The 237,408-nt window shown below is 49.8% G+C and overlaps 7 protein-coding genes, 2 long non-coding RNA genes and 1 pseudogene across 27 annotated transcripts; 5 read left to right on the top strand and 5 right to left on the bottom strand.

The window, feature by feature from the left end:
* Positions 1-38,653: 38,653 nt before the first annotated feature.
* LOC130859289 (uncharacterized) lies at positions 38,654-67,666 on the bottom strand. The gene is made up of 3 exons (XR_009055176.1): positions 67,601-67,666; positions 50,847-51,021; positions 38,654-38,768 (listed from the first exon to the last, which is right to left on the bottom strand). It is a non-coding gene; the product is annotated as an uncharacterized LOC130859289 (long non-coding RNA).
* A 209-nt stretch (positions 67,667-67,875) lies between these two features.
* On the top strand, positions 67,876-89,653 carry SMTN (smoothelin). 6 transcript variants are annotated; one of them, XM_057745519.1, is made up of 21 exons: positions 67,876-68,013; positions 69,731-69,854; positions 74,207-74,355; positions 74,723-74,816; positions 74,909-74,987; positions 75,091-75,188; positions 76,076-76,396; positions 76,485-76,557; positions 77,175-77,246; positions 77,327-77,848; positions 78,043-78,215; positions 81,298-81,450; positions 81,526-81,601; positions 82,657-82,821; positions 82,914-82,976; positions 83,183-83,249; positions 84,113-84,286; positions 84,446-84,563; positions 85,095-85,246; positions 86,219-86,382; positions 87,420-89,339. In XM_057745519.1, exons 2-20 carry the CDS (start codon positions 69,804-69,806, stop codon positions 86,361-86,363), a joined length of 2,745 nt encoding a protein of 914 aa, XP_057601502.1. In that variant the 5' UTR covers positions 67,876-68,013; positions 69,731-69,803; the 3' UTR covers positions 86,364-86,382; positions 87,420-89,339. The 6 variants fall into 6 exon arrangements, with proteins under 6 accessions (XP_057601502.1, XP_057601501.1, XP_057601500.1 ...); XM_057745518.1 differs by lacking the exons at positions 86,219-86,382; positions 87,420-89,339 and adding an exon at positions 89,348-89,653 and having other exon boundaries at positions 84,449-84,563; XM_057745517.1 differs by lacking the exons at positions 86,219-86,382; positions 87,420-89,339 and adding an exon at positions 89,348-89,653.
* Positions 89,654-89,835: 182 nt separating this feature from the next.
* Positions 89,836-92,543, bottom strand: SELENOM (selenoprotein M). Its single transcript, XM_057745860.1, has 5 exons — positions 92,192-92,543; positions 90,948-90,983; positions 90,711-90,745; positions 90,283-90,361; positions 89,836-90,189 (listed from the first exon to the last, which is right to left on the bottom strand). The coding sequence occupies exons 1-5, from the start codon at positions 92,309-92,311 to the stop codon at positions 90,031-90,033; spliced, it is 429 nt and encodes a 142-aa protein (XP_057601843.1). The 5' UTR covers positions 92,312-92,543; the 3' UTR covers positions 89,836-90,030.
* Positions 92,544-100,150: 7,607 nt separating this feature from the next.
* Positions 100,151-108,957, top strand: INPP5J (inositol polyphosphate-5-phosphatase J). Of its 4 annotated transcripts, XM_057746726.1 has the most exons (14): positions 100,151-100,255; positions 101,268-101,270; positions 101,901-103,009; positions 103,363-103,479; positions 103,599-103,707; positions 103,900-104,016; positions 104,358-104,533; positions 104,923-105,034; positions 105,175-105,284; positions 105,426-105,609; positions 107,617-107,754; positions 107,917-107,994; positions 108,126-108,230; positions 108,431-108,957. In XM_057746726.1, the coding sequence occupies exons 1-14, from the start codon at positions 100,151-100,153 to the stop codon at positions 108,935-108,937; spliced, it is 2,970 nt and encodes a 989-aa protein (XP_057602709.1). In that variant the 3' UTR covers positions 108,938-108,957. The 4 variants fall into 4 exon arrangements, with proteins under 4 accessions (XP_057602709.1, XP_057602707.1, XP_057602711.1 ...); XM_057746724.1 differs by lacking the exon at positions 101,268-101,270; XM_057746728.1 differs by lacking the exons at positions 100,151-100,255; positions 101,268-101,270 and having other exon boundaries at positions 102,839-103,009; positions 103,921-104,016; positions 104,842-105,034.
* A 232-nt stretch (positions 108,958-109,189) lies between these two features.
* Positions 109,190-114,833, bottom strand: PLA2G3 (phospholipase A2 group III). Of its 3 annotated transcripts, none has more exons than XM_057746729.1 (7): positions 114,200-114,833; positions 113,077-113,209; positions 112,692-112,826; positions 112,109-112,416; positions 111,307-111,436; positions 111,082-111,198; positions 109,190-110,446 (listed from the first exon to the last, which is right to left on the bottom strand). In XM_057746729.1, exons 1-7 carry the CDS (start codon positions 114,711-114,713, stop codon positions 110,233-110,235), a joined length of 1,551 nt encoding a protein of 516 aa, XP_057602712.1. In that variant the 5' UTR covers positions 114,714-114,833; the 3' UTR covers positions 109,190-110,232. The 3 variants fall into 3 exon arrangements, with proteins under 3 accessions (XP_057602712.1, XP_057602713.1, XP_057602714.1); XM_057746730.1 differs by having other exon boundaries at positions 112,109-112,320; XM_057746731.1 differs by lacking the exon at positions 112,692-112,826.
* Positions 110,404-117,036, top strand: LOC130859372 (uncharacterized). The gene is made up of 3 exons (XR_009055194.1): positions 110,404-115,025; positions 116,356-116,704; positions 116,891-117,036. It is a non-coding gene; the product is annotated as an uncharacterized LOC130859372 (long non-coding RNA).
* Positions 117,037-125,266: 8,230 nt separating this feature from the next.
* On the bottom strand, positions 125,267-126,582 carry LOC130859532 (ornithine aminotransferase, mitochondrial-like; annotated as a pseudogene).
* A 6,271-nt stretch (positions 126,583-132,853) lies between these two features.
* Positions 132,854-160,350, top strand: RNF185 (ring finger protein 185). 3 transcript variants are annotated; one of them, XM_057744605.1, is made up of 8 exons: positions 144,520-144,576; positions 145,258-145,308; positions 147,684-147,906; positions 150,589-150,607; positions 152,335-152,447; positions 153,930-153,984; positions 157,840-157,957; positions 159,875-160,350. In XM_057744605.1, the coding sequence occupies exons 3-8, from the start codon at positions 147,731-147,733 to the stop codon at positions 159,970-159,972; spliced, it is 579 nt and encodes a 192-aa protein (XP_057600588.1). In that variant the 5' UTR covers positions 144,520-144,576; positions 145,258-145,308; positions 147,684-147,730; the 3' UTR covers positions 159,973-160,350. The 3 variants fall into 3 exon arrangements, with proteins under 3 accessions (XP_057600586.1, XP_057600587.1, XP_057600588.1); XM_057744603.1 differs by lacking the exons at positions 144,520-144,576; positions 145,258-145,308 and adding an exon at positions 132,854-133,004; XM_057744604.1 differs by lacking the exons at positions 144,520-144,576; positions 145,258-145,308 and adding an exon at positions 132,864-133,000.
* A 5,859-nt stretch (positions 160,351-166,209) lies between these two features.
* LIMK2 (LIM domain kinase 2) lies at positions 166,210-219,896 on the top strand. Of its 6 annotated transcripts, none has more exons than XM_057744595.1 (16): positions 166,210-166,321; positions 177,291-177,390; positions 203,567-203,702; positions 204,244-204,353; positions 204,911-205,099; positions 206,821-206,926; positions 207,231-207,427; positions 208,456-208,642; positions 209,468-209,554; positions 210,095-210,226; positions 210,469-210,525; positions 213,084-213,149; positions 214,068-214,242; positions 214,967-215,022; positions 216,034-216,191; positions 218,122-219,896. In XM_057744595.1, exons 1-16 carry the CDS (start codon positions 166,306-166,308, stop codon positions 218,264-218,266), a joined length of 1,917 nt encoding a protein of 638 aa, XP_057600578.1. In that variant the 5' UTR covers positions 166,210-166,305; the 3' UTR covers positions 218,267-219,896. The 6 variants fall into 6 exon arrangements, with proteins under 6 accessions (XP_057600578.1, XP_057600582.1, XP_057600577.1 ...); XM_057744594.1 differs by lacking the exons at positions 166,210-166,321; positions 177,291-177,390 and adding exons at positions 194,197-194,625; positions 199,248-199,452; XM_057744599.1 differs by lacking the exons at positions 166,210-166,321; positions 177,291-177,390 and adding an exon at positions 193,456-193,568.
* Positions 219,897-221,068: 1,172 nt separating this feature from the next.
* On the bottom strand, positions 221,069-231,723 carry PIK3IP1 (phosphoinositide-3-kinase interacting protein 1). 2 transcript variants are annotated; one of them, XM_057744600.1, is made up of 7 exons: positions 231,519-231,723; positions 231,318-231,353; positions 230,454-230,570; positions 230,241-230,360; positions 229,159-229,356; positions 228,976-229,054; positions 221,069-222,717 (listed from the first exon to the last, which is right to left on the bottom strand). In XM_057744600.1, exons 1-7 carry the CDS (start codon positions 231,586-231,588, stop codon positions 222,513-222,515), a joined length of 825 nt encoding a protein of 274 aa, XP_057600583.1. In that variant the 5' UTR covers positions 231,589-231,723; the 3' UTR covers positions 221,069-222,512. The 2 variants fall into 2 exon arrangements, with proteins under 2 accessions (XP_057600583.1, XP_057600584.1); XM_057744601.1 differs by lacking the exon at positions 231,318-231,353.
* Positions 231,724-237,408: the final 5,685 nt, after the last annotated feature.

The following is a 237,408-nucleotide window of genomic DNA, read 5'->3' as shown; positions in this document are numbered from 1 at the left end:
TCCCTCTTTTCAGTCCACGTGGTTCAGTCTGAACTAATCTTAGGTTTCATGGGTGGACATGTAAATCAGACCTGATCAATCAGCACAGTCCATCTCCTTGACCATAGTGATTGGTGCAGGAACGGTCATGTGATTCAAGTTGACCCAGTGATACTCAACCCTAAGAGTTTTAGTGAACTGTGGAGGAGAAGCTCAGAAGCTCTACTGAGTTTGCTTAGTTCTGTAGGATGAAAAGCTCAAACCAACAGGGCCCACCATATCAGATGAGCCAGTCAAAGAATGAAGCCAGTACAGAGGAAAGCAGAGCCAAATGATGGAGAGACTTGAGTCCTGATGACAATGTTTGTGCCCCTGGATCCAACCGTGCCTGAAGCTAGTATATCCCCTGGACTTTTCAGTTATGTGAACCAATAAATACCCTTTGCTTAAGTTATTTTGAGTTGGGTTTCTGTTACTTGAAATTGAGTCATAATATATTATCTACTAATATCAGGATTTGACAGATCCAGATATTAAACTAGAGGTCAAGGCCACACTGAAATTATTTTCCAGCCCAGAGGATAAAATGGAACAGGAACTTACGATATTTAAGTTACTACAGAAACATTAAAAGTAATTACATGGTAGAAAAATACAGAAAAAACCTAAATGTTTATCAGCAAAGAATTGGTTATATAACATATGCTTCAACCATATTAAAAAAAATCTACGTGTCTGTTAAAATGAATAAAAATACATTTATTGTGTATGGGCATGGAAAAATGGCCATGATTTATTAAGTGAAACAAACCATTGCTAGAAAAATGTGTAGGATGAACTCATTTAAAAATTTATGTGTTTACATTCATAATGCATAGAAAAACCTATTAATGGCTTTCTTTGAACAGTGTAGATTACATGAGACTTTCAACTTTATATATTTCTGTATTTGAATATTTTACACTACTCACATTACTTTTAAACTTTATTTTAAAATAAAGAATTTTTTAAACTAAATTTAGTGCTTACTGTTTGACCTTGGCAAGTTACTTAAAACTGAGCCTGTTTTGTCAAATAATTTAAAAGACCTGCCTTTATATTAGTGAATATTTAGATAAATATATTCATCCGTTACTCAAACTGATAGACTTGCATCTTTCAGAGCTCAGTAATTGTTCCTTAATTTTTAATGTCTGAGTGTGTTTGGCTTATGAACTTTATAGTTTCAGTGTTCATGAAAGATGATTCCAGTTCTCAGCCAACAATCTGTTTAAGACCTCTATCGCAGTGTTCACGCTAGGCAGAGAGAAGGAAAAAGTCTCATTTTCTTTGAAATCTTTGAGTATTCTGATCTCACTGCAGTCAAGGTCAATAATGGCCTTTTATTGCTAAGTCCACTACATAAACATCTGAACTTTCAGCAGGACAAGCAACTCCCACCAGTATCTTGACACACTCCTCAAGTGTCATTTTCTTCCTGCCTTCCTGGCTATTGCTAGGTTCAATTCTTCTCATCATTTAAATATTGGTATAGAAGACATCCATTGATTTTTGTCTCCCTGCCAAATCATTTCCCCTTTTTTAGTGACAGATTCCCACTTTTCCTTTGGAATGCTACTCCTTCCCATTCTGTGGGGATGCTGTAGATGACAGTATCCTTGCATCATGCCCCCTGGCTGACTGAGGTTGGATTGTGTGATCCAAGCTTGTACAATCTAAATTCCCCTTCCACCAGGACTTTGTGTCTTAAGAGAGGTGACACAGTTATAGGAGCCGAGTCCTGATGGTGGTATCCCAAGGAAAGCATATAAGAGTTCATGTGAAGACATCCCCAAGGTGCCCTAGTTTCTACTGTCAATGCCTGGTTATCCAGATTTTCCTCTGTTTCTCAGACCACCATATATCTTCGTTGTGTTCCCTTTTTGTCAGCCAAAGTGGGTTTCTGTTGCTTGCAACCAAAAGACTGAATGATTACAGAAATTGATAACAGTTAAATAGTAGGCTTCAAACCCTCAGGAAGATGGGGGATCTGGAATTGATTATTGCACTGAGACTGAATTAAGGGGAGCAGGGACATTTGTTCTGTGTGCTGGGGTGGGGGTGCGAGGACAAATTCACAATGGCAAAACAGCTAGTAAAGATATTTCCCCTTGTCACTTGGAATCACATACCTATTGAGGCAACATTTGGATAACCAGGTAGCTGTTGACAATAGGACAATTTGAAGTGGATGAGGAAGGCCAGGACCATTGAGTTAGGAGTGTCTAATTATAAACTATTGCAACAGAACTTGGAGATTGATTCTACAAGTTGCAGAATTACAATGCTGATTGAATTAGCAGCATTACTGTGATCTTTTGTGAAAATTAAGGCAATTGGAAAAGAAACACTTATGGAGTACTGGTATCTGGGAAGATTCAAAAGACCTGGAAAACTTCAACCCCCATATACCTTAGGAACAAAAATTTAGATCCTCCCATTAGTCAAAAACCCTTGGCTAAAGAAAAAATATAGTGTATAGTGAAGGAGGAAGAGAGAAGCACAGTTGGCTGTCTATAACCACAGGTTCTGCACCTGGATTCCACCAACATGGATCAAAATCCACAGCTCAAATCTGGGGATGTGGAACCCATGGATACAGAGAGCCAACGGTAGTGTGCCGTTTTATATAAGGGACTTGAGCATCCACAGATTTTGGTATCCACTGGGGTCCTGGAACCAGTCCCCCATGCATTCCAAGGGACAACTACCAGCTCCAGCCCTGTGACTTATGGAAATAAGATCTATATAACCTCTATCCGTATTTCCTAGCTTTCCTTTTTATCCCTCTCCTCTCTCCCATTTCAGTACTTTGCCCCTCAGACTTCCTGGCTGAAGTTTGAGCATGATCCCAGTTAGCCCAGTCAGACTTGCTCCCCATTGGAACTGAGCTATTCTGCTAGTGGTGTCCCCAAACTAATATATATGGGTGTGTTTGTTGGTAAATCCATAAATTGTAGATTGTCAAGATGGGATTAAGATCTAGAGGAGAATGACTATCACCCAGAAATCTAGACTTGATACTGGATGTGATAACAAAATTATTTTAGGTTATCTCCACCTGGGGAGAAGATGAATTATATTCTACAGTATGTTGAATGGAGGCATTTATAAAATTGTTCCTAAAGAATGCATGTACTGTGCAGCCAAGGGATAGAACAGTAGACAGCTGCATTTGCCTACTTGGTGTATTTTTCCCTCTTTTTTGAGAACAGCACCTCACCTTTGTTTTGGCAAGCTAGCCTTCTCCCATGCTGCCAGAAGGTAATACGTAAGAGGAATGTAAGTTCCTGTTACTGAGATTTCCTCAGTTGCTCAGGTTCCTGATTTTCTTGAATGTTAAGCTTCTCTGATTTTTGTGAACTTCCTCACATCCTTGCAATAAATTACATTTCCTGGGCAGGCTGTTACATATGGCTGCACAAGATATCCCCTGTACAACCATATGCAGAGGCCCAGTAGCCAGAGTTGTTTCTCTTTTTTTTGCTTACAGTCATAGCACCCCAACTGAATCAGTGTCCCTCCTATGTCTTAGGCCTTCTTGCCCTATAGATGCTCTGAAAAATCTCATCCAGTTCCATGGCTTTGTGGTTTCCAACTGTATGTTGATAACTTCCAGATTCCCAGGCATATTTCTTGAGCTCCAGTCGTGAATGACCACCTGTCATCTGGATATCCCTCCACGTAATTAACACACAGATACCTTACACTAACCCCACCATTTTCCCCTCAAAATCTGCTCTTCCACTGTTTCCTTTTCTTGATAAATGGCACCATCCTCCACCCTGTTTCTCAAACCAGAACGTGGGTTATTCTTGACACTTCCCTCTCTTCTCTCTCACCCCAGACATCCCTATCAGCCATTAAATTCTCTGGGTGTGTCATGTAAATATACCCCAAAGCCATCTCCACTTCCATCACCCTTGTCCAAGGGAACAGTAGTCGTTGCTAGGACTTGTGTGATGCCCTTCTAGTGGTGTTTCTGCCTCCACTGTTGTCCTACTTCAGTCTGTTCTTTGCAAAGCTGATTGTGTCACTCCTCTACCTAAAATCTTTTCATTGTTCCACCATTATTTCAGAATGAAACCTAAACTTTTATTACAAAACTTCATCCATGTTTACAAGGCTTTTCGTTATTTTACTCCTCAACTTTATAACTTCATTATCTTTCACCATGTTAAACAGGTAACAGCCAATTCTGTATGTTGGAGTTTCCTGTAATATTTCACGTGAGAAAAGAGAAGGGGAAGAGTCCATTAAGAGAAAAAAATCAAAACCCACTAATATTCAGAACTACTCAATTAATTACTTACTGCTATAAATACTATATTTTCTTCCAAATTTCTGTTTGCATGAAGTTCCTAAATTAAATCTGATAGCTGTAACTACTTCATAAACAGAGCTCCAGTAAGGTGCCTAGAGAACAACCAAATCCCTACCTCACATCATACACACAAAAATACCAGAAGGACTACAAGTTTAAATGTTAAAATGAAATACTGGAAGAATTTTTAGGAGACCATTTTTATAATCTTTTGGTGGGAGATCATAAGCAGAACAGGAAACCTAGAAACCCTAAAGGAAATTACAGACATTTTTGACTACATAAACAGAAATTTTGGGAAAACAAATCTTGCTTCTGTAAAAGATGTGTGATAGATTGGGAAAATATTTCCAATATAAGTGACAGATTGAGATTAATACAGCTACTATACAAAGAGTTCCCACAAAGTGATCACTACAAAACAATCACAGCAGTAGAGAACACCCAATAGGTAACTCAAGAAATCTAAAAGGTCAACACTAATAGTCACTAACCATTTATGTAATACTTGCTATGTGCTAGATAGAGTTTTGGGTACTTTACAAGTATTATCTCTTAATCATCACAACTAACCCTATGAAATAGATAATATCCCTGTTTTTCAGCTAAGGAAACAGGCTCAGAGGAATGAAGTAACTTGCCCAAGTCAGACAATAGGTGGTCACACATCTTGAGCTAGGGTACAAACTCAGGTGGAATGACTCCAGTGTCTTTAAACCATTATGCTTTTCTGCATTTCAACAAGCATATGAAAGAAGATCAAGTATACATGTGGTCAGTAAGATGTAAATCAAAGCAACAAGATACCATTGGTCAACTATCAATCAGATGGCAATGAACCTATCAATCAGAAGAGCAATGACCTTTGGTACTGGCAAGAATTAGGGCAGATGAAAACTTTCATACATTGTGGGTGGGAGTGTGGATTGTTCCAATCCTTTTTTGAAGGTAATCTGGCCATATTGTTTAAAAATTTTAAATGTACCTTTTAATCCAACAGTCCTACTTAAAAGACCCCATCTCAAAGAACTGAGAGCACTGAGATATAAGGACATCAGTACAAGAGGTTTACTGCAGCATGGCCTGTGGTCACAGAAAAATGGAAATGACTTTCAGAGCCCATTGAAGGGAATGATCGAATCATTTATAGAACAGCTGTACTCTGGAGCATTATGCAACTGTTAAAAAGAACGCGTCAGATCTCTAGGTCTTAACTTGTGGCATGTCCATGATGTATCTCTTAAGCAAGAAGAAATTTTCCAAGTAATATATATCATGAGAACCCATTTTTGTTAAAACCTACAAATGTGTCTAAATAAATGATCATGAAAGAAAGGTGGAAGGACATGGAGCATGCTGTGATAGTTTAAAATGAGGGGTTTGGAGAAAATTAGTACTTTATGCATATTGGCATTGTTTCACTACTTATGGGGAACACATGCTTTTTTTTTAAGAGAAAGCATACTCATTTCTAAGAAAAATTATAATTTTAAGAAGAAGCAATTAAATTGCAACTGGATGTTTTCAAATTAGAATATGCCAATAGAAGAGTGATGACCAAAAAGAAGGCAACAAAGAATAACAATTGCTTACGTCTTACATATTTAGGGTTGCCTTTGGAAGGTGCTTGGGTTCCAGGTGACTGGTCTTCAACCATTGGTTAGGCCACTCTCTGTAGCAGAGAAGGGGTTGTCTGTTAGGGTGCCCTTCTGACACAGAGACCTGTGGTCTCCCTATATCTGTTCTTCCCAAAAGAAATACCACATTTCCCAGCCTCCCTCGGAGACAGGTATAACTCGCTGACTTAAATTTTTGATAGTGGGGCATGAGCAACTTCTGGGATTGTCCTTGAAAGCGTGTGTGCCCGTTCTCCTCCTTCCATTCTGCTGACTAGAATGTGGGCTCGACAGCTGGAACTTGAACATACCACTTGGACCATGAAGGAGAAGGAGCTGTGTGTGAATGGTGATGGAGCCACAAGTGAGAAGGAGCCTGGGTGCATGATGAACGTGGAGCCACCATACCAGGCCTGACCTGTTTACCTCTGGGCTTGCTCTACTGGATGAATAGACTTCTGTCCTCTTTATATAATTGGTATTTAAGGTTTTCTCTTTCTTGCAGCTGAACTTATTTGCCGACAAATAGTTTGAAGGAAGTATTTTCTTAGCAACATGTAATTCCATTTGTTCTAATTTTATACTACTGAAGCAACCTGCCCCTAGCTGGACTCACTGACAGGAGGGCAGTGCCCTAGGTGGGTGTCTGGTTGGGTCATGAACCAGGCATATATCTCCCATGAGAAATTAATAAGTTGGCCCCTTGCTTTCTTAGCTAAGTGCCCCTTCTTTATGTTCCCAGAACCCCCCACTGCTGCTTGTGTCTCCCCAACATCCATCCCCATTTCTTTTGATAACTACATACCAACTGCCCTCTGGGTTTTCAGCCCTCCTCCACTTCCTGTCCATACGCTAACTACCCGAGGCTCCAGGGTGAACACATAACCCAGATTGACCTACCAGAGCCCTTAGCGCCTTTGCCAGGGTATTTGGAAAGGAATGAGTATATGATCCAAGCCAGACCAGTCTTATACAAACAGCTAATTTTGGAGGCTGGTGGGCAAAGGGTGTTTAAACAACAGAGAAAGGCATTTCCTTTTGTTTTTAATCTGCTGAATTTAGAACTGTAAGGTTGCAAGCCTGGCACTGTTGGCAACCATCTTGCCACCACAAGATTGCCCAACTGAGAATGAAACCTACAAAGGGAACTAAGAAAGAGAATCCCAAAGACATTTTTGTCTGCTGGATCCAGCCATGCCTGAAGCAAAACTAACCCTGGATATTTTTTGCAAGCCAGTAAATCCACTTTCTGCCTATTCAGTTTAAGTTGTCATCTCTTCACGAAGCAGACAGAGTCCTGAGTAAACCATTCCAATTCAACTTATTACCACCATCTGACACATAGTAAATGTTTAGGAAATATTATGAGATCATTTTGTAAGAGGTAGGCTAGAACCTGTTAACTGCGGTAAACTGAGCTACGGAAGTTCCTACATTGGCAAAGCTGAGGATGCTGGCAGGCTACTTAACCTCTCTGAGCCTGCTTCTTTATTCATAAAAAGAGGAGTAGCAACAGTCCCTACCTCAATGATTGTGAGGATTAGGAGAGATTATGCACACACAGTGCGGAGCACAGTGCCTGGTACCTAGTAAGTTCTCAGTAAATGTTAATAATAATGTTATTAAGGCAACAATTACCTGGAAGCCTCTCGGCTCAGCCAGACAGCATTTTCTTGCCATCCTTTTAACCTCAACTTGCCAGTGTCCATGAGACACAGACACTATTATTCAGTCTCTTTTATAAGGAAAATCAGTTCCTTATTTGCCCCATCACCTTTGGGAGTGCTGGTAGCAGCAAAACATGTTACATTCCATTCCTCTTGTGGGCTGAGGTCCTTGGACGCCACCTGTGCCAGGTGGCCTGTTAGCAAATGTGGTAGGAAGCCTGGATTAAGGAGGTCCAATTCCCATTAATGGAAATAAGTCCTTCTTCATCTTTATCAGAGCAGACCACCAGTTTGGGAGCCTGGGCACGTCCCAGAGAGCTGATCAGATCAAGGCCCAGTACTCCCCACTGCTTCTTGTGTTTAAAAAAAAAAAAAAAAATATATATATATATATAGGTTTAATATACAGAGTTAAGAACCCTAGTCCTTCACATAAACAAAAATGAAGATATTTTTCTGTTCAAGTCTAATTCTGAACATCCCAGAAGACCTTATGGCTTTATCCCAAGTTGTCATCCTGAACTGCCTTCAAGTTTTAGGAAAAGAAGCTGACATCAGACCTACTTGTTAGGACTGGGAAATGGGCCAAAGCCAGTTGCATCAAGTGGCAAGCACCGAGGGCCGTGGGGAGCCCTGGGCCCATCCTTGTCATTTGCTGAGGCAGCAGCAGCAGAAAGAAACACCCCAGTTACGTGTGCTTGACTCAACACCTGGCCTCTTTGGACAGGAGCTCTGACTTCTCAAGTTTGGAAGATGCCAGGGAGACTGTTTAGAGTTGGGGAGAAGACAGTTCGCCCTGAGGAAGTATTCAAGTCCAAACGCTGTTTTAGGTGGTCTAGGACTTCAGAGACATACACAGATCAGGGCTTCAAAACCTCTGGATTTGAGGTGGGGAAAGGACGCGGGGGAGGGAAGGGAGGGAAGGAGTGACAGGACGACTAGCGAGCCCAGACTTTGCTCCAGTTACAAAGATTTGCTGACATGTTCAAAAGACAGTGACAACAGTCCTCAAAATGGCATTCAACTTACATCCCATCCTCAGAATACAGTGCACTATGAATTAACATTTTAAAATAAATACTCTGCTTCTCTCATGACCAGCACAATTATACTGCAGTATAGTCTGTATATTTTACAATATGTATTTTCCAGCATGATTGTTTGAGTTATACCACAAGTTTTGAAGAGTAAATGACAAAGCAAACATGAAATCAGAGTAGCCCAGGGACACACACACACACACCCCACCGCTGAGCTGAGACAGCCCAGGGAGACAGCCCCAGAGGCGGGGCCTAGCTGGGGTGTCCACAGAAGGCGAGAGAGTATCAGACCTCCTCAAGGGTCCTACAGAGGAACTGCTTAGGGGCGGGGCTATGTAGCTTACACAGCTTCTTCCCATCACTTTCTGGCCCAAAATAAGCTCTTCAACCACTTTGGGATGTTTCATTGTCTTTAACAATGGGAAAATTTGCAATAATCAAAAATGACTGTGGAAAAGTTTCAAGAAACTCAGGTCCATAATAACAGGCATCCTTGGCTTCGGCCGAAAAGCAAATCGATACCAAGTTGTTCTTAGCACTTTGCCAAATGGAATGCGCTTTCCTTGTGCCTGGGGCACCCAAAAAGGGAACAAGGGCTCAGGCTGTGTTTATGGCTCTTTGCCTGGATACTTCTCCCAGTTCCCTCTTTTAAGGCAAAGAGCCCTCTTCTAATAGCATTCTGACCCCTAGAGCCTGGCCTCGCCCGCATGGACCTGTTTTGTGATAACTAGATACTCTTGGCTTTGCTTTCTGTACTTGGTCTTGGGCCTAACAGCCTAAGAAGGAGAAGCAGAACCTGCTCGTTCCCCTCCTCCTTGCTTCTCTTATTCCGCGCTCTGTCTTCCACTTAGAAAATTCAAGTCAAGGCCTCATACGTGGGCCTTACGGGAAGCCACATCCTTTGACACATCTGCAGATGCCAGGTCTATACAGAGGGGACCCTCAACACTCTCCCCAGCCCTGGCTTCTTCCCCTTTTCCTAATCCTAGAGGGACCACCATCTCCTACCCCTGCTTTCTGAAATTTCATATGGAGGAAGGCACTCAAGATATGTCAAGATTTGTACAAGATAAAGGGCTATGAGAAATTCGGAAGCTTCACATGCAGATGGCTCCTAAGAACTTGTGTCAAGATGTAGTATGATGGGACCAGTGACATAATTGTGGGGCCCAGTACAAAATGAAAATTCAGGGGCCTCGTTCAAAAATTATGAAGAATTGCAAAATGGTGACACCAGAGCATTAAACCAAATGTGAGGCCTACCTGAGCACCAGGCTCTTCAAAGTATGGGGCCCTTGTGACTGCAAAGGCCACATGCTCAGAAATCTGCCCCTGGTGGTATATTTTGCTCAAATACCCTCTGGTTCACAGACTAAAACATGTCCCTGCCACCCAGCTTGCCAGCATTTAGTATCATTATTACAATACATGGTCATAACTAACATTTACTAAGGCTAGGAAAGGAGCTAAGCCCTCTGCCTTTATTAACTCAGTTACTATTCAGAGTACTTCAGTCACCACAGAGGAGGAAAACCAGGGTCTCAGTCTGTAGAAAGCAGAGCCGCTTCCTCCAAACTACAGATCTCTCAGCCTAGAAAACGATGGGACCCATGATGGTGCATAAATAAGAACGAAGGCATCATACGCATACAAACTGAGAGATTTTGACATAAGAGAAAAATAACTTTTGGTTAGTAAACCCTTAGTAGGTACCAGGCACTGGGCTCTGCGGTTTACACTCATCCTCTCATTTGATACGTTTCTGGTGTGAATTTTATTCCATAGGCCTCATGCAAGAAGTCTCCCGTACTTTATTTCTATAGGTCACTTGATACTGTCCTGAGTCAGCTTGCCCACCCACAGCCCTACCCACTAGCCATGCACTCTTTGTGATGCCAAGAAACTGAGGCCGCTGCATGGCAGTTACTACATGGAGTCTCCTCCACCCACTCGTGCACAGCATGGCCAAAGACTGCTTTTCCTTCTGGTGTCCGGGAACAGTGGTCCTCACCTGTGTCCCCCCGCTGACCTCAGGTCTACACCTGGACCTTCACCTTCTCCAGGCCCCTTGGTATATTTCAGCATCCCCCAGAAGGAGCCGTAAGGACAAGCAAGATCCAGGTCACCTCCATGTTTGAGCAGCCCCCAAACCCTGTCCCCTACTGATTTCAAACTTTTCCGTGGCCTAGGGACACAGGGAGAGGCTGGGCTGGGAAGAGGAGCTGCTAACACCAGAAGGTGTTTTTTTTACTTTGGTTTTTGGTTTTCTTTTCTTTTCTTTCCCCTTCTGTGCTTTCAGCTTCTGTGTGAGGCTTTTGGGATCTTAGTTCCCCGAGCAGGGATTGAACCCAGGCCCACGGCAGTGAAAGTGCCAGGCCCTAACCACTGGACTACCAGGGAACTCCCCAGAGGGTGTTTTTTATTTTCTTTTAATAACTTGCCATGTTTCAGCAGATGAAGAAACGTTAGCTGGTAGGAGGAGTCCCTGATCTAAGGTCCTTATAGCTAGGAAGTGGCAGGGCTGGAATTTGAAGCTGTTGGACTTTACCCCTCAAACGCGGATGACCTGCTCCAGCCCTGGAAGCACCTTGGGAGGACTCTTGAAACTTCCCACACTGGCCTACAGAATGACGATCTCTGGGGAGAATCTGCAATTTTTAAAAATATCCCACATGTTACCTAGAAGCTTCTGGAGTGTCTGTGTGGAATTTCTATTTGGAATTCCAGCCAACTTCACACTGTTTAGTGTGGCAGACAGACTCTGAGGTGCCCCCACCATGATCAGTGCTCCCCCCCGGCATTCACACTTGTCCAAGCCAGCTCAGGCTGCCATAACAGAATACCACGGACTGGATGGCTCAAACAACGAAAATGTATTCTCTCAAAGTTCTGGAGGCTGGAAGTCCGAGATTGGGGTGACCAGCCAATTTGGTTTCTAAGGAGGCTCTCTTCCTGGCTTACAGGCAGCTACCTTCTCTCTCTCTCCCCTTGTGGCCTTTCCTCAGTGTGTATGTGAGGGAAGAGAAGTCTCTGGTGCCTGCTTTTATAGGGATGCTAATCCTATCAGATGAGGACCCCACCTTTATAACTTCGTTTAACCTTAGTTACTTCTTTAGAGGCCCCATCTCCAAATATAGCCACACTGGAGGTTAGGTCTTCAACATCAGTTCTGCGGGGGCATGCAAACATCCAGTCCATAACAACACCCTTGTGTAATCCCTTGCCTTCAAGTCAGACATCCCCCTGAGGTGGGACTTGCAATTTGCTTCTAACCAGTGGCATCTGGCAAAGGTGATGGGCTATCACTCTGTAACTACATTACATTGTATAAGACACCATCTTGCTAGCAGGCTTGCTCTAGAGGCTCTTCTTGCTGGTTTGCTGAAGGAAGTGGCCATATTAGGAAAGTCTGCATGGCAAGAAACTACAGGTGGCCTCTAGGAGCTGAGGGCAGCTTCCAACCAAAGGAAGAACAAAAAGCTGGGGCCCTCAGTCCTACAGCCACAAGGAACTAAAGTCTGCCAACACCCTGAGTGACCTTGGAAACAGGTTCTTCCCCATTTGTGCCTCCAGATGAGAATGCAGCCTGGCCAACACCCTGATTGTAGCCTTGTGCGCCCCAGAGAAGAGAAGTCATTTAAGCCACACCTGGACTCCCAACCCATGGAAACTGAGATCATAAACGTGTGCTGTTCTAAACCACTAACTCAGTGGTCACTTGTTACACAGCAATGGAAATGAATACGTTAGACAATCGCACAATCTCCAGTAACAAGGCTGTATGGATGGTTCCTCTTTTTATTACTTCTATCTAGAAGCAAGTTGTGGACTTAACCAAGCAAGACAAGGGGCATGTATCAAACTGCCTGGTTTTTTAAAAAAAAAATTTAAGATTTCTTGATTATGAAAAGTAATAGATGTTCATTGTAGAAATTTTGGAGACACACCAAAAAGAAAATAAAAATTACCAGGAATAATTTCCCCCCACCCCCTCAGATAACCACAGATAACACATTGGCAAACAGCCTTCCCCAACTTGGTTCTATGCAGAGAAGCTGAATAAAGTTACAAACAGAGAAAGCTCTGTGTGCTCTGTACAGACTGTTTTGTAACTTGCCCTTTCCACAGTGTCAGCCCATATTTTCTAAAGAATTTGAAGCACCAGAAGGGTGAATTTGTTCCTGGCATTTGGGGATGTGCCAGGTCCCACTTTTAAAGACCCCAGGTTTTTCCCAGGCTGGGCTTTGGCAAAGGACACTCATAAAGGAAATTAAGGCCAGCGAGGGAAGGACACACCTGAGGCCAGATAGCCTGTTGTTACCCAGAAATTTCTGTCCCTCTAAACTCCTCATAACATTGTAGTTGAGATGCTGTATCCCCAAAGATGTTACCTTTGGAATTATTGTCAGGGTTCACTTCATGTAAGCCACAGCCTCACCCCTCATGTGTGGGGCTTAGAATAGGGGGAACCGAGCATCCCTCTGCCTGAGATGTGGCCAACCCACCACCCATGGAGCCTGATTCTCCCCAGGCCCCCACAGCTGCTGAAACTCAATTTCTGGAGCACCATTCTGGAACTTTTAGGGTTTGAGTTTCTTTTAAATGTGAGTGGAAAGTAGTAAGTGAGGAGATGGGAAAAGGAAGGCAGGAATCATTCATTCATCCATTCATTCAGTAACTTATCAAGCCTCTGGAAGCCCAGGCCCTGTTGTAGGGTACTGGAGCTATGGCAATAAGTACAGCAAGGTCCCAATCCTAAACAATACTTCTGTATTTGAATGTGATACGATGAACAGGTGTCACTTTTGTGATGAAAACAAATAATGTTTAGTGAAGTTTTTTTTTGTTTAAGAATGCCTGAGTTAGTTTCACATATATAAACTGTGTGATTTTTCCACTGGGCAGAATGGCCATCATCAAAAAGTCTACAAACAATAAATGCTGGAGAGAGTGTGGAGAAAAGGGAACCCTCCTACACTGTTGGTAGGAATATAAATTGGTACAGCCACTAAGGAGAACAGTATGGAGGTTCCTTAAAAAAGTAAAAATAGAGTTACCATATGATCCAGCAGTTTCACTCCTGGGCTTATATCTGGAGAAAACCATAATTCAAAAAGATACATACACCCCAATGTTCATTGCAGCACTATTTACAGTAGCCAAGACATGGAAGCAACCTAAACGTCCATCAACAGAGGAATGAATAAAGAAGGTGTGGAGTATATATATATAATGGAATATTATTATCAGCCATAAAAAAGAATGAAATAATGCCATTTACAGCAACATGGATGGACCTAGAGATTATCATACTAAGTGAAGTAAGTCAGATAAAGACAAATACTACATCATTTATATATGGAATCTTAAAAAAAAAATACAAATGAACTTATATCCAAAACAGAAATAGACTCACAGACATAAAAAACAAACCTATAGTTACCAAAGGGAAAAGGGAGGGTGAGAAGGATGAATTAGGAGTACAGGATCAACAGATACAAACTACTATACATTAAATAGACAAGCAACAAGGATTTGCTATATAGCACAGGGAACTATTTTCAATATTTTATAATAACCTATAATGGAAAATAATCTGAAACATGTATATGTATGTATATTTATATATGTTAGAATCACTGTGCTCTATACTTGAAACTAACATAATATTGTAAATCAACTATATTTCAATTAAAAAAAAAAAGATGGAAGCCACAGTGCCTTCGTATGACCTAATCTCCAAAGTCACACAGTATTACTTCTGCTTTATTCTATTCATTAGAAGCAGGTCACTGAGTCCAGCCCACACTCAGGGGAGGGGGAATTAAACCCTATCTCTTGAAGAGAGGAGGATAAAGAATTTGAGGACTTTTTTTTTTTTAAAAAAGCACCATCACAGAAACATATTCCACTTCACATTGGGCATCAACCGCCTTTCCAGTGCTCTGCTATCTTGGAACCAGTACAAGCCCCCATCTTGTCTCATATCGAGCAGTGTAGCTGGTTTCCTTTTTCTCCTGGTCTCTCCCACACACTCTTGTCCTTTTCTTCTACCCACGAGAGTTATCAGCTTATTTTTCCCATCCCTCATGATCCGCTCCCTTAAATGAATTCTAGTGCCAGTTATTAAAATAGTGAAATTTCTATTTTTTACATGAAGCTTTGTATAGAGAAAATGATTTTGAATGAAAGTCCATATCCAGCCATATGAAGACAAGCAGGGACTCTGAAACTTTCTCTTGTGCACCCTCTCTACAAAAAAATTACTTGAGGATGTACTCCAACTAACTGATGAGGGAGTCCAGGAAAAAGACTTGGGAAACAAGAAACAGTGGAAATAAGAGAGAGAACTTTTGAAAGAATCCCAATCTGACAGCTATGAAGAAGATCTAAAATACAATGTGTCAGAACTAGAATTGGAAGTTAGAGATGTCTGGGGCAAAAACTTCAAGCATAAAAATAGATGTGCAAATTGAACATGTGAAAATCTGGACATCCTTAAAAATGAAGTGAAGACAAGAGACTCTTTGACTACCAAAAAGGAAGAGTGCAGTTAGAAACGTGGTGGGGTGGGGATATAAGCCTTGCTGGAAATTAACAATCAAGCTAAAATGAACATGATTTGGGACAACTGATAGTGATTTAGCCAGTAAGAAACAAAGACCAACAAACAACAGTCAGAAACAAAGCTGAATTTGTTGCCTTCTTGGCAAGGGAGAGTCCAAGTTCCATGGGGGACTCTGAGCAAAAATTAAAGTAAATAAATAAGGGGCGGGGGGGAGAAAAAGTGCATCAAATAAGGCAAGATTCTGAATTATGGTTTCTAGTTGGTTCACAGAGCAAACTGTCAAGTCATCTTTGCAAGTGGTCACCTCTAAGTACTATATCACTGACACTAGGAACCCAATTTGGACAAGAAAATTGAGGGAAGAGTAAGATTAATATTCTGAATGTGTGATTAATTTTGCTGAGCTTAGAATAGATAGCAGGTGTAAGTGGTTTCCTAAGATGTCTTTTTTCTTTTTCCTACAAGCAATTTGTCACTTTTTTTGAATATTTTCTTGGCCATCAGGCTTTCTCAATTACTTTCTTCTAGAGGGTTCAGGTTTTAAACTTTGTTCCTGTCAATAAAGTTTTTTTTTAAATAAATTTATTTATTTATTGGCTGCGTTGGGTCTTCGATGCTGCACATGGGCTTTCTCTAGTTGTGGTGAGCAGGGGCTACTCTTCACTGTGGTGTGCGGGCTCCTCACTGTGGTGGCTTCTCTTGTTGCACAGCACAGGCTCTAGGTGTGTGGGCTTCAGTAGTTGTGCCACACAGGCTCAATAGTTGTGGCACATGGGGTTAGTTGCTCCTCAGCATGTGGTATCTTCCTGGGGCAGGGATCGAACCCACGTCCCCTGCATTGGCAGGTGGATTCTTAACCACTGCACCACCTAGGAAGTCCCTCAATAAAATTTTTAAATGTGTATTTTGTGTTTATTGTCTCTTTAGCCATCATAGTTGTTTTCTGATTTTTATTCCAGAAGCGGCAAAGTTTTATTACAAAGAAATTTAAAGTTATACCTACTAAGATAAAATTTAACCCAGTACACAATGTTCCCATTCTCTTACTATTTCACAATCTCTTTTTAAATATAGAGGAATTTGGGGATGGGGGATGATGGGTGAGGGAAGACTGGTTTTACTTTAGTTCTTTTTATTCTATTAAATTCCAGTGAAAGAAATTAAAATATTTTGAAAAACTGAGACTCAGTACCTTATGGTGGTGAATTAAGGATGATTTTTTAATTTTCACCTTTACACATTATGCTTTTCTGTAAATTTCTTTAAAAATTTAACTATGCATATGTACTATTTTTAAACCATAAAGGGACTTCTCTGGTGGTGCCTGCCAATGCAGGGGACACAGCTTCAATTCCTGGTCCGGGAAGATCCCACATGCCACAGAGCAACTAAGTCCATGCGCCACAACTGCTGAGGCTGCATGCAACAACTGCTGAAGCCCACATGCATAGAGCCCAAGCTTCACGACCAGAGAAGCCACCTCACTGAGAAGACTGCACACCACAACAAGAGTAGCCCCTGCTCACCACAACTAGAGAAAGCCTGCACATAGCAGTAGATACCCAGTGTAGTCAGGAGGGGAAAAAAAAAACCATATAAAGTTATTTTATAAAAGAAAGCCAAATATATACACTAAAGGATATTTATGACAATATTGTTCATAATAAGAAACGATGACAAACAACTAAAATGTCTGTCAACAAGGGAATGGAGTAAATTATGATACCCCCAGAAACAATGATGTAGCTATTGAAAAGATTAAGGTGGACTTATATGAAGGGACTTGGAAAACTATTAAGGAAAGCAAGGGACAGAAAAATATGTTCTTATTTTTGTGTGTGGGGGGAAGACTTTACATTACCCAAATATAATTCAAAGGGGTTGTAGGTAAAAAAGAGAGAGAAAGTGACATAGAGATAAAGATAGAGATATATGTGTATGTGTGTATATAAATGTGTATATATTTCAACTTGAACCCTCATTGCAAACTGATACTCAACTGAAAAAAGGGATCTGTTACCTGATGTGAGAAAACTAGGTGGACTTACTAAAGAAAGTACAGAATATATGAAGACCACATATATTGACAATAATAAAAATTTACACTATTAGCTGAATTTGGCAGCCATCACCTCACATCACTTAAGACATTACTTCATGGGACTTCCCTGGTGGCTCAGTGGTTAAGATGCCACCTGCCAATACAGGGGACACGGGTTCGAGCGCTGCTCCGGGAAGATCCCACATGCCACAGAGGAACTAAGCCCACGTGCCACAACTACTGACCCTGTGCTCCGCAAGAAGAGAAGCCACTGCAATGAGAAGCCCACGCACTGCAATGAAGAGTAGCCCCCAACCGCTGCAACTAGAGAAAGCCCGTGTGCAGCAACAAAGACCCAATGCAGCCAAAAATAAATTAATAATAATTTTTAAAAAGACATTAGTTCACTGTTTGTGGACCAGAAATTCTAAGAGGATGAAAGTGTCACCAGCAAAGCCCATTAACAATTCCCAGGAAATAAAAATAGAATCTGAGTAATAAAGTCTAACCTTTTTTTTCCCCCCTTTGTGCTTAGTCTAGTTTCACTCGCGCATAGGGGGCCGCACGCAGAAGCTGTGCACCCGGCACTTCTGACCAGAGTTCCTGGTACAAAATAGCTGCGCCAACACCTCAGCTCAGCAGACACGCTGCAAACAACACGCAATTCAAGATGGCGGGAGTGGGCCGTGTGCAGAGACGCTGCATATGTCTCTGCACACGACACTGCATTCTGGAGCCCTGAGCAGCACAGCTGTGCCTGACCCATAAGAACTCCACCGCACCCCACCCACCCCACTCCACCCTACAGGAGCCCTGCAAGCAGCCTGAGAAGGAGGGGGAGGGGGTACTCTACAGCCCGAAGTCAGCGCGCACCACTCCGTTCTCTGATGAAAGATTAAAGCTTTCCTTTGCTTCTGGAAGGAATTTGGTCTCATTGTACTGGCTCCAATGACATTAGGCAGAAGGACTCTTGTTGGGGACTGACGCGGGAGGGTCAGTAATAAAAGCCCATCAGTTAATAGATGCTGGGGGACAGACTGTTACTTTTAATGTTTACCCACATAGTTCTATACTGTTTGAATTTGTTCAATTTATACATAATTTATAATTTTTAAAAATTATAAAGATTTATGTCTTTATATGATGCCTATTATCTTTCTGTATATAATCACATAAAAGGTGGTTTTTTTTTTTTCTGGCCATGCTGCACGGCTTGCGGGATCTAATTTCCCTGACCAGGGATTGAACTCAGGGCCACCGGCAGTGAAAGGACAGAGTCCTAACCACTGGACTGCCAGGGAACTCCCATATAACACTATTTTTAATGGCTGCAGACCCAGGTTTGAAGAACCCTGAGGGCTCAACAGATGTATCGGTTGCCACAGCTTGCACTGGGCCCTGAGTGGGGTGTGAACCCTGACCCTGAGCCTGACCTCGGGGAACTCACAGTCTTGATGGGAAAACACACACAAATAATTACAAAAAATGCAACTCCCATCACAATAGAAGCACAGTGTCAGAAGTGGTATATAACAGGTTTCAAACTTCAACTTGCACACGAACCATATGTGCATCTTTTTTTTTAAATAAATAAATTTATTTATTTATTTATTTATTTATTTATTGGTTGCATTGGGTCTTCGTTGCTGTGCGGGCTTTCTCTAGTTGTGGGGAGCAGGGGCTTCTCTTCATTGCCGTGGGCGGTCTTCTCATTGCGGTGGCTTCTTTTGTTGCGGAGCACAGGCTCTAGGCGCAAGGGCTGCAGTAGCTGTGGCACTCGGGCTCAATAATTGTAGCTCATGAGTTCTAGAGCACAGGCTCAGTAGTTGTGGCGCATGGGCTTAGTTCCTCCAATGGCATGTGGGATCTTCCCGGACCAGGGCTTGAACCTGTGTCCCTTGCATTGGCAGGCAGATTCTTAACCAATGCGCCACCAGGGAAGCCCTGTGCATCTTTTAAACTGCAGATCTGGATTCAGTAAGTCTGGTATAGAACGTGAGATTCTGCATTCCTACCAGTTCCCAGATGATGTCCAAAGTGGGGTCATTTGCAGACCACATTTTGAGTAGCAAGAGTATAAATAGAAGATACGCAAGCTTTCCAGATGCCCGAGCAGAGTTTTGAAAGATAATTATGAATTTCTCCGGCAGTTAATGAGGAGAAGGGTATACCTGGCAGAGAGAACAGTTTATGCAAAGGTGCAGAGGCATAAAACAGCATGGTTCGTCTGAAGCACCAAGTTCAAAGCGTGGGGGGCAGATTAGAAAGATCCCCCCTAAGGAGCAGCAATGGTGATGGAACCGAGGAGGAAGAGACCCCAGGGTGAATCCACAGGCTGGATAACTGACTAGATGTGTGGAGAAGCAGAGGAGGGCATTGTGACAGGGGCAAAGGTGCCCCCTCCAAAGGAGTGAATACAGAACCTAGTGCAGGTCTGAGGGAGGAAGTAATGAGTTCAGATTGAGGTTTAAGGAGTTGGAGGTGGAGGAGTACAGAGCAGTGGGACATTAGTGGAGCCCTCTGGGAAGAGACTGGAGCAGGAACGGCAAGTGGTAAATGTGTTGCGGCACAGTCAAGGCCACGGTCTGGGAATACAGAAGGAGTCTCCAAGCCAGAAGGACAGTCTCTCTTCAAACCTCAGAGCCACCGCTATGAAGCTGTAAACATGACGTTTCTCATACTACATCTGAAAATGTTGCTCGTTAGAGGCAGAAACAGGATTCCAAGCCCCCCCTCCCCTCCCAGACTGTCAACAACATCTCACGCAAAAACCTGTATGGAAATGTTTATAGCAGGTTTATTCATAATTGCCCCAAACTGAAAGCAACCAAGATGTCTTTCAATAGATGAACGATAAGGAAACCATGATACGGCCATCCAATCAATGGACTATTATTCAGCAATATAAAGATATGAAGTATCAAGCCATGAAAAGACATGGAAGAACCTTAAATGCATAATGCAAAGTGAAAGAAGCCTGTATGAAAAGACTATGTATTATATGACATAGTTATAGAGACAGTGAAATAATCAGTAGATGCCAGGTGTGATATGATTCATAATAAGATTTTTTTTTTTCTTAATTTTGCCAGCTCCCTCCTCACACAGCCACACCCCATATAATAAGGATTTTATATTTGGTCTTCTTCCCTGTTCTGGCACAGAGCTCCTAAAAATCTTGGAATTTCCAGTGATCAGAGAGATAAAGGTGTGTTTTGTTATGTTAATGAGGTGACTTTTGAGAAGCCTCTGGATAACCTTAGGGTGGGGGCTGGTTTCCAAGGGAATGAGCCCCTGTGATTAAGAGGGTGGGAACTTTCAGTCCCACCCCAACCCCCCCTCCGGGGAGGGAAGAGGAGCTGGAGATTGTGTTCAGTCGCCAATGGCCAATGATTTAGTCTATCATCCCACTGTAATGAAGCCTCCATAAAAACCCCCAAAGGACAGGAGAGCTTCCTTGCTGATGAACACATGGAAATTTGGGGAGAGCGGCACACCCAGAGGGCATGGAAGCTCTGGGCCTCTTCCCACATACTTTGCCCTATGAATCTCACCCATCTGACTGTTCCTGAGTTAAATCCTTTTATCACAAACCAGTAGTCTAGTAAGTAAAACATTTGTCTTGAGTTCTGTGAGCTGCTCTAGCAAATTAATTGAAATCAAGGATGGGATCATGGGAACCTCTGTTCTATAGCCAGGGCATCAGAAGCACAGGTGGCAACCTGGATTTGAAATTGGTAGAAGTGGCGGGGAGGGGGAGCGAAGTCTTGTAGAACTGAGCCCTTAACCTATACAATCTGATGCTATCTCCAGGTAGACAGTGTCAAAATTGAGTTGCTTGGTGCTGTTGGAAAAAGCACACACACATCAGGCCAGGCGTTCAGGAAGAAGGATGAATAATGAAGCGCAGGGGATTTTCAGGCAATAAAATTCTGTACGGTACTGTAATGCTAGATACAATTCATTATTGCATTTCTCAAAACTCATAGAACTGTACAGGAGAGAGTGGGGAAAAAACTGTACAGCACAGAGGGAAACCTAATGTATTCAAATAAGAAAAATAGTAACTTAGGAGGTTGGGACATCCTAGGAAGGAAAGCAGGCTGTGACAAGAGAATTTAACTATATGAATGTATGAATATATTAAACAACTTCACTGAAGGGGATGGAGATGCTGATCTAAGCAAATCTTTGGACCAAGTGGGGTCTATAAGATTAAAGGCAAAAGGAACTACACACAAACACTATACTCTAGTTGATAATGTTGTTTCCTATGTGGTTACAGGTTAACAACTCTGATACTGCTATACATGTATTAACCAAAACTTCAGAAACGGAGACCTCATGGAAATTAAAAGGTTTGTGAGGACTGCAGCCTGAGAGACACAGATACAGGAATCTGTATTTCTGTTGCACTGAACTACAAAATGGCTTATAAAGACAAAAACCACAAGGTTACATTTACTTGTATGAGTTCTTTATCAAGAATTATAACTGAAGCTGGCAAGAAGTAAATGTATTTCTTAAGTAAGGATTGGTCAGGGTCTGAAATGGTTGCATAGTTACAAGCGGAGACCTTGAGACCATAAGGTTGCAGCTGGCAGGTGTTCTGTTTGTTTGTTTTTTTTTTTTGGCACCACAGGCTTAGTTGCTCCGTGGCATGTGGAATCTTCCTGGAGCAGGGATCAAACCTGTGTCCCCTGCATTGGCAGGCAGATTCTTAACCACTGCGCCACCTAGGAAGCCCCTTGCAGGTGTTCTGAATAAACCTGTTGGTTGCTTGGGTCTGGTACAATTCAAAGGAAGTTTAAGTTCTCAGTGGTGCAGAGGTGTGTCTGAGACCAGATCCTCAGTGACTGCCCGACTCCATTTTTGTACACCTGACCTGTGATCACTCCATTATAATTTCAATTTGTCATCACAGGTATGCTGAAATGGAACAATTAAGTAAATGGATGTCAGTAGGAGTCAGGTTTCTCACTGTTGGAACAGAAGTTTACAGATAAGCAAGGGAAGGAAGCTAGAAAGATCCACAAAGTAATGGATTAGAATTAGATACATCAGCATGAGCTCATGTTCAGCTTAATATAGACATAGATGGTTACGTATACACAAATTTTTATATGTATATACACAAATATTAATATATGGGTGTTGTATAAAATATGTGTGCTTTATATATATATAATGTGTTTTATATATAAATGTATTTTCCATATATATAACTATATATATGTTTTCCATATATAAAACTATACATTTTTTTTTTTTTGCTCTGTCAGCTAAGAGGGCCTAAAAGAAATGACACCCCAGGAGCCATAAGAATGCCTAATGCCTGGATTTTGGTTTCTAATGCCATTCCCCAATAAAAGCAACCAGAGCTCCTTAGAGAAATGGCTGATTCTAGGACTGGAGCAGGAGATATACAAGATGAGCCTGGAGCATTTTGTAGTGCCAGAGAGTAAGGAAGTGCTCAAAATAATAATAATAATAATAATAACAACATGGACTTTGCTGGTGGCACAGCGGTTAAGACTCCGTGCTCCCAATACAGTGGGTCCAGGTTTGATCCCTGGTCAGGGAACTAGATGCCACACGCATGCCGCAACTAAGAGTTCAAATGCCACAATGAAGGAACTGGTGAGACACAGCTAAGGAGGCTGCCAGCCACAACTAAGGAGCCCGCCAGCCACAACTAAGACCCAGTGCAACCAAATAAATAAATAAATATTAAGAAAAAAATAACAACGACAACAACAATAGTAATAAGACTATGTCACAGGAAAAATTTGAAAGAGCTTCTAATGGCCAAAACTGAAATAATTTAATCAAAAAGTTAAAGTAGCATCGATTATGACTCAAAGTAAATAAATATCCATTAGTTCATAGTGATACAAGTGTCTGAATAAATTAATGAAGAGTAGAGAAGAGGAAAATGTATCATGCTGGATGGAGTGGGATGAAGAGTATGACCCCAAAACTCGGGTCCACTGGAAACTCAGAATGTGACTTTACTCAAAAATGGGGTCTTTGCAAGGGTAATGAGTTAAAAATCTCAGAATACCATGCTGGATTCAGAGGGAGCCCTTAATCCAATGATTGGTGTCCTTATAAGAAGGACATAGAGGGCTTCTTACGTGGCTCAGTGGTTAAGAATCCACCTGCCAATGCAGGGGGCGCGGGTTTGATCCCTGCTCCAGGAAGATCCCATGTGCCACAGAGCAACGAAGCCTGTGTGCCACAACTATTGAGCCCATGTGCCACAACTACTGAAGCCCACACAGCTAGATCCCGAGCTCCCCAACAAGAGAAGCCATGTCAATGAGGAGCCCGCACACCACAACAAAGAGTAGCCCCTGCTCGCCACCACTAGACAAAGCTTGTGGGTAGCAACGAAGACCCAACACAGCCAATAAATAAATAAATAAAGTTATATAAAAAATACTTTAAAACAAAAAACAACCAAAAAAAAGGACATTAACATACACAGAGAAGAAGCCCAGGTGAAGGTGGAGGCAGAGATTGGAGTCATGCTGCAACAAGCCACGTAATGCCTGGGGCCACCAGAAGCTGGAAAAGGCAGGAAGAATTCTTCCCCAGGCCCTTCGGAGGGAATATGGCCCTGCTAACATCTTGACTTCAGACTTGCAGCCTCCAGAACTCTGAAAGAATAAATATCTGTTGTTTTAAGCCATCTATTCTGTGGTAATCTGTTATGGCAGCTTTAGGAAACTAATACACAAAAGAATTCCAAATAATTCACATAAATACTGTACTCTCAAGGAGAGGAAGCACAGCTCTCCCCTTATCAGGCACAGGCTGTGCATAGCGACTTCCTTCCAAAGTGTACGATATGGAAAGAGGAACAAAGAGTAACTCGACAGTCGAGAAACCTAAAAAACACTACATCAGCCAGGTGATCAAGGCCAACATCAACAGTCATCAATCATGTTGATAGCATGTGTGCTTGATATGATGTAATGGAAATGGAGAGTTCTGTGGTCTCCCTCCGGATAACCCTGTCTTATGAGAAAAACGTTAGACAAATCCAGTAGTGGAGCAGCCTACAAAATACTTGACCAGTTCTTCTCAAAACTATCAGGGTCAGGGGACTTCCCTGGTGATCCAATGGTTCCAATGCAGGGGGCCCGGGTTCCATCCCTGGTTGGGGAACTAAGCCACACGGCTCAGCCAAAAATATTAATAAAAAGAAAGAGAGAGAGAGAGAGAAAAGAAAAAAAAGAAAAGAAAAGAAAAGGAGGGGAGGGGAGGGGAGGGGAAGAGAGAGGAGAGGTGAGGAAAGGAAGGAAGGAAGGAAAGAAAGGAGGGAAGGGGAGGGGTGAGCGGGAGGAAGGGAGGGAGGGAGGAAGGAAGGAAGGAGAAAGAGAGAGATAAATCCTTGCACCTAGCAATAGTATTTTAAAATAAAAATGATAGCTTGCATCTACTAGTTCCTAGTTGTATTTACAGTAACGAGCCTTAGCATCTGTCCCATTTAATCCTTTAATGGCCCTATGAACTAAGAACTGATATCATCTTCACACAAGGCTCTCAGAGAGTTTGAGTATCTAGCTCAGAGTCAAGTAGTGTTTAATATGAGAGCTAAGTTTTGAACTGAGGTCTATCTAATTCCAGGGTCCATTCTTCTGGCCAGTTGATACAGACCTTTCCAAAACAGCTTGTGGAGCGGACTTCCCTGGCGGTCCAGTGGTTAAGATGTCGCCTTCCAATGCAGGGGGTGTGGGTTCCATCCCTGGTGGGGGAGCTAAGATCCCACGTGCCTCGCAGCCAAAAAACCAAAACATAAAACAGAAACAATATTGTAATACATTCAATAAAGACTATAAAAATGGCCCACATCAAACAATCTTAAAAAAAAAAAACTGGGTTATGAAGGAAGAGAGAGCACATGCAAATTCTTTGCTTCCGTTTCCTCGTGTGTAAAAAAATTCCTCGTGAATAATAGCTACCTCATGATGATTAAGTGAAATACAGCCTATAAAATGCCTTCATAGTGTTTGACATACAATAGGCACTTAAGAAACCCATATTCTCAGTGTTATTTGAGGATCAGATCCAACCAGTGTACGCGACACACACACACACACACACACACACACGCTCACACCCCATTGCCATGCTCTTGCTGCGAAAAGTCACACAAGTTTTTAAGATTTTTGAATTAGTCACAAACATATCAGATGCATAAGATGACACCGAAAACGTGGACTCCCAGTTTCTTTTGACAAATCAGAAGCTCTGGCCTCCCCGGGTGCATATCACAGTGCCACAATCACTGGAGCTCAGAGATCCCCTTTAGACAGAGCATGTGCCCTCTGTGGGCATGTGCCCCAGTCCCCACCACTCCCCAATGTCCCCTAACCTGGAGGCCACTGAGTTGACTTGCAGTGTTGTGGTTTTGTTTTTTTATAACATTTTATTATGAAAAATTTCACACATACAGAAAAGTAAAAGTGATAGTGTAATGAACCCCGTATTCCTTTCTTAGGGCTGCCGTAACAAATTACCAGAGATGGATGATTCAAAACAACAGAAATTTATTCTCTCCGTTTTTTTCTCAGCTTTACTGAGGTAGTTATATCATAAAATTCACCAATGATAAATATATAATTCAATGATTCTTAGTAACTTTATAGAGTTATGCGACCATCACTACAATTCTTTCAGAATGTTGTCATCACCCTACCAGCTTCACCTGTGATCGTTTGCCGTCACCTCTATTCCCAACCTCAGCCCCAGGCAAACACTGCACTGCTTTTTGTTTCTCTAAATATGCCTTTTGGGGGCATTCTGTATAAGTGGAATCATACAATATGTGACCCTTTATGTCTGACTGCTTTCACTTAGCATCATGTTTTCGAGGTTTATCCACGTTGTAGCTTGTATCAGTACTTCATTTCTTTTTAAATTGCTGAATGATATTCTATTGTTACCATATTCTGTTTATCCATTCACCAATTAATGGCCATGTGGATTGTTCACAGTGTGGGGCTGTTATGTGTAATGCTGTTATGAACATTCATGTACAAGTTTTTATGTCAACAATTGTTTTCATTTCTGTTGGGTAGATACCTAGGAGTGTCATTGCTGGGTCATGTGGTCCTTCTGTGTTGAGTGTCTACTGTTTTCCAAAAGTGCACATTCTTTTACATTCCCATTCGCAGTGTATAAGGGCTCTGATTTCTTCACATCCTCACCAGCACTTGGTTTTATTTGCCTTTTTTTTTTTTTTTGCCATGCTGTGCAGCTGGTGGGATCTTAGTTTCCCAATCACAGCAGTGAAAGCAGCAAGTCCTAACCACTGGACCACCAGGGAATTCCCTTATAGCTGTAATTCTTAAATTTATATCTGTGATCCATTTTCAGTTTATTTTTCTGTGTTGTGTCAGGTAGGGTGTAAATTCATCCTTTTGTTTATTGATATCCAATTGCCCCAGAACCATTTGTTGAAAAAACTACCCTTTACTTACCAAATTGCCTTGACACTTTGTTGAAAATCAATTCACTATAAAGGTAAGGGTCTATGTCTGAACTCTTGATTCTATGCCAATGATCTATGTTCAGCCTTTTGTCAGTTAGGTTTGAACTTAGGAAGTGTAAGTCCTCCAACTGTTCTTCATTTTCCAAATTCTTCTATTTTAGATCCTTGCATTTCCATATGAATTTTAGGATCAATTTGACAATTTCTACAAAAATCCTGTTAGCATTTTGTAGAGATTATATGGAATCTAGAGACCAGTTAGGGAACAATTGTCATCTTACTATTGAGTCCATGGACATGAATACCTCTCCGTATATTTAGATATTCTTAAATTCCTCTCATCAATGTTCTATAATTTTCAGTGTACAAGTCTTGCAGTCCTTTTGACAGATTTATTCTTAAGTATTTTTTTTTAATGCTACAGTGAATGGAATTAGTTTCCTAATTTCTTTTTGCTGTTGTTATTGTTTGTTGCTAGTGCGGAGAAGTACAATTGGTTTTTTTCATTATATTGACCTTGCCTCCTGTGACTTAACTTATTAATTAATATGAGCAGTTTTTGCGCATGGCAGGAGGGGAGTTCTTTAGATTTTCTATATACATGATCATGGTATCTGTAAATAAAGACAGTTTTACCTCTTTATTTCATTTTTATCTTGTTGCCTATCCAGAACCTATAGTACAATGCTGAATACAAGTGGCAAAAGTGGACAGCTTTGGCTTGTTTCTGTTATTAGTTCCCCGAGCAGGGATCAGACATGCTCCTCGGCAGTGAAAGCTGAGAGCCCTAACCACTGGACTGCCAGGAAATTCCTTAGATAGTATATAGTTGGATCATAATTTTTTACCCATTCTGCCAATCTCTGTCTTTTATTTGGTATATTTAACCATTTACATTTAAAGTAACTATTTGTGTTAAGGCTTAAGTTTGCCATTTTATTGTGTATTTCTATCTTTTCCTTCTATTTCTCATCCTCTGTTGTTTTTTACTGCCTGCATGTGCATTACCTAACCATTTAGGTAATATTTTTAGAGTTCCAATTTGATTTATTTATATATTTTTGAGTATATAGCTTTGTATAGTGAATGCATGTGTAAGTATATATATTTACACATATACACATGTATGTATAAATATATACATGGTTTTTTTTTTCTCGTACTTGTTCTAGGTATTACTGTGTAATTGTGTAATTCATCACAGCCCATTGGTGTCGATGTTTACCACACTGAGTGAAATGTAGAAACCACACTTTCCATTGAGATCCCTTTACCCTCCCACTTTTTCAGTGTAACCTTCTTAAGTACTTCTTCTACATACATTGTCCACCTGTGTGGCAGAACCACGCTGACTCCATTTTGTCAGCTCCATCCGAGACCCACATTTTGTCAGCTCACATTTCTGCATGACTGAGCTTTAGCCTAACTCACCAAGGAACGCACCCAAACCAGATGAGTTCCCCATCAGCTTTTACCCTTGCTTTCATCTGACATGAAACCTGGAAGAATGCCTTTGGTTGACACAAATGGTTGGTGGTCTTGAGCGCCCTCCTCCTCGCCTCTGAGCATGGGAAAAACCCCTGGGTCCCCATTGCTGTGGACATGCTTCCCCCTGGTAGTCATATTCTATTTTTAGCTCTAGCCCCTTCAAATTCCCCTGTACCCCTCAGTGGCATGGAATACAGCCGCGAATGCGTCTGCGTCATCCATCCGCGCCATCCTTCCTGCCTGCATGCAGGGTACCCACAATAAACTTCATAATTGCACTTTATGGAATTACCTGCTTCAGTCTCAAAGTTTCTTCTCAGTTTGGAGGATATTTTTCAATATTTCTGCCTCCCAATATCACCACATCAGATGGTATGTTAAATTTTGCTTCAACCATAAATTGTGATTTAAAATCACAAGGTGAAGGATAGGTTACCTCTATTTTTACCCATTCCATCATTCTTTCACTTCCAAAGGCTTTAGCCTTCTTCTGTGATTATTTTCTTTCTGATGAAAGAACATTCTTTAGCCATTCTTTAGTGGCAAGTCTGCTAGCAAGAAATTCTCTTAGCTTCCATTCATCTGAGAATGTCTTTATTTCCCCCTTCACTCCTAAAAGATAGTTTCACTGGATACAGTTCATTTTCTTCAGCAGTGGAAAAATGTTGTGCCACTTCCCTCCTGCCTCCCTGGTTTCAGATGAGAAATTGGCTGTGATTCAAGGTTGTATTCCTTTAAAAGTGTGTGTCACTTCTCTCTGCTGCTTTTAATATTTTTTCTTTGTCTTTGGTTTTTAGAAACTTAAATATGATGTATTTTGCTCTGGGTGTCTTTGAATTTATCCTATTTGGGATTCAATTGGCTTCTTATAGCTATAGTTTTATGTCTTTCACCAAATCTGGGACATTTCCAACTATTATTTCTTTGACCACATTTCTTTTTTTTTCTCGGCCACACCACACTGCATGTGGGATCTTAGCTCCCTGACCGGGGATCAAACCCAGGTCCCTGCATTGGGAGCACAGAGTCTTAACAACTGGACCTCCAGGGAAGTCCCACTTTGACCACGATTTTTGTCCTACAGTCATTCTCCTCTGCTTCTGGAACTCCAGTGATATAAAGGTGAGATCTTTTGTTATTGTTCCACAAATCTGTAAAGTTCTATTCTCTTTTTTTTTTTTTCCTTAAGAGCAATTTTAGCTTCAAAGCAAAACCAAGATGAAGGAACAGAGATTTCCCATATACTCCATGCCCCTACGTGCATAGCCTCCCACATTATCCACATTCCCCACAGAATGGTACATTTGTTGCAACTGATGACTCTACATTGATACATCATAATCACCCAAAGTACATAGCCACTCTTTGTTTTGTACATCCTATGGGTTTGGACAAGTGTATAATGACATGTATCCAAATTATAGTATCATACAGAGTATTTTCTCTGCTCTAAAAATCCTTTGTGCTCTGTCTATTCATCCCTCCCATCCTCCAACTCCTCATAACCACTGATATTTTTACTGTATCCATAGTTTTGCCTTTTCCAGAATGTCATATGGTTGGAATCACACAGTATATAGCCTTTCAGATTGGCCCTTGTGCTTAATATTATGCATTTAAGTTCCCTCCATGTCTTTTCCTGGCTTGATAGATCACTTCTTTTTAGCACTGCATAATATTCCATTGTCTGGATGTACCATATTTATTTATCCATTCTCTACAAAAGGACATCTAGGTCGTTTCCAAGTTTGGGCAATTATGAATAAATCTGCTATAATAATCTTTGTATAGGCTTTTGTGTGGACATAATTTTTCAGCTCCTTTAGGTGAATACCTAGGAGTGTGATTGTTGGATTGTATAGTAAGAGTATATTTAGTTTTGTAAGAAATTGCCAAACTGTCTTCCAAAGTGGCTGTACCATTTTGCATTCCCACCAGCAATGAATGAGAGTTCCCGTTGCTTTACCTCTAGCATTTGGTGTTGTCCATTTTCTGGATTTTGGACATTCTAATAGGTGTGTAATGGTATCTAATTATTGTTTTAATATGCATTATATGTAAATATACATTGTAGAGCATCTTTTCATGTGCTTATTTGCCATCTTTATATCCTCCTTGTTGAGGCGTCTGTTAAAATCTTTGGCAAATTTTTTAACCAGGTTTTCTTTTTTGCTCTCTCTTTTTTTTTTTTTTTTTTTTTTTTGCCTCATTGCGCAGCTTGCAGGATCTTAGTTCCCTGACCAGGGATCGAACCCTGACCCCCTGCAGTGAAAGTGCAGAGCCCTAACCACTGGACAGCCAGGGAATTTCCAATCAGGTTGTTTTCTTATTGTTGAGTTTTAAGTGTTCTTTTTTTATATTGGATGAGTCATTTATCAGATATGTTTTTTGCATATTTATTTCCGTCTTTTTTTTCTCTGTTGTGCAGATTGAGTAAATTCTATTGGCACATCTTCAACTCACTAATTCTATTCTCTGTCATCTCCACTCCACTGAGTCCATCATGCAAGGTTTTTATTTTGGTTACTGTATTTTTCAGTTCTATAAATGCTATTTGGTTCTTTTTATAACTTCTATTTCTTTGTTGAGATTTTCTATTTTTAAACTTGTCTCCAGAGAATTTGTTGTTATTGTCGAAGCACTTTCATGATGGCTGCTTCAAAATCCTTGTCCAATAGTTCCAACATTTACTCTCATCTTGATATTAGCATCTTTTGATTTTCTTCTGTTATTCAAATTGTAATTTTCCTAGTTCTTGGTGTAATCGATGATTTTTTTAAATTGCATCCTGGACATTTTGGTTATTATGTTAGGAAATTATTGAGCCTATTCAAATCTTGTATTTTAGAAATCACCCTTTCTGGGTGTAGCTGCTGGATTCTTTCTGTAATGTTGAGTTGCAACGAAAGCTTAATTTTCCCGAGCCTTTGCAGTGTTGTTCTTGTCTGCTGCATTCTTCTCAAGATGCTGAGGCTCCCGTTCAATTCCTTTTGGTGCCACAGGTGGGGGATGAAGCACTATTCTGGGTCACCTGCTGTCACTGAGGACCTTCTGCCAGAGGTGGGGGTGGGCAGGAGCTGCTGGGCCCGGGTGTTCCCATGCCACAGGCTAGAGAGCAGGGAAACGCGAGGTTTTGCTGCTGTTGCTGCTGCTGCTGTCACTATGCGCTGGCTGTGGGATGAAAGCCCCAGCAGCCTGGGGCTCTGCTGCTGCTACTGCTGCTGGCAAATCAGGCGGCCCATAGACCCCAGTCGTGGAGTGGGCCTAACTCACTTTTTCAAAACTCATACACATCTATGATCAATGTAAACTCATCCTGGGAATTCCCTGGCAGTCCAGTGGTTAGGACTCTGCGCGTCCACTGCCAAGGGCACGGGTTCAGTCTCTGGTGGTCAGGAGGCTGCGATCCCTCAAGCCATGCAGTGCAGCCAAAAAATAAATAAATAAATAAATAGAAACATTTTAATAATAATAATAATAATAATAAACACATCCTAAGCACAAATAGCCATGATGAAATCATGAGTTTGAAGGGCCAGTTTTAAATTTCCCCTCTAAGACACGTCATAATTGATAAGAAAAAACATGTTTATCCTTGTGCCACCTGAAATCATTTCATGGACACCTGAGGCCACTGTGGGCGATCATTGCTACAGCACGCTGACACACCGAGGCTTTGTATGCGCTGCCTAAATGCGGTCAGCAGCATTAACCTCCCAAATAGCCTAAGGCTATTTTGTGCTCAGAATACTCTAGAATGGGTCTTAGATGTTGTCATCTCACCCTACTACGGGCCAAAACCATGATCAGGTTGAAATTCTGAAAATAGCCTTGGTACATGTCAGTGCAGTGTGTGGAAGCTGCACGTCTCACACTGAGCACAGACAAACGCTCCTGTGCTCCCACATGTACCCACTTACATACTCATCTGCCTGCACGATCACCTGTTTGCATGTTTGCTTATTTACAGACTTTCTGCGCATACAGTTACATGCTTACTCCCTGATGTCGTTACTCAGTTACATTCTCATACACGTACCTGCTTATGTGTTCACCTCCTTACATGCTGCATGTGTACCTCCTTGCATGTGTATCTTTTACATGCTTACACTCTCAGGTACTAACACAGTTACACACTTACTTGCTCATCCACTTACGCTTCCTTTTACCCGCTTAGCCACTTGCACAATTACACACTTACCATTTACACACTCTGACACAATTACATGCTTATGAGCCACTTCAGCTCCAGCTCCAGACCTGGTGGGGTCCCAGCTGCAAAGGCACCGCGATAACAAGGAAAGGCAGTTGGATTTCAGGGAAGTAAGGCTCTTAGTCATGTTCCCAGCAGTCAGGCCCACTCTCATCTCCGGCGCCTGCCTCGTACCAGCCTGTTCTTGCAAGAGCCCCTGTCCACACCTCCGACAGCTGCCAACACATTTCCTCTAGTCTGAAAGTTTTTGCGTGTTTCAAGTTGGAGGGAAAACAAGCAGCATTCGGGGCACTTGTGCATTCCCTGCCTTACACCCTGTGTATGTTCTCCTCCTCAGCCTTTTGGCTCCTGGCCTTCTCAGCTTCATGCAGCTCCGTCTGGTGTGAGTCACAGCTGATTTTCAAGCCAGTGGACGTTGGCTTCACAGCCGGCATGTAAGGGATCTCCTCCCAGGAAGAACAGCCTGAGTGTGGCTGGTGGAAGGGGAAGAGCACTGGACCAGGAATCCATAGGCCTGACTTCAGTTTCCAGATGGCCCTCTTCTGAGCTATGTGACCGTGGGGGAGACACTTATACCCTCTAAGTTTCTGTTTCCTCATATGAGAGGAGGGGGTAACACAGAAACTGGATCTTTCTGCCTTTCTCTTCTATCCCTGGGTCCTGGCGTACGACAGACCAGTGAATGCTTTCCACCTGGAATAAGACTGAGCACTAGACAAGTGGCACAAAAGCCACGGAGCACCATTCTCAAAGTGGGGTTCCCCCCTGACCTGCATCAGCATCATTCCAAAGCTGGTTGAATACAGATTCCTGGGCACCAGCACCTCTGGGGACCCAGGAGTCAGCACTTTACTGCAGGGTGTGGGGGGGTAAGGGAACTTTAAATTATTCACTTAAATAAACATAAGGAGGGAGGAGGATGGGGAGAGCACCCCCCAGCCCGTTCCCTCTGTCCATCTATCCCCCGGCTGTCCGTCCAGGCAGCAGCTACACAGGGAACTATGCCTCACAGTGCAGCCAAGAAATAAAATTAAATATATATATACTTGTTGTCTGTCTCTCCCCAGGGAACATAAGCTCATGAGATAGATCTTCATGAGTTTAGCTCAGTCATTCTTAACCAGGGCTGATTTTTATCCCCAGGGAATATTTGGCAACATCTGAAGACATCTTGGGTTGTCACAACTGCGCAGGTGCTCCTGGCATCTTGTGAGTAGGTGCCAGGAATGCTGCTAAACATTCAACAGTGCACAGGACAAAACAAGGAATGATGCAGCCCCAAATGACAGTAGAGCCACGGTGGAGAAACCCTTTCTAGCTCATCTCTGATGCCCCAGTGCCTGGACCAGCGTCTGGCAACGCTTATGCAGCTGAAACATTTTTGCAGTGTGAATGAATAAAATGTTTAAATTAAATGTTGGATTTAATTTCAAAGCCTGTAAGTTCCCTAGAGAACCATTAAACCACGTGTTCACACTCTGCTTCTGGAAGCCTCAGGCTACATGGCAGAGTTTAGGGAACTCTGTACATGATGAAGGATTTTCAGCTCAACCCTGAAGACGTACATTTCCTGGTCTGTTTTACATATTGGGGTCCCAATTATCTGACAAGTTCTACTGCTTAAAAAAATGGGGAAACCTCTGTTCCAGACCAGCCCCTTCATTTCACTGAGCTGCAAGACACAACCCAGAGAAGCTGGGGTCCCCCTCAATGTGATTCCACAGAGAGCCAGGTCTGAGTCTCCTGAGTGCCCGGCTGGTCTTGGTCACAGACTGGCCACAGCTCTGTGATTTGCTAAAGACACGATTTAGGAGCAAGACGATGTGACATAACAGTTAGGAGCACCAGAGCTATATTAGGTGGGTTTTCATCCTGGCTCTGCTTCCAGTCAGCTGTGTGGCCTTGGAAAAGCCACTTAACCTCTCTGAGCTTTAGTTTTCCCTGAGGATCTATAAAAATGGAGACATTTATAGTACCTACTTTAGGGCATCCTAGGTGGCGCAGTGGTTAAGAATCTGCCTGCCAATGCAGAGGACATGGGTTCAATCCCTGCTCCAGGAAGATCCCACATGCCACGGAGCAACCAAGCCCGTGTGCCAAAAAAAAAAAATAGTACCTACTTTATAGGGTTGTGATGCAGATTAAAAGAGTTAAAACGTGAGAAAACGTTCAGAATGGTGTCTGGCACATAGTAACTGCTGTGTAGGACAGGTGACCAACTCACCCCGCTTTGCCTGGGACATTCTTGGTTTTAGCACCGAGAGTCCTGTGTCCCAAGAAAGCCCTCAGTCTGAGCAAAGCAGAGCACTTGGTTCTCCCAGCTGTATGTGTATGTTTGATTTTTTAAAAACCATCTGCATTAATGTTCAGTAATTGTCGATATGAATGTTCAGTCTGACTTTTCATTACTAACTACTGTTTTCACTTAGTACGTTACATATATTGAGCATGAGGGTAGGGTTATTGATGAATTGATTACACACATGGGATAGCAGAGGACATCTTTAGTCTACTTAATTTTTTTTTCTAGAGTATTCCTCTCGCTGGCTATGGTAATACATTACTGACTTTTTTTGCATTGATTTATGGGAGTGATATTTCTTGAGTAGTATTTTTTTTTACATTTTAATATTATTCCCCAGTTTTGTTTTTTTAATTATTTTATTTTATTTTATTTATTTATTGGCTCTGTTGGGTCTTCTTTGCTACACGCGGGCTTTCTTAGTTGCAGTGAGCAGGGGCTACTCTTCATTGTGGGGCATGGGCTTCTCATTGTGCTGGCTTCTCTTGTTGTGGAGCACAGACTCTAGGCATGCTGGCTTCGGTAGTTGTGGCACGTGGGCTTAGTTGCTCCGCAGCATATGGGATCTTCCCGACCCAGGGATGGAACCCGTGTCCCCCTGCATTGGCAGGTGGATTCTTAACCACTGTGCCACCAGGGAAGTCCCTTCCCCCAGTTTTATTGAGATATGTTGACATATAGCGCTGTATAATTTTAAGGTGTACAGCATAATGATTCGATTTTACTTTCTAATAACGAAGTAAATAAAGCTATTGGTCATTTTCTATCAATTTGTGAAAGGAGGCCCACAGCACCTCTACTTGGAAAACACTTTTATAGCAGTTGGTTTGTTACTGGATCTCCTCAAACAAGGGAACTCTGTTTCTTTTTTCAAAAAGTCTATATTTCAGGGAATTCCCTGGCAGTCCAGTGGTTAAGACTCGGCGCTTTCACTGCCATGGGCCTGGGTTCAATCCCTCGTCAAGGAACTAAGATCCCTCAAGCCTCACAGCGCAGTCAAAAAAAAAAAATAGTTCACCAGTTCAGACTACATTTTCCCCAGTCACACAGAATCTTAGAACTGAAAAGGTTAGGAAATATTTAGTACAACTGTTTGGGAAAACTGAGTCCAGAGAAGCCCACTCCCTTCCCATGAAATCATATGCTAGTAAATTTTGGACTTGGGCCCAAAATTCCAACTCCTGGGTCAGGGCCCTCTCAAAGGTTCTCAGACTGGGTTCCACACCCAGAGACAAGTTTCAGAGAGAAGAGGGAGGCTAGGGAATAAGAGTGAAGCAACGTCACCATGCAAACTCCACCCCTCCTTCTCTCCCAGCAGCTCTACTTTTACCATTTGGACATTGAACTTCAGCATAAGTAGGCTCTGCAAAAGGATTCATGCTGAAAAAATATTTTTTGAAAGCCGCTCAATTATATCATAAGACTGACATATTTTCTTCCCTGGAAAATTTGCTGCCATGGAGAACACTTAACTATTTCTTTGACATTTCTTCCCCCTCTCTAATAGATTTTCTGCGGTTGGAAAAACAGATGTATGGGTCCTTTAAAAGGCAGCAGTTATAATGAAAGGCTCATTCACTCACAGGAATGGGCTGGGTGAGTCAGGACACTGGTAACAACCGACCCAAATGTGGAATCTCATGCCCATCACTTAGAAAAATGTCACTTGGGAAAATGCTGCCATTTGAGGCCACTTGATAGAAGCTTAGAGTGAGAGCTCAGGACGGCCCCGAGGTGGACAGCCCCCAGGAAGCAAGACAGAGGGGCAAACGGCAGTGAGACCACCTAGAACCCAGGGCCAGGGTGCTGAACATGGGCAGGGGAAGCTGCCGGCAGGTTGTGCCTCTCCCTACCCCCCTCCAATATGATTTTAAGCTGAAACAGACAAACCTGGCTTTGGAGTCAGGAAAACATCCTGGGTTGACCCCCAAGGGGGAGAAAGACAACCAGAAGTGGCAAAGTGTGCGGACTTTGTCCATGACGACCCTGGGCTCTCCCTCCCGGGGATCAAGGCTTAAAGGAAGAGCAAGGAGACATGAGTTGGTTGCCCAGAGCAGAGAAGGGAAAGCTCAGACTCAATACTCAAAAGGCCTGGGTTTGAATCCCAGCTCAGCCACTCACCAGCTGTGCAACCTGGGAGAGTTACCTCACCTCTCTGAGCACCCTTTCCTCATTGGTAAAATGTAACAGTACCTACCTTACAAGGCCAGTGAAGGCTTAGAAAAGAGGAGGGCTCTGCTCCGTGCCAGTGCCAAGGAAGTAGTTGCAGCTACTGTTTATTAAGTACCTACTAAGTGCCCATCTGTGGGTGCCAGAGCCTGAGCTCCTCACCGCTGGACTTTGTGGCCTCTGTCTACCAGGGATTCTCTCCAGTGTTGGAGGAGTTCAGAGTAGGGCTGTCACCGTTGTAATTTGGCGCCAAAATAGTTTTGGGTCAGAGAACATCCTGGGAGACTCAGAGTTCATCAGTCTTTGCCATGAATGATTGTGTTTGGCCAGCCCTCCCCACATAGTAGGAGGTCAAGAAATATTTGTTGAATGAGTGACTCAATGACAGAAGAAATTAATGAAAGACCAAATGTTGATGAATGTCTCCTTCTGGATGGAAAGAGATAAAAAACAAAACAAAACTCAGGAGTTCATAACATAATGTTGAATGAAATAAGCCAGATATAAGAGAATGTCCTGTGATATAAATGTGATGACATTTGTTTAAAGTTCTAGAACAGGCAAGATAAATCTAGGGTGACAGAAGTTGGAATAATAGTTCCCTGGGGGCTGGAGGAAACAAAGCTGTTCCCTGCCTACCACATATCTGTTCGCCTCTTCCTCGCAGCTACTGTAGCTACTTGATAAAGTTCTGGTCGATGAGACATAAGTGGAACTGTCAGGTGACAGCTGGAAAAACTTTTAAGGACTGGTTCATGCTCTTTGCCCTCTTGCCCCCTCTTCCTCCATGCTTCTTACTGAATACAGATGTGATGGCTGGATCTCTGGTTGCCCTGTTGGATTATGAGGATTAGCGCCACATACTAAGGTTGGAAGAGCTGGGAACTAGATCCCTGTCTACTCTATGGAGCTGTCACAGCAGCCCTGGATGGCTGGCCTGCTAACCTCTAGAGGTGAGAAAAATGATTCTAGGGTAAGCCACTGTTATTTTGGGGGTTTCTGTCCCATGAAGTTGAAGCTATTCTCCCTGCCCAACATCCCTATGAGGTTGGTACTGTTACTGTTGTACAAATGAGGACACTGAGTTACAGATTACATCCTTGCCCAAGGTCACATGGCTGGAATAGGGACAGACAAGCTGTGAGGTTTATTGAGGGCATTCCTTCTCTGGAGGCTACTGGGCACACATCACAGTCCTCCCATGCCCAGTTCCTGAGGTCCCGGGCAGAACAGCCCATGATCACAGGATCAAGAGTGTCATAATCACAGGCCCAACAATTAAGCCCCACTCACACGATGTCACTGACACCCCACTGACTATGGGACACGGAGTTACATCCCCATTTTACAGCTGAGACAATTGAGGCTGGGGGCACTGAATTTACTCTGTCATCCTCACAGAGCTAGGAAATGGCAGAGCTGGGGTTTGAACCAAGAGTCCCTATGAGCAAAAGCCACTTCTTATCCCCTCAGCCACATTGATATCAGACGCCATGCAGCCCAGCTCCCCATCAGATTCTGAGACACTCCTTTACAGCCCCTGACGCGTGGCTGGCCAGCCTCCATTTGCATACCTCCAGCGACTGAGAGCGCTTCATCTATCGCCCTGCAAAGGAGAAGCCTGGGAAGAAGGGTTCTAGTCCCTTTATGAGCCTCTGCTTCCTGCTGCCTGGCCTTGGCCATCCTGTGACTGCGCTGTCCTGGGGACTTTTCTCCAGAAGCGGCTTTTTTGTTCCTTGTCCAGTCCCTCAAGCTCCATGAGTGGGGTGGGGGTGGGGGTGACGTCTTCACTGTGGATTCTCGCTCTCTTTCATCATTTCCTGTTCATTTGAAGAGAAGGCAAGACTGTCACGGAGGATGATTTGGCAACAGTCCAACCAATGTAAACTGTACAGACTCTGTGACCCAGCTCTCTAACTCCTTGCACATGTGCCCAAAGATGGATGTGTGAAGCAGCTCAGAGCTGCGAAGTTTGTGAGCGTGAAACCTTGGAAACAACCTAAGTGTCCATGGATGGGGGACTGGTTACGACATCAGAGTGTGTCCTGCCAATGGAGGATGCCACAGCAGTTTAAAAGCTTGGGATTAATGTGTCCATCCAAGAGAAATGAGAACACACGCCCACACAAAGACTTAGGTGTGAACATTTATAGCAATATTATTCCTAATAGCCCCAGACTGGAAACATTCCAGTGTCCATCATCTGATAAATGGATAAGCAAAATGTAGTATATCTATACAACGGAAGAGTAGGGGGAAAAAAAAAAGATGATACATTCTACAGCATGGATGAATCTCCAAATAGTTATGCTAATAAAAGAAGTCACAGGCAAAAGATAATGTATTGTTTGATTCCATTTATAGGAAATGTCCAGAAAAGGCAAAACTACAGAGACAGAAAGATCAGTGGGTGCCTGTGGATGGGGGTGAGAGCAGGGATTGACTCACAAATGGGCTTTAGGGCCCTTCTTGGGGGGCTGGAAATGCTCTAAAACTAGATTGTGGTGATGGATGCACAGCTTCAAAAATTTGCTAAAAATCTTTGAGCTCTACACTCACAATGAGTGGATTTTATAGTATGTTAAGTAATACTTCATTCAAACTTGTTTAAGAAAGAGGTTGATAGGAAAAAAGGGGTAAGACGTTAAGTGAAAAAAGGAAGATGCTGGGATATGTGTATAAAAACAGATGATTGAACTTGGTGTACCCCCCAAAAAATAATAAATAAAAAAAAAGAAAGATGCTGAATAAAACACACAACTCCCATTTATGTAAAAAAATAAATGAAATAAAAACCCTCCCATATGAACATGAATACAACTATAAATAAATGCGGAGAACTGTGTCTTGAAAGCTTTTGACAATTGTTACTTCTGGGGAGGTGAGTAGGAATGGAGGGCTGGGGAGGGAGACTTTTAACATGAAAGTAGATTCCTTGGGTGATTTCTTTTAATTTAAAAAAATCAAGCAGAGAAAAAGAAAGAGAAGAAGGAATGCAGGGAATTCCCTGGCAGTCTAGTGGTTAGAGCTCTGCACTTCCACTGCAGGGGGCATGGGTTCTATCCCTGGTCAGGGAACTACAATCCTGCATGCCACGTGGTGCAGACAAAAAAAAAAAAAAAAAAAAAGGCAAAAGACGAAGCAATGCAAAGAAGAGAAGCTAGAGGCTGCATGCAGTCCATCCTCTAGCACCTCCTTTTACAATTTTTGGGCTCATGGATTTAGGGAACTGGCATTTGTAAGCAGTTAAGTTGGATGTGTCTAGACTTAGGAGGGGTTTAAGGAATGATCTAGACCCGTTCCTTTGCTCCGTAAGTGGAGAAACTGAGGCCCAGGGAGGGTCTGGGACCCATCCAAGGCCAGAGCTCATTGGGCCTGGGCCCGGGCTGAAGTCCAGGCCTGGGACGAAGCTCCCAGCTCTGCCCCCGCGCTGCACTCTGCACAAATTGTTTCGTGTCTCCAGGAAGGGGGAGTTTATAAATTTGGCCACATTTTGGAACAACAGAGCCATAAATGGACATGCCTGAGGGAGGCTGGGAGGTACCTGACCTTTGAGGCTGGGAGCGGGGAGAGGAAGGGAACACAGGGCGGGCAGACCCAGCGATGGCCCACATTCTCGCATTCAGGGGAAAATAAAATTGGAGAAAGGAGCTCACTCAGAGGAGGCTGCAGATAAAGTGAGTAAACGTCGAGGGCCAGACAGACCTGGTTCAAAATGCCCCCTTTGCCACTGTCTGGCTGGGTGACCTTGGGCAAATGCCTTTACCCGTCTGAGCCTCACCAGTCACCAAACCCTATGAATGATGATGGGGTTGTTTGCCTTGCTACAGAACCAGAGTTCAGGAGCCAAGGACATCCAGACTCTTGAAACGGACTTCTCAAAATGATTATTTTTATTAGACTCTGTTGCCTATGGATGAAAATTCAGGCTGCTTAGCATGGCATTCAAGGCCTCCACAGCCACAGAACAGCTTCGTCCCTCACCTCAGCCATGCACATCTATCTCTCTATTGCTTAAACAAGGTGGAGTGTCCCCTCTGCTGCCCCAGACAAAAACCAGGTCCCTGGGCGCCCAAAGTGGGGATCAGTTTAATTCCATGGTTCTCTTCCTTTTCCAAACACGTTCACTTTCAACTTCCAAACCTCTGTACTTCCTTCCAGTTGGACAACCTCCCCCACTCCACCTGGCTTCCCCTTTGATGGAAAGCCCACCTCAAATCCCCTCTTTTGGGCTTCCCTGGTGGTGCAGTGGTTAAGAATCTGCCTGGCAATGCAGGGGACATAGATTCCATCCCTGGGCCGGGAAGATGCCACACACCACGGAGCAACTAAGCCTGCGCACCACAACTCCTGCGCCTGTGCGCTAGAGCCCCTGCTCTGCAGCAGGAGAAGCCACCGCAAGGAGAAGCCCGAGCACCACAACAAAGAGTAGCCCCACTTGCCGCAACTAGAGAAAGCCCCTGCGCAGCAACCAAGACCCAATGCAGCCAATAAATACATAAACAAATTTATTAAGAAAAAAATCTCCTCTTCTGTGAAGCTTTCTTGGGTCTCTGCAGCCCCTTTGACTGATTCACTGTGCACTCAGGGCTGTCCCCTCCAAAGGAACAAATGAACGAATGCGTGGAATTCCTGACTGATTTGCCTCCCAGCCCTGGCACAGTTTGTAGTCAATACTGTTGGTTGAAACAGTAAAATCTGGATTCTCTCAGCCAACTCTGATCTGAATGCAACAAACACTGAAAAACATTCAGTCGGTCAACAAACATTTGTTGAGTTCCTACTACGCACCTGGCACATGTAAACAAACCAGAGCATTCCGGATGGGGTTCGGTGTGATCAGCACTATGAGAGAGTACCATAAGAGGTGCTGTTTCATAGACAGTGGCCAGGAGGTCCCTTGGAGGAGGTGGCATTAGAGGTGACACCTGCAGAGCCCCAGAAGGGCTGACCTGATTTGGGTTGGAGAAGAGCTCTCTGGATTCTAGGTGGTGAGTGGAGATGGGGTGGGGACAGTGGCCAGAGCCACGTGATGTGATTAACAGCAGTGTGGAGAGGTGGGGCCCAGCCACATGAAGACAGATGCCACAGGCGGCCTGCTGCACGGGTGGAACAGCTGACCTTCCAAACCTTAGATTCTTTGATTCTGAATCTTGTTTATGTTTTAAACACACACACACACACACACTCACACACGCAAAAAAAAACAAAACAAAACCCCTCAGGGCCTCAGGAGTTGGCTAAAGCCCATAAGATTGTTTGTTAGTTTTCTTAAAAATACATTTTCCCACTGAATCTTCAGTTTTGTGTTTCCAGCAGTTGGCATGCACCCAAGGGGACAAGTTAGCTGGGACAAGCGGGCTTCCGTCCCTCTGTCATTGTCCTCTGGATCACAGCTTGAGGCTGCTAAGAGGGTCATTTCCTGCGGCCTCAGCAGGCTGGGCGGGTGAGGTGCAGGGGCCAGGCCTTCCCACGGATGCAGCTGGGTCGGCTCCATTTCCCAAGAGGACACTGCTCTGGGGGAGAGGGTGGGGCCAGCAAAAGGCAGCCCCTGAGGTCAAGCAAGCAGCTCTGACCCAACACTTCATTAAGTCAGTGGCTCGAGATTTAACAAAACAATGTGGTGAGGTTCCCAGGCTAGCCCATAAGAAGAGCCTAAAGTATTGATATTAGAGTCATCTATCGAGGTAGGATAAGAGAAATTTAGCTCAGGAGAGGGCCTAGGCCACCTGAATTCAAAACTCACCAAATTTAAGCCACGTCACCCAGAAACGATCCTCTGAGGTGACAGGAAAGCCCCTCCACAACTCCAGACCCAGCAGGGGGACTCTGGGACAGGGACAGGGCACTCCAGACATGGGGCTCTCTGAACTCCATGACTATCCAAGCCACACATACACCCAGATTCTGAGTTTCTAGGTTCAGCCCCTCCTGGGCAATCTGATTTCTTAAACTGATGCCCCGCCCCCAGGAAGAGTGGGGAGTCTGCCAAGGCGGTGACCGGGCCACAACCATTATATTCCTCCCACAGACCTATGAATCTTGTATTAGAACCATGCATCTTCCTCTCATGCCACTCTCCCTGCTCATTACCTCCAGTCACCCTAGCTTGCTCTGGGTTCCTTCTTCCTGCCTCAGGGCCTTTGCCCCTGCTGGGTCCTCTGCCTGGATCACAAAGCAAAGTGCTCAAGGCACCTTAACCAGTTTCCTTCTTAGAGCTAACCAACAATAGTGATTTGTGTAGTAATTTGTGTGATGTCATCTTCCTCCCAAGACCACTGAAGACAGCCCACCAGCTGTGTCACGCGGCCTCCAAGGTCTCCGTGAAAGGGAAAGAGAAAAAGATGCGTACCTAGGAGGGTTCTGTGGCCTAAGCCTATAAGAGATGCACGTCCTTCTGCCCACATGTCATTGGCTGGAATCAGTCACAGGACCCATCCTAACTGCAAGGAAGGCTGAGAGATGCGGTCTAGCTGAGTGTCTAAGAGGAAGACGTGGATATGACTGTGTCACAGTAGGCCACGTGGTTCTCCAACACGAGAACAAAGTGGTGACGGGGGCCTGGACAGGCAGAAGCCCCCACTATTGCACTGCACACACCCTCCACGTCTTCATACAGGGAAGGGAAGGCAGGTCTCCCGGGTCTGCGTCTGCCTTTTCCTGGGAATGTAAAACCCATGAGCGGGCCGCCCCTGGGGCAGACACAGCCCATGTTCCCCTGATGCTCGCCAGGACTCACCGACGGCCGTTGATGGCAAACAGCATCGTGCTGGCCTCAGGAGCGCCCTCGGGTCTGCACGCAGACAAATCGGAAGGGCTGGAGTGCCCAGCCTTGCGTTGCCCCCCTCCCCCTCCCCGGCCCCCGCCCCGCCCCCCCGCCCCACCCCAGCCCTCCACAAACAAAGGATGGGTATCCCAGCTCCCTTGCCCCCTGGTGGGGATGAGTGAGGCATGTACCCTCGAATTCCTTGGCAGGGTTGAGCTCTGGTTTCCCAACACAGTAACCGCCTTGACAATTCTTCCTGTGCTGCAGTCCTTGCCCTCTGTTCCCTACAGGGATGCCCTGGGATCACCTCAAAAATAGATTCCTTGCACTTTAATACTTAGAGTCTGCTTCTGGGAGGACTCAAACCAAGGTTGTTCCCAAGGGCAGGGACAGTGACCCATGCTCTTCTCCCTACCATGTCCAGCCTTGTGCCTCACGGGTGCAGGGTCACCCTTTTTTGATTACTTTTAGAAAATACACACAACACATGCCAATGGGTTGGTCCTCTTGGCCACGGCTGCTGCAGGCTCACCAAGGGGAAGTCTTCACGTGGTTGAAAATAAGCCTCTGGAGGATTTATCTGCTCATCCTGTTTCTTTCCCACACACAGGAAATCCTGGGCAGGCAGAGCTTCCTGACCCCGGGGGAGCTCGCAGCACGGGGTCAAGGCTCTGCTCCTCATGGGAGGATATGTTTGAGTGGTTTGAGGGAATCGGAGTTGCCCTCTTCACTGCCTGGAGAAAGGGAAAGTACAGAGTCCTGGGTTTTAGCCCTCACTCTGCCACTAGTTTACTAGGTCATTCTGAGCTGTTCCTTCGCCTCCCCAGGCCTTAGATTCTACGAAGTCTAGAGGTAGAATAATCGCACTTCCGGATATTTTAGAGCTGCTGTATTCTGCGTCTCCTCAGAACTCAGACCCCGGCCTGGCACATTATTTCACTTCTGAAAACTTTTAAGGGGTTCAGGAGGTCAAAGCAGACAAGTATTTTGGAAACCAGTATTAGCAACAATTAAGAAGAGTTAAAGTGATTTGTCCTGTAGATGGAATTTTCCATGGGAAATAATTTTAAATATATATTTTCTTAATAAATTGACACTCCAGCAGAAAAGTTTCTCTTTTCCTTTTTCCAGGCTTGCTCTAATCTCTGCACTGTAGCCCAAGTTACCTGGCCAAACACGTCACGTTGCTCTCTCGCTTGAAACTCATCTATGTGTACCTTGTGCCTAGCAGGGCCTCCCACAGTGCTCTGTATGTAGCAGACGATTGAGTATGGAATTGAATTTGATTTCCAAGCTATGGCCTGGGAAGATGCCCTAGAAAAGCTTGTTCGGAGGACTTTCTTGGTGGTCCTGGTGGTTAAGACTCTGTGCTTCCACTGTAGGGGTGCAAGTTTGACCCCTGGTCAGGGAACTAAGATAACATCCCGCATGCCACACGATGCGGCAAAAAAACAAAAAACTTGTTAGAATTGTGTGTAAAGTAAGAGTAAAAAGGCTATGAGTCGGAACTTCCCTGGTGGTGCAGAGGTTGAGAGTCTGCCTGTCAATGCAGGGCACATGGGTTCGATCCCTGGTCTGGGAAGATCTCACATGCCAAGAAGCAACTAGGCCCCTGCGCCACAGCTACTGAGCCTGCGTGCTGCAACTACTGAAGCCCACATGCAACAACAAAGACTCAATGCAGCAAGAAAAAAAAAAAAAAGGGGCTATGAGTGAAGGCCAGGAAAGCTTACCTAAGAGTAAGGTTCTTGGTAGGGATGTTGTGGTGCTGTTTTTGGTGCTTAGTTGTCCTTTTAGCTTCATTTCAGATTCTAGATAAGTGAAGTCATGGCATAAAGTTACTCCAGTTAAGTGTGATGCTTCGTGCATTCTCATTCTATCAGTTAAGGATGCATTAAGCTGCAAGTTGCAGGACACAGTGGATCAAACCACAGAGATATTGATTGTTTGGTTATCTACAAATCTGGATGCAGGAGACAACAGAGTCGTTCCACCAGCTTAATAATGTCATAAAAGACACAGGTTCTTCCTACATTTTTACTCCTTCATCCTTATATTTCAGCATCTCATGGTCCCAGGATGCTATCACTTCTGTGACCGTTATCCTTGTAACCATTCCCCTGAGCTCTTTGCTCCCTTCCGATTCTTTTATCAGGAAAGTTTCATTAGTCAGAACTAGGTCACATGACCGTCTGTATTTGTTACCCATTGCTATAAAACAAATTACCCAAAACCTAGCTGCTGCAATAAACATCTACTATCTCCAGAAGTTTCTGTGAGTCAAGTATCCAGGAATGGCTTAGTTAGGTGGTTCTAGATCAGGATCTCTCAGGAGTGATCTGTGCCTGACTCAGTTTATAAAGGTGACTGTGTGACCACATGGGGAAGTCAATACCATTGAAAGAAAAGTTTAATGTTTCTTACAGTTCCCCTAGAAACAGGAGGCATAGGGACTTCCCTGGTAGTGCAGTGGTTAAGAATCCGCCTGCCAATGCCCGGGACATGGGTTCGAGCCCTGGTCTGGTAAGATCCCACATGCCACGGAGCAACTAAGCCTGCAAGCCACAACTTCTGAGCCCATGCACCTAGAGCCCGTGCTCTGCAACAAGAGAAGCCACCACACCCAATGAAGAGTAGCCCTTGCTTGCCACAACTAGAGAAAGCCCACATGAAGCCATGAAGACCCCAACACAGCCAATTAATTAATTAATTTCTTTTTTTTTTAAGAAATGAGACATAGTGTGACATGCAGGGCCACAAGGGAAAGCACCAGTGTCAGTCAGGAGGCAGAAAGGAAAGAGAGAAGCCCAAGAGCATAGCCTTGATTGGGATTTCTGAGGAACGTGCAAAGCAGGGCAGGGTAAACAGCTTAGGACCGGCTAGTTTGAATAATTTCAATGCGCTTTGGGGCATAGGGGCTGTCCCTAGTTGTCCAGTACCTGGCTCTGGATTGATTTCAGCAGAGGAAATATTGGCTTTATGTGTGAGAGTTAGATAAGGAGATGGTTGGGGGTATGGACTCAGGGTTGGTTGGTTTGTACATGAAAGGTGGGATTCACTGACAAGTTGTTTACTGTCTCTAGGAACTAGCTAGCCCTGGGAGGAGCAGTCTCTTCCCAGACACCAAGGCTCCCAAAGATGTTGAAACATCAGAAAATCTAGAAAATAAAAAATATGATCAATACAACTATGTTCCTGGTTCGTGCTACAGTCAAAATGTTGGACCACACTGTAGTCATCCAAAGGCTTGCCTGGGGCTGGAGCCACTTGCAAGGTGGCTCACTGGCGAGCCTGGCATGTTGGTGCTGCCTGTTGGTGGGAGGACTTAGTGCCTCCCACATGGGCATCTCCACAGGGCTGTTGAGTGTTCTCACAACATGGCAGCTAACTTCCCCCAGTGTGAGTAATCTAAGAGAACAGGGCAGAAGCGACAATGGTTTTTATAACCTAGCCTCGGAAGTGACTCTTTGGAATGAGTCAGTAAGGCCAGCCTAACATGCAAGGGGAGGGGTGAGCTTCTACTTTCTGAAAAGGAGGGTGTCAAAAAATTGGCAGCCACCAGATTGTTCCTGACTGCAGGGGAGTTTGGGAAAACAAAGGAGAACAGAGTTGTCAGCACTAGCTTATACTAATGATTCATTGCCTGGGACACAATGCCACCCTAGACAAAGTTAGCGTTTGGCTAATGAGGAAGGAGGAGGAAGGCTGAGGGGAAAAGAGTAAAAAAATAAAAAGTAAAAAAGTAAAAAAAAATTTTTTTAATTAAAAAATTTTTTTAAATTACATGGGACATTTATATGAAAACACTATTTGTTGTTTATCTGAAAGTCAGACTTAACTGGGTGCCTTCTATTTTAATTTACTAAAAATCTAGCGCCCCTCGGTGGGAAGTAAGTCTTCAACAGTCATGAGAGGAGGCCAGGAGAGGGTAATATTTCTTGGGAAGACAGAGCAAAAGGAAGCTGGGGTTGTCTGGGGAGGAACAGATGTGTCAAAGCCTAGAGGGAGTTTTATTGGGGAGGTAGGTGGGGGAGGTTGAGGTCTCCTATGGGCCCAATCACTCTTCTCTGTTCCCATCACCACCACCCGCACCCCCAACCCACCACCATCACCAGCACCATCACCTCCACTCTGATCTCAAACATAGCCAGGAAGCTCTAGCCAGAAGCATTTCTCTTTTCAACACCCTGAAAAACCAACTCACAAAACCAAAGTGGGGGCTGAGGGCAGTACTACAAAATGCACGTAAGGGGTGTGGAAACATGGAGCCTTGCTGTGTGACCTCAAGGAAGGCCGTCCCCTCTCTGGGCCTCCCTTTCCTTAGCTGTATACCAAAATGTTGGTCTAAATGGTCTCCAAGGGCCCTTTCACTTGGCCTACGTGTCTCCCTCCCAAAAGGAAAAACTAGAGGGAACAAAAAGACATGGGTGGTTTCTCTGGTCCCGTCTCCAAGCCAAATTGAGATGAAAATGTCCAGTGTGACATAGATTTACTATAAACAGTGGCGCATTAATACTCACAAATACCCCAAAAGGAGTCCCAGATGGGCTATTTTTATCCTTTAAACACACACACACACACACACACACACACTGCAACCCCCATCACCCCCACCCATGAGAGTTTCTCCAGTTGGTTTCTATAAGAAGACAAGAGTTCCAGTTAAGAGTGCTCATTAAACAGCTTTGACTGCGGGTAGGAGGAGGCTGGCGAAAACCTCCTCTCTAGGCATGATGTCACCGCAACTGTGCATTTCTCATGACCCAAGAATGTGAGTGTGTTTGCACTGCACGTCGAAGCTGGTGATGCAAGCGCGGCCTGGTAAACAGGCCCCAGACAGGCAGGCCCTGCAAGGAGACGCGGTGCAGAGGCCTGGCGGAGGCCCAGGTGGTGCTTAACTCCTTCCTGGCAGAACTGGCTGCTGCGCTGAGGCTTGGCCAAGGAGCCTTCTCTACTCAGCCCCTGCTTCTCTTCCAGGCAGGGTCCCTGGTGGTGGCAAGTCCTAAATTTAGAGTCAGTGAGACCTGCATTCTCACTCACCATTTGCTTGCTCCAGGGACTTGGGTATGTGATTCCTCTGCCCTGAGTCTCAGTTTTCTCATCTGTATAACAGGGAGGGGAATCAGGTCCCTAATAGCTACCTTCAACACCGCAGTCCAGAACACCTAGATAACCAAGGGCTTTTCTGTATAGTCAACGAAAACTCATTTGGAGGCAAAATCTGACCCGAATAGACTGAAGCTGTGCTGATCTTTTATCCCACTTAGAGTCAACATTCGCACTTCTCACTATAGCGATATCCATATGTTTGATTGGAGATGGGTGGGCCCAGACCCCACCCAATCACCTTTTAAGATCCCTCAAAATTCTGAATTCTGAAACCCATCCAGCCCCAAGAGTACTGATCTGGGGTTGTGGGTGGGCCCCGGGCCTCTGGCTCTTTGGGAGACTTACTGAGACACTGCTTTCTGCTGGACACTCAGCCCCAGAGGACAGGGCTTCGCTCTGTCCCTGCTGTGCCCCCAAGTAGCCAGCTCAGTGCCTGGCACACAGCAGACACCCAACCAATATTTGTTGAATCAACAGCTGGAATTATTTATACCCATAAACGCCGTGGTGGTGATTATGGGGAAACTGAGGCTGGAGCCTCTGAGCTGGCCTGCCCTGGATCTTTCCCACAGAGGGAGTTATGGCTTTCCCCAAAAAAGGTAGCTGCTCTTATTTCTCTGCTGGCCTGCTCATAAACAGCTTGGTGACCCCCCTCCAACATTCCAGGACAGCCTCGTCCCTGGCTGGCTTGTTTGTGGGCATCAACGAGTTTTCTTTGGCCGATGGTTTCAGCTGACTTTTTTTTTTTTTTTAAAGGGGAGGCCCATGCAGAAAGCTGGGGGTGAGGAAAGGGTGGTCATGGGGTGTCTGGGGAAGATGGGATCTGGGGTCAGTCTGAGACTGTGGACTAGATCCCCAGACCCTTCTGAGGGCTGTGAATGTATCATTCTTAATCCTGGGGCTGGAGAATTATCCAGACCTGTGTGGAGCTGCCAGGAGGGAAGAGGCCTCCTCAATGTTGTTCGACCCACCCCCAGCTGCTGTGGGCCCCCAGGTAACTCCCTTCCCCTCTCTGGGCCTCAGCATGATGGAGATGTGGAATCCAGCACAGTAGGTCAGAGATGAAGTTGTAGACACAGACTTGCGTCCAAGCCCAGGCTCTTCCCCTTGCTGGGCAGGGAGTTAGGGCGAGTCATTTTCCCTCCCTGAGCCTCCGTTACCCCATCTGTAAAATGGCACTGAATTACAGGGATTTGTTCTGAGGAATGAGCCTGGTACACAGCAGTGATAAAGGAATGTTCGGGGCCATCGCCCATGGCCTGGATGAGCCTCCTGATCTGATGTTCTATGCTAGGCACCTGGAACAATAATAACCTCATGGTCTGAGCACCCACTACGTTCCAGGCTACGTGCTTCACAGGCATTCGTTCATGTCATCCTCCCAGCATCTCTCAGATGGGTACTAGCGCTGTCCCATATTTCGGAGGAGGAGACTGAGGTTCAGAGAGGCGAAGTGACTCCCACAAGGCTGCACAGCTGGCGGGTAGCAGAACTGGAATCTCTCTGACTCTTATGTACCTCACACCGTGGCTCTGTTCCTTGAAGCAAGAGATCCCAGCCCCAGCTGGGCCACCCCCTGTTGTGGCATATGACCAAGTGCTGGGGCCGTAGGTCCCACACCAGAACTGTGAGGAATAGCTTCCCTGCCCTGCCTCCCCTGCAGGGCTGAGGTGAGAGCTCTGGTGACCTTGAAAACGACTTTGTAGGCTCTGAGATGGGACAGGCGTTCTCAAAGTCGCAGTCAGGGGGAGGCAGGGGAAATCATTAATGCTCTCCCAGCCACCCTGGCAAGTGGCAGTCTAGCTCTGGTCACAGAAGGGCAGGGTGGGGAAGGCAAGCAAGATACAGCTGCCACAGGCTGGGCTGAGTGGACTACTCGGGAGCCAAGAACAGACGTGGCCTCCCAGGACCTGACTCTCACTGCCATCCCCCCTCCCTTAGGAGTTGGGCAGTACTGCCGAGTGGTTAGGAGCCTGGCCTCCAGAGTCCAGCAGATCAGGGTTCAGGTCTCAGCTCCACTCACCTCTGCTGAGTCCTCTGGACTTACTCTGTCTGGGTGCAGTCTCACGAACGGTGAAGGGGGGGTGATAACGAGAAGAGCTGCACCAGGACCATAATAAGGACAGGACTTGGCCCACGGATATTAGCTGAACAATTATCTCCCACACTTGGTCTCCAATCCTCAAGGAGCTTCTGGTCTGAAAGGAGAGACTGTATGTAAAATGCCTGGCACAGTAGGTGTCCACTGCTGGATGGATGGATGGATGGATGGATGGAACGACGGACAGACACATGGACAGACGGACAGATAGACAGGTGGACAGGATGAGAGATTTACTCCAGGTTACACAGTCAGGAAGTAACTCTTCCTGATACCTCATGCTGGGCGTCGAAGTATGACTAGAGCTGGTCAGAGAGAGAAAGGCACTCCAGGTGGAGCGGTCTGCATGAGCAAAGGCTTGGAGCTGGGAATTACTGCATCACGGAAGAGACACTGGTCTCACGTGTTCTCCTTCAGTAACTTGCTCAACAAGATCCTATGAGGAGGGGGATCTGGATGCAGGCTCTCCCAGAGTCCTCTGGGGCAGAGCCAGGAGGTTGCACAGGGAGTAGGGCCCCACAGCACAGAGGAGCAGGCAGGAGCAGGCCCAGCCTGGGGGTCGGGCCTCTGAGGGCCTGGTCTGGCTATATTTGGCTTTCAAGGAACTGGGAGGCTTCTCGCTGGCCCTGCTGCCCACGCACCAGAGCAAGGCCACCCACAGTTGCTGAGTCAGGCCGGCAGCTGGGGTCCAGAGCAGAGGCCCCACAATGGGGTGACTGTAACACAGTGGTTCAGAGCCTGGCCTCTAGAGTCAAGAAGATGTGTTCAAATCCTGCTCAACTACAGATGGCTGTGTGATTGGGCCAGGAGCATCACCTCTCGGAGGCTCCGTTTTCTTTATCTGTAAAATAAAACAAGAGCAGTAGGACAAGCACCATTACTGAGTCTGCTACGTGCCAGTCTGTGCTAAGTGCTCCACCAGCATCATCTTGTTTAATTCTCATCATGATGGAGAAGTATAATCACTGTCCCCATGAAACAAAACCAGTGAGACCAGTGTTTCTTCCATGCTGCTGTAATTCCCAACCCCAAGCCGTCGCTCATGTAGACCGCTCCACCTGGAGAGCCTTTCTCTCTCTAACCATCTCCAGGCATATTTTGATGCCCAGCGTGAGGTATCAGGAAGAGTTACTTCCCTGACTGTGGGACCTGGGTTTCCAGATAAAGAAACTGAGGCACAGAGAGGTAAGGTCACATGCAAGTAATACCCAGAGCCAGGACGAACTAGAAGCACCTCGCCACTGCCCTGCACTTTACATTCCCATTTCTATTTCTTAATCATTTCCCCACCCAAAGGCCCCCAACAGCGCCTGTAAAACAACACCAGGCACTTGTTTCCTCCACATCCAGTTTCCAAATTGCTGCTGAAGCCTTATTCAGCCCCTCACAACAACCCTGTGCAGAAGGTAGGCTGGATATCATCCCCATTTCACAGATGGGGACACCAAGGCTCAGAGAAATGAAGCAAGTTGCCTGAGACCTTGCAACCAGCTGGATGGGGGACCAGAGTTGGACGGCAGTGCTGTCTGACTCCCATTCCAGGGCTCTATCCCCACCACAGTGATCTGACCATGTTCTGAGACGGGTGCCCTCACCGTTCCTCCCAGCCAAGCCATTCCTAGACAATTAGGATAAAAGGGAAAATTAATCTGAGGTTCACCTGAAAGGAAAAGTCAGGCAGGACCAGTGGGGCATTATGCAAATATATAAAAAAAAATAGGCTTCTTTTGAAAACTCATAAAGAATGAATGGACAAGCTGTAATAGTTTTAAATCAGATCATCACCTCGTGACAGGCAGGAGACTAGAACCGCTTTCTAAACCCATTACCTCATCTCACTCATTTTTGGAGGCATCTCCTGCCCTACCCTGTGCCAGGAGCTGTACGGGGAGCCAGGCGAGGGCCCTGCCAGAGGAATCAATACCTGGACAGCACTGCCCAGACTCTGCAATTCCACATCCCAGTAAAGTGTTCTCCCCAAATGAGGCACACAATTGCCAACATCCTGTTATTTGTCAAAGAACATTAAAGAAAAGGAAAAATAAAGCATTACTTTCTGTCACCATAAAATTTAATAAGGACTAATCTCAGAATTTAGCAATTTTTGAAAATTATCTTTATTAGTTGTCCTAGTTTCCTCACCAGCCACAGGCCAGGGCTAAGATGGGCATTTGGCAAGTCCCTAGATGAGTGGGAGAGAGAAAACATTTATGCAAATAACTCAGAGTAGTTATATTCATTGAGCATCTTTTGGTTGAAGGTCGCAGAAGACTATTCTGGCTACCTTAATAAAGAAAGATTTATTGGAAGGGGATTTTATTGGAAGATTGGATTCTGGAGGTTAGGTGGTAGACAGCAGAGCCAACCAACCAACCATTCTTGGCAAGGACAGAAAACTTCAAGAACAGATGGAATCAGAATTCTCTCTCTGCTCTTTGCCAAGTGGGGATACAGTGAGAAAACAGCTGTCTACAACTCAGGAAGTGGGCCCTCACCAAAACTCTATAATGCTGGCACACTGATCTCAGACTTCCAGTCTCCAAAATTGCGAGAAATAAATCTGTTGTTTAAGGAAAAAAACAAAACAAAAAAACAAACAACAAAAAAAGCCCAAACAAAAAAACCCAAAACAGATGGAATCGACTCTCTCTCCTCCTTGCTGTGTTAGCTCTCTTCTCTCTAGTTGCACACGGTGTCCTCCATGTGTCAGAGGATACGAGGGCTAACAGCTTCCATATTTCACAGCTCAGGGCTCCAGGAGCCAGAGACAGGCCAATATAACCTCTCAGTTCCAGTGAGGGAGGGAGGGGGAACCAGGAAGGTGTCTGATTGGCCCAACGGAGTCAGATGTCTACCCCTGGACCAATCAACGGTGGCTTTCCGTGGGGTCTGTAACAAGATGACAGCTCCTGTGAGAACTTCCTGGTTGGAGTCAGGAGCAGGAGGGAGAAGAGCTGGGCAGGGAGGCTGGGTGGGTGATACTGTAGATGTCCACCATGGAGGTGATAAATGCCCTAACAGAGGCGCAAGTAAGGTGTTGTGGGAGTTCAGGGGAGGGAGACACAACTTTTAGCTGTAGAGATCAAGCAGTGCTTCTTGGAAGAGGTGGCATTTGAGCTGAGAATAATTTGTGATATACAGAGATTCAAAATGTTCTCTCAAATTAGAAAAGAAAAATGAGTACCAGTAGACAAGGTGTCATCCAAAGGAGATACACAGTAGTGCCTCACTTTGTCAAGATTGTTATAGTTTACCTAATTTTTAAAAAATTTTATACAATTTGAAAGGTTACATTTACAGGTATTGGAAAACATTGGCTATATTCTCCATGTTGTACAATACATCCTTGAGCCTATCTTACACCCAGTAGTTTGTACCTGCCACTCCCCAACCCCTACGTTGCCCTCCCCGCACTGGTATCCAGTAGTTTGTTCTCTATATCTGAGCCTGCCTCTTTTTTGTTATATTTAGTTTCTTGTGTTTTTTATATTCCATGTATAAGTGATATCACACAGTATTTATCTTTCTGTCTTATTTCACTTAGTGTATTGCCTTCCAAGTCCATCCATGTTGCTGCAAAGGACAAAATTTTTTCTTTCTTATGATATATGCATAACTTTGTTTAAAGAGGTGCCTGCCAAGTTTCTCTGTTGTAAAGGATCCCTTTGTAATTTTTGTAATTAGTAAGTATCTTGTGGGGAGATACTTAAGACTATGCAAAAATGTAAATTTCTCATCATTTACAATTCTTTTTAAAAGTGGTATGCGATGCACACTTTCTACTTTTATTCAACAAACGTCACCTATTCACTCACCATGTACAAGCACTGGTCTAAGGTGCATGGCTCAATTATCTGTAGCTCAGTGACCTTGCTGGACCTTAGGATCCTCATCTACAAATTAGGTATAATTAAATTTTACCACTCAGGGCTGCTGAGGATAGAGGAGGACCGTGTTTGTGAAAGTGTTCTGTAAAGCTAACTGGGATTGTTCATTCTCTCTCCAAGGCACTCAGCCCTGTCCTCACCTCCACCAGTTGGCAGTCTCCATTTCCGTTCCGTCTGCATCCATGCCCGCAGGCTTCTGCCTGTTATCACTGGTCAGACTCCCTCATCCTATTTGGCAAGCCTTACTTATGATGTCACTTAATAAGTTTTGGAGACCCAAGGTGAGCCTTGTATAGACTGACAGTTTCCTTCTAGAGTGTCTGTCTGCAATTTTGGGAGCTGCCTCAAGGGACTGAGTGATGCCTGGGACCTGTGGGTGGCGGGCAGGAGATCCTTTTTCCAATGGCAGAAATAAGTGGAAGAAGTAGGAATTGCCTTCCTCCAATAATGGTTTGGCCCTAAAAGGGAAACTCTTGAGCTCCAGAGAGTCCTGAGTAAGCCTGGATGGTTACTTGTGTCTTACTGAGAGATCTACATAAGCACACTTTATTATTTTTTAAAATATTTGTTTATTTAGCTGCACCAGGTCTCAGTTGCCACCTGCGGGATCCTTTTCTTTTAATATATAAATTTATTTACTTATTTATTCATTGGCTGTGTTGGGTGTTCATTGCCGCACGAGAGCTTTCTGTCGTTGCAGAGAGCAGGGGCTTCTCTTCGTTGCGGTGCATAGGCCTCTCAGTGAGGTGGCTTCCCTTGTGGAGCATGGGCTCTAGGCGCACAGGCTTCAGTAGTTGCGGCACGTGGGCTCAGGAGTTGTGGCTCGTGGGCTCTAGAGCTCAGGCTTAGTAGTTGTGGTACACAGGCTTAGTTGCTCTGTGGCATGTGGGATCTTCCCGGACCAGGGATTGAACCAGTGTCCCCTGCATCGGCAGGTGGATTCTTAACCACTGCGCCACCAGGGAAGTCCCTATAGGCATACTTTAAATGAACAACTTCATAATGTGAAAGGATGAGCTCACCCCTGACCCAAACTCCTAAACCAACAGTACCTTTAATTTGAGAACAGGATTTTAATGAACCAAGAGGGAGGTACGAGTTAAGTAGTAACACTCCTGGAGCTGCATTCAACCCTTTTTACAGGCAGGAAACTTTTATGCTTGACTGGTGGTTTCATTTTTTTGTTTGTTTACATCCTCTGTACAAGATCATTAGGAAGATCAAATATGATAAGAGGTGAAGGTGCTTTGGAACTTCTACAGGGAGTCAATATGGCTGTTCCCACTCTGTGGCCTGAGGACAACTTTTTAGGAATTGCTTGCCCGGATCAGAGGAGGCAGATTGAAGGTCCCAGCTCCAACATCAGCCCAGGCCACCCTCTGCCTTCCTTCAGCCTAGCAGATGAGCCCTTCAAAATAGAGTCCCCTAAGTAGGAATCCCGCAGCCTATAGGGCACTCTCTCCAGGGTTCCAAGTAGTTTCCTCCTTGGCAAGTCACAGGCCTGAGTCTCCCAGGCCCATCTCCTACCTGCTGTGGGCTGGGCTCCCGTCCAGCTAGCACCCGAGCAAGAATCATCAACAGCAGCTCAAGACTGCCGATCTAGTTGCCCTCTCCCCAGTGGGCCCTGGGGAGCATCCATCCCGTGGAGACCACCAAGGCAGCAGCTCTCCCAGGAACCTTCAAGTTTAAGAGACACCCCCATCACCCAGCTGATTCTTGTGGCCATGAACCCAAACTATAATGTGCACTTGAGTCCCCTGAGAATCTTGTTAAAATACAGATCCTGATTCAGTAGGTCAGGGCGAGGCTGAGACTGCATTTCCAACAAGTTCCTAGAAGATGCCAAAGCTGCTGCTCCACAGACCACACTTTGAATGCAAAGCTCCAAAACCACAGGCTGATCAGAAGGGTCTGGAAACCAGAAAACAGTGTTGAGTAAATGAAAACAATGAGTTTGAGGGCCCCCTCTTTCTACCTTGAAATTTTTATAATCTTGATACCACTTCTGATGGCCTCCAATAAAGTCCCCTTTTAACTCAGGTTAGTCTAGGAGGTTTCTGCTATTTGCACACAAAAGAACCTTTCCTGATATCCAAAAGTGAAAGTAACCCCCAAGTAGGAAAGGGTGACTCTTCCTCATTCCATCTCTTATTTTACAGGCCAGTTCTTCCAGCCCCACCACCAGAGCCTGGCTAGACCCACCAGCTTCTTTTCTTTTTTAAGAACTTTTATTGAGATACTATTGACATACAATAAACTGCATATATTTAAAGTGTACGATTTGATATTTTTTTTCTTATTAGTAATGTATGTATGGCAATCCCACTCTCCCAATTCATTCCCCCCCCAACTCCCCCCGCTTTCCCCACTTGGTGTCCATATGTTTGTTCTCTACATCTGTGTCTCTATTTCTGCCTTGCAAACAGCTTGGTTTGTACAATTTTTCTATATTCCGCATATGTGTTAATATACGATATTTGTTTTTCTCTTTCTGACTCACTTCATTCTGTATGACAGTCTCTAGGTCCATCCACGTCTCTACAAATGTCCCAATTTTGTTCCTTTTTACAGCTGAGTAATATTCCATTGTATATATGTACCACATCTTCTTTATCCATTCATCTGTTGATGGACATTTAGATTGCTTCCATTTCCTGGCTAGTTCATTGCGGCACTAGTAAATAATGCTGCAATGAACATTGGAGTGCATGTGTCTTTTTGAATTATCCCACCAGCTTCTTAAAAAGGGACCACATCCCTTTTGGGAGGTGGTTTCTGATCATTTAAATCTTCAACAGCACAGAAGAGGAGACCTGAGGCTTTTTTCTGGGCTTCAGTCCCCTGATTGCCACCCAGCCCCTAAGCTGTCTTGTGTATTAATTAGCTGGTGACTAACTGCTCCCTGATTGTGAACTGGCTCCCACCCACACTTGTGACACGGAGTCATGGGCATCCTCCAGGAAAGGTCTTTTGTGAGTCCTGTGGTTCACTTTTCCACACATGTGTGCTGAACCTCTTCTGGGGTACCAGGTCACATTCTCATCCCTGGGGTCTCGGTAGCGAGCAAGAGAAACTTGGTCCTTGCCTTCATAGAGCTCACATCTAGCAGAAGCCAAAGAGCAAGAGATGAATTTCAGGTAATAACTGCTATGATTTAACAAATAATAAACATACAAAAGGATAATACAATACAGAGTAATGCCTGGAGCTTCAGATAGGTGCGGTGGGAAGGCCTTTCTAAGGAGATGACATTTGAGTCGAAACCTGAATGGTACTCAGGAGCCAGGCAGAGTGAAGATGAGGAGAAAGAGCTGTCCAAGCAGAAAGCACGGGCAAGATCAAAGGCTGGGTGGGAGGGACCAGCGTGGCCTGTCTGAGTAGCACTCTTTGCATCCTTTCAGCCCCCAGGGATTCAGGAGTCAGCCAGCAGGTTGGAGTTAGCTGTAAAAATTGGAGCAAAGCCTCCCTACCTCTCTTCTTTCGCAGACTGGGGGCAGGGCTCACTCCCTTGGCCCCGCCCCCAGAAGATGGACTTATTCATCTGATTGGTCAGATTTCAGGATCCTGATTGGCCTTTGGTGGTAAGGCGGTCGCTTTATCTTTAAGATTCCAAACTCTACGGTCTTACTGGGGTCTTAGAGTGGAACCCCTCTGAGGGTCCACTTAGGGAGCGGCTGCCCCTGGGGACTGCAGACCAAGGACTCTGCGGAGAAACAGCAGTGCGGATTGCCATGGGAAATTTTATTTGTAGATGTCAATGATGAGCTGGAAAAGGTTTTTAAAAGCCATGCAGGCCAAACCCGTGTCTGTGGAAGCACAGGGGTGGTGCGGTAGGGCTTGGCGAATGCCTAGAGGTAGAGGTGATGGAGAGGAGGAGTCAGGAAGGACACTAACTACGGCCTGGATTCTGAACTACCCTGCTCTGGGAGGAGGAACTCACTGCCACAGACACACACTACGCACCTACTGTGTGCAAGTCTCTATGCTAGGTTGGGGGGGTACAAAGCCCATTGTGAGGCTGCACCCTCCTCCAGGGCAGGGGGTTCCCTACTGCAGGAGACCTGGGTTCCGGTCCTGGCGGCTCCTCCTGTAATTAACATGCATCCTTGGGTTAGTTCATCAGCTCCAGGATGCGGCACACAGCCTGGGCTCATAGCAGGTTAACTAAACCAGGTGAGGGCAGATAATGAAGGGCCTTGAATGTCTGGGTAGGGAGTTGGGGCCGGATCTAATAAGGCGGTGGGAGCCATTGCAGGTTCTTGATGGGGAGAGTGATATTCCAAGTAAAATATTTTAGGACAATGAATCACGCCACCTGTGCAGAGAGGAGAGGGTCACATACCATCCAGGTGTGGTGTAGTGAGACAGCAGCTAGGTTTATGAAAATCAGATCTTATCACCCCTAGCTCAAAAGCCTTCAGTGGCTCCCTGCAGCCCTCATAGCAACGTTCTTCCTTCTTACGATGGTCCAAGTGCAGGACCAACAACCTGGGTGTATGACCTGTGAGGCTGCACAGGGCCCCACGCTTAGTTTAATGCTTTACTGTCACTATCTTGAAATTCTTAATAATTTTTTTAAAATTTCTAATAATTTTTAAATAAATTTTTAACAAGGGGTCTCGTTTTCGTTTTGCACCAGGCCCCACAAATTACGTAGCCAGCCTTGCTCACAGGGACTGACCCCGGCTCTACCCTTTCCCTTCTCATTTGCACGCAGCGTCTTCCTCACCCTTCAAACTCCAGTTGCATTAGTCTTCCATCAGCTCCTGGAGGTTGTTCCTTCCTACCTCAGGGCATCTGCACAACCTGTTCCTTACCTGGAACACCACCCCTCATCCCAAGACTGACTCTTTACCTCCAGATCTGAGCATAATTATCTACTGAGAGATAGGTTAAATGGCGTGAAAGGAGGGGTAGCCATCTCTCACGCATCTTGGACCTTTCCTTCGGGGTGGGCAGAAATCTTCATAATGCCCAGCAGGGTCTGCTCTGGCCCTGGTCTTTCCCCAGCTGGAACCCATTAGCTACAGACCCTCTTACCCTATTCCCCGTGATGAGACAATCGTAGGAGTAGGTTGGGAAGGGGATGCATTTCATAGAGCCAAGCTTTGGTCTAAAGGAAGCAATAATGGAAGCATTTCAGACCTTTGTCAGCAGAGCAGCCACGGGTGTTTGGGGGCTTTGTGCTTATAAAGGTTTGAGTAACTAATATCCAATCAGGGAAAATTTTCCTTCTCTTAACCAAGTAAATAAAACCATTCACACCACGAGAGGTAGGAGGAAGGGACAGAATTTGCACAAAACATAAAAATTTGTTGACCCTGGCAAGACAGGTTGACAAAGAACATCACACCTGCCCAGTAGGTGCGCATGTATTCAGCAGGTCCGACATACCAGGATCTGAGCTAAGCTCTTGGCACACAAGCTCTTGAATGCTCACCCTAACCCTGTGAGGTTGGAACTATTCCTCTCCCCATTTTGTGGATAAGGAAACTGAAACCCAGAGAAACTGGATAACTAGCCTAAAGTCACACAGGAAGTGACAAAGTTGGGATTTGCACCCAGATCTGTCCAACTCCAGATCTGTCCTGAGCCCTTTGCTACCACAAAGCAGCTACTCAGTTGGCTTGCTGTGTGATTTTGGGCAAATTTGTCAACCTCTCTGAGCCTCAGATTCTTCACCTATAAATTGCCCCTTATTTAAGCCACCCTGTGCTAGGTACTGCCTGATTCCTCACAGTGCCTGATGAGGGAGGCAATGTGGCAGAGGCAATGTTTCGTGTTCTTCAACCTGTTTCCTCTTCCTGGGCCCTACCATTAGCAGAGTAACGTGACTACATTCTGGCCAATGAAATTACACATCACCCCTGGGCCAAGGCAATTAAGAATGGTTGCATCCCTTTTGATTTTTAGGCTCCCTTTTCACATCCAGACTATTCAGGAATGGATTCCATGAAGGGCCTGGGGGAGTCACTGTTCGGGAGAGAGCTGCCTTCCAAGGCAGATGGGTTAGGAGAGCCCTGACCTATATTAGACTTTGTGTGAATAAAGAATAAACTCTCATTGGGTTAGGCCACTGACATTTTTTGGTTTGTCACAGCAGTTACCATTAATTGCACTGAATAAAACTGTATCAGTTATTAATTTCCGTAACAATGCTGCACAACAAATCAGCCAAAACTCAGTGCCTTAAAACAGCAACCATTTCGTTAGCTTGTGATCTCATGGATTGGCAATTTGGTCTGGGCTCAGCTAAAGGTTCTTCTGGTCTTAACTGGTGATTAGCACAGCTGCAGCTATGACAACTCATTCCTGTATCAGTGGCCTCTCATCCCTGAGCAGGATAACACAGGCCTGTTCACATGACAGCTGAGAGGGTTCCAACAGAACAGGCAGAAGCTGCAAGACCTCTTACAGTCCAGGCTCAGAACAGGCAGTGTCACCTCTGCTGTATCCTGTTGGCCAAAATAAGTCATATGGCTGAGCCCGGGTTCAAGGAATGAGGAAATAGGGTCTATCTCCTGATGGGAGGAGTTCCAAAGTCACACTGCAAAGGGGCTTGCATATAGGAAAGCAAAGCATTGAAATCATTTTGCAAACAATCTACTACAGGAGGTATTAGTGCTCCCATTTGAAAGCCAAGGAAACTGAGGTTCAGGAAGATGAAGTGGCTACTGAAAGGAAGAATCAGGATGCTAGCAAAACTTGAAGCTCTCTTCATGCCCTAAGTTTCCCTTGTGATTCTGAGGACAGGTCCTCTTTGGCCAGAAGGGACCTCCCCACCTCTGCTAGCTCAACCAGAAATCCAGCATTCTGGCCTCCCAGGGAAGGGGCCCCCAAATCTGAATCTCACTGTAGCCTTTGGAAGAACAGGGCACCTTTTCAGATATTCGAGTCTAGGGAACATCTTGAATTTCAAGCCTGGAGAAGCTGTGACTGCAGTGACCTGATGCAAAGGCCTTCCCCCCTGTCCTTCACACATCAGATGGCCCTAGAGACCTACCTTGCTCTGTGACCCAGGCAGAGCCCACACCCTCTCTGCGCCTCAGTATAAGGATGCAGAGCGTAAAGAGAAAAGCTCTGGAATCACAGCATTAGGTTCAAGTCCTGACTCACTTGCTGTTGGTCCTGGGCAAGGCCCTTCCCCTCTCTGAACTTCACAGTCTCTTCTACAAAACAGGTGTGAGAGGAGTCCCCATCTTGGGGGCTGTTGTGAGAATTGAATGAGGAAATGTACAACGTGAATGAATGATGTAAATGAGCTACTATCCCCGAGGTGGGCTTAATAGCTGCCTGGTGTTGTCAGTATCATGTCAACCAAACTCCTATTTTACAGAGAAGAAAACAGAAGCTCAGGTGACATGCTTGCCAAGGCCACACAGCTAAGGAGCAGTGATGTGACCAGCATATTCAGGTCTGTCTGATTCCAGAAGCCAAGGTCTTACCCTCTCTAGTGTTAGAGTCCTGGGTTTGAATTGCCCCTTGCAGCCAGGTGAGCTCGAGCAAGTCCCTTTTCCCTCTGGGTCTCATTTTTTTTTTCAACATCTAAATAAATGATGATCTGCCTATGATGCCTGGTGCATTTTCCTCCAAAGGGAAAATACATGGAAAGTGCTTAGCACAGTGCCTGGGACGGACATGCGTGTGCTCAGCAATGAGAGGCCACTATAATCGTCAGGGGCAAGTCGCTTAACTCTCTGTGCCTCAGTTTCTCTATCCATCAAATAGAGCTAATAAGTCTCGTCTCGTTGGGTGGTCGCGAGGAATAAACGAGTTACTGTGCGCTAGCCTTAGCACAATGCCTGGCACGTGCACGCACTTCAGAAGCACTTGCTGTCGTTTAAAAAATTCGAAAACCTGTTCCAGGCCAGCATGAGATGATGGGGGATCCCAGCCCCTCACTGGCTGCAGCTCCAGGCACTGCCTTTGCTACCATTCAGCTATTATTAGGCCCAGCGTCCTCATCTCAAATCCAGATGGTGAGCGAGAAGGGCGGGCAGGGCCAGGCCTGGCTGGGGGATGGCTGGGAACACTGCTGGGAGGCCGGTTCGGGTTTGGGCCCCACCCTGCCTGCCCTCCCTTGCCTGCAGCGGGTCCAGCCGCCACGTCTACACTTGGCTCTGAGGTCTGTACCAAACACTCCCTCCCACCGTGGCCGCCTCCTCTGGGAAGGTTCAGAGCATTTTCGCGGCCTCAGCACTTTTTTCCCGCCCCCAGGGAAGCCAGGCCTGCGTAGAAAATACGAATTGGACACTGCTTGCCTCTGGAGCCAGCAAAGGGGCCATCCACCCTGCTCTCTAGAGGTCTTCATGCCTCCAATGAGGTCTGTTGGGTCCACAAAGGGGAAAGGGTCCACACAACTGGGTTCAAATCCCAGCCCTACCACTAACATGCAGTGTCAACATCACAAGTGACTCCCCCTCTCTGAGCCTCAGTTTCTTTATCTGTAAAATGGATATAATCTTAGCACCTACCTCACACGGCTGTGGTGATGTATAAATAAATGAGTAAATGCCACATAGTAGGGACTCAGTATGTGCTAGTTATTGTTATTTCGTGCTTGAGTGTGCCAGGCCCTGAGGGGGAAACAAGGATTTGGGGAGGCTGGGGATCTAGGGTACCAAGTGGCTCCACCTCCAATTGCTGCATGACCTGAAGCCTGTTCTTTGCCCTCTCTGGGACTCAGATTACCTACCTGGACCTCGAGGTGTGCATCTAGGTCTCTATGATGTCACGATTCAGCTGCTGTGCTCACAAGTACTTATGAAATATGACAAGGCCCCACGTGGGCAGAGATCCCAAATGGTAGATGGCAGGATCAAGGGTTCTGGGTTCTAACCCTGTGTGAGGTGCTGGTGTGGCTTGGCCTCATTGAATCTGTCTTCTTTTCTGTATAATACTGGTTCTACCTCACAAGGTTCAAGCTGTGAGATTCATGGTAATAACAAAACTGCCACTCGTGTGTTTTTATGGTTCCAACCCACCGGGCAGCAATTATACAAGGCCCCTGCCATAAGCCTAGATTATACCAGGCACTCCTGGAAGTGATAAGAAGTCCAGGCTGGGCCTTCCACAACCGTCTCCTTTGTCCATGAGGCTGGTCTCTGGGGTTCATCACAGCCCAGTGGGTGTCTCAAGTCCCCTTCTCCTTCCCAAAGCTCACTTGCCGCCAAGTTTCCTACACTGAAGAGTCACTCCTTTCTCATCCCTCAGCACCTGGGGCCAGGCCCCCTTCTCCTCCAAGGCCAGAAGTTTATCGGACACTGTCGCTGCTCAGAGAATACAGCAGCTGGATGACATCATGGAGGAGACAACCTTGCCAGACCGGTTTGCCAAACATATTCTCAGCCCGACTCCTGGGGCTGCCGGCCATGACCTTGGTGGCCTCCAGTTCTGTCAATGAGAAAGAGAGTCACAGCCCTCGGATCCAGCCAACCCCAGCAAGAACCAGATTGTCTCCTCCAGGGTCCCCATGCTCCTGCCTCACCTACCTGACTCTTCCCCTGCAAAGTCCTCAGAGTCCCACCTACCTTCCTTTGCTCTCAGGCTGTGTCCTCTCCAGGCTGCCCTTCCCCCACGCCCTCCACATGCCAAACAGCAAGTGAGGGCTTTTACTCTACATTTAGAATCCAGATACCATCTCTCCCTCTACTCTTACGGGGCTGTGAGATCCCAAGAGCAGGCCCAACTCCGACCCACCTCTAACCCCTCCACCCATCCCACTGCCCAGCAGCCTCTGGACCCCCTCATAGGCCCACAGTCTTGGACTTGGCTGGCCCAACAGCCACTTTTGAGCACGTCCAAAGGGTCTCCCTGAAAGTCTTGGAATTTTATGTTGTATAGTCTGTGGGGAGAGGGCTTAGAAAGCGCAGGCCACAACTGCTCCATTGTGCAGATGAGGAAACTGAGGCTCCAAGGGGAACAAAACTTTGCCTGGGCTGGAGCCAGGTCTAAGACCCATCACTCCTCTTGCCTCCTGACCCCTGGACTGGGCTTTCTCTGCAGGACCCCGGATAGGATGAGGGGAAGCCGGGGAGAGTCAGGGATCTGGCGCTGCCAGCTTGGAAAAAATATTTATACTCAGGAACTGGAGCAAAATATTACCCTTGGCCCCTTAGCTGCTCCAGCCACTCCCCACTCTGCCAGCTCAGTGTTTAACCTGGAGGAATCTGGACCCTTTCTGGGAGGGCCTGAAGTGAGCCAGTCCAAGCCCCTCATTTTATAAATGGACAGACTGAGGCCCAGACCTCCCAAGTGCCCACAAGATATGTTCACCCTACTCGCCTGGCATTCAGGGCCTTTCTCAGATGGAAGGTCTTCCATCCCCATTTCCTGCTCCATCCACAGCCCATCTCTCCTCCTTTTCCCACTTACAAACCTCCTGGCCTTTAGTCACACTATTCCCCTGCCACTAATACTCTTTCATGTCTTTCCACCTCTTCTCTGTGGGATGGATTTCTTTGCACCCTTCCTTAAGCATCAGTTTGCACATCACCTCCTCTAAGAAGTCTTCCATGGACTTCCCTGGTGGCAAAGTGATTAAGAATCCTCTGCCAATGCAGGGAACATGGGTTCGATCCCTGGTCCAGGAAGATCCCACATACTGTGGAGCAACTACTGAACCTGTGCTCTAGAGCCCATGAGCCACAACTACTGAGCCTGTGTGCCACAACTACTGAGCCCATGTGCTGCAACTACTGAAGCCCATGTGCCTAGAGCCTGTGCTTCACAATAAGAGAAGCCACCACACTGAGAAGCCCGTGCATAGCAACGAAGACCAAATGTAGCCAAAATAAATAAATACATAAATACATAAATAAAATAAAATAAAATAATCATTAAAAAAAAAAAAGGAAGTCTTCCAGGATTTCCTCCATCCATAGAGGCAGCAAAGTGGAGGAAAACGGCTTTGGCATGGGACAGAATTCCACTCAAGTTTGAATGCCATTACCAGCCAAGGTGCCCTCACCTCCCTGAGCTTCAGTCTTCCTCCTCTGTGGAATCTGGGTAATAGTTATCTCGCACAGTGGTCAATCTACAACAGGGCAAACCCCGTGTCAGGCATGCAACAGGTGCTCAGTAAATACCAGGACCCTTCTCATGGGACGTTTGCTCCTTCCTGTGCTGTGGCTGAAAGCTTCTCCAGAACCTCAGGAGCTGCCCTTTGATCTTTGTTTCACCACCATCTCGCCCCGCCCCTTTCAGACAGAAAGGGAAGGCAAAGTAGGACTGGAGAAGGACCCCAGCCCTGAGGGTTTTACGAAGGGGCGGAACCCATGCTTATCTTCAGTACTTTCAGGAAGTAGTGAGCGCCCGTGTGACATACAAACTCTGCACACACAAACTCACCTGTGCAGCTCCTCCCTGCTGGGTTGTGGGGGGTGGAGCTAGCACGAAGCAGGCCATTCATTGGAGCCGACAGCTGCCACTCAGGTAGCCTACGTGTGCCCTGCCCCGCGCGCAAGGTTTGAATAGGACTGAGTTGGTCTTGGAGGGCGCTGGCTGACCCTTGTTCTGGAGAATAGATGACATCTAGGTTGGGAATTCCCTGGTGGTCCAGTGGTTAGGACTCCCAGCTCTCACTGCGGAGTGCCCAAGTTTAATCCCTGGTTGGGGAACTAAGATCCCACAAGCCACGTGGCCATAAATAAACAAGTAGATAAATAAAGTTTACTAAAAAAAAAAAGATGACATATCTGTTAATTAGAGAGGACCTAGATAGGGCCTGCCCAGCAGAAGGAGACCTCGAACTAAAGCCCCCAAACTGGGCTCTGTTTGCTCCTCCTCCCGTGTGAAATTAACAAGTCTCTTCCCTCTCAGAGCCGTGGTTTTCCCATGTGTAAAATGGGACCACCTCTCAGGGATGTGGGGTGAAATAAGATGACACCTTTAAAAGAGTCTCGGAGTGGATACTGGCCCTCATTCTAGATGGCGGCGAGGTGTGGTAGTGCGTGGTCACAGAGGATCTGGACATTGGGGCTGAGGGGCTCTGCTGGGGAAATCGGCTGAGATCACTTCCCCACAACCCCATATCACAGTGGTTAAAAGCACAGATTCTATACTCAAAAGGTGCTGGTATGAATCACAGTTCCACTACCTATCAGCTGTTGTCCTCAACTGTAAAATAGGACAGTAATTCTGGGCTCAAATGGTCGTTATAGGGATTATATGCCTGCAACACGGCAAGTACAAAATCAATGAGTTTATATTATTATTGTTATTATTTGACAGAGAGGACTCCAGCTCCCTCCTCCCAGGCTCCACGGAGACGGAGAGCACAGGAGACGGAGTGGTTTTCCCCACTGGGTCTGAGCTCTTGGGTCCCCTGGCTGACTCCTTAAATTGTCTTGGGCATGTTGGCTTTCTCTGGGCCTCAATTTCCTCTATTTGTTGAATGAGATTCTGGACTTTGTGTTCCCTATTTAAAACGCCACAGCGCTGCAAGAAGTCGACCCTGAGGGGCTTGGGAACGAGCAGCATGGCAGGTAAGGTAAACGTCTGCGCAAAGGTGTGTCGGCTGGGGAAGGGGTGCTGTGTGATTGGCCCTGCGCCAGCTGAGATGGTCCCTGAGGTGCTTCGACGTAGGGTCAAGGTGCTGCCAGCCACTTAGCCCCTGCTCTGAGCTGGCCCGGACCAGGTGTCCCTGCCTGGGGGGCAGCGGCCAAGCTCAGGCACTGGAGCGAGGAGGGGGCGGAGTCGAGGGAGGGGACAGGGTCTCACGAACAAAGAGGAGGGCGGAGAGGGGCTGTCCTGAAGGCCCCGCGGATAGTACGATCCCGGGCCACTTACCCCGGCTTCGGGTGCCCTCCCCGACGTTGGCGCAAAGCTGCTTTCTCCTGGCGACCCCACCCGACCAGCCAAGGCCACACCAGCAGTGGCCGGAAGACCTCAATCCCCCACAACCTAGGCCCGCGAGGGGCGGGGCCTCCACTCGGGGCGTGGCCGTCAAATTGAATTACCCCAATGGGGCACTAAAGTGGGCGGGACCCTCCCCAGGATTGGTTGGCGCCGTGGCGCGGGGCGGGGCCCGCCGGGCTGCTGGCGCGGCTGGACGGGCGGCGCTTGCAGAATCCCGGGGACGGTTGCTGAGCGGGCCTGGGATCCCGGTCGCGGCGCCTTCCGCCTGACCGCTCCTAGTCCATCTGTTGGATCCCGAACGACCTAATCTGAGCCCGCGCCGGACGGGCGGGCCGGACTAAGAGGTGGGTGTGCGGGCATCCGGGCGGCAGCAGGACCCCCGACAGGTCCGAGGGTGGTACCCGGATATGTGGACTCCCAGGGTTCTGGGACTCCCAGACCTGGGAGCCCCCACCCATCCACAGGGGGCTGTGGATAAATAAGCCATGGGATAAAGCTCTGAGACGGGGGGGAATGACGATCACGGACCTCCAGGAGGCTCCACGACCCCCAGGGGTGCTAGTTTGTCGCGGCAGAAATACTGAGGAAGCTCCTACATTCCTCTGAGGCCCCTCACAATCTCCAGGGACCCCACACTATGTGACAGGGAGCCATGGGACTGGAGTGCAGCAGCGGAGGGAATCCTTGAGGAGAAAGAGACTTCCCTGGGAGCCCCAGATTCTGTATCGGGGATCCCTGCCCCTCAGAAGACATGGGGGAACCCAAAGTGTCCACAGATCCTAAGTCTAGTGATTGCTGAGTGAAGGACCCCAGCAGAGGGAGGTTGGGAGGTCGCCACCTGTCCGAGCCCATGGGGATGGGAAACGCAAGCAGCGACTTGGACAGGCAGAGTCTGAAGAACCCCACCTGTGTGGACCAGGACCCCACCAGACCCATTCACCAGATGGGGTGACTCGACCGACAAGTGACTGTTCTGGGGAGGGGGAAGGGATGACTGAAGGATGAATCAACAGGAGCAGGGGCATTCCTGGGGCCATCCAAGTCACCGTACATTAACTAAGCACCTACAGTATGTCAGGCTGTGGGCCCTCAAATTCCAGGAAGACATTAGGACTGCAGGAGGAAGGAAAGAGCTACACTGGGAGTCTGGGCCAGGATTTAGGGGGTCATTTTGATAGGCAGTGGTAGAGCGAGAGGGAGTGTCCTGAGTCCCTGAGGGCACTTGGAAGGGGACTTCAGAAGCGAGAGGTGGCCAAGATTAAATCCATTCCCTGCCCTCTGGGTCTTTGGGATCCTCCTTCCCCCGTGACAATCCTCTGGCCCTCTCCAATCCTGTTTGCCTAAGTCCAGAAGCTGGACAGATCAGTTTGTGAAGGCTCTTCCAGCTGGGGAACTGAATTGTAAGTGTGTGAATTGGTAGGAGGAATTGGGTGCCTGGACACTTGGCTTCATGAAGCCTGGGCAGTAGGCATCGGGGGAGGGTGGGAAGGGGAGGAATGGAGAGGGCTGTACAGAGGGCTGTCTGTACAAGAATTGGAAGACAGAATGTTAACTCCAGTGGCTTGGGAGCATGAGAGTGGCAGAAGCAGCAAGGACTTGGATATGGACTTAGCCCATAGCCAGAGGCTGAGCTTTTGGGGTGAGTGGGGGCTGGGCAGGCCCTGGGGATGGGTGGGTGGGGCAGGAAGCTGGGGAGTGTGACGGGCACCCCCTGGTGGTGAGCACAGCTTGGGTGGGCCTTGCCGGGCCCCCGGCTTCACAATCCAAGTCCCTACCCTCCCTGTTTGATGCTTACGTATGGCAAGGGCCCAGCTTAGGCCACACAGGAGGCTAGCAGTCTGGTTGGCTGGGCTGGAACCAGAGATTCCTACTCTTAGTTTCCTGAGTTTTCCAGCACACTACACTAGGGCAGAGGGCACCTCCCAGCCAGAGTCATATCACAGATAAGGATCAGACACCGATGGATGATCACGGGTTAGGGGGGGAAACTGAGGCACAGAGCCCAAGCGCATGCGGTTTCTAGAGGCCCCAGCAGGCCTGATTCATGTCTGTCCCCTGCAGAATTCCCTGAGCTGGTATCAGGTGCCACAGGCCACCAGGAGGGGACGGACGGACGGAGCTAGGGGCCAACAAGATGGCGGATGAAACCTTAGCTGGGCTGGATGAGGGAGCCCTGCGGAAGCTGGTAAGTGGTCCCATTATCCCTACTTTGAGGACAGACAAGCCAGGCCAGAGAGGCAGGGCCTGTCCAGGATACCTCCCAACTAACAAGAGGAGGTGACGGGGGGAGGGGGCAGGAGGAGGGCTCGGGAGAACAGGGCGAGGCCTGTTCTGCGTGGGCTATGCAGAGGCCCTGGTGGCATGTGCCTGTCCATGTGAGATGCTGAGGCCTTGTTCCTCCCAGCCCCCCACTGCCACCACCTGTTTAAATAGTAACTGGTGAGGGCTCGCCCAGGTGTGGGGAGGCTGGATCTGCCTCTCCCAAGCAACAGCCTGGGCAGTACCCTCCCCTGGAGCCTGGCCCAATGGATAACAGCAGCAGCAATGATTAATATGCCAGGGCGCAGTAAGGAGCAGGCTGGGCGCGAAGCACACCATCTCACAGAGTTGTCACAGCAGCTCCAAACGCCAGGAGAACATTATGGCTCAGAGAGGTGAAGTCACCTGCCCAAGGGCACCCTGCTAGGAAAAGGGTGTGCCAGGATCCAAACAAACCCCAAAAGGAGTCAGGGGGGACCAAGAGACCTGGATAAGTCAAGTTCAGAAGCGCCAATAGAGAGAGACAGGCCTTGGGGACCCTTATGAGCTCTGTGACTTCTAATCTGTCATTTTTACCACTCTGAGCCTCAGCTTCTTTATCTGTAAAATGGGAGGTGGGGGGAATGTGTGTGAACATAATATCTAGGTCCTACAGTTGGCATGGGGATGGAATGGGGCATGGGCCCAGATCTTGGCATGGAAGGATGGGCTCACTCCCTTTTCCCCACTAACCCTCCCCTCGCCAACACACAGGCCATGCGCAGAGGGGCTGTGGAGCAATATAGCAGAGCAGGCATGTGCCTACCAGCAAGGGCAGGAAGCACTGGAACTGGAGGAGGGGCCAGAGCCCCACCCCCCAGCCCGTGACCCTTGTCCAGGGGGTAAATTAAAGATTTACCTTCCCGGGGAGAAGGCATATGACCCACCCCACCCCCATACCATTCCTCTGGAGGCAGGGGCTGGAGCCAGCCCGCGCAGCCCACTGACTGGGCAGTATCCTGCCACTGCCATCATCTACCCAAGGCACTCGGCCTCTGTCCTCGGACAGCATCTTAGACTCTGGGTGTCTGCCACCGCCACAGCCGCTGTGTGCAGCCTGAAGGAGATGGGTTTTCAAAGACTCACACCACGTCAGCTCGACCTCCCATCAGGAAGTCAGAATCCTAATGTGGGTAGTGGAGAGAAAGCCAGGTCTCCGCGCATCCCCTTCTCTAGGGGTCCACTCTGAAGATCAGGGTTCTCCAACCGCCACCCCCACCCCATGCGGGTTTGGGTGCTGGAAAAGAGTTTCAGAGAAGCCGTACCTCCGACACCGTCCCTGGGAAAGGACTAGCGAGACCCCGCCCCTCGTCTCGGGACCCCGCACCACCCCCGGCCCCCTCCCCCCACCCGGAGATCGTTCCCATCCCGGGGCCGGGTCCTCCACGGCCGGCGCCCGCCATGAGTGCCCCCCAGCGCTGCCGAGGGTCCCGCCCCGCGCGCCGGCCCCGTGGCAGGAACGGGGGCGTCCCGAGGCGGGCTCCTCCCCGCGGGGCCGGGCCTTATAAGGAAAAGCCGATCCGAGACCCCGCGTCGGGCAGACCTGAGGACCCGGGCACCCGCTCCCAACCTGGGCTCCTGCACATTCCTGCGAACGGGGAGGGGGGCTGTGCGGGATGGGGCCATCTGGGGACACGAACGCCACGTGCTCCTCCGTCCCATACCCGGGCGCCCTCCGCCTCGGTCCCGGGTTCGAGATCGGGCTCGGACACTCACTAGCTGGGTGGCCTGCGGAAGCTGCTTCCGTCTGTGAACCCGGGTTTCCTCTCTGTAGCCGGGGATATTAAAGCAGGCGGTAGCGGGGGGGGCGGGGGGGGGTGGATCCCGTGCGGCCGGCCGCCCCGGCTCCGTCCCCGCTGCGCGCACCGTGCAGGGCTGCGCGGGAGAGGCGTGGGGCGGAGCCGGCGTCCGCGGTCGCGCCGCCCGCGGGCCTTCAGCGCCCCCTGGCGACGCCTCGCTCCGCTGCCGGCGGGTGCCCCGTCCGTAGCCGGGGGAGCTGCGCCTAGGCGAGTGCCTGGAAAGCCTCCTTCGTGGTGCCGGTGCGGAGACTGAGGCCCAAGGCGGCGCCGGGGCCTGTCTGACGCCCCCAGCAGCGAGCGTACAAAGTACCCGGAGGCCCGCCCCAGCACCACCACCCCGCCCCCCCCCCCCCCGGGGTGGGGTAGGAAGCACCCTTTTTCCTCCCAGGAGAATTTCACTGGGCAGTTTCGGAAACCGCCCCATCTCCTTCCCTTTCCCCCTCGGTGGACAATGGTGCTTTGTACTTCCTTCCCCCCCAGCAACAGCCAGCTCCACTCAGGGCGGTGGGGCCTGAGAGGGCGGGGAGCGCGGGACACACAGCAGGGACGCTGTGGGCGGACCTTTGTCTCCAGGCCCAGAGGGAAGGGTCCTGCGGGAGGGTGCCCAGGGGGATGAGGCTGTCCATTCCCCTGCCCTGCGCCACCCACTTAGGGGATCAGACAGAGGCTCCCCTTTTCCAGATGGGGACACTGAGGCTCTCAGAGGTTGCAGAAGTGACCAAGTTCCCACATCAGGCTTTTTTCAGGGAAGAGAACCCCATCTCTGGAGCCCAGGGGTTAGTTAGGAAGGGGAGCCCAGGAGACAGAGGGCTCGTCATTGCATCTCTGAGCCTCTTTACCTTCTGCACAGGATGGGCTGGACAAGCTCTCCCCTCAGGCTCGGACTCTCCTAGTGTACCACAGAGGGCTCTGGGCCTGAGTCAAGGCCAGCGCTGGGGGTGGGAAGCTGAGCCATGAGGCTCACCACCCCCCACGATAGGCCCCCAGGGCATCTCTAGTCCAGGCTGGAGGGGTCCCAATATAGTATGAGGATCCCCAAGGTACCCAGCAGAGCAGACAGGCCCCAGCCACAGAGCCATCCTCACACCAGGTAAGGCCCTGGAGTCATGGAAACCTGGGTTCAAATCCTGGCTCAGGTCACTTGACCATAAGCAAATCACTTCTCCCTGAGCCTCAGTTTCTTTATCTGTCAAATGGGAGTAATAAAGTACCTAGGGTCTCTGTGAAGTTAGGACAAGTGGAGGGCTCAGCACAGAATCCGGCACACAGGTTCTCAATAAATGTTACAGATGTCTCTGTGTATCTTGTCCTCACTTGCCCTCACTTCTCTCTCTCCCCTCCTGACTGGCTGGAACCCCCCATACACAGTTCTGCAAGGGCGGACCCCAAGTCACTGCCCCCACTCCCACCCACTGCCCTGAAGGGAGGCCATTGTCCCATCTGACAGATGAGAAAACCAAGACCAGAGATGTTAGGGATATGACCCTGACCACTCAAGCAGGACTGGATTGGCACTGGAGCCAGCTGGGGGTCCTGGCTTAAGCCTTCTGGGGACCCTCCCATAGCTCCTTAGGAATGCAAAGACTGAAGTTTCCCTGGAGGGCTCTGTCACTTGTTTCTACTCTCTTCAGACTGGGACAAGTGAGCTCATGGCTAAGCTGGGCCAGCCCACACTCCCTGCTGAAACCTTTCCCCCTCCCACCTGGCTCCCCCATGGAGCAGGAAGGAATGTTGGGGGAGGAGGCTAAAAAGGAAGGAGTAGAGAGGGTTCCTGGGCTTACCCTTGAATGATTTGGGGGTGGGGGCAGAGGAAATCACCTTGCCTATACTTTCTTCCACCTGGCGCAGACCCACACTGGAGGTTAATCTCTGCCATTATCTTCCCCGGGGCCCTGGGCCAGTCCTCTGTCCCTTAAGCAGCAGAGGCTCCATGGGGGGTGGATGTGTGAGGCGGGGCAATGGGATTGGCTGACTGCCCAGAGAAGGTGCTCTTTCCTGGACCTGGTTAGACCAGCTACCCCCAATTTCCTAGGGGGTGACGGGCTAAGAAGCTGGTGGGAGCACCTGTCCCCCATGCATGCCCTCTAGGGCCTTGGGTGGACCCTAGTGCAGCTACCTTATCTGTCTGGGGGGTTGGCCCTCCCACTCTGGGCCCCAGCCCTTGTCCCTTCAGTGGTGGCTAGAGCTGGACCAGAGCAGAGAGAACAGTAGCCCCCAGCCAGTGCACGGTGGGCTGTCCAGAAGGCCTGGCTGTGTGATCTGGGTCTCCCCCTGAGACCAAGTTTGGGTGGGCGGGCGGGCAGGCATGTGACGGGCTTGGGGCAGAGGGAGTGGAGACAGACCACTCATTGTGCCCCAGTCCGAGCCGTGGGCGGCTGGTGCCCGCCCTCCGCCCCTGGCAGCCGAAATGACCTGCCCCTCGCCCCCGCCTGCCCCGCAGTTGGAGGTCACAGTGGATCTGGCAGAGCGGCGCCGCATCCGCTCGGCCATCCGGGAGCTGCAGCGGCAGGAGCTGGAGCGCGAGGAGGAGGCCCTGGCATCCAAGCGCTTCCGTGCCGAGCGGCAGGACAACAAGGAGAACTGGCTGCAGTGAGTGGCGGGGCGTTGGACGTGCAGGTGGGGCCAAGTGCGCCGGGGCTCAGCGCGTGTTGTGCAGGCTAGCGTGAGCCAGGTGTCTGCTGCCCATCTGGGTATGCAAATGGCAGCACAGGCACGCATTTGCAGTACACAGGGATGTGCATGGACCACGCGCCGGTCGTGGTGTCCTGGCCACACCCAGGTGGTGTTAGTGCTCGGGTCCACGGGCGTGCTTGTGCCGGCGTGTAGCCAGAGGGTGTGCAGAGCTACCTGCTCCTCTGCCAAGGTTCTGGGTCCCCTGTCCTGGCCTCCGCCCTCAGCCCACATCCTCCACGACCCGGCCCTGGCAGGGGAGGTGATAGTCATGGTGTCCCTGCAGCTTTCAGCAGCGGGAGGCTGAGCAGCGGGCTGCTCTGGCACGGCTGGCAGGACGGCTGGAGTCCATGAGTGACGTGGAGGAGCTGACCACCCTGGTGAGGCCTGGGCCGGGGCAGGGGATGGGGGCAGGGCAGGTGAAGACCCGGACTCCACAGCCAAATACCCGTGGCTCACCCCTCACCCACAGCTGCGAGGCGCCGCTGAGTACGAGGAACGCAAGCTGATCCGAGCCGCCATCCGCCGCATACGGGCCGAGGAGATTGAGGGTAGGCGCCCTGCCCTGGCCCCACCCCTGCCCTGCTGCATGCTGCCCGCGGCAAGCCCCCCACCCCCACCCCCACCCACTCACCTGACACTTTTCCCTTCTAGCTGCCACCTTGGCTGGAAGGTTGAGCAGCGGGCGTCCCAACAGTGGCTCAAGAGAGGACAGCAAGGGGCGGGCAGTACACAGGCTGGAACGGTGTGAGGTAAGGGCTGTGGGCGAGGTCCTGTGCCCATGGGTGTCAGCAGCGCAGGACGCCTGTGTGTCTTTGTTAGATGAGTGCTTGACGGAGGGGGCCCCCAGCTTGTGTTTGGGGGACACTGGGGCTCTATCTCAGGCCTCTGCCCACTCTTTCAGGCAACCTCTTGTCACATGTCCCCACTCCAGAGTTTGTCTCTACCCAGGCCCCTCCTGCAAAGCCAGTCTACAGGGCTCCCAGGTTCCTGTCTCCCATTACCACCCTGTTAACCTCCCTGCTGGCTGGCCTCCCCACTTCCACACCTACCTTCCACTCCCACGCTGGCCATCCAGCCTCCACTCAGCAGACAGAGGGATCTCCCTGAATGCAAATCAGACCCTGTTACCTGCCCAGCTTCAAACATCCGAGGCTGCCCCTGCCCCTCCCCCTCCCGACAGCTCGTGTCCTTACCTTGGCTTATCAGGGCCAGCTGTCAGGCCCCAGCATGGCTCTGTTCTCCAGGGAGTGTGGGTGAGAGGTCAGGCCGTGCAGGTTCCCTAAGTGGCCAGCAGAGGCCGCTGGGTCCCTGGTCCTGGCAGGACTACCCCCTACCCTCCTTGCTTAACCAGGCTGAGGCCAGGGGTCAGGGGCCTCCACACCAGGAGTCTATTACGTCTGAGAGTCCCCAGCAGGAGACCTAGCATTAAGATCTGGTCCTCTCTGAACTGCCCTTGACTAGGCAGTGACAAGAGGTTGGGAAGTGGGGATCAAAGACCGCCCATGGTGTGCCGGTGACTGTGCTTGTGCGGGTGTGCCTGCAGGAAACCGTGCCCCAGCCCCTCTGCTTTGCATGTCCTGCCCTGGGTGCCTGCCAGCCTGGAGAGCCTTGGCCGCATCCTGTGGGTCTCCCGCAGGTGCCGAAGCCGGAGGAACAGGAGCAGCAGGCAGAGGTCCCAGAGCCAACCCCGACCCCCAACAGCACCAGCCAGGATGTGACCACAGTGACACTCCTGCTTCGGGTCCCACCTGGGGGCACACCCAGCCCACCTGCCTCAGCCGACAGTTCGCCCACTGCTACCTCTCCTGAGCCTCCACCGGAGCCTGCTGAGGCCCCGTGCCCTGCCCCCAGTGCTCTGGGAAGCCCCGAGCCACCTCCCAGCCCACCCAGGGCCGCCAGCCCTGAGCCCCAGGAGCCTCCAGCCACCCCCGGCACGGAGGGGCAGGTGGTCAACAAGGTGAGTCTGGATGAGCGGCGGGGATGCCAAGCAGGTGAGCTCCCCGGTCTGGGAGTCAGGCCCTGCCCATGCCGTGTCTCCCCTGCAGCTCCCGCCTGGCCCCACAGAGCCCCCAGCTGCCCAAGGCCCTACCAAAGGTCCCTCCGACACAGAGAGAGCAGGTGAGGGTTCCAGCAGAGAGAGCTCCGGGCATCTGCCTCCCCGGGCCTCCCCTTCCCTGCCTGGAAAATGGGTTCTTGTGCCTAGCCGGCTCCAGGGCCCTCAGGTCCAGGCAGGCTCTGACACTCCTCCCACTGCCCCTGAGGTGTCCCCGCCCCCCGCCTGGCCCACTCCCCCACCCATGGCCTGAGGCCTCCCTGCAGCCTTGAAAGGCAACAGGCCTCAGGCACATTCTTTTCCCCAATAAGGGAGCACGCCCATCTCCCAGCTGGAGCCGTGGGCAGTCCTGGCCAGGGGGGTGTCCCCCATCCCCATCCGCAGGGAGGATCTGGGCACCCTTCCTCCAGCCCAAGCCGAGCCCCAGCCCCCAGGAGTGTCCAAGTCATCCTGGGGTTAGTGCAGGAGGGGAAGGAGGGGCCTGTAAGAGAGACAGAGCTGAATGGGGAGGCCGGCAGCTGTGGGAGGGGCAGGATGGGCCCGGGAGGCTGGGGAGGATGAGGTGCAGGAAGGCGCTGGGAGGCTGAGGAGGCGTGGAAGAGAGGGCTATGAGAGGTGGACCCCACCATCCACTCTCCTTTCTCTGCTCCCACATGGACGCCGCCGCCTCCCCCGCTGCCAGGCCTGGCTGGCCCTCGCCCCTGCCAGCGCTCCCTGTCTGTGCTCAGCCCCCGCCAGCCAGTCCAAAACCGAGGTACTGCCTGTTCCCACAACCCGGGGCTCTGGGCAGCCCCTGTCGCATCCAACCACTGACAGCCCTACTGTCCCTTCTAGAGCCCACCCCTCTTGCCAGCGGACCTTCCCCGTTCCAGCGGGCCGGCTCCGTGCGGGACCGCGTGCGCACGTTCACATCTGATTCTCCTACGGCTGCTGGGCTCCGGGAAGGCCCACCGCGGGCAGCCCTCGGTCCCTCGACCCCTGCAAGGCTCCCAGGCCCCTCCCACACCAGCAGCACCCCTGCCTCCTCCTCCAGGGGCCCCTCCTCACGGGGCCCCAGTGACATCTCCTCCCGGTTCAACAAGGATCAGCGAGGAATAGTCCAGCCCCTGGCCCGGCTTCAGAGCTCCCCCCGCGAGGAGGGCCCCAGGGGGCGGGGCTTGGCTGTCAGGCCCCTTGAAAACAGAGCAGGGGGGCCTGTGGCCCGCTCAGAGGAGCCCAGTGCCCCGCTGCCCGTGGCCGTGGGCACCGCTGAGCCAGGGGCCAGTATGAAGACCACATTCACCATCGAGATCAAGGATGGCCGGGGCCAGGCCTCCACGGGCCGGGTGCTGCTGCCCACAGGCAACCAGAGGGCAGGTAGGCCTCCCCACTGCCTCCCCACTTCTGGGGATGAGCGCCTGCCGCCAGCCAGCTCTGCACATAGGACAGGTGCTGTGGCCAGGGCTCAGGGTGTCTCCAAAGGGTGCCCTGGGAGCCAGGGGCGCCATCAACCTGGACTGGCATTGGCCTTGCCCCACCCGATCCTGACGGAAGTCTTTCTCCCCCTCCAGAGCTGACGCTGGGGCTGCGGGCGCCCCCCACCCTCCTGGGCACCAGCAGTGGGGGCAAGAGCACCATCACCCACATCAGCAGCCCCGGGAACCTGGCCCGGCTGGGCAGTGTCACTCACGTCACCAGCCTCAGCCATGCCTCCCCTGGTGGCCGGGGAGGCTACAGCATTAAGGTGAGCCCTTCCTCACCCCACCAGCCTCACCATCCTCCGCCTCCTGTAGACTGCTTCAGGGTGTGGGGCCCGCAGCGCTCCTCTGCTCTGCGCGTCCTCTGCTGCACACACAGGAAGCCAAGGCCCAGAGAGAGAAGGTGCCCAGGGTCCACAGCCAGCTGGCGGCAGAGCCAAGGCCAGACCCTGGCCTATCACCCACTAGGCGTGTCAGGAGCTCACTCTGCACCAGTCTTAAGCGTCCCACGTGCCGATCTCCGCTCCTTACTCCAAAATTGGTCGATTCATTTCTGGTGAACAGATGGGAAAACTGAGGCTCAGAGAGGGTGGTCATGGCTTGCCCCCCTCTTCCTGTAGCAGCCCCAGTGGCCCTGCTCCCACCCTGTACTAGACCTCAGCCCTAAGGTGCAGAGCCGCTCATCTGCTCATCCAAGATCAGCCTGGCCCGTTAGGAGAGTGGAGATTAGCGATTACCATCTGCGTCAACATCTTGGCGGGGGGCTGGGCAGAAGCACTGATGGGGGGACAGGCAGGGGGGTGCCAGTCAGGTGAGGCAGCAGCCTAGCAGGTGCCACAGGAACTGAATCTGCCGCACCCTTCCATTATTCATTCTGGAGCCTGGGACCAGCTGGCCGGGAGCTCAGCCTGGGAGGGGATCCCCAGCAGGCCACCAGCTGCCCAGGTAATGGCCTCTGTGCCGCTCCAGGGGCTGAATGGGACTTTGAGGTGAGATGGCTAGAGGCAGCTTTGGGCCTTCTCAGGGGTGACAGGGAGAGGGTGGGACAAGAAAGCACCCATCCCCCCACAGGCAGGACCTAACTGCTCTGCCAAGGGAGTGAGGAGAGGTGACTGAGGCACTTGGGGTGGATGGGAGGTGCCACCGGGAGCCCCGGGTTTGATGCCACCAGCTCGCCTCAGCTTCCCCACCCAGAACCAAGGGGAGGCAGATGGTGTGCCTGTGATGCACTTGCTCAAGGTCTGTGGTTGTGTCTGAGCAGCAGAGGCAGGCGGAGGATATTTATCTCAGGGACAAGACACTTGCTACAGGAGACTGCTCAAGGTCCCCGCTCCGTGAACCTCCACTGCCCCATCTGTTCAAGGCTTTCTAAGACAGTGTGGCATGAGGGCAGAGGACACAGGCTCTGGAGTCTGTCAGACTGGGTCTTCACCGCTAATATACATGGTGGCCCAGGCAGGCCCATGCCTTGCTCCCTGCCTCAGTTTCCCCACCTGCGGGGTATGGGGCCCCTGGCCTTGGCAGTCCTTCAGAACCTGTGCAGACTTGCTGTATTGCCGGTCTGTGATCTCTGCAGGGCCAGGGCCAGGCTTGGCGGTGCGCCTGCTTGAGCAGGCCACCCCTCCCCCGCGGCCCCCTCCGGAGGGAGCCCAGAATAGGTTTCTATTTGGGCTGCAGCCCCAGCTGGCGGGTGGCGGCCTGGGAGGCCAGCAGGGGCGGGGCAGGCCCACTGCCCTTGCCTTCGCCCTCAGGCCAGCTGCAGAGACTGATTCTGCCAGCCAGAAGCAGCAGTCCCTACCACTGTCCCCATCGTCATCCCACCTCAGAGACCCCATCATCACCATGCCGGGGGTCCCGGGGCCCGGGTCTGAGCTGGCCGCAGCCCTCGAGGAGCGATTGGGCCGGGCATTGGAGGAGCTGCGGGCAGTGGCGGAAGCAGGCCGGGCAGCGGTGACCCAGGCAGCAGAGGCAGCTGCCTCGGCCGTGGAGCCGGTGGCCCGGGCAGCTGAAGAGCTGCGGGTGGAGACAGCAGCGCTGAGCAGGCGGCTGGATGCCCTGGGCAGGCAGGTGGAGGTGCTGAGCCTGCGGCTGGGGGTCCCACTTGTGCCCGACCTTGAGCCTGAACTGGAGCCCAGTGAGCTGCTCCTGGCCGCTGCCGACCCCGAGGCCCTCTTCCAGGCGGCCGAGGGTGCGGGGACCCCCGTGGCCCACCCGCCTGCCTTCAGCACCCGCCGCCGCTCCTCTGCCGGCCCCGCCCGCAGCGGCAGTCTCGTAAGTCCCTATGGGCTGCAGGGAGGGGGGTGGTTTTGAGCCAGGCTCTGCCCCTGCTGAGTGACCTTAGGTGTGCTACCACCTTCTCTGAGCCTCAGTTTACCTATCTGTACAGGGGACTCGGGCACTAGTGCTCCAAGACTGAGACGAGATGGTGCCAGGCTCCTGGCCCTGAGGCACGCGTGGCGGCTGCCCTGGCAGACCCTGGCCAGGGCCCAGCCCCCAGCCCCACCCCCACTCCCTGCCCCCGCCAGGCCAAGCCTCCCTGAAGCAGCTGCCACCTCGGCTCTCCTTACCCTTACAGTACACAGAGAGGCCCTGCCAGGAGGGGAGGGGCTGTGATAGCTGGGCTGGGGGCTTGTCTGCAAGGGGCTGGGAAGATTCCCTGGGAGGGGTGGGGGGCTAGGTTGGGGCTGGAGGTCCCTTAGCAGGTGATTCGTGCTAGGGGGGTGGGGAGCAGGGGTGAGCTTCAGAGAGGACTTGGCTCTGGGCAGCCCTGGTCAGACACCTGGTCAGGAGCCTATGGGCCCTGGTCCAGCTCCCTTGGTGTGTTGAGGGGGGGCATGTGCTGCCTGGGCACTGGCCCAGGAGGACCCAGGCTTTGGGAAGAGGCAGGACAGAGCAAAGTCTGCCTGGGAGGGGGCTAGGAATGAAGCAGCAGAAGGAACTCAGGTTCAGGAGTTAGGTTCGCTTCAGCTCAGATCCCAGGCTGCATCACACTTGTAGAAGGACTGTGGGCAAGTCATGCAGCTACCCTGAGCCTCAGTTTTCCCTTCTGTAAATAGGGACAGTAAAATACCTAGAGCTCATACGATGCTCACCACTGAATGGAAATCACCATTATTGCCACCCTTAATTGTATTAAGACACTTCTGAGGACACGGGAAGCCCTACAACAAGGCCTCTTCTCTGAGCCTGACCACCAACATGGCCATCCTCGGGCAGGCAGTCCAGCTAGCTAGTGGTATTTCAAAAGCTGTGCCATGAGCCTCGGGGCCTGGTCCCCTGTCATTTGGGAGCATGGTTGGTTTCATCTACACCCCTGCTTAAAGTCCATGCCCTCTCTCCACCCCGCAGATGGAGCCAGAGCCAGCAGAGCCCCCCTCTGCAGCAGTGGAGGTAGCGAATGGCGCTGAGCAGACCCGAGTGGACAAAGCAGCAGAGAGGCGGAGCCCACTGAGCACTGAGGAGCTGATGGCCATTGAGGATGAGAGTGTCCTGGACAAGATGGTATGGCTGGACCTGGTGGACTGGGGGTTGGCGGGGGCTGGGGCCAGCAGGCAGTGACAGGGGCTCTGTCTGCAGCTGGATCACACTACGGACTTTGAGGAGCGGAAGCTCATCCGGGCTGCACTACGTGAGCTCCGACAACGGAAGAGAGGTAGAGAGCCTGCGCCTAGATCCAGCTGCTCCTCTCACTGAGGTCCATTCATGGACACTCCAGCTCAGGAACACCCTCCCCAGCTTCTTCTCTAGACTCACCTCCTTCTCCAGACCCAGCTCTTCCCTTGCCTCCAGCTGCTCCTTTTCCTAGCTGCTTCTCTCCCACTTCCTAGACCGGGAACTGGCTTCTCTTCCTTCCTAGACCCAGTTACTCTCTCCCCCAGCTACTCCTCCTTGGATCCAATTGCTTCTCCAAGTTCTGTCAACTACTCCTTCCCCGAATCCAGATACTCTTTCTCCCAGCTGATTCTCTCTCCTCAAGGTCCACTGGTGACCACCTTAGCCTCTACTTCCTCCTTGCTTCCCCTTCCATGGGCACAGCTACTTCCTCCCCCGACCCAGCTATTCTTTCTTTCAGGTTCTAGATTCATTTGCTTCTGCAGATACTCTGAATTACTCCCTCTCTGGGTCTAGTTGCTTCCTGCAGGAGCCACAGATGGCCACCCAGCCTCTATGCCCACCCACCTGCTTCTTCTTTAGGCCCAGTTATCCCCTTTGCCAGCTTCTTCTCCCAACTACCCTTTCGCTGGGTCAAATTGCTTCTTGGATACCTCCAATTACTCTGTCTGTGGATTTACATATTTCTTCCCCTAGCTGCTCTTCTCCCCGCTAAGACCTATTTGAAGGCCCGCTCAGCTACTGCCCTCACTCAGCTTCTCTCTTCCTGGACTCTGCTACTCCCTCCCTAGATGGAGATACCCCCTCCGGACTCAGCTGCTCATTCCCACAGAAACTCCCTTGGATCCAAATACTCTCCCTTTGAGTTCAGCTATCCCATGTCCTCTCGTTTCTGAATACACCACACACCCCCATTCCCTCCCAAGGTATAGCTACCCCTCACCCCCAGCTACTCCTAGATAGGGCCCTTGTTCCCTGTGTCTTCAGTATGGCTAACAAGTTGCCACCCCATCTGTGTGCCCTGTGTGCCCGTGCATATGTGCTGTGTGGGCGATGGTGGCCTTTGTGGGCACGCGTGGGGCATCCCCTGCCCAGACCAGCGGGACAAGGAACGGGAACAGCGGCTGCAAGAGGCACGGGCCCGGCCAGGGGAGGGCCGTGGCAACATGTCTACCAAGACCACCATGCAACACAGCCAGCAGACAGCCGATGGCTCAGCTGTCAGCACTGTCACCAAGACCGAGCGGCTCGTCCACTCCAGTAAGGGGCCAAGCAGGGCTCGGGGCGGGAACACGTCCACCTCACTGGCCCCCGAGCCTCTCACGCCCTTCCTCTCATCTCCACCGCTGCAGGTGATGGCACACGGACGGCCCGCACCACCACAGTGGAGTCAAGTTTTGTGAGGCGCTCAGAGAGTAAGGCCGCCCGGCATCTCCTCGTGCCTGCCTGCCAGCCCACCTCCTCAGACTCTTCCTCGAACTCTCTCTCCGACCTTTCGTCTGTGTGTCTCTCTGTCCAGCCGTCACTTTCTCTTCTCTGCCTGTGGCTACCTCCATCAGCCTCCCACCCCATCTCGCATCAGCCCAGGACCTCACCTTGCTCCCCTTCGCCTTTATTACAGATGGTGGTGGCAGCACCATGATGCAAACTAAGACCTTTTCCTCTTCATCATCCAAGAAGATGGGCAGGTGAGCACACGTGCCCACTCCCAGACCACAGAGGAGTCAGTGCCACTGGGGACCTCACTGCACACCCATGCTACAGAGGGGACGCAGCCAGGGAGGGGCAGCGTGGGAGTGAGACCACTCCTGCTTGCCTTGCGATCTCACCTGATTCTCACCTGCACCACGGAGGAGGCCAGAGATTTGCTCAGGGTGTTAGAGAAGCCTCCCCACCACACTGAACTGCCTGGTGGCACTGCCACTCCCCAGTGTCTGCAGACCACGTCCCATGTCACAGAGCATCTTTACATCTTAGCCCCGTGAAGGTGGGGTTCACCCTGTGTTACAGAGGATGTTGGGGCAGGTAGGATCAGAATTCAAGCTGGGAACCAGAGGGGTCCAGGGACTCTAAGCCAGAGACCTATGTTCAAGTCCTTGTGCTGCCCCGCGTGCTGTCTGAAAGCTGAGGCCAAAGGCCTCCGTTTCCTCATCTTCAGCAGAAGTGGTGAGGGTCCCCGCATCCTCTTGTCAAGTTTAAAATGACACATAGAAAAGGCCCAGTAGGCGTGAGCTGTTGAGCTATCCTGTTACCACACTGGTTGTCAGTATTAGCTGATAGTGCCCAGGATCTGACTCACCCGTAACGCGACGATACAATGAGCCTCAAGTCTCTTGAAAAGAGCTAGGGTCCTATTTTCTTGTGGTTGAGTCTCAGTACTCCTCTGTAAAATGGGTGTGATGAGAGCACCTCCCTTGCTGGCCGGCGATGCGGTGGCGATGCCGCAAGAGTGTAGGGTCTGGAGCGTGACAAGACCCCTCCCTTGGCGCGTAGGGGTCGAGGCTCAGGAGCGGCTCTCCTCGGCCCTAACAGCTGCCTACCTACCCCTCAGTATCTTCGACCGGGAGGATGAGGCCAGCCCGCGGCCCGGCAGCCTCGCAGCGCTGGAGAAACGCCAGGCGGAGAGGAAGAAAGAGCTGATGAAGGCGCAGAGCCTCCCCAAGACCTCAGCCTCCCAGGCGCGCAAGGCCATGATTGAGAAGCTGGAGAAGGAAGGCGCGGGCGGGTGAGCAGCCGTGGACGAGGCGGAGCCTACCAGCACGGGGCGGGGTCTGGGCTGTGGTGGGCGGGGCCCGAAGGTAAAGAAAAGGCGGGGCTGGGGCCTGGGTCGGGGCGGATGCAGGAGGCGCCGTCTGTAATTGCGGCTGCTACACCGCTCCCGCAGCAGCCCTGGCGGACCCCGCGCAGCTGTGCAGCGCTCCACCAGCTTCGGCGTCCCCAATGCCAACAGCATCAAGCAGATGTTGCTGGACTGGTGCCGAGCCAAGACGCGTGGCTACGAGGTGAGCTGTATGAGGCCAGGTGGCCCGATAGGGGCCTCCCCACCCCCACATGCCCCCAGCTGCAGCGGCACCCTTCACAGCCACCATGTCTAGCAGATGGGGAATTCCTCTTCCGGAATGAAACAGGCTCAAAGAGGACACATAAAATGCCCCAGATTCCAGAATGAGTGATTAAGTGGGAGGGCCTAATGAGGGCCCTTGGATGGTGGGCACGGTTCAGGGCCAGACCCCACCCTTGGAATTCCCTCCTCATTGCTCTGTCGGAGGTGTTGGGTAAATTTCTATACATAAAGGACAGAGTGATGAAGGCATGATCATGGCCCTAGCTGGGTGGTGCTGGCCCTCTTGGTCGCTCTGTCCCCCTAAGTAGCAGACGTGGGAGTTAATAAACTGCGTTGGAGGAGGCTTACCTGCTGTGCAACCTTGAGCAAGCTACAGGGCCTCTCTGAGCTCGGTTTCCCTGGATCTGGATGCCAAAACACTGGAGGGTGGAGGGCATAGGGGAGCTGACCACTTCTCCCACTGCCATAGCATGTGGACATCCAGAACTTCTCCTCAAGTTGGAGTGACGGGATGGCCTTCTGTGCCTTGGTGCACAACTTCTTCCCTGAAGCCTTCGACTATGGGCAGCTCAGCCCACAGAACCGGCGCCAGAACTTCGAGGTGGCCTTCTCATCCGCCGAGTAAGTGTGGGCCCCAGCCCTGCTGGTGTTGGCTGGGCATCTGGGGCTGGGCATCTGGGCCGGGCCCAGGTGCCCTGAGGCCCCCTGAAGCTGGCCAGCCCCACTGTCATTCAGCGGCTGAGACCCCCTTCCCCAGAAAGCCCCCGTCCTCTTCCACCCCACCCACCTGCTGCTGAGCGTGCCAAGTGCCCGCCGGAACGAAGGAGCCGGAGGCCCGCCTACCAGCCCTGGCCAAGGCCCACCAGGTGGCCCTGTCCATATCCCCTCCCTCCTCCCTCTGCCCCCTTCTCCCTCTCTCTCTCCCTTTCTCTGTCCTGCTCTCCTCCCACTATCACCAGAGCTTCCTGCTCCCACGGGATCCCGGCTGGAGATTCCAAAAGGAGGCTCCTGGCCCGGGCACCGTGCCCGCCCAGCCTATATAGGTGTTGCCAGAGGCTTATATAGGACATCAGCAAGCCCTCCACTTTGGAATCGTTGCCCCGTCTGCTCACCTCACCCTCAGCACCCTCCTCCATTTATCTTTCCTTCTCTACCTTTCTCTTTCTGGGTTCCCCCCAGCCCCGGATTTCCTCCTCTTTCTCCTCCCTCCACCTCCTCTCACGCCTCCCTCACCCCCCTTCCCTGGGGCACAGCCCTCCTCTCCAACCTCAGCGCCAACGCCATTGCCCCCACCCCTCGTTCCCTCCCGCTTACCCCGAGAGTTCTCTGCACCTGTGACTGATCTGGCCCCCCACCCCTGTCTGCATTGCACACCATTAGTGACGGGTAGTGAGCGGCACGTCCACGGTGGGGAGGGGGCATGCGGGGGGCTGGCAGACTGCAGCACTGAGAACGTAACTGAACTCATGTCTCTGTGTGTGTGTGTATGTGTGTGTCTCTCTGTTCTCCTCCCCTCTCTCTTCTCTGCCTCTTCCCCCGCTGCCCCGCTCGGGACCCGCCCCCTGCCCCTTCCCGGCCCCCTACCCTCCCCAGGACCCATGCGGACTGCCCGCAGCTCCTGGACACAGAGGACATGGTGCGGCTTCGAGAGCCTGACTGGAAGTGCGTGTACACGTACATCCAGGAGTTCTACCGCTGTCTGGTCCAGAAGGGGCTGGTAAAAACCAAAAAGTCCTAACCCCTGCTCGGGGCCCACGGTGAGGAACGCCGCCTTGCTCGCCTGCCCCGTTACGCTGGAATCTGCTCAGTGGGGCACAAAGAAAAGCCGGGGAGGTGGGCAGGGTGGGGGAGCCAGGGGACCCTGAAAAGAGCCAGAAGGAGCCAGACACGGCCTTATCTTCTGGTTGTTCAGGACCTCGCGAGACCGTTCTCCTCAATGGGCAGTGATGACCCAGGTGGGCAGGAATGAGATGGAGGAAGCCCAGGAGGCCATGGGATCCTGGGGCAGGCACCCGACCCAGCCGGCAGGTCCAGGACAGCTCTCTGAAAAAAGTGCAAACTAAGCTGGCATCTGAATGACAAGTTCAGGCTAAAGGAGGGAGGGGGAGTCCCGGGCAGAGGGATCAGCCAGTGCACAGGGGTGGGGGTCGAAGGAGGTGGAGGGCATGGCACACCCAGGAAGGAAAGGAAGTTTATTTAGTCTGGGTGTGAGGGGGAGGAGGGGGTCACAGTCAGGAGTCTGAACTTCCTCCTGAGGACAACAAGAGTCATAAAAGGTTTCCAAACAGAGAAGGGATGCATGTGTTCTGGTAGCATGCTAGAACAATCCTTGGGTGAGGCCTGGATGAGGGATGGGGAGGGAGGGGACAGACTAGACAGCTAGAGAAACTTAAGTAAAAGGATGAGCTTTCTGCTGGATCCACTGGGGAGGGAGGAGGAGGGCCAGGGAAGCCCCCAGGCCTCCAGTTTGTGCAGTGGGGAGTTGGTGGTGCCATGCTCCAAGCTGCAGAGCTCGGGAGCAAGGCCAGTTTAACAGGAAGATGTTTCTGGCGGGGGAGGTCCTGGATCCCCAAGCCAGCTGTGGCATTTCCTGTCTGATCACCTCACCTCAGGGCCACAGTAGAGAATCCAGCTCCCGAGCTAACTGCCCATTACAGACCAGGACCTCAGAGAGAGGTGGGCTCAGAGTGTGCCGGGGCATGTTAGGTCAGAGCTGGCGCCAGAAGCTGGACCTTCAGACTCCCCACCTTGTGGCTCTTTTCCTTGCCCCATCACTTTTCCACCCACTTTGTAGAGAGAAGAAAAGACAACGGCCCAGAGGGAAAAAGGGAATTGCATGAAGTGATGTGAATCAGGGACAGAGATAGCAGTGCACTCAGATGCCCCTCAGGGCCTGGAGCCATTGTGGGGGGCAGCCCACGTGTGCACACACACACTCAGAGAAGCCGCTCAGGTGAGGGGAGGATGGGCATGGTGCTGTCTCCAGGTCATATATGGACTTAGGAGCTGCTGCCCAGCAGGCCAGCCTGGAGGGAGAGGGGCCCAGTCCGGCCCTGTTCCAGTTGGAAAGTGTGACTCAGCCGTGCTGTTGCTCGAATTGCCTGGTGTTTGGCCTGTCACTGAGGCAGCTGGAGCCCTGAGCCGTGAGCCCCGGTGTAAACAATGGCTTTATAAGGTCTCCAGGGAAGACACCAGAGGTGGGAGGGAGCTTCACATTGGGAGAAGCCAGGATCCCTGGGGAGACAGCCACAGCTGGAAGAAGCTGCAGAGAGAGGCTTCCCCTTCACCATAGTACAGCTGAAGCAAGCTGGGGCAGAGATGACCCCAAGGGCACATAGCACATCAGCAAGAGAGTCAGAAACCTCTCATCCTAGGTGCTTCCAAGGACTCAAATGAGGCAAAGAATGAATATACTATTGCTGTAAAGATGGGGAAACTGAGTCGCGGGGCAGGGTTTTCTCTAGCTTCCACAGCTGGCCAGGAGTAGCCTTGACTGAAACAGGTCTGCTTCCCAGGCTTCTTCCTGAAGGAGTCCTGGTGAGCTGAGAGTAGGCCCCAGCCCCTTGCATGGTTTGATCTTGAAGGTACAAGATGGGAGGTAGTCCTGGGCCCTTGGGTGTCTTGGGAACAGGAGCAATTCCTGCCCTCATGCCTTCCCTGCCAAAGGAAACTCACTTAACCACATTGACAGTGCTAACTATATGCCAGGCATGGCACATGGGAGGAGCAAGGCGGAAGAGATCTTGCTCTGGGAGAGGAGGGAAATGGAGCCAGGGAACACACGCTAGCTTTGAGCCCTGGGGCTGTCAGTGACTTAGTAGCTGCAGCCCACTCACCCCAGAGGGGGGAGGGGCCCCAGGCAGGTGCTAGCATCCAGGGCTGGGGGCCTGGATCACATCAGGCCCAGCCCTGTGCCTACTAAGCTGTGGAGCTTCAAACAAACGACTTCTCTGCTCTGTGACTTGGTTTCCCTCTGTGTAAAGTGCATTTGGCACTCTGGAGGATGGTCAAAGGGTGGTCCTGCCCCCGAGTGTGATGTAGATGGTCCAGTCTGTACTGATTGGGACTCTCATTTGCCTCCCCTGCTCTACCCAAGGGGGTAATAAGGGGTAAAGCACTGTCTCCCAGGCATACACACATCCCTCCCTGGCCTCCACCTCACACAGCAGGGATGTCCCTTGAGGCAGATGGGGGTTCCCAGGCTGCCCTACTGGGAGGTACCAGAACAGGGAGCTGGCAGATAATCAGGGGCCCAGAGGGTCACTGGAGTGGGTCTGGATGCAGGGAAAGATTTGAGGCCCCTTGGATACAACGGCCCAACTGAAAGGCATGTGCCAGCTGGAGTGTGCCATTGAGGGTGAGATGGAGGTGGCCCTCCAGAGAGACGTGGAGGAGTCTGGAGTCAGCACCTCCCCAGGGCTAGGGGTTGAGCCCCCGACCCTGCGCTGGCTCCACTGCGCCTGGGCGTGGGGTTGGGGCAGGGATCTCTTCTTTCACCTCTGCATGACTGGCCTTGCTCCCCAAAGGGGTGCCTCCAGGCTTGGGTGGGTGGGGCCTGGGGTTTCTGCCTTCCTAGAAGGCTTTTCCCCCATTAAGTCGATCAGGAGTTTATGGAGGACCAGCAGGCTGCGGCACTGGAAAGACCTCTGGGTAGAGGGTCGCCGCAAGAGGCGGGGCCGGCGCTGACAACCACCCCCGTGCCCCCCCGCCCCTCCCCCGCAGGATGCTGGTGGACTGCGTACCCCTGGTGGAGGTGGAAGACATGATGATCATGGGCAAGAAGCCTGACCCCAAGTGCGTTTTCACCTACGTGCAGTCGCTCTACAACCACCTGCGGCGCCACGAGCTGCGCCTGCGCGGCAAGAATGTCTAGCTTCCCCGCCGCCCGCACGGCCGCCCTCGGCAAGCTGCCCCCACCATCCAGGCACCGTCCCCTCCCTGTGCGCCTGCCCACCGCTGCCCTGTCTGTCGCGACACCTTCCCACGCACACACACGCAGCGTTTTGATAAATTATTGGTTTTCAACGACCCTGATTCCTCTCTGCCTCCCATGGGGGCGGGGGAGGGCGGCGGGGAGGAGGACAGCTGAGCAAGGTGTGCCCACGTCCCCACTCTGGCAGCCAGGCAGCTGGGGATGCGGGCTCTCCCAGGCGTATTCGGGGAGCTTTTATTCCTCACCCGCCCGCAGCAAAGAAGGAGTCGAGTCTCGCTTAAGGTGGAAGAGGATTTAGTGGATTTGGGGAGGGAAGAAAAAGGGTCAGGAGGGACCCCGTCCCCCCCAACTCCATCCCTGCTGGCTCGGGGACGGGCTGTCAGCCCTCAGCGAGGGAGGTGCTCCCGGGCCGCTGAGAGCTTCATTCTGTCCCCAGGGCTTAGGCGGGGGCGGGGGGGTGGCGTCCCCAGACCTACAGGTCAGCGCGGTCAGGAGCGCCTTCGGCGGGCCTAGCCGGCGCCCGCAGGTACTCGGGGGGCACAGGCTCGTCGGCAGACGCCTTGCGGTAGAAGCCGAGCTCCTGCACCAGCGCGTTGATCTCCTCGCGCGTCATGTCGCTGAGTGGGATTCGCTGAAGAGGAAGAGGGGCGGGGTCAGCGCGCCAGGCCCGCCTCTTGCCCCGCCTCCCCCACCTCCCACCCCCGTCCGCCTCCGCACGCCTCACCTCCAGTTCCTCGAAGCGGTGGCCCAGCAGCACGAGCTCTGGGTCGGCCCCCGGGAGGTGTTTCATTACCAGGTTGTGGCTGGAGATGGTGTTAAGGTGGGTAGTGGCGGATGGAGGAAGGTAGGGTCTCCCGGGGCCTCACTGATGTGAACACCACCTCGTCTGCCCAGGTAGGGCAGGGATCCCCATGTAAACGCGAGAAGAAGTAAGGGGGCCTCCTCTCTGTTCCTGTGTCTGTGGCAGTCATCACTAGTCAGTTTCTCTTGCCAACCCAAGACCACCTCAGAATTCACAGGGCAGCCACTATCAATCAATCAATCCCACTTGTCAGATGAAAACCACTTATCACGACCTGTGAAGTTAAGTAGAAGGAGACTCTCGCAGATCCCCTCCCTTTCCTCCCTCCTCCCCAACCAGAAGGAGGATACTAGAGTGGGATGTCCTGGGTGACGAAGGCCTTCACCTGGGGAGGAACCAGAGCATCAGACCCCAACCCCCTCCAGATACCAACAGGAAACTGAAGACCAGTGAGGTCACACAGCGAGTCAGGTGCAGGCTGACTCCCAGCCCGAGGATCCTCCCCCACCCGGTTACCGGGACCATGCTGCCCACCCCCCAAAGAGGCTCAGGGGGACAGAACTGGGGACCCTTTTCTTCAAACTCACCTCCTTCAGGCGATTAAGCTGTCATCCCCCACATGTCTGGAGAGGGACAGAATGGGTAGGTCAGGAGTCTCACACATCTACCATCATCCCCCAGCTGGGAATTGGGTCCAGCTGTGGATTAATCCCTGGAACAGCAGTTCCCAATATGTGGAGATGGAGGCCCCTTGAGGGCAGAAGGGGGAACTCTGCACAGATGGGAAAGCTGAGGCCTAGCCGCACCAGAGTAAAAGAGGAGCAAGGCCAGAGCAAGGGCACTTACCAGCCTCGGGGCTCTCACCTGCACATCTTACTGACTGTTGACCCACTCCCAATGCCCGAGAGACATGATCACCCTCCTCCCCTCCGGCAGTAGAGACCTGGGCCTGGTCTTTGGTCCCTAGAACTTCAGGGTGGAGGCAGACCAGAAGGAAACAGCTCAGAACTTCCCTGAGAGGCCCTATTAGAGACACCTACCATCTGGTCCCTACCTCACCCCGTGCAGAGCTGGCCCTCCCTGCCACCTGTGGCCTAGCCCTGCAGACCATCTGGTTGCTTCCCCAATCAGGGAGGCTGGGAGGGCACCTCCCTGTGCTCCCTGAAGGGGAGCCACCTCCCAGCTGGAGTCCAGACCCCAGGATTACCTAATCTAGGCCTCCCTCCCCCACCCCATCCCCCATTTTTTTCAGACACAAAACTAAGGCCCAGAGAGAGTCTGTGATGATCTAAGTCACACAAGGACTTTGGTGGGGCCTTTCGTGGCAGGGGAGGGTGGGGGGATTGTTGCAGAGTAAGAGTTGGTAAGGCAGTTCCCAGCCCCCTTTCCCAGGTGGTGGAGGCAGGCTCCCAGAAGGTCTTCTCTCCCCCAGGCAAAGGGAGTGAGACCAACCGGAACTGGGGTGGGGAGGAATTCCAGGAAAAAAAAGAGGAGTGATGGGGGGATGGGAGGCTGGACTCCCGAGCACAGATTTGGGAGAGTCATAGGCCAGAAGAAGTTAGGGGACAGGGCCAATGTGTCTGGGGCCCGCTGTCCGGCCAGATGGGGAACTGAGGAAGGGTTCAGATTTCCAGGCTGCAAGATCGGGCATCTCGAGCTTCCACGGTGGGTGTTGGGGCGTTCTGGGGCTGGGGAGTGGGAGGGACAGTCCCGGCGCCGAGACGGACGTGGGAATCGGGAGGGTCCTGGGTCAGAACGGGCGGTGATTCCAAAGCTAAGGGGCCAAGGGGTTCGGGAAGGTGGCCCCTAGGCTGGGGGCCACAGCACTCACCTCTACCCGGCCTCGGGCCAGGCCGTGTAGACGGTTCCAGTCGGGCCGGAAGGTGGTGGTGGCGGCCGCGACTGCCGCGAGGAGCAGCAGCAGGGGCGGCAAAGGCAGCGGGAGGTGCATTGAAACCCGGCCGAAGATGATCCGCAAGCTGGAGGTGAACCGCCCGGCCACTGCGCCACGTCTGGGCCGGCGAGCTGGCCAGGTCCCCGCTCGAGGTCCCGCCCCAGTAGGGACCACGCCCCCAGCTCTCGGTCTCCGCCCAGGGCCTGCGTCGGGGCCGCCCGCGCGCTCCCGGCGGGGCTTGGGCTCCTCTCTGGCCCTCAGCTCTTTCCTTTCCCAGTCCCGAGAGGGTCCACCCTCCCTTTGCTGACCGAGAGTATGGAAGCTCCGGCAGGATGCGGCCAGACAGTGCCCCCTCACGCCGGCAGGGGGCGCGGGCGGGATGTGAACGGACACGCGAATTTCCGGGTCAGACGCCCGACTTGAAGATGGGGAAACCGAGGTCTGGGGGCGCCTTGTTCGTGTTTTTTATTTCTCTGGATGAAATTGCGATCTCGATTTCAATTTCTTGAGCACAGGTGTGGCGATGGGAATATTACATCGAGGCTGAGAGAAAGCTCTTTAGAACAGTACCTGGCACGGTACCGCAAAAAGGCCCCATGTAAATTGGTACAGCCACTATGGAGAACAGTATGGAGGTTTCTTGCAAAACTAAACATAGAGTTACCATATGACCCAGCAATCCCACTGCTGGGCATATACCCAGACAACACCATAATTCAAAAAGACACGTGCACTCCAATGTTCATTGCAGCTATTTACAATAGCCAAGACATGGAAGCAACCTAAATGTCCATCAACAGATGAATGAAGAAGATGTGGTACATATATACAATGGAATATTACTCAGGAACGAGTAATAGGAATGAAATTGGGACATTTGTAAAGACATGGATGGACCTAGAGACTGTCATACAGAGTGAAGTGAGTCAGAAAGAGAAAAACAAATATCGGATATTAACACATATATGCGGAATATAGAAAAATGGTACAAACCAACCGGTTTGCAAGGCAGAAATAGAGACACAGATGTGGAGAACAAACATATGGACACCAAGTGGGGAAGGGGGATGGGTGGGATGAACTGGGAGATTGGGATTGCCATAGATACATTACTAATAAGAAAAAAAATATCAAATTGTACACTTTAAATATATGCAGTTTATTGTATGTCAATTGTATCCCAATAAAAGTTCTTAAAATTAAAAAAAAAAAAAGGCCCCATGAACTCTATTTTACAAGCTAGGAAAGAGGCTCAGAAAGGTAAAACAATTAAGTTGTGGATCTGGGATTTGAACCCAAAACATTCCTGTGTTCATCTCACCCAGACAAAGATGACTGATTCAGGATGCTGCGTCCCCTCTTCAAGCCTAAGGCGAACATAGCACATTAATCACAATGCTCTTTCCCACTGAATCTAGACTGGGACTTAGAATTCTCTCAACAGCAAGCCAAGGCTGCATTATGACTTTCATGGACCCTAGGCAGTTTTGCCTTGCTGGGCCCCTTTCTCTATTAAAACAAAATAAAACAAACAAACAAAAAACCCATATATTAAAAATTGGATTTTACAACTGCTTTGATTTTAAAAAATGAATATGATCCCAGCTGCATTCATTATTATTTATTCATTTTCTTCTTCCTATTTTAAAAGAAATTAAAATTAAAACATTTTATGGACCCCTAAAAGTATGACGGGCCCTAGACACTGAACCTAATGGATATGTCAGGTCTGCCCTGAGCCCTTTGTTCATACCTGGCTACCTCCCATTCACTGACTTGATTGTGAAGATATAATAATAATAGGCTTTGGGTTGTTATTTAATATCCATTCTCTATAAATACATGAGGACAGTAAATATTATTGGTTCTATCCAGATTATTGAAATAATAGGCTATATCTAACATTCTATTTACTGCTGTGGAAGTGGGAATTCATCCAAGCTTTCTGAAAGGCAAGTTGACACAATAAATCAAAACCCTAAAAATATTTCTTCTACCCAGTATTCCACTTCTCAGAATTTGACCCAAAGTAATCTTCAGAGAGGGAATCAATCGGTAGGCCAAGAGGTTTATCAAGACACTGTTTATCATGGTGAAAAAGTGGAGACAGGGCAGGAGCATGTCATAGCAGGGGATGAGCTAACTAAATGGTAGCACCGCCTTCGGATGGAGAACCAAGTAATTGTTTAAATTGATGCAGCGTAGTGTTGAATGACACAGAGAGTGTTCATAGTTATGGTATTAAATTTTTTAAAAAAGCTATGAAACAGTAATATCAGTTGAGAGTTGTGATGCTCTGGGCTGCAAGTCACAGAAACCTCAAGTTAAACTAGCTTAAACAAAAGGAATCTGTTGGCTCAAATAACAAAATAGTCCAGGCAGGGAGGGCTTCAGGTGAGGTTTGATCTGACTGATACAGTCACCAAGACCTGATCTCATTCCCTTCTGCTTTCCATAACATCGGCTTATCATTAGCCCAGTTACCTGCGTGGTATCAAGATGGTGCCAACAGTAACCAGGACCACCATAGACTTCTTCATTCATATCTAATCAATGGGATTTTTTTTTTTTTTTTGTAAACTTCTCAGGAGAGAAAACAAGCTTTCTTTCCCAAAAGCCCTCAGCAAAGTCTCCTTGTAACTCACTAGGTCCAGTCAAGTGGCTAGGGAAATGGGAATGCTCCCTGGCTTAACCAGTTGGGACCCATTCCTGAAGGCTATCAAGGATATGAGCTGCAATGGATGTTGTGGTGGCAACAGTGTAGCAAATCAATTTTCTAAAATATGTATGTATAAATATATATGCCTAGACCAAAAAAAAAAATTCTAGAGGGAAAAACTCAAGAAGTCAGAATGGCTATTTCTTTTCTTTTCTTTTCTTTTTTTTAAAGCTCTTTATTGGAATATAATTGCTTTACACTGCTGTGTCAATTTTTGAAGCACACCAAAGTGAATCAGCTGTATTTATACACATATCCCCACCCTCCCGTGACTCCCTCCCAAGAATGGTCATTTCTTGGTAGATGAAATTATTGGTGAATTTTTTTCTCCTTCGCAATATTTTTCTGTATTTTCTATAATAAACATGTACTACCCACACACAAACAGCAACTTTTATTTACAAAAATAATGGGTCATATGGCATGGGTTCCCACTAGCCGACCCCATACCCTAGCAAGGGCCTCAGACTGGCTGAAGCCAGAGGCCCCATGGAGCTTGTGTCTTTTTTTGCTGACAGAGCCAAACCTCAATGCCCCATGGGCCCACATTGTTCACTGGACAGGTGCCACCAAACCACTCTCATTGCATTAACCTGGATGCTGTGGCCTGCAGGGGCCACAGCCTGGGCTGCTGAGTGTTGAGTAGCCAACTAGTGGAACTGATGGTAGAGAGTGGCCACAGCAGTACAGGGAACATTCAGGCATCAGCAGCCATGGGAGGTCTAGTGTCTCCCAGAACACATCTCTGCTCGTAATCCATGTCCTTATGTGGCAGTTTGTACTCTAGGCCAGCAGCCTTCCTCAGGTGGGGCTGGGTTCAGGGTTTAGTCTGTGATAAAGCCAGGCTCAGACAAGGTCAGGGTCAGTCCTTAGCCTATGACCAGGTTCAGAACTGAGTCCCGGGCTGGAGTCAGGGCTCAGTCAGTGACTGGGACTTGGTCTCAGTGTGTGACTACGTTCAGGGCTCAGCTTTTGACCAGATTCAGTGCACAGTCTGAGGTCAGGGACTAGTATGTGACCAGAGTTGTGTGACCCAGGATCAGAGCTCAGTTTGAGACCAGGGTTCAGTCAATGGTTAGCCTCCGGGCTCAGTCTGTGACCAAGATCAGGGCTCAGTCTGCCACCAGGCTCAGTTAATGACCAGACTTGGATCTCAGTCTAGACCTGGGCTTGGGTCTCAGTCTGAAATCAAGGGTTAGTCCAAACCAGGGTTAAAGTTCAGTCTGTGACTGTGGCTCAGTCTTAAGCTAGGATCAGGGCTCAATCTGGGTCCAGAATTGAGGTCTCAAGTTGGAATCGGGCTTAGTCAGGCTTGGATCCAGCTCAATACTTGACCAGAGTCAGGGCTCAATCTAGAGCTGGGGTAGAGTCTCAGTCTTAGTGTGGGATCGGGTCTCAGTTAACAAGATTAGGGCTCAAGCTGGATCTGGGATCAGGGCTACCTCTATGCTCTGTTCTGAGCTCTGATAAAGAACTTTCTGGAGACCTGAGGGCCAAGGGTAGGTCAACGTGCAAGAAAGGATAGCCCCCAGGCAAGCTTCTGTCCCTGCAGTAAACCTCTCCTTGCCTGCTGAAGCTGGTTGTCCTAGAGCCTTCTAACCTACATGGCTCTGCTGCCCGAGATCCCCTCGCACCAGAATAAAAATAGCCGCTCACTTCAGAGCAGCTGACAGCGGGTGCCGGGCTGCCTGGGAGGAGGGGGAGCCAAGGAGAGGAAGGAGGGATGTCTGAGCTCAGGCCCCAGCTGTGTGACCTTGGGAAAGTCACTCCTCCTTGAACTCATTCCTGAGGGGCAGAATGGGAGGTAAGGATGACACCTGCCCTAGAGGGGACAGTGATACAACATGTGGCACTTGGTACCAATAAGGAACTCTGGAGTGCAGCCTTGGGAGGAGAAATGTTCCTCCAGGCCTGTGTAGTTTCTCCTCCAGGAAGCCCTCCCTGATACTTACCTCTTCCACCATCCCACACTATCCTGTAGCACCCTCTACATCTTGAAACACTTCTCAGCTAGTGGCCACAGTGTGACCTCCCTCACAGGTGACTGGGGAGCAAAACAAAGGAGGACACACCCTTCTGTACCATTACCCATCAGGTGCCCCAGAGGTGGATCGAGGAAGAGGAAGAGGAAAGAGGAAGAACGTCTCTCTCTCCCTTCCCTGCTTCTGGGGAATTTACTCTGAGGCAAAGGGCCGTGAGGGCACGTGTCCAGAGTTTGCATCCTTTCACAGCCGGAACCCTTCACGGTCCATACCTTTGCACCTGCCGCTCCCTCTGCTTCCCAGGGTGTTTCTTCTCTTTTCGGTTTGACAATACTGACTCTCCTTCAAAGAATAGGTTTAACGGGAAACTCTGTGCGGTAGAATTAACCACCATCTCCCTGGGAACCCCATGCTCTGTCCCCTACTGGCTGGGTAATCCCTAGGCCTCAGTTTCTTCCTCTGTCAAGTGGGGATCTTATTACCAACCTCACATGGTTACTATGGAGGATAACTGAGATAATCCGTTAACCACCTCCTTTCCTATCCCTGACCCAAACAGCCTGGAGGGCAGCACTAAGATTTCCAGGAGTGGGCAGGACAAGATGTACTCTCTGCCTCAGTACACCACCCCTACCCCCAGGAGTGCGGGAAGGGAGGGAGCCAGGAGGTGCCTCCGGAGACAGCCGTCTCCAGGGGGGCGGTTCTCCCTGGCAGCTGCCCCCAGCCTGCCGCCCTGAGCCCCAGAGCCTGTTATCAACCTCCTTAGTCATCACACCAGGAGCTCAAATATAGCTCTTACCCTGTTCCCTTCACAGCCGGGGCCCACCCCCCGCCCCCTTCCCCTAGCAAGGCCAAGTCTGGGTCTCAGAGCCCCTTTTCCCTCCCCCACCCCTACCAGGAATGCAACTATGCTAAGCCTCAGTTTCAGCATCCACCAAATGGGCAGGTTGGAATAGATGGTGATGGTGATGATGGTGATGAGGATGGTGATGGTGGTGGTAACTCCAGGGCAGCTGCCCTCACTGAGGGCTTGCTTGTGCCAGGCTCTGTGCTAAACCCTTCGTATGTATTATCTTGAATTCTCACAGCAACCTTAGGACAAATCTACTGTTTTTATCTGCCTTACACTCAGAATATGAGTGACTCTCCAAGTAAATCAGTGGCAGAGCCAGAAACAGAGCCCCTGCAGGATCTGAGCTCAGGGAGGGGCATGGTGGAGATCCTGGCTGCCCCGCTGGTGCAGAGGAGCCCTCTGCACACTTATTTGCATGACGTTTGCCTGGCTTCTCAAGGGCATTGATGGCTGAGCCCTAGGACTGGTTCCAGGGAACTGGATCTGTCCCCTATCACTTCCAGGATTGCAACAGAAGCCAGGTACTCTTGGGGGCCTCAGTTTTCTCATCTGTAAAATAGGAGTCGGAGGGCTGGGCAGGGTAAGTTCAAAATTTCCTTCCATCTCTGGTGGCCTGAGCACCACCACCATGTCCACACTCACCTCCTCCCTCACTGCCACCCCCATCTTCACCTCCACCTCCACCGCCTCCTCTCCTGCCCTCATCTCTCCTCCACTTTTACTATCACCCTCTTCATTAGCACCATGTCTTCATTCTGCCACTTCCACCATCACCAACCTTTGTTATCACCTCGACTGTTGCCATCACCATTACCTCCACTACCTCTTCTATCACATTATCCATCCCATCACTGTCACCTCACCACCTCCAACATCACTGTGAGTCCTCTACTCCCATCATCATAATTACACACATTATCATCTCCACCCCTACGGTCACCACGGTCGTTACCCCTCCCATCACCACCCAAAAACCTTTCTACCCCAGGACCTTAATACAGCCTGGGTCTCTGCCCCTTCAAATTTCAGCCTCACAGAGGTGCTGGCCCAGAAACACAGACTGGACCCAGAGACAGTCAAGCAGAGGTGGGAAGTCCACCCAGAAGAGGGCAACGAGGCATCTGCCTGTGTGACTTTCATGTAGGGGACCACACAGGTCCATGAGAATACGGAGGTGACTTTACCAGCAGGCAACTCTAGGCACAAAACTCTGAACATTTTTTGCCTAAACTGAGCGACATCACTTCTCTGTAAGCAATCTAGCAGTTCTGGAGGAATCGGGATTTCAGGGACTGTTTAGCAGATAAGAGTGAGTGGGGAAGAGGCAGAGGCAGAGTCCACAGCCATCTCTGGCCGTATCTGAACCTTGTCACTCATTCACTCTTCTCATTGATTCATTCATTCATTCAACAAACACTCCCCTAGATCTGTGGGAGAGCAGGCCCTATGCTGGGTCCTGGCCAAAGAAGTTCCCAGGCCTGTTTTTGACACTTCTGCCAGTCTGTTCCCCCACTGCTGGGCCTTTCTCCACCCTAGCTCCCTTCCCCCAGACACCCCAATTGGCTTTTGTGGTTCTTGGGTCACTGAGGCAGGTCCCTTTCCTCACTGAGACTCAGGGGAGCTCCCCAGCTCACCAAGGGACCTTGAGCAAGTCCCTCTCCCAAGCAACACCCAGTGAATCCTGGAGGAGGAAAGCTGAGAAGAGCCAGGCTGGGCCTGGCTGTGGGGACATCCGAGGGCAGGCGTGAGGTATCTGCAGAAGAGGAGGGGCCAGTGCTGAGGCTGAGATGGGAAAAGGACTCCAGATGCTGGAGCCTGAGTGTCTGGCTCTGGGATGGGAAGGGTAGAGCCTGGCAGGGGGCGGGCACCAAGGCCTGAAAATGGGGCAAGGGTGGGGGCCAAGGCAAGCCCTGAGCTGTCAGGGAGTCAGGAAGGTCACAGGATCAAGGCAGGGACTCAGGTGTCTCTGAGGCCCTGGAGAGGGGGCTGACCTCTGAGCTACCTTACCCTCAGGTGTGTCAATGCCCCTCCCTTGAGCAAGGGCTGGCCAGGCCTATCACCTGGAGGCTGAGAACAGAAAGACAGCTTCCACTATGCTGCCAGCTGGGACCTGTGCCAGACTAATGGGTCCACTCCCCACTTCCCCACCATGACCATTCCAGGCTCAGTGGCCACTCCCCAGGGGGTAGGCCACCTTGTCCTGGCTACCTCTAGGTTGGGAAGTTGGTGCCTGTGCCTTTAAATTCTCAGCAGGTTGAAACAGCTGATGACATCACTGGTTCCCGGGAGCAGAGGAGCTGGAGCTGGGGCCCAAGGGAACCCGGGCTGCTGGGGCTGCAGACATGGAGGGCCAGGGCGTCAGTGGCAGCGGGAGGCCGGGGACCCGGGCTGGCCTGGGTCCCCTGCCCATGCCCCAAGGGATTTCCCAAACTGGGGCACCCTCCAAGGTAAGACTCCTAAAGGCTAGTCCCCCCATTCCTGATCCTTGGTCCCACACCCCCCCCCCACATATTGCAGGGACCCTGGTGCCCCCAGCTGAGGGGCTGGCACTCTCCTCTGCCCACCAAGCAGGGACTGGGCAAACAGGGTACCCTAGGAGCTGAAGGGATAGTGATGGGACACCCAGAGAGAGATGGAGTTAACCATTTCCAGGACCCCCTGGGAAAGCCCCGGACCAGGTATCAGGGGACCCAGCTGTGCTCCAGCTTTGCTGTGTGACCTTGGGCAAGTTGCTTGTCCTCTCTGAGCAAATGCAAAATGAGGAGGCTTGTCCCTGAAGACTGAAACTGTGACATCTGGGATGTCTAAGTTGTTAGTGCTGGAGGCGGTGTGGTGTTTGGGAGGGGGGTGTGTGGAGTGGGACACTAGGAACCAAGGAGAATGCCTAAAATGCAAGCCTCAAAGAGCTGAGTTTGGGGACAGAGATGGAGGCAGAGTCTCAGGTTCTGTGAACCGAGAAGGACACGGGATGCGGACAGAACTGCATCTCTAGAGGCAGGGATGGGGCCACCCCAGTGTGAGTGTAAACCTTCCTCTGCCCTCCCTGGCAAAGGACGCTTTATCCTGACTTCTGGAGACAGGGGCATCAGTAACAGGGGACGGATGGGGAAGGGAGAGGAGGTCCCTGCAGGGCCCCACCCCACCCCACCCACTCCACCTGCCGGACAGAAACAGGATACCTGCTTGCCTGTCCTCACAGGTGGGGTGATGAGGGCAAGAGGGTACAACTTGTGCACAGAACTGCGGCACCAGGATCAACAGAATCCTGGACTTTCTCTGGATGTTAGAATCACACTTGGGAGGAGGGACTATTCCATGGAGCTCAAATGGAATCCTAGCAAATGTTGGGCTCATAAATGCAGAACATATGAGACCAAGACTTCCCAGGATCAGGTGTGGCCAGGGAGCCTTCGCCAGTTTCCTTCACTTTATAGACAGGGAAACTGAGGCCCTGAGCAGAAGGTCACGTGAAGCTGGGCTGGGAATCGACATGGCCAGTCCCAGCCTGGGCTCTTTCTCCTGCACAGAGCTCTGGGAACGGGTGACGAAGATGGAGAGGGCTGTGACCAAGGAGTTTGGGGACGTTTGGTGGGGGGAACCTGAGGGCTCCTGGTACCGTGGAGGAAAGAGGGTGGTGTTTAACGGGCTGGCCCCAGGGTGTCCAGAGTGGGCAGATCTTGGGGGGTCAGATCAGTAGCCCTTGGCTAGGGGAGCAGCAGGGACTATGGGGGGCGGTGCTCAGGAAACTGGCTCCAGCCACCCAGCACTCCAGGGTGGCCAGGGAGTGGGTGCCAGCCAGGAAGTCAAGGAGAGCCCTCGGGTCCACGCTCGCACTCTGCCTCCTTCGAGTCGGAGGTCTTAGTTTCCCCACCTATGAAAGAGGTGTCACAGTTGGGGGAGGGGGTAGGTTTCTGTGTCCTGTTTCCTCCAAAAGAGAAACTGATTCACAGCAGAAGGAATTGAGGTGAGAAATTAGCAAGAACTTCCTGAGAAAGATGTGCATTTCTTAGCTAGAGGAAGTCTGCTGGGGTCTATATGCAAGTGGAGGCCTGGTTAGGGTTGACCCTGAGTCTCTGACTTGTCCTATACAAGATGGACTCACGTTTTCAGCTCCCAGCGAAGGAGAATGCAGCCCCAGTACCATCGGAACCAAGGTTGGCTCTGGCACCTGTGGGGCCACAAGCAGCGATGCCACCTTCCTCAGTGGGGCCAAGGCTGGCTCTGGCGCCTCCCCGACCCATCCTGGCTTCAATGTCTGTGGGCCAGTTGGTGACGTCTGCCTCGGCTGGGCCGAAGCCTCCTCCAGCAACCTCAGGCTCAGTCCTGGCTCCAACATCCCTGGGGCAGCTGGTGACGTCTGCCTCGACTGGGCCAAGGCCTCCCCCAGCTACCCTGGGGCCCAGGCTGGCTCCACTGTCCAGGGACCAGAAGCAGGTGCCACCTGCCTCTATGGGACCCAAGCCAGCACTGGCAGCTTCAGGCCTGAGCCTGGCCATGGCATCTGAGAAACAGCCCCTCCAGCCCCCCTCCAGCCCTTCCGCAGTGCCCAGTCGGGTTCCGTTGCCCTCTCAGGAACAGGCCGTGGCTCCAGCAACCATCACATCAGCCCCGGCCTCTGTGGGATGGACACCAGCTAAACAGAGGGATGCCCCAGCCCCTAGAGCTCTTCCCACTTCTGAAGGGCATCTCCAGCCGCCAACTCAGGCATCTGGTCCTGTGGGCTCCCCATCCTTGATTCAAGCCCCCCCAGACCCTCGGATCTCCCCCTCCTTCAGAGCCCGGCCTGAGGCCCCCCGCAGCAGTCCTGAGGATCCTGTCTTCTCCCGGCCACCCCAGACCCTGCCCCTGGATGCGGGCCAGGGTCCTCCAGAGCCTGGCACTCGCTCTCCAGGGCTTCTGTCCCCCACCTTCCGGCCAGGGGCCCCCTTAGCCCAGACTGTGCCCCCACCTCTGCCCAAGCCACCCCGATCTCCCAGCCGCTCCCCCAGCCGCTCCCCCAACCGCTCCCCATGTGTCCCCCCAGCCGCTGAGATGGCCCTCCCCAGGCCTGGCACCCAGAGTGCAGGGCCTGGCGGACACCTGAGCCCCAACCTTCAGCCCAGAGCTACCCCAGCCCCGGTTACCACCTCCTCTTCTACATCCACTTCATCCTCCTCCTCTTGGTCAGCTCAGCCCACCTGCAAGAGTGACCCCGGCTTCTGGTGAGGGGGCCTCTCCCAAGAGATTTCTGGGGCTTGAGCTCTGAGACCAGCCATCCTTCTAGGGTGGCTTACCCTACTCTGTCCCAGTTGCCCTCCCCGAGGAAGAGTCCTTGAGGGTGTTAGGCCAACTCTGAGACCCTCAGAAGACAGCATCCTTTCCTAAGGGAGTGGCCCACTCCTGCCTCCATTGATCTCCCCTGGGAGAGTCTGGTGGGAGGGATCCCGGGCCCACTGCGGGTCCTTCTGAGGGTGTACACCCACAGCTTATTTCCCCAGAAAGAGCCCTGTGGGAGGGAGGTTGAGGGTAAGGGAGTGGTGTCCCGTGGTAACCCCTCCTGTACCGCACCCGCCAGGATCACTGTGGTCACGTGGAACGTGGGCACCGCCATGCCCCCCGACGATGTCACATCCCTCCTCCACCTGGGCAGCAGCGGCGATGACCGTGACAGGGCAGACATGATCGCCATAGGGTGAGGGGGCAGGGCGAGTCGATTCCCTGCTGAGCGCCTCCTGCCTCCCAGACCCCCGCCCTTGGGAGGGGTCTCTAGGGCGCCGCCCCATCCGAAGGCCGCCTCACCGTTCCCCCCAGGTTGCAGGAAGTGAACTCTAAGATCAACAAGCGGCTCAAGGACGCTCTCTTCACGGACCAGTGGAGCGAGCTCTTCATGGACGCTCTGGGGCCCTTCAACTTCGTGCTGGTAAAGCCCCCCTGAGCCCCTGGAGTCCCGGCCCTAGCTCTGCCTTGCCTCGCTGTGGGGCCCCCTGGGCCTCCGCGGCCGGGTCCGTGAAACGGGAGGATGGAGGAGCGGACCCCTAAGGACGGGGAAAGGCGAGGGCGGGGGCCGGGGGACTTGCGTCGGGTCCCCCAGCCTCCTGCGCCTCCGCGGCAGGTGAGCACTGTGCGGATGCAGGGCGTCATTCTGCTGCTGTTCGCCAAGTACTACCACCTGCCCTTCCTGAGGGACGTGCAGACGGACTGCACGCGCACGGGCCTGGGCGGCTATTGGGTGAGCGTGCAAGCGGCCTGGGGGGGACAGGGCCCCAAGGGGTCCGTGGATTCGTCCCCGGCCCCCGCCCACGGCACGGGCACTATCCCCTCCCCAAGCTCCACCCCTTACTCTGAGGCCAGCCTCTCCCCACCCCGCCCCCACCCCTCGTTTTCCAGACCCTGTCCCTTGCGGTCCCCACCGCATCCTCGTGTTCCCCTCCTTTCCCTAGAACCCACCCCTCTCCACAGCGCCACCGGTCCTGGGCCTCAGCCGCGGACCCGGCCCACCCTGTGCCCCGCCCCGGGCCTCACCTGCTTGCCTAGGCCCCGCCCAGGACCCGCCCAACCTTGTCTCCCAAGGGCAACAAGGGCGGAGTGAGCGTGCGACTGGCCGCCTTCGGGCACATGCTGTGCTTCCTGAACTGCCACCTGCCGGCCCACATGGACAAAGCGGAGCAGCGCAAGGACAACTTCCAGACCATCCTCAGCCTCCAACAGTTCCAGGGGCCTGGCGCTCAAGGCATCCTGGATCACGAGTACGGGCCGGGGCAGGACCTAATGGAGCTTGGGCGGGGCTCGTGAAGGAGGGGTGGGCCTCAGAGGCGAGGCCGGTAGGCCCGGTGGGGAGACGCGGGGCCTATGGGGGTGGAGACCACCCACCCTAGATCTAGGAACACAAATGCTGGTAAGGTTGATGGGGAGGTGGAGCCTGCAGGGTGGAGCTTTGCTGAGGGGCAGAGCCTCGCTGGGGCTCGGACCCTTTCTTCTAGGTCCGCACCCCCTGCTGCTCCGTGGCGGGCTGGAGGCTCCGCCGCAACCCACCCACCCGCTGCCTCATCACTAGGAGCAGACAGAGCTGTCGGGTTGGATGGGGGCAGAGAAGGATCTGGGTTGGGACCCCGCTGATCCCCCCACCCCCAACCAGCCTCGTGTTCTGGTTCGGGGACCTGAACTTCCGCATCGAGAGCTACGACCTGCACTTCGTCAAGTTTGCCATCGACAGCGAGCAGCTTCACCAGCTCTGGGAGAAAGACCAGGTGGGGAGTGCCAGCCTGCACGCCAAAACCCCAAGCACACAGAACATGCCCTAGGACCTCCTGCGCCCTAGGCTGTGGTCCTTGGCCCTATCTGCCCTGCCGCAGCTCTTGTCCAATGTTATGCTTCTGGACTCTCACAGCTCAACATGGCCAAGAACACCTGGCCCATCCTGAAGGGCTTTCAGGAGGGGCCCCTCAACTTTGCGCCCACCTTCAAGTTTGATGTGGGTACTAACAAATATGATACCAGGTGAGCTCAGCACTGGGATGAGAGGTGGGGATGCGGGCTGAGGGCTTCTGGATAAGGGAGACAGGGAAGGGAAACAGGAGGCAAGGCAGAGGTGCTTTGACCCCCAGCCCTTGATGCTCAGGCTACCCTTGCCCACCACAGTGCCAAGAAGCGGAAGCCGGCCTGGACAGACCGTATCCTGTGGAAGGTCAAGGCTCCAGGTGGAGGTCTCAGCCCCTCAGGACGGGAGAGCCACCGGCTCCAGGTGACCCAGCACAGCTACCGCAGCCACATGGAGTACACTGTCAGTGACCACAAGCCCGTGGCTGCCCAGTTCATCCTGCACGTGAGTCCTGGCCTCATCCTCCCCGCATGGCATCCCCAGGCCCGGCTCAGCATCCCACTGCTCACCGGTGACCGCTTGCACCTGCCCTTAGCAGCACCTGCTTGTCATAGCAGACTGGGAGTGGGGTTATGATGTCCATTTTCAGATAGAAAACCTGAGGCTCAGAGACACAGCATCCCTTGCCCAGGGTCATACAGCTACTAAAGGGAGGAGTTAGGATTTGAACCCAGGCTAGTCTAGTTTCAAAGGGTACGCCTTTTCCACTAATCCCTAACCCCCCTTTTCCAAGAAAGGCTTAGGGAAACATGTTAAAATTCACATATATAATAAGACCAGCAAACTCGAAATATTGACTCAAACCCCATGTAGCATTCATTCACATTCACTTATTATTTATTTACCATCTTACTATCTGTGGTGGGGAGGGGGAGTAGAGATATAAAAAAATACAAAGCTAAAGTCTAAATAGTTACTATAAAATTTAGCATTGTGTTTAGGATTGAGGTCCCTAGCTGCCAAAGTAAAAAGGGGAAATCCAAGAATGTCAGAACTGGATCTTAGAGACCATGTAGTTCCACTCTCTGTTTTTCAGGGAAACAGAGACCCTTAGTGGGGTAGGCATGTGCCCCAAGTCGAATGCAGGCTCAGCGGTAGAGTAGGGTGGAGCCCACTTTCCAACCCTGAAACACAGCTCTGAGCTCTCTGATTCTCTTGATCTGGTAAGAGGGAGCCCAGCAGGCCAGAGAATGTTTTCCCTGCTAACTTTGTCATATGGTCAGTCAGCAGGACAGTGGCCAATGTCCTCCGCTGGGAGTGGAAATATGCCCACGCCTGGCTTCCCATGACCTTACCTTTTGAGCCCCTACTATATGCCAGAGCCTGCATAGGCTACTTCACATATGTCATCCCTGAGTATGCAGTGATAGGCCCTGAGGATGTCTAAATTCTCCTCCCAGTTTTACTGATGAGGGAAACAGAGGCTCAGAGAACTTACATCTCTTACCCAAAGCAACACAGAACAGGGCTCAGCAGGAGTTTTGACCTCACAAGGCCCTAAAGGGTATTTCCAAGAGCCCAAGCTGGCCAGACCTGCTGTTAGGAACCCAGATGCAGGGAGGGGATGGGCTGGTTTCTTCTGGAGCAACTTGGCTTAGAAACTGAGGAGAGAGAGAAACTTGAAACCAGATAAACAGGCAGAGCAGACAAAAGCCTGAGGCTGGCATCACAGAAGTGGAGCCAGTACCCTGGCCACCTGCCACCCTAGCAACCCCATCCACGTGGTGACCCCCTGATCAGCTGGGGGTGACCCTGGGAAGAGGAGATTCTTTTGTCTCCATGGACTGATGACAGACAAGGTTAATAGTGGTTCCTTAGTACAGGTGCGGAAACCAAGTCTTACTTCGGCTGACTAGGGGCTTACCTGAGGTTATGAAACAGGTTAGTAGCAGAGCCTGGAAGGTCTCCAGCCTTCTACCCAGAGCTCTTCTTGCCTTCTCAGGGGTGTTCCATTTACCCCAGAATATCCAGTGCATTATAGGACTCCTGTGTTAGCTTATAGGCAAATCATTCATTGAGCACCTACTGTATACTGAGAAGTTTATAGGATGCTTTATATGGTATCTCATTGAATCTGCAGAGCAACCCCAAGAGTTAAATAAGATCATCAGAGAATATAGACAGGAGCCCTGGTGTTCAGAGAGGTCAAGAAACTCACCCCGGGTCACACTGCATGCCAATGGCAGAGCCAGGGCCAAACCCGTGGTCTACTAAGCTTCAAGGCTGTGTTCTCACTCATTCCCTAAGGAGGCTAAGGACAAAAAGAGCCCTGAGCTGGGAGGCAGGAAGTCCGGCATCTATCCTAGACCTGTTCTTCCTCAGTTTCCCAGTCTTTACAGTGGCTTCCATGGCCCTTCATCTCAGCCGAGTTGTGCTAACTCAGGCCCAAGGGCTCTAAGTGCATAGCATACTAGAGGGTCTCCCCTGATGTTGCCCCCTGCCCCTGGGCAGTTTGCCTTCAGAGACGATGTGCCGCTCGTGCAGCTAGAGGTGGCGGACGAGTGGGTGCGGCCGGAGCAGGCAGTGGTGAGGTACCGCATAGAGACGGTGTTCGCCCGCAGCTCCTGGGACTGGATCGGCTTGTACCGGGTGAGAAGGGCAGGGGATGGTCAGCAACTCGGGGGAGGAAGGGCGTGAAGGGGCAACCAGGGACCCACGTGAGGTCACTGGCTTCTCCAGAGTTTGATGCCACACAGGGAGGTTGCTGGGGTCAGATGTTAGGGGTCACGACCCTGATTGCTCTTGCCCCAGGTGGGTTTCCGCCACTGTAAGGACTACGTGGCTTATGTCTGGGCCAAACACGAGGATGTGGATGGGAACATCTACCAGGTACTTAAGGGGGGGAGGGGAGGAGAGTGGGAGGAAGTCCCCATTGCCTTTGGGGGCTCAGGATTCAGCTTGAGGGGTCCTGAGGCTGCCTCCGTCACCCCAACTTGGGCCTAAACCCCCTGGCCCATCAGGTGATGTTCAGCGAGGAGTCACTGCCCAAAGGCCACGGAGACTTCATCCTGGGCTATTATAGCCACACCCACAGCATCCTCATCGGGGTCACTGAGCCCTTCCAGGTGAGCCGGCCAGGCTGCAAGGTCAGGGGCACCATAGGACTATTCAAATGCCTCTATAGCCTCTACATTCTGCTCTGTGACCCCCTACTAGTAGCCTGACCTTCCTGGGTCTGCCAAGGGTTGGGGGGCAGGAGTGGTTCCCAGAGGCCTAAGTGGCCGGGTGGGGAGAGGGGCACCCCAGTGACCAGCCTTCCCCCCAGATCTCGCTGCCTACCTCGGAGCTGGCCAGCAGCAGCACAGACAGCTCAGGCACCAGCTCAGAGGACGAGGATGACAGCACCCTGGAGCTACTTGCACCCAAGTCCCGCAGCCCCAGCCCTGGCAAGTCCAAGCGGCACCGCAGCCGAAGCCCAGGCCTGGCCCGTTTCCCCGGCCTTGCCCTGAGGCCCTCGTCCCGTGAACGCCGTGGTACCAGCCGAAGCCCCTCGCCCCAGAGCCGCCGCCTGCCCCGGGTGGCCCCCGACAGGGGCAGTGATGGTGGCAGCCAGGGCAGCAGTGAGGAGGGGCCCCCTGGGCTGCCTGGGGCCTGGGCCTTCCCGCCATCTGTGCCTCGAAGCCTGGGCTTGCTGCCTGCCTTGCGCCTGGAGACTGTAGACCCTGGCGGTGGTGGCTCCTGGGGACCTGATCGGGAGGCCCCAGCCCCCGACAGCCTGTCTCCCAGCCCCCAGGGTCGGCAGGGGCTGGAGGAAGGGGGTCTGGGGCCCTAAGGGTGGGGTGGGCAGGCGGGCCCAGGTGGCCCCCACTCTGCCTCAATCTTCTGCACACCCGCCTGCCTCCCTCCTGCTGCTGCTCCAGCTTTATCTCACCTGCCACTCTGTTCTGGCCAGGGGTGGCCAACTGGGGTCCCCCAGACTTGGTCCTGGCACCTCAACTGTGACAATCGGCAAAGCCCTATCCCGGCCCCCATCTGGGATGGGGGAAGCAAACCCAGAGGTCATCGATTAGGAATTAAATTCTCCAGCCTCACTCCTGACTCCTTCCTAACTTGTTAGCAGTCTGAGGTTGGGGGAGTCAGAGGAAGGGACTAAAGAGATGAGAGGATGACAGATCTGACAATTACCAGGCGCCAGCTGTATGCATTACACATGCCATCTCCTTTAATGTGCACCACAAGCCTGAGTTGTGGTGTTGAGTTCAGTGCAGTTCTTAGCCCCATTTCACAGATGAGCAAACTGAGGCCTCCAAGAGCTTATGTGAACCTTTGAAAATCAGCCACCTAAGTGCAGTTTGGCTGTGTGTTGGAGGGAGGGAACGTTTACTAGGTGCTGAGGGCTGTCTGGGTGTTGGTTCACTTAATCCTCAACAACTCTATGAGGTAGGTCCTGTTTACACTTCCCTTTTTCAGAGGAGGAAACTAAGGCTCAGAGTGAAGTTCTTTTCCTCAAGGGCAGGGAGGAGGTCTGGATTTAGGTTTAGAGCAGAAAGAATGGGCCAGGAATAGCATAGCAGCTGTGAAGAGAAGGGGTCCTCGGGGGAGGAGAGGAGTTGGGAAGCCCCGCTCTCGTTCCCGCCACCCTGGATTCAGACACCGGTACTCCTGTGACATCCCTCTTTCCCCACCTGCTGCTCCAGACCTCAGCAGGCAGGCACTGGGGCTTCCCTGGGCAAGTCCTTGAGACATGCGTTAATTTTGCAACATGGACCTTTGTGTACCTCCTCCTGGTACCTCCTGGGGATGCTGCAGTGTTACCCTCTCCCCATTTCCCATCTGGACGTGAAGTTCCCTGGGAAGGCCCAAGCCCGGGGCAGCAGATGAGCCTCCTGAATCCCACATCCAAGCACAGACGGGTTGTATCACCAGCCCAAGATCACCCAGCACAGCAGGAGACATGGTCCAGCATTTGGGCCTTGGCCCCCCCCAGCTACCCATGCAGCCTTCTGGCTGTCCACGAGAGCCTGTCCGTGCTTCGGTCTAACACATGGCGGGGAAGCTGAGACCTCCAGGGGCTAGCAAAGCCAGGGACAAGGTCCAGTCTGGTGCCTACGAGCGCTGGAACTGGGGTCACTGATTCCAGGATTTCTGCTGTCCTTTGGGTCCTCTGGCTCCCTTGGTCAGCTGCAGGCACTGGTCATAGAGTGACATGGGAGCCTTTGGGTGCTCTGTAGGCCATGCCTGCCTGTTGTCTGTGCCTGTCCCCTGGAGCTGGAGCCGCTTCTGCTGAAGTTGCTGCAGGTGCTGAGCTGACACCTTGATGGCCCTGGGGTCTCTGGAACAGCTGTGGGGAGAGAAGTGGGGCAGGCCAGTCATAGTTGCTAAGAATCCCACCCTACTCTGCAGACAGTGCAACCGAGGCCCAGAGAGGAGCAGGGCTGAGGCCGGCGGGGGTGATAGGCACAGGTTACACCTAGCAGGGTGGGGAATAAACTCGGGCTGGCACCCAAGGCCTGGGTTCTGCCACTAGCAGGCTGCAGAAACCCGGGTCAGTCTGGGCCTCAGTTTCCCTACTTGTGAAATAGGGAAAGTAACAAGGAGTCAGTTTTGAGAATTGGAATTGAAATGAGATTGTGGATTAGGAGTAAGAGTTAATCAGGTGTTTTACTATGTATCCTGCAGGCCTTGGTCTATGTACATCACACATGCCACCTCCTTGGCTTCTACCTCCACTTTACAGGTAAGGAAACAGGCGTGGAGGGGTGATTCAGCCTGCAAGGTCACACAGGAGGTAAATGACAGAGTTGAGACACAACCTACAGGGGCCAACTGCAGAGCCAAATCCAGGGATAATGACAGTGGAGCTCAGCGGTCCACTGACCCCTTCCCCAACCCGCTCAGCTCAGGTGCACAGAGAGGGCACAGGCACCCCACCCCTTGGAGAAGTCCCCCGTCCCTCCTGGCCCTGCTGTCACTTACCCTTTGCCCTCAGCACAGTCCAGTGGAGGGGCCAGTTTGAAGCAGGTCATGCCCAACAGCTCCCAAAGCGTGTTGGCACCCACAGGTGGGCCGTGGAGCCTCAGGAAGCGTGCTAGACTGAGGGCAGAGGCAGCCTCAGGCTGGAGCAGGGCCTAGCCAGCCAGGTGTCCCTTCCCAGTGCCTGGTGACAGGCAGCCCACCCCCAAGGGTCCAAGCAGGCCTCACCGGCGGGTGCAGTTGCAGTGGAAGAGGGGTTCACGGGCATTGTTGAACAGCTGGAACTTGGTCTCCTGGGGCCCGATCCGGTGCTCACACTGGTCCAGGTAGCGGAAGCTGCGGCAGGCCTGGCGGGCACCTGGGGGCAAGTGTGGTGGTGAGGGGAGCCCAGTCCCCCAGCGAGGCCCTGTTGATGCCCACTGCCATCTGGCACACATGCTCAGTCTCCCTCGCACAGGTCCCTTCATCTCATGCCTTTTGTGCCCTCAGAGTGCCTCACACATGGGAGATACACACACACACACACACACACACACACACACACACACACACACACACACAGCAGTGCTGCCATGGGGGAAGCCCAAAGAGTCGAGAGTGGTCAGAAGAGGTTTCCTGGAGGCAGAGGCTGCGAAGCTGAAACTGGAAGAGAGGAAGAGTAAGGGAGAATGCTCTAGGCAGCAGGAACAGCATGTGCAAAGGCCCAGCAGTGGGAGAGAGCAAGCGGCTTTAGAGGAACCAAATGACGTTTGTGGAACTGGAGTTTCGATTGGGGAGTAGGGTCTGCAGGACGGGACCCGACAACCCCTGGGTTTTGGACCATCACAGTGGGGGCTCCATGGGGAGTGCCGTGGTCAGGTTTGGAGCTACGAAAATCCCTCTGGCTGCAGCATGATTTGATGGGAGAGGTTGGGAGACCCCAGAAGAAGTTCAGAGCAGGAAAGGAAGCAACACAGGGGCCCCCCACCCTGCACAGAGGCAGCGATACCTCCTCACATCAGGAGCCCCCAAGGTTAGGTTCTGAGCTCACCCTGAGGTTTTGGGTCACCTTGTGGCCCCTGAAGGCCTGGATCAGTGACCTCCAGCTGGACTATGGGGGCCATATCAGGCCCAGGGGAGGCCACAGGGTCCTGGAGGGCTGTGGCATTGGCTTGGCTGGGGTGCTTGGACTCTTTCTGCTGTGCTGGCCGCTTCTGAGGGTGCAGCATCTGCCGAGGCTTGCTGGGGGCTGAGTTCTGGGGACTGGGAATTGGGGGCGTGGCTGGGGAGCTCCAGGAGGCATTGTAGAGGGTCCTGGGCTGGAGACGGGCGAGGGGTACAGAGCCATGTGCTCTACACCTGGGAGGTGGCACATGGTGGCAATCGGTGACCTAGAATCCCCCTCTCGGAAGTCCCCGGGTTGGAGTCTGCCGGTCCCATCCCTCATCCCACGTCCAACTGGGTCATGCAGGGCACCCAGGGAGCATCTGTATTCTGGGCCCCACCTAGAGGAGAGGACAGGCAGGACAAGGCATCATTTCCTGGAGGACAGACATACAGACAGGCCTTCCTCCTGGTCTCGGAGCCCCAGCTCCCCCTGGCTGAGAAGGGGCTCGAAAGGGGCAGCCACGTACCCGCCCCACCAGTACCACTCCACACAGCCCTCCTGCTCCTCCAGCACGAAGCAGGGGATCGCCAGCACGTTGAAGAAGGCCATGCCCACGATGTCAGAGATGGAGTCCCGCTGGTTCTGCAGGCACTGATGGAACCTGCCCCAGAGCTGGCACTCAGGTCCCTGGAGCACAGAGGGCTACCTGGCTCCTCTCCCAGACCACCCGGTCACTACCAGCCAGGTGATTTGGGGTCCAAGAGTCCCCTCTCCTCTTAGGCTTCAGCTTTCCCATTGCCCGGCGGAGTCTGGCTGACTGATCCTTTAGAATTCTCTGGAATCCCAGACTCTGCACCCAAGGACTTGGTAACCCCACCCCGAGCCCCCAGCCCTCCCTGCCCACCATCAACCTGGCATCACAGTTGCAGTGAGAGATGGTGTGGAGTCGGTAGTTTCGGATGCCATAGTTGTACTGGAAGGGTGAGACGGTCTGTGGGCAGCGGTCATGCTCCTGGCAGCAGAGATCAGGGCCCTGGAAGAGCCCTGCAGGGAGCAGAGGGGGCACCAGCTCAACAGGGTCCTGGGCACCACATGCCAGCTATGACTACCTGATGTCACGAGCAGAGACCTAGCGCTCGCCTCAGCCCTGACACGGATGCCCTGGGTGACCTCGGGCCTCCCTCTGGGGGACTTAGAATTTCAAAGCTTGAAGAGAACACCCAGGTACCACCTCTGTTGGGCGACTCAAGTGCCAGGCAGCCCACCCAGGAACGCTTGCCGATGGAAAGATCTTCCTCAGGTGAACTGGTGTCTGCCTCCAGAGTTCTCGGGCTCACACCCCAAGTGAAACTCTGAAGTTATGAATGTGTGTAGAATGGAATGTCAAACAGCAGGCTGCAACCTTGCTGGCACGATGAGACATTGTCAGGAGGCCAACCTGCTCCAACTCAAGTGCCAAGTCCTCCCCGCAAGCCCTCCATGTGTACGTGCAGACAGCTGTACCAAGGGTGCAAAAAAGCCATGCGTGTTTTTCATCACCCGAGCAATAACACCCTTTGCTGAGCATCTCCCAAATGCCTGGCACGTCCCTCACCCACACACACAGCAGTCCTGGGAGGGAGCTGTCACTTTTATTATGCAGGTGAGTAGACAGGTTCAGCGAGGGGAAGTAACTCGCTCAGCTTGGAAGGGCTGAGCTGGAATTTGAACCCAGACCTTTGGGGCTTGGCGTCCACTCCACTGGACACCTCGTGCCCGTAAAGCCTCCTCTTGGATAACGACTTTTTGGCTCAGCCTCCCTCAGATGCTGATTAATGAGGACTGCCAGGTGTGAGTAGGACTTTTCCCATCTATAACCTCACTTAAGCATCCTATGATGAGATTTATGGTCACCCCACTTTACAGATAAGGAAATTGAGGTTCAGCGTGGCCAGGTCACTCCCTTGGGACACACAGCCTGAGAGAGTGGGTGCCAGGGCTAAAGCCTGCACTTCCTCCCCAACCAGCTCCCCAGTCCACACCCCGACGGCTCACCCAGCTCTGAGGAGTTCCCGGCAGAGTCCCCGACTCCACACCACAGTGTGCCAGACAGGGTCCAGCCTCTCTTCACCCGCTGGTGTCCTGTGCCAGGGGCTGCACTCCGCCCTGCTGCTCGCTTCTCCCTGGTCCCCGCTGGACTCTCAGCAGGCCCTCTGCACGCCTCCCACTGACTCTGAAGGGTGGCCAGGGCTCTCTGCAGCCCAGGTCCAGGGGTGTGGGTGAAGGAGCCCCGGGTGATCTCATCAGCGCAGAGGGTACCGAAGGCTGCAGTGAGCTCTGGCTCATCCTGCCGGCTGCACACCTGCAGTTTCCCGTGTCCATCCCAGCGGGCATGGAACAGGGCTAGTCCCTGGGCATCCTTGCCCAGGAAGCTAAGGGACCCCAAAGGGCTGCCGGCGATGGGCCTGGCCAAGTGGCAGGAGGTGCTGTGCAAGTGGAGGGCAGGGAAGCCCCCCAGAGCCACCCCCAGCACGCTAAGCACCCCCAACAGCACCACCAGAACCCCCATTCTGCCCTGGCCCAGCCCCGTTAGACAAAGCCCCTGGGAAGCCTACCCTGGTGGGCCCACGAGGCAGTAGCTCTGCAGCTGAGCGGAAGCGGTGCCCAGCCGACCCGGTGCTGCGGGGCCAATGAATGACGCTTTGGGAGGAATAGGAAGGAGGCTGGAGTATGGGGTGATCTGGGGCTTGTAACTGAATCCACCGGCTGGGCAGGCTGCGGATTGGCTGAGGACTGCACTTGCCGGGGCCCATGCCCCCACGCGGCCTGCCTTTCTCCACGCCTTCCAGTCACCTGCCACCAGCCCGCCTGGATGGGAACGGTAGGAGCCAAAGCCCCCGGGCCCTGGGGGCGGGGACCAGAAGGGGGACCTGTATTTCCCTTGGGAGGGAAGAGGGTTCAGGCGCTCAGAGGAGGCTCCCAGAACTGGTCATCCCCCAACCCCAGGGGTGGCCACCACACACACCTCCGTGAAGCTGGCAGAGGGCCATGGGCTTCTGCCAAAGCTGCGTGAAGGAGAGGAGGGCAGGGCTGGGGTTCTGTGGCCACCTCCCTCCCTCGGGAGCGCTGAGGCTTCTGGGAAAGGGAGCAGCCATCCCCCCCCCACCTGGGGTGCTCCACCTGCCCGGTCCTGGTTCTAAGAAAGGCACTCAGCATATTCAGGGGACGGTGCCCCAGGGCTCCCCCCTTCCTGGGACTCCAAGCACAGGCGTGGCCCAGCAGCCGCCCTCCTGGTCTGATAGATGGTATAGACACAGCCGGAGCAGGCTTTGAAAGCAACACTGGGCAGGGCTGAGGCTCTGGGCTTGAAGGGACGGTGGTCCCCAGAGGAGCAGAGGTCGCCTGGGGAGCTGGGTGTGCAGACCTCCATCCTTGGACTGCAGCCACCTTGGGGACACAGCAGGCATCGTGTGTCCCTCAAGAGACAGGGGTGGTCTCTCCATCAGGGAGGGGCTCCACCCAGCAGATGTTCCTGTGTCTCAAAGCTGATGTATTATTCAACGTCCAACCATCTGGGGAAGCTGGGTACTTACAACCCAAATGCAGATGAAGAAGCAGGATCGATGAGGTTGAGGAAGCCACAGGTGACCGTCAGGGCCCAGCTGGGGAGGGATTAAAGGCTGGGAGTGCAGCTCTGCGGGGTTTTGCTGGGAGGTCAGGGCCGGCTGGGACAGTGTCTTATCTTGTCTATCTTGCCCCCCTGCCTACTGCTCCCCTAGCAGCCCCTCAATCTCCACCTGAGTGTCTTCCAGGATGAGGAGCCCCAGTGGCGCAGAGCTGGGGACGGGGAGCTCCTAACCCTGTGCAGAGGAGGGAGAAGGGGGCTGCAGGCTGTGCAGATCCATCTCTGTGGCTTCAGCACCAGCCTGGGCCTGTGGCTCCAAAGGTCACAGCTGGGGACAGTGAAGAGAAGGGGGGGGGGAGGGTAGCCCAGGAGCCAAACTCCTTCTCTCCAGAGGCTGGGAAAGGGGGTATGGAGTAGAATGAGCAGTGGCCAGAAGGGTAGGGACACCTGGGATTCCCAAAGTCAGGGACGGAACACAGGTGGGTCCCTCTGGGAAGAATTCTGATGTTTGGGAACCATCATTCTGGGAACTTTCCCCAGCTGTAGGAACTGCCACCCACCTCTGCCCTCCTTTTCCATATTACAGAGCCCTTTCCTGCTGGTCACAACCCAGGAAGCCTGGGAGGTGCCACAGCAGGCACTTTCAAGGTCGCACAGACCTAGCTTGGGTCCTGGCACAGTGTGACTTTAGGCTTAGAAGTCTCAACTTCTCTGAACCTCAGTCTTCTCACCTGTATGATGGGCATAGTCACAGCAGCCACGTCACAGGATTCTCAGCACAGTGCCTGGCAACCGAAACACTGTCACCAATGCCTCAGGACACCCCTGGGCAAGAAGAAGTTTACCCAAGAGAAAGCAAGTCTCAAAGGTTTGGGGGCCACAGCATCTGTGACAGTGAATCCTGGTCAGGCCACTGCCTTGCTACGTGACTGCAGGTTTGTCCCTGCCTCTCTCAGGGCCGCAGTTTCCTCCTCTGTACAATGAGGGGGTACAGTGGAGCGGACCTATGAGATCTCTTCCTGCCTAGGCCCCAACGGGAGGCAGACTTGGGCCTGCCTGTGCCTCGAGGGAGGGTGTCACTGCGTGTTCCCTTCAGATTAACGGATGGCCATGTGATTCAGCCTACAGGACAGGCTCCGGAGCCCTGGCTGCCACCAGAGTGTCCCTCAGTGGCCTCGGAGCAGAGGATGTCGGGAGCCAAACCAGCAGGACAAGACAGGACCAGCTGGGCCCCACAAACAGAGGGGGGCCAAGGCTTTCCTTTGGGTCCCCACGCGTCTGGGGTGGGGCAGGGTGGGGCAGGGTGTATAGTGGGTGACAGTGGGGAGTGCGGGGCAGGGGTCTGAGGGAGAAGGTGTTCCCTCCTCCCTCCCTCCCTGTCGGACTGTTTATCCCTGTCTATCTCCATCTGTCCCCATCACCCTCTGTCTCCTGGTTCCTCACCCATCCCTCTCTGGCTAGTAGTCTCTTTTCCTTCCTGACTCTGATTCTCATCATTTCTTTCCATCTCCCCCATCCATCTCGTCTCTGTCTCTAACTTCCCATCTTATTTCCTCTTTCCATTTCTTTCTCTGTCTTTCTCGCCTCTGTCTCTCTTCACAGTTTTTCACTGAAGCCCCTCTTTTATCATTTCTCTCTCTCTCACTCATTCCCTCTTTCTCCATCTCTCGTGTTTTTCTGTTCTTTGTTCCTTTTCGCGTGCATGCATGCGTGAGTGTGTGTGTCTCCCTCTCTCCTAATCTTTTCTTTTCCTCCCTTCTCTGTCTCTTTCCCCCTCCATACCTTGACCCCATGCCCAGGACCCGGCGAACCCCACCCTTGCCTGTTCACATTTTCCCAGCAATGACCTCATCTGATGCTCACAACCCTTGCCCCTCCCTGGGGAGGGCAGGGCTTATCATCCCATTGTCGAGATGGATGGAGTGAGGCCCCAGAAGAGAGGTGACTTGCCAGGAGTCACACAGCAGATAGGGGAGAAGCCAGGTCAGATGTTCACCTGGCCTGTGGGGAGAGCCTCCCCTGGCCCTGGGAGACTCTCAGCTCCAGGAGCGCCTCCCCACCTCAGGGCCTTCCTCCCCACTGCCTGGAAGGCACCCTCCCTCTGCCCTGTGGATCTGGCCTCCTGGCCCCACCCGGAGGGCTCTCTGCAGCTCTCTGTGCCAGGAGAATGGTGCAGGCAGTGCCTAGCTCCAGAGCATCTGTGTTCATTCAAAAACAAATAGTTACTAAGGGTCTGCTATGTGCCAGACCCAGGGCAAGGCCCTGGACAGAGAGGGGAGGGGAGGGGAGACAGAGGATGCTCTAGTCACAGGACGAAGAGAGAAGGCATTCCTGGGGGTAAGGGGTCTGGCAGCCCAGAGGAGCCGGGACCTGGGTGTTGGTTGTGTCCTCTAGGAAGCTACCCCCATGACGGAGTTAGAAGTGCAAGGGATTTATGTCCATGGACATGTAGGTTGCTTCCATGTCTTGACTATTGTAAATAGTGCTGCTATGAACATTGGAGTGTGTGTATCTTTTTGAGTTAGAGTTCCCTCCGGATATAAGCCCAGGGGTGGAATTGCTGAATCACACAGCAACTCTGTTTTTAGTTTTTTTAATCAACAGCTTAGTAAAATATGAGTAAAAGAGAGAGAGGGGAGAGATGGGGATTCAGAGACACTACAGAAGCCATTCTACCTAATGGAGCAACATTAGAAGCTATGGTGTTTGAAGCTGTGCACAATTTCTTTGATACTCCTCCCTTCAAATGGTGGAGCCTACCCCCACCCCTGCACCTCCAGTGTGAGCTGTACCTAGTCACTTGCCTCTAATGAAATGTGGCAGAAGTGACATTACTTCCTAGACCAAGTCACAAAAGACATTACAGCTCCCTCCTTGCTCTCTCCTGGACCACTCTCTCCAGGAAGGTGGAGGACATTTCATGAGGAAATTCATGTAGAGGCCCACGTGGTGAGGAACTGAGGCCTCCTGTCAACTGCCATGTGAGTGAATCACTTGGAAGCAGATTCTTAAGCCCTAGTCAAGCCTTCAGATGAGGACACCCCCACCTGACCCTTTTTTTTTTGGTAACAGTTTTATTGAGATATAATTCACTTACTGTGGAATCCACCCATTTAAGGCATACAGTTTAATGGTTTTAAGTACATTCATAGTTGTGCAACCATCACCACTACCTAATTCCAAACATTTCCATCATTCCAAAAAGAGATCCTGGGGGCCTCCCTGGTGGCCCAGTGGTTAAGAATGCACCTGCCAATGCAGGGGACACAGGTTCGATCCCTGGTCCTGTAAGATCCCACATGCCGTGGAGCAACTAAGCCCGTGTGCCACAACCACCGAGCCTGCACTCTAGGGCCTGCGAACCACAACTACTGAGCCCACGCACCGCAACAACTGAAGCCCATGTGCCTCGAGCCCATGCTCCACAACAAGAGAAGCCACCCCAATAAGAAGCCCATACACAGCAACAAAGAGTAGACCCCGCTCACTGCAACTAGAGAAAGCCTGCCCGGCAATGAAGACCCAATGCAGCCAATAATAAATAAACAAATAAATAAAAAAAAGAAAGAAAGAAAAAGAAATGTATGGGTCAGGATTAAAAAAAAAGAGAGAGAGATCCTGTAACCAGTAACAGTCACTCCATCTTCCTCCCTCCCCCAGCCCCAAATAGCCACTCATCCACTCTGTCTCTATAGAGTTGTCTATTCTGCATATTTCATATAAATGGAATCATGCCGTATGTGGTCATTTGTGACTAGCTTCTTTCTCTCAGCATTATGTTTTTAGGGTTCGTCTGTTTTGTAGTGTGTGTCAGTACTTCATTCCTTTTTATGACTGGTTAGTATTCCGTTGTATGGTTAGAACACATTTTGTTTATCCATCCGTCAGCCAATGGATATTTGTACTGTTTCCACTTTTTGCCTGTGATGAATAATGCTTCTATAAATATTCATGTAAAAATTTTTGTGGACATATGTTCTCATTTCGCTTGGGCACGTACCTAGGAGTGGAATCGCTGGGTCACGTGATGACCGGAACCATTTGAGAAACTGCCAGAGGGTTTCCAAAGTGGCTGCACCATTTCACAGTCTCACCAGCAGTGTATGAGAATTCTGATTTCTCCACATCCTTTCTGTCCTAGGGGTGTGAAGGGGTATCTCACTGCAGCTTTTGTTTGCAGTTCCCTGATGGCTGATGACCTTGAACATCTTTTCATGTGCTTATTAGCCATTTGCATATTTTCTTTGAAGAAATTTGGCAGATGTTTTTGCTATAATCTGGTGAGACCCTAAGCCAGAACCACTCACTTAATAAGCTACCCTTGAATTTCTAACCTTCAGAAATTATGTGACATAATAAGTGTTTGTTGTTTTGAGACACGAAGTTTGGGGATATTCATTACACCACAATACATAGCTAACACAGAAGCACTCATGAGTGACTACTACTAATGCTGCTGAAAGTCCCAGCCAATGCAACAACACACAAAAAAGAAATACAGATTTTCAAGTTTGGAAAGGAAGAAACAAAACTGTCATTGTTTGTAGATAGATTGATTTTTCTACCTAGAAATTCCAGGTGTATTCAATACCTGGGAAAAGCAGGGTAATGGGATGTAATAAGCTCAAGACAGACCCAGATTGGAGTCCTTCCTAGCTTTTCCCTTACTTTCTGTGTCATCCTGGACGAGTCCTTTTGCCTTTTTTGGCCTCATTGGCAAAATGGAGATAAGAATAGCACCTATGCCATGAGGATTAATGTGAGTGTACCACGGTGAGTCAAAAATTATCTGCCCTCTGGCTGTAGAATTTATTTTAATTAACCTTTAGAAAAGACAAATACATCATTTTTCAACATAGTCTCCTTGCTTTTCAATACACTTTGTCCATCTGTCAACAAGCTTTCGTATTCCCTCATTAAAAAACGTTTTAGGCTGAGCTGCGAGCCACGAATGCAACGCTGTCTTCACGTCTTCACATGGTCGGGCGTCCGGCTCCTTCTTGATGACTAACACTCGTGCGACCTTCCTTGAACTTCTCTATCCATTCATACACACTTCTTCGCGACAAAACACTTTCTCCATACTGTGCACAGTCTTCGATAAATAACGGCACCAGGTACACCCTCAGACCACAAAAAACGAATCACTGCACGCTGCTCTTCTTTTGTGCAAATCACAAGTGGGGCATCCATTTTTGCTTGCACCGCAGTTACAAATGAGCTGATGTAACACGTTCACACCTGCACAGCAGTGACTGGGGAGACAATAGCCTTGAATGGAAGGCGCTGATAAGACAGTGCAGCCAACAGAGGTTTTCATATAACTGGAGTGCGGATAATTTTTGACTCACCCTCTTATATAAAGTGTTTAGGAAATGACACATAACAGCCTTTGACAAGTGGGATCTCCGTTTAGGAGGGGATTTGAAGGCAGGAGCCAGGCAGAATGGCAGTGTGATTGATTTGATGCCCAGTCTAAGCTGCAGAATGTGGGCTCTTTCTGTTCCCCCAACTGACTGGAGCCTGCTGCTGGGGTCCCAAGAGGCTCAGCAGATCCTTATCCACACCCCAGGTTCAACCCCTGGCTCCACTTCCCCTCAATGGGCAGCTTTGGGCAAGTCACTTATCTTGGCTGAATACTCATGACACCATCTCCTGGCTGGAACGCTCATGTATCCCTACTCACCTTCCTTACCTCCCAGGGGGTGTGGTGAGGTTCAGAGAATGGAAAGGGAGCTCACTGAGGGGAAAACCTCACATTAGGCCACAAATAGCCCAACTGAGTCCTTCATGCAGCATGAGACCCCCACCCCCAGAACTGCAGGGAAACCCAGCAGCAAGAAGTGGGCGGAATGGGCCCTGAGAGCTCCGTCTAGCCGGACCTGGGGGCCACGATGGGCCCTGGAGCGTGAAAGAATGATGCTGCGTGCAAGAGTCACGCCCCTCCCGTCCAGCCGGCACTTGACACGTACATTCTCACCAAGCCCAAGGGGTAGCATTGCCGGATAAAATGTAGAGGCCCAGTTACATATGAATTTAGTGAATCATTTTTAGTGTAAGTATGTGCCCCAACACTGCAGTTATGTTTTTGGTTATCTGACATCCTAGGGTAACTGGGTATCTTGTGTTTTTATTCACTACACCTGGTAACCCTCAGAGGCGAGGAGAAGCAGGGTGGCAACACTTCACTCCACTTCACACAGGAGGCACCGGGAGGCTCTGCTGGTTACCCACCCTTCCATCCCACCCAGAGCTCTTTGGTCGAGGTTGAAACTTGGGTTTTTTGTTGGCTCTCACTCAGAGACCTGAGCTCACACCCCCTCCTTCCCTTTTGGGACTGGCCTGGCCCTTGGGGCCCGGAGAGGCCTTGGGCGTCTAACTCACTCAACAGGATGAAGAGGGAAGGTCAATGGGCCCAGAGGGAGGTCTGACAGCAGAATGTGAGAATTTGGCCCCTGGTAGAGTAAGTAATAAACCTCCATTTCTCCAGCCAAGAACCCAAGTCCTCAAGCACTGTTTTATCTGTGAATTTGTCCAAGGACAGCAGCAGAGGGGACTTAGAGCTAGGACCAGACTTTGAGCTTCTTGACACCCAGGCTCTCCTTGCTGGTCTGGGGTCTGGACACAGGGAGTATCCCTCTCTCTCATGCCCAGACCAGGCAAATGGGAGCAGAAAGGCCTGTGGGACAGCAGAGAGGGCTCTCCCAGAAGCCCGCAGAGTTTGGTCCCACCTCCGCTGTCACCTAGTGGGCACCTAAAGCCAGAGCCTCCTAGGCAAACTCCTCAATGAGGAAGGCTGTCTTTGCACCTTTCCTGTACCTTCTTGCACCTGCCTGGTCCTTCTCATCAGGGCTCTACATTCGGACTCACTGGGTGACCCTGAAAAGCCCTTTGCCTCTCTGGCTTTCATTTTCTCTCTTAGAATGAGTTCTCCAAATGGCAGCAGGCCTGATCTTTCTAAAACACAAGCCTGGAAATCCCCGGGGGTCCAGTGGTTAGGACTCAGTGCTTTGACTGCTGGGGTCTGGGTTTAATCCCTGGTATGGGAACTAAGATCCCGCAGTGGCATGGCCAAAAAAAAAAAACCCCACAAAACCATACACACACACACACACACAAGCACACGCACACAAGCCTAGCCAGATTTGTTCCCTGATCCTCTGTGGCCTTCAGGCTGAAGCTTGTCATCACCTGCTGGATCTGGGCCTGGCTGACCTCACCAGCTCCCCACTTCTCTGCTTCAGCCACACAGAGCAACTTTCATTTCTTCAGTCACCAGGTCCTCTTAGGGCCTTTACAAATGCTGTTCCCTTTACCTAAAATACTTCCCTCTTCTTCACCTGGGCTTATTCCTACTCATATTTCAAGTGTTGGTTTAATCACCTCCTCCAGAAAGCCCACCTCCCTGACTCCCCCAACCCAGGATGGGCTCATGGCAGAGAAGGGGTGTGCTGCTGGTGTCTGGGGCACCCAAACGCTGCTCAACATCCCACAGCAGCACCCCCATTCAGGACAGGGGACTGCGGGGGGGCAGGCACTGTGGAAGTCAGGGGCTCAGGGTTCAAATTGACCCAATTTCCCATCCCATTCTGCCTCGGTTGGACAGTGTAAATATCAGCCAATGGTGCCTCCTCTCCAAATCCTTTTCATTTCATTTCATTTCATTTCATTTCATTTCATTTCAATTTCATTTCATTTATTGGCCTAATTGCTCCGCACATCACTGGACCGCCAGGGAAGTCTCCTAAAGAGTTGCATTTTCTTTTTCTTTCCTTTTCTTTTTTTTTCTGTCTTGCAGGATCTCAGTTCCCCGACCAGGGACTGAACCCGGCCCCCTTCAGTGGAAGCATGGAGTCCTATTCCCTGGACCACCAGGGAATTCCCTGAGTTCCAATTTTACAGGTGAATAAATCAGATCTGTCTACACCAGCCCTGAACAATAAACCTTTAATGCAAGCCACAAATGCAATTTAAAATTTTCTAGCCACAGTTCAAAAAAATAAAAGAAACAGGTGAGCTTAATTTTTTTTTTCCCATGGGCGCTGCACGGATTAATTTTAATGATACATTTTAGGTAATCCATGTGCAAAATGTTATTTCAGCATGTAATCAATACTTTTAAATTATTAATGAACTATTTTACATTCTTTTTTCATACTAAGTCTTTGAAATCTGTGTGTACTTTATACCCAAAGTGCACCTCAATTCGGATTCCACACTTGAAGTGCTCAGTAGCCACATGAGGCTAGAGGCCACTGAGCTGGACAGCACAGCTCTGTGTCTTGATCTGTGTGGTGGTTACACAGTTGTGTTTGTATGTAAAAATTCCTGGAGGGAACACAAGACCTTGATCTTTTTTGCAGGCAAATTATATCTAGTCTTGAGAAAAAAAAATAATTCCCAGGTTTTTTTCCTGATCGTGGGTAGGCAAAGGGTGGGGCGATTTCCTGGGGTGGGGGAGGCTGAAGGTGAACGGATGGGGTGCAGGGTTGGGGGAAATGAGAGTCTGGGAATCTTGGTCCCTTTAAGGTCTTTGCTGTTCCTGGGCCCTGGGAAAGTCACCCTACCAGGGACTGTGTGGAACTTCGCTGCCCCCTGGTGGCCAGGTAGCAGGTGGTAGGCAATTGTTGGCCTTGGCACCTGGGCCTTCTCCCCACACCTGAGAGGGAGTCATGGTGTCACTCAAACTTCTCTCCTGGACCTCACAGCCCTGGCCGTGGGCATCCCTTCTATCTAGGTGTTTGATTAGCAAAAAATAAGAGTCACCAAGTTAAATATAAAGTTTCAGGTAAATGACAATTTTTAGTATAAATTTGTACTATTCATTGTTGGGGTTTTTTTTTTGACATTTTAAATATGAGCTTTACTTTAAATTTAAAGAAACTCTGAAAATAAACACTTTTTATAAATGATATCAAACATAAACTTGAAACAAAACATAATCTAGGAATGTTAAACTTTAATTCTTAATTCAAAGTAATGACATTCATATAATACACCTTGGTGCTAGCCAATATAGAGTTTACTTAAATCTAGTACTTTATATAAGCTCAACCATTAATCTTCCTGAAATTCAATGATTATGATTCAACTTTATAAAGTTAAGCAAATCTTCTATACAATACTCTCATATAACTTTTTCAAGTAGAAACATTTATACCAGCTAGGAAGTTATTAAGACATATATAAATTATGCTGAGGGGCTTGATTTAAAGGCTGTCTACACAGAGGTGCATCTCACCTTAGAAAGCGCACAAGCGCACAAAAACACTTAATCGAATATAAGACGCCAGGACATTCTCTTAGTTATGTTACACAGCAAACCGCACGTTTATAGATGTCATGCTATTATGTATGAACGAAAAACATATATATATTTTAAAAAGCCCTTGACACGGGGGAGTGGAACATGCCTGCATTAAGCACATAAACTCAGAGCTTTATGAACTGCCTGTCTCCAGCTGGCTCCCAGGCACTGCTGAAAACTGTCACCACCCTCAGAAACACAAAATGGTCTTGTGAATGATTTCCACAGCCTCCAGAATCTCCTCCTCCTTGATCACAAGCGGAGGTGTACATCTGATTATATCATCGTGGGTCGGCTTGGCCAGAAGCCCATTATCTCGAATTCTCAGACGCCACCTTCCAAGCATCATAATCTTTGGTTTCTCTAATGACAATAGCATTGAATAATCCTTTTCCTCTCACAGCTGTTATAATATCAGAAGGTAGCTTCATGAGTTCATTTCTCAAGATGATACCCATTTGGTCTGCATTTTCAGCAAGGTTTTCTTCTTCTAAAACCTCCAGGACCGCGATGGCTACTCAACAGCCGAGCAGGTTGCCTCTGTACATTGAACCACGTTCCCCTGGTTTGATGGTTTGCATGATTTCATCATCACACATCACTGCGGACACAGGGTATAAACCGCCAGAAAGTGCCTTTCCTAGAAGGACTCTATCAGGTCTGACATTTTCGTGATCTATAGCCAGCCATCTACCAGTTCTGGCCAATCCTGTCTGTATTTCATCAGCAATAAGCAGAACCTGGTGCTGGGTGCAGAGCTCTCACATGCCCACGAGGTAGCCTGGGTCCGGAACAGCAACGCCTGCTTCACCCTGAATTGGTTCCACCGTGAACGCAGCAACATTCAGATCCTGAAGTGCACGCTCAAGAGCAGACGGATCATTATATGGGATGATTTCGAAACCTGGCACACACGGTCCAAAACCATCATAACTGGTTGGGTCTGTGGAACTGGAGATAGCAGACAATGTTCTACCCCAGCAGTTTCCAGCTGTGAAAACAATCTTTGCTTTGTATTTTGGGATCCCCTTCACAGTATAGCCCCATCTTCAAGCAAGTTTGCAAGCAGTCTCTCCAGCCTCCACTCCTGTATCCATAGGAAGAACTTTGTGGTAGTTGAAAAGTTTAGTAACATACTCTTCTTATTCACCGAGCACGTTATTGTAGAAAGCCAGTTAAGGTCAGTTCGTCCACCTGACTTTTCAAGGCGTTCACAATCTTCGAATGACAATGGCCTTGGCTGACAGCACTGTAAGCACTCAGAAAGTCAAAATATTTTCTGCCTACCACATCGCATACGTAAATACCTTTTCCTCTCTCCGGGGCTACAGGTAAAGGATGGTAGTTGTGGGCACCAGGTTTAGACTTCCGTTCAAAAATGTAATCAGAGGATGGAGGGCCCTGGGCTGTTTTTTCAGTTGCAACAGATGTAGCAGAAGCCACTGAAGAATGAACTCCACCACGAAGGACAGAAATGGTCTGCAAATGTGTTAGTTTGGAAAACATGATGTCCTTCAAGTAGGAATATCACTAACCAACTGACCCTTCTTCCCACAGTTCAGATTAGAATACAGATTTTTAACCCGAGATCCAGGGACGGTCTTCAGAGGATCCAATAACTCCTGACAGCGCCTCCAAGGCCAGCCTGGGACACGCAAGGTCAACTGAGCAGCTGCCACCATTCATTGTTTATGTGAAATTCAGATTTAGCTGAGTGTCCTGTATTTTATTTGGCAACTCGACTTCTAGCTCATCCTCAGAGACTCAGAAGTACAAAATCCAGCTCTGCTTCTTTGCTGTGTGATGTTGGTCACATTCCTTCCCCTCTCTGACCTTCAATTTCCTTCTCTGTAAAATGGCTGATTATTCTTTCCTCAATGAACCATTGAGAGGACTCACTGAGATGGGAATTCCCTGGCGCTACAGTTATTATGACTTGGCTCTCTCACTGCTGGGGGCTGGTTGGGTAACTGAGATCCTACAAGCCGTGCAGGGGCACGCCCCCCCCCCCAAAAAAAAAAGACTCACTGAGAAAAGTATAAGAAAAAAAATCTCCTGTAATGTCTGGCATGTGGTATACCCTGAGTCAACATTCCTCCCTTCCTTCCTGGGCTCCCAGAGGTGCAGGGCAGAGATGGGCTGTCCAATGAGTACCCCACCTCCCTCCTCAAACGGCCCAGGGGTTGGAACCCATGATTTCTCTTGCCTTATTATTTTTTTTAAAGATCATCTGTTTCCAGCATTTTAATTTTTCTTTATTTATTTTTTTGGCTGCATTTGGTCTTTGTTGTCGTGTGGGCTTTCTCTAGTTGTGGCGAGCAGGGGCTACTCTTTGTTGTGGTGCATGGACTTATTGTGGTGGCTTCTCTTGTTGGGGAGCACGGGCGCTAAGAGCTCAGGCTCAGTAGTTGTGGCACATGGGCTTAATTTCTCCTTGGCATGTGGAATCTTCCCGGACCAGGGATTGAAACTGTGTACCCTGCATCACCAGGGAAGTTCAAGTCAGGTTGGTTCACTCTGCCCTGATCCAAGTGAGATGCTGCCCTCGGCCAGCAGGGCTGCCATGTGGGTGGAGCCCTAGGCCAGGTCCTGGCAGAAGGCAAAAGAAACAGACTGTGAGCTGTCCTGGGCAGAAGGCTTGATGGCAGGTGTGCAGTGGACTTCAGCCTGAACTTAGAACCCACACACAGAGAATGAGAGGAGCCTGAGGCTCAGGGTTGGGTGACATGCCTGAAGGCACACAGCAAGGATTTGCACATTTGCTCTGGGCAGGGTAACCAATGAGGCCATGCTCCTAACCGGCCCACCTCCTCCGAGGAATGGATGGGGTTGAGGAGGGTTAGGGGGTGCTTTCTCTGGCTTATTCTCTATTCTGTTTGCATACATGGTCTTTCTCTCTGAGCCCCCTGGACCCATGGTGGGGAGACTAACCCCAGCTTGGGGTTGGGGTGGGGATGGGCCAGCCCCAGAGAACCTTTTTCCCCGTGTCCAGTGAGGAGACCAAAGGAAACAGTGATGCCACCTCCTCACCACCTACCCAAGCCGGACTGGCTCCTGGGATCCTGGAATCTTCTCTCCCTGCACTGAACAGAGGGAAACACTGAGGCCTAGAGAAGGGGAGGGACTGTGAGCCTTAATAGATCACATAGGCCAGAAGGTCCCCCAGAAGCCTTGCCTCTCCTCACCTGACAGATATACACCTGCGGGGCCTCAGGTCCTTAATCACACTTTTCTCCCTCACAATAACTTGCCCTTTCCCACTATTCAAACTTCCCGCCCCCTCCCCCCACCCCCGACCCCTTGACACAGGTCCCCGCTCCATCTAAGGCTCCACAATGGCCTCCTACTTGTCTTGTGCTCCTAATCTCCACCCCTCCCCTCTGCACTCTGGAGAAGAGCCGATTGCCCCTGCATGGACCCCCACTTCCCTTGCCCCCTCCCTTTCCTTCTTTCCAGTCCCATCCCTCCCTTGATCCCTTCACAGACCCCACTCTCCAGCCCAGGGTGGCAAGGCAGCATTTTAACAGGAGCGGGTTTTGTTGGCAGATTCCAAATGAACCTGATTCTTACCAGCTGTGTGGCCTTGGGTATGCTGCTTAACTTCTCTGGGCCTCCAGTGCCTCATGTGTAGTAATACTTGCTTCAAACTCTGGGGCTGAGGATTACCTTTAGCATAGTGTGACACATTAGTAACCATTCCATAAATATCAGCTCCCATTATCGGCATGAGCATGAGTATCAGTCTTAGAGGAGTAACAGCAGAGGCGGTGAGGGGGCAGGAGGAAGGTTAGGGCTATTAAAATGAGAACCCTTGGGATGCTCAGAGAAGCAGAGGAAGATATCAAAACATTTCTATTTATTTTATTCTTCCCCACTGGAATGAGTAGTTTTTTATTTGACACAATTTGTTGTAGGCATCAAATACTATTAAATCCATGCTGGGTCCTAGCAGCGTAAATCTAAACACCATCAACAGGGCTCCTGGGAGCTGTACGTACCTTCGTGTGCTAAGCAGAGAAGATATTAGTTGATATATTTTTGAAGCTGAAGTGCTTCCAAGTTTGGTAGTTCCGATTCTGTTATGTCTTGGGAACGTTTTTAATAGCAAGAACATGAAGAAATAAGCAGTGCTGGTTCCCTAATGTTAAAGTTTCAGGAATGTTTCCAGAAGAGACCATGAGAATGACTTCATTTCTGACAAAGGAAAGTTGAACTCTCACCTTTAGTCCGCCTCATGAACCCAAGAAAAGAACAAAGGGGAGTAAAATCAGCCAAGCTTCTCTTAATTGGAGCTGTTGGCTTCAATATCTTTTCATAACGATGATGTTCTTTGACTTTTCAAAGGAGGTAGCAGCTCAAGCAGGAATTATTTTATTTTATTTTGTTTTTATTGACGTATAGTTGATTTACTTTGTTGTGTTAATCTCTGCTGTACTGCAAAGTGATTCAGTTATACATATATATATATTCTTTTTCATATTATTTTCCATTATACTTTATCAGAGGATATTGAATAAAGTTCCCTGTGTTATACAGTAGGACCTCGTTGTTTATCCATCCTGTATATGATAGTTTGCATCTCAAGCAGGGATATTTTAAAGTACACTGAAGAGCTCACTCAGTGCTAAGCCTGTTCCTTATCCTCACAACAATCTTCTGAGGTATGAATAAATCTTTGCATTGCAACAGGTGAGGAAACGGAGGCACCTGTCGGTGAAACTGCTGTCTGAAGTCACATAGCTCGTGAGCATGGGAGCTTTGAATGCTCTCCAATCAGAGACCACCAGAAACACACCCATGGTTGAACAAGTTGGGTTTGTTATTTATTACAGCAAAGTGGGGGGTGTGAACCATGAGGAATGATGGGGCATCTCAGCAACAGAGTCTTAGGAAGGACATTTAGGATTTGGGCTTGTGTGAGGTAATTTGGGGGAGGGCTTAAGGAAGGAGGGTTTCCAATCAAGAAATGGGCAGAAGGGACTTCCCTGGTGGTCCAGTGGTTAAGACTCCACACTCCCAACGCAGGGGGCCCAGGTTCGATCCCTAGTCGGGCAGCAAGATCCCTCATGCCACAACTAAGACGCAGCACAGCCAAATAAATAAATAAATACTTTTTAAAATAAAAGCAAACTTATGGTTACCAAAGGAGAGGGATAAATTAGGAGTGTGGAATAAATAGATACACACCACTATATATAAACTAGATAAACAACAAGAATTTACTGTATAGCACATGGAGCTGTATTCAATATCTTGTAATAACCTATAATGGAAAATAATCTGAAACTGTACATTTGAAACTAACATGATATTGTAAATCCATTATAGTTAAATACATAAGGAAGCAGGGTTTTAATCTGGATTGGATGCTGTCTATGAATGCATATCTTGGTAACTCTTATCTAGAAAGAGGGAAGACTAGACTGAGACTGAAGTTGTAATTGAAGAAGCAGCAATCTCTATATGAAACAGAATAGGGAAATACTTGGTCATTTTTGTGCTCTGGATAATGATCTTGTTCTTTTCCAGTTCAGACACGATTATGGAGAGGTCTTGTTATTGTACTGATCCTCACAGTCACAGAGTGGCCTTATGTGACGTTGATGTTGTGTTCTGTTTTTATGCTCAACAGAACCACCAAGGGCTCCCTGTGAGTGCCAGCCCAGCTCCTGGATATCAGGGTCTGCTTTTGTATTTCTCAGAGCCTGGACTCATATCCAGGTTCGTGTGACTAGAGATATCCCCTGTGTCCACAGGAACTTGAAGAGAAGGCTGGTGGATGAGGAATTTCATCTACGAGTTTATTTCATCTACTATCTTCACCCGCTACTCAGATCCAACCCCTAAGATGGTCCCTGGTATAATTGTAGGCACTTAATAAATGTTTGTTGAATTAGGGAAACAATAAAGATGAGTGTTAAGACCTCCAGAGAACAATGTCTGGGTGCAAATTGCAGCTCTATTACCTATCAGTATGTCATCTGAAAACTGTTAGTTAAATGATAAAATTGCATAAACTTTTAAAAGTTTTCCTTTACCCATTTGTAGAGCAGAGGTAATCACCAAAACCATTCATAGAGCTGCTGGAAGGATCAAATGAACCATTGTGTGGTGTGCTTAGGTAAGCATGGTAAATGTTAGCTATTAATATTTTCCAGCTAAGTAGCCCATTAGTTTTGTGATTGTACATTTAATGTTTTTCCTGCTAGGCATGAAAGCAAAGATCTTGTCTTGTTTCCTACTGCGTCACAGTGCCCAGCACATAAATAAATGTTTGATAGGTAAATAAGGAAATTGGCTAGGAACCAGGCACTCCCCTCATTTGGGGGGTAAACTTTAATTTTTATATTATTTCTGTCGACTGAAATAAAAACAGACAATGTGAAAGCTGTGAATTTCAGTTTTATTTGGGGGCTTACTGAGGACTATAGCCCAGGGTGAGTTAGCCTCTTAGATAGCTCTGAGGAAGTGCTCCAAAGAGGTGGGGGAGGTCAGTATATATATGATTTTGGAGAAGGGCTACGTGCAGTCAAGCACACATCTCGGTAGAAGGTTGCTACCAGTCATGAGGAACACATATCTCAGTTCATGACTTTAGTGTCTTTTGAGGTATGAGAAGTTGCAAGAAGCTGGGTTCCTAACATTTCCTCCTAAAAATATCTAACCATCCAAAGGCCTGTTCTGCCAGTTTTCCCAGAGCACAGAGTGCCTCATTTCTGATCTCCGCCCCTGAAGTCCTTTCATTGCCTGTTGAAGGTCAGAAACTACGCGGCTAAAGACTCAATCCTTGTAGAACCAGGGGGCAAGAGACCTTCTTTAGTTGGAATTTGAAACTTGAAGAAAAGTTGCAAAAATTATGTAAGGAACTTCCATATACCCTTCACCTAGATTCACCACTTGTTGACATTTTGCCTCCTTTGCTTAAATCATTCTCTCATTTTTTATACATGTGCATTTTTTCCTGAATCATTTGAAATTAAGTTGGAGACATTGTGCCTTTTTACCCCTAAACAGTTCAGTGAATATTTCCCAAGAATAAGGGAGTTCTCTTAACATAACCACAAAGACAATGACCAAATGTAGAAATTCCAACATTGATACAATACGTATTAACAGCGAAACCAGGATCCATTTTCAAATTCCATCCCTTCCAGGAGGCACATGGTCTTTACTTGATCTATAACTGGTGATGTTAACTCCGATCACTTTGATTCACTTGTTCTGAGAGGTTACACCTCTGTAAAATTCCTATTTTCCCTTTGTAACCAATAAGTAATTTCTGGGAGACCCTTTTAGTGTGCAACGATTCTGTTCCCCTAGCTTTACCATCCATTACTAATTTTCTAACTACATCATATTTGTTAGCTGGCATTCTACTAAAAGGAAGACTTTCCTCTTCTCCCCCATTTATTTAATCCCTTCTTTATATCAGTAAAGACTCATTGGGTTACCATGTTATTCAATCAGTTATACTTTGTTACTATCATTATGTATTTTGCTCAAATTACCCCTATTTGGCCAGTGGGATGTCCTTCAAGTTAGCTCCTGTGTCCTTTGACATAGTACCATTCCCATCATCCTTACATTCTGTTCCAACAAACACGTCCCAAGCCTTCCGGGTGCTTTCTATGCTGGGACCTAGGCTTTCTAAAGAGTAGCCAGATGTTCCCTATGTTTTTCCGCTTCCTGCCAGTAGGCGGAACCTTAGAGCCCAGCATCTGGGCCGGAGCACAGCGCAGAGGAACAACCTTTTCCGGTTGTGGCCGGAAGTCCGTCAGAGAGCGGCGGCTCTGCGTCAGCTGACTAGAGTCAGCGTAGGAGGGATCCGAGGTCCGGCCGGACCAACTGACCCAGCTAAGGGACTGGTTGGGCGGTCGACCGACGGACAGGCTGGGGCGGCCTCGGCGGCGTTAGCTGAGCAGAGACAGGTACATGAGGGGTTGGGGCGGCAGCTAGGTGCCGTCCAGGTTGAGGGACGCGGGCGGGGATCGGATTCCGCCTTCGCCGGGCCCACGGGTTGCGACACCTGCGCCCAGGAGCGCGGAGACAAGAAGTCCGGCTCTGGCCCGGGCCCTCCGTCCTAGAAGGGAGGTCAGGCTTGTGTTGTGGTCTTTCGTCCAGTGATTACAGTTTGGGGAAACTGAGGCCCCAAGTTGGGAAGAGACCCCCACAAGCGCTCCTTTCCAGGCAGGGACTCACTCTAACTCTTGACCCCCAGTCGAGGCCGCCTCTCTAATGTGGATGTGCTTTTAATGAGTTTGCCCCGAGTGGAGAGGTCGAGGCTGGGAAGCGTGCTCTATAGAGTTGGGCTTGGGAGTAAGAGACCCCGAGTTTGAGACTTCGTCGCCACAGCCAGTTGTGCTTTCTGGGCCAAATCCTTTTCCTGTGCCGGGCCTCAGTTCCTTCATTTGTAAAACAGGGCAGTGTATCTCTAAATGTGGTTCTCACACCCTCTGCTTTGAAATGCCCTGGGGTGCATGCTTGATAGTGCAGGACTCAGGAAACTACATTTTGAACATACTCCTCGGGGGTCGTCTGCGCACCGATGTTTGAAGCCCACTGATCTTAAGTGCTTTCTTGCTGTGAGTTCTAGATATCCGTTCTTTGCTTTGAGGCAGGTGGAACTTCTTCAGGATCTTTTGGCGCGGGGCGGGGGCGTGGAGAAGATGTTTAGCCCAGAAAAGAGAGCACTGGAAGGGAACTGTCGTCAGAAACAGAAAACCTTGTAATGGTGAAGAGGGCTTTCACTTCATCTTTGCGATTGAAAGATGCAGAAACTGGGACCAATAGGTGGATTCTACAGAAAGACAAGATTTTGATTTAATAGAAGAACTTAATGTTGGTCACAGGTGGCCAGCAATGGAATGGATTGCCTCCAAAGTTAGTGAACCTCCTGTCAAAGGAGTTATTAGATGGAGGTCCTTTTCGACTTGAAAGTGTCTAATTCTCAGTAGTTATTTTGAGTCTTTCTGGTGCTTCTTTTTTTCTGCCCTCTTTTCTTGACATCTCCATCCCCTCAGCCTACATCTTCTAGAAGTGAGGCCAGTGAGTCTGAACTTATGTAATCTCTTCCTTGTCCTGTGTACCGTTCTTCAAGGACTTTGGAATGGCCCTTCTGATAAGGGCTCTTTAAATGTTTGTTGAATGAATAACCAAGCAGGGTCCCCACCGCATGGGTTTGTAGCTTATTTTCTTAGAACAACTTTGAAATGAATCTGAAGACTTTGTGTTTGATGAGGAGAAGCCAGTGAACTCTTTGGATTCACAGAGTTGAGGAGTCTGGGTCAGAAGGAGGCTGTTCAAGCCTGCCTCCCCGGAGCCCCAAGACATAGATCCCTCTTTAATCCTCTCTCCAGTAATGTGTTGTTATAGACGTTGTGTCTACTGAGAGAATTTTTGCAGTATATTGGCTTACTTCATCAACATTTAAAACCAGTCCTCTGATGGACTTGTCTTGCCAGTTCATCCTCATGTGTAATCTGCAGATAAGATATGCTTCTGGCATATCTTTAGCTTTCTAATTAAACATCAAAACTCCTTATTTTGTGATTTACAAAACTCCAAGCAGATCACTTTTTAAAAACCTGTTAGAATGCTTACATTGTCCTGTGAACAGAGGTTCCATATTGTGACCCAATGCTGCTGACATGCTCCTGCCAAAAAAAGGTTGGGTTTGAGCCAAGACTTCCTGCCTGTGTTTATCTTCCTCCCTTGTTTGTTTGTGGTTCCTAGAATTTAAAAAAAAGTTGTGAAATGCTTGTTCAGATATTATCCAGGTGCTGAGTTAAATGATTTTAATTTAGTGGTATTTTTAAAACTTCTCAATCTGAAATTTTCCTTTAAAAAAGAACTAAATCAGGGGATATGTATATAAAAACAGATGATTGAACTTGGTGTACCCCCAAAAAAATAATTAAAAAAAAAAAGAACTAAATCAGCATTTCCATAGTATGTTCTTCAGGCCACTAGTCTGTAGATGCCTCTGAAAAAAGTGTTCTCTTAGTGTTCTCTTATGGTAAAAATAAGTTTGGGAAAAACTACATATCATTATCCCTTCTTGGAGCTTCTCAGTGTGTAGTACCTCGTCAAAGGCACTGAGACGTTGTGCAGTAAAGAAATGTGCCTAACCTTGTTTAATCCAGTGTTGCCAAACTTAATTGATGTGAAGCACTTTTTTTTTTCCTTTTTTGTAATTGAAGCACAGTGGCAAATTCTGACCTAGAGCAGGAGTCTGCAGTCTGTGGCTTGTGGGCCAAATCAGGGCCCCACTGCCTGTTTTTGTGTGGCCTATGAGCTGGGAATGGTTTTTACATTTTTAAATGGTGGAGAATACATCCAAAGAAGAATAATATTTTGTGATATGTGAAAATTATAGGAAAATTGAATCCAAGTTTCCATAAATAAGGTTTTATTGGAACATAGCCACACCCATTAATTTACATACTGTTTTTGGCAGCAGAATTGAGTAATTGCCCAAAAGACCATATGGTCTGAAAAGTCTGAAGTATTTACTACGTAGTACTTTGCAGAAAAAAATTTGCCAACCCCTGACCTGCTTCATATACTTTTTTTTTACTTTTTATTTTGAAATAATTTTATACTTCCAAAAATAATACCGACTTTGTGTATACTCTTTACCCAACTTCCCTAATGTTAACATTTACATAACCATAATAAAAGTATCTAATACATTTAACATTAATACAGTACCACTAACTAATCTATAGGCTTTATTCAAGTTTTGCCATTTGTCCCACTAATGTCCTTTTTCTGTTCCAGGATCCAATCCGGTTTCCCACATTGCATTTAGTATCAAGTCTCCTCAGTGTCTTCAATTTGATGCAGTTCCTCAGTCTTTTTTGTCTTTCATGATTGTAAACTTTTGAAGAGAACTGGCCAGTTGCTCTGTAGAATTTATTTTTTTTTTGAGATAGAATTTACATATCAGAAAATTCACCATTTTAAAGTGTGATTGTTCACAAAGTTATGCAACCATCACCGCTGTCTTAATTCCAGAACATTTTCATCATCCTAAGAAGAAGCCCTGTACATGTTAGCAGTTCCTCCCCATTCTCCCCTCTTCTCATCCCCTGGCAACCACTAATCTGGAATCGCATAGTATGTGGCCTTTGTGTCTGGCTTCTTTCATTAGGCATAATCTTTTCCGGGTTCATCCATGTCATAGCATGTGTCAGTACTTCATTACTCTTTATGGCTGAGCAGTATTCCACTGTGTGGATGAATATACTTTGTTTTCTTTATCCATTGGTCAGTTGATTGGCATTTAAGTTGTTTCTGCCTTTTAGTTGTTAGGACATGCCGCTCTGAACATTCATGTACAAATTTTTGTTTGAACATATTTTCAGTTCTCTTAGATGTGTATACCTAGGAGTGGACTTGCTGGGTCATATGGCAACTCTGTTTTTAACTTGTTGCCCTGTCGAACTGTTTTCCACAGGAGCTCACCATTTTACATTTTTATTACCAGTATATGTGGATTCCCTTTTCTCCACACCTTCTTCAACACTTGTTATTGTCCTTTATTATTATTTTTTTTCCACCCTAGTGGGTGTGAAGTGGCATCTCACTGTAGTTTTATTTGCATTTCCCTAAGCCTTGATGATGTTGAACAGCTTTTCCCATGCATATTGGTCATCTGTGTATCTTCTTTGGAGGAATGTCTATTCATATCCTTTACCCTTTTGTAATTGAGTTACTGGTCATCATGTACAACTTTACATGTAAATATTCAGAGTTGGCAGATCCGCTGAAGCCCCTCGAAGTAATACAGAGTGAGCTGAACTGCAAAATCTGAGGCAATGCCAGTAACTCCCTGATCTGAATGCAGTTGGATTTGGACATTTTGGAGTGCAGAGTACGTTGTCCATTTGAAACTGCTGACCACTCAGAGCTTGGTTCAACCCCAACTACTGCTGACCATGCAGAGCTGGGGTGGCCATGTCAAGTGAAAGGGGTACTACAGCATCATCCTAGATGTGATAAGACCACTAGGAGATCCTGTAATTTGGGAGCTACTCTTGTATTTGTCTGGTCACAGGCAGGGAATCAAGGAGTTAGTGGTAGTTTGCAACACTTGGGACTCATGATAGCCTTGGGCAGGCAAAACTACCAGTGCACCCACGCCTCTCCTGACCCCAGAGCATTTGCTTCTAACTAGACTATCTTGAAATCACAGACAGACACACACACACCCCAGTAATTCTAATTATGACATTTTGGAAAATACAGGAACCGCCAAACAGTTTTCCACAGCAGCTGAACCATTTTACATTCCCACTGAAAGTGCACAAGGGTTCCAGTTTTTCCACCTCCTCATGAACGCTTGTTATTTTATGTTTTTTTGTTTTTGTTTTTGATAGTAGCTATCCTGATGGGTATGAGATGGTATCTTATAGTTTTGATTTGCATTTCCCTAATAATTAGTGATGTTGAGCATCTTTTCATGTTGTTGGCCATTCATATGTGTTCTTTGGGGAAATGTCTGTTCAAGTCTTTTGCCCATTTTTGAACTGGATTGTTTGTTTTGTTGTTATTGAGTTTTAGGAGTTCTCTATATATTCAGGATATTGATCCCTCAGATATATGATTGGCAGGTATTGTCTCCCATTCTGTGAGTTGCGTTCTTACTCTGTTGATAGTGTTTTGTGTTTTTTTTTTTGAGCCGTGTGGCTTGTAGGATCTCAGTTCCCGGACCAGGGATCAAACCCAGGCCACAGCAGTGAAAGTGCCGAATCCTAACCACTAGACCACCAGGGAACTCCCTGGTCTATCTTATATATGTATCTATCTTATATATGCTCTCCTGATGGTCCTCCTTAAGACCTCCTATTGAAAGGAGAAGTGAGATCATTGTTTTTGTCAAGTATATGCTGATGTTATTAGAACTCTTAGAAAGTTTTCTCCTTAATTGATTAAATCTTGTCGACCTTATTCATTTTCTTTTTTTTTTTAAACATTTTTATTTATTTGGTTGCGCCGGGTCTTAGTTGCAGCAGGCGGGCTCCTTAGTTGTGGCATGCAAACTCTTAATTGCGGCATGAGTGTGGGATCTAGTTCCCTGACTAGGGATTGAACCTGAGCCCCCTGCATTGGGGAGCATGGAGTCTTATCCATTGCCCATCTGGGAAGTCCCCATTTTCTTGATACTCTGTCTTTAGGGTATTTCAGAGGTTTTAGCTCAACCTCAGATAAAATTTGAATTAATGAGATTTTATAGACTCTCAATTTAATAAGAGTTGACTGGCTGCATGAAAACAAAAGCAAAACTCTCACTTTGAAAGTTTTCTGTTGACAAAGGACAGACACAATTACCCCATTTGCAGGTGAGGACCCTGGCTTAGTTGAGTGGCAGAGCTGAGCATCAGACTAGGTCCTCTGACTCCAGAGTGTTCCTCTCACTGGATTATACTAGAAATTCACAGCCCTTAACTAGGATCTGTCCAGTCTAAAGAGCTTCCTTTAATACAATATTTTATCCGGTTATATTGGTTTGAATTGAAATTGGCAAATTTCCATCGTTTATTAACATACATTTATTGAGCATGTACTCTGTCTAACTAGAGTGAGCAAGACAGTTCAGTGAATAATTAACTGTGTGAGTAGTATTATCTCTAATACAGATCGGTATTAATTTGGGGAAACCTGAACTTTTTCTGGTTGCGTATCCCTTTTTTTTTTTTTCATTTGTTTAAGAGTTTTGGGCAATACTTAAGAAAAAATTACTCTGAAACAGTTATGTAACATTTCCAGTTCTGAAAAACATCACTGAAAAATGTCTTGTTCTTTTAGGACACTGATTTTCTACACCTTTAGTTGTTTATATTGACTCATCTTGAGTTGCACAGTTCTGAGTACTCCTGGCCATCAGGTCCATCAACCCACACACACTTATGAGGTGCTCTTGAGGCGTCTAGCCCTGTGCTGAGTAAGGCCCCTGGAGGCTGGGTCTGGGCTTGAGGAGACAGACACACAAACAGATCACTGAGGTACTTAGCACATTGGCTTGGGAGTTGAAAACTTTGCCTCTGACTGGCTCTGTGACCATTGGCAAGTGACCTAACTACTCTGTGCCTTAATCTAACACCCCAGGAGGTGCTAAAGATGGTGTAGTGTTTACTTCAAAGGCAGGTTGTAAAGATTAAATGAGACAATTCACGTAAAGGGCTAAGCAGAGTGTTAGCTGATGTTATTTATAGTGATAATGGGTAAAACAAGTGCCTCCTGATTTTAACACTTTTGGGGAAAATCTGATTTTGCCCAAATCAAACTGTGTCCTGTCCTGGATTTCCTCATACACAGTTCTGATGTCTCACCTACAATGCCTTCAAGGAACGATGCTCATTCAGAAAGGGAAGTTGTGACTGACTCATTCAACAAGTTACCCAAATACCTGCTGATTGCATAGCTCCATGGGGAGTATAAAGAAGCAGTTACAACTTCACTGTACTCCATGAGACCTCACAGTGGAGGGGGGATTAACGTCTCTTGAACACTTCACTGTGTGCCAGGCACTGTGCTAGCCCCTTACTGTTTTATCTCTTCAATCCCTACAGCTATTCTCTGAGGAAGGTAATCGCTCCATTTTAACAGATTAGTGAAAAAGGCTTGGAGAGAAAATAATGACTGAAGTCACAGAGTAAGTGACGGAGCTGAGATTTGAACCCAGAGCCATCAGATTCCTCTGTGCCATGATAATTTTTGAGGACAAAAGTCCATGAAAAGTTAAGGAACATTTTAAGCCAATGATATAAGGAATGACAGAGGGCAGCCTCTTGGATGACCCTCAAAAGTTTGTGCTGGGGTAATCCAAATCCTACTTCACCCTTTCTTATGAAACCCGATAAGCTTTAAGAAAAATCATTGAAGCTTAAAACAAAACAAACAAAAACACTTTTGATTTAGCAATAATGGAAGACAATGCGAAAAAGTAGGAACAGCTGAGCCTAGAATTCCCACTCAGGTGTGTGTTATGCTGGAAATTGTTATCTCTAGGACCTAGCACAGTGCATGGAACATAATGGATTTTCATAATTAGCGAATGAATTAATGCATATAGAATACCTTTCCAAACTGCCAAAATTACCCTATATTTCTCATGTGACTTAGCATGCATTTTCTTTTGAAAACATACATGTAACTGGCAAAGATGGGGGTAGCAAGCACTTTTACATATTTTTCATGGAAGTAGAAATTGGCACATCCTTTTTGGAGGGTGTTTGGTGCAAAATGACAAATATAGATACCTTTTGACCCAGCAGTTCTACTTCTGGAATACGTCCTAAAGATGTGGCCTAGTGCCGTAGGTCTCTAAGACAGGGAACAGGTTGACTAGGTTCCAGGGGTGAGAGAGAAAGACTTTTCAGTCTGTATCCTTTTGTACCTTTTGAATTGAGCCATGAATGTGTTACTTATTAAAAATATAAATCAATATAATTTAAAAATGTGAAAATTTCTGAGAGAATTATTATGCTAAGGATCATCACACCTTAGTGTGGATTTCTTTAATCAGATAGCTTTCCTTTTTGTCCCCTACTGAGATTTGAAGACCTGGGACCTTTTACGTTTTCCCGTATTTTTTTCTGAGTCTTAATAACATAGTACTTACTATGGAAAAAGTGGGAAGTACAGTTAAGTGTAAAAAATGCTTTAAAAATTTGCCCATGATCCATTATCCAGAGACCACAATGTTTAATATTTGGGCCCCTTCCAATTTTTTTCTGTATCTTTTAACCTGTTAATATCATACAATATGTTCAACTTCATATACAATTTTCTATCCTGCTCTTTTCACTTAATATTATGTTATATAATTAAAATTCCCACGTAAGCAAAATCCTTATGGAAGCATGATTTTTAGTGGCCTTGTAATCTGTCGTGTGAATGTACCAGTTTACTTAGCCAGGGGATTGGAGTTGGTTGGGGAGAGAAAGAGACGTTGGACTCAAGGAACCCTTTGGAAGGTAGGCGCGTCTGGGTTAGGTGGCTCAGCAGGGAACGTGAGACTGACAGGCCAGGGCTGAAGGGCCATGAGGATTTCCAGGCCTTGCTTACTGGTGCAGTTGCAGCCCTTGCTGCCCTACTACCCCCACATGTGCTCTAGGCTCCACCCTCACTGAACTTAGCAAATTGAGTTGTGCACTTGTCCTGTGTGCTGTGTCTACATCTTCCCCAGCAAGCCCTGTCCTCATGCACTCTGTACACACCACTGTCAGCACGCAGCATGCTGGGCTGCCTTGTTTATTTGTCTGTATCCCTCTCTAGACTGAAACCCTTTATCTTTGTGTCTTGAATGCCTGGCAAATAGGATCATTAATGAAACTTTGAAGATAGGTGTGGGGTTGGTTGTACAGAAGGGAGGTTAGAGGGTACCAGAGGAAAGGACCAGTGTAGCCCTAAGGAAAAGAGGCTGGTTGCTCAGCCTCCTCTGTCCTTCTGGACCTGAAAGGTCATTCATGCCCTTGGTTCTGTATTTGGGGGCCAGGCCTCTGTGAGCAAGCCTAGGGACCAAAAAATCCATTTAGACTCCAAAATGTTAGAGCCTGGTTTCTGTGTGTTCCAAGTTCCAATCAACTCACTCAGATTTCCTCCCACTCTAACCTTCTGTGAGTGTGATGTAGACATTCTTGGAATGTGAGTCCCATCTCTGCCTACGTGTGGCCCAGCAGCAGCCTAATAAGCAGTGAAGACAGGCTGGGGCTTGCCACTGTTCCTGGCAGAGAGCTTCTGTATGAACACGCATGTGCCCACAGGATCAAGACCTCTGCTGGGTCACCTCTCACATAATGCCAGGTATCTATCATCCAAATCTGTAATCTTCATGATTAGAATCGCCATTTCCAGATGCCTCTATATACCCTGGTCCAGGAATTCTTAGAGTTGAAGGGGCAGAGGAGGCAGATTATGAACAACTGTGGTTCTCTAGAACCTGAGAACTGAACACAAGAATACTACAAAGAGATTTCTTCGTGAGGTCACGTTCCCTGGTGGTTCCTTCAGGGATATGCAACTCTCACTTTCTTCCCCTTGCTCAGTTCCTGTGAGGTGGGCCAGGCCAGCTTTGGGAAGGTAATAGGAGAGGATGCTGGGTCAGTCAACTTCGGCTGCCAGGCTCTGTGTTCCTAGGGATCGTTAGGTATTACAAGTCTGCCTTAGTCCCAGCACCACATGTGCCGCCTTGGACATCTCAAATTTAGGGATGTTTTTCAAAACAAGCTGAGAACTTATTTCTTAAATAATCAACTTTGTCCTGGATGGACTAGGTGCTGGATGGTCTGAGATCTCAGCAGACTTGTTCCCCAGCCCCCAAGTTTATCTGACCTCTCTGTAGTCCCTCTGAGCTGTAGGTGGGGGTTGGGTATTCTGAAGGACAAACTCTGAGGTTACTGTCCCTCCTAAACTCTGTGCTGTGCTGTATAGCTTGATGCTTTTGGTAGACTTCTCCCCTGTTTGAGAGCTGATTTTCCAAAACTCTTCATCAGAGAATCATCTGGAGTGGAAGGTGGGGACACGTATTTAAAAATATAAATTCTTGGGCCCTATCCAGTTCCAGGTCCTATTTAAATCACTGAGGGGGTCTAGGAACCAGATCTCTGGGAAGGTGCCTTGTTTAGGAAAGACAGGCAAGTTTGATGGAGCTCCTTATAAGAATGCAATTAACTCCTGTTCTAGACTCCAGGGGCTCAGCATGGTCCTGTTCTTCTTTTTTCATTCATTCATTCATTTTCATTCATTCATTTATGGCTGCGTTGGGTCTCTGTTGCTGCTCACAGGCTTTCTCTAGTTGTGGCAAGCGGGGGACTACTCTTCGTTGTGGTGTGTGGGCTTCTCTTGTTGCAGAGCGTGGGCTGTAGGCAAGCGGGCTTCAGTAGTTGTGGCTCGTGGGCTCAGTAGTTGTGGTACATGGGCTTAGTTGTTCCATGGCATGTGGGGTCTTCCTGGATCAGGGATGAAACCTGTGTCCTCTGCATTGGCAGGCAGATTCTTAACCACTGCACCACCAGGGAAGTCCTGGTCTGGTTCTTCATCACCCCCTTTCCCCCAGTTGGTAGCACCAGGCCTTGATTGTCGCTGGCACTAGAGATGCTGTGGTTTCATGCATAAACAGAGGAGTGGCGAGTTTGCTTTGCACTCACCTCAGAGAACACAGAAGTTAGAGCATTGCACCATGAATTTGAGGGAAAACAAAGACCAGGTATTTAATTTTGTAAAGCTGCATGTTAAAGGGGTAACAGGTAAGAGTGAAAAGAGTGCTGATGTGTTAGAAATTCTGAATTGGGCACAGAATTGCACGTATGATAGCCTGGCCTTGGGCAAGTCCTCTAACGTCCCTGGCCTAATGTCCTCTGTAAAATGGTGTGAGGGTCAGAAATGGTAGTAGTTGTGAATGTGCTTCAAAAACTAGAAAGTGCATTCAGATCAGGAGTGAAGAATGGTCAGGATGGGGATGGGGCACAGAACCAGCCACAACAAGGCTACTGTGTGGTCAGGCCCAAACCCATGGGCCCTGCAAGGGACCAGGAGAGCTTTTAGCAGGATGGCAGCTCAGATGTGCTCAGGGCCTGCCTGAGCCAATGGGTGTCCCAGTCCTGCTGGGCCCATGAGGCTGTGTCCATATTTTGTTGTTCTGCTGGTGCTCAGTGAGCAGTCTGCAGGGAAGGCTGTTCATCTCTACCTTGCTGCCCTGATGTGGTGAGGTTCCCATGCGTGAGGGAAGGTAGGAGGTGAGGAGAGGAGGCTCTGGTGGTGGGGCCAGGATATGTTGCAAGGAGAGGTTATGTGAGCAGCTGGCCTGGGAGTTGACCAAAACCACTCAACTCAGCAAATATTTGAGTGCCTACCGGGGTGAAGCTCTAGAGCTCGGGTAGGGACCACGTGGTCAGTCTGCTTAGGATTAGAATGAGAATGATATGGTCTGCCTAGAGTTGGGACATACAGGCCTGTCCCAGTACATGGCCTGCTGCAAGACTGCTATTCCCTGCAAACTCTGAGCTGACCTATTACTGTCCCCTGGCCATTCCTACCTTAACACCTACCTTGACCCTGATTGTCCCCTTAGGCCTCTGTGTAGGAAAATGTGCTGTGCAGAGCCTTATTGGGCCAGTGAGAGGGCAGTGAACCAGGGTAAGTGTGTGTACAGGCATCTCCCCCGCAGCAGCGGCCCCCTCCTACCTCGGTGGGTCCTCCAGGTCGCTGTGTTATCTCATACGGCTACATTTGCAGTCCTGTAGGAGGTGTGACAGTCTCATTTTTCAGGTGAGAAAAGATATTCAAGCCATCAAGGGGTTTACCCCCAGCTACATGGCTAGTCAGTGGTCGAACCAGGGCTTCAACTCAGGACCTTTCCGGATTGGGGAGAACTGGAACATCAGGGGAAAAGTTTTTAAATGTATTTTTATTTTTTTGTCTGATTTTAGAATTAATACAGGTAAAAATGTCAGTTTTATAAACACGGAGGACCTCTGCGCCCCCACCAATACAGAGGTAATCATTATTAATAGTTTGATGTTTTTCCACATTTTAAAAGACATTTTCTAATATTTATAATCATTATTATTGTAACAAATGTAATATTATACATATATTTTACAGTTTACTTTTTCAAAAATGTTATTGTAAAAGTAATACCTTCTTGTCATAAAACATTGAAACAAGATAAGAATATAAAATTCAAAGTTCCCCAGCCCTCCTAATCCCAGAAATAACTGTTGATGGTTTAGTGTGTGCCTTGTAGACATTTTCTTTGCAAGTATGTAGATATATATTCATTTATAAACTTTTTTTTCTCACCTAAATAAAGTAATACACATACTCTACAACCTGACCTTTTTAAAAAGTACCTTTTATTAGGGAAAATTTTCAAGCACACAAAAATAAACTAATGTAATGAAGCCTCATTCATCATCCAGCTCCAACAACCATCAACTTCCTTGTTCTTGTTTCATCTTTTCTCTCCACTTTCACTTTCCCCCCTGAAGTACTTTAAAGCAGATCCCAAACATCTTATCATTCCTTCATAAATACATAAATATATGTATCTAGCAGATGAAAAAATTTAAAATATGCCATTATCATACCCAATAAAATTAACAATAATTCTTTAATATAAACTAATACCCAGGCTAAATCAATTTTTGTCATTCATCTCACAAATGTCTTTTTCAGTTGTATTGTGTGAATCTGGTTCCAGTGAGATCCACATACTGCCAGTGGTTGGTATGTCTCAAGTCTCAATTTATAACTCCACACCCCACCCATGCTGTTTATTTTTGGGAGAATTTTGGTTATTTGTCCTGTAGAAAGTCCCACATTCTGGATTTGCTGATCGCATCTTCCTGGAGTTGTTTAACACACGTGTCTATGCCCCATATTTTCTTTAATTGGGTAATTCGTTTTAGAGACTTGACTAGAGCTGTGTGTTAGGGCGAGGATGCTTCATCCTTGGCGCTGTATGCTTCCTATTGCATCACATCAGGGGACTGTCGTTAGGATCCATTAGTGAACCTGACTTACACTTGTCTTTCCACATCTGTACACATAGTCCTTAATTAAAAAAAAAAATTTTTTTTTTTTTTAAAGAAACAAACATGTCAGATATTTGAGCTGGAATGACAGAGGCCATAATGTGGCCCTCACAAGCAGGCTCCAACCTACAAAGAAGAGAGCAGATGTGTGTAGAGAGGAGGAAAGCACTGGATCATGGGGAAGGTCTTGGAGCTGAGGCCAGCAAGGCACAGTGCTGCTGGCAGCCAGCTGCTCTTCTGGGACATTATGTAAAATGATGTAACTGAGTGAAAAAGTGGTGGTAAGCTGGCTTCCTCTCTGTGCTCAAGTTGCTCAGCTGCTCTTGTGGTGAGGGATGCGTGTGAATCCAGAGTTCTGAGCCCGTGGTGTGTAGGAAGGCTTCTGGATCTAAAAGGATTGTGGCTTTTTGGTCCTATCTCCTGGTACTTTGGAAGCTGAAAATCAGGGTGGTCTTCTGGTGCTCCAGTGGTGAGTCCCAGACTTGTGGAGGGGCTGCCTGCTTTGGAGAGAGTGGGTGAGATAACCTGGTGCAGCCTCAGAGCTGGAAGGGGGCACCTGGCAGCCATGGAATCCAGTGCCTCAGTTTACAGATGAGAAAACTGTGGCCCAGAGAGGAGAGGGGAGGTTTCCAAGACCACCTAGCAAGCTGGAGGCTGAACTGCGACCAGCACGCAAGCCTCTGAATCTGACTGGTAGCCAGCTAGCATTTCCCACTTGGAATTTCTGAGGTGGTGAGGGTGGCCAGATCAGGCTCTTGACAGATTCTGACTCTGCACCCAGAAATTCTGAGCATCCTTTGGTGGTGTTCTCATGCTCCTCTTTGTTCAACTCCTGGTGGGCTCTTTGATGGTGGTAGTGAACAGTGGTCTGTTTCTCCCAGCAGCTGGTGACCAGCTTGGTCTGTGGTGGTATAGTGGTGGTTTGAATACAAATTATGTCACGAGCCCCAGCCTCAGCTCCACATTCATTAGTCAGCCGAGAGGTCTCGGGCTGCAGTTTCCTAAGGGCCAAAAGCTTTTCCTTCATTATGTTTATATTTATCTTTCACTTACAGTAGGTAATACTGGTTTTCTACTTTCAGCAGTGATATAAGCCTCCTTTTAAATGTATTGAGGGTGAAAACTTGATAGATTTAGACAAGATAAGATAGGTAGTATTCTAACCTGGCAGAAGGGGGAATGGAAAAGATTGCAGTGTGGAAGACGTTGGACCAGATGACCTTTCTGGTCCTTCCTAGCTTCCTACCTTTCATGGTTACAGGGTTTTCTTTGAATTCTGGCGTGTGCTGGTCACAACCTTCTGTCCTGAGCAGACTCACCTGCCAACATAGAGGCTGTCCATAGTTAGAGGATAGCCTGTGAATTTCAGTCTGACTGAGCATGTTTTTGTTTTTTTTAAATTTATTATTTATTTATTTATTTATATTTACTGGCTGCTTTAGGTCTTCGTTGCTGTGTGGGGGCTTTCTGTAGTTGTGGCGAGCAGGGGCTATTCTTCGTTGTGGTGCACAGGCTTCTCATTGTGGTGGCTTCTCTTGTGGAGTACGGGCTGTAGGTGCGCAGGCTTCAGTAGTTGCAGCACATGGGCTCAGTAGTTGTGGCTCACGGGCTCTAGCGGGCAGGCTCAGTAGTTGTGGCGCACGGGCTTAGTTGCTCTACGACATGTGGGATCTTCCCGGCCCGGGGCTCGAACCCATGTCCTCTGCATTGGCAGGTGGATTCTTAACCACTGCGCCACCAGAGAAGCCCTGAACATGTATTTCTTTGTCACCTGGGCGGTTATCCTGGGAGAATGGGAAGACTGTGAGACAGGGTCCTAGTTTCTGTGGCGTGGTCTGGTGGCTGCTCTCTGTTTGTGTGGTTCGTTACTTACATGGTCCATTCTGGGCCATGTTCATGGGAAGTTTCTGAGTCATTTCTCTCTGGGTAGTGCCCCATGACTGTCATCCTCTGCCGCCTCTGGGAAGTCTGCTTGGGTTCTGACCTGAGAGAAGGTGGGAGTGTTGGCATGGAGACTGGGGGGAGTGGGCTGCAGAAATGGGCAATCATGGGCTCTCTGCTTTTCAGGATTTCCCTGGGGAGAATCTTCACTCAGAGCTTGCTGACAGCCAAGGATGGCGAGCAAGGGGCCCTCGGCCTCTGCGTCCCCTGAGAACTCTAGTGCAGGGGGACCCAGCGGCAGCAGCAATGGTGCTGGCGAGAGCGGAGGGCAGGACAGCACCTTTGAGTGCAACATCTGCCTGGACACAGCCAAGGACGCCGTCATCAGCCTGTGCGGCCACCTCTTCTGGTCAGTACCCCTTCTGCTGCCCTAGAGGACACATGCCAAGTTTAGAAAGCTGTGGCCCTGGACAATTTTGGAGCAGGTTTCCCACCCATTTTGGGTCCTGATACACTCAGGCCCAAAGGCAGGAGACCTGGGTTCTCATCCCAGCTCTGCTGCTGATAAGCTGAATGACCTTGGGCAGATCCTGTCCCTGCCCTGGGCTCCCTGTCCCCGTCTCTAAAGTGACAATATTCACCATTTAGTGAGCACTGCTCCATCCACTTGCTGCACTGAGCCAGGAGGCAGTGCCACACAATGGTTCTGAGCAAGGACTGTGGCACCAGACTGCCTTGCTCTGACCCTGACTCTGCAGCTTCCCTCCTGGATGACCTTGGGCAAGGTGCTTCCACACACAGTGCATCACTTTATAGGGTTGTTTGGGAGACTTAAATGACTCAAGATATGTAAAAGACTTAGAAGAACACATAGCACATAGTAAATGTTATGTTAGCCATGATCCTAATATTTGTGACTGTATTTTATGTGTATCAAAATGAAGTGACATTTCTCACCTGAGATGGTTCACACTCTGTCTGTGGAGTGTGTTTCTAAATAAATCCACTTACTACCTAAAAAAAAAAAAAAAATGAAGTGGCAAAGTCAGTGTCCATTCCAGCCTTGATAGTTACAGAAGCCCCTCCTGGCTCTGCTAATCTGGGTGAATGTTGAGATTTTATTTTTCCTCTTGATTTTGAGCTGGACCTTGAAGGGTGAAATGGGATAACTAGAGGGATGAGAATGCCAGCCAGGTGAGGTGACGAGTGTGTGCTACCCCAAGGCAGGCTGTTTCTAGGAACAGGCAAATGCGCTGTTGGGTTCGTCTGAGACCCAGAGCTGTTGTATCCCCCTAGCAGCACTCTGGATGGGTACTATGAGCTGGGGAGTATTAGGAAACAAGACAGTTAAAGGAGGATTGGGCCAGATTATCAAACCCAGATTTGACTGAGTAGAACGTGAGCTATTGAATTTTTTTTTAGCAGAGAAGCGGTGTGAAGAAGGGTTCATTTAAATTGGCAACAGTGAAAAAGAGAGATTTAATCAGTGAATGAGTAGAGTGGGGCAGAGTAGTTTTTTTTTTTTTTTGGAGGCTCTGGCCTTAATTTATTGTTTTATGCAAAAACTGTTGTCATCAGTCCTCTCCTAGAAATTGGAGATATTCTAGTTTTGTGATTGAGGTATGAAGCCAGGATTTGAAAGAATTAAGAATTCAGTCAGGGTACCATTGGAAAGAACACAGCTTCCAAAATGAAACAGATGTTTTCAATCTGAGTGGTTTGTCCCTAAGCAAATCTACTCTCCTCTCTGTACCCCAGTTTCCTTATCTGTGAAACGGAGATAGTTGCACTCCCTCAAAGGTTAGTGTGATGACCATTCAGTGATGTTGATAAACGAGAAGCTATTCAGCCACAGCTCGGGACACAGTCGTTGTTTAATGAATAGGAGTAACCATCATCGTTATAATCCAGAACTTTTCCTGGAGGAAAAGTACCCCCCCTTCTCCCCCATAGCCTTGGAGGGAAGTTGCCACTGGAGAGCTGCCATAATTTGAGATGCCTTCTGCTCAGTTTGGAATGGAATTGCAAGGTTAAAGTTGGAGTTGGGTGTCTCTTATGTCCAGGGAGATTGTGTGGATTGTGAAGCTAAACTGTGGTTCAGTAATTGCGAAAGCAATTGTCCTCTGAGTCCAGATTTTACTCAGGTAGAGAAGATACATTATGTGAGCATCAGAAGCTATGTCTACATTTTTCACTGTCCTGGCACTTGTTAGGTGTGCGGTAGATATTTATTAGTTGAATGAATGAATGAAGATAGAAAGAAAAAAATTTAAATATGGAGTTAGATTAACTTTTCCTTCAATTCTGTAAATGTCATTTTTTGCACCCAGTACTGGGTGATGGGGGGACAGTAAAATGGAAGTCAGGAGACTTCTGTTTTAGTCCTGGTGCTGCAGGCAGGTCATTTCATGTTTCTGAGTTTGGTTTCCTCATTTGTAAAATGAGAGACTGGGCAGCAGTCTCTGCAGTGTAACTCACTAAGCTGAAGGTAGCCCTTTCTGCCAAGCAGCATCCCTGTCTTTCCATGACTTAAAGATGTTTTTACAATAGACTTGAGCTTTTAAGCCAGCAGAGCTGGCTGTCTCTGAGGACAGTCTGGAGATTTTGTTAAACTGGATCTAGATCCACACCTTCCTTGTGAGCCTGAGGAGGCCTAAAGGTTGAGTTGACGTCTAAAATAGTGCGTGTGTGTATGAGAATGCCCCCATGAATTTCTCGGAACAGAGGATCCTTAGCTTTTATTGGATTCCTTCAGAGGCCATAACCCCTCAAAGATTGACTTGTAGAGAAGCTGGGTGTGGGATGGTCTGGGACCTGGGGGTCTTCACAAGTAGTGGGATCCTGGGGGTGGAGACTGGGGTCCTGTCTCCATTGCTTCATTTTTCCTTTAGCTCAGTCTTGGAATTGTAATTTCTGATACCAGTGATCCCCACAGACCCTCAGTGGGGTTGCAGTGCTTCACAGTTTGATCTTCTGTTTTCCCGTTTTTCTGCTCCTGCCTTACCCAGTGTTTCTGTTAATGAAATCATTTTTCTTCCTTTCCCCCATTTTCTTTCTCCTTGATGGCTGGTTACCCTGGGGACTCTGGCAGTTGGCCGTGTTTACATCAGGTAAGATGCATTTCATTTTACTTTGTCTTTCATCAGCTGTGGTTGCACAAGACACCCCTAGTCTCAGGAGACTGTTGTCAGAAGCTGCAGTCTCCCCTGCTTGTGGACTCATTTGCTTGCTTTCCCCCCAACCTTCTTTATACACTTGCCCACTGACAGGCACTTGATGAAATAAGAGGTCAGTGTTGTACCCAGTAGGGATGCTCCTGACTCTGGTGCTGGTGGCCTTTGTGGCCTTGGCAAGCTTTCTCTCTGGGTCTCGCTTCCTCACTTGTAAATGGGGTTGAATGTGATAGTATGTTAGGTTTCTGTTGTTGAGATTGTTCCTTTATAAAAAGTACCTCCCATCATATCAACAATGCCCGCTATCCTTAAAGGTCTTGAAAATGTTAGGAAGTGGGAAACTTTTTTGGTCTCAACAGAGACCTTTTATGAGAGGGAAAAAAGTCTTTTTTATGAGAGGGAAAAAAGTCTGTTTTCCCAGCTTTTGATTATTATGAAAACCAAGACCCAGGTGCCTGCTTGGTGAGATGGAGCAGGGTCTGGCATTGACAACTGGCTTCTGGCTGACTGTCTCCACGGTTGTTGGCAGTAGAGCCCCACACTTGTAGGTGGCGTGGGAATGTGGCGGGGAGGACAAAAGTTCCAGACCGCTAGAGCCTCAGAATTTTGGTGGGAGAAAGAAGCAGAGGAAGCGAGAGGGGTTTCCACTTCGCTTCAGGGCTGTGCATTCTGACCCCAGTGACCTAGTAGAATATGTCTGCTCTAAATTTATAAAGAGCACGTAACACTTAAGTTTTTGAGCTTTTGACAGTAAGATAAAGGAAATAGGATATAAAATCATTAAATGCTGCCTTCTCCTTGTGCCTGAAGTCCTAGATTCACATTTATATGATAAACTACATATCTCTGGGTCTAAAGATATAATTTATGCCCTAAGATAAATGTTGAGAGTGTGTGTGTATCTATGTCTATATATAATAAATAAATAAATATTTAATGTCTGCAAAGACACTAAGGTAATATGTTTTTATCATTTTAACTTTGTTTTTAAGAAAGTTAAACAAAATGATTTTAATACAACCAGTGAAAAGGCCTGGAAAACCCAAAACAGGATTGTTGTTTTAATTTTGAAAGTAGTAGTTGAATGCAAAAATCAATGAAAGTACATAAAAAACGCTAAGCAAATTTAGATAAGAAAATCTATCCTTTAGTACATAGTAAATCACCAGAAAATGGTCAGCTGTGTGCAGATGCTGATGTCTGAGATACATAGTTGTTGAGGAAATGCTGTAAAAATGAGAAACACAGAAGGAATAATCTGACTGCCAGGATCATACAATTGACCCATCAGGGAAGGTGGAAATTTAAAGTTTGTTATACTTACGCCTGCAGCCTCACCTGAGACTGGGTCTGTCAGACCTCTTGACACAGGTCCAGGCCTGCAGTTCCTGTCTGCTCTATTGCTGGGAAGCCCCCTGAGAGACTGAAGCATTAAGAAGCCTGTTTAATTATGATGGCATTTAAAGGCAGTTCTGATTTCACCACTAGTAAATATTTATTGAGTGCCAGGAGCACGAATCAGAGAGCCGGGTTCCTTGAGGTGTTCCCTGCTGGTGCTGGTATTTCTAGTTTTAAGCCGCTCGTCCCTGTAGTTATTCTGCTGGCTCTGACTGACCACCCTGGTGGGCTTTCGCCATTCATGTGGTTTTCTCTCCTGCTTGCAGTGGTTGGAGACGAGACCTAACAGACAGGTGTGTCCAGTTTGCAAAGCTGGCATCAGCCGCGACAAGGTCATCCCACTCTACGGCAGGGGCAGCACTGGGCAGCAGGACCCCAGGTGAGGCCATGAGGACCCTCTCACACCCACTGCTCCCCTTGGAGACGAAATCACTCCCATTCAGTACCTCTCATCCCACCCTTTACTCAGTGCTTACAGACCCTCAGTTTTGAGGCACTTGGGATACAGATGGGAATCAGCCAGGAAGGGAGGGGAGCCAGGTTGCTACTTGCTGGGCTGTGATACAGATGGGCTCTGAGCATCTGCCAGTGGGCAGGTAGTATGCTGGGCAGCGCACAAGACACCACCATTGCAGGTGTGCAGAGCACTGTGAAGGCGCCTGGGAAGCAGGGTGTCCAGGAGGAGAGTCTGCAGGGAGGTAGCGGGTGAGGGGTTGCTGTAGCAGTGATGTATTAAGTCTGGGAATAGGAAAACGGGAGTCTGGGAAGCTTTGTGGCATTTGAGATTTCTGGACGTGGAGGCATGTGTGGGTCTGGCATTCTACTGAGAGCCTTCGTGGTGTGGTGCTCGTGCCTGTTCACGCACACACACACGCGTGCATGCCCACTCTTCCCAAACTCCCAGCAGCATCCCTTACCTTCCTCCGCCCCTCTCCAGCATACCCTGTACCCAGACATATTGGACTTCTCTTAGAGGGACTTACCCTTTCACCTTCATGAGTCTTTGTATTTGTTGTCCCTTTGCCTCTTCTGTCCTCTCTGGTCCTGCTCAACCCCCTTCTCCTCCTCTAACTTCTGCCATCTTTAATGAGCAGCCCTAAAGTTACCTCCTCCTTGAGGTGGCCTTTCTTCCCCACATTAGTTGCTTTCACCCATGCCCCCACTCCATTTAGTTGGCACCTCTATTAAAGAAGTCCCTTCCATACCCTTTAAACCACGAGCACCTCAAGAGTAGGGTCTGTTGTCAGTCTTAGTATTGGTAGGTGTAGGTAGTATTGGTAGTATTGGTAGGTATAGGTAAGCAATATAGGTCTTGCCTAATGCATGATGAATAATAAGCCCTCAGTCCAGTGTTTGTGGGCTGGGTCATGGAAGGAGCTAGGACCCAGAGGCAAAAAGAATAATGTGAAGTACTTGCCCACGGGTAGTGGGAAGTAAAGCTGAAGGTCATGGGGCAGAGCAGAGAGACCCTGAATCTCAGCCCTCTCTGCTGACAGGCCATCTTCGTTTCAGTTTGGATTTGGGGTTTTTGACATCTGCGACCCCTGTGTCACTCAGGTTCAGGAAGGTGCCTGACTGGCAGTCATAACCAATCTGGGTCTGGCTCTCTGTAAGAGGAATGAGTTGAGTGCTATCTGATGAGCATCTTGTAACACGTGGATTTTCTCCCTGGTTTTCTACACACTAGGGAAAAGCAATTGCAGGTAGAACAGAGTTAGTATTTGGTCTAATGTTGCATAAGTTCATGTGCTGGGCATGAAAGGCGGCCATGGCCCTGACCCTGTTGGAGAAGAGCTCCCCAACTCAGGGAACAGATCAAAGCATTTCATCATAGACTTATTTTACATTGTTTCTGTTTCAGAGAGAAGACTCCTCCCCGTCCTCAAGGACAGAGGCCAGAGCCAGAGAACAGAGGGGTGAGAAAAATTCTAGGACAAAGCTTCCAGAAATGAGCCCATGGCTTTAGAAGTTTCTTTCTTGGCCCTACATTTTTTCTCCTTGATTATAAAAGTAAAGGAAAATTTGCAAAATACACAAAGGAAAAGAGGGGAGGAAATAACTTGTAATCACACCATCCAGGAATAACCACTGGAAACATTTTGGTCTGTTATCTTTTCTATTTTTCTATAATTATCTATACACACAAATTTTATAGATCTGTGTGTGTGTGTGTTTTATAGATGGATGTGTGTGTACACGTATATTTTTATTTTTACTGTATTTGGCTCCTGCTTTGTAACTCTTTTAAAATTTTATTTTTTCTATATTTAGTGTCTTCTGTGTTCTGGGCATCATTCTAGGTGCTGATAATATATCAGTGAATATGTAAAGCTCCCTGCCATTATGGAGTTCATAGGCAGACCTTGGAGATATTTCAGGTTCAGTTCTAGACCACCACAAAAAAGTGAATGTCACAGTAAAGCAAGTCACACAGTTTTTTTGGTTTCCTAGTGCATATAAAAGTTATGTTTACACTATAGTCTATTAAATTGGCAATAAATAGCATTATGTCTAAAAAAAAGTACATACTTTAATTAAAAAACACTTTATTGAGGACTTCTCTGGTGGTGCAGTGGATAAGACTCCGCACTCCCAAGACATGGGGCATGGGTTCAGTCCCTGGTCGGGGAAGTAGGATTCCACATGCTGTGTGGCACAGCCAAAATAAAAAAAGAAAGAAACTTTATTGCTAAAAAATGCTGACTGTCATCTGAGCCTTCAGCAAGGCATAGTAGGAACACCAGAGATCACTGATCATAGATCACAATAGCAAATATAATAATAACAAAAAAGTTTGAAATATTGCAAGAATTAGCAAAATGTGATAAATGTGAGCAAATGGTGTTGGAAAAATGGCGCTGATAGACTGGCTTGATGCAGGGTTGCCACAGCCTTCCATTTGTAAAACACACAGTCTCTGCGAAGCACAGTGGATGAGGCACAATAAAATGAGAAATGCCCCTACATTCTCAGAGAGGGAGGGGGTTTAATGATATATCTTGAGATTTTACATCAGGAATATTTTATGTAATGGCTGTTTAGTGTTCAGATATATGGACTTAATGTGATTTAATCCTTTGGATTGAATGGATATTTAACTGCTTCCTTTTCTTTTTTTCTGTTTAAAAAATACTCCGTTGAATTTTTTTTTTTTTTTTTTTTTTTGGCCATGCCACGCGGCTTGCAGAATCTTAGTTCCCTGACCAGGGATTGAACCCGGGCTACAGCAGTGAAAGCGCCAGTCCTAACCACTGGACCGCCAGGGAATTCCCCCTCTGATGAATTTGTAAATTTTTGGCAGGTTCACAATTATTTTATTGGGATAAATTCTTAGAAGTAGAATTACTGGCTTAAAAAATTTACACATTTAAATCAGATGGTAGCTGTTAAGATTTTTTTTCTTGTTCAAATATTAAGAAATTTTAAAAGCAAAATATTTACCCATACCACCAGAATCCCAGAACAAATATATTTTCATTTTCCCATCTTTTCTTCATCTGTGTGCTGGTGCATATGTATTTTTATGTAGCCATCAGCATTCCACTTGCATCTTTAAATTTTAATTTTGGCAGAATTCTCCATGATGTTCTGTAGTGTCCTCTTTATTATTTTTAAAGCCTGCTACTTGTTCCATTGAATTTTGATGCATTATAATTTGGTTTTCCTCATTGAAGGACTTTTTAGTTTCTTCCAGATTTTGCTGTTGTAAATAATGCAACAGTGACCATCTTTGCACATATTTCTATTTTCTTATTTGAATTATGGCATTTCCTTAGAATTCCCAGGGTAGGATTATTGAGTCAGGGGTCCTGACAGAAATTGAGGATCTTTTCTCCAAGATTACCCTTAATAATAACAGCAGTGAACACTTGTTGAATGAATATTACATGCGGAGAACTATATGTTAAGGGCTTTATATGCATGATCTTATTTAAACCTCACATCAACCCATTGAACAAAAGAGGAAACTGAGGCTTGTGAAGTAACTTGTCCAGGGCCACACAAGCAACGCTGAAACCCAGACCGAGCTGTATTGAAGTCCTGGCTCTTGGCTACCAGGCGACACCACCTTAACCTTCCCAGGCTGTGGTTCCCAGTGGAGCATTAGCTCCTAACCCAGGAAATCTGAGGCCCCAGGAAGCCAGAGGCCCTGGCCTTGAAGACTGCGATGCGTACCTCTGGCGTTTACAAGCACCCACAGCTGCCGGCAATGCTTTTTGCCTGCCCTGTCCCAGGAACATAAACCCACCAAATGTGAGGACCTGTGGGACTGTACAGGTGTTGCTGAAAGGGAGGCCAGAGGGTCAGTCATCATGATTGCACTGAATGAAGTGGTGGTTCCTGATGAAACAGTTGCACCTTCCTGGGTAAGGCAGCCTTGATCCCAGGAGCCCTCAGGCTCAACCAGGCCGGCTCTGAGTTGGAGGCTTTCCTGCACCGAGGAGATGGAAACCAGTTGTTTTCCTTCCCTGTAGGTTTGCCCCCTTATTAAATTTAAGGCTGTTAGGCTTTATAGGTAGTGCTGCCCAGCAAGAAGTTTGGAGCTGGGTGCCAGGCTGCGCTCAGTAGGGATAGGGAGCAGGCACTTCCATGACTCGCAAAAGACTCAAAATGACGGCCAGTCAGCTCTTCATTGAGAGCAGTTAGTCCAATAGTTTTTCTTTTTTTAAAATTATTTTTTAATCATTTGTTCTAAAGATCTACCCAGAGATGCAGGGGAGGAGAGGAATTTTTTTAAGCTGTACACAGTAATTAAGAACATGGGTTTTTGGACCATGTTGATCTAGTTTCAGATCTAAACTCTTTCCTTTACCAGCTGTGTGACCTTGGTCAAGTTATTTCACCTCTCTGAGCCTTAGTTTGGTCATCTGTAAATGTGGCTGATGCTAATGTAAGAATTAAATGCTATTTGAGTATCCTAGTGCTTAACATGGTACCCAGCACAGAGTTGGCACTTAGAAAATAGGAGTTAATCTATTTACAATATTATGATTCCTACCGAATCTTTTCGTGTGAAAGATAATGCAGTGTAGAACAAAAAAAGCTAAGGGTGATACCAAACTGCTGACAGTGGTCCTTGGAGGGAAGGGTTATGAAGTGGAGGGTGAGCAAGGAGACCTCTGACTTTATGTCATTTATTCCTGAAGTGTGTGGATTTCTCATAGCGAGCATATATTAACAATATTAAAAGAAAATTTGAGAGAAAATACTTATCCGTATGTTTTCCACCTACATATGTATTGTCATGTACTTGTGACCATGATGTTCAGACAGTTTTGTCTGATAGCTTGGTCACAAGAGTTTTTCTCTGTTGCTGCATAGTCAGTGTAATGTATCGAAATTTTGATCATGACCTCCATTGTTGGCTAATTAGGGTTCCACATTTTTGCTCTTACACATAATGTGTAGCTTGTTCTGTGTTCCCTTGTAATTGGGCACAGGGGTTATTGCCACTTTAATACAGCATGCAGAGAATTTTACTGGCTAGTGTGGGACTCTGGGAAGGAACCTGAAGCTGTAAGAACCCTTACTTGCCTCAGCAGAGAGTTTTACTTTGGGTCAGAGCCAGTCCTTTCTGGCATTCACAGCTCCTTAGCTGGGACCCCGGAAGGCTAGAAGTGGGGAGGAGCCACCAGGGATCCTCTGCCTTGAGATCTAGATGGGAGGAAAAGAGGGTAGGGAGGAAAGGCGGGTGCCACATGTAAGGTGACATGTGTGACAGGTGCAGGAGAAACCTGCTTGTTCTTCTGAATTGCATTTCTTCTGCACAGGGATTTCAAGGGTTTGGATTTGGAGATGGTGGCTTCCAGATGTCTTTTGGAATTGGGGCATTTCCCTTCGGCATATTTGCCACAGCGTTTAACATAAATGATGGGCGGCCTCCTCCAGGTAAGACCCTATTCTCTTGGTAATTTTGCTTGAAGACTCCTTGGAATTTGGCAGTATGTTGGTTACTACATGGATAATCAGCCTTTTCAAAATGTGCTAAACTCTTTTCAGATTACTGGTAGTCATGGTAATATCGCACACTTACCAAGTATTAGGCACGTTCAGAGTGCTTTCCATTACAAACTTGGGATCCTCACGGCGAGCCTGTGGGACACGTGTGCGATCAGCTCCATTTTACAAAGCAGAAAATGCTCAGTAATGTTTCCCAAGATATACCCTATGCCCATTAAATGAAAAAATATAAACTGTACCTAGCTGAGTAAAAGCCTAGTCCTGGGCACGTACCTACCACTTTGGACCATTGGCGATGTGGAGGGGTAGGGCGACCACAAGGAGCCAGGGCCTCTCTATTCTCTGGCATCTCTGGCTAGCTTCCCTCAGGACACACGTGGGGCTGGTCCTAAGCCCCAGCCCTTTGGGAACCCTGCCTAGGTCTGCCACCTGCTTCTACTTTTCTCCTTCTAGCCAGCTTGAGAGTGCCAGCTGCATTTGGTTTAGGGCAGGGGGGCGAGGTAGGTGCCTTGGGCTCTATCACAGTCTGACGCCTGGGCCCAGATCCTGACCATGGAGCTACAGGGCTGCCGAGGGCGGTTGAGCTCTGCTTGCACTCACTGGGGCCTTGTGTGTGCTGGGCACAGCGTGAGGTACAGAAGGGACCAGTGTGTGGTTCCTGACCAAGAGCTTATGCTCTCGGCACAGTAACCTCTCCTGAGCTGTTGGTTTGTCCCCTGCTGCCATCCTGGTGCTTGGCACATAGCAGACAATCAATAAATCTTTGTTGACTGCCGGCCTGCCTGACTCCATCAGAGTGCCTGACTGGGGCGTGGTATAGCACATGCCCTTCCTTACCTCATCTACCTCAAAAGTTTCTCCTCTGTTCACGTGCTATTTTATCAGAGGAAAGAGACCCCAGAGGGCTGGGTGTGCTCCGCTCTGAAGGAGGTACAGGGGTTCCGTAGAAGGAGCAAGCACCTGCCTGGTAGCTTATTTCCATCCAGCCTGGTCCAGGGCTTACCCTGGGTTTCCCAGGTAAACAGAGTTCATGGCCAGGCAGAACTCTGGATCACTTCCCCCTGCCACAGTCACAGGTTGTTTTCCCTTGTTGCGTTTGGTACAGTTTGGCCATCTGGAATGTAGATTCTCTAACTCTTCTTGCCCCACAGTCAGGACAGGGAGCTCTACAGAGTAGCTTTTCTCAGAGCACAGGGGAACAGAGACCCAGGTTTTCAGCCCACTTCTGCCCCTAGTTTGCTGTGGATTGAGGGGGACAGGTCGTTCTGCCTGTCTGGGCTCTAGTTCTTGCCTCTGGAAAAGGAAGGCATCTCATGCAGGGCTCCCTGAGACCCCTTCTGACTCATCAGTGCCAGAATCCAGAGACTCCGTAACTCAGGAGGCAATGTCCGGAGAGGCTGGGAGCACAGCTGTGGGCTCTCTGTCAACTCACGAATCTCGAGCTCTTTGGCAGGTCACCTCATACCTGTGCTTCAGTTTCTTCTTACACAAAATGGGATAATACCCACCAGGCAGTAATGTGTATACAAAACAGCACGCAAGTGGTGCTTAACTCGTAGTCGCTTTTCTTTTCTTTTTCCCTCCAAGACTTTCCTGCTTTATTTGCACCTGCAGACCAAACCCTCTTAGGGTGGATTGGAGACTTTGTCAGCATTGTTATGTGATTCCACATGGCTTTATAATTCTAATCTTGTTTTGACTAATATTATTTGGGGTTTGGAAATATTTTTAGTGTGCAGGGTTCTGTCGTAAAGAGAGGAAGGTTGATGCTCTCAACCCCAGTGGCCAGTGTGCGCAGCTGCAGCATTCTCATAGCCTCTCTCTCCCTCCCTCCTGTCCCTCCAGCTGTCCCAGGAACGCCCCAGTACGTGGACGAGCAGTTTCTGTCACGCCTCTTCCTGTTTGTGGCCCTGGTGATCATGTTCTGGCTATTGATTGCCTAATGCCAGGCTCCCAGCCTACATCCACGGCAGGGCCTCCGGACCGGTGACACAGCACCCCTGCTCTTGATGTTTGGCTTCCTGGCTAATCCTGACTCCTAGAATCAGTGGGGTCAGTGACACATCAAGGAGTCTTGCTTCTCCATCAGAGCTTTGGGACTCAAGACCAGTTGCTGAGGACCCTGGAGCATGGCCACTGCTGTGAACACCCTGCTATAACCTCAGGCCTTGACATTGGCTCGTCTCTCGTGGGTTACACCATGAAATCCTGTTCTAGCAAGCTCAGCAGGTCCTGACTGCACAGGGAAGAGGCAGGAGGAGAAGCACTGTCAGTACAGTTTCACCTGAATTTAACTTACAGAAACAAAGGGATGAACCAAATATGAAAACCTTTTTTTCATCTCCTTAAATCTCCCTTGGTAAGTGGCCTTTGAAGTCAGTGGGACTCCTCATACAGAGAGGTTCCCCTTCCGGGTCCCAGTGCTGTTCTGTCTTGTTTCCTCCTCTTCCTCCTCAGCAGAGATGCAAGAAATTGCTGTCCTGTTAAGATCATAGTTGCAGCAGCTGGAGCTGGAGTCAATTCATGAATTCACCAGAGACCCAAAGATCTTTTATTGCCTCTGGGCCATGCTCAGTGGCTTGAATGACCTCCTGGTTTCCTGGCGGAGATTATGCCCAGAGACATGTGGTTTCCCATCAGCTTCTCCCCACCCCAAACTGTGCACATCTGCTCCCTGCCAGAGGGCACCCACCCTAGATGACTGCCGAAGCTGGGACCAACTGTATGTTAGGAAAGATCTGCCATCAGGACTCAGGTGGGATTTGGAGCTCGGGTGCAGGAACGATTGGACAAGCAGCCCTGTCCCCAATGCCACAGAAGCTCCGGGTGCATCCTCTCCCAGACCCCCACAGGAAACTGGGGGCCTTGTTGAGTCATCCCAGCTGCATTTTGAAGACCACCCTCCTCAGAAGCCAAATTGTCCTTAATGAAGAGGCAGGGAAGGGGGAGACCAGCACATGACTCTGGTATTGGTATGGCTTGAAGACTCCTGTGTGTGCTAAAACCAGGGAAGCAAGTGACTCCAGAGCAGGCAACCCCTGGTGGTTTGTAAAGCCGGGCACAGAGCCCAGGGAGCCCCAGCACGAGGACAGGATTTGGTCTTCCTGTGGAAGTCTTCCCCTGGAAACTTCCAGGGAAGTCATTCTTCCCAAGCCCTTGATTTGTTTTTCAGCTTCACGAGCTTCTTCCTCCGAATCTGACTGAGGGAGTATGGTGCCAGCAGGAGAACACTTCACCTCATGGAGTGATTCTCACTCGCCATTCTGGCCTCTTCCTAGAAATTCAGGCTCTTCCAGAAGACCCTAAGGGTAGGGGGAGATGGACTTACCCTGGGGCCCTCTCTGTCACTTCACCAGTCCACACTGCTCCTGAGTTTACCCCCAACAATAGCCAACAAGTGGTTGAAAGCCTCACCTAGTGTTTGTTCCAGATATGGCTCTGCATAGTGTGTGGAAACCAAGATCTTGAGAAAGATGAGGGAAACCTTTCTCTCCTCTCCACCGCACCTGTGCCCCCCATGCCCTTCCCCTTGTACCTTTCAATGCCAGAGTTCAGTGTTTAAACAGACAAAATGTAAGTATTGAATAGGTGGTTCATTTACTGAATCCATTTGGTGGGAATAAGCCACCCACTTTACAGTGTGCCTGATGGATTTTAAACATTCTCTGGGCACCTTCTCAAGAGTGCTCTTTTTATCATCTTCTGGAAATCCCCAAAGTCTGAGGGGCCCTGAAGTTTCTCAGTGCAATGGCCCCACCTAGTGATGGCAGGGAGGACTTCAGTCAGATGGACCCAACAGAAATGGCTCTCCAGAAGAAAGGTTAAGAAAAGAAGGGTTGTAGGTAGGAACACAAATAACTTGGACCCTTTAAGGAAGTGGAGAGTCCAGGAGAGCTCCACCAGCAAACCTTTTCGCAAAGCCAGGTTGGCCATGTACCCTTTGATTTTGAACCTTGCAGGTCCCCACTCAACTCACCCCCTGCCAGGAGCTGGGGCAGGAGAGCTGACTTGGGACTGCTGGCCCAGCCCCGACAGGGAGCCCCCTTCCCACGCCCCACCCTCCCACAGGCTCACCACCTTGCCCCTCTGCTGAGGCAGTTTTCTTTTGTGTGTGTTTTCTATGTTCTTGGCCCCCAACCCCTCCTGCAACCTTTGTGGATTAGGACCAGGTCCCAACCACAGTCAGAAAATGACACCATGTACAGTGGCACACTTGACCAGTCACTCATTTTCACTGTTGTGAAAGTGATTTGATTTAGAATTAAACAAATGGTTTTACATAACTGTGAGCTGTGGACTTACTGTCTGTGTCGGAGGAATGGGTTGGGGACTAGTCACACTTGTCTGGCCTCTAGGAAGCACCTTTGCATCCTCAGGAATATCACACTGCAGATGAAAGTCTTCAATTACCCATGGATAATCAGAAATGAGAAGCATGGGCTGGAGGCCTGGCTTCATACACAGCCCCGCCCAAGGTGTGACTTGTCGGACAGGCAGGCCCAGTCCTGATACATGTATGGAATTCTGAGGCTTGCAGGCTGCCACCATGGAGCTTAGCTTGTAGCCGGAAAGAGCCTTGAGGATGACCAGGTTGGTCAGTGTCAGCATCTCTCCCCGTGTTCCTTGACAAGGCAAGCTGGCCTCCAGCCCTCTGCCTGGAGCATGGGGTGTGCTGCTCTGTGAGGTTCCTCAGCAGAATGTGAGAGAGAAGATGGTGAGATTACATTTCCAAGCCTCAGGCTCCCCAGCACATCAGAGCTACAGGTCACCCCTCTGGAAGGAACTCTTCTCCCGCTTAAACAATGACCTAACAGTTATCAAGTTGAATAGTGCCAAGACATAGTAGGAAATGCAAAGGTAAGGGAACTCCAGGAATTCATAAGCCCAGTAAGAAAAGGAAACAAGACACAGAAGTAGAATAGGACAATAAAGCTTCCATGTACCAGTCGTCCAACCCCAGTAACCATCAGCTCAGGTCTAGTCTGTATTCATCCCCACGCTCACACTGTTCCTCTCCCATACCTGCACTATTTTAAAGCAAATTCTAGTCGTATCTATTAAGTATTTCAATATCCATATCAATAAGGATTTTTAAAAATATACCAAAATACTCTTACGTACCTTCAAAATTTGATGGTGATTCCTTAATATCGTATAGCCAATCATTGTTCAAATTTTCCTAGTTGTCTCATAACTTTTTTGTACAGTTTGAGTTGAGATTCAAATTAGACCCATACGTTGCTATTGGATGTCTCAAGTCTCTGTTACATCCATAGGATCCTCTTCCATCTCTTTTCTTTCCCTGGCAGTTCATTTGTCCTGTTGAGTTTCCCACACTTCACTTTTGCTATTTGTGTCACTGTGGTATTAACAAACTCCTGTTACTATTGTATTTCCTATAAATTGGTTGTTAAATCTAGAGGCTTGGCCAGATTCAGGCTTGACTTTTTCTTTTTTTTTTTTGTAAGACTATGTCATAAGTGGTAGTATATACTTCTTGTTGCATCACACCAGGAGACACATAACGTCTGGTAGTCTCTCTTTATGATGTCAGCAGCCCTTACTGACCATTGTCCAGAACAGCACTGTCCAATAGAATTTTCTGCAGGTGTGGGGATCTTCTCATCTGCCCTGTACAGCACAGTAACCACTGGCCACATGCGGCTGTCAAGCACCTGAAATGTGGCTAGTGGACTGAAGAATGGAATCTTTTGTTTACCTCATTTTAACTTAAATAGCCACATGTGGCTAGTGGCTACCATATTGGACAGTACAGAGATTTAGATTAGTTCACAAGGGTTGCAAAAGGATATAATTGAAAATAATAATGTGTTAAGAGTTTAGAAATAAGATTGCACTTCTGGCAGAATGGGGCAACAAAATTATAGAGAACATGGGGAGCAGGAGGGTTGGGGGCGCACAGCTGGTGGTTTTAGGAATGGCAGAGTGGTACGAAGGCAGAATGTGTTCAGGAAAAAGCAGAGTCCTGGAGTGAAGGGAGTAGGGAGAGAAGGCGAGATGTGAGCTCATGAGCACCTGGTTTGGCTGTTATTTTGTAGGCAGAGAAGAGCTATTGTAGGTGACAGAAACATAATTTTGGAAGATTAATGAGTCCATTTTAGGTAGGACGATTCAGGGAGTGGAGAGATTAGAAGTCTAAGACTGGCTTGGTTTGAAGCATATGGAAGTGGCACTGGGAGTGTCTAGCTGTGGACCAGTAGTCTGGTTCCCTCAGGATGGCAGAGCCAGACCTTAATTAAGGTGGTTGTCAGGGCTCAGGTTCTCATTTCTGTAGGCCCAGAGAGTCAATTGTAGGATCAGTCAGTAGGATCTGGCCTCAAGGACTGACCAAGCCACGGTCAGGTAATCCAGCTGTGGACAGGTGACCTAGTATTAGAAACTCAGGAGGCTTTCTCCCTGTGCAGGCCTTTTCTGCCCTCCAGAACTCCCCTTGAGTTCACAAGTGATTTTGGAGTGTTTTTTGTGTCCATGTTGAAAAGAAATCTCTGGGCTATGTCATTGCTATAGACTGCTGTTCTCTTCCTTTACATTTCAACGTGGGTTTCTCAAAGTTACCTGAACTTCCCTGGGAGCAACTTAGGGGAATTGTTTATCCCCCCACTCCCTGCTGATGAAGAGCATGAGGCTGGAGGTGGAAAAGAAGTGTAATTAGAGTGAGGAGGGAGAAGAGACAGACCTGGGTGCCTCGCTGTGGGGCAGAGGCAGAGGGGATTCCCAGGGCTCTTGGTTCCAAGGCTGCCAGTGTCTCGGTGTCTGGGAAAATACAGTGTAACCTCTGTCCATGTGCAGGGCAAATAAAAGCCTCACCCCTTCTTGCCAACCATGAGGTGGCTTGTCAGGAGAGTCCCCTGGATCACCATCACTTTAATTCAATACACAGTTTTGTATTTACTATAATCAGAGCAAAAATTTCCTCAGAAACTAAAGCCGACTGCTGAAGAGGGCTCCCAGGAACTAACGGAAGTCATCTCCCCCACCTCCCTTTAGCACTTTCTTCACACTCAGGACATCAGGGGCCACCTGCCACACCCAGAGGAGAAAAATCTGACCTGCATCTGGTTTGGACTACACAGTCGGGGCAAGAACGAAGAGAATTGTGCTCACCTTTGTGTACTCGAGTGCTCAGACTAGAGGCAGCTGGGTTGAACTTCGTCCTTGGTGGGAGTATCTTGATCCACTTCCTTGGGCCCCATCCCTGTCCCTTCCTGGTCATTTGCACACTTTTCTCATGACCTAAGTCTGATCTAAGGAAATAACAGTTGGCAAAGACCCAGCACAAGTAAATCAGATGGGAGGGACCTCAGGGACCAGCTGATGTGGCCAACCCTTCGTCGCACAGAGGGTCCCAATCCCCTCCCAAACCCACTGAGGGCGAAGTGGTTCTCCCAAGGCCCCTCAGCCAGCTAGCAGCTGCAAGAAACCAGTCTGCTGTCCTAAGTTCTGGTCCAGGGCTCTTCTCTACAAAGAGGAGTCCGAAGGGCAAATACAGATCACTGGTATATTTCCTTTGGCCGAGATGGCATTTTTAGAATTTGAATGTTACCAACATTTAAAAGAGGGAATTTTCACCGAAGTACCTGGATTTTTGGCTTGTCTTGAAAAATTGGAAGGTCTGGTGTGTGGGGTTCATTTATATAACTACTCTGCCTGCTAAGGATCTGCCACTGAGTGTCAGCTTGCTTATAGTGGCACAGACAAGTGACTTCAAACCCCTCCCGCCCACAGCAATTTGTGGGGTAAACCTGGTTTGTCCATATTCATATTCCTGATTCGACATACCTTACTGGAAAGTGCTTTCGACTGGGGATTAAGAGCCTGCGTTCCCATCCCAGCTCATCTCCTAATGAGCTGAGCCATTTTGAGACGGTTGAACTTGTCTCCTCCGGTCCTCAGCTGTCCCCATCTGTAAAATAGGCCAAGGGTGCTCTATTGAGATCTTGGGCCTGCGCAGAATCACCCTCACCAGTTCGGGAACCGACGGAGGCCGCTTCTCGCGCTAGGGGGCACCAGGGCCGCCGCAGAGCCCGAGCCAGGGGGCGGGTCCGGGTTCCGGGGGCGGGGCCTGGCGCCGGCTGGGCGGAGCGTCGGCGGGCGGGCCCCGGTGCCAGGTGTGGTTTGATCCTCCCCGGGCACCGTAGGCGGCATCCCGCTCGCGCCCGGGGCTGAGGTTCTCCCGCGCCTGAGGCGGCGGCGAGGGCTCAGCTGAGCCGCTGTGGCAGCGGCCTCTTCCTCCCGATTTCCGCGCCTCCGGGACCATGGCGGCGCAGGCGGGTAAGGAAGGGCCGCGCCATCCTGTCCCGGGCCCGGGGCGGCTGCGGGGAGCTGGCGACCTGTCGGGGGTTTCGGGCTGAGTGGACTCCCGTGGGTCCCGTCTTCTTAGAGGGAGAATTTGGAGAGTGAACACAACACTTCCCGAAGACTCGGAGGTTGTGGGGGCGGGGATGGAGGGCTCGCGGGGAGCGGGAGCAGGCCGGGTGGGCAGCTTCCCGCAAGCTGAGGTCCCTGAGAGGAAGGGATGCTGGGGGGCGTCTTTTTTTGTGGACCTGGCGACTGCAGGTCCTGAAATTAAAACTTTCTAAGGAAGCTGAGGGGCCCAGGTTCCTTTGGAGTCACGGTTGCGGGGAACACGGGGAGTATGGGATCCTCAGAGTTTGGGGCGGTTCTGAGGGGATGGAGAGTTACCCCGGGTTCTGGGTTTTCTGTGGAAAACTGAGGAGAGTATGACTTTCCCCACGGGATCCAAGGCTTCTGGGTGTCTTGGTGCTTGCGGCCCCCTGGGGCTTGGGTTCTTTGCAGGAAGTAGGGCACTGTGGGCTCCCTTGAGGTTTAGGACACGACTGGAGATAGGGAGAGATTGGAGCATTCTGCCTGGGGCAGGTAGGCCCCTTGGGGCTCTGGACCCTCGCTTGGCTCCTCTGAGATCAGAAAGGAATGTGGCCAAACACCTTCTGGAAGGAAGAGTGTGTAAGGGTGAAGGGTAGCTTCAGGGTTAGGTTGGCTGGGCCTGCAGTCCCCTCCCAGTCACCTCACCCCCCGCCCCTGCAGCTTCCTGCCCTCCTTGCCTGTCCCCCAGCACCAGGAACTTTCTGTTTCCCAGCCACCTATGTGGGTGGCCCAGCCTCTAGGTCGACCAGGGTCAGCGTCCAGAAGCTTTCTAGAGCTGGCAGGAGGGAATAGAGGAGGAAGGAGGCTGTCCTGGATATCTGCCCCCGCTTCCTGGCTTTCAGCCTGTGGACAGTCACTTCCTCCATCCTGAATACAAGGACCAGGCCACCAGTGGGTCACTTCCTCACTATGGGAGCATGGGATTTTCTCCTCATTCTTGATAATAGGCTTCTGGAGAAAGAGGGCTAGGGGTAGACATGCTCCCTGTCCCTTCCTATTTTACTTTTTTTTTTTTTTAAAGCCTCCATAGTTCTTTCGGATGATTTCCAATGATTTTTTCTAACCTCTGTGTAACATGGGTTCCCTGTCTTGAACCTTGATTCTCAGAAACTTGTGAAAGATCTTACAGTACAGTAGTGTTTATTCGATTTTTCTCTGAGTGAACCAGAAAACTTCCTAGAGGCATTAGTTTGTACATTCTTCCATAAGAATATTTGTTGGATATTTCTGGGCCACACACTCAGCCAAGCACTGAGGAGTATAATGGTGAACAAAAGGGACACAGTTCTTGTCTTTGTGGTGCTTACAGCCATGGTGATAAACAGTAAATAATTGAAGTGACAGTTGAGATAAATGCCATAATACCTGAGATAAGCAATTAAGATATGTGCTGTAAGATTGCACCAGGGGCAAGGGGAGTGGATAGGAAACACATTCCTTTAAAAAGCAAGTTTATGCTGAGCCCTGAGGATAAATAGAAGCTATTCTGGCTAAGAGAGGGCAAAGAACTTTCCAGGTAGAGGGACCATAAAAAGGCCCTGAGGCAGAAAGGCGTGAGGTGCCTTTGAAGACCTGAGAGAATATGGCTTGTTCAGGGTTCCATAGCCAAATAAATGGCAGTGGTCAGAGTTTGTATTTTCCAGCTGCAAATGTGGTGCATCATCCTCTCTGTGTCACAGACCCCAGAATGAGGCTGCCCATGGAGTCAGAGAAGAAAGTGGGACTTAAACTTTTACTTGTTCTGTCTGAGCTGTGTTCCAGGACAACTCAGATTCCTGTGTAACAGGAGAATCAACAATAAATTAAATATTTGCTGAGTACCTGTGATGTCTAAGGTACTGGGCTAGGCCAGGTGTTACCTGTTATAAATTTTAACAGATGCTAGAGATAATGTAATTCCTCATCTTACATGTAAAGCAGCTGAGGCCCAGGGAGAAAAATGGATTTGTCGAGGGTCACTCAACCAGTGGTAGAGCCAGAACTAACCTAGGACTTGTCCAGTGCTCCTTCCAATATTCCAGGGTCCTTGAGGTATACAGGATCTGGCACACACTAAGTCCATAGTAAATATTTGTGGAAATGGGTAATATGTGGTTTGTGCCTTGGAGAAATTCACTATTTTGAGTAATTAAGGAAAAAATGGACAAATCAAGGCAACTATTTTAGGCCTGTAGGTGATAACATTAGGGAATTTCAAAGGTGAGGGAGAACTTTATTTATACATTCACCCCACAAATATATATTGAGTCCCTTCTGTGGGCCAAGCATTTCTAGGCCCTTCGGGATACAGCAGGGAGCTAAATAGATCAAATCCCTTCCCTCATGGAGTCTATGTTCTGGTGGTGAGAGATGATAAGTAATTATATGAATATCATATGTCAGGGATAAATGCTCTGAAGAGAGATGAAGTATGATAAGGGCATAGGTGCAGTGGGAGGTCAGGGGAACCTCTCTAGTTAATGACATCTGAGCAGAGAAATGCAGCAAGGGAGTGAGCCATTTGCGTATCTGGGAGGAGAACATTCTGGACAAGGAATAAAAGAGAATAAGCAAAGACCCTGAGCCAGGAATGTGCTTGGCATGTTTGAAGAACAGCAAGGTGTCCAGGGTGGCTACGAGATTTAGTCAGGGAATGCTTGAGGGAGGTAAGATTTGAGAAGTCTTAGGTAGGTTAAGAAAAAAAGTGGGGGAGGGGGTGTTGGTTAAGGGGTAGATATCCTGGTAAGGAAGAAACTGTGGGAGGAGGATTGTAGAGGTGGGCGAGTTTCAAGATCTTCACAAGGGGTGGTGAACTGATATGTGTGGTGGTGGCAAAGATTGGGAGGTGTAGGAGTTGTAGGAGGTGGAAGGTAAGGCTGAGAGGGTGGATGAAGCCAGACTACAGAGGGTTTCATGCCAGGCTTGTAGAATTTTCTGGTCTGCAGTAGAGACCATAGGTTTAGAGGCAGGGAGAGTCACGATGTGGACATTTTGTGTTTAGACTATCAACCCGGCTTTGGTGGGCAGGATGGGTTGGACAAGGGTGAGGAAGAACACCAGTCTGGAGGTGGGTACAGTGGGCTAAGGTTGTTAGTGATACAAATGGAGAAGGAGGCACCAACCTGAGGAAATGCCTCATGTCATGGGTGGGGCAGGTTGACTTGAATGGCCCTGGTTATGGGATGAAGGGAGCACAGCAAGAAGACCACAAGGTTTTAAAGCTGACTAGAAACCCATCATGCTCAAGAGGCAGTATTAGGCTTTCCACATTCCTAGTGAGTTGTCTGCCTCTTCTGGAGGCTATGCTGGCTTCTGATCAGTGCATCCTGGGGCATGGAGCTTGGATTTAGGCATACTAGGGATGGGTGGTATCACTTCGGCATTTCAGTGAGAGGACATAGAGCTGTGGCAGTCTCTTACAAGTCTATTTTCTTTCCCACTCTTGACCTTTCTTTATGCAGTAGCAAGAATTAGACTCTTTTACCTATTAATTCACATCCAGCAGTAGCTAAAACATGAAACCATTGCTTGATTTATTAAAGTATACCTTGAGGTGTCCATCCTGGGATTATATTTTGTCATATCTCTCTGCCCATAATTTATTTTTCCAGGAAAGAAAGTCTAAAATGTAGTTAAAGACATAGATTAGAGTAAGCAGACCGGTGATCTAATCTCAGCTCTAACACTTGTTAGTTGAGCAGTTCAGTTTCCTTTTCATTAAAATGGGAACAATTATAGTCCTTCGATACTAGTCCTTATTTCATGGAATCTTTATATTTGATTAGTTCATGCTTGCATAGTGCTTAGGACATTGCCTGGTACATAATAGGGACTCAAAGTAGTTTTTCTCTGTCATTGACAGTGCACTGAGAACTGCCACCTGAGAATGTATGAATTAGTTAACCAGTTCTCTGAGAAAGAGATTCTTTGTAGGTCTTCTGCTAGATAAGAAAGTGCCTACTCATTTACAGCTAAGTAAACTTATGGTTGGAAGTGAGAACCTGAGTGCCTGAAGCAGCAGGAACCATCTCTCCTATTTGTTTCTCCTTCAAGTGTCTTATTACTCTACTAAGTGTGCCCTGCCCCCGGCACCTGGTTTGTCCCTCTCTGAGGTGTTATTTTTGTACATGCGCTTGCCCCTCATACCCATGAGCACTCGCCAAGGGCCCCAGAAGTCCGTGGCCTAGTCTGTGTCTTGCACATGGGCACATAGAAAACATTTGTTGAATTTATTTTGAAAACATTCCCTTCAGATTTTAGAGGCTAGTGTATTTAATAGCTCAACCTTTCCCCCAGCCAACCCCCTACATATACATGAAAGAAAGAAGAAAAGCTGCTCACAATTCAGTTGCCAACTAATTGCCAGGCACTGTGGGAGGTATTTTCATGTAATATGTTATTTCTCTTAATCCTCTTGGTAATGCTGTAAGGTGGCTGGTATTATCCTCTTTTTAAAGATTGAGAAACAAGAGGGGTGAAATAGGTGAAGGGGATTAAGAGGTACAAACCTCCAGTTATAAAATAAATAAGCCAGGGATGTAATATACAGCATACGGAATATGGTCAGTAATGTAATAACTTTGTATGGGGTCAGGTGGTTACTGGACTTATTGTGGTTATCATTTTATAATGTACACAAAGTTCAAATCGCTATGCAGTACAGCTGAAACTAACATAATGTATGTCGACTGTATTTCAACTTAAAAAAATTACTGATAGGAACTGGGGAAGAAAGTTATTTGTTTACTCTCTTGGAAAACAAAAAGTTTAAGAGACCAGCTCAGAGAGGTTAAATAATTTGCACAAGGACACAGAGCCAGGTTTCAAACCCAGATCTAACTCCAGTTCTTCTGCTTGACCCTTAAAACAATTTTTTCCTGATAAACTAAGGAAGGGCAGAAGAGAAAACAGCAAGAATAAAACCTTCTGAGATGCTAGTGTCTGTGCCTTGACCTGAAAAATGAGAAGCCCCTGGTTTAATGTCACAGACTCTCAGAGTTAGAAGGAATAATTTGATCCCTCCTTTTATGAAGGAAGAATCTAAGGTCCAGAGAAGTCCAGGAGCACTTTTAAAAATCATCTAATCTTTCTTCCTTAGACACTCCCTTTGGTAATATTTGGTAAGCTACTGAGGAGGAAAACCCTTTGGGACACAGGGGAGAGTATCTAGAGGAATGTTAATCATTACTGTTAGTCTTGTTGGTAGTCACTTCATTAAAATGTGATCTTTTCTCTCTTGCTTCCCCACCAGTTGCTGCCCTGCCCCTCCGCTTTCTGCTTTATCCTGGAACAAGTTGGATTTATATACCTGACCTGCCCGCTCCCAGGGGGCACAACTGTTACCGTACTTCTTGTTTTGTGCTGCACTGAATTGGCTGGGTTTTGTTCCTGGTTCTCATTGTCTCGTGGAACATGAGAAGCACCAAAGATTTGTTTTCTCAAGGATAGAATCTGTGCATGTTGGTTCAGGCCAGGCTTTACGGTCTCACGAGCTCTCAGTGTTTGGGAATTTCTCACCACTTTAAAGTTGAAAAGGACCAGTTTGCAGAAACCCAGCTCTTAGACCAAAGATTAAGGTGAATGTTAGTGTCCTGTGGGAAATGCACTGGCTGTGAGCTGGGGCACCAGGCAGAGCCCTTCCATGGAACAACTGTGTAGTCTTGAGCAAGTCTCAACTCGTCCGAGGCTGCCTAGGGTCATAAGTATGCAACAGGTCTGGTAGTCTCAGAACTTGGGTTTGAGCCCCTCCCGGACCAGCTTTCTGATGGTTAGACAACTTAATTCTCCTTCTCCAAGCCCATTTTTCTTTCAGAAAAATGAAAGGATTGGGTTTGAGTAGATAATTTTTAAAGGCCTTTCCAGCCTTACCATCCTGCTACCCTAGTGCCTGCCGCAGTAGAGTCACAGGTTGTTTGAGGGTCATGTCACCAATTATTAAGTTGAGAGAGAGAAACGTATAGAAGCTGAATATATTTTATATCAGCATTCAAAAGATCCTGAAGGTGAGAAACTTCGTAATGAGCCATTTGTTACAATTCTCACCTTGTTTGCATTGCACACTTAGCACTTCTTTTATTTATTTATTTATTTATTGGCTGCGTTGGGTCTTCGTTGCTGCGCACGGGCTTTCTCTAGTTGCTGCGAGTGGGGGCTACTCTTCATTGTGGTGCGCAGGCTCCTCATTGTAGTGGCTTCTCTTCTTGTGGAGCACAGGCCCTAGGTGCGTGGGCTTCAGTAGTTGCAGCACATGGGCTCAGTAGTTGTGGCTCACGGGCTCTAGAGCACAGGCTCAATAGTTGTGGCACACGGGCTTAGTTGCTCCGCGGCATGTGGAATCTTCCCAGGGCAGGGCTCGAACCCGTGTCCCCTGCATTGGCAGGCGGATTCTTTACCACTGCGCCACCTAGGAAGTTCTACTTAGCACTTCTTAAAAGCAGCAAATCCCAATAATAACCATGAAGGCATAGTTTTCTGATCATTAAACACCTAACAAGGGCTCCGTATTGTGTGAAGCTGCTGGGGACATTTACTTAGTCAAGCTCCCTTTCTGGACTCTGACAATCAGTAGCCACTGTTGATAAGTCTGCAAAAAGGATAGGTAAATACAGTTGAGGGAGAGGTGAACAGCCTGGTAAGTGAGGTATGTTCCTAGAGGAAGACTTTCCTGGCCAGGTTGGACTCTAGATTGGTCTTCCACTGGGCCTCACAGAAATCTCCAAGACTTTGTAGTATTACATTTCTCTTATATTTCCTAGAGTGTAGGTTGTAAGAAAGTTAGGGTCATTGACTTTTAGGGCTGTAAGGAAGAGGCCAAGAGTATTCTTCAGACTTGGGAGGCTGAAGGCTCTGGGTGAATAGCCTCGCTCAGGTACTGTGTGACAGACTGAAACATGCGCGTCTACATGTGACTTTGCTTGGAGGTAGTCACCAGGGGAGTCAGGACACATTCCAGGTGAATCATCGCTGCTGACCATTGGAGCTTATCTTTGGAAATTACCTTTATAGCTGGCAGTTGGGTCCAGTTTTTCAGTTGGATTTGCCACGCAAAGGAGTGTCATTTCTGCACCAGGCTTTATGCTAGGCCCTGGAGATTTTAAGATGAGCAAGATGCAGTCTTTGCCCCTTAGAGCTGGGTGTGGTGGGGCAGAGAGGGAGGTACTGAAGGAGACAGAAACATAATGAACTGCAAATGATATAAAACAGGTAGTCGACAAAGTGAAACAGACACTTCCTGCCTTTGGCAGGGGACCATTGAGGAAGGATGGAAGTCTGACTAAGAGAGGAGAAGGTGGGTAAATAAAGTATCCTAAACACACAGAGTAGCTAGAGGTGTGAATGTTAGGATACAAGAACATGAATGTGTGTGGCAGAAATAAGAAATAGGTTGAAATGTGAGCAGAGCATTAGTTTGTAAGAGATGTTGAAAGATAAAGGTTTGGGGCTGCTTTGTGGAGGGCCATTCCTCCTTTCAGTAAATGTTTATTGAGGGACTGTAGTAGGCCAGGGACCGGTCTTAGTTCCCTTATATCATTAGGAGCTGACAATAGCCAGCTTGGTGATGTGTGAGGAGTTGTGTTCCTGCCCCAGGGCCTTTGCACATATCACCCCACCACCCCAGGTCCTCCTCCTTTTTGCCTGGTTAATTTCTGTTCATCCTTTAGAGCTCAGCTTGGAAATTACTTCCTAAAGGAATATGTTCTTGTTTGCCCTACCCAGCCCCATTTGCTTAGTTATGAACTTGATATCTCCTTCCTACCACTTGCCCCAATTATAATGAAAATAATTATGTTATTGTTTAATATCTGCTCTATGTTTAATCTCTCTCTTGTTTGCTGCTCTTTCCCAAGCACAGTGTTAGACACATAGTTGGCATGCAATAAATATTTGCTAAAAGAATGACTGAAGCATGTCCATTGAATTTAGCAATAAGCAGGCACTGTTGACCTTGGTGAGACAGTTTCAGAGAAATGGTGGGGGTGGAAGTTGAATTGCAGTGGATCGTGGGGTAAATAGGAAGTGAAGAAACGAAGGCAGTGATGTGTAGACACCTTTTTTTTTCAATTGAAGTATAGTTGCTTTACAGTGCTGTGTAGTTTCTGGTGTACAGCAAAATGATTCAGTTTTATATATATGTGTATATATATATTCTTTTACATTATGGTTTATTATAGTGTATTGAGTATAGTTCCCCCATGCTGTACAGTAGAACCTTGTTGTTTATCTATTTTATATATAGTAGTTTGTACCTGCTAATCCCAAACTCCTAATTTATCCCTCCCTGCCCTTTCCCTTTGGTAACCATAAGTTTGTTTTCTATTAGACAACTTTTTTTTTTTTTCTTTTTCTTTTTTTTTTTTTTGTTGTGCCACATGGCTTGTGGGATCTTAGTTCCCCAACCAGGGATTGAACCCACGCCTTTACAGTGAAAGTGCAGAGTCCTCACCACTGGACCGCCAGGGAATTCCTTACTAGACGACTTTTAATATGTGTGGCTGCAAAGTGGGGAAGCAAGGGTGGTAGCTAGAGGAGAAAGTAGGCTCCAGGTTTTTTTTTTTTTTTTTTTATGGGAAAGACTTGAATTTATGTAAATGACTATTGGAAGGAGCCAGTGGAGAAGGAAGTTGTGGTGGAGACTGTCTTCTGAGAGGTGGCGTGGGGTGGAGTCCAGATTGGGAATGCCGTGCTCAACAGTTGAGTCGTGTAGACATTGGGGAGACTGAGTGGCCAGCTAAGACTGTGCAGCACACCAGCAAAAGAAGCCAAACACCTGAACTTGGGCTGTGCTGAAGGACAGGGAAGGACTGGAGAGATTGGAGCGACATTTTGAAGGTGGAACAGGTGGATATGAGAGGAGGGAGTAGGGGTCTTGATTTTTGTGCCCTTACTTCCTAGCAGAGAGCACATGTTAAGTGTTGAATGGCTTTGAGTTTCTCAAGACTGGACAGCAGGGCAGGCTCAGGAGGGTGTGGCCATAACAAATTATCTCAAATATCTTCACAGTGGAAAATCCTGATGCTTTTTGAATTTTGGAAACAGCCAAAGGCCACTCAGAGTTAAGATGTTGAATTGTTGAGTAAGTGGGTGGTCAGGTCAGAGACTGTTCCTCATGGGTTAAAAAGTAAAAGCACGAAACAAGGTGTGGCTTAAAATAATGAGATTTGCTGTGGGTGCGATGTGGCAGCCTAAAAGTCCTTTCATGTAAGAGTTCCCCAAATGTTTCACACTGATAGCTCCAGAACTTGGAAGATTCATTTGGATGTCTGTGTTCATTAAAAACCCTCTAATTCACTGTCTCTCCCATAACCTGAGTGAGTGTCTCAAATTTTTCTGCCTTGGAGTTTGTGAGGTTGTTGGTGCACTGGTCGACCACTACCACCCAAAAAAAACACAAAAGCCCCTCGCTCTTGAGCACCTAGGAGGTTTTTAGATCCAGGAGGTGTTGCATGAATGGAAAGAGGAGCGAGTGGGTCGAGGCTTTAAAGCCTTTTGCCAGCTCGTTTAACTCCTCTGGGCTGTGAGGAGAGCTGTCTGTGGCCTGGCCGCCCCAGAATGCCGCCAAGCAATCTTGAAGTGCCCGGAGCCGTGCATTGTCTATTCATGGCCCCTGTGCCTGTAAAACAGGGTCCGGTGACTGTCACTGTGCCTGTGGCAGTCTGGAGTTACCCAGAGAGAACAAAGCCACATACACGGGGCGCACAAGGGAGTCTTGTAACAACCTTGTCCCGCTTCCTAGGGCTGAGTCAGGTACCACAACTTGATCTCAGCTGCCCTCTTTATTTCAACAAGTTAGCATCTGAGCCACACCAGGAGTATTGTGTTCTGTCCCTTTTGGAGGGACTTGGACTGACTCTGTCCTACTGCCCATGCTAATCTCCCAGCCTTCACAGCCCTTCCCCATCCTTTTTCAGCCTTTAATACATCTTCCCCATCTTTCAAGGCTCAGCTTCCCCTGCAAAGACTTCCCTGGCTCCCCTGAGTGAAATGAGCAGGAACTAGAACAAGTACGGGCTTTAGAATAAGCCAGACCTGAGTTGGGATGCTAACTCTGCCACTTGGCCTTTCACCCCTGAGCCCCAAGTTTCAGTGCCCTTATCTGTTAAATGAATTTAGTAATACCTGTCTCATGGGATTGTCTTGAGAATTAAGTGAGATTGGGTCTGTGAAAGCACCTAACACAGTTCTTGGCATATAGGAGGCATTCATTAAATGTTTGTTCTCTCCCTTCTATCATAATTTCTTTCTCTGAACTAAGATAGCACTTTGCTTCTACCTCTGAAATAACATCTCAGTGAAAAAGTACAGTATGGAAGAATGTTTCTTTTCCAATGGATTTCCTCTTCAAGGAGCAGGGGTGATTTATCCAACAGCCTTCTATGTAGAGCTTGGACCCATGGGTCCATCAAGAGGACCCATGATACTGGTTCAATGAATGAGCTCCTGGACTGGGTGATGGAAAATCTACACAACCAGGGCTTTTGAAGAGTAGGAAAGGCAGCAACACATGTAACCTAGAGAGGGGACCTTTCTGGGTGCTGGCTGGGGACAGTTGTAGGAAAGGCTGACCCGAAAAGAAAGAGTCCTTGTTCATTTCGTCTACTCAGAACTATAAGTAAGGGCTGAAGGACAGGAAAAGGCAGGTTTTTTTAAGAAGTGGAATGAGACTGCTTTTGAGGCCATGAATTCCCTGTTGCTGGGGAGATGAGCAGCTGCATGTGTGCTCACCAGGACCTTGTGGAGGAGCAGACTGTGCGTCTAGTGGAGCATCACCCAGCCCTTTCAGTATGAGGGTCTGTTAACTCAGTCTTCTATATGGTAGGAATCCTGTCCCTGAATCCCCTGCTTCTTTGGCCCCTGAACCCCTTGGTTTTGTGTGCAGGTGAAGATGCCTGGAGGTGTCGGGGCTGTGGAGACCATGTCGCTCCAAACCAGAGGCTGTACAGGACTGTCAGCGAAGCCTGGCACAGCTCCTGCTTCCGGTAAGTGGGTCCACGCCCCTGTCTTGGCCAGTGCACTGCAGGCCAGGCACTATTTTCATCTTCTGGAAAATACAAAACAAGCTTCTGAAACTTGAGCGTTTCCATTTCAGGGGGGCTCAGGGAGCTAAGAGGGATGTGCTCAGAAAGAGCATGGGTGCGAACGTCAGGTGTGGCCCCTGACGTCAGGTGAAAGTGGAAGAGCTGCACATGGCCCAGGCGTAGCTAGAGGTGGGGGGTTTGGGATGGGAGGAGCCCTTTCCAGGGTGTCCCAGCACCCTCTCTTTATAGGTGAGGAGACCGAGGCCAAGAATGAGCGACTTTCCCACGCCTGCACTACTGATTATGCAGGGGCCTGTGTTCAGTGCAGTTGGCAGGGCCAGCTCTTCTTCACCACAGGATGCCCCCCTCGTTTCCTGCTTTTTGTTATTTACTTTATTATAGCTCCTAGATTATGGCTTGGAGACAGCTCAGTTTCTTGAAAATAACACAGCCTTAACATCAGATTTGTTCCTGTTCTCTGAGACTCAGTTTCCTCGTCAGGAAAATATGGGTGTTAATCATCTCTCTCGCAGACTTGTTGAGATTGAATGAAGTGTATACACCAAGGGTCCAGTGTCATGGTCGGCACCCACTGAGTGGTTGGAATCCTCGAGTGTGGGAGCTTGTCTTGTATTCTCCAGAGCACAACACAGTGCCTGGCCCACGGTCATTCCTCGTCGCAGGCTGGGTGGGCATTTGGGGCCCCCCCCTCCCCCGGCCCCACCCAGTGGTCTGAAGTGGCAGGGCCAGTGCTCAGATCTGAGAATGAGACAGACTGTAGACCATGTGCTATAAATTCCAGCTCCCACACACAGCTCATGTTGCAAAGCATCCCCTGTGCTGGTATCAAGTAATTTAATTGACCTTTAAGCGCTTGCCTCCACCCGGGGAACTATGTGGGGGGCTGGCCTGGAGAGCTCTGGCCTCTGGAAGAGTTGGAGTATTTTTCTGCCCTCTCAGCGCAAACTCAGAGCTCTCCAGTCTTTGTGGATCTGATTGCCTTTGTTACTCCTCCTTTTATCCTCAGGGAAGTTGATTCCACTTTTACTTCGCCTTTTAGTAAGATAGGAGCAGAGTGTCTGAGCTGCTGGGGCCTCTGACTAGCCCTTTCATTTTACAGCTGAGGCGAAGAAGCAGCATCAGAACCCAAAGAGTTCCCAGACCATGGCTCTCCTTGGCCTCCAAACCATAAGGTCATGTTTGTTCCTGCCGTTTTCCTATTTGTATGACTATATTCTGTCCAAAATAAGCAGGAATGGGTAGAACAAGCTAATCTTTGGAATTTCTGGGTTCCCCTATAACTAGAAGAACCACCTACTGTATGATACAACCCCTTCGTATCACTGATGCAAGGCCTGAAATCAAAAAGACAAAAAGGTACACAGACAGGCCATGGATGACAAGAGCTGGCCCTAGGACTGAAGTCTTGGGTCACTAGTTGGTCTGGTGAGGTGCTTGCTTGTTAGAGAGCACTGTGTGTGTGTGTGTGTGTGTGTGTGTGTGTGTAACAGACATACACATGCAAATACATGCTCATAAAGAAATAAGGCACGTTATCCTGGTGCAAAAGAGCTGAAGCTATGGAAGAGACTGTCTGGTTTCAAATCCTGACTTTGCAATTTATTAACTGGCTGTAGGAGACGTCCCTGAACTTCAGGCCCCTCATCTATAAATGGGGATAAGAATAATACTCATCTCACAAGGTTGTTTGGGAGGATTAAATGTGATAAACTATATAAAGTCCCTAGCATAGCATCTGACACGTAGAAAGTCTTTAATAATCAGTTGTCACTTTGTTATATTGTGAACGTGTGTCTATATATACCTACATTGTATACCTACATGCATATGTGTATTTCTGTTAACACACTCATTCACCATCTGATGTGGAGTCCTGGGGATTAAGGTTAACTTTGAACCACCCTGGCACAGATAAACCAAAGATCACACCTGAGGGGGAAGCGGAGCCCCTCGGTTCAGTCTCCGATTTGCAGATTTGCCTCCAGGGCAGAGTCCTTCTGATCCAGCTCCCCTGAAGGGGTGCATCTGCTGAGTCCTGATATTTCCCATGAAAACTGGGCGACGTGGAGCCCTCAGATGGAGCCTGGGGATTTGCCCTGGGGAGACTGGCTGCTCCGAAGCCAGTCTGACTTCTGCCCACGTTGGAGGCAAAATATCTTCAGGGCTGGGAAGGACTGTCCTTGTCTGGCCCCAGAAGTGACCTGGGTTATAAGGAACACAAGGCATCAGCCTGAATGGTCTTTTAAGGTCACTTCCACCCCAGCTCGAGTGTCTGTGATTCTCTGATGAATTCAGAGTGTCTGGGTGCAGACCTGCTAGGAGCAGGACCCTCCCGCCATGCTACGCAAAGAAATTCATTCTTCCTGACTCCATTCTTCAGGGCTTCGCTCTTACCCAGCTGGGCTCCAGTTACAATAAAGGAAATGACTTTTCTTCTCCCCTTCCCCCAAACCTTTGTTTTCCTAGTCACAGGGTGGGGCTGAATATTGAATGGAGAAATTGCTGGGGTTTGGCCCAAACTCCTCTCCTCGCCTTCTCCTTACACTAGCCCATCCCCTGTCTGCAGCCACATCCGTAATCTTGCCTCCGATAGCCTTCCGCCAGATTCTCAGGTGCCCCGACAATAGGAAGCCACTTAAGGCTGGGACCTGGGGCTGTGCCGCGGAGGCCTCCCGCTGACGAACCTCCTGGAAGTCCGTAATTGTGCTGGCGCAGTTGGGCGCCTGGCCAGGATCTCTCTGATCTCTGGACGCTTGGCTGACCGGCCCTCCTGCTTCCTGTCCTCAGCCTTCGCTACAGGCCTGTTTGGACTCTAAGTACCTCTGGCCTTCCTTTTCCTTGAGCAGTGCTGTTGGTTCTCAAGCTGGGGCCATTCTCTCTGAAGCTTTCTGGAACTGGCTCCTTCTCACTGGGGGAAGCCAGGAAAGCAGCTGGACTACACATTGTTTGTAGTTGAGGTTAAAATGAGGAGCTGTTAATGGTGCCCTCTCGGCATGTTGGCAAACCAGGGAAACGACAAGTTTTCTGACCATTGTCCTTGACTGTCCTTTCAGCCTCGTCAGAGGTGTTTGGCTGAGGAGGAGAGGTCGTGGGAGGGAGGGAGAAGCTGCCTCTGTTAGTCTTTATGGCCTGTACCTGAGACTCTGTTGTTTGACCTGATTCCTGACAGAAGCATCAGAGGGAAAACCGCATGGTTAGTAAGGCACCTGGGAACTTCCAGGGCCTCCTTTCTCAGGATCGCGAGCAGCTTTCCCTTTTGAGGGGTGTTTTCTAATGGCAGTTCTCTGGAAAAGGGGTGACACAGATAGAAAGCTGTTGTCACATCATCAACCTAGAGACCGTTTCCTCTAAATTTGTGACTCCAGGAAAGCCTGGTGAAGAAATCACACACGTAGCAACCGAGACTGTGGTGTAATGGGCTGGCTGACAAGGGTGTTTCTGCAGCACTGAAAGTAGTGCTCATTTTCTCACCCACACCCCCATCCAAACATGCACAGAGAGTGGTAATTACAGTAACAGGTGCCATTTATTGAGCGCTTACTGTGCTCCAAACACTGTCCTAAGCATTTCATGTACATTATCTCAGTGAATTCCTACAACAAGCTAATAATGGTGGTACTGTTTTACAAATATAGGGAAATGGAGGTTACTTGCTCACCTCACAGAGCTAGTAATTAGCATAGCTGGGATTTGAACCCAGGCATCCTGACTCCTTGCTTATCAGAGTCTTTGCATTCCTGACTGGGGCAGTCATTTAACCTCCCTGAGGCTTGGCTTCCTCTGCTCTACCTTCAGGGTGAAAAGAAATCACCTTGCACACACTGGTGGTGTCAGATAACACTGAAGGACATCGGTTCAAAGGCTTCTTGAACTCTCTAGTGTTAATAAAAGTGCTGTAAAATTTCTCCTGGGCCTCTGGCTCCTGGCATGGGAGTCCATGGAGCAACCCTGCCCTCTGCTGTCGTACTGTTGGTGTTGCTGGCACATTTATTGACCCAAGCCTTTGATTCTATGGATAGTTTTGCCTGTTTGTCTAGTTTGTCTCTAAGGAAACAGCCAGCCAGCAGGTCATTAAGGCTGGCTGCTGGGCAGGGGCCTTGGGCCTGCTCCGCAGAGAAGGGGAAGGACAAATACCTGGGCCTTCTTCCCCCTCATAAGGGACTCCTGGTATGTAGCAGCAGCATGTGACCTTCAATGTTCCTTCATCCTTCTGTGTTCTTTGGAAAAAGAAAACTAAGACCCTGTAGAAGCCCCACGTTGTCTGTCCAGGGCAGAGATGGAGAGGGGTGGGGTGGGGCCAGGGATGGACAACTGATTTTACAAAGCGTTGTATTGGGAGTTTCACTTAGATTATCTGATCCAACCCTCACCTGCAACTCCATCTTATACTAAAATGGGAAGGCCGAGAAAGGTAGAATAACTTGTCCAGGGTCACACAGAGCTGACATTTGAATTCAGGTCTCCCTGGCTGTGAAGACAGGTCTTCTTTCCACTGTGACTCCCATGAAAGAACAATAAACTTCGAAACAGAAGACCTGGATTTGAGTCTGCACTGAGGCAGACTAGCTGTGTAACTGTGGGCAAGTTCCTTAGTTATGATGAGCCTCAGTTTCTTACTTAAAAAAAAAAAAATTTATTTATTTACTGGTTGCATTGGGTCTTCGTTGCTCTGAGTGGGCTTTCTCTAGTTGTGGTGAGCGGGGGCTACTCTTCATTACATCGTGCAAGCTTCTCATTGCAGTGGCTTCTCTTGTTGCAGAGCATGGGCTCTAGGGGCGCAGGCTTCAGTAGTTGTGGCTCATGGGCTTAGTTGTTCCGTGGCATGTGGGATCTTCCAGGACCAGGAATTGAACCCGTGTCCCCTGCATTGGCAGACAGATTCTTAATCAATGTGCCACCAGGGAAGTCCTGAGCCTCAGTTTCTTATCTCTGAGATGTGGTGAAAGTAACCCACTTCATGAAGACGTTGTGAGGACCACAGAGGTAACAGGTCAGAGAGCACTCTGAAACCATTAGGATGGGGTGATGTAAAGGGTCAGCAGCAGCACATGGCAACACTGTGCTCCTTAGCTAGCCGTTCTCATTTCATCTTGAGCATCATCTACTGTATTAAAGCACCCAGTTAGCTGCTGTTGGGGACCCAGATTGGACCTACTGGTCTGATCTCCCAGCTGGCTCCCTCAGACAGCTGAAAAACAGGTCATAACTTGGAGCGTTCCTAGTAGTGGGCTCTAGCCTGGCTTCCATTCTCTCTCTCCCCTGGAATGTTCCCTTGAGGGTGTTCCAGAGGACAGCCTCACCGGTCCATCCACTGGCTGCTCTTCAGTCCTCCTCTTGTAGGGCCTCCCAAGCTGCATTGGGGTAGTTACATGAATCAGAGTTTGCAGTCAGGCTCTTGAGTTTCCATCCCAGCTCCTCTTGCGTCACCACCTTAACCTCTCTTTGCCACAGTTTCCTCATCTATGAAAGAGTGAAATGGCTCCCACCTCAGAAGATTGCTGTGCAGACTCAATTTGACCAAAGCCCTCAGCACAGTGCCCAGCCATAACTAAGACATAATAGGTGTTGGTGTTTGTTCTTAGCGTCTCAGTCACTCTTGAAACTTTCTCTTCCCTTGGCTTCCCTGACATTTCATGCCCCCCAGGTTTTCCGCCACTTCTCTGGTTATTCCAGTTTGCTTACCCCCCTCTATCTAGCTCTGAAACGTTGCTGTTCCTCCAGGTATGCTCACTGTTCCCTCCCTGGGTGATCTCACCCGCCCCTGGGGCTCCTGTCTTCCACACGCTGATGACCACGTACTCCACATACTGATGGAATCAGTGTCCAGAGCAGACCTCTCCACTGAGTTCTAGACTAGCTGTCCTGCTGTCAACTTCACATGTCCACTTGGATGTCTTGCAGGCATCTCAGACCCAGCTGGACCTTCAGCCTTCGCCCCAAAACTGGCTCTTCTTCCATCGTAACCTGTCCCATTGAATGGCGCCACCATCGGCCCGCTGCCCAAGCCAGAACCCAGGTGTTCCTCACAAGACCTCTTCTCTCTCATCCCCACATTCAAGCCTGTCAGTTTTATCTCCAGATAATACTTTGAATGCGTCCACTTCTTTCCATTTCTCGTATCCCCAGCGTGTTCCAGGTTACCATCATCCCTCACCTGATGACCACAGTAGCCTTCTAACTGTCCATAATCACTCTGCACCCGCAGTCCATTCTCCACAGAGCAGCCAGAGTGAGTGATCTTTAAAAAAAAAAAAAAAAAATCTGACCACATCATACTTTGTCTTCTCTCTGTCCTTATACACTTCTGTGACTTTCCAGCATTCTTGGGTAAAGGCCAAAGTCCTTTCTTTGGCCTGTAGAGCCCACCGTGGTCTGGCCTCACCCCACAGCCTCCTATTTCCTCTGCTTTAGCCTTGCTGCTCTTCATAGGTCCAAAATGCACCCTTCTTCCTTCTGACAGGGCCTTGGTTCCTGCTGTTCCCTCTGCCTAGAATGCTCCCACACCCTCTTTTGGCCTAATTAACACCTGCTCATGTTTCAGATCTTTACCTGAATGAGGAAGGGATGTCTCAGGGAAATAGTTACAGAATATGTCCTGGCCCCTGTTTTATGCTTTCACAGATGTTCCCTTTGAAGCTTTTTTGTGGGTTTAGCCTCACATTTATGCATTTGATCATCTCCTTAATGACATCCTGAGATTTCTAGTATGCTAGCGTAACTTGGTCAGGGACCACAGGGCTTTTTGCCCGTCATGTGTCACCACTGAGCACATGTTGGCATGGGAGGGATATTTGTTGAATGAATTGCCGGGGGTGGCCATGAGATGTGATGTAAGCAAGGCCTTTCCCTGCCCTTCCTCTTCCCCACATCCTTCCCTTAGCAGTCACTGTGGCTGCAGTTAACTGTAAATGGCAGGGAGGAATTGGTTCCGGACACTGGGTTATTTGGGCCAATTGCGTGCAGGTGTTGAGGTGAGAAGTGAAAGATTTGTCTTCTGCCCCCAAAGGAACCAGAGAGGCTGACCCAGGAGTCCTCCTGTGTGGCAGCAGGTCTTGAGCTATACTTCTCTATAGGTACAGTCCAGACAGGAGCAAGCCCTGGAGAGAGAGAGAAAGAGTTCAACTACACTGGCCCAGACTAGTTATGAACTATCCTGAAGTCTGACAAATCCCAGCTCTAATTGCAAGTTTTTTTAATTTATTTGTTTTTTAAACTTTTAGAAATCTTTGAAGGATGGCATTAGCTAAAGATGCCCATTGAATATAAAGTGGGGGGGAAAGTATCTTTTACTTGTGGGTGATTTATGGCAGGGAGGAGGTGGATGGTTTGACAGTTCCCCAAGAATTTGGAAATGAAGTTTGTCCTCTGTGAGTTAAACTAGTTGGATCCGTGTGTAACGAGAGCAGTATCGTGTGGTAGTTAAGAAAGACTCTAGAACCAGATTGCTTGGGTTCGACTCCTGGTCCTGCCATTTATTAGCTGTGCACCTTGAACAAGTTATTTACCGTTTCTGTGCTTCGTTTCCTCATCTATGAAATGGTGACAGTAGCCTACTACCTGCCTCCTCATGTTATTGTGAGGAGTGCGTGAGTGAAGTCTTGTGTAGCCCTGGTGGGACCAGGGCTTGCAGAGTGAGCGCTCATGACTGTTAGCCATTTGTTAGTAGCTGCCAGGGAGCCCAGTGTCTCCCAGCACTGAATAGTATGCAAATTGGTGATTGTTACATATCTAAAGTAATGATTTTTTTTTCCAATTAAAAATTATTTTAAAAACCAGTAGAATGATGAGTGGCCAGCAGTGAAACAGAAAGTGAAAAGTCAAGCAAAACTAGAAGTATGTCCACATAGAGATACTGAATCTGGATTTAGTCACCAGAAAGGGGTTCTTTGTTGCAGGTGGGGCTGGTTGGGCCAGCTCACCACTGCCAGAATGAAATTTCTCTCCGTGGCTACTCATTTCCCGGTGTTTTAAGTCCATGCTCACAGCCTTCTGATGCCTAATTTAGCTTCCTGGGATTCTTGATAAGGGGAAGGGCCAGGGAGCAGCACCTGTCCAGAGGATGTGGGTGTTCTGATGTCAAGTGTCAATTCATAATCGGACAGAGGGTTGATAAATGGTTAGGATAGACCCATCCTAGAATGTCTGCACCTCTCTGGGTACTGTGAAGTCCTGCTCCTGGACCTTAAAGGCCATAAACAAGACCTGGATTAGGGTCAGTTCACCATGGTGACCCTAGCCTTGGAGAGGTCTCTGGGTGTTTAGCCAGTCAGTCTTTCTCTGACCACAACCCTCCAGCATTGACCTACTGGTGCAGAATATTTTGCTCACCTAACTCCTTCCTTTTACAGAGGAAGAAATGGAAGCCCAGAGAGGTTTAATGGCTTGCCTTAGATCACACAGCAAGTTTGTTGTCAGTCAAGTCCAGTTTTCAGGTCTTCTATGCCAGGCATTGCCCGGAGATTTGTCAAGGTATCCAAAGCACACTTTCCCAGTGCAGCCAGGGAAAGAATGTAAACCCAGCATTAGACACCAAATGTTAGGCATTCAGTTTTCTAATATTAGTGTTACAGAGCAACAGTGGATAATTGTCTACAAGGGGTTGCCACCCTGTTCTTATGTGCTTACAGCCCTTACAGCCAAATCTCAGCTATTAAAAGGACCACCTCGATGGAGACGTGGCCTGAGGACGAAGCCGTGGTCTGCTGTTAGTGAACACTAGTTGGCCAAGAGGCTTCAGTGGACGTACAGACAGCCAGCTGTGGACTTGAGACAAATGCCTGTTCAGGGAGAGGAACTGGCATCTGAGAACCAGCGCTCTCTTTGGTGTTTCAGGCTTTGTGTTCTTTTCATTGGGAGCCTCTGCTTGCTTAAATACCTCTGATAACTCCTCACCGCCTGTGGGTGACCTGGCTCTTGGCGGTCTGCCCTGCCCTCTTCCGCCATCGCAGCCTCCCCTCTGCTTGCTCTTCACATGCGCCCTGTGCCGTGGCAGAGGGACCTTCCTCTGTTCCGCCTCAGTGCTTTTGCACATGTTGTTCCTTCAGCTGGAATGCCTCTTGGCTGCCTGGCGATCAGCCTGTTGGACTCAGCCCATGCAGCCAGTCCTCCATGGAGCAGCCTCCCCAAATGCACCCGTAATCCTCCCCACCAATCAGAGCAGACTTTTTCTCCCTCTCTGTTGTTCTCCTCTTATAACCTTAGTCATGGCCCTGTTAGTGTTTGTTTACACATCTAACATCTCTCTCAGGGTATGAAATTCTCTAAGTCTGGAGCTACATCCAGTTCATCTTTGTTTCCCAGAGCTCATCAGGGTGCACAGGACGCAGTGGGCACTCAGTGCTTGTTGGGCGAATCATGTTTTTGTTGCATGATCACCTTTCTCTTTTGACACTCGGATACAGCCCTTCTAGTGCACATCATCCACGTCTCTTTGCTGTGCAGTATTCTCCCAGGCGAGAGCTCTTCTTTTGGGGGGGGGGGGGGGGGCGTGGAATAAGACTTCTGTCTATAAATGTCATGCTGGAGCCTAAAACCAGCAGTGCTGCAGCCTCAAGGGATGCCTTCTGCACTGCCCAGCCCACTGTGCTAATTTGCCTTGTAGTTTTCCCCCAAGGGCTAGAATCCCTCCTCCCTTGGGCAGTGCTGGAAGGGTGCTAACAAGCTCTCTTTCTCCGCACTCCTCCCCATTACCAGGAAAAACCTCCCAGTACCTCAAGCCAGATTTGAATGAGGGTGGTTTTCTTCTACGTGTCAGTCATCTCCTGGTCCTGCCTCCCTGAGGCAACCTGGTGGTGACCCTGGTTAGATCAGAGGGTGCCCCACTCCGCTCCCGTCAGCAGCACTGCCTCTTGCAGCAGCACAGGCTGTTTTTGTTTTTGTCAGCCCTCATGTTTTGTTTTGTTAGTTTGTTTCAGTTCCAAAGGTGACCTTTTCATGAGACAGCCCTATATTCTGGAGTCACCTTTTCCCACTGTACCTTGAGCAAAACTGCGGTGTCAGTGAGGAAAAGAGAGAGCCAGCTACTGTGGGTTACAAATGAGTAAGAACAGCGCCAGGAGGGTGGAAGTTCCTAGCGAGCCAAGACTTTACAGAACGTCAACCACCAAACATTTCTTCACTAAGCTGCATCCAGAGATAAGAAGATGAACAAGCTGCCTTGCAGTCATTTCCTCATTTGTAGCAAGGGGATGCTAGTGATCTGTCCCGCCTGCCTCTCAGGGTTCCTGTGAGAGTAGGATGGAATCAAGTGGAAGAGCACACAGGAAAGAGGAGAGCCGTGGTTTCAGCCTTCAGTCTGCCTCAGAAACACCAGGGCTTATATAAAACGCAATACTTGGGCTCGCTCTCAGCAATTCTTATTACATTGGCCTGGGGTAGGTCCAGGAATCTTCATTTTCAGCAAGCTGCCCAGAGGCGGCCCATGCTGCAGTTCTTTCGACCACACTTTCAGAAACACCACTGTAAATCAAATAGCAAGTATAAAATAGTTATTTGAGGCACCTTTAGTGTCTTGGACCTTGAATTCAAAGTCTTGGATTAAATCCCAGCTCTGCCAGTTCCTAGACCTGTGACCCTGAATGGCCTTCTCTTTGAACTTCAGTTCTTCATACATAAAAAGGAGATGACACCCCAACCGCACAGGGTTATGAGAATTAAATGAAAGCGTATGAGAGCAAACCCACCTCAGTGTGGGGCTTATGGAATTCAGTCAGTGTTTCACAGAAAGGGAGCCATGTACACAACTTCTGAAACATGGTGTCGTGTTAACAAACACTGGGCAAAAGACAGTCCTTGGCATCCAGCTTAATCAGGTTATCTTGGAAATCTGGATAGAACCTTAGAGATGTAGTCCAGTCCCTTGGAACTCGGCAGGGAGTGTAGAAAGCCCAAGATGTATGAGGGTACCCAGTCACGTGAAATGTGTTTAGATTTTCAGACTGGAAAAATTATTTCCCAATATATTGAAGAAAGAAAGGTGGGGGAAAACCTTATTGGCACAGCAACAGAACCACTGTTAGTAACTTTTGAGAAACCATGGAGAATGGTGAAATACCCCCAAGTATAATTGTTTGTTCCACACCTGCCGTTCACCAGGCATTGGGGATCTGATAGTGAAATAAGAACGGAGGTGGCTAACTGGCCCGTTGTTTCAAAAAGGAAGGAAAAAAGAGATCCTGGAAAAAGTAAACTTACAATTCTTCTGACTTGACTGCTTCACAAAATTCTAATGGGATTTTGTGGACAAAGTCTGGTGGAATTCTGTGGAATTTTGCAGATGATGGACTAGGTGGAGAGCGAGCATTTAGGAAAGAGGCTGATCAGGAGGATTCAGCAGTGGTGGATCAGTCATGACTCGTTAGACCTGACTTCATGTTTTCACTGGGTTGCTGGTCACGAGACCCTCTTGATTTCCACAAGGCATTTGATAACTCTTTCATGATATCCTCACGGTAAGAATGTGGGCAGGAAATCTAGAGAAATCAGATGCAAGAGTTCAACATACCCAGCACTTTGGCGCCCTGTGTAGGTGTTGGAGAGGCCAGATTCCTGAACGCCTCACTAGGGCTCCTGTTGAGGAAAGGGTGTGGGATCGGAGGCCAGCAAACCCGGCTTTTAATCTCAGTCCTATGCTTCCCTTGCCCGGTCTATGCTGTACTCCTTTCGAAGTTGTTGCAGGGACTAACCTGCATGGTGAGCGTGAAAGGCCTTTGTAATTGAAAACGTTTTGTAAACCTTAGTTATCGTCACTGTTCTAGAAGTTGCTCAAAACGGGGGTCCTGAATCACTTACTAGACACCTGCCAACGTCAGGTGTGGGCCCGATGTGGGCCTCATGTATTTGATCTGGAGGTAGACAGATACAGGCTCCAAGCCCTTCCTGTGTGTGATGTGCTTGGGACGAGTCAAGGAAATCCTTTGCAGAGGAAATTGAGTGCTCTGTTGGAGGTGGGCCTGGAAAAAGGCGAAGACAGCCACCAGCTGGAGGTGGCTGCAGAAGAAGCTAAGGGAGCAAAGGCTTGGGGACTGCCCAGGGAGGACCTGCATGGCTGGGTCAGGAAGTGGAGTGGGGCAGGAGGTGGCCAGAGCAGTGACAGCCCTGGGAGTTCCGCGTGCAGGGCACCCAGGCAGACTTTGCCTTTGGACAGGAGCACTAGGAAAAACACGTGAGGAGGTGTTTGCTCTAAACCATGGGACTTCTTTTTGTTTTTGCCCATTTATCATTTTAAAAAGCAGCACTTAGGGACTTCCCTAGTGGTCCAGTGGTTAAGAATCTGCCTTCAAATGCAGGGTACGCGGGTTCGAGCCCTGGTCAGGAAACTTAAGATCCCACACGCATGGGGCAACTTAGAAAAAGAAAGGAGGAAAGCAGCACTTAAGTGTAAGAAAAAATGTAAGCAGTATCAAAAGGTAGAAAATGAATGCTGTTTCATCTGTGCTGCTTGTCTCACTACCCTGCAGAGAAACCAATAGCCCCATAGTGGAGTCTGCCAGGTGGTCTCCAAGGATTATGTGCATAGACTTTTGAAACAATGGGATCATACCACACGCTCTGTCTGATGCTGGATTTTTCAGGTAACCCCTTACCCAGGACAGTTTCTGTTTCCGGTCCCAGGGTCTGCCTCATTTTTAACAGCTGCATAGTATTCTGTCGCATGGATGGGTTGTGTTTAGCCCAGCCCTGCTGATGGACCCATGGTTTGTTCCCCATCTTTCAGTATTAAACCATGCTGAACACGTGTCTTGGCACACTTGTAGGAATACTTCTCTGGGCAAAATTCTGGCAGTAGACTTGCTGGGACCCTCATCATTGAAATCTGACTGCTGCTGTAGTGTGGAAAGTGAGCGGGAATTGAGGGGGAGCAGAGGCAGGAAAAACAGTCAGCAGATGGGGGCGGCGCCGCTCCCCTTCCAAGGTCCCCAAGCTCCCGTCCCTGGCTGGAGTCCTCCCGGCCAGTAGAGGGCCCCACATGGACACAGTTCCATGGGCTTCAGCTTATCCGACCAGAGCCGCCTTCTGAGAAGACATTGGGGTGATTCATTCATTCACCACTGCTCCCCAGAGCCTCACCTGGGGCCGCCGGCCGTGAAGGCTGTCCTCTCCAGCCTCTCGCAGCCGCCTTGAAGCCCCGTGTCTCAGCTGGTTCAGAGGAGTCAGTTTGCTGGGCTCCCCGCCAGGTTTCCAGCTTGTGAAATGTGCAGGAGATTAGTACCTCTCCTGCCATCTTACCCGTCCGTCACCGCCAGTCCCAGGATCTCTGCAGTTGCCTCTGGCAGCCGCAGCCGCTGAAGCCTCTGCTAGCTGCTCTGGTACCTAGAAGAGCAGCTTTCCACCCAGAATCCGTATCCAGGGGCAGGGGGTGGAAGGACAACCTCCACTGTGACCTTTCACCTCCCAGTTCTGGGGGGTTTGGGCCCTTTGATGTTGGCCCTGAGGGGCCGCACTCTTGGGTCTGAGCGGCTAGTGGCTTCTCACATCTGGTGGTCCCGTGTCCTTCATGGTTCCTCCTGCCATCTGGATTTATGGGGGTCACGCGGACTCCACCTGGGAGGAGCCTCCACTGCAGCTCAGGACTAGGGGAGGTGGCCGCACCTCTTCGAGGGGGGAGGCAGTTTTGTGGCATTGAGAGATCCTCACACTAGTTCCCCACACACCCACCCACCCACCGAGTCCTTTGCGAGTGGAGTAGGGGGGATGGAGAGCGCCTGCAGCCTCCCGCTCGCATTCCTAGACACCGACTCACTGCACCCGCCGCCGCTGGAACAGCAGAGCTGTGTGAAATGTCAAGAGGAGTTATGCTCATGGGCTCCCTGGCCCCGTCTCTTTGTGGCTTGCATTTTCTTCCATCCACACTCTGTTCATCAGATGGAAATCAGAGGGTGCAATTAGAAGATAATTTGCTAGTTCCAGACTTAATTTGGGGCCCCCTTCTTGCCTGATCGAATTACAGGGGAACATAATAGGTTTTTGGTGAGAAATAGTTGGCTCTGTCGCTGGAAGAAAGAGCTCCCGGCTCTCCAGCTGGGCAGGCCTCTCTGTATCCTGTGTGTTGTTCCACGCCCCCTGCCCCCTTCCACTCGGCCCCACCCTCCTCTGTGGCTCTTGAGTGGCCCCCGGGCCAGGATCCTGATCCCCTCAGGGCCAGCTCAAGAGGTTTAAACGCAATGTGAGACCCCGAGGGAAACGAGGCCCTCTGCAAAAAAGGGCAGAAAAACGTTGAAGCTGGCAGCTCTTTAGAGACCTCACCAAGGCCCAGACAGAGGCAGCGACTCGCTGAAGGCCACATACCTAGCCCATAGTGGTAGTAACAATGGTCTTAATGATATTAGCAGCTAACATTTATCAGCCCTTAATGTGTTCCAGACTCTGTGCCAAGGGCTTACGTGCAGTGCCTTGTCGTATTCAAACCCAGACATTCTGGCTGCGGGCCCAGGCTAGGCTCCGGTGTAGCAGTGGTAGAGCTCAGCATCGACAGCCTGAGTTCGAATCCTGGCTTCACTTCTCACGCGTACCACTGGTGACCTCAGGCAAGGGATTTATACTCTCTGTACCTCGGTTCCTTCCTCTATAAAAAGGCGGGGGCAGGGAGGGGATCACAGGACTCCCAACTCATGTGGGTTAAAATTCACTCGTGTGTGTAAGTACCTTGAGCAGGGCTTGGGACAGGGTGAGCACTGGTCCACTGCTCACTGCCTGCTGGCTGTCTCTGGGGCTGGAGTGTGGGATCTGTGTGGCAGGAGATAGACATGGCTGAGTTCTGCACAAATGCCAAAGGCTGGTCTTCACGATCAGAGGCTGGAAACAGCGTGGTTGAGTGTGCTGCCTGTGGAGCAGAGGTCAGCAGCTTAGCCCACCACCTGTTTTTGTATGACCTGTGATTTCTACATTTTTAAGAGGTTGAGGAGGGGAAGCAAAAGATTATTTTGTGGCACATAAAAGTAACACGAAATTCAAATTTCAGTGTCCACAAATAAAGTTTTATTGGAACAGAGCCACATTCATTTGTTTACATTTTATATGTGGCCGGTTTTGTGCTACAGTGACAGAATCTGTATTCTTGTAGGCCTGCAAAGCCTAAAATGTTTGCTCTCTGATCTTTTACATAAAAAATGTCCCAACCCCGGCTCTTACTAAATTTGAAATGCAGCTCCCTCACTTACCAGCTGTGTGTCTTCAGGCTAGTGACACAACTCTTCGGAACCTCAGTTTCATTATCTGTTAAATGGGGGTGATAACATCTACCCTGTAGATTGGCCATTTAAGTATGATAGATAACAGATGCAGAGCACTTAATATGGGGCCTGGAACTCCTAAGCGCTCCATAAATGGTAGCTCATAACAGGGTGCAAACACCCTCTCTTATCACAGTCGTGTTATCCCTGTCCCCAGTCAGTAGAGGAATGGAAGAGGCTCCCTTGACACCCAGCCACCACCTTCACCACAGGCTTTCCCGTCATGGTGACAGGGTGACTTCAGTGGAGAGGAGTGTGTGCTTGGTGGGCGAGAGCTGGTGTTGCTGCCTCAAGTCTGGCAGTGAGGTCCGGACGTGCCACTGTCTTCCGGGCACTCTCCCAATGGTGGGCCCTGGTTTGGTCAGTCCCGCAGCTGGGGCTTTTCAGGCAGGCCCCACTCCAGATACCTGGCCCATCATCCCCACAGGCACCCTGGGCCTTGTCCTCCATCATGCCCTGTTTTTTTTTTTTTTTTTTTGGCGCACGGGCTTAGTTGCTCCGCGGCATGTGGGATCTTCCTAGAGCTGGGATCGAACCCGTGACCTCTGCATTGGCAGGCGGATTCTTAACCACTGCGCCACCTAGGAAGCCCCATGCCCTGTTTTTGAGTCTGAGAAGCCTGGTTACCATGGACACCGTGAAAGAAGCACCACTGCCTGCTGAGGCCAATGGCTGGCATTCTGGGAATGAAAGGGAGAGAGAGAGGGAGGGAGGACAGGTGACCTGGGCTCCAGGCCCTGTGCTCCTCCTACTTGCAGGAGGGCTTTGAGGCAGATGTTTCCCATTGAAGAGGCAGAATGAAGCTCGGGAGCTGAGCCCTCCAGCTCTGGAGTACACGAGTCTGCATTTAAATCCCAGCCCTGCCACTGACTAGCTTTTTGGCCTCGGGTAAGTTACCTAATCTCTCTGTACCTCACTTTCCTTGTTTGTACCATGGAGACAACTCCCATGTCGGAGAAATAAGAGAGCTTCTTATGGCGCTTGCCACACAGGAAGACGGCAGGCGTCAGTTAACACTCTGGGCCTGTTTCCTCATCCGCAGTGCAGCTCTGCCCAGAAGTGGAGCAGCAGTCCCCAGGCCAGGCAGAGGGAAGGAATGAATGGGGACCCTCGTGCCAGCACCAGGTAGTGACAGCCCAGAGCCCTGAGGGCAGCTTTCTGGGCCTGGGTCTCTGGACCAGCCTCTCCTGCCAGAGGGCTCCCCCTTTACAGGGTGTGGCTTGGCTTGGAGCTGGTCTCCTGTGCTTTTCTTCACCTCCGAGCAGAACTCTCGTCCTTTGGGCAGCTCTTCAGGCTGGAGACACAGGGGTACTCGCCCCCTCCCCTGCCCTTCCCTTCCCTCTCCCGAGCTCAGGGATGGACACCCCAGCCAGTCCTGGTTATTGTCTGCGGCGCCAGGCTGCAGCCTCCCTCCAGCTCAGCTCCACCCCTTGCCTGCAAGGTCTATTTCCTAATAGCTGCTCCAACCACACACCTCGTTCCGCGCAGAGCCCCTCCCCTTCCTCCCTCCCTCCCCCGGCAGGGGTGGGGCTGGAGAAGAAGGCTAACTTGACAGCAGCGCTCTTTCTTGGCTAGTCACCGGCCCCTGCCCAAGAATCCCCGTGTGTGTAGCCTCCGCAGAGAGGTGCTCCTCCCGAGTCCTGAGGGGCCGCCCAGCCTCCAAGAACCGGGGGGCAGCATCCCAGCCATGAGCCACTGCGGGGCTCTGCTGGGGGGCAAGGAGCCTGGAGCACTCACACCCCTTCGGCCGCTCCGGAGGGAGAGGTGAGCCGGGCAGCCAGCCCGCAGCCAGCGGTGCCGCAGCCCCGGGCCTGTCATGGTGGCCGTCCGCCGGCTAGAGGCCTTCCCAGACGGGTTTGCAGCTGAGCTTGTGTATCTGGTGTGGGAAGAAGATGGGGAGTTACTTGTCCGTCCAGGCTTACTTCACCTCCAGAGACCCCTTCCGGTGAGTTGGGCTGCGAGTCCCTTTCCCGTCTCCTCTTTGGGCCCCTGGTTCTGAGGGGAGGGCAGACACCTCCCTGAATCTGCTTCTCGGATTTCACTTGTCCTTTCACCGGATTTCACTTGTCCTTTGACTGTGTGTGTCAGGCAGAAGCCAGTAGAAGCTGCTCCCAAGCAGAACCAGGCTGGCAAAGCCTCCCCTACCATGTGCTGGGAATGGGAGGTGAGGGGTTGGGCCCAGGAGGCAACTCCCGGGGAGCTTGGCCTCTCCTTCCTTCCAGACACACCTGGAAGAGCCTCCGAAAGGTGCCACTGACCCGGCCTACTCTTGGTGTTACTGCTTCCGGGGGAAGAGCACAGCGAGGGTGCTGTTCTTCCAGCTCTCACACATCTTACCTGCAGGCTGTGCCGCCTGCCTGGGAATTTGTCCCGACAAGCAGGATGGGCAGGTTTTGCCCAACAGCCTGGAAGAGGCCTTGGTGTGGGTAGCCTGGTCCACAGTGGGCACTCTCATACACGTTTGTTCTCTTAATGGCAGGCACTTTGCCTCTGGCCTTTAAGGGCTTCTGCGCTCCCTGTGAGTGTGGTTGCTGGGGAAAGGCCTAGGCAAGTGAGACTGCGGCAGCTGGCTCTGGAGTACCCTGAGCTGCGGGACGGCCCCTGTGCCTACCAGGTCCCCAGGCCTGAGCTCCTGTGGGGCTTCTCAGAGGGAGATATGGAAACTTCCTCTCTACCTCCCACCTGCCTTTCACTGCTCTCTGCCCCACCCCACCTCCAACAGAAACTCCCCAGGGGGGTTCTAGCCCTCTGGGTCCCTCCTGAATGGAGCCATTCCTGGCTGGGGTGGGGCTTGTTTTCATTCTTCAGGAGCAGCCTGTTGTTCCAAGGTCTGCCTCCCCCTCACCCGTGGTTCTGATCGACTTCTCCTTCTGGCTTCCCCAGCACAGCCCCATGCCCAGACCTCGCTGCTGGGATACGTAGTCAGGTGGCCATGCCCTGGGCAGAAAAACAGAACACCATGTGGTTTCTCGGAACTACAGGACCCTGGTAGAGTGGTGGGAAACTCCTGGATTTGAGGGAGCGGGGAGGGAACTGGTCCTCAGGGCTGACTCTTCCAGGCATCCTGCTACACACTTTATCCTTTGATCTCTCAACAGCCACAAGATGTTTTGTATCCCCATTTTATGTATGTGGCAATTGGTCTCAACAGAGTAAATTTGTGGGGTCTCTCTGGCCAGCCTCATCTGTCTTCTTGAGTTTCTTCTCTCATCCTCAGGAGACTGCTCCGCACCCGCTCCCCGCATGTATCTCCCCCAGGATCATTCTCAGGTTTGCTTTCCTTTCACAGGAAAAGGGTCCCTGTAGTTTGCCTGGCATATGAAGGGGTGGCAGAGATTCTCCTTTGCAGAGGCAGTGGGAATTGATCTTGAGTTTTACCATGTGGAATCAAGATGCCAAGTGTTTGAAGTAGCCACTAGTTTAAGCCAGGGCCTCATTAATCCCTCTTACTCTTAATCCTGGATAGGCAGTTTGGGGGAGGGGGTGTTCCCTTAGAAGGCAGGAATGTATGCCCCTTTTAATCTCCAGGGGCAAGACGCAACTTCTCAGGAGCTAGAGCAGATGATGAACTCTCGACCTGGACCTCTGAGGGCCAGGCCACTGACGCCACTCAGGTCCTTTGTCTTCTTCTGCCCCAGCCCCTCTGGGCAACCTGACAGCCCTCCCCCAACTCTGTTTGCCCAGCTGGAGTCAGGGTGGCTGACTGACTGACGGGCCATAGACCCTCTCCCCTCCCCCAAACGGGAGGCCACATTCCTGAAGCCACTTCTGAAGAGCTAGCCACACATGGGGCTCTGTGCCCCACAGGAGGGACCACCCAAACCCTCTGCTCTCCCAGGTAGCAGTATAATCAGTCACCACTGTCCCTGCCTGGTCAGAAAGGCCCTTCTACCATCAGCCCTCTCCTTTACTATATGTCATCAAGGGCTGCCCTCTGACCAGATGCCTGACCCCTCCCTGGGCCTCAGTGTCCTCCTCTGCAGAGTGTAGGAACTGGACTTCCTGGGCTCCTGAACACAACCCTTGCCAGATACTGTGCAACAAATTAAGTCCTTGACCCCAGGCCTCGAACACACAGGAGTTCTGGGGCTGTGGCTGCAAGGAGAGTGACGCAACCAGATTCCACGGGGACATGATCAGGCGTGACAGTGCGCAGGGGAGGGAAGAGGGAGCCGGGGATGAAGAATGTGATTTCTGTGCCCTGGGAGGTCGCACTCAGCAGAGGGCACCATCTCCCTCTCCTGGCGCCACCAGCGAGGGGGGAGCGGTGAGATGCAGTTATAAGTGTCCTCCTAAGTAAGAAAACACCTCACATCCCAATTTACAAAAGAGATAAATTAAGGAGTGACTTTTGTCTGACATCTTTAAAGGATTTTTCTATTTATAGCTTTTCCCTTAATGGCCAACATTGATTTAATGGGTTTGATTTACACATTGTCTCATGAAGAAAACAAGTGCATCTTTGTATTCTAAAGCAACCCATGTTTAAAGGGAGAAACTGTTCTTAACCCTGCCCAGCAGCTGCGTGGGTCCCCTGGGACTCTCTTTCTCCTGCAACTTGAAGGACTTGGATCAGGTGAATGGTTCCCAGCTCCGCAACCCATGTGGCTCCTCAGAGACACACAAACTCTTTTCCATTTTTTTCCAAATAATGGAGGCTCTTCCCCTAACTGCAGCATGACGGCACAAATTACTTGAAACAACTACAGGCTTCCCGGCTTTTTGTTGGAACTGAATCAGTGCACTCTGGCAACACTTATTTCTTGCCGATCAGAGGCTCATTATGTGTTTGGTTAATTTTTTCAAACAGGATAACAACATATTCCATAATAATTACAGCTTAATTGACAGCCTGTTTCAGTCTGTCGGGTCTGCAGGAAGGAGTAATAAAAGGGTCTGTGGTGGGAGAAGGCTGGACTCTGATGGGCCAGCGTCTCTAGGCCCCTGTTCTCTTTGCCCCCCTGGGCCCGAGGGAGGCGTGGCACCCCCAGTCGTGACTCTCAGGCAGGGGCAGAGAGCTGCCCAGTCTCCCGTCAGAGCTCAGAGGCAGGGGCTGGAAGCAGCTCTTCCCCAACTGTTTTCTACTCGTTCAGAGGCTAAGGGTGAGCATCCAGCCAGGCCCTCAAGCAGGGCCCGGGAGGGCTTGTTCTTTTTTTTTTTTTTTTTTTTTTTAATTTATTTATTTAATTTTATTTATTTATTGGCTGTGTTGGGTCTTTGTTGCTGCACACGGGCTTTCTCTAGTTGCTGCGAGTGGGGGCTACTCTTCATTGTGGTGCACAGGCTCCTCATTGTAGTGGTTTCTCTTGTGGAGCACGGGCTCTAGGCGCATGGGCTTCAATAGTTGTGGCACATGGGCTCAGTAGTTGTGGCGCATGGGCTCTAGAGCACAGGCTCAGTAGTTGTGGCACACGGGCTTAGTTGCTCCATGGCATGTGGAATCTTCCCAGGGCAGGGCTCGAACCCGTGTCCCCGGCATTGGCAGGCGTATTCTTTACCACTGGGCCACCTAGGAAGTCCAGGGCTTGTTCTTTAACCGTGTAAATCCACTGTAACAGTGGCTGTTTGCTGCTCTTCACATATAAGGTTGAAAATTTACTTGTAAACATTCGGCCTGAGGAATTTGCATGGGCTGGGCCTCTGTCTTATCTCATTTGGCTTCTCCCAGCACCTTGCCTGTTTGGTCTTGCACATCCTAGATATGCACAGTAACTATTTCCTAATTGGTAGGAATTGATTATAATCAATTGATTTCTAATTAGCTAGATAAATAATTCATTTTGGGGACCTTCTCTATTTCCAGAAATCTGTTTGGTTCTAGGCCAAGAAACCAGTCCCTATTGCTTGGGCATGGCAGGGGAAGGGGTCTGTCTCCTTTTGCCCTTGGTGTTCTCAAATTAAAGAGGGCGGCGGGGAAATGAACACTTCATGGGCACCCGCTGTGGGTCAGGCTCATGCTAGGCATTTGAACGTGACTTAATTCTCATCATCCCCGATGTGCAAATAAGGACACTGAGGCTCGAGTGATGAAGTAATTGGCTTTAGGTGACACAGATAGTAAATGGCAAAGAAGGAATGTGGACCCACGTCTTGAAAGCAGTTATTTGTGAGACCCTTACTAAGCACTGTTTTTTTTAACTGGTGTGTTCCCTGCTGACTCAAAAGGCCTCAGCTTGGGTCTAAGCTGCCCACTGAACTGACCACCAGGGTTTGGTCCACTTTGTAGCCACCCAGGCTCTGCGTAGTGCTCGGGAAAGTTCTGAAGGTTGTTCAGGCGTGCGGGCTGGAGGGTTTCAGCTCCGTTCACTGCTGGGGAGAGAGTGGTAGCTGATGCATCGGCCCGGGGTCAAGGTTCCACCACCAGCCCCACTACCTCCTAGCTGGATGCCCTTGGGCCTGCAGCCAGGACAGATGTTAACTTTCACTTGACACTTTAAAAAATCGAAAGCTGGAAAAAAGCCTTGGCTCTGGGGAGAACGTATTGTGGCCGTGGCCCTGAGAACCTGAGGTGGGATCCTTTTGAGTTGCACCTTAATTTCCAGAGTGTGTTTTGGATTCTTTTCTTAGAAGGCAGAGTCTGCTGGGGACCAGCATGCTGTGGACTCAACGGAGGAGAGTCACAGTGCCATTTAATGTTGGGTCCTGGGCTTAAGGAGAAGCGTCAGCAGGTGTTAACACTTGAAGGAACTCGCGCTCTCAGGGCTCCAGCCTCCATGTTTTTAAAGATGCGAACCCTGAGACCCAGCTCAGTGGATGTGCTGTACCATTGGGTGTAAGTGCACATTGTTTCATATTCCAGCTCCATCATGTGTGTACCGGGCCGACTTTGCAGAATTGACTTGACTCTGCTTTTTAGTCTCAGTCTGTGAAACAGGGATAATCCTATCACCTTGCAGGGTGTGGTCGGGATTAGAGATCACGTAACAAACCTCATACAGCGCCCACAGTATGGTTAGCATTCACGTAACAGATCACCGTAGCTGCTGTTAACGTCTAAGCTAGGACTCTAAGTCTGCCCTGGCAACTTCTCCGGTGGCCTAGAACCACCTGCGTTCTGTGACAAAGCAGCTTGGGGACCCACAACCAGCCCTCCTATCAGCTCTTCACCTTCCTGTTCTTCAGAGACACCTGTGGCAGCCGACTTTGGCTGTGCCCTTCAAAAGCATTCCTTGGCACAGATGCGTGCATGGGTGGTGTCGCTCTCTGGCCAGGTGTTCTTTCCGGGAGGCTGGCGTGGCTCTCTCCTGCATGCCCGCACTCGCTTCTCTCCCTGCCTCCTCCCCTGGGCCTGGCCAGGGGTACTTGCTGCAAACAAAAGCAGGATATTGGCACTGGAAAGGAGGACATGTTTGGTGCTCCTGTGCCCCACGGCGCACATACCATTGCGAGGGTGTAACAGGGCCCGGGCCTGCAATGGGTGTAAATTTGTCTGCACCAGCTTTTCTCCCCTGCAGACAGGAGAGGGGCAGGGCCCGGTGACTGTGAGCCACGGAACCTTCGTGCTCTCACCTGGGCTGCTGGTTCTTGCCACTCCCATCGTTTTCACTTTGGAAACATTTGCTAAGGGCTTACCCTGCCAGCCCTCAGCAAGATGTGGAGTCTACCAGGAGTAAGTGGGATGCTGTTGCTGGCCCCAGTGAGGGAGGACGGCAGATATGCAGAAGCTTTACATCAGAAGGTGGGAGCCGGAAGGAAGCCCCTGCTTCTGGTGCTGGCCCTGTGCTAGGCGCCTCACAGCTGTCCAGAACCGAGTTTAATCCTCACGGTTACCCTGAAAGTAGGTGGTGATGTTACTCTTTTGCAAATGAGGAGTAAAGCTGCTGGCCCTAGATCCCTTATGGGCTAAGTGGTGCTGAGATTTGAACCTTCGATCATCTAGGGGAAAGTCTAATCCCCTCATTTTACAGGTGGGGAAACAGCCTAGAGAGCGAAAGGGGCTTGTCCAAGAGCATGTAATTCCTAAGAACTTGAACCCAGGTCTCTCCTCCCAATTCAGAGCTCATCTAGCCTGCCTTTGACATTGAGCAGAGTTGGAGCTGCAAGCCCAGAACAGGGTCTTCTCCTCCACCTCCTGTGATTGGTGGTCTTCACTGGGTACTTCACATCCATACTCTTCACCCCAGACCCAGCAGTTAGGACCCTGAAGTTCGGCATCTAAAGGACAAGTAGGAAATGCTAAGGGTGGGAATGGCTGGTGGCTGAAGCCCCCATCTTGGCCTCTCACCCTGCGTTGTTAATCAAGTTTTGTTTACTTTCTCTTCCCCAACACATAAACTCTTGGGAAGTGGAATGGGGAACCTTGTGTATCTGTCTTTTCTTTCTGCAGTGCCTGCCAATTTACTACCAAGTTACCATAATAACACACTTGCCTTGCGCTTCACAGTTTGCAAAAGACTTTCCTCTTGCATTAACTTATTTAGTCTTCATAGTGGCTCTCTGTAGTCGATGCTATTAGTCACATTTTGTCAATGAGGAAAGCTATTGAGAGAAGCTGTCCAAAAGCCTCCCAGCTAATGGCCATAAGTGGCCAATAACATGAGTTTCCATTATCATTGTCAGCTTTAATAGCAGTGAACACTTACTGAGCTCCTACCGCGCTAGGCCTTTTATATAAACTGTCTATACTTTACTTTTTATTTTTAAAAATTTTTTTGGCCCCACCACACAGCTTGTAGGATCCTAGTTCCCTGACCAGGGATTGAACCCCTACCCCTTGCAGTGGAAGCACAGAGCCCTAACCACTGGACCTCCAAGGACTTCCCAAACTGCCTATACTTTAATACATTTTATTAATTATAAAATTAATTGTAAATGCAATAATAAATAATAGATGCCAATAAACAATACATATATTAGAAATATATATTACTGTATAATAAATACACAATATAATAATTATATGATAATATATAATAATATAGTAATAGGTATATAAATATAATGAATAATTATAAATAATAAATATTTTATTTTCACAGTAGTCTATTTTACAGATAAGGAAGCTGGGTCACAGAACCAAAGTAACTTGCCCAAGATGACATAACTAGTAAGCAGCAGGGTCAAGATTGAAACCAGGAGGCAGCTCCACCCTGCCTCTCCGAAAGCAAGGATGTGGCCAATGTGGGTGGTGCGAGGCCTCGACGACAAGAACAGAGAGTCTGTTAACTAGGGTGAAAGAGGTGGAATGGGCTTATCAGGCTGAGGGGCTCTTAGCCCTGGGTGCCGGGATCAGACGTGAGGACAAGCATGTCTGTGCAGATGTGGCCGGAGAAAACACCGCCGGCCTGACGGAGGGAGAAGCGTCACAGCCCAGTGACTGGAGGAGAAAGGAGCCCTGGGGCTAACAGGCACGTATTGCACAGTGCCGATGGGATTTTAGTCCCCACTCCCTGCCAGTATTTTACTTTGAAATTTTTTTTTTAAGAAAGCTATAGTTTTTTGGGTTTCTTTTAAGACTTTTTTTGATGTGAACCATTTTTAAAGCCTTTATTGAATTTGTTACAATACTGCTTCTGTTTTATGTTTTGGTTTTTTGGCCTCGAGGCATATGGGATTTTAGCTCCCCTTACCAGGTATCAAACCCACACCTCCTGCATTGGAAGGTGAAGTCTTACCACTGGACTGCCAGGGAAATCCTGAAAATTTTCAAATATGTAGAAAAGTTGAAAGAATAGTTCAAAGAATACTCATGTATCCTTCACCTAGATTCATCATTTAACTTTAAGCCACTTTATCTTTGTACACATGTATATACACACACACACACACACACACAATGTTTTATTTATTTTTACTGGACTATTTAAAAGTAAGTTTCAGGTATCCTGACTTTCCCCTTAATTATTACTTTACTATTTTTCTTCTACAAATTCTTCTGTATTACCAGAGTGTCCTTATCACATCTAAGAAAATTGACAGTAATTTTACACTATAATCTAATATATAGCCCAAATTCAGATTTCCTCAATTGTTCCAGAAATGTCAGTCTTGTCTGTTTTCTTTTTCAATCCAGATTGAAATCCAAGGTTTAGGTATTGCATTTGTTTTCTCTGTCTCTAGGCCTTTTTAATCCCTGTGTCTTAACTTTTTGGAAGAGTAAAGACCAGTTGTCTTATAAAATAACCTCCCCTTTCTGGATTTGCCTGAGTGTTTCTTTATGCTTAACATATTTTTCTCAAGAATGCTACATCATAAACAATTATATATAGGATGGATGACAGCAGGGTCCTACTGTGTAGCACAGGGAACTATATTCAGTCTCCTGGGATAAGCCATAATGGAAAAGACGATTTTTAAAAAAAAAGAATGTCTATGTGTGTATAACTGAGTCACATTGCTGTACTGCAGAGATTGGCACAACATTGTAAATCAACTACACATCAATTTAAAAAAATTAAAAAAATAAAAGAATGCTACATCAGTAATGCTATTGGTGCTGCGTGGGTGTTGAAGAGTGAAGGTCATTGGGCTTATTTGGTTCATCGAGATACCTGTCTAGACCAGAGGTTCCTAACAGGGGCTGTGAGTAAGCTTCAACCCTTGATACACGTGTACCCCATACATAAATCATATGCACATTTTCCTCCTGTGTGCATATTTCTGGGAGAGGCTTCTTGGCTCTTATCAGATTCGCCAAGGGCTTCAAGACCCAGAAAGGTTGAGGTTTGCCAGTGGAGGCAGGTGATAACAGAGCTAGTTTCTGGGGTCCTGTTCACTCTGACTGGCTTCCTTTGGGAAGACAGCAGCAAGCTGTAGCTTTCCCCTGTCCTGGCTCGGGATCAAAGAGAGGTCCCTGCAGTTTGTTGTTAGACCTGGGAGCCCAGGGCGGCCGGTGTAGCCTGGTTCCAAGGATCCAGGAGAGTTTCTGTTCTCGTCTTGCCTTTCAGGTGTTCTGAATGCCAGGATTCGCTCACCAACTGGTACTACGAGAAGGATGGGAAGCTCTACTGCCACAAGGACTACTGGGGGAAGTTTGGGGAGTTCTGCCACGGGTGCTCTCTGCTGATGACAGGGCCTGTCATGGTGAGTGGGTCCCTCCATCTCTGTCCCTCTCAGTCATCAGAGGCCATTGACAGTGCCTCCAGTTCCCCATGGCCATTCACCTTCTGGTCTGCCCATCAGTTGAAGCCTCTCCCTTTATTTACTCAGTCATTTAACAGATTTTTTTTATAGTACCTATTAAGTGCCAGGTCAGATCCTTCCCTCAAAGACTTAATAGTTCAGTGTTGGGGTGGGTGAATAGGCAGGCAGGAAGGAGACACAGTACGATGGGATGAGGGCCTGAAAGGAGAGCATGAGCCCTTCTAGTGGGGATGATTGCTTCTGGGGACCTGTTTTCATGGCTGAGACCACAAGAGTTTTTTGCAGTCTCAGAAGTGACAGGGAGGCACCCAACAGACCCTTTCTCTGCAAGCATGAGGGCGGGAGGTGCAAAGGTAGATGATGACTGGGGTCTGTAGATCCTTGACGGGAGGTCCCTCACCCACCCCTACCTTCACTCCAGCAGCAGTGACAACTTCCTTCCTTCCCACGTCTGTCTACCCTTTTCCCCACCTGCTCACAGGTGGCTGGGGAGTTCAAGTACCACCCTGAATGCTTTGCCTGTATGAGCTGCAAGGTGATCATTGAGGATGGGGACGCATACGCCCTGGTGCAGCATGCCACCCTCTACTGGTAAGGTGGTGGCCCCGTGTCCATCCTTCCCTGAAGGAGTGGCCGAGGCGGGGGCAAGTGGCAGTGTGAGTTGGGTAGGAAGATCACTGGGGTATCTGCACACTGGATTCCTGTCATAGCGATGCTCTTAACCAGCTCGGAAGACTGTGAGCAAGACAGTTAATGTCTCTGCCCTCTGTCCTTACCTACGGGGAGGATAACCACACTCCCTGCAGTCCTCCCAGAGGAAGAGAGCCTGGGAAGGTGCTCTCGGAGAAGGATCCCAGAACATTAAAGGCAGAGGCCCCTTAGAACCCACTCAGTCCAGCTGCCTCTGTCAGCTAAAAAGTCAGGCTGAGGCCCAGTTCTTACCTTGAGTCAGAGGCAGAGCAAAGAGAATGCAGGCCATCTCTCCCCAGGTCCCAGCCCACCCCAGAGAACTCAGGATGCTCATTCTTGCCAGCTGGAACCGGGCAAGGGCGGTGGACGTGGGGTTCTGGATACTGTTGCTTGAAGCCACGTGGGGGCTTCCAGGTGGGGCTCCAGGATCTCAGCCCTCTTTCTGCTCCTCCCCGCAGTGGGAAGTGCCACAACGAGGTAGTGCTGGCACCCATGTTTGAGAGGCTGTCCACGGAGTCTGTCCAGGACCAGCTGCCCTACTCCGTCACACACATCTCCTTGCCAGCCACCACCGAGGGCAGGCGGGGCTTCTCCGTGTCCGTGGAGAGTGTCTGCTCCAACTATGCCACCACCGTGCAAGTGAAAGAGTGAGTGTCTGGGGCAGGGGTTCTTGAGCAGAGCCCACAGAAGGGCCTTGAGGGGCTCGGAACCCCAGCGTCTTAGCAGAGCTCCCGACATCCTCATCTGGTCTCTTCCTCCTGGGCTCACTGGGCTGTCACCACACCTGAGCCTTGGCACTTACTCTTCCCACCTAGGCTGCTCCCTGCCAGGTACTTAATGCCAGAATCGCTCACCTTTCAGGAGTCAAGTTTCAGATCGTGTTTGCTCTTTGACGTTGTCTGGCTTGGTTATGTTTATCATCTGTCCTCCTCACGTTCCTCCTGGAACTTAGTCTTTTTTTTTTTCTTCTTCTTCATGTTTAAGAACTTTTATTGAGATACAGTTAACAGACAATAAACTGCATATATTTAGAGTGTACAATTTGGTATCCCAATCTCCCAGTTCAATCCCCCCCCAATCCTCCCCACTTTCCCCACTTGGTGTCCATATGTTTGTTCTCTACGTCTGTGTCTCTATTTCTGCCTTGCAAACTGGTTGATTTGTACCATTTTTCTATATTCCGCATGTGTGTTAATATACAATATTTGTTTTTCTCTTTCTGACTCACTTCACTCTGTATGACAGTCTCTAGGTCCATCCACGCCTCTACAAATGTTCCAGTTTCATTGCTTTTTACAGCTGAGTAATATTCCATTGTATATATGTACCACATCTTTTTTATCCATTCATCTGTTGATGGACATTTAGGTTGCTACCATGTCCTGGCTATTGTAAATACTGCTGCAGTGAACATTGGGGTGCATGCGTCTTTTTGAATGATGGTTTTCTCTGGGTATATGCCCAGCAGTGGGATTGCTGGGTCATAGGGTAACTCTGTTTTTAGTGGAACTTAGTCTTGTTCAACCCTGCATGCCCAGGCCCTGGAACAGTGCCCAGCACATAGTCGGTGTGCATGGATTATTATTTGGTTGGTTGAGTGAGTGAATGGAGGAAGGAGGAGAAAGGTTAGGACTCCATCCTAGGTCCAGGCTAGCAACCAGCTAAAGAAAGAGTCTGTCCATCTAATACTGGTAATGAGGCACTGCGGCCGCCAACCCTGCAGATGGTGATCATACACTTTCTGTGTTATGGGCACTGGTTGCTCACAGCAGAGAGGCAGGTCCTGGGGTTTGGAAAGTGAGGTGAGGTCTGCTCTAAACCACCTGGAACAGTGTTCAGGGCCAAGGAGAGGGTGTGGATTGGCTGGTTGGGGGTAGCCAGAGTGGGGCTGTTAAGTCAAGGAGGACCTGAATTAAAAAGACTCAGCAGGTCTCTTGAGGGATTTAAGCAACAAGGTGACATGATCAGGTGAGTGTTTTAGAAGGATGGCTGCTGGGGAAGTGGGATGGGAGGGGAACAGGCCTAGAGGTGCAGAGACCAGTTAGGAGGCTGATGCAAGATCCAGGCGAGGGATGTTGGTAACTATGATGATGGAGGATCCTTCAGGATGGTGAGAGTTGGAGGGCAGTGCGGGAACCCCAGATGGGGAGGGTGCCGTCCAAGTTTCTGGCTTAGGCCTCTGGGTGAGTGGGGGTGCCCTTCACTGAGACGGGGCACCCTGTGAAAGGTGTGGCCTTTCCCTGCGAGTGGCCTGGGCTTTGGCAGCCAGTAGGGGCCTGGGGCCTGGTGAGACTTCCCTGTGTAAGTGAAATTGGTCAGACACTTTTTAAAGATGCCTTCGCCCTGCCTCAACTCTTGTCTGGCCCAGAGTCAACCGGATGCACATCAGTCCCAACAACCGCAACGCCATCCACCCCGGGGACCGCATCCTGGAGATCAATGGGACCCCCGTCCGCACACTCCGAGTGGAGGAGGTACAGTGTGTCCTGTTGGGGGGGTGGGACATGGAACAGACCCTCTGGAAGATCAGGCCATGGCCTTTAACCTTTCCCCACCCCCAGTCCACCTCTTTATCTTGCCACTGAGCCTGTGACCACTGATGACTTCTTGTCCCAGCCTGGCACATTCTTAGGGCAGCAGGGATGGCTGTCAGGCCGAGGGCACTGTGTGGCTCGTGGCAGCTGGAGGCCACACTGGGCCTGGGTCATCTGGGCTGATGGTGGATGGCCTGCGATGGGACAGCCTGTGGAGCCAGCCTCACACTGCTCTTGGCCACAGGTAGAAGATGCAATTAGCCAGACGAGCCAGACGCTTCAGCTCTTGATTGAACATGACCCCGTCTCCCAGCGCCTGGACCAGCTGCGGCTGGATGCACGGCTCTCGCCCCACACTCAGAATGACAGACACGCGCACACCCTCAGCCCCCTGGACACCAAGGAGAATCTGGAAGGGACGCTGAGGAGACGCTCCCTGAGGTGCCACCTCCCGCCCCTGGCTCTGTGCTGTCCCGTGCCCAGCCCTCAGACAAGGTGGAGCTTGCTCCCAGGGGCCGGCAGAGTTAGGGAGGGAACCAGCCTCCAGGGACGGGCTATGAGGATTGTGCTGACCCAGCTCCCCCCGGGGATCACAGTTCACAGCCAGGGCCTGTGCGTGATCTGATCCGGCTGTCTGCCAGGTTTCCCTAGAAACCGGAGGGTCAGGCTCTGTCCACAGAACTCCCGAGCTGGACAGGAGGCAGCAGTGCTGGACCCCGAAGGATAGCATTGCCTGTGGGGGAAGCGTGGGGCTCAGAGGCTGGAGAAGGGGCACAGGTAGGGTTAATAAGTGTAAGTAAGGATGTTGACAACAAGAAAGCAAGAGATGCATGCAAGCTGTTTTAGGTTTTCAAGAAGGGACAGGGAATTCCCTGGCAGTCCTGTGGTTAGGACTCCACGCTGCCACTGCTGAGGACCTGGGTTCGATCCCTGGTGGGGGAACTGAGATCCCACAAGCCATGCGGCGTGGCCAAAAAAAAAAAGTCATAAACATATAAACATAGTGGCTTTATTGCTCTAAAAATCAGACACGCTTATTATTTTAAAATTCGAGAAATGCAGACAGGTACTACAAAGATGTGCAAAATATTCGAAATCCCATCTGCTCATGTTTTGGGTGGTACTAGGCTGTCACTCGAAGCCAGTCCGGGCCTTAAATCAGGCAGACATAGAAGGCGGTGGGTTTCCGTCGACCGTGCTGTCAGTTAATAGAATCTAGTCCGTCATTCCGGGTGAGAGGTACTCAGGGTTCCCGATTTGAGTGATTTTACCATGCTTAAATAGACTACGGATGTCTGCAGCCCCCGGACGACACATCTGTCTGATGCTAGAGTCCCCCTCCCCTATCACAGCACCCTAACTACAGACATGGGAGTGGACAGGGTGGTCCTGAGGTTCCTGCCTCCAGGCTTTCCTGGCGGGTCTCTGAGGACTGCCCTGTCCCTACCCTCATCCTTCCTCATCCTCAGGCGCAGTAACAGCATCTCCAAGTCCCCTGGCCCCAGCTCCCCAAAGGAGCCCCTCCTGCTCAGCCGTGATATCAGCCGCTCAGAATCCCTCCGCTGTTCCAGCAGCTACTCGCAGCAGATTTTCCGGCCGTGTGACCTGATCCACGGGGAGGTCCTGGGGAAGGGCTTCTTTGGGCAGGCCATCAAGGTGAGCACAGCTGCACTGCCCCTCTGCCCCCCAGCCCTCTCACCTTCTTGTGGGGATTCCTCATCACGTGGCCTCCCCGACGCCCTGCAGGACACCAGGCCTCCCTCCTGGCTGGAGGTGTTGGTGTGAGGGCTGCACCCCTGTCCTCCCAGGCCACCTAAGGGCAGCACTGCTGTTGAAGTGAGCTCGGTGGACCTGGAGCCCCGGGGTGGGGACGAGCTAGCTCTTGGCCCTCCCGCCTCCAGTCAGTGGGTGTTTTTAGGTGCCCAGAGGCCTCAGTGCTGGGAGTGGCTCCTGCCTCCCTGCTGAACAGTCTTGGGGACTAACCTCTCTCTCTTTCTCTCCTCCTCCTCCTCCTCTGCTGAGAGCTGGGAGGGGGGGTCAGGTAAGCCATGTGTCTCAGCCTTTGGGGCAGTGGGGCTGGGGAGCTCACTCCCGACCCACCCAGCTCCCTGGTGCATGTCTGTGGCACTGACCCTCCTGCCCCCAGACTCCTGTTCCCCCAAGGGCCACGCTCCTGCGTCAGATGACCAGAGCCCCCGCTTGGCTTGCCAGCATCCCCCCCGCCTCCTCCCACACATCCCTGTTCTGGATTCTCGCCTCTCCTCTGTGCATGCCCAGCTCTCCAGGGAGGAGGGCATGTTCCCCTCCGAGTCCCCGGGGGCCCGTGCTGTGTGTTCCGCACATGAGCTCTGTCAGTCTGATCTGGCCAGTTAGTTCAGTATGTCCTCCAGGGGAGATGGGATGGCGAGTTACATAGATTTTCACACAGTTCCCCAGAATCGCCTCTGGTCTCCGCACCAACAACAGTCACCCTCCTTTTAGGTGACACACAAAGCCACAGGCAAAGTGATGGTCATGAAGGAGTTGATTCGGTGTGACGAGGAGACACAGAAGACTTTTCTGACTGAGGTAAGAAGGGGTAGGGCTGGGAGTTTGGTGTCACTGTTGGAAGTTGTTACTAAATAATGATTTCAGTCCTGGGTCTCGGCACCAACAGGAGAAAAAAAAAGATTTCAAGAGGAAGCTTAGTTTGGAGTCACTTTCTTAAGGCAGGAAAGATCACTAGAGGAAAGTCCCTGCCCCCTGTTGGTTCCAAGGTGCTCGTGGAGTATGGGGTGATGGATGTGAACACAGACCAGTTCAGTGCAGCTCGACGCTGTGACGCCACCTGAGTGCCCTGCGGGGGCGCCTGGCACCTCAAGTGTTGACAGAGTTCTCCCCACCTCTCCCCGTGCATTGCTCCGCTGGGTGCTGCCCTCCATGGTGAGGCTTCGCTCTTGGGCCCTCCCACCTACAGTTCCCCCGATGCAGCTCCTAGAAAGGCAGGGTCCGCAGGGTGAGGCCTGGGCGGGCATCCCCATCTCCTCCCCATCACGTGAGATAGGAGGTGGGAGATGCAGGTTGCATCTGTCAGGTGAGGAAGAAATCACCTGGCCTCCCCTCCCACAGGTGAAGGTGATGCGCAGCCTAGACCACCCCAACGTGCTCAAGTTCATTGGTGTGCTGTATAAGGACAAGAAGCTGAACCTGCTGACGGAGTACATCGAGGGGGGCACACTGAAGGACTTCCTGCGCAGCGTGGTGAGCACACCACCCCAAGTCCCCGAGAGCCTTGGTGGGTTGTCAGTGGGAGACACGTGTCACCACTACTCTGGAACCATTATGGCCAGAGAGGCTCACTGCTTTGCCTGCAGAGGGCCATGCTGGGCAGAACTGGGTACAGGCAGGGAGGGTTTGCTGGCAGGTCATGTTGACCCAGGGGGCCTGGACCACAAGTAGAACAAGGCTCAGTAGCGTCTGATGGGCGTTCCTCCATCTTGCAGGACCCGTTCCCCTGGCAACAGAAGGTCAGGTTTGCCAAAGGCATCGCCTCTGGAATGGTGAGTCCTGCCAAGAGCCCTGCCAGCAGAGCCGGGGGTATTGGGAGTGGGGGGTTGGGGGAGGTTCAGGGATTGCAGGCAGGCCCTAGAAGGCAGAGACCCTGTCCTGGGCAGCCTGCGTGGGCTGGGTCCTTCAGCATCTGTTCATTGAGCTTCTCTCTGTGCCCGTGAAATTGCCCCCAGCTGGCTGTTCTCAGCTCCCAGCCCTACTCTCAGAATTCCAAATCTTCAAGGGCCAACAGGGCATGGGCAAGGCGAACTGGAGAGGCACACTAGCATGAGATGGCCTTTCCCTGCTGTCGTATGGGCGTCCAGGTGCTGAGGGCCCTTGGAGCAAGCTGACAACCTCACTGCCCAGGAAATCAGAGAAATGGGACTTGTGTTTTAGTTGAGCCTTGAAGGCTGGGTCAGAATTGAATGAAAGTTCCTCTCGGCAGAGAGGCCCCAAGGTGGGGGTGATGAGAGCAGCAAACACCTGGGAGGAGAGAAGAGGACATAGTCTGTTTTATCTGGGAAAGAATGATGCCAGTCATAGTGATGGGGACAGTGACAACTGCCACGTGCTTTCTCCAAGCTGGGCACTGAGCTGGGGGACTAGTACTCCTCACGACAACCCTGGTTCCAGATGAGAAGCTGAGCTACACAGGGACAGAGCTAGGAGCTTGGGCCAGTCGGTCTGACCCCCAAGCCTGAGGTTTTAATCCCTGCTTCTCTATGCGGGGTCCATGAAGACAGTATTAGACGGGGGCAGACGTTAAGATCCCTGCATTTAACTCCATTTAGGAAACCAAGAAGACACATATAAAAGATTTTTAAATAAGAAAGTTTGGTGACCAGAGCTGTGCTACTTTGAAGATAACTCTGGTGTGGTCAGTAGGTTGGCAGGGAGTTGGGAGAACTCGGGGCAGGGAGACCTGGGTTGGGGGTCATGAAACATTTCAGGTTTCCGAATTATGGTGGGGCTGTGGGGCTAGGAGACTGGGAGGCACGGTGGAGTCAGAATGGCGACTGGTTGGCAGTGAGTGAACAGGGGTGGGGGGAGGAGGGGTTGGGGTGCCTTGAGGTGCCTAAAAGAATGGTGGTGTCTTTTATCAGACTGGGGGTGGAATGATGGTCGGGAAACTGGTTTGGGAAGAGCTAGGATAGGTGTCTGCTGAGGCTGCTGTGCGGGTGGTTCGTGGGGGTCAGCAGTGAAGAGAAGGTGCTTTGAGAGGGGCTGACATTGAGGAGGCCAGAAGGAAAAGGCAGGCGTCTCGGGGGCAGGCGGCACAGGAGAGGCGTGGGCAGCCTCGGAGGAAGGGTGGCAGGCAGGTCAGGAAGAGCTCCCTGGATGTGTGAGCAGCTCCAGGAGCCCAGGGGATGGAAGCAGCGCTGCAGGGGCTGCGGAGGAGGGTGGCGCCTTCCACTCTTGCCGGGGAAGGGAAGGGAAGGAAAAGGAAGTGGCTCCAGGGTGACAAGAGCCTGGAGGGGGGAAATAGCAAACAGAGACTAGCATGGAAACATTTGGGTAGGAAGAGGGAGAGGTCAGAGTGAGAGTGCCAAGATAAAGATGTGGTGCATGCGTACAGTGGAACATTACTCAGCCATAAAAAAAGGATGACATAATGCCATTTGCAGCAACATGGATAGACTTAGAGATTGTCATAGTGAAGTAAGTCAGACACAGAAAGACAAATGTCATATGATATCACTTATATGTGGAGTCTGAAAAAAAAGGGTACACAATGAACTTATTTACAAAATAGAAGTAGAGTCATGGATGTAGAAAATAAACTTACGGTTACTAGGGGATGAGGGAGGAAGGGATAAATTGGGAGATTGGGACTGACATATACACACTACTATGTATAAAATGGATAACTAATAAGGACTGACTACAGCACAGGGAACTCCACTCAGTACTCTGCAATGGCCTATATGGGAAAAGAATCTTTAAAAAAAGAGTGAATATATGTATATATATAACTGATTCACTTTGCAAACACAACATTGTAAATCAACTGTGTTCCAAAAAAAATTAAATTTTTAAGAAAAAGTGAGAATGTGGACTCCTGACCGCTAGACCACAGGGAGCATCTCAGTGTGGACAGAGAGCAAGGAGGGTGCCAAGTCTCAGGCGAGGGGGATGTCGGGAGCACAGAGCCAGCTGGGCCAGGAGGAGGCCACTTGCCCTCTCACAGCAGGAAGGATCCAGGGTGGCTGAAGCCAGAGACTGGGGTGAGGGTGGGGGTGTGGGGGGCAGGAGCAGTACACCCAGCTGGGGGATCTAAGTAAAAGGGACAGAGGGGATGGGGACTTGCAAGGGCCAGGGCCCAGTGGAGTCGGAGACTTGAGGAGAGAGCAGCGGCTGGGCTGGGGTCTGTGAACAGAGGGTGGGCAGGAGAGGGCAGCAGGGAAACGGGAAGCCCAGGCAGCCTTTGGCTTTCCAGTGGTGTTGGGACAGGGGAGTGTGGGTGGGGATGGCCAGGGAGAAGAGCGGGTTCTGTGACAACCCAGTTTCGGAGTCCACGTGTGGTTGATTGACTCGCCATTGGCCTCAGCTCATACTTCTGTTCCAGGCCTATTTGCATTCCATGTGTATCATCCACCGGGATCTGAACTCGCACAACTGCCTCATCAAGCTGGTATGTCCCACTGCTTTGGGCCTCCCCAGGGTGGCCCTCCAGGCCTCCTTGTCACCAGCAAGACTCACTGTCCCCTGTTGCTTTAGACCAGAGATACCACCTAGGGCTCCTGTCCTGCTCCCCCACTCCCTCCAATGCCGTGACACGTGCAGACGCATCCCACCTCCTCCTAGCAGCAGCCTTTGAAATCCTTTGGTTGGAAGGGACTTGAGAAGTTCCTTAACTGTATACAGAGCCCTGTCGCTTTTCCTGGTTTTGCCCCGTGATGGTAAAAGCAACTCACCGAGGACCCCATTTTACAGCTGTGGCACCTGGAGCCTCAGCCTGGGCCACAGAGCTAATAAGTTCACAGCAACTGGTTTGGGGCTAGCCTCCCTCCCCCTGGCCGGTCAGCCCTGGTTGTTACAGTGTTCCTCCTCCTGTTGACTTGCAGTGTGGCTTCCTGGGTGTCCACTCACTGGCCCTGGCTCTGCCCTCTGGGCTTGCACTCAACAGGCTTAATCCCTTTTCCACATGACTGCCTTGTAGCTATTTGAAGAGCTTATCTCCTCCACATCCCCCTGCCAAATGCCTCCACCTTGTCTTTTTCTGTCTTATCCTGGTTCTAGCCATGGCCTTAAATCTTTCTGGGAACAAGGCAGGATGAGAAAAAAAACAAAACAAAAGAAGTCCTCTGTCCTGCCTCTGAGTTCCACTCTCCAGGGCCCAGAGCCATACCCCTCCAGGCTCCAGGGCCTCCGCTGAGAACACCCCCGGGCCTGGGGGCTCTGCTGTGTGTAGAGAGCAGAGACCCTGAGAAAACAAACACTGAGCCCTGTTCACTGAGATGCCCCTTTGCTACACTCCTTTTCTCCCCTTCTCAGTGGCTTCTCTTGGGAATGTCCCCACCAAGTCCTGACCTGGTCCTTGTCCTCCCAGGACAAGACTGTGGTGGTGGCAGACTTTGGGCTGTCACGGCTCATAGTCGAGGAGAGGAAGAAGCCCCCAGTGGAGAAGGCCACCGCCAAGAAGCGTACCCTGCGCAAGAGTGACCGCAAGAAGCGCTACACAGTGGTGGGAAACCCCTACTGGATGGCCCCTGAGATGCTGAACGGTGAGTCCTGATGCCCCAGAGGGGAGGTGAGGCCGCATCTCACCTGGGGGCTCCAGGGGAGGCCTGGGAAGTATAAGGCCAGGTACCCGGAGCTGAGGGCTGGAAGGTTTTTATCCCCTGCCAGACAGGACCTCGTAAACTCCTCTCTCCCTGAGCTTAGGCCTGCAAGCTGGCCGGTGCCCCATCCTGGGCCCACGCTGAGGTCTGACTGTGGCTTTTGTGCCCCAAGGGTAGCTGAGAGCTTAGACTGTTTATTGCCTTTTCTTCTCTCTCTGTGCCGAGAACCGAAGTGTGGCGCCCTCTCGTGGACAATGCTCAAACCAGCCAGAGATGCTGGCTGGGATTCTTGAACCTCACAAGGCTGTGAGGCCTTAGAAACAATCCGATACAACCCTTTCTGGAGTCTGCAGCCCAGAGAGGTTCAGGACTTTGCCTGGGAGCACACAGCAGGCAGTGTCAGAGTCCAGATGAACCCCGGTCCAGTTCTCCCTCACTGTTCCATGCAGTTTCACCCTGGGCAGTGTTGTTTCTCTCCAAGGCAGCCCACCCAGGACTGCCTGAGGAAAGGTGATTTTCAGATGACACCTGTCCAGGGCAGCCTCCGGGGCATCCCCACAGAACCTCTTCTAGCCCTGGTTCTTGGCTGTGGCCTGGCCTGGCCCTAGACTCAGTGCAGAGCAGAGAAGGGACAAACCTAACAGCCTGCTCTCCCGTGTTCCCCAAGGAAAGAGCTACGACGAGACGGTGGATGTCTTCTCTTTTGGAATCGTCCTCTGTGAGGTGAGCTCCGGCCTCAGGCCTAGCAGCTCGGCCCCCAGGTCAGAACTAGAGCTCCTTCTCCTAAGATGAGTGGTTGGCCATCAAATCAACACGAGTGGAGTGTTGTGTAGTTTATCAGAGGTCTTTTGACACCTTCAGGTGTCACTGGTGCCATGAGAAGGATTGGGCGGAGTTTCTTCAGGTGAGGAAACCGAGGCTCAAAAGGGGCAGTGGCTTACTCTCCGTCAGTAGGGGGCGGGCGGGACGTGGGACTCCACCAGGAAGGGGAGGGGTTGTCCTTCTAGCTCTTGGGCCAGATGCAGCCTTTTCCCCCGTGCCCCTTCCCCAGGCCATCGTGCTACCCGCACCTTCAGCCCAACAAGGAGAAGCAGCCGCTCCAGGAAGCGCCAGCCCATGTGGCACAGCGCTGGGCTCTGGGTGCAGAGTGAGTCATGGAAAGAGTCCTGCCCTCAGGAGCTCAGCTCGGTCTGTCCTGAAGCACTGAGTCGGGCGCATACATCCAAAGGCTTCTGTGCTTCCCGCAGAGTGAGCGGTGGTAGAAGATAGACGAGGGATGGTTGGAATAATGAAGGAAGGTTTTTAAAAACATTGTCCTAACAGAGGTCAGTTGAACCTCTGCTGTGTACTGGGCTGGCGCCAAGGGGTCTCAGGCATGAATCAGACCTAGCGCCTCCCTTCTCAGGGCCTGAAGTCCGGCAGGGGACACAGGCAGAAGGAGACACAGCAGGGCAGAGTGGGGTATGTGGAAGCTGCCCCTCCAGAGGCCAGTTGGGAATATTGTACTTCTGCTGCAGGGAGGCCTCTTTCAAACCCGCCTCAGTGACCAGACTCTCAGGCAAGAGACAAGTCTGGATTGGAGAGATGGGAAAAGGGGGCAGCCCTCTAAGCTCGGTTTTTACCTCCCTTTCCTGACCATCCATCCTGTCCTGTCCGCACACCAGCATCCCCCTCCCCCTGCCACCTGGCTGCACCGCAGCAGCCCATTCCTGACCACCATCTTCCCACCCACAGATCATCGGGCAGGTGTATGCAGATCCTGATTGCCTGCCCCGAACACTGGACTTCGGCCTCAACGTGAAGCTCTTCTGGGAGAAGTTTGTCCCCACAGACTGCCCCCCAGCCTTCTTCCCCCTGGCCGCCATCTGCTGCAGACTGGAGCCCGAGAGCAGGTTGGAGTCTGCTCCTGTCCCCCAACCACATGGTCCTGGGATGCTTGCCCCAGCCCTCAGCCATCCCCAAGCCCTTCCCAGGCACAGGAGTGGCAAAAGCCTTGAGCTCGAGGATGGCTGTGGACCATCGAAGCCACCTGACAACCCTGACATGCCAGTCAGCAGAGGGAGACGAGGGTATCGTAGCAAATGACCCGGATGTAACCCAGAAACAGCCATTAAAAGAAACTTTTAACAGCAGGAAATTCACCCAAACCTATACTATATGAACAGAATAAGTGTCTCCATATTTCCATATTCCTGTGTCCATGTCCAAACACACACTTGTTTATATCTCAAATAGAGAAAAGTTGTACATTTTGCTCTGCATTTTGTCACTCCCGTCTTCCAGATTATCATTTTTGCCTACTACGTGAAGTTCACTAGGAGACTATATGAACATATAACATATATCACGTAGATGTTCAGGCTTTCCCAGTTTCTCCTTACAGTAGGTACTGCTACAGTGAGCATCTTTATGCATTTAGCCCATTTTTTCCTTAAAGAAATCTTTTTAAAATTACTCTTATTCTTCTCAGGTTATAACCTTTCTTATTACCAAAGTTACCCTGGGTCTTTTCAGGTCTGTGTATTAGAAAACTAGAATCTTTATGCTTCTGCTATCAAAAATTATGTTTCTTTTAAAAAAACTCAAACATTACCAAAACATACAGCACAGGAAGTGGACATTTTCTATAATCTAAGCAGTACTCCCCACTCCCCAACTCCATCCCCCCAAAATAACGAGTTGGCGCATAAGCTTTATTTGTAAATGATTTCCGAAGGTCCCCTTTAAAATTGGAATTTGCTGGTGGGAGGCTCTGAATCTTGTTCCTTCATGAGCTAAAGGACCGAAATCCTTCAGTAATACCAGAACAAAAGCATGAGGAGAAAACGTAAAGCCACACAATACTTGTTTGCTAATATCCCTTCTCAGTCATGCTAAATGTCTGTCTTTAATTCATTCAGACAATATTCCTGAGTGCCTCCATGTGCGAGACGCTGCGCTCATAAGCTCTGGGATGCTGCAGTGAACAAAACCAAGGGGAAGCGATCGACACTAGCTATGACCAGCTGTGTTGAGTGTGAGCAAGTGACAGATGCTATGGAGAAAGGAGTCAGGCCAAGGAAAGAGGGTTGCTTAGGGTGCAAGTTATAATTTTTGACACAGTGATCAGAGTAGGCCTTGCCAAGAAGGTGCCAGGATGTTTAAGCAAAATCAAGGAGGAGGTGGGGGAGTAAGCCTGAGGTGTTGGGTTCCAGGGCACTAGGAGCCGGGCATTGGCTTTCTCCTCGGGAAGAGCTGCTGTGTCCATGAAATGCCCCTCCCAGGCAGATCCTTTACTGTGGAAACAGTCTGAGGACTGGGAAGGATCTTTTAAAGAGCACTTAGTCCAGTGCCACCTGTGATGATTGCATTCTTGTTTTTTTTTTGTTTTTTTTTAAGTTTTTTTTTTTTTTGATAAGGACCATTTTTAAAGCCTTCACTGAATTTGTTACAATATTACTTCTGTTCTGTGTTTTGGCCTTTTGGCTGCAAGGCATTGTGGGATCTTAGTTCCCCAAAAATGGATTGAACCTGCACTGGAAGGTGAAGTCCCATCCACTGGATTGCCAGGAAAGTCTCTGGACTTTCTTTTTTTGAGCTGCCCCCTCGAGCCAGACCAGCCTTCTCCCAGTGTTATTACCTCTCATCTTTATAGCAACCTATGCAGTTACATAACCCGTTTCCTACAGAGGTACACCAAGGTTAAGGGGCTTGCCCGAGGTCAGACACCCAGGAGGTGGTGGAGCTGCAGGCCTGCGTGCCTTCTATGCCACCTCATTGCTTATGTGCCCCCACCCCCCCGACCACCATATCTCACCAGCCTCCAACTCCTTTTCTTTCTAGACCGGCATTCTCCAAACTGGAGGACTCCTTTGAGGCCCTCTCCCTGTACCTGGGGGAGCTGGGCATCCCGCTGCCTGCAGAGCTGGAGGAGCTGGACCACACTGTGAGCGTGCAATATGGCCTGACCCGGGACTCGCCCCCCTAGCCCTGGCCCACCCCCCTGCGGGGGGGCGTTCCACAGCAGCACTGCCCCCTCTGCGCCTCATCCCTGCTGTGGGCAGGGCCGTCCGGGCTTCCTGTGGATTGGCAGCTTGCATAGAAGCAGAACCGGCCATCCCTACTACCTCCCCAGGAGGCGAGCGGGCGCGGCACCAGGGAAACCATCTCCACAGGTTCTAGGGCCTGGTTATTGTCTATAAATCCAATACTCGCCTGAAAGCTGTGAAGAAGAAAACAAACAAAACAAGCCTGGTCCCCCTGCCAGGAGGAATCTGCTACTTGTGACCACTTGGGAACTCCCTGGCAGTGGATTCCGGGAGGCTCTTGCTTACACTAGTCCTCACGACTGGGACCTGCTGGGCAGGATCCCAGGCGCACCTGCCTGTGGGTTCTGAAGCCTCTGGTCCAGCTGGTGCAGGAGGACTCCTTGTGGGAGTGTGGTGGAGAGAGCGGCCATCCGAGGATGTGAAGTGACAGTGGTGCTAGCCCCTTCCACGCCACGTCCCGCCCTCCCCGGGCAGGGTCAGGGGAGCAGGTTTTGAAGTGTCTCTTAGTCGGTGTGTGGTGGGTCAAGCGAGGCGTCAGGGGAAGGGCTGGTTTCTGTTCACCTCCCGGGCCCGGGGGCCACATCGGCTCAAGGGGGAGCTTCCCCCCGTGTTCTCAAACTGAGCTGCTGGAGACTGGCTGGGAACTCCTGGGAACGTCCTTTCTGCCTGCAACAAGCCGTCAAGAGGCTGGGCTGGAAGGATGAGGCCCTGCCCGCTAGAAAGCCCTAGTATCCTGGCTGCTGTCACTCACACCCTGGTGGGCACCTCAGTCAGGAGCCTGGGATTTTGCTTAGGTGGGTCCTGAAGAATAGTGTGGCTGGTCACAGGCCCAGCGTGTGGGACGGGGCTGGGAATCCCCGCAGGCTCCCGGCCCTGTCCTCCTGGCAGCTGCTGCTCACCCCTCGCTGGGCCTGATCCAGGCAGCAACTTGGGTGGCAAGAGGTGGTGGCAGAGTCCAGGGCGGAGGTGCTGGGGGACAGCTCCCCAAGCCAGGCTCTCTGCCTTCTACCTCCCTTGTTGGCAGGCCCAGCTCACGAGCTCCTGGCCCCAGCCTCCTGAGCCACAGCTGTGGGCGCTGAAAAGCCCGGGGGGCACCCTTCACCCTGGCTTCCGGAGCTGGTGGGGGTTCTTGAACATAAGTAGATTTGCCTCCCCATAAGTGTGACCTTGCACCATATTTAACAAATTAGGAGTGGGTTTGGGATCCTACTGCAATGTGTGGTAGTTGTATTGGGGGTGGGGGGAGGAGGCGGGTGGGAGTGATGCAGGAGCACGGTTGCTGTTCAGACTGTCTTGTTGTCGTACCTGTGGGGTGATATGTGAAATGCTGTACATAGACTTGATGAGTTGCGGGACTGGATGTCACCTCTGGCCAGAGTTTCCTTGCTGTCTAGACCATACTTAGGTGTGGAGTGTGCAGGTTCGTTCTAGGGTCGAGCCCTGGGTTCCCAGCAGCAGCAAGGCCGGCACTGTGTGGCTGGCAGTGCCTCAGCGGTCCCTGCAAGTGTGGGGGTGGTGGGCCCAAGGCGGGCCATCGAGCAGACCAAATAAATTAAGCAGTTAACATAACTGATGACGCGGAGAGTGAGAAACTGACTTGCGGCCTGGTTCAGGGAGATGCACGTGGAGGGTGTGCTGGCCACTTTGAGGCCCCGGCCACATGACCGCACGGCAGGGACTTCTCGTGCCCCCCAGCTCTGATCCCCCTCCTTACACAGACACCAGCCTGCTCCAGAGAACATGCACGACCCACCCAAGGCAGCCCCAGCCTTGCGGCAGGTCTGACTCCCTCCTCCCGGCTGAGTCATTCCTTCTGGGCCATACACTCCTGTCCTCTGACATCCGTGCACGCCCACAGCCGGGCCATCCTGGAGTCCTCTCTGCAGGGCTGGGTGCCACCTTCATGATGGGAAAAAATGCATGCAAGTCACCCCCACCCTTGGTGTTTCCCTGCAAGTCCTCGAGGGGAGACCTGTTTCTTGCTTCCACACGCCGGGACTGTCGTGGAGGGTGACAGTTGGGCAGGAAGATGTGATCTGGTTTATGGGATCCTGGGCACCATAGGTGTCCACATACCCAAAGGTGAGTCCAACTGAAGGGCAGGATCTGGTTCCTGGAAAAACTGATACTCTAGGGTGCCCCTTGATTCTAGAAGTATAGAGCAGTGTCTGGGTATGGGCAGAGGTCACCCTGAGTGTTTCTAGAGGCTGAGAACCTACTGCGAAATCCCTGCTAAAATGCCCAACAAACTTCTGTCGGTAGCTGCTTCTGGAGCCCGAGGAGTCACCCCCGCAGGGACCTTTCTCAGCCCAGAGCTGCTCCTGGGAGCCTGGGGACGCACCCCACTCTGCACATCCATCCCTCCTTCAGCTGCTGCAGCACCACCCCCGTGACCCCCGTCTCCAGCTCCTGCCAGGGGCTGCCTGGATGTTTAACTACCTCCACCTCAGAAAGAATGCTGAGGGGGAAAGGGTGTGCAGTGACTGGCCACCCTTTGGGACACCGCACACCCTCTTTCCTGCATCTTCAACCTGAAAGGCTCCTAGTGATGACAACGGAAACGCGGAGGCTGCAGTTACCAACCATCCAGCTGCTGCCACCTCCCAGGTGCAGGGCCAGAGTGAAGGACGCAGAGCCAGAGCTCACCATGCGGGTGTGGACAAGGTAACCAAAAACTTCCCAGCTTTTGAGAGGAGTGTCCTGATACCCCACAAAAACTTGGCAATATGGAGGTTTTTTTTTTTTTTTAATTTATTTATATAAGTCAAATGCAGAGCAATTTCCTGCATTTTATATGCAGGTGTCAGAATGAGGTATATAAAACACGTACACAGAGAAACGCTTTTATAGAAAAGTAGAAACCAGTAATGTTTTCTTCTGCATCACTACCAAAAAGGGACCCCCCCCCCCCCATCCCCAAGGCCTCAGCAAATCACTTCCGGGAGCAGCCTGTCAGAGAGACCAGGCCCCACTAACCCCGCTCTCCACGTGGGGCAGGGGCAGGGCTTTGGGAAGGAAGCTCTGTGGATGGGAAGCAGTGCTAAGGCCTATGAGGGTGACATCAGGGTCTTGGGGCTGGCCATGCCGGTAGCTTCCTCTACGACCCTGAGCATCACTTTCCCCTTCTGGCTCCTCTGTCCAAAAGGCTTCAGGAACTCTAAAGTCCCTTCCAGTGGTTCTGTGATTGTTTTACAAGTTAAGGGTTATGACCCTCACCCTACTGCCCCGCAGGAAGTGCTGACCTGCAGGCCAAAGAGCTCCCTGCAGATTCGGGCGGTGGCAGGGGCCAGCCCTGAGCCCTCCATCACCCTGCCTCCGAGTGGGTCTCCAGGTTAACCTCTTAAGCAGCTCACAAGGCCCCACCCACAGTGTCATTCCCGTAGGTCAGCTGCTGTTTCACCCCTGAAGGATGAAGAGAGGTCACTGTCCACCCTGAAGAGAGACCATCTGGGGCACCCAAGGCCCACTCGGGTCCTGTGGCCTGAGGCCGCTGCAGATCCTTCTCTACCCTCTTCCTAAGTGGAATGTTCAGTGCGAGTCTTCCCTTCCTTTCCTTTCAAAATAGGAAGAGTCCCTGGGCCCGGACTCGGCCCACGGTTGTAAAGGCACATCACTGCCAGCAGCCCCCTCCCTAGCCTGTTCTCAACCCACAGTTCTGACTTTCCTACAGACTCATTTTCATTTCTCAGAGGTCAGTCGGGAATTGCATCCCAAATATTTAAAAAACTAAATATATTTTTTAAGTGTTGCCTCTGGACCTACGTGACCTGCGCTGTGAATAACAGTGTGCGCCACTCAAGCCCACGGAGAACACACGGGAAGGTGGAGGCTGAGGCCATCCTGGACGATAAAGCACAGAGGAGCCAGGGGAGCTCCTATCCGCCCCTGGTTCAGTTCTGGGGCACAGGAAGCCCCCGTCAGCAGCACTGCTGCAGGGGCGACCGCTGTCTCCATCCACAGGCAAAATCCTGCTCCATGGGACAGAGAAAGAGCATTGGCAGGACCCTACCCAGCCTCACTCTCAGCTCACAGTGCCACCTGCTTCTCTCTTAGGATTCACCAAAAACAAATTTTAAAAAAAGTAGGGAGTTTTAACCACAACAAAAAGTGTAGATCCTCCCAGCTGTAGGGGGGTAGGTGGTCCTGCACCACTGTCTGCATGGGCTGCTCCCCATCGTGGGGGGCTCAGGCACCTGGAGTGCCCGCCTGGCCCATGAGGGGAGCACTGCCCTCCTGAAGGTCAACTGGAGTCTGGCTGGCGTGGACCACGACAGTCTTCTCATCCACGATCTCACAGGTGGGGTTGGTGAAGGCAGACAAGGGAAGGGTGATTCGCTGCATCTCCCTCTCACACGCCTTCTGCTCACGCTGCTCCTTCAGGTCCTTGCCCCTGGAAGGAGAGAGGGGCGTTCAGGTTGTGCCTCCCGCACGGCTCTGCTCATCAGGTGGCATCTTGAGGCCCGGCAGGGGCTGGCCACGGTCACAGCCAGTCAGTGGCTCATGGCCTAGATTTCTGTTCTGACAGACCGCCTTCACTCAGCAGGGAGCCCCTAAGCCTCACCTGCATGCAACTCACACAGCTGCATTGGGGCTCAGTGAAGATACTGTGGGGGAAAGAGACTCTTAAAGCAAGATGGAGTTTTGCTTTTTCAGCCCAATGTGCCATGAGACCCAGAGAATTCTCAGCCCTTACTCATAAAGCTGTCAAGAAAATTAACCTGACCATCCTGTTCTGAGATGTCTTATCCAAAAGTCCTGGAAGGTGGGAGCCCTGGCTAGAAACAGTGACCATCCCCTGTACATGCAGGGGGCAAAAAGGACTCTGAGGGCCGCTCAGGTTAATGGGAAACAAGGAGACAGTGACCATGGGACCCCTGAGTTTTCACATGCCTTCCAATTCTTGTGGTGCTCAGTGACCCAATCAGGCCGTGGTGTTGCCCCATTTCACTCAAAGTGCTCGCTCCATGCTAAAGGCTTTACATGCATTATCTCACTGCATTCTGAACGCTAACAATTAGGTCTCATTCATTTTATAGATGAGGAATTAAGTCCAGAGAAGTTGAATTCTCCAAATGACATGGCGGGCTCCAACCCAAGTCTGTTGGACTCTGGCTGATGCTCAAGAGAAGTTCTGACCTGATCAGTGTCACCCCCAAAGAAGTGGCAGGGCAGGGACTCACACCCCCAGTCTTCTGGCTGTACATGTAGGGCCTGCCCCACTGGACCTGGCTACCCCCACTGCATGCCAAAGGGCTTGGTGTGTGCCTCGCACACTGCACACCAGAACTAGCACCCAGCGCCCAGGTCAGCCTCCTCTGACACAACAACTAGACGCATGGGCTCAGCTGTCAGAGGAAATCTTCCCAGAAGGAGCCTACCCCAGAGGCCTTGAAACAAGCAGCTGATGGATAACCTGGTGCAGCAAACTGCACCTGAATTTGGCCTGTTTCAGACTCCCCGGGGAGAAGGCCGAGATCAGACGGATTACACAGCTATCACCCTGTGAGGTGCAATGACAGAAGTTTCCAGACTGGAGAAGAACACTGAGAAACCAGGGGCCGGAGGGGGAAGGGCTGACACAGGTGCTTCAAAACTGCCTTTCAAGCAACCAGTTCTCTGTACTTGGACCAGCACAGCCTTGGCTGTGTGACACTTGACCTCGGGGAGCCTTGGTTTCCTCATCTGTGAAATGGGGATATCTGCCCCCAAATAAGATAATAAATGGGAAAGCATTTTGAAAACAGTGGAACTGCTGTAAAACTCAGGAGGCTGTTATGATTTGCCCTGAATATGACTTGACTCACTAAGCAATGTTATCTTAATCTGGGTTCCCAGGGAAACTCTCCTACTGACCAGCCAAGGCAAGTACTGTTTATGTGACCTCAGCCACTCCCCTCCTCTCTGGGCCTTTCATCATCTGTAAAACAGGGAGTTGGACCTGATAACCTCCGCGGCCCCTAGCATTCTGTAAGATCCTGCGCCTGACATGTGCCCTGACTCCCTATTTCTCACTATAAGGTCACAGAAGTCAAACCGGTGAGCTCATCTCCCTGACTCACCCTGGGTGGCCCAGTTTCTGAATGTGTGAGCCTGCAGCTCCCACCCATCCGCATCAGGCTCTGTACTGGATGCCACCAACCCCTGCAGCAGAGGAACTCCCAGAGCGCACGGAGGGGCCACAGAGGGCCAAGGGGACAGGGCTGTCTGGACCAAGTGCATCTCCACTCAGAGCCTGGGATTCACTTTGCCCCTGGGTCCTGCTCATCAGTTACAGCTGCTGCCACATCGAAGAAAACACCTACCTCTGTAATCAAAAACAAAAAGCTAGACTCTCCAAGTCTGCCCATGTAGGGAGAAACTTGGAAGGTCTGGGTTTCATTTTATTAAGGGAGCCCCCAAGCCAGCAGAAGACCAGAAGGCCATTTACACAAGAAAGAGCATGTGCCAGGAGTCTTGGGCCTGAATTTGAAAATCTATGGGGCTGGAAGAAGAGCGAAAGCAGGAACTCATGCTTCCTGAGGACCCACTAGGGTGTCAGGAAATGGCCTTCCCATCATCCAGCATGAGAAGAGCTACCTATGCACCTACTGGATGCCATGCACTTTATACATGTACCATCTTTGTTCAGTTTCCACCCAACTTTACAAACCGCAAATATCATCCACATTTTAGAGATGAAGAAACTGAGGCTTTGGGGTCTGACTCCAGAGCCCAGCTTTCTCAGCTACCTCCCTTACCTAGCCTCTGGCTGTGGTCAGCCGAGCTGTTGATAACAGTCAGGCTGCATCATACCCAAGTCTTCAGTGGGAAAGAAAATCACTTTGGATTAACAGGCAGAGCTGGGCTGGAAGGGCAGTGAGGGTAATGAAGATAAGGAAGGAAGCAGGTGCTGGGACTCACCTGGATGACAGTCTCTTCCATTCAGAAGCCTCAAAACACACCCAGCCCCACGTGCCTCCTGCTAACGGTGCCTGTGAGTCCTGGAGGTGCGGTGGCTGCCCCCAGCCCCTCCTGAGGTCTCAGAGAGGCCACCAGACCTGCTGCCCTGACCATCAGGCGGCTCAGCCCCTTCTCACCACCTCTGGGGGGTGGAGGCAGCCAGGCTGTTGTCTGGCAGCCAAGAAAGAACAAAAGACTTATTCATTGACTGGGCTCCTCTGTGAAGCAGGTAGAGTGGTGTTGACTTACAGTTTTTCCCTTGCCTTTTTATCAGAAAATAAACGCTCCCCCCAGAGCCAGAGCACAGACGCTGCACTCCGGACAGGGAGCGGCAGACTGGCCACCTGAACCTCGTGGCCCAGACAACCTGGACAAAGACCCACCAGGCTGAGCCCCCACCCGCCCCCACCTGCCGCCCTGCCTCCCCTGAGAGGAAGCCTGATGCCTGCCTGCCCCTCCCGGCCAGGGGAGAGCTCCCTCCCGGTAGCTCCACGGCCTTTGTGGGGCAGGGGTGGGGCAGGGCGGTCAGGGCTTGCAGTAATTCTATCCTGACTGCTCCGGGGCCAGAACTGGGAGCTGGGCTGGCCAGAGAGAGCAGGTGTGGACAGAGCTGCGGCCTATGTTTGACATCCTCTTGGGGCAGGGGAGGCCAGGTGATTGGAGGCACCCGAGACCATCTTTAGGCAACAGAGTTTCCTTCAAATTATTACTTAACTCTGACCCACTGCTCTTTTCCCAGTCAGCAGCGGTGCTGTGCCACGCTGCTGCTCAGGGCAAGCTCCTCAAGGCAGCGAAGGTTAGGAACACCAACTGCCCAAACTACACTAACTTCATCCTCACAACAAACCTATGTGGCATCTATTAGGATCTCTGTTTCAGAGATGCGAAGGCAGACGCAGAGAGGTTCCATCATTTATTCAAGCAAATGGCAGATTTGGGATTCAAACCCAGGACTGCCTGCAGCCACCACCAGGTAATATTGTCTTCTTTAGGAAACGCTAGAGTTGGAAGGACCATCACTAACCTCCTGCCCCTACACTATTTTACAGATGAGGAAATCAGAGGAGGCAGATGACTTGTCCACTGTCACACCCAGAATTGGTGGCAGTTCCAGAACTCGATTCTGGCTCTGTTGACTTTTAAATGCAGCTATTTTATTTTGGAAGTTTCTATTTCTCCTAGTGTCAAAGCAAACTGGCATGAAGCTCCTGGGCCTCATTGGACTTTTGAGAGCTACTGGCAATCCTCAGACACACCTCACTGGCCGTGTAGCTCGGACACAGAACTTAACCTCTCTAGCTCTCAGCTCCTCACTGTAAAACGGTGTAAAAGTGGTCCTTCTAGTGTGGTCATGAGGCTTGGGCGTGATCGACAGGGAAGGGCATTCAGTGGGGCCTCGCTTATTAAGAAAGCATGCAATAAATGCTGGCAGCTAGAGTGGTTATTTAACCTGATTGTGTCCTGCTGTTTACATGGTAATCTGGGGTGGGTATGGGTGTGTGTGGAGGGAGGATACAGCCCCACTGAACAGACAAGAAACGGAGGTTCAGAGAAGTGGCAGGGCCTGCACTCAGCAGCGCTTTCCAGGACACTGTTCTCTGACTCTGGGGAGAGATGAGGGCTGAGAGCTTGCCTCCAGCCCTCATGCGGTTTCCTGTTGTACCGTCTGTGCTCAGAGCACTTTTGCCAAGGGAAGGGGTGGTCTGGTGGTTAGTGATGGGAAGTCTGGTGACTTGGTGCCTCGCCCTGAGTTTACAAGAAAATAAATACAAGTCCTCGGGAAAGTCTCGTGACAGCCTAGAGGAGCAAATCTAGAAGAAAAAGGCTTGGCTTTCCTCACTGGGCCTGAGAACTGAGCTCGCAATTAAGGACGTTTAGCAGTTAGTTCAAGCACCTGGAGGCCTGGACACTGTCACAAGATTGGAGGCGAGCCAACTGCTGTCCAGTGGCTGAGGAAGAAGGAAATATTTCAACCGCTAGACTCAGCCAATACGGTTTGGATCTGACTGTGAACTGTAACCAGGGCCTCCCCATCATTTCCTCTGACTCTGTGAAATGACAAGCAGGTGCCCCTGGACCTGCCAACGTCAACCATCCCACTGAGGGCAGCAACCTTGCACTGGGAGTCAGGAGAGCCTCTTGGGGCAATACTTCCCCTCTCTGAATCTGTGCTTCCCGAATGATAGAAGATCAGAGAAGCAATGGGGCCCAGAGAGTGCTAGTGCAGTACCCACATTTTACGGAAAAGAAAAACAGCTGTGGTTTACTTACTACTCTGGGCCAAGCAGACACATGCCTCAGCTACAGCAGTGCCCCAGAGTAGCAAACAGAAGCAACTTGCCCAGTTAGTGGCAGGGCTAAGACTTAGCTCCACCAAATGCTAGGTGTGTGACCTCAAGCAAGGTACATATCCTCTCTTGCCTCAGTTTCCTAATCTGTAAACTGGCGATAATAACAGCATTTACCCGACAAGGGGGGTGACTGTGAGGACTAAGTTAAAGCATGCATATCAGTTTTGTTTGGTTTTTTTTTTTTGGCCTTGCTGCGTGGCATGCAGGATCCTGCTTCCCTGGCCAGGGATAAAACCCTCACCCCCTGCAGTGGAATTGTGGAGTTCGAACCCCTGGACCACCAGGGAAGTCCCAAGCATGCACATCATCTGGAGCAGTGCCTGGCCTCTGGAAATGTTCGCTGTGGCTGCTGTTGTCATTATGATTCCTACCCAACACTTCCCCTTTTCCATCTGTAAAATGAGGAGGCTGACTACCTCACCCAAAGAACACCTCAGTTTATTTAATGCCGGGTGACCCACTAGGGCCATGGGCTCAGACGTGGTCCTTACCCCTGGAAAATGCAGGCCACACATCCCTTCCCTTATAGGAAGCCTTCCCAGACCACAGAAAAGAAACATCACACATGCTCAGGACTAGAAGGCAGATCCCCTGGTTTTGCCCAAGATTTTGACAATAATATTCCCAGAGTCAGCCAGTGCTGTGAAAACAGGCACAACTCTGGTTTATCGTCATGCATCTGTCACAGGCTTTGAGAGCCTTTTCCACATGGCATCTCGAGGGACCTCTCAAAATAAGCATTCCTCCTCCTGCTGTCCCAGCTGCAGGTCATGTCCCTGAGTTTCCAAGGTAGCCTCTCTGGCTTTCTCATATGTGGAGAAGAGCAGCAAACAGGCTCCCTGTCCTCCCACTCACTTCCTTCCTCCGGTCCTAGAGAAGATCCCACTGCTTATGGCTCAGGACATTCAAGCCCCAACTGCAAAAGCAGTAGCTGGGAACCTTTTCTAGGAGCAGAATTTTATAACTCACAGAAGGAATTCGACCTCTGGGTCCCTGCAATGAGAGCCCCGCCTGATTTCTGCAGGGCCACTCACTTCCACACCAGGCACACTGGACTGGACAGCAGGGAATGTAGTGTCAAAAAAAAGCTGGGTTTGAATCTAGCCACTCCCAGGCAGTATAACCTTGAGCAAGTTACTTCACCTTTCTGATGAAGGCTTCCTCACCTGTAAAATGGGGAACAGGAACCCCTACCTCATGAGGCTTTTGGGTGAGCAGTAAAGGCACCAAAGCAAAGGGTTTGTCCAAGGTCACCTCGTAAAGACTAGAACCAAGTCTCTACATCTTGAGCTGCCTTTCCTCTTCCAACACCTCGCTTCCTTTCCTCGCTCAGAAAGCCCAGAAGAGAAGCTACTGACCTCTTGTAGGTGTAACCGAGGACGATGCCAGCTCCAATGCCAACGATGATCACCATCATAGTAATGCCCAGCACATACCCTGCCAAGGACAGGACACACGGCATACCGTTAGCTCCACCCTAGAGAGTCAGCAGATATTCCTCCATGACTCAATTACACAAGGACAGGGGTGGGCAGTCATACCCAGGGTTCCCAGGTCCTTTTTCTCCTTGGAGTTCACCCGCACCCGCTGGCTGATCCCAATCACTGGCTGCACAGCAGCGGCCTCGCTCCGGGCAGGCAGGGCGTTGGCAGGAGCAAACCCCTGCACCTCATCTCCTCCACCTTCAGAAGCCTCCTCTGTTTCTGTTGTGGAGGTTGGCGGGCCCTGGGAAGTGGTCTCTGGAGGTGAAGGGGGAAACAGCTCTCATAAGAGAGTGGCCTGAGTCTGGGGGGAGATGAGGGGGCCCACCTTAGAATCCCCCATACACATTGAAATCAAGACAGAGCACAAGACTAGGACTAAGGGCTGCACCATAGCTGGGACGAGGCAAAGCTGAGGGGAAGGCTAAGAGAAACGGCCTCTCCTGCCTCCCATGCCTTCATACGCTCAAACCCTTGCCATCTTCCAAGGTCCAGCTCAGTTGCCACCTCCTCCAGGGGTCCCCCGCTCTATGCCAGGAGACAATCCACGACTCCTCTGAGCAGCTCACGTTTGCTGAGCCCACGCTCTGTGCCAATCCCTACGTTATATGCTCACATATCCCATTTAATCCTAGAGAATCGTCCTGCTGCCCCGAGAGCCACAAGCCTGCACTCTGGAGTCTAAGAAACTTGGATTCAAGTCTGGACCCTGCCACCGCCTTTGCCAACCGCTCAACTTCTCTCTGAGGCTCAGATCCCCCACACTGGTTCTTGGGGGTGGCGGGGGGCTGTGAGCAGAGTGCCTAGACGCTCCACGAAACGGCCGGTAAGGGCGTGGACCCGGGATGCGCTTCTCGGGGCGGCTCCCAGGGCGGTGCAAGGGGCGGGGAGCTCGGCCGAGGGGCGGGGCCTCGCCGCCCACGGTTGTTTACTAGGCGTTCGCGGAGGATGAGCTCATTCCGGGCGGCGGCGCCGGCCAATGGGTTTCGGGCCCCGCGGCCTGGAGACAGCCCTGGCCAATCGGGCGGCGCGGGGCGGGGCCGGGGTGGGGCGGGGCCGGCCGGCGTCGCGCGGCCGCACGTGCGCTGCGGGCGCAAAGGCCGCTCCCTGGACTGCCTGGGCCGGGGGTCCCGGGCGGGTACCTTGGCAGCGCAGGTCCTGGCAAAGCCGTTTCTCGGGAGCGCCGGCCTCGCCGCTGACGTAGCACCAGGGCCCGCGCGGGTCCTGGTCCGGGTTCCGGCAGTAGCTGTGGTTGCCGGCGCCTGGGAGGGGAGAGAAGGCGACATGGGCCGGGGCCGGGGCCAGGACGCGGCCGCCGCCCGCCCGCCCGCCCGCCGCCCGGGACGGGCACTCACCCGACTCGGGGGCGGATGCCAGGCCGCTCTGCGCGTCCAGCCAGTTGAGGCAGCGGAGGCCCGGCGCGGGGGAGGGCTGGTCCGCCCGGTACAGGTGGCCGTGGTCCCAGAAGCAGCCTGTGCGGAAGAGGAGGCCCCCCCCCCCGGACAGGACACTGAGTGGCGGGCAGGGGAGCCCGGACCCACCCTTGCTGAGAGACCTTGCCCTCACGTGGAAAACCCCGCCTGCCTCGCGGGGCTGTGGCGAGGCCGGAAAGACAAGGGAGGGAGAGCGCGTGAAGAGCCCCCAGCCGGTGCCCGGCCCCTAGCACTCTATGTTAGCTTTTTTTTTCTCTCTTTTTTTTTCTTTTTGTAAGCCGGAAAGCACTGCACAAGTGCAAGGGGTTGTTGCTCTGGAACTTGTGGCCACTTTGAAGGAGGGTGCGGGGCAGCCCTGGGTTCAGGTCCGTCTGTGGAGACGGTGGGAGTTTGGGGTCGGTGGGTGGCCGGACCCGAAATCCATCCCTGTGTTGTCACCCCATGTTACATAAACTCTTGATGTTCCCTTCTCCGTGGATGTGGCCACACTTCCACAGGCAACCCTCATTCCCAAAAAAATTCTACAAAAGCCTTCATTCAGTCACGCAAAAGAGAGCCTCACACGGAGGGAACCTGCCTCATCGCTGCCTGGATGTGACTTCAAACTCCCACTCCCCTCAGCGGGAGAGCCGCAGGAAGGGGCTGGGGAAGGAGGGCCTGCGCTCTGGTGACACCATGCAAAACCCCTGAAAAGAACAGGACTTAGGAGTAGGGGAGATGAACCCCCAAGTTCCATCCACTCATGAACCACAGGCAAGGAAAAGGAAAGAGAAAGTGGCTACTTGCCTTTGTTCTTAATGGCAAAGATGGAGCTGCAAGCTCCTGGCAGGGAAAGGAGAAAGGGAAAAAAAAAAAAGGCTTTCATGGGACAACAGGAACCTGCTAAAAGCTCCGTTTCCTGTCATCTTCCTTCCTGCTTGGGAAACAGGGAGCTTTACCCTTTCTGCTTCATTAAGTTGCTGCAGAAAGGAAAGAGTGTAATCTCACCTCCAGATCCGTAGACTTCTGCCAGGAGCATGTTGCTGACAAGGATTGTTTGCAGCCAGGCCAACAGCATCCTCACTTCCTTCGTCCTGCAGGTGACCAACCAGGGTCCAACCGGGGTCCCCTTGGTGGCGGCTCTGCCTCTCGTTCCCAGCCTTGCAGTCAGACCTGCCCTTGTTATGCTCTTCGGGTAAACAGCCTCTCTTTAGAACTGGGACCTTCCCAGCTAGCTTGCTGCAGCGAGGTGGTTTTTTTTTTTTTTTTCTTTCTTTTTTTTCCGGCTGAAAGGCGCCTCCTGGGTCCTAAGTCTCCTATGCCATGCTCATCACTCTACCCTTATTCAGAGAGGAACTCAAGCCAAGCGAAGAGAGACAGAAAAGTTCAGGTCGTGCTTATCAGTGGTTCAGCTTGAGACCTGCACTGGCTGCCTCCCTGGGGGCCTTTCATCTCTTCTGTTTCCATTTGTGTGAGTACAGAAAGAATAATTTTGTCAAGAGGCATCACTTGGCGGGGTGGGGGGGAGGGCAGGGAGTTTGGAATTAGAGTCACTAAGGCAGAACCACTGAGGGAGAACATGCTAGCTACACAAGCAGGAGGAACTCAAGACCATGGATGGGGCAAACATCAGGGCGTCCAGGTGGAAGCAGCTCTTCATACCCATTCTTGAAAAAGGAAAAGGGCTTCTGTGGTTTATGCATGTTTATAAACACTGACTCTTTTTTTTTTTTCTTGTTAAACAGTGTAACTTTGCCAGAGTCAGATCAGTCACGTTCCTTTGCTTGTATTGAGGGTTTGGGGTGTCATATATAGTATGAATGCAGAAGGGGTCTCTTTAGTTGAAAATGCATGCCATGTAGACAGTGGGACATTTGCTCAGTTATTTTTAATAGTCTGGCCTTTCTGCCTGCCCTGAATTCATATAGAGGAAGCTAAATAAAATGTTTGCCCCCTCCCCCCCGCCCCCGCCCCCATCCCCACCCTGTGGGAATTCCATCTGCAGCAGTTTATATCCATCATTAAACCTCACCACATCCATATGACTGAGACCTTTTGGAAGTTAGGCAACACGGTCCTCTTCCTGTTTGGCTGACAGCTTCAGTTCCCAGGCAGCCTCAGTAAACTGAGAGATAGAGCAGGGTGATTCGCCAAGACTACCTTGTGACTCAGGCAAATCTCAAAATAGAAACGGGAGACTGTTTCGATCTGAGGGCTTGCATCTTGCCGGCAGTAATTTAGGGAGGAGGAAAAAAAATAAAAACCTTTACCACATAAGTTTCAAAAGTTTTCTCAGGGAAGAAAGCTAACGTCAAGCCAACAAATCTGAGATGAATTTGAACTCACTACACTCATTTCAGATGTGGAAGGGGACAGAGAGAAAATTTAGTTTATTATTTGGAGAAGTTTGCTGCCAATATTTGGTTCCTTCCATCAATTAAATAAGACGTGTTACTTTGTTTTTGCGATCACTCTCCTGTCTCTGCACACAAGCTTCTGATCCTCTGACTCCTGACTTGGTGTCCACTGGGGATTACACCATGGAGTCTGTAAATTTACTCACACACACACACACGTACAGAGATATGCTGAAATTTTATAATTTAATAATTCTAATATAATATTCAGGGGTCTTTTTTTTAACACTTCATTAATTTTATAGAAATTTTAAGCACCTGCTATAACTACATGCTAGATATAGTTCTGGATACTGAGATACTGAGAAGATATCTGTGAACAAAAATATTTGAAATCTCTGCCTTTGTGGAGCTTATATTCTAGTTGAGAAAGATGACAAATCTGTAAAACATCAGGTGGTCTAAAGTGTTATGAAAAAAAGTGAAACAGGGTAAGAAGGAGAGAGTAATGCAGTGGTATTTCACTTGCTAAAGAAAGCTTTAACTATTTTCAAGGAACCAGTAGGATATTTCTACAGGAAAAGGGCTGAAGGGGAAGGTTCTTTGCAGTTTTCCTTGTGGGTCCTGAATACTCTTATAACACTGCAAGAGACCTGTGATGCATATTGTGTTTCATTACATAAAATATATCATCTTGAGAAAATGAAAAAGCAGTTCTAACTTCAGAGTAGCAGGGGGCTCCTTCCGTTGGATTATAATACTTTTCCTTCTGATTACAACAGAGACGGTATACACAGGCCAGCCCTTGTACCATTATGTAGGCATGCCAGGACTTCCTCCTCAGAAGCCCAAAGATCCTTCACCTGTTGCTGTTATCTAATTTTTCTATTTAAAAAACTGCTATCTTCCCTAACTTACACACTTTGATGTACAGCAAAACCATAGATTGTGCTGTGTGTCTTACCAGCAACAGCACTGCCTGGAAGAGATACAAGACAGGGCAGGGGAGACTTTCTCAGCTTAGTCATCTCTGCTTTTTCTTCCTGGTAACTACGACATTTATCAGGGTGATTCGATTTTTTTCGAGAATGACGGACTTGTTTCTCAACCCTTCAAAGGCGTATTCTATTATAATAGGTTCAGTACCTTCCTTCCTCGAGGAAATCAGATTAAGTTCAGAGATGTGCCTGTCATCATCATTGATGATGTTTTGGTCTTTTTCTTAGGATCCAGATTTGAACTTCGCCTCAAATACTGGTGCAATATAGCCATATTTTGTGGCTTATAGTTATTGTATTTGTTTATTTATTTATTTATTTTATAAATTTATTTATTTATTTTATTGGCTGTGTTGGGTCTTTTTTGCTGTGCGTGGGCTTTCTTTTTAGTTGCGGTGAGTGGGGGCTACTCTTCACTGTGGTGCGCGGGCTGCTCATTGCCATGGCTTCTCTTGTTGCGGAGCACAGGCTCTAGGCTTGTGGGCTTCAGTAGTTGCAGCACATGGGCTCAATAGCTGTGGCCCACGGGCTCTAAAGCACAGGCTCCACAGCCGTGGCACACGGGCTTAGTGGCTCCGCCGCACGCGGGATCTTCCTGGAGCAGGGATCAAACCCGTGTCCCCTGCATTGGCAGGAGCATTCTCAACCACTGCGCCACCTAGGAAGCCCTGTATTTGTTTATTTTTAATTGGGGTATAGTTTCTTTGCAATGTTGTGCTAGCTCCTGCTGCACAGTGCAGTGAATCAGCCATATATATACACATATCCCCACCTTTTTGGATTTCCTTCCCATTCACGTCACCACAGAGGCCTATAGTTATTCTCAACTTCAGATTTCTTCTGGAAATAATACTGCAACAATAATGTGATACAGCACTACCCAAAGAGTCACTCTGAATTGTCTATATCCTGAAGACAACGTTGGGAAATATTCATATTTTACTAAATATTTCAGATATGTTTAACTATTGGTTTCATATTAAATCAGTGCTAATCCAGAAAGACAAAACTGTACAGTTAACTCAGGAAAGAGCCTCCAGAGCATTTCCCAAGAAAGATGGGCAGTTCATTTTGAACTTAACAAGAGCTCTCAGGAAGCCATAAAGCTGTTAAAAGGCTTAAGAATCCTTTTTGTCAGTAAAAGGGCTAAGGTGTTGGTTAAAAAAATCTTTGTGATAAGATCTAATGAGTTGGGACTTCCCTGGTGGCCCAGTGGCTAAGACTCCATGGTCCCAACGCAGGGTGGCCCAGGTTCAATCCCTAGTCAGGGAACTAGATCCCACATGCTGCAACTAAAAAATCCCACATGCCGCAACAAAGATCCCACGTGCCGCAACTAAGAACTGGTGCAGCCAAATAAATATTAAAAAATAAATAAAAGAAAAAAAAGATGTAGTGAGTTGACTCCAGATATTCTCTCCATATGATGTGCTATAGAAGTGGCTACTGAGATTTTGCTGAGAGATACTAGGGTGCACAATTGCAAACTAAACAGGGGATGGTTTTATGAAGCTTATTAAGGAAATCAGAATCCAGTCAGAAGTTCTAAACTCCGCTATTTCTAAAGTATGGCCTTTAGTGAGTTAGAGTACATCCATTTTGGTACATAGTTAAGTGTTTAATAAACGTTTGAAGTAAAGGGGAAAAGCATGCGAGGAAAAGAGTCTAATAAGCTGTCAGAGAATAGTAATTTTTTAAGGGTAAGCAAATAAAACAGCCAAGAAGGCTTGTGGATCACAGGCTACTTTCAGAAACAAGACATTCCACATTGGGGAAATGAGGGGCCACAAGAGCAGGGAACTTGGGAACGTAAATCACATCACTGGTTTTGGGAAATAAAGGGAAGTGTGAATTCTTGAATGAGAGCAGCCTTTGAATTAGAGGCCAGCCTTAGAAAGCATGGCTTTCGCATTGAGGAAAACAGTCTTCCGTGTCAAAGGGAGTGAGCTAGAGAGCATACACTGAATTGACTGGTAAGACTAGGCTGTCAATGTTCAAGGTAAATTAACTCCGTAAGCTACAATTATGCTTCTTTTGGAAGGGAGTCTAATATTCTCCAATCTCAGTAAACTGGATCTGCAGCTTTTAAAATTTATCAGCATCCAGCATGGGCTTTAGCACAGGTATTTAAGCAAGAGAAGCAGTGTAATTAAGCGTGCAGGCTTTGGAAAGACCTGGGTTCCAGTCTCAGCACTGCAGGGTGATCTTGGGTAACTTACGTAGCATGTGTAATTGCAGGTTCCCTTAGTCTCTGCCTCAACTACTGAAGCCCATGTGCCTAGAGCCCGTGCTCTGCAACAAGAAAGGCCACCGCAATGAGAAGCCTATGCACCACAACGAAGAGGAGCCCCCACTCGCCGCAACTAGAGAAAGCCCATGTGCAGCAACGAAGACCCAACACAGCCAATAAAATAAATAAATTTATTAAAAAAAAAAAGTGACATCTGAAGGGGATGTGCAGAAGCCTGGCCGTGGAGGCTATCACCGTGGCTAGTGGAGCTCTCAGGGTGGTGATTAAAGTGAAGCCAAGAAACAAACACATGAAGCCAAAGAGGGAGACACTCGCTGACCAGGTTACGGGGGGTTCCCGAATGTGGACTTTATCCTGAAGGCAGGGCAGATCCAGTGAAGCATCTGACGTACGTGTTAGTGAGATGACTCAGGCCCCAGGGTGGGGGATTAGGGAAGCCAGGGCAGAGACAGAAGACGGAGGCGAGGCCGTTGCAGTCAGTGATCTGGGTGAGAGAATGGTGGACTGGACCCAGAACTGAGTCAGGCCACCTGGGTTTGAATCCTGCTCTGCCACTTAGTAGCTTTGTGACCTCATGCAGGTTATTTAACCACCCTGTGTCTCTGTTTCCTAATCTGAAAATTGGAGATGACAGTAAAACTTACCTTAGAGGCTTGTTGTGAGGATTAAAGCACTTAGAATACAGCTGTCCTGGCTCACAGCCCATGTTCCATAAATGTAGGCAGTGAGGCTGAGGATAGGCTACATATGGAGGAAGAAGAATGAGAGGACTCTGTGACTGAGGGGGTGTCGGGAACAAGCAGGAGGACCTAAGGAGGTTGGCTTTGGTGTGGGAGCTTGGTAGGCGGTGGTGCCATTCGCTGAGTTCAGGAGCTGGAGGAAAAGCAGGCTGGGGGAAGGCTGAGAAGATGTGGCCACAAGTGGGTGGCTGGCAACCAGGAGAGTGTGGGTTAGAGAAACCATTTCAGGAAGGAGGGAGGGGTCCGCATTGCTAAATGCTGCCAGGAGGGACAAGTAAGAGAAAAGCTAAAAAGAATACGTCGGGGACTTCCCTGGTGGTGCAGTGGCCAAGACTCCACGCTCCCTATGCAGGGGGCCTGGGATTTGATCCCTGGTTGGGGAACTAGATCCCTTATACATGCTGCAGCTAAGAATCCGCATGCTGCAGCGAAGACCCTGCATGCCGCAGCGAAGACCCAGCGCAGTCAAAATAAGTAAATTTTTTTTTTTAAAGATTTCAAAAGGTGGAATAATTTGAACCCACTCCACTGTTACTCTTCATTCCCTCAGTC

Source organism: Hippopotamus amphibius, chromosome 8 (assembly GCF_030028045.1).
Source record: "Hippopotamus amphibius kiboko isolate mHipAmp2 chromosome 8, mHipAmp2.hap2, whole genome shotgun sequence".
Taxonomy (NCBI): Eukaryota; Metazoa; Chordata; class Mammalia; order Artiodactyla; family Hippopotamidae; genus Hippopotamus; species Hippopotamus amphibius.
Note: the sequence above shows the minus strand (reverse complement) of the source record. Positions and strands in the feature narration are given on the sequence as shown.

Excerpts from the sequence above, each read along its gene's own strand:
- INPP5J (XM_057746726.1), top strand. The coding sequence starts at position 100,151 with ATGGAGGGCCAGGGCGTCAGTGGCAGCGGGAGGCCGGGGACCCGGGCT. Across the intron at positions 104,534-104,922 it reads CAAGGCATCCTGGATCACGA|CCTCGTGTTCTGGTTCGGGG; the intron begins GTACGGGCCGGG and ends ACCCCCAACCAG. Across the intron at positions 105,285-105,425 it reads ACTAACAAATATGATACCAG|TGCCAAGAAGCGGAAGCCGG; the intron begins GTGAGCTCAGCA and ends TGCCCACCACAG.
- RNF185 (XM_057744603.1), top strand. The coding sequence starts at position 147,731 with ATGGCGAGCAAGGGGCCCTCGGCCTCTGCGTCCCCTGAGAACTCTAGT. Across the intron at positions 152,448-153,929 it reads ACTGGGCAGCAGGACCCCAG|AGAGAAGACTCCTCCCCGTC; the intron begins GTGAGGCCATGA and ends TTTCTGTTTCAG. Across the intron at positions 153,985-157,839 it reads CAGAGCCAGAGAACAGAGGG|GGATTTCAAGGGTTTGGATT; the intron begins GTGAGAAAAATT and ends TCTTCTGCACAG.
- PIK3IP1 (XM_057744600.1), bottom strand. The coding sequence starts at position 231,588 with ATGCTGTTGGCCTGGCTGCAAACAATCCTTGTCAGCAACATGCTCCTG. Across the intron at positions 230,361-230,453 it reads GGCATCCGCCCCCGAGTCGG|GCGCCGGCAACCACAGCTAC; the intron begins GTGAGTGCCCGT and ends CTCCCCTCCCAG. Across the intron at positions 229,055-229,158 it reads AAAGGACCTGGGAACCCTGG|GGTATGTGCTGGGCATTACT; the intron begins GTATGACTGCCC and ends TGTCCTTGGCAG.
- LIMK2 (XM_057744594.1), top strand. The coding sequence starts at position 199,313 with ATGTTGGGTCCTGGGCTTAAGGAGAAGCGTCAGCAGGTGTTAACACTT. Across the intron at positions 205,100-206,820 it reads ACCACCGTGCAAGTGAAAGA|AGTCAACCGGATGCACATCA; the intron begins GTGAGTGTCTGG and ends TGTCTGGCCCAG. Across the intron at positions 207,428-208,455 it reads CTGAGGAGACGCTCCCTGAG|GCGCAGTAACAGCATCTCCA; the intron begins GTGCCACCTCCC and ends CCTCATCCTCAG.
- SMTN (XM_057745517.1), top strand. The coding sequence starts at position 69,804 with ATGGCGGATGAAACCTTAGCTGGGCTGGATGAGGGAGCCCTGCGGAAG. Across the intron at positions 74,356-74,722 it reads AACAAGGAGAACTGGCTGCA|CTTTCAGCAGCGGGAGGCTG; the intron begins GTGAGTGGCGGG and ends GTGTCCCTGCAG. Across the intron at positions 83,250-84,112 it reads TCATCCAAGAAGATGGGCAG|TATCTTCGACCGGGAGGATG; the intron begins GTGAGCACACGT and ends CCTACCCCTCAG.
- PLA2G3 (XM_057746729.1), bottom strand. The coding sequence starts at position 114,713 with ATGGGGGTTCTGGTGGTGCTGTTGGGGGTGCTTAGCGTGCTGGGGGTG. Across the intron at positions 112,827-113,076 it reads CACTGCAACTGTGATGCCAG|GTTCCATCAGTGCCTGCAGA; the intron begins GTTGATGGTGGG and ends GCTCTGGGGCAG. Across the intron at positions 111,437-112,108 it reads AGGTGACCCAAAACCTCAGG|GTGCCCGCCAGGCCTGCCGC; the intron begins GTGAGCTCAGAA and ends ACTTGCCCCCAG.